The sequence below is a fragment of the Eumetopias jubatus genome, unplaced genomic scaffold, assembly GCF_037043125.1.
Source record: "Eumetopias jubatus isolate StellerSeaLion01/CBP00866 unplaced genomic scaffold, mEumJub1_p1.0 scaffold_2, whole genome shotgun sequence".
Taxonomy (NCBI): Eukaryota; Metazoa; Chordata; class Mammalia; order Carnivora; family Otariidae; genus Eumetopias; species Eumetopias jubatus.
Window position 1 is genome coordinate 51,991,303 of NW_028274808.1, and position 243,793 is coordinate 52,235,095.

General features: G+C 43.0%; 3 protein-coding genes and 1 long non-coding RNA gene across 5 annotated transcripts; 2 read left to right on the forward strand and 2 right to left on the reverse strand.

The window, feature by feature from the left end:
- The first annotated feature begins 35,162 nt into the window (after positions 1–35,162).
- CUNH8orf74 (chromosome unknown C8orf74 homolog) lies at positions 35,163–67,918 on the forward strand. Its single transcript, XM_028114232.2, has 4 exons — positions 35,163–35,210; positions 36,846–37,038; positions 64,952–65,355; positions 67,679–67,918. Exons 1-4 carry the CDS (start codon positions 35,163–35,165, stop codon positions 67,916–67,918), a joined length of 885 nt encoding a protein of 294 aa, XP_027970033.1.
- A 26,347-nt stretch (positions 67,919–94,265) lies between these two features.
- Positions 94,266–99,023, reverse strand: SOX7 (SRY-box transcription factor 7). The gene is made up of 2 exons (XM_028114228.2): positions 98,771–99,023; positions 94,266–95,188 (listed from the first exon to the last, which is right to left on the reverse strand). Exons 1-2 carry the CDS (start codon positions 99,006–99,008, stop codon positions 94,266–94,268), a joined length of 1,161 nt encoding a protein of 386 aa, XP_027970029.1. The 5' UTR covers positions 99,009–99,023.
- Positions 99,024–130,165: 31,142 nt separating this feature from the next.
- Positions 130,166–217,384, reverse strand: PINX1 (PIN2 (TERF1) interacting telomerase inhibitor 1). Its single transcript, XM_028114205.2, has 7 exons — positions 217,245–217,384; positions 210,769–210,878; positions 208,982–209,074; positions 207,413–207,491; positions 193,227–193,319; positions 187,023–187,099; positions 130,166–130,882 (listed from the first exon to the last, which is right to left on the reverse strand). The coding sequence occupies exons 1-7, from the start codon at positions 217,261–217,263 to the stop codon at positions 130,403–130,405; spliced, it is 951 nt and encodes a 316-aa protein (XP_027970006.2). The 5' UTR covers positions 217,264–217,384; the 3' UTR covers positions 130,166–130,402.
- Positions 217,385–217,484: 100 nt separating this feature from the next.
- On the forward strand, positions 217,485–238,934 carry LOC114217540 (uncharacterized). Of its 2 annotated transcripts, XR_003610990.2 has the most exons (5): positions 217,485–217,554; positions 219,246–219,352; positions 227,422–227,555; positions 233,829–233,949; positions 237,941–238,934. It is a non-coding gene; the product is annotated as an uncharacterized LOC114217540 (long non-coding RNA). The 2 variants fall into 2 exon arrangements; XR_003610989.1 differs by lacking the exons at positions 233,829–233,949; positions 237,941–238,934 and having other exon boundaries at positions 227,422–227,910.
- Positions 238,935–243,793: the final 4,859 nt, after the last annotated feature.

Here is a 243,793-nt window from a genome sequence, read left to right on the forward strand (position 1 = left end):
AACGTTGTAAGTGGGGCCTTGCTTGAAGGAGTGAACTCCCGAATCTCAGGAGCGGTAACATTGCCTGGTTTGGGGGAGGAGGGGTTGTATATAAGCAGCTGCACACTCAGGAGCCATGGGGAACTTCTGAGCAGGGGCGTGATGATCACCCAAGATCAACCAGCAGGGTGCATTGGAAGGACTGTGGGGAGGATATTGTCATGGCAACAGTACACACACATGCACGCACGCACGCAAAATGGGCAGGGGGCACTGCTTAAAAATACATGATGAATATACAACCACAGCTCAGCAAGAGTTCACGAAACCTCAAGAACCCTTAACTGTACATAAGAAATCATGCAGTAGGGGCGCCTGGGTGGCTCAGTGGTTAAGCGTCTGCCTTCAGCTCGGGTCATGATCCCAGGATCCTGGGATCGAGCCCTGAATCAGGCTCCTGCTTGGCGGGAAGACTGCTTCTTCCTCTCCCACTCCCCCTGCTTGTATTCCCTCTCTCGCTGTGTCTCTCTCTGTCAAATAAAGAAATAAAATTAAAAAAAAAAAGAAACCATGCAGTAATCTTTTATCTGGTTCAGAATAGGGTTAATGAATCTACTATGCTGTTAGGGGACAGTGGTTCTATTCACGGGGGAGGGGAGGGAGGACTTGAAGATCAGAGCACACTTGGGGACAGCTCTGGAACGCTGTTAATTCCTGATTCTTGAGCTGGTAGTAGTTACGTTGGTTTGCTCAGTGAGAACTCACTGAGTATAGCTGGCTCTACATTCCTGATTTACATACTCTTTTGTATGTATGTTATACTTCAATAAAAGTAAAATTTAATGTAAAAAAAAAGCTTTGTGATATCCCGTTGATTAGACTTACCAAATCTATCTAGCCAGTACCCTATGGGTAGGCATTTCTTACTGTGATTATTATAGACAATCCTGACATAAAACACCCTGTAAACATAAAATCAAAAGAAGAAAAGAATCTTTTAAGGCAACATATGTAAAGCTCTTTTCAGTTTACAAAGTGATTTTATATACATATATATATGTATTATATATATACACACACATAAATATATTTACATGTTATATAAGTATAATACATATACATGTGTATATATAATATGTATATATATAATAAGTATATATGTATATATATAATACATATATATATACACACACATACATATTACTTCATTTCTCCTACCATAACCTACAAGGGAGAGCGTGGGAAACCCCACTGAACAAAGGAGAAATCCAAGACCTGGCACAGCTCCAAAGTCTGTTTGTCCCTTGGCCTCTGGGTCACAAATGACAGAGCCAAGGCTCCGCCAGCCTTCAAACTGCCAACATCTCAGCTCTCCCTCAGGGTGCCTTAATCCGTTGTTGATGAGGGCTGGTTGAAGGCAGAAGAGAAGCAGCCCATTCTTGATGAAATGAGAACCAAAGACTACAAGCACCGCGGGGAAGACACTGTGACCGCAAGTGTCTGGATTCAAAAACAGGAAGGGGGAAACCAGCACAGGGCAGATTTGGAATCGGTCCATGGAAGTAGAATGAATAACTCCAAATCCTGCTTTCTCTTACACTTACGGTGGCCTCCATGAGCAGGACCGCTCGTTTCCTTGAGAATGTTTTTGTCATTTTGTCATCACATTTCACATAGTGGGAGATGGTGAGGGAGGAGCCTTCAAGGGGCCACCAGAGGACAGGTCCTCCTGAGGAAGGAAAAGGAGCAAAGGCAGGGGACAGACCTAGCCTGAGGAGGGGGCATAGGGGTACAGGCTAGGCGGTTTCTCTTTCCATAATCTTACCACCGTGTGGTAGTCAGGGTTCTCCTGAGAAACAGAACCAACAGAATGTATATAAAGAGATACACAGAGATTTATCATGAGGAACTGGTGCAGGAAATTCTGGAGGCTCTGGAGGCTGAGGGGTCCCACTGTCCATTGTTACCAGCTGGAGGCCCTGGAGAGCCAGGTTCCCCTGATGATGGTGTCAGTCCTAGCAGAGTCTGAAGGCCCAAGAACCAGGAGTGCTGGTGTGGAGGGCAGGAAAAGATGGAGGTCTCAGCTCAAGCAAAGAGCAAGTTGTCCCTTCCTTTGCCTTTTGGTTCTATGTGGGCCCTCAGTGGATTGGATGATGCCCACCCACATTAGCGAAGGTCATCTTCTTTACTCAGTTTACTGACTCAAATGCTAATTTCTTCTGAAAACACCTCACACACACACACACACACACACACACACACACACACACGAAGAAATTGTTTTACTAACTTTCCCCCATAGCCCAGTCAAAGTGACACATAAAGTTCATCACACACTGGTTCGAAAAAATGATATAAAATAACCTGGGACAACCCTGGGATGCAAGAACAGTAGGCAATCCCTGTTTTTCCTCCTTAGGTTTAGCGACAACTGGCTAGCACTGCGCTCTATGACCCTTCACTGGATGCAGGCAGAACCTTCTTTTCTCCTCCGGGAAATGGATAGAAGCACTTTTTCTGGGATGCATGGACGTGGAAGAGACTGCACAGATGCAAACCTTGAATCTAGAACTTGTTGGGCAACCGTTCAACCCTCAAAGCTATTTCCTTCCCTGCACAGTGAGGATAATAGTGTTTCCCAGGAGTGTTGAGATGATGGCTGTGAAGTCCCTGGCACGCAGTAGGACATTAATAAAGATTAGTAGGTCTCCCTTTTGGCTTAGCTTGTTGGTAAACAATCATCTCTTGGCTATACAATCCAATATATTGATTTATGGGGTTATCTCAACCCAAAATCCAGGGGAGGTGATGCCTTATCTCCTCCGCGTTCCTCTTTCATCCGTGAGTGCCTAAAGTGCTGTATTTCTCTGCCCCAATTTCTCATGCTGACTGTATCACTGATGTGTGTGCACATGGCTTATTTCTCCCACGACAGTAGGAGATGGTTGGGGGTGAGAACTAGGCCATTTATTTTGGGGTCCCCAGTGCATAGCTATGCACAGAGCACACACATTGAAGGTGCTCAGGAAATGTTTGTTGAGTGCCTAAATGAGGGCAATTGTCCCCCACCATCAGCAACCAACCAGAAGTAGATGAACCTCCTTCTGACCTATTATCAGAAAGTGAGTAGTAGTCTAACACCACATCACAATGCTGCATTATTCATCTTACTTCATCTCTTCATGCGGCCATTTTAGCATCTCACATCATCACAAGAAAACGGGGAAGGGAGCCTCAATACTCTTTGAGACTGCTCAGCCCATACTCAGAGTTAAAATAAATAAAAGTTTATACTCACTCCTCCTTGGGCTAAGACTGATGTATAATGAGCGGCATGCCAGCCACTTCCCTTGCTTGTCTGTTATGTTGTGCTGGGTCCCCCAGGAGGTTGGAACCAGAGCCACTGAACTCCAGGAGTCACTCTGAGAGTGAGGGTCAACATCTGATGGTATTCACCTTGGTCAGTCCCAATAGTATCCACCCTGGAAAACACAGGGCACAGTCAAAGGGTTGATTGTGAGAGTTTAGGAAGGAAACATGGGTAGAGTCTCGAACACTGTGTGTCCAACAAGGGACAGTGATGTGCCCCTAAGATGACAATAGTGGGAACTTGTTACTGCTCCTGTGACTGAAGGGATGTGGGGAGGAAAGAGCATCGCTGGACCAGTGAGAGGTAAAGCTACAGAACAAGCACCCAACAGCCTTGAGTAGAAAAATACAAACATTGCCAAAGCTGTAGCCTGGCAGTGGATGGGAAAACAAATAGCCCAACCTCTGTCTTCTCACCCTGCCATTGACCAAACCCAACCAGAAGCTAGAGGGCAAGGGAGTCTTTGAGGTAATCTATAGAAGTCAAAGGACTAAGACTAGATCTGGAGAGGCAGACAGAGATTTAACAACCCAAATATCCCAAATGACATCAGCTTCCAGCCAAAGGAAACCCTGGGCAGGGGCACCAGTAACATGCCTGAGACCTTAGTGCATTTCAGCTCCAAAGACCCTCTCTACAACCCTCCTATGTGCCAGGCACCGGAGAGTCACTGGGGAGTCATAAGACTGCTCAGAGGAGTCCATGGTCCTGGAAGAGAAGCAAAATGTCATCTTTTTTGATCCTTCTTGAATCTGGTATCAACCTAGAGTAGCTGGGGGGGCTTCAAAGCTCCAGACTATAACCCAAAAAGTTCTCCAGACCCCTATCAAGTTCATATGAACTTCAGTAACCACTAATTCATGGTGGGTCAATGTTTGCAAGGCATTTTTATAGTATTGTAGATAATTTTCACATCGTGCCATGAAGAATGCAAAAACTAATATTCCTTTCTACCCTCGCTGCTTTTTATCAGATAAGAAAACTGACAGATGTAAAGGGAACCTGATCTTCATGACTCTAGGAACCGTGTCCTCTTACTGTAAAGAAGGGTGGCTGAAGGCCTAACCAGGCTCCCAAAATCACCCTGCCTCCCAACTGCAGGCCAGAGGTAGCTTCAGACCCCTGAAGTGGAAGAGATAGGGCTCAGAGGGTCAGGCTGGACCACACCACAGTTGTCTGAGCAGAAAGAGAGATGATGGGGGTATGAAATGGGGTGGAGTACTCATGCCACAGAGCACCTATAGAGGGAAGAAAGTACCTTTGGCACCTCTCTGAACCCCCCATTCACTCTTATACAAATAGTTCAGAATATATGTTCTCCCAGTATCCAAGAAGGAGCAGCAACTATGGCTGTGGGCGAGAGCAGCAAGATGCTCAGCACATGGATCACAGGACAAGATGCACCCTACTGTACAACCTCATCTTCACTGGCATCTTCAAGGTTTCTACAAGCATGTGAACTGATCCTTTGTGATTACCATGATTGAGGAAGATCAAATCAAAGAAAGCAAAAGAGTCTGAGCATAGAAGTGGGGTGTTGGGTCCGGTGTTGCCACATGAGGAGAACTTGGTTCCATGACTATCCAGGTCTATCCTCAGAATTATTCACATTGCTCGGGTACTTCTTGCTGGAACTGAAGGAGGTTCTGGGTTTAGCAGAGAAGCTGGCAGAAGAGTACCAAGTCCCTGGGCTCTTGCTGGATTAGGAGGCCATCCAAGGGATTCAGGGACATCCCAGCAGGAATTGAGTCTATAGGTATGGTGGTAGCTGCTACATTTTCTACTACTGTCAACATTACTCAAGCCCCACACAGAACCCACCAGGCCAAGGGGCTCCATCCCATCTACCTCCAAGCATTATGGCTCTTTCACCTTGTATGAGCTCGTCAACCCCCAAGTGGGATGCTCCTCCTCAAGGGGTACCAATAGACATGGTCTTTCCAGTCTCCTTGGGACCCTCTTCACCAAGAATTAGGGACCCACCTCCCTCAGGAATGCATCCACCCAGGCCGTAGGTACTGTTGAGCCTTCTTGGTCACTTTTTCTGCCATGCATAACTGAAAATGTGTAGAGTGTTTGTGAGCTTTTGTCTCCTCTTTCCTACATTAACATCAGCCAATAATAAATGCACAGAGCAGTTGAACTGTGGAGTGAGGGGAGACAAGCAAAGGCTCAGGAGTCAGAAGACTAGGTCTTCATCCTAATTCCACCATAGACCAACATTCATCCTTGAGGAAGTCAGTTTACCTCACTGGGTACAAGTGGGATAGGATATAGAAGCCCAGGTGTTTTCCAAGTGACCCTTAAGCCTCAGTAGCCCATGAATCTATTACTTCCTTGTTACCCTTGTTACCCCCAACCCACACCTAGATACCCAGTGCCTCATATACTTCCTGTTTTCTCTTGGATGTCCTAAGGGAACATAATTAATAAAACTCATGTTATTCTATGAAACCAATTCATTCCTTTGTTCTGCAAATACCTATTGAATATACCAAATCCTGGACATTATCAAGAAAGAACACTAGGTAACTTCTTGGGACAGAGTTCTTTAATGTTCTACTCTCTGGACAACCATGAAACTGAGAAAAGGAAAACCTTTTGACTTAAACAACACTAGGAACTTCCCATTTCCTCCACATTTCTCTTCCCTTCCCTGCCTGGCACAGAGCTGATGGTTGAAGGAGCCATTGGTAAGGGTGTTGGGGTACCTACAGAAATGGTGGAGAATATGGGAGTTTTTTGTATCATTCCTGCAAACTTTCAGTAGGTTTGGAACTACTTCAAAATAAATATTAGTTACTTAAAAAGCATGAATAGTGGAGACTCAGTGTCAGCAGAAGGCCAGTGGGTGGAATGTTTGGAGGCAGCAGAAGTTCCCCCAGTTCAGGCCACTGCATTGACCTGTGGACAAAAGTCCATTTGAAGAGGCTGGAACAAAATGAGAACTAGATGAGGATGGGGCTTAGGCTCATGTCCAGCTCCATCACTAATTCCATCATTTAGTCAACAACTCCCTGTGGACAACCTGCCTCAGTTTTCTCATCTGTAAAATGGGTTATTTGGACTCAGTGATGCTTATGGGTCCTTTCAGTGCTCACCCTTCCTGAGTCTGTAATGAGGACTCTAGGATGCTTCACACCTGGGCCTTGAAGAGGGGCACTGGGGGCATTTGGTGTAGGTTAAGCCTTGCTTTGTCCAGCGTGATGATGGCAACATGAGGCAAAGGAAAGAGAGGCAGATTTGCAGTCTGCCATATCCCCCTCAAAGTCCCAGCACTACCCTTTAGCAGCTATAAAGCCTTGACTTGGACTAATAAATCAACCTATCTGAGCCTGGTCACTGCTCCTGTGTAAAATGGAGACATCAACACCTGCCCTGCACAGTCAATGCCTCTCTTCTTCCCCTTCCCCCTTGAATTGCATCTCAGGGCCCCGCCAGCCCCAAGGAGCCTGCTTCATAATGACCTCCTTGGATGACAGGCGCTGGGGCAACAGGAAGGACTGTTGTTTTAACTGCTCTGCGTTTCCTCCCTTTGTCTCTGACATTATAAACAAGCCTATTCCCCAAAGCCACATCTGATAATCCAGCTGCAGGAGGTCAGCGGTCAAGCAATCAGAAATGCTTTTAGTTGGGATTAGGTAATTCAGAGCTGGGCCTGATGCCCGCAGCAGGTCGGAACCAACCTATCCTCATTGTCACTGCCTGGGCACAATGCCCCTTGGGAAGCTGTCTGCCACCCAGATGGAGCGGGAGTGACCAGGGCAAGGGTCAGCCTGTCCACACAGCTCCCTGAGACAGCTTCCAGGCCACCAGCCTTAAGACAGCAGGTCATGACAAAAGGCCCCTGTTAGGGGAGACTCTTTGCGGCACACAAAGAACTTTCACCTGGTCTCAGCTATCCTTGGAGAGCATTTAGAGCAAGAGAATGGGGCCCAGAGAGGAGAAGGGTCTGCTCAGGGCCCAAGGAGCAGGTAAGGAGAAAGGAGTTTGACTCTGAACCCAAACTCAAGGCTCACACAGAGATATCAGCTTCACATTCCCCAACCATCCTAGCTTATCACAGAATCTGAGTGGCTGTGCCTTCCTTCTTCCACAGCCTGAGGGGAGTATAGTGTCTCCTTCAGTACTCATCCACTGTACTGAAATCAATCCAGGTAGGTGACAAATTTACTTAGGTGATAAATTTACTGTGTGTGATGTTATGCAGGAACCAGAGGACTCCTCTAAGTCTTTTTGGTATTAAATGGAGGAAGGAATGTAGCAGTAAAAAGTATAGTCCAAAGAGCTCCCCCTTAGTCAGTTGACCCACTTGATAATATACCAGATGCTCTAGTTAATGTGCTCAGCTGAGCTTTCCTGTAAAGAAAGAGTTAATGTAGAGGTTATTTGTGGTAACTTACCTCCCATATAGGCACTTATTTCCCTAAGTTGGTTGAGACAGGAGGGGAAAGAGACGGGGGGAAATAAGAAGAGAGAGAGGAAAAATGGGTTCGTTTAAAGATCAAAAGATGCTCAGAGATCCAAAAGGAAATACGAACTCTGGGGGTGGGGGGGTTTTCAGGACTCTGTATCCTCCTGATAAGGAACTAAATCTTGGGATGGCTCCATCCTCCTGTCTACAGCCCCAGGACTAAGTCCACTCTCCAATGAGAGCAGGCAATGGCACCCATTCCTGGAGCTGGTGACCAGAGAGGCCAGAGCAGACACAGACCTGGGGAATATCCCCTAAGTCCACGACAGGAAAGAAGGATTGGACAGTATTCTGTTAGTTTCAGGTATGGCTTATGGCAGTTACACATGTGACCACAAAAATATGGACTAAGCTTGCCTATGCAAATTAAACACCATTCAAACACATTTCCACTTATTTATAGGCATTAGTGATCCTCACAGACTGAGGTCTAACCAAATAGTAAAAGAGTTTGGTTAGTCTTAATGATAAAAGTAGAGATAGGAGCACTGAAATAGGAACATTCTACGGATGCCGGAACTTAAGCAGAGATTTAAGAGAGTGTCACATGGAAATAAAAAAAAAAATTGAAGGAAAAATTGAAACAATTCATTCCCTTGATTTTTTTTCTCAAAATATTAGATAAAAGTTTCTATTCAAATTGTTTGAGAGTTGGAATTATTGAAACTAAAGCTGAGACAAATAAAGGGGATCACCAGACAGAAGGACCTGTATTAAACCCATTGGCTGCTCAACAGATTAATGGGAAGAACTACAGGGGGACAGCCGGAGACAGGTGTTCTCGCCTCTGCTTTCTGACAGAGCAAGCACGTATAACTTTTGCTGAGGCCCTTTGCTCACCCTCAGTCCTGGTCCTTGTAACCTTATCATCAGCAGGAAAGACAGTGCAGCAGAGACAGAGAAAGAGAAATAGGACATACGGACATTGTGTTATCAAGGATTCAGGTAATACAATTCTAAGTGTGTTAATCTGACCTATCTCTTTCTCTTTGCTTCTTGGTGATGTTTCAATTTACTTAAGAAACCGTGCTATTTGAGCATTTAATTGTGAGCCTTTCTGTTTCATGACCACGGGAAAACTTGGCCGAACTCTACTCAGACCTACCAATGCATCAAGGTATCCACCACACAACAAATCTAAAAGATGAATGACATTTTCCTTGGTGAAGATGGATGAAAAGCATTTCAAGTAGAAGGAACAGCCTGGGCAAAAGAATTCCTGGGGCATTTCCTTCTTTTTAGAGGACGATGTTGGCAGAATGTTGCATGGGATGTGTTTATTACAGGGTTCTGAATGGTCAGGGTTTGTTGCTGTTGTTGTTCATTTGTCTTTTGGTTCTACTTTAATCTACTAAAAAACAAAATAAAAAATAAAGCTCCTTCGGAATGATACGACTCGTAGGAAAGAAACTACAGAAACTGGAAGATTTTGGAGTGAGGTTGACAGGAGCTTTCAACTGGCCCAGGAAAGCTGCCTGATTTGAACGGTTTAACCCTGTTCCTTTCATTTCAACAATGATACTGTTTTGACTGTGAGGTCTCATATACCTCACATAGTTGGAAAATGAGCCATTTTGCATAAGTCAACTTTCCACATAACAAAAATTTTGCTTTATATAACATCAAGATTTTTTTCTATGCTGTAAATCACTCAAATTTTTTTTGCCTTTTTTTTTTTTTTAAGGGCACAGAGCCCAACACAGGGCTCGAACTCATGACCCTGAGATCAGTACCTGAGCTGAGATCAAGAGTCAGTCGCTTAACCAACTGAGCCACCCAGGCACCCCTAAATCATTCAAAATCTTAAAAATTATAAGAAATAGGAGAAAGATTGTTATAATATTAACCTATACAATAAAATGCATATTTTTCATATAATATGGAGCAGATACAATGCCATGGCTCACCAAATCCTCTGTCATATTCCTCTTTCCTGATTATATGACCACCCTTTCTGTCCTTTGCAATTAGGTGGATCTTGTGACCAGCTCTTGCCAATGATATGTGAATAGACATGACACATGTCATTACTATGTTGACACAGTGAATATGGAGGCCTCAAGTTTGGACAGCAGAGCCAATTAAAGCAGCTTGGACCCCATAGTCACCACTTAAATGGCAATAGCCCCAGAAGGTTACCTGGATTGACGATAATTTTGTGTAAATGAGAAATAAACCTCCACTGGACTAAGCTGCTGAGATTTGGGACTCATCAGTGCAGCATAACCCAGCCTATCCACACTAACACATGATATAAGAATGAGAACAATAAAAATAAAAATATTTTTAAATGCATAGAGAGAAATTACTCCAAAAGGTTTATAATTCTGTTTTTAGATGATGGTACCTACAGGAAATTTAAAAAAAACCTAATTTTGCATATTTTCAACATTCTATCATGTAATACATTACTTTTGGTGGGAAAAAAATTCTTTTAAAAGCCCCAAAAGTTATTGGTAAAGGAATAGACACATAGATGAATGGAACAGAATAAAGAATAACCCCCTAAAATAAACCCATACAGAAATGTCCAACTGATTTTTGACAAAAATGCAAAATGAGAAAGGATAGTTTTTTTCAGTAAATTGTGCTGGAGCAATTGGACATCCATAGTAAAAAAGAAAGAAAGAAAGAAAATTAATATCAATCTAAACCTCATACCTCATCTGAAAAAGAAACTAAAAACTACCCCAAGTTCTACATGAGAGCATGTGTGTGAAAATGTCTGGCACCCTGTGGGTGCTGGGTGGTAGCTCTTCCACTCTTTTGATGGTTCCTTATCCAGCTTCTGCTCTAGGATGATGGCCAGTCTGCTGTGAGCTCCCCAAAAGACTCAGGGATGACAGATACTTTCTTGGCTTCTCAGAAAGGAAGGGAAAGCATTGAGATTAATGTTCTGGGGAGAAAAAAACAGTGTCTTTCCATCTGTCTCTTTTACCAGGTAACAAGGTAACAGAGTCTGGGAAAAGCTGGAATGTGGTCTTTCCTGCCTAGGAGAGAAAAGCCAATCCCTGCACTAGGATAGAAAGGATCCTGGTTCAGCCAAGAACCTAATGTGGGTGCTGGAAAAACACTCCTTTCTCACCTGGGGGCTTGCCGGCTACCTCTCACCTGGGCAGGTGGTGATGTGTGGCAAAGTACCCAGCTCCAAGAACATGTTGATGGATCCATGGAAATTCAGAGAATGGGAGCAACTGGTATGATACAAGAAACTGATTTGCAAAACCAGATCAATAAAACTGGGTATAGTCTGTGTCATTCTGGCAAATGTGGCCAAGGGTGGGCGGGAGTAGATTGGGAGGTGGTCAAGAAGGGTAGCAGAATCTTCCAGCATTTCTCAACAAGGGGGAATATTGCCAGGGACAAGTTTGAGACATGAGAAAACCATGTGTGGTCCTGAGAGCATTCAGCCCAATTCTGCCCTCTGTGAAAGCTTGTGTTCTGCTCCCTGGTGGCCTTCTCCTGGAGGACCCAAGCTCCATTCAAAGTCTGGGCAACTAGAATTATAGGGAGTGCTCAGGACTGGGGCCAGGTGACTGAGATGCTATCTCACTGGGGCAATGGAGACCCAAGGATTTCATACCATATCTCTGGGCTTCTGATTTCTTCTCCAAAAAAAATGAGGAGGCTGGACAAGGTGGCCCCTAAAGAAGCTGTCCATCCTAAAAGTCTATGATTCTACAGGAAGCCAAAGTCTCTCCAAAACTGTACCTTTCAGAGAAAGGCAGCCCACAGCAGACCATCCTTGTGCCACCCCTGCTCTTTGAAGATGCACATAAGGCCATGCAGGTTGGATTCACACTTGTTCTCAACTATACAGAGAAGTGGGGCACCTGGGTGGCTCAGTTGGTTAAGCGACTGCCTTCGGCTCAGGTCATGATCCTGGAGTCCCGGGATCGAGCCCCACATCGGGCTCCCTGCTCAGCAGGAAGTCTGCTTCTCCCTCTGACCCTTTCCCCTCTCATGCTCTCTCTCTTCCTCATTCTCTCTCTCAAATAAATAAATAAAATCTTTAAAAAAAAAACTATACAGAGAAGTATGACTACTAAGAGCTGACTGGGTCAAGGTGAGGTTACAGCATCTATAAACAAGGACACAGAACCAGCTCTTTCCCTCTCTAGCTTCTGACTGGTTCATTTACCTCTCTGGGCCTCAGCTTTTTCATCTTTTTTCATCAATAAAATAAAAACAAAATCCCTATTTCACAGGCTTGTTCTGAGGATGCCATGAAGCTGGTGACTAGGGAGAGCTCCGGCAATGCCATAACAGGATTTCTTAAACCTGGTTGCATGTTAGACTCTACCTAGAGCCCCACCTCAGAAATCTCTACTGAACCAGCACTTTTCTAATGTTCCCTGTGGGATTCTAGTGTATAGCCGGGAATGAGAACCACTTCTCTCCGACTCTGCATAAATACACGTTATTGCTAATAAAGGTGAATAATTCAGCCAAGCAGTTATTTAGCTTATACAACACTAACAACCCATTTGACTGATTTTTGGACTAATGACCATTTATTTTAACATCAGATCTCTTAAGATTTCTATAATGTTTATGTTAGTCTGGGAATGAAGAAACAAATAAATAGAAGAAATAAAATCTTAAATTAATCTCTGTAAAGATATTCTCCAAACCAGTGGTTCCCAAACATCAGTCTTCAACACCAAATTATCCAAACCACCAGAGGTTTTGGTCGAAGTCCCAGATTTTCCAAACACCACTTCCTAGAGCTGAATCCAAACTTTTGAGGGTGGGGAACTGGTATGAGCCATCATTCCAGGTGATTCTGAAGCACAGCCAGGTTAGAGAATCATTGCTAACACATTCTGGGATGGGCACATCCTGCCAGGAAAGAAGACCTCCAGGAAGGGAAGAGTCATGTGCCCTTTAGCCTTCAGCCTCTGCTTGCTTATTGGGCTTCCATGGTCCCAACTGCGAAATGGGACACCAATAAATGATGGGCTCTGGAGATGCTCAGAGACATAACCCAAAGCTGTTTCCCATTGTGCAAGGGAATACAGCTCCTGTGTCACAACCAGGCTAGGCAGAGGAAACATTCATATATTGGTTACTAGTGAACACAGATTCCACACTGTGGAGTCTGGAGGCACTTGCTGATGTGGGCTTTTTCGTCCTTCCTGCTTGCACTTTGTCTCACTCAGAAAGCCTTGATTCCTTCAACACCCTGCAGGCCATCCTGCCCCATCTTCATTCTGTCACTCTGCAGATACAGACTCTACCCCAGGCTGGGCACTGGGGCCACCACGGAGAGCGCAACAGAAGCCATCCCTGCACCTTGGAGCTTAGAGTCTAGTCTAGAGACAGGTGAGGAGGACCAGGCTGGGTCAGGAGAAGCAAAGGGTGAGTCAGATTCAGCAATGTCACTGGGATGTGATGAGGACCTCATAACACCAGCACCCATTTATGGGTCACTTGCCCTGCCAACCTGATCCCCAGACACCATGTAGGACTCACCACTATCATCTCCATTTTGTGGTAGAGAAATGAAGAAATTAGAGATTTAAATACCTAGAGATAGGCAGCAGCTGCAAAGGGAAGCTAGGGTTTGAACTCAAAAGCATGGACACCAGCACTGGTTTTCTGAATGGCTAAGTGTCTTGTGTGCTATGTGAAGAACTTGTCTTTCATTTACAAGTCATTGAAGGATTTTTGCATACCTTACTAGGAGCCTTGGGAGCATGGACCCAGAGAAGAGGTGATGCAGGCCCTAGAAACTTCCAGGGAATCCTGAGTCCCTAGTGTATGTTCAAGAACGGAGGGAAGAATATGCTCTCCAGGTGGGACACATCCCCTAGTCCCTCTGGACTCCTCATCCCGTAGGAAGGGGTGTCAATGGAGGTGGGCCAGGGCCAGCCCCTCTAATGTCCAGGGTCCAAGACAGAGCCTCTGTTGCCTGCATCTACAGGTGACAGGTGTGGACAGAACCCTGGACTTAGACAAGAGGTTGAAGTTCTAAACCAGCTCAGCTACTTACTAGCCATGTGGCTGGGCAAGTGACTTAACTGTTCAATGCCTTACATAAAAAACAAGGAGATAAGGCTTTCCTCAGAAAGTGCTACGAAGATTGCTGAGAAGATTCAGCGATGGGTGTTGAAGTCTATTATTTACTCACACTAATAAGCACTTTGCATCTGTTCGTCTCCAATGACAGACTTCAGGGGTCAGCCCCTTTTGGCATTGCTTCAGCAGAAGATAGCCTCGCCCAGGGCCACACATCCAATGACAGATCCATGCCCAGCTCTAAAGGCTTGGTCATCTTGCCTCAAGTTGGGACAGCAATAAAGAGCTGTCTACTTTCAGAATGCCTTGCAAAATTGTCTGAGTTTCCACTGAGACTCCATGGCAGCCCACTTCTCCCTCTGCCAATCATGTTTCTTCCTGCTCCTCTGTAGGGATTGGTCCAAGGGCACCCCCTAATAAACCTCAGTACCCTAACCTGACTCTCAGATTTTGCTTCCCAAGGAACCTAATCTGTGACAGCTGAGAGCATATTTTCATTGTTGTTGCTGCTACTGTTTTTTCTTTTTTTAGTTGTGATACAGTACACATAACATAAAGTGTACCATCTTAACCATTTATAAGTGTGTAGTGCCATGACATTAAGTACATTCACACTGTTGTGCAATCATCACCAGCATCTACCCACAGAACTCTTCATCTTGCAAAACTGAAATTCTGTTCCCATTGAACACTAACTCTCCATTCTCCCTTTACCCAGCCCTCAGCAGTCACTGTTCTAGCATTTCTGATAGAACCACCATTTCTGCCTCTATGAATTTGATTCCTCTAGGAATCTAATATAAGTGAAATTATTCAGTATTTGCCCTTGTGTGGCTGGTTTATTTCACTTAGCACAACATCTTCAAGGTTCATCTATGTTGTAGCTTGTGTCAGAATCTCCTTGTATGTATATGTATACCACATTTTCTTTATGCTCTCACCCATTGATAGATAGTTAAGTTGCTTCCATCCTTTGGGGATAGTGGATGATGCTGCTATAAACACAGGTGTACAAAAAGCTATTCAAGACCCTGCTTTCAATTATTTTGGGTATATACCCAGATGTGGAATTGCTGGATCATATGGTAATCTTATGTTTAATTTTTTGAAGAACTGCCATGTTGTTCTCCATAGTGGCTACACCATTTTGCATTACCACGAACAGTGCGCAAGGATTCCAGTTTCTCCACATCCTCACCAATCCTTGCTATTTCCTCTTTCTTTTTTTGATAGTAGCCAACCTAATGGTTGCTAACTATTTTTCGATGTAAGTTTCCAGGCCTCCTCCTAGAGGGGCTGTATTTTTTTAAATGCTTCATGGTAGTTTCACCACAAATAGATTTGAGAACCACAGTTCTGAAATCTAGTAGTCACAGCATCCTGCTCCTACACAGATCTGAAACACATCTCCAAGCTTTTAAGATATATCACAAGGAGGGTGCCTGGGTGGCTCAGATGGTTAAGCGTCTGCCTTCGGCTCAGGTCATGATCCCAGGGTCCTGGGATCGAGTCCCGCATCGGGCTCCCTGCTCAGCGGGGAGCCTGCTTCTCCCTCTGCTTCTCTCTCTCTCTCTCTCTGTCTCTCATGAATAAATAAATAAAATCTTTAAAAAAAAAAAGACATATCACAAGGAATGGTGGGATAGGCATGGACCCTGACGTCCAAAACCCTGGGTTCTTTGTCTTATTTGAAGTGACTTCCTTGTCTTTGCCAGTAAAATGAGATCTTCAAAACAGAAGAGTATTAAGGTCCATTTGGCTTTGCCATTATCCAACTCTTGTGCTAGAGTTCCAGGTAGGAACTCATTTACACAAACCACTTTTGCTGAGCATGGACAGATACCATACACATAGGGGAATTGGACACAATCTCCTATCTTCTCAGTGTTTACCCTCAGCAACACTGCATGTATCTCCCCTAGAGACACCCCTGGGGATTTCAACCTCATAGCTTTCCCACAACACTTAGGAGTTAAATGGGGAGCTTCAGGAACAAGAGCATCCACCCGGTGGGGCACGAGGAGCCAGGGCAGTGAGGGCTGTGGCCATCCCCTCCCCTCCTGGCTTTGCTTCCTTTCAGAGCTGTGTGGCCATCCGTGGGCCGAGCAGGAGCCTGTTCCTTAGAATAGAAACCTGGTTGGGGTCTGCCCTTCCATCAAAAAACCCCTGGATCCACCATTCCAATGGATTCGCAAAGCTCTCATAGAGGAAGAAGAATAAGATTTTTTAAATCCACAGACATGACTTTCTCAGAATGCCAGCAAAACCTATTTCACTATAAAAGACTTCATTTTCCCCAAACCCAATTGCTGATCAAACGACTTTAATTGTGGCCATTAGAGTGTCTTTCTTAAGTACTTAGATGTTTGCCAGGCATATGTTCTAGGTACTAGCACTATGCTAGATTCAGGAAGAAATGCCACACATAGTAGTAATGTCATGATGCTGATTTGTGAATTCTCAGGGTCAAGCACTTTGCCTGGGAAAGACTCTGTGCCCGCTGAGTCCACAAGGTTGTGGTCTTGCCTTGACCCTCTAGACCAGTAACCTCCCTGCCAGGACAGGAGGCTGGATTGCTCCCCCTCGCTCCCAGAAAGCTCAGTTTCTCTCGTGAAGGATGGCAAATACCTGTTTAAACAGCTTTTTGGTATTGTGCTGGGGGCCCTTTCTAGCTGTGACCCCAGCTACAGGAAAACCTCACAACATTGTGGGGAGATGTGCAAGTAAAGTCCTATGGACCTGATTCTAATTGGAAAGAGACGTTGCCTGTCACCTCCCCCTTTGCACTTGCTGACTTTCTCCCTTGCTGACAGAGACCTGATTGGGTGACCACGTTTCATGAGGTTGAATACTGACTAGTCATATTCAATCATGCAATCCATTCCCCCCGCCAAAGGGCATGTGATACAAGCCCTGGCCAATAAGAGGCATCTAAGAATTTTTTTTATACATTAAAAGGATTCATCCCTTCCTGCTTCTGATTGTTGTCATATGTGGATGTGATTGTTGGCACGGCTACAGCCACCATGTGACCATGAAGAGAAAGCCAAGAGAATTCCAGAATCTTAACTTGGTCAAGCCACTGAACCAGTCAACCCTGAAATCACCCTGCCTCTGGACTTCTTGTTAGATGAGACAACAAACCCTTTACCTTAAAACCATTTTTAGCTGGGAATTTGGTTTCTTGTAGCCAGAAGCATCCTAACGTAACAGTGGCCCAACATGTAGCTTTGACCAAAGGGGCCAACGGGACACAGGGCAGCATCAGCAGGGTATTAACTAGAAATTTGCATTATCCACATGTAAAATAATGAGCTACTACATGACCAAGGTTGGCACATAAGATGAACCCATTGGCCATCCTGTTATATTATGGATGAGGAATTTGAAGCTTAGGGAACTTATAAGAACAAGACTCCATAGTTCTTTATAATTTCACAAATTACTTTTATATCGGTCATCTCACTTCATCTTCATAAAAATTACTATTATTATCCTCATTTTACGGGTGAGTAAGCTAAAGCTGATGGGGAATATTAAGCCATTAATAGTTATATGGTGTTTCATAGTTTATGAAGTGTTTTGCTCATCATAATTTTTCTAATTATTATCTTTAAATCTGATCTGTAAGGAAGAAGTTTATAAATAAAGAAGCAGGCTCAGAAAGATCAACTCACTTGGCCAAACTCCACTAAGTTCCATAGCTGTTCTTCCTATATCAGTGATTCTCACAGTGCAGGCCCTGGACCCACAGCCTCAGTATCACCAAGGAATGTCTTAGAAATGCAAATTATCAGGTTCCACCCAGACTCACTGAAGCAGAAACTCTGGGATGGAGCCCAGCAATCTGTATTTACTAAGACCTCCAGGTGATTCTGATGCACACACATATTTGAGAAGCATTTGCTTTGTACCACAGCTGTCTCTTCATGACTTGCCCAAAGTTACCTGCCAGGTTAGCCAGAGGTCTCAGTCAAGGGCCAAGTTGACATTAACTCAAAAAAGAATATGGACCCCCAACCATAATGATAAAAGCTAAGATCACAGCTGTTGATCTCAGACTATAAAATCATGAGACATATGCTATACTATAAATAAAAGATTGCCCTTCAACCTTGAAGAAAATTACTTTAGGATCAATAAGCAGAGATGATACTATTGTATACATCACATAATCAACTCACAGAACTTAGACCCCCAACTAGTGGTATGACCAATAATATATATCCATCCAGATGAACTGAAAACTTTTCATAAAATGATCCTTAATGAGCTGATGAGGGGAAGGGAGATTATAATACCAATCACCTACTATGCACCAGACACTTTACAAATGTGATTTCATCTAAGTTCAAATAATCCTTCTTGGTAGGTATTATCCTGCCACACAAAAAACCTAAAACTCAGAAACCTTAATTAACTTGCCTGAGGTTCACCCAGTTAATGAGGGTGAAATCATTATTCAAATAAGGGTCTGGTTTACTCCAAATTCTGAATTCTTTTGGCTAATTCACTTTATTATCGATCATGCTGCATCTGGGAGAAAAGCTTTCAAAGCAGCCCACATCGAACACCAATGTCCCATCTGCAGCCTTGAGGTTGGCAAGGTCCTCACTTAGGACATACTTATCCCTCTTTGCTTCCATACCCACCCTTTACTCTCTACCTCGTACACCTGCCTCTCCTCCCAGTGGTCAGAGACAGCATTGTGCTCATTTTCCTAACTCTCAAAGTGCCTATCACAGGGCTCTGAATAGAGCAGGTGCCCTTAAATGTTTACTTGAAATATTTTCAGATATTGATGTTGAGGCATGACCCTGATCTTCAAGAGATGATGGTATTAGAAGGAACAACATCCTCCCAGCATGTCCACGGTGTCCCAGGCCACTGCTGGACAAATGAACCCTTGGTCTGAGCCACAGTGAAAACTCTTTTTGTTCCTGTGTGGTTGGATTGTATCAGCCCAGCACCTCCTGCAAGCCATGGGGTGGTTGCTCAAGAGATATTGTTGACAGATTGATTTACTGACTAATTTATATGACATACTTATCCAATGACATAGGTATCTTGGAGAGAGTTCAGAGGAAAATAACCAAGATGATTAAAGGATTGGAAAATGTGCTTTACAGGGAAAGGTTATAGGGACTGGGGTTATTTAACTTGAAGCTGAGAAAGCTGCTGAACACTGTATGCATATGCTATTGCCCTGTAAAGAAGAGATGGCTTCTTTAGTCCATCCTGCTTACTTTCTACCTGGAAAACAAAGACACAGAGAACAGGGGTACCAGGCAGCCAGCCAGAGCAGGTTTAGGCGTTGTGACTGCTAGTCCAGTGGTCTCTCAGCACCCCCAGCAAACCTGCAGCAGCATGCGTGCACACGCGCATGCGAACGCGCACACACACACACACACACACACACACATGCATACACATGCACAAAGAAATACCCATTCGCATATATACACCTTACAGGCATGCACATTTACACATACACACATGTACACACACAGACACATACATATAGGCATGCACACCCACACGCACATACACAAACATACATTTAAGCACGAAGGTACTGAAAATGGCAACCAGCTCTCCTCTTTCCCCCAAGCTTAGATAAGGAAAGTGGGTCTGTCTGACGTCACCATAATAAGAGGATTTCTGGATGACATTTATATATCTAAGAGGGTAAATAGAGACTGTTGGGGTTATACTTCTCTAGAAATTGCCCCTAGCAGAAGATATTCTCACTGTTTGAGGTGCACTTCTGGACTGTGGGAAGAGACCTCAACTGGTTACACACCTGGGAGGCAGTGGCTTATGCCCCCTTCCCCACAGTAGACTTCCTCCTCCAAGTAGGGGATGAGTTGGCAGTAGGGCGGAGCCCTGTGGGAAGGTGCAGAACTGAGGCACAGAGACAATCAGTGGCAGTCACCATGAACTTGGCCAAGAGTCTGCCCTCACTGACTGTGTGCCCTCTGCAAATCACCCAACTACCCCAAGTCTTAGTCTCTCTGTCTGTAAACCTGGGACAGGAGGATGGCATTTGTCTTTACCCAGGAATGATCATAAAAAGAGCAACAAGGAGGAAAGAGTTTTGAGGCAGAAATTGGGTTTGACTTTGTGGCCCTTCTATAATTTAATATCTCCATGCCCCACTTTCTTCTGTAGGAATGGGCGCTAACCTGAAACCAACAGAGAAAATTCAGTGAGCTAATTCCTAGGGACTCCCAACCCTTTTCCCTGCCAATCTTTATATACACTCTGGCTCTTTATAGCCTTCTCTTGAAGTCTTGATCCTCTGAGAACCAAGTGTGACCCCTGAACCACCCCACCATGGGCCATCCTCACCCTACAGGACTCTTAAGAGCCTCAGGAGTGTCCTCAGGAGGGATTTCTCCCTCCCTGGCTCCAGCGACTGCATTGTTCACTCTCCCGGGATGGGTGGGAGAACCAGACAGGTTATAATATTAATATCCTGTAAATCAACGAGCAAGAACCTGAATCTCAGCAGCACCGTGTTTAAACATGACCTACCTCCAAACAGCCCAGCAGACTGGAGGAAGAGACCCAGTCTTGCATCACCACAAGCATCCCGCTCAAGACGTCCCTCCCAGAGTCTCAGGCTGAAAAGTCCTCCCTGTTAACTGTGACTTCCCAGAGCCAAGATATTCTGCCCCTGGGGTGGCTGGCCCCAAGGGACACAGACCTACAGACTCACCGTCCTCTGCAGAGCCAAAGGTCATGGCCAGCTCCTCTGAGCCCTCTGAGCCCCAGGGAAATGGCCAGTGGAGGAAGGTCAGGCCAGTGTGGATGCTTGCCCCACTCTCTGAAGCTGGTTCAGCCTCCTAGGGCCACAGGGCCAGTAGCCTTCTTCTGAATAGTCCTTGCAGCTGCTCTCCCTGGCTCAAGAGCCCAGAACCCCAGTCCCACAGAGCAGGTGCCCTATCTCCTCTGCTGTAACAGACAGCCTTTTTGCACAAAAGCCAAACACCCAGCAGCTCTCCTCAGAAAAGAACTGGATTATGACAAACCGAGAGAGGATTAGTGGGGGACACCATCTGCAGAGAGAATAATTAGCTTAGCGGGTTACACAGATTGTTCCTGGCCCTCTGCCCAAGGGTACACTCTTCAAGACTGTTAAACACAGCCCCCATGGGCTTTCAGGGGAGCCGTCCCAGCACCAGGGGCTCCCACCTAATTCCAGCCACCTGGGTGGGCCACAAGGAGCCTGTGCTGGCAGGGGGTGCTCCATGGAAGTACAAGTCCTGAGTCAGGGACACTAGGGGAGAGGTGGCTGGCTGGTTCCCATCTCCCTGAATAAATCAGAAAAGGAAATAGGGTGTCATTGTATGAAATAGGAATTAGGTGTATGAAGGCCTAAAAGAACCAGCTGACGGGTAATCCCAACCATCAGCTGTTTTCTCTACCAACCCTTGGAGGACCCCACTTACTCATTTTAGGCTGAATTGATCATTTTGGCTTTATGTTGGCAACACTTCTGGGGAACTATTGAAGCCTGGAATTATCAAATCCACTCTCTCTGAGGGCAAAAAAACTATTCTTTCTTAGAATATTTGCATTTAGGTGCAGGCTTGCCTAGAGGCAGGAATGAACTACGTGACCTAATGCTTGGTGGCTTCCTCACTGGAATTTAATGAGGTAAAAGAGCCACCTGCAGAAATGATTGGGACCGAGAATGCATTGCCATCACGAGGCCACGACTTAGGCAATATACGTTCAATATCAACATGACTGATCAGTTCTGCAAAGGAAATCACTCAAGGCTTGCCTCTGGTTGACAGATGCAGGATTCAATCCAATCAGATGTGCACCCATGTGGGCTGCAGAGTGGAGATCACTCTGCATTTGAAAGCTAACTGTATTAGTCAAGGTTTTCAAGTGAAACAGAACCAATAGAATAGAGAGAAATCTAGATATGTAGAAAGAGATTATAAGGGATTGGCCCATGCAGTTATGGAGGCTGAGAAGTCCCACATCTGCAAATTGGAGAGCCAGGACAGCTGGTGGTGTAGTTCCAGTCCCAGTCGGAAGGCCTGAGAACCAGAGGAGCTGATGCTACAAGTCCCAGTCTGAGTCCAAAGGCCCAAGAATGAGGAGCACTGATGTGGCAGAAGAAGATGGAGGTCTCAGCTCAAACAGAGAGAACAAATTCACCTTTCCTCTGCCTTCTTGATCTTTGGGGCCCTCAACAGATTGGATGGTGCCCACCCACACTGGGGAGGGCCATCTGCTTTACTGAGTCTACCGATTTGAATGTGAATCTCTTTCAGAAACACCTTCACAGACACATTCAGAAATAATGTTTTACCAGCTATCTGTGTATCCCTCAGCCCAGTCAAGTTGATATATAAAATTAATCATCACCCTGGGCTTGCCCAGGTAATCTTAATAAGTCAGAACAGACATTGTCCAATGCAATAGTCATTAGCTGAAATCCAGATTCTTCATGCTAACTGTAAGAACATAAGCAACACAAAGAAATTTCAGATGGTGTGTATTGGTTCATTGAGTACCTGCAAAGTGTACGATGTTCATTCGTATTCAAGAATGCTGATTCATCTACCCTATGAGGTAGAAGTTATTATTGTACCACTTTTTGAATGGCGAAATTGAGTCCTGGAAAGGTTAACTTTCCAAAAGTCATTTGGCTGGTATGCAATGGAGCCAGAATTTAGATCCAGGCTGCTTGGTATCAGCCTCCCTGTGTCTAACCACTATAGTATGCCTTTTATGGGGAGCATAGCATAAGCCCAGAGAAGGAATGATTTTATTAAAGGAATAAGAAAGAGCATGAAGTGTCAAAATGGAAATGAGGAGAGAAGAGTCAAAAAAACAGAAGGGGTGTAACACTGTTTTCATTTCCCCATGTCCATTCCCCAGGACTTGTCAGCCAGACAGACATGCTTGGTTCTGGAAACCTCAACTCTATGAGATCGGTCTTAGGCCATGGCCTTCTCTCTCTCTGGCTCTTTCTCTCTTCCCCCCATTACATCTGTTCTTCATGCTCAGCAGACCTTAGTCACCCTCCTCAGATTCCTTTGCCCCCTTCCTGGCCCCAGATTACTTTGCATTCAGCTTAATGCCTATGGGACATTACTTCAGCCACTGTCTTGCTGATCAATCCAGCCACATCCTTCTTCTTTTCCACCCTCAGGGGTTGGAAGCTCCTGGAGGAATTCACTCATTCCTGTGGATTGAAGTGTCTGCCAACTCATGGTCTCAACATTATCTGAGCATCCAATGCTACTCCTCAATGCTTCTGCCATTCTCTGGTCAGGTCCAGTCCTCAATATAGCTACTCCAAACCATCACCAATTTCTCCAGGTCACTGTCTCAACAGACCTCTGACCAGGATAATAGGAGCTGGGTTTTTTGTCCATAGGATTAAAATTATTCCTCTGCTACTTGCCCCTCCCTAGGTTTTGACCTCTCTACCACCCCTCCTCTCCAAGAAAGACTCTCAGGGAAACTTTAGACCTGGACCAATATGTATTCACCAGGTGTGGTAAAGCCTTTGACTGAATTATTAAATATTTAAAATATTAAAAATTTTTACTATAAAGTAAAAATCAGAATGGGGTCACTCTCATCTCAAAAAATTCCTTAAACAGGCTCCAGCCCCATCCCACATAGATGGGAAACTCATCACCCTTCTCCATGTCTCTGGAGGGATTTGGTGGGGCTAGAACTTTCATCTCATTGCACTTGAGTCTCATTTACTGCTGCCAAATTCCCACTCTCTCACCAGGTAGCTTTCGAGTCATTATCTTTCTCTGCCCACATTGATCTTAATTTCTTCATAACCGACCATTGTGCATAATAGACATCTGTGATTTGGGGGGTAAAGAAGGGCAGTTGGGATTATGTCACATCCCAGTGAGGGAGAATACTTTAAAATGACTCTGACACATCCTTGTGTGCCAAAGGTCTTGGTCCTCACACCCTCCCCACCAGTGAGGACTTCTCATGGTAGCCCCTCCCCTTGGGCCCCAGCTTCCTTCATTGTACCGTCTTCTTCAAAGTCCTCTTTGGAGTCTCCTGATTCCTCATCTCTCCTACACCCAAGGCCCTGCCACTTCTTTTTCCGCAGAAAATGTTTTATCATCCTCAGGCAGAAAGGCTTTGTTGTTGGGTCAGGTAAGGTTGATTGCCTACTTAACTGCCATGCCTACTTTCTTCATTGCCAGTAAAACCTCACTTTTTGAGGTCAAATACTGAATGTTCTAACCACTTCTTATGCAGAGCCATTTATGTAGCCTTCTGCCCTCTGCTCCAGTATTCCCCGAGAGCCATCTTGGCACAACCAAAGAAGGCCATTAAGTTATTCTAAAAAAATCTCTCCCCAGAATGATCTCTCCCCTGGCCCTAAAGCTAACTTCCACATGTCTCTTTCCTACATTGAAGTTAGGGTCATGTTTTATGATGGCCTTTCTTAACTCTCCATCATGAACCCACACCCCCACCTTACCGCTCTTTTTTATTTTTAATTTAAATTCAGTTTAGTTAACATACTGTATTATCAGTTCCAGAGGTAGGGTTTAGTGATTCATCAGTTGCATATAACACCCAGTGCTCAATCCATCATATGCCCACCTTAATGCCCATCACCCAGTTACCCCATCTCCTCACCCACCTCCCCTCAAGCAACCCTCAGTTTGTTTTCTGGAGTTAAGAGTCTCTTATGGTTTGCCTCTCTCTCTGTTTTTATCTTATTTTATTTTTCCTTCCCTTCCCATATGTTCATCTGTTTTGTTTCTTAAATTCCACACATGAGTGAAATCATATGGTATTTGTCTTTCTTTTATCATCCACCCACTTCTCCTGACTTAGGGAAAGAAGGGCTCCCCAATCTGCCTCACATGGCTAATCGACCAGACTCTATCCTCTTTCTCTGCCCTGACCCTCAGTCCCCTGTTAGTCTTGCTCTATCTCTGCAGAGACATTTTCTCCAGGCATGCATCCTTGTTTGGTCAGGTGCCCTTCCTCTCTTTCCTCACAGCCTCCTGAGTACTCTGTTCTTACATTTAGACAGCACTATTGGTGACATGATCTACTCCTCTTCTAGACTGGAGGCATCTTGGGGACAAGGCCTGTATTCATTCATTCAATTAATATGAAGTGTCTGCTCTGTGTTGGACGTTGTTGTAGGCACACAGTCCCTGTAGTGAGCAAAGCAAACACTATGCTCTCATGGACGTTACATTCTAGTGAGGGGAAGACAAACATATAGCAAATAAATACCACCTCCAAATGGCAGGTGGTAATAAGAGCCGTGAAGGAAAATAAAGCAGGATGAGGTACAGAGAGTGAGAGGAAAGCATCTCTGAGGATGTGACATGTAGTCGAGTCCTGAGTGGAAAGAGCTGGACCAAACAGGTACCTGAGAGAAGAGCCTTCTGGACAGAGGCAAGAAAAGGTTCAAAATCTCCAAGAAGGGGCATGCTCCAAGGCAGTGCTAGGAGGAAGGGCCACATCATGGAAGACTTTACAAGTTATCTCTGTATCTCACACTTGTAGCAGAATGGCTTCTCTTACACACTTCATAAACATTTTTGAGTGAATGAATCAATGATTACTTAGAAACATGCTGAGGTTTACTGTGTCCTAAAAGTGGCCTTTCTTTGCTGTGTACTTCCCTCATCCCACTTCCAGGGGTCCTTGCCCAGGGAAACCAAGGTCTAACCAGTTGCATGCTCACAAAGCCTAAATTTACCTTCTGAGTAGTATCCACAACATGATAGACCTTTGGCTTCTCATAATAATTTGTTCTTAATGGGGCTCCTTTTATGTTAATGAGCAGACTTCCTGTTCCCCAACCCCCAAGCTGTGGAAAAGTCTCCCAAGATGACTGATGACTGTCTCTTTCTCAGGACCCTGTCAGGAAGTAGGACGTGCAATGCACATTGGTTACCAGGGGAGATATCCTGCAACCTAAACGCCCCCACTTCCTGGTTCTGGTAAATCGCTTTATTTCTGTGAACAAGAAACCCCCATTGCATGATCCATCTCATGACCTGGTTTGACCCAACTTGGGCCTCAAAATTTAGTTTCTGTAACACTGAGAAACTGAGTGTAGATACACATAACTCTAAACCCAATTAACAGTGGCTTATGAAGTGAGTGTTTTTTTTCTCTCATACCTCAAAAGTTCAGATTTTAGTAGTCAGTGGCTGGTGCAGTAGGCTTAGCTATCATCGGGGACCCCGGGATGGGATTCTCACTCATGTGCTTGCAACATGACTGCTATTGTTCCAGTGATCATCTCTACATTCACAACTGGAAGAAAGAAAGAGATAAAGGGCAAATGGGATTTCCAAAGCCCAGAAAACCTATCCAGGGTATATCACATAATCACTCCAATCTGCAAGGGAGGCAGGTAAATGTTTTTCAGTTGCGTATATTGTTCCCCTAGGAGAATTGGAGTCCTATTGGTATGACTAGGGGAGAATAAATACTGGACAGATCATCATCCATAAATACCCTTCTTCATATTCATATTCATATTCATATTCATATTCATGCCCACTAAGGGTGATGCTCTCTTTTCTATCGTGTCTAAATGTGGTCCCTGAGGCCCAAGTTCTAAAAACCAAAAGTCAAAGAGTCTGCTCCAGCACCCCCCATATGCAATAACAGAAAAGGAAGATAACTGTCTTTAAAACTCCCATAAAGGAGAGAGAATAATGGGAAACCCACAGCATTCATTGATTTATGGCAATCCTGGAATACTCTGAAAAAGAACCAGTGTGGGCTCTTGGTCTTGACCATGGATCATATTCCTGGCCAGTTGCTTCAACCTCTGAGAGAATTTCCCGTAAGAATTTTCCTCATTGTTCTCCCCTCTGGGAAGCTTTTCCTCAACCATTATTTCCCAAGCTCCATCTCAGAATGGTGTTTGGAAGGATGACTTTTCTTAGAAATTCACAGCCCTTAAAACTCACCTCTTATTTGTTTAGGTTTGAAGGTATAAGAATAGTTTTGTTCTAAGAGTCATGGGATATTGCAGGTCAGGTTGGGCTTTCTATGGTAGTATTGTTCTCTCAAAGCTTAGCTGACTTTGGTTCTCATTGGTTCTTGTCGATTCCATGTGCAACCAACCACACAGAACCAAAGATCCTATCTAGACCTAATTTTTAAGGCTGCTGGTCTTTTTCTATTGGCCACTCTGTAATACTTTAGCTCATAAAATAGGACGACTGACCTGAGGTAATTTCTAACAATGTTCCATTTGGAAGGTTTAATCCTATCTTTACTAGAAGATCATTGTCTTTGCCTAGTGGGATAGCAGTCTTTTCTTACTATGGCTGTCATTTTTAAGCCACTATTTATAAATTATTCAGTTTGAATTATAGAAGCAGTTGGGTTTTTTGATCCTATAAGATTCCAAATTACAGTGATCACTTTGGACACCCATGGTCATAGCAGCAGTATTCTCAAAAGCCAACAAGTGGAAACAACCCAAGTGTCCACCAGTGGATGAATGGATAAACAAAATGTGGTCTATCCATACAATGGAATATTATTTTGCCTTAAAAAGGAAATTCTGATATAGGTTACAACATGGATGAACTTTAAGGAGCCCATCACTAAAGGACAAATACTCTATGATTCCAATAATATGAAGCACCTAGAGTAGTTGAATTCATACAGACAGAAAGAATGGTGGCTGCCAGGGACTTTGGGGAGAAGAGAATGGGGAGTTATTTTTTGCTGGGTATGGAGTTCCAGTTTGGGAAGATGAAAAAGTTCTGGAGATGGATGGTGCTGATGGTTGCATGACAATGTGAATGTACCTAATGTCACTGAACTGTATGCTTGAAAATTATTAAAATGGTAAATTGTATGTTAGGTGTATTTTGCCATAATTTTTAAAACATCATCTTTAATAAATATACAAGCAAAAAATTGCAATGCTCTCAGCAAGCACAGATTGTAGACTGTAGGTGAAGGGTATATCTCAAAGAAAGTCAGTATTTTCATCTATCTCTGCTTGCAGATTGTCCTACCCCAGTCTGAATTTATCTCTCTCTCTCTGAATTTTGCTGCCAGAAGTCTGGATTTTTCTTACCATATTCCCTGGTGCTACAGCCTTTGTTGACATGTGGTATACATTCCAAGGTACAGCAGGTGACAGTCAAATGTATTATGTAGCTTTTATTTTGTAATATCTGATACACCAATATCTCTCAACCTACTTTCTTCATTCAGTCACTTTCAAATATTAGGTTGTTAATGATAGCATCCTACTTCTGGTAGATCTGCCTCAGTGGAAATTGGTAGAACTATGAGTACCAGCCACCCACTTATGGTGGTTTAAACACAGGTTTGTTTTTGTGTTCCCATGAACAATCTAGAAGTAGGTAACTGATGGTGTTGGTTTGGTGTGTCAAGGTTAAGACCTCTTTGATTTGATTAGTCTTTTTCTTATGGTCCAAGATGCTTCTTTTTTTTTTTAAGATTTTCTTTATTTATTTGACAGAGAGATATATAGCAAGAGAGGGAACACAAGCAGAGGGAGGGGCAGAGGGAGAAGCAAGCTTTCTGCAGAGCAGAGAGCCCGATGTGGGGCTCAATCCCAGAACCCTGAGATCATGACCTGAGCCGAAGGCAGACGCTTAACGACTGAGCCACCCAGGCACCCCCATGGTCCAAGATGCTTCTGAGGCCTCAGCCATGGCATCCATGTTCTAGGCAGGAAGAATAAAGGAGAAAAAGAGAAAACTGTGTGTTCCAGGTGGATATGTTCCTTTTAAAACCCTTCCCTTATATGCCAGCTAGGAACTTCTGCTTATATCTTATTGGGGAAAAATTCTATCATATGGCCAGCCTTAGCTGAAAGAATCTAAGAAATGTAGCTTTTAGTTGAACATAGTGTGGCTCCTTTCCCCAAACATGAGAATTCTGTTAGTAATGCAAAGGGACAGAATAAGTATTGGAGAACAATTGGATTCTCTATATCTCTACTGAAGAAATCAAAGTTCTACAGTTATCTGCCAGTCTGTCAACTGTCCTATTAGACTGCTTTCACCTTACTTTGGGCATTCTTAGTAGGTAACCATATTTTTTTAGAAAATTTTGTTATTTTATGTATTTTCTTTAAATGTACCTATCCTGTGTATATATGTAAATGAAATTATGTGTGCCATGTAAGTTCCTTAAGGGCACGTTATCAGTCAAGGTTCTCCAGAGAAACAGAACCAAAAGAAGAGATATATGATGATTATAGATAGTTGATAAATGATGATGATAGTAGATTGATAGCTTGATAAATTGATAGGTGATTGACAGATGATGGTGATGATGATAGATGGTAGATAGATAGATATTAAGAAATTTAAGGAATTTGCTTATGTGATTACAGTGCTTTAGTCCAAAATCTATAGGACAGGCTGGCAGCCCAGAAACTCAGGTAGGAGCTGATACTGCAGTCTTGAAGCAAAATTTCTTCTTTTTCGGGAAACTTCTGTTTTCTCTTGAGGACTTCAGTTGATTAGAAGAGCTCCCCCAACAATACCAAGAGTAATCTTTACTTAATTTCACCTGATTGTAGCTGTCAATAACACCTACAAAATACCTTCATAGCAACACCTAGCTTAGTGTTTGATTAAATAACTGGGTACAACAACCCAGGCAAATTGACACATAAAACTGACCATCATGGGCAGGTAACATGATGTAGAGAATATGGGGTCAGAGGCTTGAGTTCCAGTCTGGATTCTGATATCTAACCAGTGATGTTCCCTTTGCTCTGGGCCTCATTCCATTACCTGGAAATTTAAGGGCATGGACAAGAATATCTCTGTATTCCCTTCCAGATACAATATTTTTAAATATTAAATATTTAAAATATTAAAATTTTTAATTTAAATATTTAACATTAAATATTTTTAAATATATGTACCTTTTTGTATTTCTAGCATCCACAGTCTTGTCCTAGTATGATGATGAAGGTGATAAAAACAATGTTGATCAACATTATGGAATATGGAGGTTTCCCCCAAAATTAAAAATAGAACTACCATATGATCCAGCAATTTCACTTCTGGGTATGTATCAAAGGAAATGAAACAGGATATCAAAGAGATATATGCATCTCCATATTTATTGCAGCATAATTCACAATAGCCAAGGTATAGAAACAACCTAAGTGCCTACTGATGGGTGAATGGATATAGAAAACATGGTACATGTATGTGGTGTGTGTGTGTGTGTGTGTGTGTGTGTGTGTGTGTGTGTGTATAATGGAATATTATTCAACCATAAGAAAGAAGGAAATCCTGCTGTTTGTGACAACATGGATGAAATTGGAGGGCATTATGCTAAGTGAAAAAAGCCAAACAGAAAGACAGATACTATATGATCTCACTTATATGTAGAATCTAAAAAAAAAAAAAAAAGTCAAACTCATAGAAACAGAGTTTAAAAGTGGTTGGTTGTCAGGGGCTGGGGTTGGGGAAAGAGAAATAAGGAGAGGTTGGTAAAAGGGTACAAACTTCCAGTTATAAGATGAATAAGGTCTGAGGTTCTAACAGGTAACACAGTGACTGCTACAAAAAAAGATGTTGATGATGATAAAGGATAAAAAGAAAAATAATGGTCAGATTTTCCCTGAATCATTCAAAGGTAGTTGACATCCCTACTACTAGTAGAGTAGTACTGTAGTAGATTATAGTGTATATTATAGCCTGAAGTGAGAAGTTACATAAACTACTTGAGCACTAACTGGAGTCCGTGAACACAAATGTCCAGATCTTATCTAGAAAACTCTTGAATCCTGCAATAGCCATTAGTATGGCCAAATGTTAAGGTCAGGGTACCAATACTAGTTTTGTGAAATCTTGTACAAGATATTTAATCTCTCTAAACTTCAGCTTCCTCATATGCCAAATGAGAATAATAATTATTTTATCTATCCTGTGGAATTATTGTAAGGATTAAAAGAGATAGATAAAGCTCCTGAAATGTAGCTCTCACTATGTACTAACTGAAAACACTCTTTAGCATTGCTTGGTAAGAATATGAAATTGTTATGACCAAACAGACCTTTAACATAGATGAGTTGACATACACATATTCATTCCACAAGCAGTAAATAGGAAAAGGTACCTCAAACACCATTAAGTTTAAGAGTGCTGGACTCTGTGGCTTTTGTATGGATTGCAGGGGAGATCTAAGAAAAGCCATGTTTTAATAAAGAACATTGGGTGTGGCCAAAATGAATCAAGTGCAAATGTAGGTCCGTAACTTGTTTTCCTCCTGTCAATATCACCTCATGATGCGCCCAGTTATTCATCTAGCAAACACTGAGTGCTAGCAATCATCCAGACCCTACACAAGGCCGTGGGGCCTCAGAGAGGAAGACATTGTCCATGTCTTCATGGGAAAAGCAGGCTAGAGGGAGAAGCCCTCAATAAACAGGTGAAATATCCTGTCATTATGATAAAGATAGTCACATCCAGGCAACAAGCAGCTGAGCCTACTATGGCTTGTAGAGCAGGGAATAAAATCATCATCAATAAAATGAAATGCTGGTGCACCTGGGTGGTTTAGTAGGTTAAGCGTCTGCTTTCGGCTCAGGTCATCGTCCCCGGGTCTTGTGATTAAGCCCTGCATCGGACTCCCCACTCAGCGGGGATCCTGCTTCTCCCTCTCCCTCTGTTGCTCCCTGTTTGTGTTTCTCACTTGTTCTCTCTGTCAAATAAATAAAATCTTAAAAAAAAAATGAAATGCCATCATGCCTTACAATCTAGAGGGAAACAGGCATTAAAACAAATCATCAAAATGGTTAATCAAAGTGAACAACTACAATGAGCAAAGTGCTGTTCATGATGCATTTAGTACTACAAGACCACATCACAGGAGCTCAGGAAATGTTCCCTGGGCAAGAGATGATTAAGCTGGGACATGAAGTATCAGAATGATGGATGCAGAGTGAGGGAGGAGAGTGTTCTAGGCGAGAAGATACCGTGTGCAAAGCTCTGGAGGGAGGACAGAGGAGGATTGGAAAAGTGGCCATGGGCAGAACGGCCAGGATGGGCTGGACAAGAAGAGGGATCCAGATCATTATAGGGCCTTTTGAGCCCCACGAAGGCTTCAGGGCTTACTCTGAAGAGAAAGGGGAAGATGTAATTTACATAAAATAGAATTCAGAGATCTTAAGTGAAGATATATGCCAGAGTAACCAACCCCTAAAACAAGATACAGGACATTATGATCACCCTAGCAAGTTCCCCCTTGCCAGTTTCCATCCCATAATCAGATTTGTTTGTTTACTCTGGTGACAGTATGGAGAATAGGTGAAGGAAGCGGAGGCAAGAATTGATGGGGGCTGTACTTGGGTAAGTAGCAATGTGGATGAAGAGAAGAGAAGGAACTCAATAAATATTTAGGAGGGAAATTTGGTAAACCTTGGAGTGTCTGGGAAGGAACAGGGGGAGGAGCAGTCAGGAATGTCCCACAAGTTGCTGACTTGAACAGTTGGAGGGACACTTAATGAGTCTGGGGAAGAAGGATCTGGAAGACTTTCCACAAGAGCTAATGTGCAAGCTGGGTTTTGCAAAATCCATGAGAGTTAGCCAGGTGAGGGGAGTGAAAAGTACATTTTAGGAAGGAGGTGATAAAGGAAAATCTTAGGGAAGATCCTGAGAATGAACAGAGATTGGTGCACCTGGATCTAGCCTCCCCTTATACATACCCCAAGACATTTGTCTTGTTGCACATTTTATGTGCAACAATAAAATCTCATTTGGTCTAAGCCTGTTTGAGTTTCTGATGTAACAAAGAAAGTTGTGACCATAAGGAGAAAATTGAGAGGGATGGGAAAGGAGATGAGAAGTGGCTCTGGGTCTGGGGTATCGAGCCCCAGCCAAATGCCACTTGGGAGAGAAGTCAAGGAAGGGCATCCGAGTGTCCAGGCACAGCAATTGGCCTACAGCACTTACCCCAGGACTACAGATGGGGACAGCTCTCACCGAGTAGGCCTAGACTTGGGGACTCACCCCTTCAAACCACTGCATCAGGATTCCCCCCAGCAACATGCCCCACAGAAGCCCTGAGACCCCTTGACCCCCACAAACCTAACAAGTAGCAGAGCTCCCCAGTCATCCTTTCTCTGGGAAGAGATGGCACATCAGCACACCCCAAGCTGGGGACAGAGGATAGTGGACACATTCAATGCATAAATTTGGAGGTCATTTGCTATGGATAGACATTAAAGTCATGTAACAGGAAAAAAAAAAATCCCTCAAGAATACATGACCTGTGAACATTGAGAACTTTATGCTGAGTGAAAGAAGCCAGTCACAAAAGAGCAAATACCATATGGTTCTGCTTATATGAGATATCTAAAGTAGTCACTCTCATACAGTCACCACCTAGAGGCATGTAGAATGGTGGTTGCTGGGGCTAAAAGGAGAGGAGCACGGAGGGTTGCTCATCAATGGGCATAATGTTTCAGTTACACAAAGTGGATAAGTTCTAGAGACCTACCATACAACATACTGCCTGTAGTTAACAAGACTGTGTTGTGCACTTAAAAATGTATTGAGGGTAGATCTTGTGTTAAGTGCTATAATACTAGAGTTTTTTTTCTTTAAGATTTTTTTATTTTTTTATTTTTTATTTTTTTTAAAGATTTTATTTATTTATTTGAGAGAGAGAGAATGAGAGATAGAGAGCACGAGAGGGAAGAGGGTCAGAGGGAGAAGAAGACTCCCTGCTGAGCAGGGACCCCGATGTGGGACTCAGTCCCGGGACTCCAGGATCATGACCTGAGCCGAAGGCAGTCGCTTAACCAACTGAGCCACCCAGGCACCCTACAATCTAGAGTTTTTAAAAAGAATATATGGCTTAGAAGGATAAGAGGGTAAAGATAGAGCAATGGACAACACCAACATGTAAAGAACAAATAGAGGCAAAGAAGTCTTCAGAGAAGGCAGAGAGGGGAAGGGTGGAGAGAGAGATCATTCAGGAGAAAGCAGCTTATGGAGGGTGGAGGGATGGGGTAATTGGGTGATGGGCATTAAGGAGGGCACTTGATGTAATTGAGCACTGGGTATTATATGCAATTGATGAATTCCTAAATTCTATCCTGAAATTAATAATACACTATATGTTAACTAACTTGAATTTAAATAAAACCAAAAAAAGAAATAAAATGAAATGAGATGAAATAAAAAGAAGCCAAGAAGCTTCAGCCAAGGGTGACGAGGATGGAAAGAGATCCATGACGAAGCAACCACACGTTGCAAAAGGACACCCTCCAGGAGATAAACAAGAGTGTGAGGGTTGCTGAAAAGAGAATGGGTAAGTTGGCATGAGCTGCCCGAGGAGCCCGAGGGCCTCATGGGAAGGAAGGGCACCCCTCCCCATCCCTTTGTCTCTAGTAATCTGCAGGAGCGGAACTAAGTGGCCCTAACCAAGTTCTTCCTCATGGCAGGAAAGGTAGCAAGGGCCCTGAAGTAATATGTCCATGAGGGTAGCAAAGGTGGGTCACAGAAGCAGCTTGATGGAGCCATCGGTCTGACAAGAATAATGCCTTTGGGTGGTTAAAATGGCAGATGCTGGAAGCTTGGGAGCTCTTACTTCTTCCCCCACACGAGGAAGAGCTATAACCTGGGAGCTCTCACTTCCGGCCAGAAAGGCCCAAACCGAAAAATACAAGGAGGCCTGGGAAGGTACCAGTGGAGGCAGCCCTATGATCAGACAGCTCAGCTACCAACCCCAAGAGAAGAGACTCGATCCCTACTCATCTCAGTATGTGGGTGCTTGAGCACTGAGCTAGAGGACACCCCCACAGAACTGTTTTCTGCACCCTGAAGTGAAGTCAGGATGCAGGAAACTGGGAGTCACAGATGCTACTGGCCAGGGAAGAAGAATGAATCTGAAACCAGATCTTGGTTAGAGGAAAGTCCATGAGGACATGAAGACAGCAACTGGAGGCCAGTCTTTTCATGGTGACAAATCCTTGACCGTGAAAGGAAGGAGAGAAGTGAGGCTTGGGTTAAAGGAGATGTAGGATGGGGGACATTCATTGAGTGTTCACAGTAAAGCGTGAGAAAACTCACACCTTATGAAGGAGAGGTTGGATGTTGTAGGAAAAGGATCAAGGACCCTGAAGCAGGTGTGGGGATATGAGACCCGGAGCCCAGTGGAGAGGAGGGGCCAGGAGGAAAGAAGCCTGGAAAAAGCCACCTTGAAGCAGGTCTTCATGACCTCACAAAGCTGGCACACTCACCCCCAGGGTTCCAGAAACTGAGTCCGGGCTAGGTCTCCTAGCAACTGGATATGGGGGCCATGGCACTCTTAACACCCCAGGGAGTAAAAAAAGTCTTTCAATTTCAGGTGAAGAGAAAAGACAGCTTTTAAAAGGAGTTTGCTTAGATTGGTGTAACGGTGAGGTGTGTGTGAGAAGTGGCCCCTCGATGGTGCTTCCTCAGATAGACACCTTGGACATGACTCCTTTCCCAACACACCACCTGTGAGGCCCCCAGTCGATGTGTGCCAGCTGGAATGCCAGGTCAAAGGCTTACCAGCCTTTGGAGCTTGGAGATTGTTTCCTCCTACAGGGACAGAGCCTGACTGGAGCGAAGGAGATGAGCACAAAGACACTGTGCCTTCCTCTACTCTGAGGAGGACCAGGGAGGTCCCTGGGGCTGGTCACCATGGGATGCCACCTCTCACCAGAGAACCTCAGGGCCCTGTGAGCCCTTTGGGCTTGTATGCCAATGTGTGTGGTTGTGTGTGTGTGTGGCTGTGGGGTGGGGTGGGGGGAAGAGGGTTGTTGCTTTAATGCAGGGTGGGGGCAGATTTTGTTGACTTCTCAGAGCCAATTCTGAGGCTGAAAGGCATGAGCAAGGGTGGTGGTGGGGGTGGCTATGTAATAATGAGGACCCAACAGCAGGGCCTGGAGCTCTCTGCAAGCTGCTTCCAGAGCCGGGCTGTCCACAGAGGGGTGGCAAGGCACTGCTGTAGAGCTCAAGCAAGAGGACCCCATGTGACTATATGCACAGATCAGCTTCTTACCTGCAGCCATGAGCTGATGGGTAGGCACCAGGCAAAGGCTTTCTTGGTGGGGCCTCCCTCCCCACCCTAGGGCATGTGCTTTCACCAGCTGCTCTAGATCTCCTAGCCAGCTGTCCCCTCAGACACCAACCTGGGAATCTGTGAGCACTGCAGGGAAGGGCTGCCTGGGTCAGGTGGTGAGAGAGGAGTCTCTGGGGGATGAGGACAGGGCTCTGGACGCCCCTGGCAGCAATTCTGTCATGAGTTCCCCTACAAGAGTTCCCCCAGCCAGAGCCTCCCCTCACCCCAGAGAAACAACACTCCCATTTTTGGTGGGTCTCCACTTCATGCCACACCTTGTCTTACCCCCTCCCTAAAAGTCACTTGCTTCTCCTACATCTGTTAACATTCTATAAAAACTTTTCTGGAAGGGCCAAACACTCAGGTGAGTTGGGGTTTTATAGTTAAGACTCTGATCAAACTTCCCATGCTGGTCTGCTAAAGTGCCTGAATTTTCACCAAGTAAGACATAGTCCTTCTCAAAAGCATAGCCTTACCAAGCTTCTTTGCAGTCATTTACACTTTAGCATGAATTTCATATCAGATCAATACCTCTGGGGCAGCTAGTTGAGAATAGACTCAGATGGAAGTCAAATTTTGTTCTAGGGAAGAGGAAGGAGGGACCGTAAGTCAGGACTTGAAGCCTATTGGAGGCATAGAAACCTGGAAGCTGCAGTGACTAGCATGAGAACTCTCAGAGGAAGGAGCGGTGCTAGAAAGAAGAGCACATTCCCAGAGAGGGGAGGGAAAGCTGTCCAGAAATGAAAGCATAATTCTGCTCAGGCATACCCACATTCCTGGTCACTCTTCAGGACGATGGGGAGTCCTGTGAAGACCCCAGTAGTGGTTTGCCCAGTGAGGATGGCATCTTGATTCTTCAGTCTCACTCTCCATCCATCATATCATGCCCTGCAGAAACCAAAAGGTAGGGAGCATCTACGGAGACTGCTGAACTGGGAGGAGTTTGATGAAGTGAGAGACTCCCGCCGAAGCATTCTGCTGGATACTCTCTACGAAAGCATCATCTTTGCAGTGGGCAAAGGCTTCCCATGGGTGGAAGTGGCCAAGGTGGTCAAGTTCACAGAAGAGCTGCTCAAGGAAACCAAAGGTATGGGGCATCTGGAGCAGAAGTCAGTGACCCTTGCTGGGGAATGGGGGGTTGGGCACAGGATGCCCCTGTGGTCCATAGCCTCAGGAACCCTCTGAGGAGCTGGGAGCCCCTTCCTTTCTTTCTCTGACATTTAGCATCCTCACATGCTTGGAAACAAGGTTCCTGTCTAGGTTTCTGGAAAGTGAAGCAAACAGAATGTCCTTCCTGGATCTTTTTACTCATCTCCCTGGCTGAAAATTTTGCACTACTCCAAGCTGTTCACACAGCAGCCAGGGTGTTTGTCTCTTGGTTAGTCATTTGCACTTTAGTATGACTCTCATTATCAGATCAATACCTCTGGGGCACCTGGCTGAGAGTAGGCTCAGAGTGGAGTCAGATTTTATTTCAGGGAAGGAAGTAGGTGCCAAGATTATAATTTTTGTTTTGTTTCACTTTGTTTTTACTTAAACACATGACTCCTCTGTTTAAAACTCTTCTCTGACTCCCCATTGCATTCCTGAAAGACTGCAAATTGTTCCACATATCAGGTTTTGGTCTGCTGAATGTCTTGGAGGAATCCTTGCAGGCTTCAGCTTGCTGGCAGGGATGGGGTAAAAGCAGTCAAGTGAGTTTATAGAGGGATCATCTCTCCCACCCCTGCCCTGGCTTCATGCGAAGATAAAGACCACCTCTCCCTATGACCCCATAGCACAAGGGAATGTGATCACACCCATCCACCTCTTGGGCTGTGAGCTGCAGATTCATTCATTAAGCAAATATCTGGAACAGCCCCTCTTTGGCCACCATCATAGTAGCACTTAGCCAAGAATCATCAATAAGTGCTAAAACCAGTAGGTGAATGCTTGATGAGAAATAGGATATTTACATACTTCCTCCCCACAACATTCTTACTGATCACAAAGGGGAAAAGAATACTTCTATTCAAGGGAGTCTGGCTTCATCAAATGATCCAAGTCAACGTCATCAGTAAAAGTACACATTAAGAATCATGTTCCCCCTGGTAGAATGCAAATGGAGAACCCAGCATCCTTCAGTGATGGTTCTAGCAAAGACTCAGAACCTTATCTAATCACAAGAAAGCATTAAATTAGTGGCACTGAACAAAGTCCCTCTCCTGTGAGCTTCAAAAACATTAAGGTCCTGAGAGCCAAAGTAAGACAGAGGAGCTGTTTTAAACTGAAAGACACTGAGATGTGGCCACTAAACGTGACATGTGGCCTCAGTTTGAGTCCTTTCTGCTATGAAGGATGTATATAAGGGACAACTGGGAAGACGCAAATGAGGTCTGGAGATTAAGCAACAGTGGTGTGTCAAGGGTGATCCCCCGATTCTGATGATGGTAGTTACGAATGCCATGTTTGGGTAACGTACATGAAAGCAATCTGATGATGGGGCATTTTGTGGGCTGCTTATTCTTTAAGTAGTTTGGGAGAAATTTCTTTGTACTAGGTTTTTTCTAGTTTTACTGAGATATAATTGACATATAATATTGCATAAGTTTAAGGTGTGCAACGTAATGATGTGATATATGTACATATTGCAAAGTGATTACCAAAGTAAGTTGAGTTACTATCCATCACCTCACGTAGTTACAATTCTTTCTTGTGGTGAAAACTCCTAAGAGCTACTCTCTTACCAGCTTTCAGATAATACAACAGAGTTGTGTTAACTACAGTCACCATGCTGTACATTAACTCCTAGGACTTATTTATCTCATAACTGCAAGTTTGTACTATTTGAACACCTTCATCCATTTTGCCCACCTACCTCTGGAAACCAACAGTCTTTCATTTCCATGAGTTCAGTTTTGTTTTGTTTTGTTTTGTTTTAATTCCACATGTGAGATCCTACAGTATTTGTCTTGATACCCTTATGGTTTATCCATGCTGTTGCAAAAGGTAGAGTTTCCTTCTTTTTCATGGCTGAGTGATATTTTTACAGTTGAAAAATATCATATTTTCTTTATCATTCATCCACTGATAGGCCATGGGTTGTTTACATGGCTTGGCTGCTGTGAATAATGCCGGAGCCAACATGCAGGTACAGATATCTCTTCAAGATAGCGATTTCACTTTCTTTGCATATATGCCCAGAAGTGGAATCGCTGGCTCATAGGGTAGCTCTATTTTTAATTTTTTGAGGAACCTCCCCACTGTTTTACACAGTGGCTGTAACAGTTTGCATTCCCACCAACAGTGCATGAGGGTTCCCTTTTCTCCCCATCCTCGCCAACTTTATATCTTGTCTTTTTGATACTAGCCATTCTAACATGTGTGATGAGATATCTCACTGTGGTTTTGATTTGCATTTCCCTGGTGTTAAGGGAGATTGAGCCTGTTTTCATGACCTATTGGGCATTTGAATATCTTCTCTGGGAAAAAGCCTATTTAGATCCATTGCCCATTTTGATTAGATTATGTGGGGTTTAGCTATTGAGTTGTATGAGTTCCTTATATTAACACCTTATCAGATATGTCTTTGCAAATATTTTCTCGTATTTCATAAGATGCTTTTTCATTTTCTTGATAATTACTTTCTCTGTGCATAAGATTTTTACTCTGATGCAGTCCCACTTGTTTACTTTTGTTTTTGTTGCTTATACTTTAGGTGTTATATCCAAAAAGTCATGGTCATGACCCATGTCAAGGAGGTTTCCTCCTGTTTTCTTGTAGGAGTTTTATGGCTTTAGTTATGCTATTTTTTATTCTTTTTTTATTCAAATTTTTATTTTTTTATTGTTATGTTAATCACCATATATTACATCATTAGTTTTTGATGAAGTGTTCCATGATTCATTGTTTGTGCATAACACCCAGTGCTCCATGCAGAATGTGCCCCCTTGAATACCCATCACCAGGCTAACCCATCCCCCCATCCTCCTCCCCTCTAGAACCCTCAGTTTGTTTTTCAGAGTCCATCGTCTCTCATGGTTCGTCTCCCCCTCTGACTTACTCCCCCTCATTCTTCCCCTCCTGCTATTTTCTTCTTTTTCTTTTTTCTTAACATTGTTGCATTATTTGTCGCAGAAGTACAGATCTGCGACTCAACCGTCTTGCACAATTCACAGCGCTCACCATAGCACATACCCTACCCAATGTCTATCACCCAGCCACCCCATCCCTCCCAACCCCCACCACTCCAGGAACACTCAGTTTGTTTCCTGAGATTAAGAATTCCTCATATCAGTGAGGTCATATGATACATGTCTTTCTCTGATTGACTTATTTCACTCAGCATAGCACCCTCCAGTTCCATCCACGTCGTTGCAAATGGCAAGATCTCATTCCTTTTGATGACTACATAATATTCCATTGTGTATATATACCACTTCTTCTTTATCCATTCATCTGTTGATGGACATCTTGGCTCTTTCCACAGTTTGGCTATTGTGGACATTGCTGCTATAAACATTGGGGTGCATGTACCCCTTCGGATCCCTACATTTGTATCTTTGGGGTAAATACCCAGTAGTGCAATTGCTGGATCATATGGTAGCTCTATTTTCAACTGTTTGAGGAACCTCCATACTGTTTTCCAGAGGGGTTGCACCAGCTTGCATTCCCACCAACAGTGTAGGAGGGTTCCCCTTTCTCCACATCCCCGCCAACATCTGTCGTTTCCTGACTTGTTCATTTTAGCCATTCTGACTGGTGTGAGGTGGTATCTCATTGAGGTTTTGATTTGGATTTCCCTGATGCCGAGCGATGTTGAGCACTTTTTCATGTGTCTGTTGGCCATTTGGATGTCTTCTTTGGAAAAATGTCTGTTCATGTCGTCTGCCCATTTCTTGATTGGATTATTTGTTCTTTGGGTGTTGAGTTTGATAAGTTCTTTATAGATTTTGGATACTAGCCCTTTATCTGATACGTCATTTGCAAATATTTTCTCCCATTCTGTCGGTTGTCTTTTGGTTTTGTGGACTGTTTCTTTTGCTGTGCAAAAGCTTTTTATCTTGATGAAATCCCAATAGTTCATTTTTGCCCTTGCTTCCCTTGCCTTTGGTGATGTTTCTATGAAGAAGTTGCTGCGGCTGAGGTCGAAGAGGTTGCTGCCTGTGTTCTCCTTTAGGATTTTGATGGACTCCTATCTCACGTTTAGGTCTTTCAACCATTTGGAGTCTATTTGTGTGTGTGGTGTAAGGAAATGGTCCAGTTTCATTCTTCTGCATGTGGCTGTCCAATTTTCCCAACACCATTTGTTGAAGAGACTGTCTTTTTGCCATTGGACATTCTTTCCTGCTTTGTCAAAGATAAGTTGACCATAGAGTTGAGGGTCCATTTCTGGGCTCTCGATTTTATTCCATTGATCTATGTGTCTGTTTTTGTGCCAGTACCATACTGTCTTGATGATGACAGCTTTGTAATAGAGCTGGAAGTCCGGAATTGTGATGCCGCCAGCTTTGCTTTTCTTTTTCAAGATTCCTCTGGCTATTCGGGGTCTCTTCTGGTTCCATACAAATTTTAGGATTATTGGTTCCATTTCTTTGAAAAAAGTGGATGGTATTTTGATGGGGATTGCATTGAATGTGTAGATTGCTCTAGGTAGCATTGACATCTTCACAATGTTGGTTCTCCCAATCCATGAGCATGGAACATTTTTCCATTTCTTTGTGTCTTCTTCAATTTCTTTCATGAGTATTTTATAGTTTTCTGAGTACAGATCCTTGGCCTCTTTGGTTAAATTTATTCCTAGGTATCTTATGGTTTTGGGTGCAATTGTGAATGGGATCGACTCCTTGATTTGTCTCTCTTCTGTCTTGTTGTTGGTGTATAGGAATGCCACTGATTTCTGTGCATTGATTTTATATCCTGCTACCTTACTGAATTCCTGTATGAGTTCTAGCAGTTTTGGGGTGGAGTCTTTTGGGTTTTCCACATACAGTATCATATCATCTGCAAACAGTGAGAGTTTGACTTCTTCCTTGCCGATTTGGATGCCTTTGATTTCTTTTTGTTGTCTGATTGCTGTGGCTAGGACTTCTAATACTATGTTGTATAGCAGTGGTGATAGTGGATATCCCTGGCGCGTTCCTGACCCTAGCTTTTCCCCATTAAGAATGATATTCGCTGTGGGTTTTTCATAGATGGCTTTTATGATATTGAGGTATGTACCCTCTTTCCCTATACTTTGAAGAGTTTTGATCAAGAAAGGATGCCGTACTTTGTCAAATGCTTTTTCTGCATCTATGGAGAGGATCATACGATTCTTGTTCTTTCTTTTGTAAATGTATTGTATCACATTGATTGATTTGCGGATGTTGAACCAGCCTTGCAGCCCAGGGATAAATCCCACTTGGTCATGGTGAATAATCCTTTTAATGTACTGTTGGATCCTATTGGCTAGTATTTTGGTGAGAATTTTTGCATCCATGTTCATCAAGGCTATTGGTCTGTAATTCTCCTTTTGATGAGGTCTTTGTCTGGTTTGGGGATCAAGGTAATGGTGGCCTCATAAAATGAGTTTGGAAGTTTTCCTTCCATTTCTATTTTTTGGAACAGTTTCAGGAGAATAGGTATTAATTCTTCTTTAAATGTCTGATAGAACTCCCCTGGGAAGCCATCTGGCCCCGGGCTTTTGTTTCTTGGGAGATTTTTGATGACTGCTTCAATTTCCTTAGTGGCTATAGGTCTGTCCAGGTTTTCTATTTCTTCCTGGTTCAATTTTGGTAGTTGATACATCTCTAGGAATGCACCCATTTCTTCCAGGTTATCTAATTTGCTGGCATAGAGTTGCTCATAATATGTTCTTATAATTGTTTGTATTTCTTTGGTGTTGGTTGTGATCTCTCCTCTTTCATTCATGATTTTGTTGATTTGGGTCATTTCTCTTTTCTTTTTGATAAGCCTGGCCAGGGGTTTATCAATCTTGTTAATTCTTTCAAAGAACAAGCTCCTAGTTTTGTTGATCTGTTCCACTGTTCTTTTGGTTTCTAGTTCATTGATTTCTGCTCTGATCTTTATTATTTCTCTTCTCCTGCTGGGTTTAGGCTTTATTTGCTGTTCTTTCTCCAGCTCCTTTAGGTGTAGGGTTAGGTTGTGTATGTGAGACCTTTCTTGTTTCTTGAGAAAGGCTTGTATTGCTATATACTTTCCTCTCAGGACTGCCTTTGCTGTATCCCAAAGATTTTGAACAGTTGTGTTTTCATTTTCATTGGTTTCCATGAATTTTTTAAATTCTCCTTTAATTTCCTGGTTGACCCATTCATTCTTTAGTAGGATGCTCCTTAGCCTCCATGTATTTGAGTTCTTTCCGACTTTCCTCTTGTGATCGAGTTCTAGTTTCAAAGCATTGTGGTCTGAAAACATGCAGGGAATGATCCCAATCTTTTGGTACTGGTTGAGACCTGATTTGTGACCTAGGATGTGATCAATTCTGGAAAATGTTCCATGGGCACTAGAGACGAATGTGTATTCTGTTGCTTTGGGACGGAATGTTCTGAATATGTCTGTGAAGTCCATTTGGTCCAGTGTGTCATTTAAAGTCTTTATTTTCTTGTTGATCTTTTGCTTAGATGATCTGTCCATTTCAGTCAGGGGGGTGTTAAAGTCCCCCACTATTATTGTATTGTTGTCAATGTGTTTCTTCGCTTTTGTTATTAATTGCCTTATATAATTGGCTGCTCCCACTTTTGGGGCATAGATATTTACAATTGTTAGATCTTCTTGTTGGATCCTATAAGTAGGATATAGTGTCCTTCCTCATCTCTTATTACAGTCTTTGTTTTAAAATCTAATTTGTCTGATATAAGGATTGCCACCCCAGCTTTCTTTTGGTGTCCATTAGCATGGTAAATCGTTTTCCACCCCTTCACTTTCAATCTGGGGGTGTCTTTGGGTCTAAAATGAGTCTCTTGCAGACAGCATATCGATCGGTCTTGTTCTTTAATCCAATCTGATAGCCTGTGTCTTTTGATTGGGGCATTTAGCCCATTTACATTCAGGGTAACTATTGAAAGGTATGAATTTAGTGCCATTGTACTGCCTGTAAGGTGACTGTTACTGTATATTGTCTCTGTTCCTTTCTGATCTATGTTGCTTTTAGGCTCTCTCTTTGCTTAGAGGACCCCTTTCAATATTTCTTGGAGGGCTGGTTTCGTGTTTGCAAATTCCTTTAGTTTTTGTTTGTCCTGGAAGGTTTTGATCTCTCCTTCTATTTTCAATGACAGCATAGCTGGATATAGTATTCTTGGCTGCATATTTTTCTCATTTAGTGCTCTGAAGATATCTTGCCAGTCCTTTCTGGCCTGCCAGGTCTCTGTGGATAGGTCTGTTGCCAATCTAATATTTCTACCATTGTAGGTTACAGATTTCTTCTCCCGAGCTGCTTTCAGGATTTTCTCTTTGTCTCCGAGACTCGTAAGTTTTACTATTAGATGTCGGGGTGTTGACCTATTATTATTGATTTTGAGAGGGGTTCTCTGTGCCTCCTGGATTTTGATGCCTGTTTCCTCCCTCACATTAGGGAAGTTCTCTGCTATAGTTTGCTCCAATATACCCTCTGCCCCTCTCTCTCTTTCTTCTTCTTCTGGGATCCCAATTATTCTAATGTTGTTTCGTCTTATCGTATCACTTATCTCTCGAATTCTGCCCTCGTCATCCTGTAGTTGTTTCTCTCTCTTTTTCTCAGCCTCTTTATTTTCCATCATTTGGTCTTCTATATTGCTGATTCTCTCTTCTGCCTCATTTATCCTAGCAGTTAGTGCCCCCATTTTTTATTGCACCTCATCAATAGCCTTTTTGATTTCGACTTGGTTAGATTTTAGTTCTTTTATTTCTCCAGAAAGGGTTTCTCTAATAACTTCCACGCTTTCTTCAAGCCCAGCTAGTATCTTTAAAGTCATGATTCTGAACTCTAGGTCCGACATCATACTAATGTCCGTATTGAGTAGGTCCCTGGCAGATGGTACTACCTCTTGTTCTTTTTGCTGAGGTGATTTCTTTCGTCTTGTCATTTTATCCAGAGGAGAACAGATGAATGAGAGAACAAAATGTTAACAGGTTAACAACGTCCCCAGCAAATATACTGTATACAAATCAGAAAAGACCTGAAACCAGGGGAAAAGAAAGGGAAAGAAAGAAAAAAGAAAGAGAAAAAGAAAAAAGAAAAAAAAGATAAAAACAAAAACAGAAGAATACAAAAAAAGCAGAATATGATCAAATATGATCAGGCTAGTGCATAGATAAGTGCCACACACTAGATTTGGGGCATATTTTGGTCTGTTAGAAAAAAGTGCCTCCTAAAATTTTAAAGGAAGAAAGACATATATGTACAAAATAAGGGTCGATACAATGAAGGGATGGAAGATGACTGTAAAGATGAAAATTATAAACGATTTTATAAAAGGAATTGATAAGATAAGTTGTTTGAAAAAAGAAAGAAGATTTAAAAAAAGAGAGAGAAAAAAGGGAGAGAATGCGGTCAGGCAGGAGACTAGAACAAAGCCATACACTAGTGATTTAGGGTATATTTTGATCTGTTAGAAGAAACTGTATCTCAAAATTTTAAAGAGAGAACAACTTATAAATATATGCCAAAAATAAGGGTATCTACTATGATGGGATAAAATATGACTCTAAAAATGAAAAATAAAAAACTGGTTTTTTTTAAAAAAAGGGATTGATAAGATGTTGGTTGAAAAAGGGAAAAAGAAAAATTAAAAAAAAACAGTTAAAAAAATTAACTTTGATGAACTAATGCATCATGGTAAAAAAAAGCCATGAATTCTATGTGCAGTATTCCCCTAGCACTGGAGTTCTCCCTTCTCCTTGATGGGTAAACTTGGTCTTGGCTTGCTGGCTGTTTGTGCTGATCTTCTGGGGGAGGGGCCTGTTGCCGTGGTTCCCAAATGTCTTTGCCGGAGGCAGAATTACCCCGCCCTTGCTGGTCCAGGCTAAGCAAGCTGCTCGGGTTTGCTCTCAGGAGCTTTTGTTCCCTGCAAGCTCTCAGTACAGCTTTGGAGGACCAGGGCGAAAATGGTGGCCTCCCAATCTCCGCCCGGAGGAGGTTAGAACTCGGGGCCCTGCTTCTCAGTGCGCCCCCAGAGAAAAGCAGTCACTCCCGTGTCCCCGGTCTCGGGCCGCACTCCGTGCTCACCCGGCCTGTGACTGAGCGTTTCTATGTCTGGCACCCGACCCCGTGTGGAGTCTCCAAACCCAGCAGATCCCTGCGGTGCGCTCCCGCGCTGCTCCTCCCGGGGGAGGAAGGGGAGTCTCCCTGGCTCTGCGTTTGTTGGGTCCCTGCTGCAGGAGCAGTGGCCCGACTGTGCCGCAGATCACAGTTTATGGCCACCCCGAGCTGAGAGCCCGCGCCTCGGCTCTGTCTCTGCAGCCGGCTTCCCCGCTCCGATCCCTGGGAGCTCTGCCGCACTCAGGCTCCCCCGGTCTTTCTGTGACCCCGAGGGTCCTGAGACCACACTGTCCCGCGAGGATTCCACCCCACGCTTAGCCACTGCAGCGACGTCCCTCAGCGGAGCCGACTTCTAAAAGTTCCGATTTTGTGCTCCGCGGCTCTAGCACTTGCCAGAAGCGGCCGACAGAGGCCCCCTCCCCCGCCGTCTATCCTCCCGAATATCGCCTCGGATTCACTTCTCCGCACGTCCTACCTTCCAGTAAGTGGTCGCTTCTCTGTTCAGAGAGTTGTTGCTACTCTCATCTTAGATCTCCTGTTGAGTTCGTAGGTGTTCAGAATGGTTTGATCCCTATTCAGCTGAATTCCTGAGACCAGACGAAATCCAGGTCTCCTACTCCTCCGCCATCTTGCTCCCCAGTTATGCTATTTTTTAGTAGACGATTTCTTAGCATAGCTTTGGGCTCACAGGAAAATAGAGCAGAGGGTTTAAATTCCACATGTGAGATTTCCCACAGAAATCCTGTCCCACACATGCACAGCCTCCCCCACTATCAACATTCCCCCACCAGAGTGGGACATTTGTTACAATTGGTGAATCTACATTTACACATCATTATCACCCAAAGTTCATAGTTTATTTTAGGGTTCATTCTTGGTTTTGTGTATTCTATGGATTTCAATAAATGTATAATGGCATGTATCCACCATTAAAGTATCACATAGAATAGTTTCACTGCCGTAGAAATCCTCTGTCCTCCATCTATTCATTCCTCCTTCTCCGCCAATCCCTAGCAACCACTGCTTTTTACCTCTCCACACTTCTGGCTTTTTCAGAATATCATATAGTTAAAATCATACAGTCTTTTCATATTGGCTTCTTTCAGTTAGTAACATACATTGAAGTTTCCTTCATGTCTTTACATGGTTTGATAGTTCATTTCTTTTTTTTTTTAATTTTATTATATTCTGTTAATCACCATACATTTCATCATTCGTTTTTGATGTAGTGTCCCATGATTCATTGTTTGTGTATAACACCCAGTATAGTTCATTTCTTTTTAGGATTGAATAATATTCCATTGTCTGGATGCACCACAGTTTATGTATCTATTCATCTACTGAAGGACATCTTGGTTGCTTACACATTTTGGCAATTTAAAGCTGCAATAAATATCTGTGTGCAAGTTTTTATGTAGACATAAGTTTTCAACTCCTTTGTGTAAATAACAAGGAATGAGATTGCTTGACCATAAGATAAGAATATGTTTAGTGTTGTTGGAGACGGTCAAACTGTCTTCCAAAGTAGCTATGCCATTTTGCATTCCCACCAGCAATGAATGAAAGCTCCTATTGCTCCATATCCTCACCAGCATTTGGTGTTGTCAGTGTTGTGGATTTTGGCCATTCTAATAGCTGTGTAGTGGTGTCTTGCTTTTTCCTGAAAACATATGATGTGGATCACATTTTCATATGCTTATTTGCCATATATATATATGGCAAATTCTTTCTTTTTGTTGATTTTTAAAGTTCTTGGTCTGTGTTGGATAATAGTCCCTTATCAAGTGTGTCTTTTGCAAATATTTTCTCCCGGTCTGTGGCTTGTCTTCTCATTTTCTTGACAATGTCTTTTGCAGAAATTTTAATTTTTTTTATTTTATTTTATTATGTTATGTTCATCACCATACATTACATCATTAGGGTTTTTTTTTCCTTTTTTTATTATGTTAATCACCATACGTTTCATCATTGGTTTTTGATGTAGTGTTCCATGATTCATTGTTTGTGTCTAACACCCAGTGCTCCATGCAGTACATGTCCTCCTTAATACCCATCACAGGGCTAACCCATCCCCCCACCCCCTCCCCTCTAGAACCCTCAGTCTGTTTCCCGGAGTCCATAGTCTCTCATGGTTCATCTCTCCTTCCGATTCCCGCCCCCTTCATTTTTCCCTTCCTTCTCCTAATGTCCTCCACACTATTCCTTATGTTCCACAAATAAATGAAACCATATGATAATTGACTTTCTCTGCTTGACTTATTTCACTGAGCATCATCTCCTCCAGTCCCATTAAGGAAGTCCAAATTATCAGTTCTTCTTTCATGGACCATGTCTTTGTGTTGTATCTAAAAGAGTCATCACCAAACCCAAGGTCATCTAGGTTTTTTATATGTTATCTTCTAGAAGTTTAATAGTATTGTATTTTAGATTTAGACCTGTGATCCATTTTGAGTTAATTATTGTGAAGGGAGTGAGGTCTGTATCTAGCTTCTTTTTTTTGACATGGGGATGTCCAGTTGTTCCAGCACCATTTGTTGAAAAGATTATCTTGGCTCCATTGCTCCTCGGTTAAATATCAGTCGCCTATATTCGTGTGGGTCTATTTCTGGGCTCTCTCTTGTGTCTGCCCAATTCATCTATTTGTCTATTCTTTGTCAATACCACACTGCCTTGATTACGTACTCTTTTTGGAACTTTTCTGTATTTCTTTATTTTGAAATATTTTTAAGTATAATATTGTTTTAAGATGTGGCATAGTTGGGGTCCTCCTCTGGACTTCTGCCCAAGGTCTCTAACAGCTGCCATACAAATAGGACACATGATGCCCTGTTCCTTATACGTGATATCCCCATCCCTTATGTGCCCAGAACTCACCCACCAGTCCGAGCAGCCGTACCTTGATGTCCCTCCCTAATCTCACCACTTTTCACTAGCTCCTTGTCCACCACTGTTTCTAACCCACCTCCATCTTTTGACCGGCCCACTGCTTTCAAATCTTGTACTGCATGCTTTCACTGACCAGCACAGTGATTTTTTTTAAAGATTTTATTTAGTTATTAGAGAGCGAGCGAGAGAGAAACAGCATGAGAGGGGAGAGAGTCAGAGGGAGAAGCAGGCTCCCCACTGAGCTGGGAGCCTGATGTGGGACTCGATCCCAGGACTCCGGGATCATGACCTGAGCCGAAGGCAGTCGCTTAACCAACTGAGCCACCCAGGTGCCCAGCACAGTGATTTTGTTCAGGCACAAATAAAATCCCATCACTCCTCTGTTTCAAGCCATTTAGTGGCTGGCACTGAATCACACATCTTGTGTGCACGTGGATCAGCCTTTTTTATTTCTTGCACTGCTCATGTGCCCTTCCTTCCACTTCTCTCCTCCAAACCAGTGATCCCAGTCTGAAGGCTTGAGCTCCTGGGCTGGCTTCAGAGATCCTTGGGAAACTTCATCCCACCCCAGCCCCCCACCCAACCCCCACCCCTGGGTCCTTCCTGGCATCCCTCTAGGTCCTGTTCCCTGCTGCTCACAGCAATGCACAGGTACCAGAGTTCAACCCTGTTGGCTGAGCTCTGCAGTGGCTCATGGCCAGAACAAACACTGATGAGAAGGAAGAAGAATGTCAACCCCAAGCAGGTGGGAACTCGGGCTCTTTCAAGTTTCCATCAGAGCCTTCCACAGGCTGAGTCCATGAAAAACAGTCAATGATGATGCAAACCCAACTTCAAACTCAGGAGATTAGATCATACAGCCTTTCTGGTTATCGCATAACTTGCCAGCACAGCCTAGCTATGCCTTGTGGACTTCTAAAACCTTGCAGTTGGAAGGGCATTTGGTGATCTGGAAGCTTAAGTCCCTCTACAGCAGGGAGCCCCGGCCACCAGCCAACAAGGTTCTTCCAGTCTCTGCTGACACCCTCCAAGCAACAGGGTGCTCCCTCCTTCTGAGGCAATTCATTCCTTTGTCTAACCACTCCTGTCATTTGGAAGTTCCTGTATATATCTAGCTACATCTGCCTTCTGCACCTTTTACTCGAATGCTCAAAGTCTGTCCTCTAGAACCAGAATGCAGGCCCTGCAGATATCTCATGAGGCTTATATAATGTGACTATCATGTCTTTACATTTAGACTAGACAGCCCCAGTTGTTTTTGTCATTCTTAATATGGCATCATTTCCATAGACCATTTCCCCCTACCTCCCAACCACTGCCCTCTTTCTGCCTTTCTCTGAGCATACTTATATTTGTCAATATTGTTCTGAAAATACGTCATCCAAATCCAAACACCAAACAGTCTGCAATTTGATCAGTGAAGTTATTAGGGATTTTATCACCTCCTCTGTCCTGGTGATGATGTTCCTGTTTATATAGCCTACGGGTATGTTTATTTTATCAACATCAAAGTCACATTGATTTATATTGGGAAGGCAGTTCCACGTGGGAACCATTTTTCCCATCCTGCCCTTGTGCAACTTTGATTGTACATGCAAGACTTTACAGTTATCCCCACTGACTCCATCTTGTCAGTGTTGTCCATCTTTCCTTCCTCCTGCTATCTCTTAAAAAATCTTGGTCCTGGGCTCTCCGGCTTACAAGTTCTTCCTCTTACCTTTAAATCATCTCAAAATTTGAGAAGCATGGTTGGTACAAACACTGAATAGGAACAAACTCTTGGGTGGGCCCCTCATGCTGAAATCTAACTCACTGAAGATGGAATCCATCAGGAGGCTTAGCATTCAAAGGGAATATTCCAATCCTAGTTCAGTCCCTTACTGGATGTATGGTCCTGGGCAAGTCACATCACCTCTGAGCCTCTGGTTACACATTGGAAAAAAATGGAAAAAGCAAGAACACCCACTTCCTGGGATTGTTTTAAGGATTAAATGAGGTTACAAACATAAAGCCCGTAACGTGGCATTTGGTGCCTAGTAAGGACTCAGTGAGAGTTAGCTGTTATTCTTAGGAGGAGACTGCAGGGACAAAGACCCAAGACTTGAGAGAGTGATGTGGTTCAGAGCTGGTATGATAAGATGTGGCTGCATGCACGTTGATGCAGCACCCGGCAGGGATCAGCCTCCACATGTACAGAAGTAGCATCAGCTCCCTCCCAAGGTTAGCAGAGACCATCCGAGGCCCTTTCTCCTCAGATGCCAACACTAACCCAGCTGACACTGCATCACAGGGAGCGGGGCAGGACAATGGGCTGAGAGCCCCACTTCAGCCAGAGGCAAGCCCAGGAGGTAAAGGAAACTGGCAGACTTGTTTGGAAAGTAGGGAGGCAAGAAAGAGGCAGACAAGACTATTTCCAACCCTGCTCCCAGGTAATTGACTCGTTGTAAGTGCCGACTCTTGAGAGCGATACCAGGCTGGCTGTGCTTTGCAGGGAGTTGGCGATGGGGTATGGTGGGAGCACCAGTGGATACAGAGCCACAGTAGACGAGGCTTCCTGAGCTAGGTCCAGCTCACCTTGGGCCCCCTGTGGTGCCATTCAGGATGATGCCTGTTGCTCCTGAAGACGGCCAGCCTGGCCCAGATGGCATCTCCATGGCAGCCATGCCCACAGTGCTTCTCAGAAATCCAGTACAGGGACATGTGCAAGAGCATGAACAAGTTCATCAGTACTCTGGAGACAGGGGATAGAATTTCAGCTGAAGCTTCCTTCTTCCCTGGGATTTTCCTCCTCACTTTACAGTCAACCCCAGTCTCAGGCTGGACTGGTCCTCACCATTCTTGGAGTCCTGGGTCAAATCCTCGTTCTACCATTTTCTTGCTGGGCGACCTTCTGAGAGTCCCTTAACCTCCCTGTGCTTCAGATGACTGTGAGGACAAGATGAGGACAGGAATGGCACCAACTTCATGGGATCATTGCAAGGATTAGATGAGTTCATTTATGTAAAGCACTTGGAACAGTGACTGGCACATAGGAAGCCCTGTGAATGTGCAAGTGGTTGGCTATTATTATAATACCCATTCCTCAGGTGTTTCAGCCACTCCCATGGGCTCCACTGTCCGTCCAGAAATGTAGGCCTTACCCTTGTAGCAGGAGGCAGCCCTTCATCATTGTTCATTGAGGGTGCCTGGTTTGCTCCCCTTGGCTTTGTTTCCCAAACCCTTGCCTTTACTGACTTAGTTCTGATCCCATTCTACCCAATTCCCAACCCAAACTTGATCTTCCCTTTCTCTCCCGCCTCGTGTTGTTTGAGCCACACTACCTAGGTCTAGACCACATTCTCTCAGGAGTTGGCCCATATATCCTTTGCTCCTTCCTGTGCCTACCAGCTCTGGGTAAATTCCCCTCCTAACCTGAGACCTAACCCCAGTGGGGGCCAACCGAGCCAGTGTCCCGCTGGCCAAAGGGGCATCTGACATCAGTTCCATCTTCCAGAGGGTGTTTCCAAATGTTCTCTCTGTTCAGCCTGCCCCTGCCAAGGCCCTGTGCACTCATGCTGTCCACCACCTCTGAGATGCCCCCTGTGCTGATCTCAGAGCCCAGGGCCTTCTCACACTCCCACACCCTCCAGGGCCCCAGACTTTGCTACCCAGAGCCAGTCTCAGACTCTCCTACATCAGCCCTAAGTTCACGCACGTGAAGATGCGCCACTGCCCAACAGCATGACGGGGAAGGCCTCTGTTCACTACCCTTGTTAGGGGATCCAGGCAGCAAGGGGCAGGAAAAGCTGGTAAGACAACAGGTCAGGTCCCAAAAGAGCTGTAGCCCTTCCCATCTCATATCCCACCCTGCCCCTGCTCAGGGATACACATCCCACCTATCACAAGTGGTGGGGTGCAGGATGCAGACAGTGGAGTCCCCCTGGCTGGCCAGCTCACATGCAAGCTCTCTTCCAACTAATGTCCACAGTAGACTGTCACTCTTCTTGGAAGGGAGCTTCTCAGGGGATTTCTTTTTGTCGTTGTCGTTGTTGTTGTTGTTGTTGTTGTTGTTAATCTGAGGCTAAGGATGGTTGATTTCTGTTCACATACTAGATAACAAAGCTGGCAGATAGCGTTTAAGGAGGCTTATGTTTGTACAACAGTGATTCAGAGCTTTGACAGGACTGCTGCCAGCCTGGCTTATCTCCTGGCCCAAGCAGGCCTTGGTACCAGGAGGGAAAGGGCTGCCCTTTATTCAAAAGCACAAAGCTGATTCTGTCCTGGCCAATGGTTCACCAGGATGTTCTGGTCTCAACCACAGGCCAAAAGAGAGAGTCCTGTCGACCTCACCTACTCTGCCAGCCTGCAGGAAGCCCTCGGCAGATCCCACCCTGCTGTGTCCATGGGGCCTGGAGTGAAGTCACCAGGCACAGCAAAGAGAAACAATTAGCTGCCAGCTCCATCCTAATGGGAAGAAATCGCAGGAAGTGGGCAGATTTTGCACACCCTGTTGAGTCTCCGGTAAAGGAGAGGAAAGAGGTGTTGGGGCATATGGGAACGCTGCGGTCTCCAACTTTGCATCTGGGAGTGGCAGAGATTTGGGGTACCCAGAGGACCCTGTGTATCCTATCTCTGACTGGCATGTTGCAGCACGTGAGAGGTGGGAGGGGGACAGACTCTCTTGCCTCAGGCTTCACTTTCTGGTGTTTTCCCTACACATCTGGGCTAAAGAACCTCTTTCCTTCTGGCTTGGCTCCATATCCTGGGGCCCGGTGAGGACCCCCTGTGAGGAAGTGGGCCTTGCTGACCAGTTGGTGGAGGCATGAAGTAGTCAGAGGGGTGCCCAGTGGGTCATAGCACCCTATCTGTAGTTCCATCCGTGGCCACTCCTGATTCTCCAGGAAATATCATCTTGGCAGCCACAGGATAAAAGGCAGCCACAGGATAGAAGGCAGCCACACCATCTGCTCCCAGCGGCCTGGAGCTGGCAGGAGGCATTACTGCCCCCAAGCTACCCTGCACAGTCTCTTCCTACCAGAACACTCGTGGCCATGCCCAGGGTCTACTCCACCAGCCCCTGAGTACCCACCCCACGTCGGAGAGCATCCAAGCATTCAGGACCAGCCCAAGCCAAGAGAAAATGCACCTTCACTAGTCCTGGAAAGTAGCTTCTCCAGCAGCCTTCTCCAGGGCAGCCTGAAACCCATGCCTCTCCCGCTAGACCCTGAGGAGGGGCCTTTGGCGGCAACTTCTTTGTTGCTGGAGAGTGGAAGCTTCCACAAAAGCCATGGATCGAAATCTTGAGAGAGCATTTCTTGGGACAAATGGGCAACTGCCCTTTCAGAGAGAGCTCCATGAGAGAATCAGTCTGCTGGGGCCGTTAACAAAGTACCTCAGATTGGGCAGTTTCAACAATAGACATTTATGTTCTCCCAGTTTGGAGAAGTCGAGATTGAGGTATCAGCAGGGTTGGTTGTAGACGGCCACCTTCTCCCTGGTCACCTCACATGGCCTTTCCTGTGTGTGTGTCCTAATCTCCTCTTTTCACAAGGAAACCAGTCATTTTGGATTAGGGCCACCCACATGACTTCATTTAACCTGAATTATCTCTTTTAAGACTCTATTTCCAAGTGCAGTCCCATCCAGAAGCACAGGGGGTTAGGACTTCAACATTTGAATTATGGGGGACATTGTTAATTCGGCCCGTACACTCAGGTCACAGCGCTCCAGGTGAGACTGTTAGTGGGCCTGAAATCAAGGATGTGCCATAGAAACCTCCCTCAGCCTTCCCTGAGGGACCCACATCCTGTAGAGGGAGGAACAGTGGGGACTCTATGATCCCGGCATTTTCACGTGTAGCATCTATAATCCTCACTGTGATCTTGCATCATAGACATTATTTTAATGATGAGGAATTGAGGCCCAGAGAGCTGAAGTAACTTGGCCCAGGTCACACCTCCAGCAGATGGAGTTGGGATTTGAACCCAGGTCTGTCTGACAGCAGAGCACATGTCCTGTCATGTGACATTCCATCTTGACCAAAGGGATCTTTGGTCAACGGGCACATGTGGGTCTGAGGAGCATGAAGCCCAGGAGGGCACCCCGTGGTGAGCGGAATGAGACTGCTGGCGTGCAGCAAGAGCTGAGCACCTGGGAGAAGCAGGTATGGAACACCTGGGGGCGGAGCTCCTCACTGGGTCACCTGGAGTTACAGCACGCGCCTGGGATCCTGCCCCCCAGCAGGATGGTTCCAAGGTCATGGGTGGTGCAGGCCCAGCTGAGAAGAGGAGCTGTGTCCTTTGGCTAATGTGTTCTGGCCCAGATGTGCCACCTGTGTGTGGGCAGGTGGTACTGGTGCCCTCAAAACTGACCTCTGGCCCTTTGGAGTGACCTCACACTCTACCTCTAACTTCCCATGTCCTTTACCAGTCAGCTGGATAGGCTGGTCAGTCTCAGAGCACCCCAACACCAGAGGGGACAAGGCACGGGTGTGAAATAGCCTATTTTTAGTCTAGGTACAGCCCCATGTCCCTGAGACCATGGGATTACTTAGTCATTTTCAACTCAGGGATGATGACAAGGATGATGATGAAGATCCAAAGTCAGGTCTCCCTTCAGTAAACTTGAGACAGCTGCAGAGCTTGGCCATGAGGCACCCACAGCACCCTTCGATGTGGCTATGGAAGACTGTCAGCTCTATGGAAATCGCCACAACTTCTTAGAATCAAAAAGGGACCCAAGAGATCACCTGACTCAAGCCCCACCAACACCACCACACACACTTTATTCAAGAATCCTCTCCCCAGCCAAAAGCCTCCTCACTCCTCAAGACTAGACTGCTCCACCAATAAAACTCTGTCTTCTAGAAAGTTCTTCTGGCTGCTGAATTGGAATAGGTCTCTTTGAGCCTTCTGCCTGAAGACTTCTGCCCTCCAAGCTTCCTCCCCGAATCAGTCTAATCCACCTGACTCACTCAGCCATTCTCCAGCGAACATTGCCAGGGCACTGTGCTAGGGGGTGGGGAAGATGGGGTATCCAGTCAGCCGTCCCCATGTGCTGAGCTCCCCTCATAGATCGTCTCTTTAATGTTCACAGAAATTGTAGGTGGGTGGGTACTCTGTACCCATTTCACAATGAGGCAGCTGAGGTTCAGAGAGTTTAGGTAACTTGCAAATTATCACACGGTAAAGGGCAGAGCCATCAATAACCTTGAGATCTTCTGGCCCCAGAGTCCGTTCTTCTTGCCAAAGCTATTTGGCATTAAGCATGCAAACTTCTTAAACAGACTCTTAAGTATAGAAAACAAACTGATGGTTACCAGTGGGGAGGTAGGTGGGGATTGGGTGAAATAGGTGATGGGGATTAAGGACGGCACTTGCAATGAGTACCAAGCACCAGGTGATGTATAGAAGTGTTGAGTCACTATATTGTACACCTGAAACTAATATAACACTGTGTGTCAACTGACTGGAATTTAAATAAAAACTTAAAAAAATAAAAACGCTTCCTTTTTAATGAAAAAAAAAAGCACATCAACTTCTTGAGGAACGGGGGTGAGGAACAGTGAGGGGGTGCGTGTGCTAAGCAGATGAGGTTGGGGGACCACTGGGGGCAAAGAGAAGAGTTTCAACAAAAGCCTATGACAGTCTAAAATACATGGCCCTATATTTACCCTTTGAGTCCCAGGATAGTGAACAGTGAGGAAATCTTTACAAGGTCAACAAAATCTTTCTAATCCTGCTGTTGGGGTAGGTTTTTTCTTTAATGTGACTATTGATTTATCTTATAAACAAAAACAAACATCTCCTAGGCAGGAGAATAGTAGGGAAGTGCCTCAAAAAATTAAACATAGGATTGCCATGTGACCTAACAATGATGCTTCTGGGTATAAACTCCCCAAGAACTGAAAACAGGGACTTGAACAGTTATGTGTCCACCCATGTTCATGGCAGAATTGTTCAGATCAGCCAAAAGGCAGAAGCAACCCATCCGTATGGGTTCACATGTCTGTCAGCAAGTGAGTGGACATACAAAATGTGATGTATGCATAAAATGAAATATTAGCCTGACAAAGGGAGGAAATTCTGGATGACTTTTGAGGACATTATGCTAAGTGACATAAGCCAGAGACAAAAGGCCACGTACAGTAGGACTGCATTTGCGTGAGGTATCTAGAGCAGTCAGATTCATGGAGGCAGGAAGGGGCCTGAAGGCTTCCCATCTCTAGCAGGAGAGGACTAGACTAGTTTAATAGTTGCCAAAATATGCTCCTTGGTCTGAGAGACTATTTGCCTCAAATAAATTTGAGAAATATTGCATATGCTCAACCCTTTTTGGCCATTTGCCGAGCCCTCTAGCACCTTAAGGGCTCTGTTTAATTTCTTTTGGTCCAACATATCTTCAAGGTCTCTGGCTGCAGAGCATCCATTTCTATGTAATACTGATTGCAGAACATTTCCTTTGGAAAACCATGACGGAGAGGATTGGGGACCCCTTCCAGTGTCTACCTCCAAGGGTCTACAGAGAAAGCCCCTGGCTGCTTGGAAGTAGATGGCTGGGTCAGGCTGGGGTTTGAATTCTGGCTTCCCCACCCCATCCGCTATGTGTCCTTAAGCAAATCCTTTGACTCCTTGAGCCTCAGTTTCTCTCACGGGTAAAGTGCCTACACTTGCCTCACAGAGCTAGGAGGGGTTGAGTGGAGCCTGAGGTGACCCAGGACACACGGGGCCCAGTGGGAACTCCCCGAACAAGAGTCCTCTGCTGCCTCAAGGAAAGCATACCCTGTCTTCTGAGCTGTCACTGTTGTTGGCACCTTGGTGTGAATGAGTTTGGCAGAACCTTACCATGAGCAGAGAGCTGTCCCCTGAGTACAGGGGACAGCACACAAGGAAGCAGGTTGGGGGTGGAGATCGAGTCCTGTGCTTTTGTCTGCTTCCCACCATCCCAGGCCAGCCCTGGTAGGTGTTCAGAAAGGTAAGCCAGCCAGGCCGCAGCCTGACTTGGTTCCTCCCCTTCGAGCCAGGGCAGGGGCCACCAAACTGGTTTGTCAGGGGGCACCGGTGGAACCTGGATCCTCCCCCTCACTCCCACCCAAAAGGATCAGCACCTCTTCACTGTTCCCAACCCTTCTGGGACGTGGCACATCTCCCTTCCTCTCACCCCAGCCCCAGACCCCCACGTATGAGGGGCAGTGGGAGGAGGGCACCCACAGTGGCTGGTCCAAGCCCAGTGCCTTTTTGCCCTGATTCTGGAGCATCTGGTGTTGTCACCCCACCCCCGCTCTTTCCCTGCCCATTGCTCTCCTCTACTCCCGTGCCTGCGTCGCTGTGCAGGTGCTGGCCTCCAGGGGTTTGGGGACTGTCTTCAGGAAGTTCCCAGCAGCCAATGCAAATGAAGGCCACTCCCTGTTATTGAAGAGCAACTTGCACGTACAGATCTGTCCCCCGGCAGCCAGAGGCTTCTCTCTGAGACTTAATCCTTGAGTTTCTGAGTCATCGGAACCTCCTCAACCTGCAGCAAAAGGAGAATGGTCTGAGGGCCAAAAAAGTGTGTCTTATGAGCCAGCTTGGGATGATCTTTGCTGAAGACCGGAGCTGGTCGAAAGAGTGTTGGGACCAGAAGTCAGAATCCAACCCAGGGACTCCTTCTCCAGTGACCCTGGACGAAGTCCATATTTGGGCTTTATGACTTTAAGGCTAAGGCCATAATTCATGCCCATAACAGGGAACCTGCCAGGATGACAGGTAGCTGAGAGCACTTGCCAACATTTGCTGAGGTCACTCAACATGACCGGACCCTCAGACCTCCTTTTTTTTGTTTTTTTTTAGGAATTTATTTATTTATTTGAGAAAGAGACGGGGGGAGAGAGCATGAGCGAGCACAAGCAGGGGGAGCAGCAGAGGGAGAGGGCTCTCTCTGAGCCAGAGAAGCAGGCTCCCCACTGGGCAGGGAGCCCAACTTGGGGCTCAGTTCAAGGACCCCAGGATCATGACCTGAGCTGAAGGCAGATGCTTATCTGACTGAGCCACCCAGGTGCCCTAGCCCTCAGACTTCTTGATTCAAACCTGGGCTTTGTGCCGGGAGCCAAATAGAGAAGATCAGGGGCTGGCCTTGACAAACCAGGCAGTTGTGGCCATCCACATCTGGAAGATGCAGGTGATCCCAGCCGCATGGACTGCCAGGCCAGGCAGGAGGAGGGACAGGGCACTTGCCAGCATGTTTGTTTGGCTCCATGGAGCCCAGAGAAGATGCAATGATTGATCTCACAAATTTCACACACAGTCGCCTCCACACCAACCTGGAGTCTGGCTTTGATTATCAGAAACCAATGACCTCACCCTGGTCCCCCAGCCTCTGAGATTCCTTTACTGATCATACCTGCCATCCCCTGCACACCACTACCATGCTTCTGAAATGCCCAGCTGACCTCCCCCTTCTTGGCTTAAGACCTCTGAGTGGCTCTTCAGCACTCGGCCACAGTTCTTCATTTCCTTTCAGAAATGTGATGATTCTTTCTACGTACACACTCCCCAGGAAAAAAAAAAAAAAAGTGCATGTGAAATTCTGGATGCAATTTCAGAAGGTGCCAGTCGGACCCGAGGCCCATCCTTGGATGTCCTCGGGGTCCATGAGCTCTGGTTGAGGAGCCCAGTTTCTGTTTTGAAGTCCAGCTCTTTCATGTGACATACACAAGCTTGCCCTTTGCAAACTGAAGACACCAAACCCTTCTGTCCCCCCAGGCGAGTCCCCCAGACTCTAGTTTTTCTCCCAGAAACTCTGAGCCATGTGGACCATGCACATGTCCACACTGTACCCCACTTGCTTCCAGCCTTTATCCCTGCGGTCCTTTCTCTGGGAGTGCCCTTCCCTACCATCTCCTGCCAACCTCCCCCTTCTTCCACTCTGGGCTCCAGTGTCCTCTCTGTAGGAAGCCCTCCATGACTCCTGGCCCCCCAACGTCCTGGGTCAGGATGCTTTCCCCATGCGAGCAGCTACCCCATCTCCTCGTATTTCCCCTTCCTCCTCTCCACACTTCGGTGCCCAGTTTTGGGGCACTTGCTTGCATGTTGCTTTTAGAGGAGTCTTCAACTCTCATTATGTCATTACGTAATGTACATGAGCACTATTAAAAAAAGCAATGCAGACTTATATAGTCTGTGCCATATTCCGTGTCCTCTCCAAAAACAAAAAAAGAATAGAACAAAAGGCCCACCAAATCCAAGCAGCACAAAGGTTATACCCGTGCAGGAGGGGACCCAGTGGCCATGCGACCTCTGAGGGGACTAAGGTCCTGAAGACAGGTGCCATGCGTAAAGGTCACTCAACAGAATGGAGCATCTGGGGGCTTTGGCTTCGTCCTTCTACCAGTTGGGCATTTCATGACTCCCTGCATGTCAATGTCTGAGTTTTCTGGGCTCAATCTGGCTCATAACTGAGGAGCAGCTATTCCCAAGCCAGCCCCATCCTGGAGTCAACATTTCCTTTTTTGAGATGTGTCTGTGTGTGTGTGTGTGTGTGTGTGTGTGTGTGTAGTGGGGAGGGGTCTGTATTTTTGGAAAGCTCCAAGTGATTATGGAACACAGGGCTCCCACTGGCCCTGGGCCCCTCCCGACTGCTGACCTGGGACACAAGTTCTGGAATGAAGGGGTCCCCAGGATCAGCTGCCTGGCCAGATAGTTCCCAGCACGAGAGATGGGCCAAGGAACACATGGGCCACTGTTCCTGTGCCCGCTGGGTCTCTGTGACACAGGTGAGAAGCTCTGAGAATCAAAGCAGAACATGGGGGAAAAGGGCATTGCACACTGCAGCACTCTAAAGCCACATCTCTTTTCTTTCCATTATCCATTCCCCTAGAAGCCACTTTATTTATTTTCTGAATACTTTCTGTGGGAAATACCCCCAGCCTTACTGAGGTATAATTGACAAATAAAAATATTGAAAAATATTTAAAGTGTACCATGTAATGTTTTGATATACAGATACACTGTGAAATGATTACCAAAATCAGGCTAATTAGTTATTTCACACAGTTGACCACTTTTACTTGTAGTGAGAACATTTAAGGTCTACTCTCCTCGCTAATTTCAAATACGCAAAACAGCACTACTAGCTCTTGGCATTATCCTGTACAGACAGTCTCCAGAACTTATTCATCCTGCATAACTGGAACTTTATACTCCTTGACCAACATCTCCCCACTTCTCCTCCCCCCAGCCCTTGGCAACCATCATTCTACTCTCTGCTTCTGTGAGTTCCACTTTTTTAGATTTCACATGTAAGTGGGATGATGCAGCATTTGTCTTTCTGTGTCTTGCTTATTTCAATTAGCATACTGTCCTCCAGGTCCATCCAAGTTGTTGGGAATGACAGGATTTCCTTCTTTTTTAAGACTGAGTAATATTCTATGTATACAGGTAGATATTCCCCATACATATTCTATATAGAGAGATATTATATATATTATAGACATGGAATAGAATTCTATATATATTCTATATCTATAACTATATATCTCACAGTATCTTTAACCATTCATCCATCGACAGACCCTTCGGTGTCTTGGCTAGTGTGAATAATGCTGCCATGAACATGGGAGTGCAGATAGCTCTTCAAGATCCTGATTTCATTTCCTTTGGGTATATACTCTGAAGTGGAATTGCTGGATCATACTGAGGAGGCATTTTAGACATTTTCCCCTAATGATCCACCCCTTTCAAATTTTAACATCATAAATATTCTGATTACATATTGTATGTACATCTGCTTTATACATACATAAAGCTTATTCTTTGTATTTAGTTCAGAGTCAAACTAATGAATCATTGAACATTATATAAAAAAACTAATGATGTACTTATACCTTGGCTAATTGAACTTAAATTTAGAAAAAATTTTTAGAAGGATGACTAAAATTTTTAAATTCAAAATTTAAAAAGGTATTAATGGGGGCACCTGGGTGGCTCAGTTGGTTAAGTATCTGACTCTTGATTTTGTTTTGGATTTAGCCCAATTTTGGGCTCCACACTCAGCAGAGTTTGCTTGGGGATTTTCTCTCTCCCTCACCCTCTCCCCGTCCCTACCCCCCCACTCATGCTCTCTTTCTCTCTCTCTCAAATAATAAATAATCTTTTAAAAAATTTTTAGAAATAAAAAGCTATCAACATCTAACTTAACATTACAACTGTACCTTCTAAGTAATTTTAATGTAATTTATTTACTTATGTAAATTGTAATTATCAAATTACATGTTCAGAGAAGCAATTTATATAGATACATAATGATAATAGCAATGCAATCAAATCTTAAAATGTCATGCAAAGCTGCCATTTCTTTGACAAAAAAATTTACAAAGTTAATATTTTAAAATTATTTTCAGTAAACTTCACTTTCAACTTTTGCTTCATAAATAACTAGTTTATAGGGAAGATTGGGGTGAGAGGTGAAGTTGGATTCTAGATGAGGGTGGGAGGTGGGTAGCAGCCTGGCCATGCTGGGCCTCCTAAGCCCCTATGGGAGGAATCTGGTTTCAGCCTAAGGGTGGTGGTGGTAAAACAATGCCCCTTCCACAACATGAGTCAGATCATGGTCCTCCTTTTTTCCCCTTTCCCGCTGCTCCTGCCTGATGTGCTGGCCTTCCCCTATTTCTCCACCATACCCTGTATACCCTTGTGCCAGGCCTTGGTCTAGGATGCCCTTCCCGGCTGTGGACGTACTCCTCACTCCCAGGGTGCCAGCTTCTCACTGACACCTCCTGGACCACCCTACCCCCAACAACCCCCCCTATAAACTAGAGGGGCTCAACTAGAGGGGCTCCAACACTGAGCAGACCCTGCACTGCCTACAGTGCCAATCCCCGGATTCTGAAGGCAGCCTCCAAGGCCCTCCCGTTTTCCAGCTACTTCTCCATTCAACGCTTACCATATTCTGCCTCCATCTTTAAGTGCCAACAACAACAAACCCAGTCTTGTTCTCCACCCATGCCATGCAGCTTCTTGCCCCAATGCTCTCACTCAAGCTGTACCCAAGAAGTGCCTCCCTCGCTATCTTTACTGGCTCAGTCCCACTAGGCCTCTGAGATGTAGCTCATGGATTATCTCCTCAGCGGGGAATCCCTGTCCTCAACTGAACATTCCTCCTCACCTGATTCTGTTTCTCTTTACACATGTAACATTTACTTGTGTGCCTCTCTTGTGAGCACTTTGAAGGTAAGGGATGTGTCTGATTTATTATGATAAATTGCCAGACCCTAGCAGAGTGCCTAGTAATTAAGGCACTACTGAGTGTCTAGGCACTCAGTAAAAATTGAAAAATTAATCTTGGATGGATGGGTAGGTGGGTGGGTGGATGAATAGATGGAGAGATGGAAGGAAGGAAATATAGATGTGGCTAGAAGAAACTTTTCTCACAGGGCAGAAACAAATTCTTCTTTTCCTACAGCATGTATTAATTACTACCTTGTAGCAGGCTCTGTGCAGGGCACTTGGACATATCATCCCATTTTATCCTCATAACAATCCTATCAACTAAATATAATTATCCCCCATTTTACATCTGTGGGAATGAAGGCCCAAGTGTCACAGCTAGAAAGGGACAGAGTTGTCTTAGGCCTCCAAACCCTCCCTCTACACCACTCTGAAATGGAAGCACTCTCTTGGGCCTTTGAGCCTGCTGATTTGCCTTGAAAGAAGGGGGAAACACAGCCTGCCAACCTTCAGTTCTGCACAGTGGAGAGGCCTCTCTTCATCCCTTCCACAGGAGACTGAAGTCTACATCCAAGTGACACTTCCCAGCACATTCTAATGAGGCTTAAAGTGGAGTAGTGCTCCATCTACCACTATTTTTCTAAGACAATGATACCCTACCATCTCAGCACTCTGGGGAGATTTAAGGTAAATATTACCACACAGAGCTAAGAATGAGGAGCCAAAATGAACATACAATGGGGGTGGGGTGTGGAGGAAAAGGAGGAAAGCCACGCTCCCTGCATCCAACGCTTGGTCTCTATCTTCATTAGATGCACTGTGGAATTCCCAAAAGCATGTGACTTGGTGGTCTGCTGGCCCAAGCTTCCATTCTGCAGATGTAGACACTGAGTCAGGGAGCAAGAGACACTTGACTGAGTTTACAGTACACTTCAGGGATGGTGTCTGTGTGAGGACCCAGGTATCCTTACATCTGGGCATGTTCTTTCTCTGTCCCTCATCTTGCTTCTCTCTCTGCATGATGTCTGTTCACCAGAGCATACACATCGTTTAGCCATGACCCTCTACTGAGCCACCCACTCTGTTAAGACCCAATCATATGCTGGGAAGAGTCCTGCCTCCTTAACCACAACATTACCCCGAGCTTTTGATGGAGTTGTGAGCAAAAGGAGTGAATGGGAGGGGATGGGAGAGGATGGTCTGCTCAGGACAGCATTGCCCACGGTGTAACTCCAGAGTGGATCTTTGCATGGTAGAAACAATATTTGCCTAACTCTGTGACACATATCTCCAGAATAACGGTTGCCTAGACATCTGTCTCTCTTGTCATCTCATGATCCACTCTTACCAGAATCCCTTTTTTACACCCTCATCTTTCCAAAGGGTTTGAAGTAGAAACAATATAAAGCACAGCTGAAGTAAACCTTTAAAATGAGAGTTGAAAGTCAAAGTATAGGTAAAGAGGGGGATAATCCTATAAAAATGAGATAAATGTAAGTTACTGCATAAAATTGGTGTTGAGCTTCCTAGAAGCCAAGGCAAAAGGGGAAATGTGACACACTGCATAGCTTTTAAGAGCTAATAAATGGTAATATAGAATAGCTGGTAGGATGTGGGCTCTGGGTTCACAGGACCTGGGTTCAGAACCTATATTGATCAGCTATCAGTGCAGCTCTACCTCTGTTCACACTCAATGCCCGGCCCCTCTGTGCCCTCAGGCTGCTCCATCACTGAGGCTGTGACAATCTTGGGGAAAAAACTCAGAGATTACCAGGGACAGCTCAACACCACTCATCTGCTGGCCCTCTGCGACTACTTCCACAACACTTTTATCCGCCACTACAAACTCTACCAGTATGTTCTGGGCCAGGACCAAGATGTCAACCTGACCGTCACACACCTGGAAGTGTGTGCACCGCCCCAGCCCCTCCCTCTGGCCGAGGGCATGGACAGGGACATCTGGCACCTTGAGCAACAGGTGGCAGAGCTCAACATGGCTGAGATGCAGAAACGCACAAGTATGCTGCTCCTGAAGGAAGCGTTGCACCTGGAGCAGGAGCAGAAGCTACAGAGGACATTCTCGGAGGTGCCCAAGCAGCCCAGCCGGGTTCTGAAGAGAGAGGTAAGGCTGTGTCTGCGAGCTGGGAGGATGCTAACCTGCCACATACAAATGCCCATTCCTACCAAGAAAACATGGCAGCTAGGATAAGATTCACAGACAGGACCCCATTGTCTGCACACATGGGATAGGGCAGAAGGGGACAGACAGTCACTGAGCATGGGCCACAGGCTTGGTGTGCATGTTTCACAAAATATTTCTGTGAGGTATAATTCATGTCCTCATTTTTGTAATGAGATGAGTGAGGGTCAGAGAATTTAATTAACTCATCCAAGGTCACCAAGCTAGCAAGTGGTAGAGTTTACATTTGGACTGAGGCCTGGCCGACCCCAAAGTCCAAGTTCTCTCCACTGCAACATTCATTAGTGACAGATTCCACTAAAGAAGACCCCAGGCTCTCTCAGTGCCCTTCATCCATCGAGGCCTGGGAGTGGGGGAAGGTGATGAAGGAAGGGCCACTGGGGATAGCCCAAGGTGGGTGATATGCTGAGGTAGGCAAAGGGGTGGGGCTAGGGGGTCAGAGAGAATCTAGAAAAGTCTGGCACGGATCTAAGAAATCAGGCTGCCCCACTGACCGGTCTTAAGACCACTGAGGCTCCAGGAGCCAGAGTCTCTTTACTAAATCGTAACTAGCATGGCCCCAGGGCAACCAACTTCTTAAGGGCCTGGCAGAGTCCAAATTTATTTTTTAAACTAGACATAGGCACTTACATCATCACTGTTGCATTATCTGTGAACACAGGTACAACTGTGTGCATATGTGTATACACAATTACGTGCATGTGTTGGGGGGATTGGGGCTGGGGTGGGGGTGGAGAGTCCCAGAACCTAAATGTTCCAAAAGATTTCTAAATTGTCAGCCAAAGAGTGAATGGCTCTATGAAGTATTCCTTTAAATATATATAAAATATGGGGGAAATCTCGAAAGAGAAATTAACACAACAATAAATGATACTCTTCTAAGGTTAAGTCAAGTCTGCCAGAGAAATAGCACATCAGGCTGCCATGTAATCTTAGTGCATTAAGATGTCCAGCAAAGAAGGACCCAACAGAACCTAAGCAAGAGCTCGTCTCCACCCGCTCTGGGGGACCTTACTCTAGAATATGTAGACGAGGCCACAGATGCGAGGGGCTGCCTTCCCTCCCACTCCTGATTCTCCACACAGCTGTCCTTCCCTGCCCCTCTCAGCTCCCCTGCCAGCCCTCATTACTTTGCTGTTGGTCCCTGCCTGGTGGAGCTTGTGGACTAGAGTCCCCTCCACTGTGTGCCTCTGGTCTTGTGCCTGAGCTGGGGATGCTGAACACCATAGGACAAACATAATGCATCCTCTTGGAGCACAATCCTCCCCAAGGACTTAGGGGAAGAACATTATTTTTATATAAAAACAACCAAGGAGTTATTCTGGGGCAAATGTAAGATTTTGCATGAGTTTTTAAGTTAAAATATGAGACCTCAAAGAGATATCTTCTAGGCAATCAGATACTCCAAGTATGTCTCCCAACACCCTCAAGACAAGCACAAATTCTCCTCTGCTGTTTGGCTGCTCGAGCAGGGAATTTGGAGAAGTACAGGATTCCATGATGTCATAGTCTTGATTGAGATGACAGATAGGGTCTCCTGTTTAACATGGCAGATGGTGGCTGAGTTTCCATTCTTCCCATGGCTGGCTGGTTGGGGGACATGCCCACTCTCTGAGCAACTTGCCCTGTCCCTTCTGATGAAGCCTGTTACTAGAACTTTGGGATGTGAGAATGAGATGAGGGCAGGAGGGTAAGGAAGAGGGATGATATCCAAAGGGAACATGCATTGATCAGAAGGTAGGGGACTATGGGACTGACCTATAGGCCCAGAACAATATTAGTAATAAATGGCCCCCTCAAACAGGGTTATTGCCACAGTAGGCCTGAAGGGAGAAGGAAAGAAAGTCATTGGAACCCAAAAAGAGAGCTGTGGGAGAGGACCATGGGATAAGAGGTATAGCTGTAGGTAGAGAATTAGAGCCCTGGCCAACAGATCGGGAGGGAGGCAAGAGACTTCATTCTCTTTTCAGCCTCAGATCTCCTGCCAGTGCCTTCCATTGGCTAAACTCAACCTAAAGCCAGAGGTAAGGTAGCCAATTGAGGCAGCCCTTATAAGTCAGTCTCTCAGAGCATAGAGTAGAGTGAGATGGGTGGCCAAAAAAGCTCATGGGGTAAATGGAAAGTTCTAGAATACAGAAAAAGGAGCTGATGTGTTCAGAATTGGATCCTGTGAAGGGGCTATATCTGCAGACGGTCTCAGCCTTCCCCAGAGCCCTGATCACCAACCATGTTCCGTTTCTTCCAGGAGTTAGAAAATCTCATCAGTGAGGCCATTCGCATCCAGATTGAATGCCTGAAGGAGCTGCTGCAGTATGAGATACAAATAACTTTTGATATTTTGGATCTGAAACTTCAGAAGAAGACTTTGAACCTCAATGCTCCTATCCCTTCCCCACTCGCAATCACTGGCCAGCCAGGCCAAGATGAATCTTTTAAGTTCAACAAAGCAAACAAAGGAAAGAAAGCAAAAGCAAAGAAGAAGTAGAGAGCCCCTGGTGTCCATTGACTGAAGACCCTGACTGATGAAAAGCCACTGACAATTTTGAAAGTATTATGAGATGTGCTCAGCACTCAGTAGATCCAAGATTTCTAGCAATTAAAAGAAACAAAACAAGAGTCATCAGATTTCCTCTCTCTTCTTTGTTTCTCCATCTTCTACTCCAAGAAAATCCAACCCAAATGGATTTTCCCTACGTGGTGGAAGAAAGCTGTCTTTCTCTGCTGAGCACAAAATTTGTGCTCTATGGGCAGGCAAACATCACTTGTTGACTAAGGCTGAGTTTAGATGCTAAAGACAGAACCACCACCAGTGGGTCTAAGTGGATAAGAGTGAGGGTGACACCAGACACTAGGAAGGACTTCCAGCCAACATTCTAACCTGGGAGGGTCCCATCTCCCCTAAGAAAGAGATGATGCAAGGTTGGCTATTCCCATTTTTCAAGGGGTTCAAGGTTCAAGGAGGTCGAGTGCCTACCTCAAAGTCAAACAAGAGGCAGTGAAAGAATCGGGCGGGACTAAAACTCAGGTGTCTGGACTCTTATTTCTGTGCTCTTTCCCCTACAGCATCATGCGTCATGGCAACAGGGGCACAAATGCTGCAGTAGTTGGTTTATCGCAGCCATGTAACTGACAAGGGACCGTGGCCCCCAGGATCAGGGCAGAAAGGACGTTACCACTCACTGCCTCTTTACAGGCCAGCGACCTGCTCTGCCCACCTCTGCCATCTGCCCCATGTCCTTGTTGACGACAGGATGGGCCACCGTGCACCGTACCCATCTCATACCCATCATCTCTCCATAGCTGCTGCCGCCTTTGGAGTCTTGTAACCAAAGTGTGCCTGGCTCCATGTGTTCCCAGGCAAAGTTAGCCTGCTTATGGAGGCCAAGCTGGATTCAAGTAGAGAGAGGGAGCCCCGAGGGGGCATGTCACCAACCCGGAGCCCTCTGACAGAAGTCCAGGAGACAGGAGGCCCCCAGCTGGGAAGAGGCCTCACCAGGAGCACTCCCCTGCTCTCCCATCCTACCTTAATGCCACAGGGAGTGTGCTTTATATCTGAGAAGTTCTGCAAGCTTTCCCATACCTCTTTGAACAGAGGAAGGAAGTTCCAGGTTTTTTCTAAATTATTCATCCCTTCATTCACTCATCCATTAACGTATTCATATTTCACATTTTTTTACGTCCACATCTTCTGTGTGGCTGAAACCATGGTGACCCAGAGAGAAGTATGAGAGCTGCCATCCTATCCTGCCCAGGCCTGACCAGGATTACAAAACACTCTTGCAGCTTGTGCGGATGAGATGTGTATGTATGTGTGCACACATGTGCATGCAAGGGTGTACTTATGCTTGTAAGTATGTGTGCGTGCATGTGCGTATGTGTGGGTGTTTGGGGGGAGGTGGAAGGGGCAAATGGGCACTGCTCCTGCCCAGGGCCATACGCTGGAGATGTCCAAGGCTGGAGCCGCAGAGAATCAGGTGCCCTGGCCAGCCTGGCAAGAAGCTGGGCTGCAAGCTCTGTTCTCACATCCAGGAGACACTGGAAGTAGTGGTTGACAAGTATAATCAATCAAGTATAAAGGATTAATAGCTCCTTCTTGTCTTGCCTTTCTCCCACGTGGATGGGGTCTCAACCATCCCATCAATACCCAGGGTCCCAGCCTTGTCCTTTTGCTGTCCAGATAGACCCACAGGACCCCTGAGGCTTTGAACCATTTCAGTCTCAGGCCACTCAGACCCTGAGCTATGGACAGTGGTCTATTGGTGGTGTCCTCCCCATTCCGGGGCAGCTCTTCTCCCTAACCTGGAAGGATTGGAGTCAGAGCCAGTGTTTCAGCCACACACTAGGTATAGATGTTAAAAAATGTTTGGGGAGTGAAGGAAGAATGGATGAATGAACAAATGCATGCATGTATGAATGAATGAATGAATGAATGAATGAATGAAAATGTTAAGAAAATCCTGGAACTTCCTTTCTCTGTCCAAAGAGGTATTGAGAATCTTACCAGACTTCTCAGATACAAAACACTCCTCCCTCCTGCCAAGGTCAAAAGCAGAGTTGTAGGCTCTACCATGTGATGTAAGTAGGAATCTCTCCTGCCCTGCCTTCCCAATGGAATCTTCCACTGGGCTCAGCGCTGTGCTAGAAGTTTCTACCCACAAGAAGTTCTCCTGGGGGCATCTGGGTGGCTCAGTCAGTTAAGCATTCAACTCTTGATTTAGGCTCAGGTCATGATCTCAGGATTATGAGATCAAGCCCTGCATTGGGCTCCATGCTGGGCAAGCAGCCTGCTTAATATTCTCTCTCTCCCTCTTCCTCTGACCCTCCCTCCTGCTCGTGTGTGCTCTCTCTCTCTTAAAAAGAAAAAAAAAATCTCCCCAATTAGCAAGGGAGACTAAAACCCCTATACCCATCTGACTTCCACAATCATTTGGTGTCATCTACTCAAGGACAAGCAGAGGAGGCCTGGGGGCTTGGTGTCTGGGAGGGAGGGGAACACCCTTAGCACTCTGCCTCCTCCAGGTCCTACTCAAACATACAGAAGTTCTAGTTTGGGTACTTGTTAAATATCCATTTCATGGGTAGCTGAGTTGCACTTGGGAAGGAGGCTGGGACAGGGAAGTCACAAGGGACCAGAAACAAGTAGAGAAGCCACAGCAACAAGTGGCCTCCATGGGGACAGGAGTGGAGGCCTCAGGCCTCACATACACTGGGAGCTAAAATTGGGCTTTCTACATCAAGGTAAGACCAGAGAATGGGTGATCCCCTTGGGAAACCCCTCCCTTCCACCCACCTGAGGAAGGAGCACTGAGCAGCTTTCTGCTGCAACTCTTGGAGGACCCCAAATCTACTGTGGGAGGGCAGAGTCTCCACCTATGCCCCCATGCTCCTGCAAGCCCTGGAAGCTGACACCACACAGACATGGAATCCCCAAATGGAGAAACTACTCTAAAACTGGGCTGAGATCAAAGCATCCCTTAGAGCCCAAGGATAAACCTCCTGTAAGTAAAGTGACCAAATGCTCTGTTCGTCATGGATGGTGCCAGCTGCCCCCTGTCGTCCTGGTGTCCTGCCTAGTTTGTCACTGCTTAATGGAGTCCTACTAAGAACTGCTTTAAAAGAAGCCAAGATCGGATCGGTACCCTTTGGCTTGTACTTCCAGCTTCTGCCACAGTTGCATCTCTTAGTGCGTGAGTGACGTGTGCAGTGAGCGAGTTTTCAGTTAAACACCAGGCTAAATCTAGAAGATGACGAGGGCTGACCTGCCTCTCCTTCCCAATCCTTTCCCAACCCAGTGCAGCCCTCTCAGGGACACCGCATGCAGCTACCCCTAGACGTTGAAATGTACACAGACATAAGCAATGGAGGAGAGTCATTCCCCCTCTGGGATGGTGGGAAGATACAGACCCAGTGTTTCTGCTGTTGCCAGTTGTGCCATGGCCTGCAAGGTGCAGGAAACCGCAGGCCACCAGGCTCCAGGTCAGTGGGGAAAGTAGGAGTGACAGACACAATGTGCAGGATCTAGAAGGCAGCAGTCTTGCTCCAGGGTTCATAGACAGTAATGGGATCAGCCTTGCTGCAGCAACTTTTCCACTTACCATGTAGTATCAATCTACAACTATTTAACTGCTACTGCATCTTTATTTTTTATTTTTCAATAAACCCTCAGTAGCAATGAGTTCCACAAAAAAAGAAAGTGCGTAAGTCATGAAAATGTAAATATCTTTCTCTTTTTCAATAAAGTTAATGGCAAAACTGTAACATGCACAAAATGGTTATCAGCATTTACCATCTGCCCTAAGAACCATGGTGATGTCACTGACTACATAAAAAGCAGACACAAATCTGCTTGGGGAGCATCAGCATCCAATCAAAGATCGTCAGTGACTTTAAGAACACTGTCTAAAATCCTGGTCAGGGACACCTGGGTGGCTCAGTTGGTTAAGCGTCTGCCTTCAGCTCAGGTCATGATCCTGGGCTCCCTGCTCAGCGGGGAATCTTCTCTCTCTCTGCCCCTCCCCCTGCTCATTCTCTCTCTCTCTTTCTCTCTCTCCATCTCTCTCTCAATCTAATAAATAAATAAAATCTTAAAAAAAATAAAATACAATCCTGGCCAAACATTATTCTGGGTGTATCTGTCAGGGTGTTTTTGAATGAGACTAATATTTGGATTGGCTGACTCAATAAAGCAGATTGTTCTCCCTAATGTGGGTGAGCCTCGTCCAATCAGTTGAAGGCCTGAATAAAACAAAACACTGACCTCCACACTCCACCCCTGCCCCGAGTAAGAGAGAATGCCCCCTGCCTGAAAGCATTTGAAATGGAACATGAGCTCTTCCTGTTTCTATGGCAGCCTGAGACATCAGCCATGAGGATTTGGGACTAGCCAGCCTCCATAATCATGTGAGCCAACTCCTTATAATACATCTCTTCCATGAATATATATAATCTTCTATTGACTAGCTGTGTTTTTCTGGAAAACCCTGCCTAGTACATTTGTCAATTCCAAGTTTTCTTGCACACATGCTAAGAGTGAAGTGGCAAATATTTATTTGATAGCACCACCCAGAGAATGTCACACATGGTGAAATAATGCCAGTGTTATATTCGTGGAATCGGGTGCATGAATAGAAAAAAAAATCTGATAATTCCAATAACCATTCACTTTTTGTCATCTAATTCAGGCGATCAAAGTAAAGCTTTTAGAAATTCATTCTGTTCAAGGTGAACCATCTCTCGGTATTGTGAATACTACTAGAAATTCGCTTTTTAAAAGTTCAACATGACAGACACAAGTGATTGTTTTTGAGGTGATAATATCACTTCAAATATATAAATGTTGGTAAAAGCAATGTTCTCAACAACAACAACAACAGCTATGGAGCAGAAATGTACCTAGAATTGGTTGTTGGGCATACAGAAGTCAGTCCTGCATGAAGAGGGTCAGAAATTAAAAATGAGTATGGAGAAGGGATGGGAGAAAGTGATGAGCAACCCCACATGAGAGAGTCAAACTCCTCCTACAAACAAGCTGCAATTCAGAGCCAGTTGGAATTCATTTGTTCATTCCCCAAATATTACTTGACCAGTTGTTCATACCAGATGCTATTACGCACTAGGGACTCAAGAATAAACAAGATAGATAGGGTTCCCATCCTTGAGCTCACGCTCAAATGCAGAACATGAAGAAGCAATTAAATAAGCAAGATACTCACCGGCTGGGATGCGAGATATGAAGACCATAAGCAGGTGCAGAATTCAAGTAACTTTGGGGTGACAGGAACTTTGTTACTGAGGCTGTTCAACAGGCACATATTAATTAATCGCTTCTCGGCCTTTTGGCTAAGATCAAGTGCAACAGGCACATATTAAGTGCCCCTTATATGACCAACACTAGGATAGGTGGCAAATATAAAGATATGAAAAAGTTAGTGCCCTAAATGAGTTTGCAGTCTAAACAGGAGGCAGATGCATACACAGCTAATGCTAACACAAGGAAGAAGGAGACAAATGCTAAAATAGACTCACAAAGGGGAGAAATTGAGTATTATAGGAGGGATCAAGGAGAGGTTCTCCTTGAAGGACAATGTGAAATGGACTTTGAAAGACAATTAGGATTCTAAATGAGAGGGAGACAGGAGAAAACACGTTATACAGAAAAAAAATAAAACACAGGCTGTGGTTGAAGGAGAAAAAGCAAGAGGCAGGACAGCAAGTGAACTGTGCCAGGTGGTTGCAGGGATAGCACAAGGGCAAGTGACAAAGCCATCCACATCAGGGAGGGTGGGGGCAGGGTGAGGGGGGTTGAGCAGTTGTACAAAAGAGGGAGAGAGTGTGGACTCTTGATTTGTGGAGAAAGGAGCCTTTAAAAGGTTTAGGCATTAAGGAGGGCACATGATGTGATGAGCACTGGGTATTATAGGCAACGAATGAATCTTTGAATACTACACCAAAAACTCATGACTATATGCCGGCTAATTGAATTTAAATAAAAAAATAAAAAATAAAAGGTTTAGGCAGGAGAGGGGCGCCTGGGTGGTTCAGTTGGCAAGCATCTGATTCTCGATTTTGGCTCAGATCATGATCTCAGGGCTGTGAGATCGAGCCCCACGTCAAGTTCTGCACTCAGCGCGTAAGTCGGCCTGAGACTCTCTCCCTCTGATCCTCCTCCCGCTCCCATGCCTGCTCACACTCTCTCTCTCAAATAAATAAACAAAATAAATCTTCAAAAACAAGGAATATATATCATATTTTTTAAAAAAGGGTGAGCCAGGGGAGTAAAATTATTGCAGGGATATAGAGGCTGGAAGTCTACCAGGAAGGAGGTTATTAAAATAATTCAAGCCAAGTATAATATTAACTATCATGTATGCAATACACAAATATTTAGTAAGTGCCTAGAGTGGGCTAGCAACTCTTCTGGGCCCTGAGAATACTGCACCAAACAGTAAAAAAGTCTCTGCTCAGGAAAGTTCTAATCTAGTGGGGAGACAGAGAAAGAGAGAGAGAAAATGAATGTAAATACAAAAAACAAGTAAATACTGGGTGTAACACATGGTGACAAGTTACATGCGTTGAACACACACCGTGTGCCAGGCACTCTGGCAACCACATTTATGTAGTCACATACTTTATTTTCATGACAATCCTATGATGTACATACTAGTATTATCATCCCCATTACATAAATGAAAAAACTGATGAGCAGGGGTTAAATAACACCAAGCAGTATAGACAGAGCTCATACTCTTCACCTCCATGTTTTACTGTCTTTCAAGGGTTGGCAGTCTGGCAATGGCAGGGGGTGGGGAGGAGAAGTCCACAAAAGTGGGGACCTTCCTCTCCCCGGATCAAGCATTCCAAGCTCCTCTATGCCAGCAGCTCTCGAGCACTCATCATTTGCACTGTCATTGCTTGCTTGCCGGCTGCTTGCAGTAGCAGACTAGCTACTCCTGTGAGTGCCAGGAGCCAGTGTACGTCTGTTGCATCTTCTTCACCTCACCCATCTGGGCATGTTGCAGGCCCAGAGACTAGAGCGTTGCTGCCAAAGGCCACCTATTCAGGGTGGCTGCGTAGGTGGAGTAGGAAAGGAGAACCATGATGGAGAGAAGCACTCATCCTATGTTCTCTGTGTCAAAGGGGAGAACTTTTATCTAAAAGACATCAGCATTTTTGGTGACAGGTAAGAAATTAAGTCCCCATCCTTCTTGGCCAGGGTATGCAAAGTGGAGCAGGGTCCCAGTCCCTCTTTCTTCCTATAGAAACTCAGGTGCAGGACTAACAACAGAGACACTGATGGCACCCTACAGTTACCTGGCTTACAGGTGAGCTTGCAAAGTAGCCCTGTACCTCAGTGGGCATTTACAGTTTTGACTGTCTAGATCTAGAGCTCCTTTAAAGAACTATTTTCCTTCTTCTGCCCCAATCAAGTGTTTCTGGGGCAGGGGGTTTCCTAGCCACAGTACCTCCCTTCCAGGCTGAAGGATGGGCGCATGGTACTCCATTGTGCTTGGCCACAGTGGTTGGGCCATGCATGGGCACATGACCCAAGCTGGACCAATCAAAATACTCTATTCTCACCCCACCCACCATGCCCCCCAGCCCCGTTGATTGATTCATGGATTTTTCTAGAGAACAGGCAGGGTTCTGATCAGAGCAGCCAGTAGCTGTGATTCCAGCTTAAGAGAAGGAAGACTACATGCAAAGGGAAGCAGAAGAGAAGGGAGAGAGATTGACTGAGAGGTTGCTCCTTTATCTTGTCACCCTAGAGGCATCTCTCCCCTCTCAGCGGTTTGAGCCAATGTGTACACACCCATTATCTGACTGAGGTCAGTAAGACAGGCAGGCAGGGAATGCTTCCCCCATGACAGATGAGGACACAGAGACAGAGGGGTAAAATGATTGCTCAAGGTCACATGACTAATAGGTGGTGAAGCATTAGCAGAAGCAACCAGAACTTCTGTCCTCTAGATGAGAGTTCTTGGCTCATCCACCGCCTCAAAGACAGTCCCTGTTCACAAGTTTACCACCCTGTACACCTGTGCAGTGGCATCTGAGTATAAGCCACTCTTTTTGTTCTAGACTCAAACATGGAATGAGGCCACAGCATCTACTCTATAATGCTGGAAAACCATTCAGGGCCCAAAGGACCGAACCTCTGCCCTGGGAACTTGCACACACAAAGTCAAAGTCGAATGGAGGATTTGAGCAACACCACACAGAATTTACCAGTCATCATTGTTCCCTCTTCAGAAAACGTCTTCCCCCACAGCACTGTCATCACCCCCTACTCATTCAATAGGGTGTCTACCATAACATGCATTGTCCAAACTTCTATCAATTATTAATGCCTTATTATAACTCCTCACAGTGGTACTTGTAAAACATCCTCTAAAGAACTGAAAGGGCTTTCTAACATTTTCTGTAGTTATTTTTACCTACTCAAAGGGTTGAGAAAACAGAGGCCATTCCCAGTCCCCACATGTGTCAAATGAGGATCAAGGTGACACTCATATCCCTTCTGAGGTGCCTTCCTCTTCCAACATTCTCAGAACATGGCAGCATGGCTCCCAGCCAAGATTCCTAGGCACCTGGCCCAGAGTGAGGACAGGGAAATCGTTTTCTGAACCTGATACAGTAAGAATATGTTACCCAGGCCCCATCATCCTAGAAGAGTTTCTCAGGATGTTGTCCTTCTGTGGGTTTTGGACTTCCAGCAGAATCTGGAAATGCCACCTCCATGACCCCCACAGCAGAGGAAGCTCAAAATTGCCCAGATCCTCTCAGGTAAACCAGCCTTGGCATCTGGGTTCTGGATCCCAAATGTCCCTAATGCATTTGTGAACCATTTAAGACAGACAGGTGGACAAAGGCTTTGGAATTTCTCTAGCAAAATGCTAGAGCTATTGGTGAAAGTGGGGCAGTTAGGGCAAGAAGCACTAACTTGTACAACACCCAGTTCTCCAAGCAGCACGTGCCCTCCTTAATACCCATCACTGGGCTAGCCCATCCCCCCACCCCCCTCCCCTCTAAAACCCTCAGTTTGTTTCTCAGAGTCCATAGTCTCTCATGGTTCATCTCTCCTTCTGATTTCCCTCCCTTCCTTTTTCCCTTCCTTCTCCTAATGTCCTCCATGCTTTTCCTTATGTTCTACAAATGAGTGAAACCATATGATAATTGACTTTCTCTGCCCGACTTATTTCACTCAGCATCATCTCCTCCAGTCCCATCCATGTTGATGTAAAAGTTGGGTATTCATCTTTTCTGATGGCTGAGTAATATTCCATTGTATATATGGACCACATCTTCTTTATCCATTCATCTGTTGAAGGGCATCTTGGCTCTTTCCACTGTTTGGCCACTGTGGACATTGCTGCTATGAACATTGGGGTGCATATGGTCCTTCTTTTCACTACATCTGTGTCTTTGGGGTAAATACCCAGTAGTGCAATTGCTGGGTCATAGGGTAGCTCTATTTTTAATTTATTGAGGTACCTCCACACTGTTTTCCAAAGTGGCTGTACCAATGAATCGTGGATCACTGCATCGAAAACTGGTGATGTATTGTATGGTAACTAACATAACATAATAAAATTAAATTAAAAAAAAAGAGAGATAGCTGGTGGTTGGGACTCAAAAGGCCAGGATAAACTCCAGCCTTTGGGGGCAGCTGAGATAGGCTGACAACTTCACGGAACAGCCACTACCACATGCACTAGAAGGCCAGCTCCTCAAAGGTCCATGTCATCCTGGATATCTCTTGTGAGACACCTCCTCTTCTCATGGCCCCATCTCTGATTTTTTTTTTTTAAAGATTTTATTTATTTATTTGACAGAGAGAGAGAGTTAGCGAGAGCAGGAACACAAGCAGGGGAGTGGGAGAGGGAGAAGCAGACTTCTCGCCAAGCAGGGAGCCCAATGCGGGGCTTGATCCCAGGACCCTGGGATCATGACCTGAGCCGAAGGCAGACACTTAATGACTGAGCTACCCAGGCGCCCCGGGCCCATCTCTGATTTTGAGCCAAGGCTACAAAAAGCTCTTCCATGCAGATTTTATCCACTTTATGCTGACAACACCTCATCTCCAGCATATGCCAAATGCCTCCTGCTTCCTGCCTGGCCACCTCTCTGAAGTCACAGCCTGGGGCACCATCAGAAACCCACATGACACTCGTGCATACACATCCTGGAAGCACAGGGGGCTTAACATCTCATGGAACAACCCAGCCAGTTCGAAGTGGGAGCTCATGGCTAAATGCTTCTCTCTCCCATCCCTCAGGCAGGCAATATTGAGACACAATGTGTAGGGATCCTCAGAAGGTCCCAGTGGGATCAAACGCTAGTCATCCACAGTGGTGGACAACTCAGAGGCACACCCTATATTGGTTTCCCTCCTTCTCTGTCTTCCTCTGTTTTGTCTTCATTCCTGCTCTCTGATATCACTTCCCAAAAACACTATCTGCTGCAAGCAAACCTTTGTCTTAGGTTCTGTTTTGGGGAGGAGCATAGGCTAAGACACCTCTTTCTTCATCTCTGGATCCCCATATACCAGCACTAGCTCTGTCTGTGTCCATTATCTATTGCTGCTAACAACTATCCCCAAACTCAGTGGCTCAAAACAGCAATCATGATTTTACAACTTGGGGAGGATTCATGTGGACAGCTTAGCTCTGCTCCGCAAGGCATCAGCTAGGACAACTCAACCAAGGCTGAAGGATCCACTTCCAAGATGCTTGAGCTCCATGGCTGGCAAGTTGATGCTGGCTGTTGACTGCTCAGCTGGGACTGTTGACTCGGGGCCCCGATTCTCCTCCACGTGGGTCTCTCCATGCGGCTGCTTGGGTTTTCTTGCAACATGGCAGCTGGGCTCCAAGTAGGAGGAAGCGGGAGGAGCACACAGAGCCTCACTTCCACTTTTTGTATTTGAATTCTATTGTATTCTATTGGCCAAAGCAGTGTTAGGCCCAGCCAGAATCAAGGAAATAGGAAAGCAGACATACCTCTCAGTGCAGGGAGTGACATGTTTTTAGTCATATTTGATCTGCCACATTGGCACAGAACACTGGGTAAATGAAGGGTTAAATAAATGGTTGATATTACATAAGCAAATTAATTAATTAATGTGGCCAGCCATTACTCAACATTAATCTCCCCTGCACCTGGACAGCCACTGTCATTCTACCGGAAATTTTAGAGTAAACTCTTACCTTGATACTAATGTATTTGAGACTGGAAGTTTGTTTGACCTCAGAGTCATGGAATATTAGAGCTGTAGGGATCCACTTCAGCCACCTCACAGTACAGGGGAGGAAAGTGAGTCCCAGGGAAAGGAAGAGATTCGCCCAAGGTCACTGTCATGGCCACTGTCAAGGAAAACATCCACCCAGGGCTCAAATTTCCAAAATTTCCAGCCCTGCTCTTCCCACCCCACCGTGATGCTGATGCTGGCAGAGGTGTGCGTGTGTGTGTGTGTGTGTGTGTGTGTGTGTGTGCGCGTGCACACATGCAGGAAGGGCTGCCTTCCCCATAGGAAGCTCTGCCTCTGAGTCCCTTCCTAGTGTCTACCCCTGGACATGCCATGCTCTGATCTGTGTGAGCAGCTACGGAAAACTCTCTAAAACTGAGCATGGAAGGGAACCCGTGAGAGGCCCAAGGGTGTCAACACTGGAGAGGAGCTCAGACTGGGCCCGATGAGGTCTCTCTGGGCAGTTTGTGTCCCCGTCACGGCCCCACAGCCCCGTCACTCACACCAGCTACCACCCCATCCACAGCGTGCTGCTTCCTCCTTTGGGGAGCATTTGAGGACCCCGTCGGGTGTGCGAGGCATAACACAGGAGAATGCGGACATAACACAATAAAAGCCATCTTCAACTTAATACTGAGGGCCTACGGAGCGCCAGGCACTCCACCTCATTATCCTCATTTCACAGGTAGGGAAATAGGCTCTGGGGGGTCGGGGAACTTACCTGTGCTTCCCGCCTGAGCTGGTAAGTAACCTTCTGAGATTCAAACCCTGACCTAACTCTAACTCTCCACCCTTTCCTCTAAATCAGCCATCACACTGATTTGATCTCTCTCTTCTAGAAGGTTCCATCTGGAGGAAAAGCCAAAACACCACAGGGCAGAAGGTGATGGAGGGTGGCAGGCCCGGAGGCAGGCAGGGGCGGACCAGTCACAGGAGAGGCAGGATTCAGGCCCAGGAGGGCGCAGGAGGGCAGGTCTCAGGGAAAGGAGGCTTCAGAGAGACAGAGGGCAAGCCGGGCCATCTGAGTGCACGGAGCACCAACCTGAGCAAAGGCTCGTTGCTGGGGAGAAGGGTGGATGGTTAGAGTTGACAGCAGTGTCGGAGGGTAAGTCTGGCTGCCAGAATCCTAGGGGCTCAGGATATCTGTGCAGGAGTGGGGGGGGGCTCCTGTCCTCCAAGTTCAAGAAGGGGCCGGGGTGGGGGGGGGGGCTGGCCTGAAGCTGCATTTGCATAGCAAGCTCTGTTGTTCTGTAAATTGTGTGTTCACTGAGGCGCTATGCCCCATCCACAAAGCCTGTCTTGGTGCAGACAAGGGTTGCGGACAGGAGTATGGAAAAGGGCCCTAGATGTGAGGCCGTGTGCCCAGAGTAGGGAGCCACCGTGATTCCCAGATGGGCCGTGGCAAGATGAAGCATAAAGGAACATTGCTCATTTATTAAGCACCTGCTTTGAGTCACTAGATGACAGCATGAGATTTCAATCCACTTATCCACCGGGTGTGGGGGGGGTGTCTCTGTGTCCCCATTCTTCCAGCTGAGGAAACTGAGGCTGAGGCTTGAGGAAATGAGGTGACTCACTCTGGCTCTCACAGCTAGCAAGTGGAGGAGCTGAGAGCCGGGTCCAAGTCTCTGCCCTCTGTGCACATTTTCTCTCCCCTGCAGCAATGTGCTGGACGGATCTCAACCTGGAAAGGTACAGGAGACAGGAAGACCATGTCCTGCCCAGTCACAGTCTGGCTGGACAGAGAAGACGCACACAGGAAAATACCACCCAGAAGCACCCTATGCAGTTTTTGGCGGAGGGAGGCATCTCCAGCCTCAGGCGCGTACCCCAGGGCCTTTGTCCCGCCTTCCCAGGAAGAGAGGTTTCCGCCCTGAGCAAGACGGTGCACGTCAGAGGCTGAGGCCTGGCAGGCCAGGCCTGGGGCCGATTCCCAGCACTCTCGGGGCAGCTGGGCCAAGCTGCTGACTCACTAAACAAACCTCAGACAAGTCATTTCCCCCCCAGGCACCCAGCGTGGCAATGAAAGTGGGCATCCCTGTGTCCCTGGCCGCCCAGATCTGAGCCCGCACTCCCTGTGCCAGAGCAGCCTTTCCCACCAGAGCTGACTGGCAGCTGGTTGCGTGGGGAGGGGGCTGCATGATACGAGAGAGGAGGGGGTGTGTTGTTTGAAAGCTGACATTCAGTGGGAAAACAAAACCCATACTTAGAAAGTGAAAACTGTGCCTATTTATTTTCATAATATACACCACTGGAAAGAAAGCTCCACACACTTCTTGGAGAACATGCACGGGAGGGAGTCCTAGGGGTGGCTGCACTTCTGGAAAGGGGGTCCAGCGAAGGCTGAGAAACCAAAGGTGGGGATTGTATACTTTGCTCATTCTGGTAGAAGAGGTAGATCCTCATCATCTGGGATCTTCTTCAGCAAACTACAGGGTGTTCACTGGGTCTGGTAACATAGGGAATGGGAAAAGCAACTTCTAGAAGAGCCCACAACAGAATGTTCATCACCCAGTAAGAGGCATGCATTGATGCGGAAACATATTCAGGCTACATTTTCACTTTTTTTAAAAAGGGAGCTACCAAACAATGTAATCCCAATACGCTAAAATAAAGTTTAAAAAAATACTCATGTAAGCACAACATATATACCTAGAAAAAAGAAGTCTGAAAGGAATACAACACAATGTTAACAGGTGTCCTTTGCATGGAGATTATAGGGGGGAATCCCTCTCTCTCTCTCTTTCTCTCTCTCATTGTATCTATTTCTAAGTTTTCTGTATGTAACTACATAGCATGTTTAATAGAGGAAATAATAAAAGGTTTTTTAATTAGGCCTAGAAAAGGTAAATTACCAAAGGGCTAAATTTACCTCCAAAGTGAACTTAGCATCCTTTTAACTGTAGAATTAACAGCCAGCTCCTTACCGTGATAAATGCTGTGCATACACACACACACACACGTGTGTGCATATATATATATGTATATATATATGTGTGTGTATATATATAATATATATAATCTTCTCAAATGCAGCCCCAATTTTCTTCCTAATCTGCTCTGGTAGGGGCAATATTACAAATAGTTTGCATTCCTGACTGATGGCCAAGGGTGGGGTATGAATGCGGGCTAGGAGGTGGCAGAGAGCCAGTGTAGAATTAAATTTTTCCAGGGATCATCAAGAGGGGATTGTCTTAGAAATTTCTATCTCCCCATTGATCATCTCCTGAGCTATTCCCATTGCTTCTATTTATTACCCTAATCTGAAAACTTGACGTAAACCAGTACCAACTGACAGAAAAACTGAGTCACAGAGAAACGAAGTGACTTGTCTAAGATCAAACACTGGGCAGAGGACAGACCTGTAAGTGTTTGAACCCTGAAGAGCTGTCCTATCATCCAACAGAGGTTGATGGGACCCCTACTATGTGCCTCACACAAAGTAGGTCCCATGGAGTCAAAGGTAAATAAGATGCCTTCCCAGATAAACACGTTCCCAGACTAGTGGGAAGCTAGAGGCTCAAAAACAAAGAGATTGCCTCATCGCAATGTAGATGCTGTGTGTGAGAGCTGTGGAATATGCAGATGGGGCTGTGAACTTGCTTGGGATGAGGACGGGGACCGGGTAGGTCCGATGGGTGGAGGGCAGGCGGAAAAGTCTCTCTGAGTGGGGAACATTTGAACTGGGTCCCGAGACATGAAAGACGAATCTACAGAGTGAAGAAGGGGAGAAAGACTTTCCAGGCTGAGGGAACAGCATACGCAAAGGCACTGGGGTATGAGGAAACAGGTCCTATTTGGAAATTGACTGTGCCCAGAACACAGGCTGTGCTATGGGGAGTGAGTCAGGGGAGAAGCGGCTGGCCAGGAGAGTGGGAGCACTGAATATCTTCTGAAAAGTTTGAGCTTCACTGTGGGCAAAAGTTTAAGCCAAAGGGTGACATTTCCAGACCTTCCAGAACCTCCAGTGGGATTGGAAGGGGAGAGGCTCAGGGTGATAGCCAGAGAGTGATGGTGGCGAGGGCCTAGGAGTGGGGTTGACAGGACAGGGCCCAGAAGTCTCCATGGACCATGGAGGAATGGAGGAATCCCAGCATCCCGCTGGGGCCCAGCAGCAGCGTTTGTACCAGATCATAACTGACGGGGAGGGCTGCTCCTCTGTGTCAGGGTTACGTGAGGACCTGCCAGGCCGGGCTCGGATGACAGAGGCCTCTTACCTCATCCTGTCCAGCCCAACAGGCTGTGTGGAGACGCAGAAAGATCAGGTGATGTAGGTAAGGGGGGACAGAGTCCCAAGGAGGTGCGGCCAGGTGACACAGGGGAATAGGGCCAGACTGGGTGTCTGGGGGCCTCATGATGTAGCCCGGTGACAGAGGCTGGGTGCCCCCCCCCCCCAGGGCAGCTGAGACAGGACAGGATGATGTGATAGGAGGTGCTCAGGACCTGGATGTCAGAACCACAGCTCCGGCTCTGCTCAGAGTGACGCCTGCCCAGGGACACCCCACCACGACCACCTCCCTAAGGCCACTCCCCGTGCTGAGGCCAGGAACAGAAAGGAGGGGAGCTCCCCTCTTTTCTTTGCTTCTCCTTCGCAGTCTCAGAGATGCAGAGCGTTCTGCCCCTTGGACACTGTTGAGTATAAGCTCCTAATTTCTGGAAGCCTAGAGAGGGAAAGTGATTTTCCCAAGGTCACACGGCAACACGGCAGGTATGTGGCTGGGCCAGCCCTGCAGAGCATAAAATGGAAAGGTGTAAACCCCAATCTTCTCCCCTTCACCCACCTATCTTATCTCCAGGTAACCTGTGACCAGGAGACCACCTATCAGGGAGGACTGCAAAGGCCTGGCTGCTCAGGTGACCCTGGGCACTCAGCCAGGATGCAGGTTGTCTTGCTGCCCAGGGAATTCTGGACCTTCCTGTGTTGTACCTGGGCTCTTCAGGTTCAGCTGTGGTTGTGTGGATGCTCACCTCAGGGAGCAGGCCCCGGGGAGCATCCTCTGTCAGGGTCCCTGTCCACTTACTGGCCATGTGACCTTACTTAGCCCCTTCGCCCCACCAGAGCATCAGCTCTGGGACCTGTGAAGGGGCATAACCGTACCTATGTAGAAATTGCTGTGATAATCACATGAAACACCAAATGTGAAAGTGCTTTATAAATGGCAGTGCACCCCCAAATGTGAAGGTAGAGGGGCTGCCTGGTCACCCATGTGAGTGTGCATACTCAGATATCTGTCCCCACCTATGTAGATGTTTTCTCCTAGGCAAGTATGTGTTCATCTGTACTGGGATTAAATACTCCCTTTGGGCACTTTGGTTACCAAGAATCAGCTTCCCTGGGAGGGTGGGGGTAAGGAAGGGGGGGTGCCTTTACCAGTGGTTTGGGAAGAAGGTCTGGGCTGTGGGGAAGGCGGTGGGGCTTGTGTCTGTGAATGTGCCTCTGAGCAGTTTCTCTGGGACTCTGTCCTTATTTCGAAACAGTGTTCTCTGAAAAGCATCTCTCCCTTGGCTTGGGAACCTACGCACAACCCTTGCCTCCAACCTGGAGCCAAGGCACCCTGGGTTCCAAGAGGAGACTGGCCTCGGGGGACCGGGTGGTGGGTGGGAAACCAGAAGAGAATGTTCTCTATGGGCAGAAGAGAGGGGAGCATGAAGCCAGGTCAGCCCAAGATGACACTGAAGAGTAGGTGCTCTCCCTCCCTCAATGGGGATGGACTGCCCTCAGGGTGCCAACCCTCTTCAGCGATGGCCACTGTCCCTGCTGCTCCAGGAGTGCCCTGAGTCCAGTCCTCGATAATGAATGCTGGGAGGGAGGCAGGGCCTTAGCTCCCACGTGGCTCTCCCCTCCTAGTTCTGGGGCGGGGGGAGGTGGGTAGCAATGCTTAGAAAGGATCAGAGACTCACCCCAGCCACACAGCCTGTCAGGGCAGAGCAGGGCAGGGGCTGGGTCTCCAGAGCCGCTTGGCGTCTTGCCTCCCAAGCCCCCCACACTCTGTGCCCTTGGACAGTGGGCCAGGTGGGAGGGGGCTGCTGTGTGGACTGACCGTGAGTCAAGGGACCAGTTTTCTAGGCCCCAACTCCAGGCATGAGATCTGACAAACACATGAAAGCTCTGCAGTCACTGCCCCCCCTGGAAATGGTTGACTTTGGAGCATGAAGGTTTCCGCTCTTGAGGCACTTGGACGGTGGGGCCCGAGACAGACCAGAGTCCCTGGGCCTGGAGCCTGAGTGCTCTGAAGGTGGGGACCTCTGGGCTGCTGGGCCCCAGCCTCATTTCCTGTGGCTGCCGTGGGGACGGGGGCGGGGAAGGAAGGCTCGGCCTGGGCGAGCTAATCTGGAGAAGTGATTTTCCTCCTCAGCCAGTCCCTCCCTGGGCAGGGCTCCGGGCAAGAAGGTAGGCCCAGCCAGGGCTCCCAGGGAGGGGCTGGCTTATCAGGCAGGAAACACTGGGCTCCGGCCACATCCTCCTCCTCCTCCTGGTCACAGCAGCTCCCATGGGCAGGAAAATACTCAGCAGCTCGGCTGCTCCTCCGCCCTCTCAAGGCCCCTCCTCCATGCCTTTACTCTCCTCTTCACCTTCCAGCCCACCGGACAGGCGGCGTGGAGAGTGGCGGCCCACTGCGCTTGGAGCCCTGCCCTGGCACCCTGGCCTCCCAGCCCCACAGCCGCCCCTGAGCCCCTGCCACCGTTTGGGGCCCCTACAGCCTGGACACGGTGGGGCTGGTAGGCAGGGATGGCAGAGGCGCAACCCAGGGTTCCGCTGGCTCCCGGAGAGGTCCGGGTGGGCTCATCGGGCCCCTCTGGGCCAGCCTCTGGCCCTCAGAAGCCACCACTGAAGTGGTGTCTGGGAACCCTAGGGTCATGTGCCCGCCTCCCAGAAAAATGCACTGGGATTCTGTCCTCTGGGAGGCTTGTTTCCAGCCTCCTTCTCCCGGGCCAGCACCCACCTAGCCCAGCTGCGTTTCAAGAAGTACAAGAAGAAACGTCAGAGGTCATCTGAAGGCCTGCTAACCCACAGTGCTCCCACCTCCCCCCCCATCTCATTCCCAGGGCTCCTTCTTCCCGTTACTCCACACCCCCGCACCTATGCCACTAGCCCCTGCCCACTGTGAGACCCCTATTCCAGCAGAGAGAGAGCCGTGGGGGCACCCTCACCCACAGCCCTGTCTTAGCCACCCTGCTTGGCTAAGGAAGACTGACCACCTTGGTCCTGAAGGGTCTCACCCCTCACCTCCCCGTCGCAGCTCTCCCCCCACAGCCCTGCACCCGCTTCTACTCTTGGTGGCCTGCTCTCAGGCCAGTACCCTGACCTCTCTGGGCCTCCATTTCCTTTCTCATCAAACCTGGGGGTTGACAGCATGATAACAATGATTCCTTCCAGCTCTGACCTCCAGTGATTTTTTTTCAAGGTCACAGAATTGGGATGAGAATCTCCTAATTTCAAGCACCATGTTCTTGCCAGTGAAAATGTAACTATTCTGTTTACATGAGGACACCCCTGGTGGAGTGACGGTCATCATCAGAACAAATCACTTTATTGTTGATTTTAAGGTTACACACTTTCCCTGACCTTCACAGTGCCCTGAGCTGTGGAGCTGGTGCTTCTGCTTTTCAGGGAAGGGAATGAAGAAAAAGCAGGTTCCAGGACTTGTTGGGTTGGAATGGAAGAGCTCAGCACCTCTCTGGCTTCTCTGACATGATAAGAACTAGACGGCATGGAGAGACACAGGCTGGAGCAGGTGGAGGCCTGTGGCCACCTGCCCCCTTCACGTGACCTGCTCCCCACGGAAGTCACAGCCCCACCTTTAGGTTTTGTCATCAGAACCTCCAAGATGCAACAGCCAGCTCCCTGAGGCCCCTGGGGCTGCAAACTCTTCATTCATCAGAATCCAGTGATTTTTCCAGAATCCACTGGAACATTTTTTGTTGTTTTAAGTTTCCCGCCCCCCACTTGTCCCAGACCTGTGCTACCCCACAACCCCTCAGAGTGATGGAAGATGAGTGACCTGTGGAAACATGGTGAGCAGGGCCAGGGGACCCACCATGTGACCCAGCTGTGTGACCCTTTGAGATATGACTACACCCTATACCTACATGCAGAACATTCCAAAAGTGCCCACAGAGTCCACGCTCCCACTCCCTGGTGAAATCCCCAGCCTCCCTCTCTCACGCAGCATACAACAAAACCTTCCTCCTCCTGCCCCTCCCACATCCCTACAAAGTTCAGCGTCTGATTAAGGGGAACACAGATCTCAGGGAGGACTTGGAGGAAACCACACCCTACCCGGGCCTCAGACATGGCCCCACAGCGAAGAGCAGAGGAGCATGACCACCAGCCTGCAGGGATGAGGGCAACCTGGGCAAGATGGGGACAAACGTGTCTCTCTCCACAGATGACGACAAGCCCACAAGGACTTAGACTGAAACAGGAAGGATTTAGGTGAGGTACAAGAAAGAACTTTCTGATGATGGAAGTTGTTAGACTAGCTTACAAAGAGAATGACCCCTTTTTCTGAAGGACTCAGATCAGATGGAAAGCCGTCTGCTAAGACTGGCTAAGAGGCAGCCCTCAGTAGAGGCTGGAGAATGGTCTAAATGACCCCTTGGTCTCTTCCAATCCCACTCAATATCCAGACAAAGAAATTGAGTGAGTCATCTGCAATCCCCTTAGCCATATTGTATTTTCTCTCTTATTTCTCTCACACAAGCAACCCCCGTAGGACAATCACATGGCTCCAGATTTCTCAAACCAGTACCAGCCTCCAAGCCTAAAACAAACAAACAAACAAACAAACAAAACACTAAATTATTTAAAGAAATCTAAAATAGACAATAGGTATCCTGTACATGCATATAAAGCTTACAATTTCTCAAGTGTCTACAAATTCACCATCTCCTTAGAGGAGAGAACAGGTCCAGGGATTTATCCAAGTCCTCATTAAAATCCAGTGATGGGGTAAGATCAGACAATTGCCTCCAGGTCCAGGCATTTTCCAGATACCCTCTTAGAGAGTTTAGAGCTCTGAGCGCCCTGTGAATGCAGCCAGCAGGGCTGATAGAGTTCTGAGGGACTCTGGAACCAACCCAGCGGCCTTGCTGATAGAATAATCCTTTCCCCTACATAGTAACTTGATGCTCAGGGAAGGGCATGCCACCCATTGTGGTGTCTGGGGAAAGGAACACTCACAATTTGCCGATGGAAACAAGCAGCAAGCACATAATAGGTCCTCAGGAAGACAAAGCCACCAGGACAAGTGAAGTCAATTGAGCATGGTCAGATTTATATCAGTCATAAGTAGTCTTCAGGGGTTTTAATTCTTCCTGTTGAGAAAGAGTTAGTTCATCCTGGGAATTGAATGGAGGCATTTTGTGCTTAGGTTATCAATTGAGACTCTTTGGGAAACCCAACAAACAAGCAGTTTGAAGCAAAAGCTGTAAACTTGTTCATATGTCTAGATCTGGTGATTCCCTGCTGGAAGTCAAGCCAAAGACATAAACAAGGAAATGTTCAGTGCAGTGTTACTTATAATGGAAAAAAATAAAAGTGGGAGATCTAATAGCAAGGGGGCAGTCAAGTGAATTAAACCACATTAATGCTCTGGAGTAATAATAAGTATAAGAAATAATAGTATGAAGATAAATATCAATATGGCCAAACTTCTATGTTTTCTGATTTTTGAGAGAATAAAGCCAAATACCAGTGGACTCTATATCTACCCTGTGATCACACCAGGTACAATTTTGTTTTTTTGTTTTGTTTTGTTTTTAAAGATTTTTTATTTATTTATTTGACAGAGAGAGACATAGCGAGAGCAGGAACACAAGCAGGGGGAGTGGGAGAGGGAGAAGCAGGCTTCCCGCTGAGCAAGGAGCCCGATGTGGGACTCGATCCCAGGACCCTGGAATCATGACCTGAGCCGAAGGCAGACGCTTAACGACTAAGCCACCCAGGCGCCCACACCAGGTACAATTTTGAATATACAAATACAAGCCTGGCAAGTTCAGGACACCAAAATGAGCATATTGAAAATAGTAATGTCAAAGTCATGGAGTGGCTAATTTTTCTTTTTTCCAAATTGCTGTTTCAACTGGCAGGAAAACACCTTTTGCAGAAAAATTAAGTTTGATAGCACAAGAAAATGTTTACTTAGTATTAATGAATAAAAATGCCTATTATAAGAGACATATGTAGACATAGAGCTAGATGAAAAAAAAATTTTAAAGACTGGATGGACCTATGTAGAAAAAGTACCAGCAATGTCTCGAAGTTGTGGATAATAGATGATCTTTTACTCTCTAAACTTTCTACAAAGACTGTCTCTTTTGAGAATTTAAATACCAGTAGAAGATAGATGATAGATAAGACAGATATGGATAGATGGATGGGTCAGGTGGGTGGATGGACGGATGGACGGATGGATGGATGGATGGATGGACGGATGGATGGGTGGGTCAGGTGGGTGGATAAATGGATGGACGGATGGATGAATGGATGGATGGATGGATGGATGGATGGATGGACGGATGGATGGGTGGGTCAGGTGGGTGGATAAATGGATGGACGGATGGATGGATGGATGGATGGATGGATGGATGGATGGATAGAAGGATAGATTAAAATATGATAGGTGATAGATAAATAGATAGATAATAGATAAATATATCTCTTTTCTCTCTTCCTCCCGCTCTTCTCCCTCCCCCCTCTCTTCCTTCCAAATCCCTTTCACTGGGAGGAAATCAAGAGCATAATTTTCAAAAGGAAAACAGGCAGTTACAAATGTTAAAACCCTCAACTCTATTTAGCTGCTCTAGGATGGGATGGGAGAGGAGATTGTCTTGCTGCACCCTTGTGCCTATTCCTGACCTGTTTACTACAGGCTACAGTCTAGCAGGTGAGAGTGAATAGCCACAGATGCATCACATCCAGCCAGAACCCTGAGAACCAGACACACAAAAAAGGCTCTAGGGTGTTGGTGTCCAGAGATGTGGGCAGGGGAAATAGGGACCCAGGAGGTTTTAGGTCTATATCACCAAGATGAACTGGAATACCTCAGATGTTTATTTATTTATTCATTCATGTTACTGTTGAGCAGCTACTATGTGTCTGTCCTGCTGGGGAAGATGCATATGGGTAGATGATTCCACTGCCAAGCAGTAAGTGCTGTTACCAAGGTCTGCTCAAGACCCCTGGGAGCTCAGGGACAACAGTAACTGGCCCCTCTGCCAGGCAGAGTAGGGGACATGTAAGCTGGATTTGGATGGTGTGTGGGATGTCACCAGACAGGTGACGGGAGTGAGGGTCTCCCCCGGGATAAACATGGAAGTATGGGAAAGGAAAACGTTTCAGAGAACAATAGGTCTTTTGTGCAGTAGGCACCCAATGGTGGGTAGGGGGATGCTGCTCAAGGCTTCTGGAAAGAGGAAGAAGGTTAGCCATAGGGGCACTCACATGGGGCCAAGCCAGGTGTTGTGGGTCCTGAAGCTCAAACAGTTGGGAAGGCGGGGCCGGGGGCCTGGCATATGAATACATTACGGGGCTAGTAAGTGAGAAGCCCAGAAGCAGGAACCTCATTGCATTCACATGACCGCACTTCTGTGCTCACCCTGGGTGCCCTGGGCGATGCGCAGATACTGAAGGATCTTAAGGAAGAATGAAATAGTCACATCTACATTTGAGGAAAAAAAAAAAAGGGCAACCCCATCAATTCTCATCAGCCAAAGCAAAAGGTGCTCTTGTCACTGAGGACAGGTGGGTTATCAGAACGGGCAGCTAAAACTCCAAAATACTCCCGGCTTCTGGACATAACTGTTTCACTCACGGCTGAGCAGAAGTGAAAGAGTAGCCCTGTCGCCGGCCTGTTTCCTGCTCTCCCAGAGGCAGGGACAACGCCCCTGCCCCCACAGTACGTACTGGAAAGAAAAATGCCCGTTTGGCAGTGCCGAGAGCCCATGTCCTGTGCAGACACTGCCTGACGCGTCCTCTGGACAGCTGATGACCCTGGAGACTGCCACTGCTAGCCAGCCACGGTTGGTGGGCCTGGATGGCAGTGAATTCGGGGTTCATCTGACTCTGACCCTGTAATTTCCTCTTTGCTCATTCTTTCTTTCCCCGGGGCTGTGATAGGCATGAGTTGGACCGCACGTTGTTCCATGCCATGGTGAAGCGCTAAAAGAGGCATGAAACCTCTAGGCTGTTCAACTGACGCTGCCAATAAATGTATCTGGGATGAAGTGTGGGAACTCCAGCCTCCCCTAACCGGGTGGGGTGAGCTACACTGCCCCACCTCCCACCGTGGGCCTTTGTGTCTTTGGCTGCACAGTGGGGTGGATGGATGACAGGGCCCCACCTGGGATCATGAGTGAGGATTAGCCCATAAAACTTGCCGTAAATTTCCCTACATCTATAAAGTGCTATTAAAGTAATGACTATAGATTATGATCAGAATTGAAGGCTGAACATATGCCCATTTGGGCCCTCCCGGAACCCACTCCTTGGCCCTGGGAGGAGACAAGGCTACCCTTGACTTGAACAAGTAACAACTGCTCCCCCACGGAGAGGAGCCAGGCACGGTGACCTGCAAGGGGACTGAGGAATCATCAGCTTTTTCCAGGCACTTTTTGGCTGGGATTTTAATCCTAAACCTCACAAGATGTTACATCCTTTAATTACCAATCCAGGCGCTTCCCTCCCTTCTCCACAACATTCCACCGGGTTTTGAAAGCCTGCGATGTCTTGTTATACCACATCAATAAATGCATAGTAAAGAGAGAAAGCTAGGTATTTTTCTAGGTTATTTTAAAGAAGGAAAAAAACATGGCAGCCTTAAGGAAGAAATTGGGCAGAACTTACGTCCTATCTTGAAAGTGCCTGATAATCACCTCATTCCACTCTACAAGTGTGAAGTCATCCTGAGGAGAAAATTGTTCTGCAGGTAGGTTATGAACTGGTCTTTTCTTTCAATATTCATGATAACAACACTGTTTCTAATGTGTCAAATTAGGCTTTATCTCTTTACCATAATTCATAAAATAAACCAACCCTACAAGATAACTTTCTAAAATAAAAAAACTGATGTAGAAAATATTTTGACCAGTACTATAAAGGAGAACTGGGCATAATATCTATGCCTCCCTGGAAAACCTTTTCTGTTTGCAAAACTATAATTCAAATGATAGAATGGTCATGGTACAAAAACATTTATTTAAATTAAATATTTTAGACAGATCAATATCTACAACCGTTCCAAAGCATGTGTATCTCTTACAAAAAAAAAAAAAATGGAACAGTTTAGCTTAATGTCTGTGATAATGTTTTACAAGATTATTAATATACATTCTGGGCTGCACCAGTCAATCATACTGTCAATGATTTACCATTTATTACCAAATGTCGCATACAGCAATAGCATAAAGATTAATTATATCTTATAAGTAATTTTATAGTAGGACGCCTTGGAAGGAAAAAAAAGGATCTCTCAACAATATAAAATATAAGCTAAAAATAGGAGAATATATAAAACACTTACATATTTCATACAGGCAATAATATGCTGCAATTAAAAGACAAACAACTGTCTTTTCCCTCATTGCTAGGTATGTTCCCTCAAAGGAGGTTTGTGAGAAGGATGGAAATGTTTTTGGGGTGGGGTCAGGGCTCAGAAACATTTTCTGAATCACAGTGCGTTTCTGTTCTTTGGGAAGTCAGTATAGGGAGGGGAAGTTATTTTGAAGTGTTAGCTGAAGATGTTCCCGAGAACCAACTGTCTGGTGAGGACAGTGAATTCCTATCTCAGCCATAGGAATCATGTGTAGGATTTTTAAACCAGGGGATCTTCGAATTCGTGGGCAACTCAGGGGTGGAGGAAGAACAGAGAAGAAGAGAAAAAGAAATCCCGGGAAAGGAAGAAGGGGAGTCAGAGACAGGGAGAAGGAAGCTCCTTTTGCACCCGCAGAGGGGAGAGTATGCTGAAATTTTGCTCAAGAAATGAACATATTCAGATGGGAGGTAAATGATGTTGCGGTGTAGAAATTCTTTTTAGGTTCCCTGCTCTTGGGGTCATTCGGAACAGGGAGTTGACAAGAAACTGCCAACATCTACAAGAGTATCTGATTTAGGCTATACAGACATGCATTGAAGGATGAGTGGGAAGGTGTTTGTGTTGTGCATGTCTCACACACGCTGACTGTATAGATTCAGGCTCTGTATATTCTCTTGAAACGTGTGTGATAAAAACAATAATTTATCTTAAAAAATGGGTTTAAAAACCAGTGGCTTGAATTCAGTCACATTCAGTGATGCAGTCAACCCTAGTGGTTAATTTCCCAAATCAAGAGGAATGCTGTTTCTCAAATTGGAAGAGTACTTTTGAAAGACCACGATCATTTGGGAAGGCAATGCCAGCGCAGAAAGCCATGTGTTCTTGGGCTGCGCACCCGGAATTATCACCACGTTGGACGTTAATGAATTTTACTAAGACAAATTTTTGTTTTCTTTTTAATTAGCCTTGAAAGAATCCTAGGTCAGAAAACTCTGGAGCAGAAGGGGCCTTAGATGTCAAGTCTGTCCCCCACTTTACAGATTGGGGGAGGGGCTGGAAGGGGAAGAGAGCCGAGCGCGGGCCCCTCCAGCCCTCCGAGGCAGAACTGGGATGGGACCCGGGGTCCTCTGGGTCGCAGCCCAGGGCTCTTCTCACCTGGGGGACCCAAAGATCAGAACGGCTGTACCCCATGCGTCTGGGACAGAAGCTGGAGAGGTGTGAATGCCGCTGAGATTTTCACACATTGGTTTCCGTGATGGGGACCGGGAGAAGTAAATGAAAATCTGCCGGTAAACCATCTTTTGGCAACTACCTTGCCTTATTCCCAGGGTGTAGCCAATGAGAACCCATTTGAAGGAATATGCTCAAAATGTAGGCGGCAGGGAGCAAAGGGGCACTCAGACCAGCAGAGCCCCGTTCTGCCCCGCGGACAGTTCGGACCTGCACACCCCCGGCGGTCGGAGGAAAGCCGGTAGCACTGCGCGGTCGCCTCTCTGCTCAGCCCGCGGGAAGGAGAGGGCTGCGGCGACGCAGGGCTGGGCTGGCTGCCTCGGACTCTATGATACGCTGTAGCTGTTGTAGTACGTGGCCGTGGCATCAGCCAGCACGGAGATAAGGCTGGTCTCTGTGGGGCCTGTTGATGTCACCTGGGAGACCGGGGCATGCCCACTGAGGGCCACAGCCCCTGCAGCAGAGTCTGGGTGGCCAGGAGTGTTCAAATACTGGTCGAACTCATTGCGATCCATGTCCCCCAGGAGTTCCACCTGGCTCAGCTGATCCAGGGCATCAAAGCCGGGGTGTTCGGGAGGGGGGGAGAGTTGGCCCAGGTGGGCGTGGAGGTTGGAGTGGAGAGGGTGGTAGGTGGCAGGGGAGTAATAGGCAGGAGACGGGGGACAGGCAGGTACAGTGGACATCATAGAGACGCCCGGGGACTGGCCGAGGGCCAGGGAGCCCAGGGGGTGGCCGCAGTGGAGGGGGCTGGGGGCGTACTCCGGGGAGTAAGTGGGCCCCGGCAGGTGGGAGATGCGGCGGGAGTGCGCATGCTCCTCCTGGCGAGGGGAGGAGAAGAAGGTCTGCTCCGGCTCCAGCACGTCCAGGGGCGACATTTCCGGGGGCGTGGGCAGCCCGTATGGGTAAGTGTCCACGCTGCCTGGGGTGCCGCCGCCGCCAGTTGGCCTCTCGTGGTAGCAGCCCGGCAGGCTGGGCAGGGCGGAGCCCGGGGAGTACTCACCCCTGTCCTCCTTCTCCCCCAGCGCCCCGCGGCCGCCGCCCCGCTTCTCGGGTAGAGCGTTCTGGTCCCGGGAGAGCGAGCTCAGGAGGAAGCCCGGGTCCACGCGCTTGCAGAGGCGCTTGGCCTGCTTCTTCCTGCGAGGCCGGTACTTGTAGTTGGGGTAGTCCTGCATGTGCTGCAGGCGCAGCCGCTCCGCCTCGTCCACGTAGGGCCTCTTCTGGGACAGCGTCAGCGCCTTCCACGACTTTCCTGCTCACACAAGTCAGAGAAGGCCACTTTCAGCATCTGCGCGGCTTGGGGAGGCCGGTGCACCTGTCTCAGACGCTCGTGCCTCCCAGCGTCCATACTCGCACACGCCGTCCGCCTCCATCCCCCATCCCACCTCCCACCCGCGGTTACCCGCCCTCTCCACAAAGGACACCACACTTTTCGCACCCGCTCCCAGCCCAGATCTCGGCACTGTGAGGCCAAACCAATCTCTCCCGCTTGCATCCCGCAAAACCACTAACGCCAACTACGCGCACGATCACTTTCACCTCTCCTATAAAAGCCGTTAGATAACGCAAACGTGTAAACAATGAGGGATTCACAGTGAAAGGCCCACCGGACCCAATGTCAGATACACGATAAAAATATATAACGACCACACTGATCTGGGCTCTTTTTTACCCTAAGTGGACCAAGTCTAATCATTTGTGCATTTTAATGAAAACTCTCTGCCTTTGCTGATCACCAATGCCTCTCAGCAAGTGATGCTGTATTTATGGCATAAATCCCACAGGCCTTCTTGTGAGGGAACTCAGGCTCAGTCCGTCATTTCACAGATTTAAGTAAATTACAGGATCTCACTTAGGGGAACAGACAGTTATCCCTCACATCTGAAGGTCAGTTAGGACCCTGCCATGTGAAGCCCATTGCCAGAATGCTCGCATCTGCCTGCAACATGCACAGGCGCACGCGCACACATGCGTGCACACGCACACACATGCGTGCACACGCACACAGGTGCGCAAGCACACACACACTCACGATAAGACTTCCTGCTCTCTACTTAATCAGTACCCTGTGACTGTGGCAGGGGGCAGTTGCTCGGTCACTGACTCTTCTTACAGAAGCAAATTCTTTGACTTCCCTGGGTCTCTTCTTTTCCTCACTATAAAACTTGTAGCCCACTGGTGCTAAAGTGCTGGTTTCACTTGGATTTTCTATTCATCCTTATTCCCTTCTGTGTTGTTTTGTAAATTGCTTTAGCATCTCTCTCTCATTTGTCAGTACATTCATTGCACATCCCACTGGCTGCTGGTTTTCTGAAGGTCATTTCTGGACCCTTACCTCCCTGGGTGAACTTGGGATTCTGCAACTTTGGAAGTGCCCCCCGGCCCCACACACACACCCGACTCTAATGTATCCTGAAGTTACCAATCCTACTAGCTTGGAGGTATGTACCCCCATCCCCACGTGCCCTATAAGGAAAGGGGCCACATGTCCCACCCAGAACCCTTGGCACAGGGCCCAGTACAGAGCTACGTATCCTGCCACCTCGGTACCTGCACTGGCCGAATCTGCATGCCTGGCCCTCAGAGGTCACTGGAGGAGGGCGATTATTAAAGGGCGCACTACCATTGGGATGAAAGTTTACAACTATTGTGACAGAGTCATCAATTAATATAATTTAGCTGTCACTTAAAAGGGCAACTTGAAATGTGTCAGGAACTCTGGGTTTGGAGTTCGTCAGCAGTCCCTGTGGCTGAGACTGCAAAATTGTTGCAAGAGTCCCAAGATCCTGGTACACCCCACACCCTGTCTGTGGACTAATGTGACTCTAGTTTCTAAGTGTACATGGATGTCATAGTATTAATAAAATAGTCATTTTAAATGCCATTAAATGTATTAACTGTCTTTATGTGCCTTCTTATTCATAGTATCCTAAAAATAGTAGTGCTACTAGATGAAGTTTTTGATGTTAAAGATTGGAAAGCTTAGAGGCAAAAAAGTTGCCTAGGTTAGAAAGGAAAGGGCTGGGCAAGATCATGGGGTGGACGTGGATCATCCTGCTGCACCCCTATTAACAGGTGTAGAAAGTCCATATTTTTAAAAACCCCGACCCTAGGGCCAGGGGCTATGTGGTTAAGCAGGAAGAAATCAGTGTCTTCCCTGCAAAATGAATTATAACCTCTGGAAGCCTAAGTGCAAATCACCAACAGGGATCAGCTCACAAGAGGCATCTGTCAGGTAGGTCCTTTTGACTGCCCGCCCCCTGGGAAGCAGGCAGCCTCAGTCCCAAAAGGCTTCTTGGCCTGAGCTCCTCTCCCATCTCTGGCCTGGGCCTACAATGGAAACCTCACTCTCTCCTGGTCACAGGAGCTGCCCTTGAGCAAAAGGCACAGTGCCTGGGCCCACCAAAAAAAAATGTTGAGGGGCCCACACACACACAAAAAAAAGGTATTTTCGTTTCTTCAAAAACCTGAAGAAAAAAATGAACTTTCAGGTAAATGCTTTACTGTTGTATATATTAATATATTTGTCTTTATGCCCACACAGTATGAAATATAATATTTAATATTTTTTATGAAGAAAGGGGCTCACTAAGACATTGACTTACCAGTGTGTCCTGGGCATATCTAGCCAGGGGACTGGGCCATGGGTAGGAGACTTTTTGAAACCAGCAGCTTTGAAAGGGCATCTACACTGCAGGAAGAACCCTCTCTGCGGGCCTGTAGGTTTAGCCAGCAGAAAGGTGGGTGACAGCCCTCACTCCATGGTTTGGAGCTCAGGAGGGAAAAGGAAAAAGGCTCAGTTCTGGGGGGGGGGTGCAGCTGGGGAGGGTCAGGTCAACCTCAGGTGACCACATAATTTCCCTTGTCCCACTGTGCCGACAAAATGCTTCAAAAGGTCCCACAACTTAAAATGAATAAAACCTCCGTGGAAGGGCAAAAAGGTTAGGAGTAGAGCGGAGTTGAAAGTACTCAGCTCCTGACGCGGGAAAGAAGAAACTTCAACGAAAACCGACTCCAACTCTAAATTTTCGGACGTGCCCTAAATCCTTTCTCTGGGCCCCTCCGGTCTGGCTCATCCCTGTCCCCAGGCCCGCTGTCCCTGCTGGGACTGCGTAGCAGCATTTGGAAAGTGACAGGCTCCAGGACAGACCTCACTGGCCACCCTGAGCATCCCAATCACAGTATCTACACTCCCGAGATTGAGAAATACATTATCGAATCGAGCCTATTTGCGTACTTTTTGCTGTAGGTTTAATAAAGTTAAAGAAGGGATGCGTTCCCGCAAAGTCTCTCTTGACGAATATTCCTTAATAATATTTACAACCTCCTTCTGTGAGCGTGCCAGTGGCAAAGTTCAGGGAATGGTGTGTTTCCCGCTTCGGTATTCCTAGCAAACACCGGTTCCACCCAGCCTCTGCGTTTCCGTCCTGACCTGTGTGCGCGCAGGTCCCGGTCGCCGGGCAACCGGGATCTAGCCGCTGTCGGCCCCGCCTGTCCCCTGGGACCCCAAACTCCGCTCCTGTTCCCGCGAGTGGGCTTCCTGGCCGGCCGCAGCGGGCCGCGCGGTTTCACTTTGGGCCTCGTCGAGGTGTCCCTGCTCTGAATCCCTGTCACTGCGCGCATACCCACGCTCGCACAGATGCCCAGCCTCGCTGGCACAGCGAACGCTAGCCCTCCCCGAGCATACCCACACGCCAGGTCCTACCTAGGCTCCCGCGCCCTCGCAGGACCCCCACCCCCGGTCCCTAGCCGCGAGCCCCGGGGGCCCGCCTCCGCCCGCGCCCCCGTCCCGCCGACCTCCCGGGGCGCCCCGCCCGCTCGCTCGCTTACTCACCCAGCATCTTGCTGAGCTCGGCGTTGTGCAGGTCCGGGTTCTGCACCGCCAGACGTTTCCTCTCGTCCTTGGCCCATACCATGAAGGCGTTCATGGGCCGCCGGATACGGCTCTCCGAGCCCTTGTCCCCCGGCCCGCGAGGGGCGGCCGGCGGCGACAGCCCATCCGACAGCTCGGCTTCCAGGGCCGGGCACTCGAGCCCCTCGGGCCACGGATAAGCTCCCAACAGCGTGGCCATGGCCGCACGGGGGTCCCCTCGCTTCGCCTCGCAGGGCAGGCGCTAACCCGGCCCTCGCACGGGTCGGGCGTCCAACTTGGCTGGCAGCCGCGGCCCGTCCCTTTATTTATCAGCTTCGGGCGGCCGCGTCCTCCAATGACTCTCGAAGGCGGCGCGGCCCCTCCCTCCGTTTCGGCGCGGGCCCACTCCCTGCGTCCTGGGCCACCGCGTCCCGGCTCCGACCTGCCAGGAGGGGGAGAGTGGAGGGAGGGCCACTTCCCCGTGCCCGCCCTGGCCCGCTCTCTGCCTCCCAGTCCCTCCGGGGAATCCGCGCCTGGCCGCCTCCGGTCCCGCCCGCTCTGGGTGCAGGTGTCGCAGAGCCCGGAGGCGGGCGCCGCCCGCAGTCCCCTCGCCCCGGAGCGGGAGCCAGACTCCAGTGCCCTGTCCCGACTGGCCGTGGCCTCTCCTAGCCCCACTCCACCAACTCCTCCCGCGCCTGGAATCCCCTGGAGAACCGAAGCCAAACAGGTTTCGCTAGGCCTGGCCGGGCGCGATAGACACTGGTCTGACCATGAATCCCCCCAGAGCAGCGTGTGAACCGTTCTGAAGAGAACATTCCTACTCTTTTTCTCAAGTGACCTGGGCTCCAACAATCTCGCTCCCAGCCAACTTTGGCGGCCAGAGACTGGCAAGGACTAGGAATGCACTCCGGATGGGGTTCTATGCAGTGCTCACCAAGCCCCTACTCCCCACCCCCGACGCCCCCGCAACTCCCAGGCTGTCCTGAGGGCTTGACTGCATTCTCAGTTCTCCTTTATTCACTCTGCCATCTGATTTCTCTCCTCTAACACCCTTATCTCCACACCGCGCTTGTCTCCGAAGTCCGCGGGGTCTCCAGCTCCCTGTCTCTAGCTCTTCTCTCAGGGAATTTCCTTCTGGTTGTATTTTCTCTTGTGTCCGTCCTGCTGTCCTGCTCCTCGGAGTAGAGTTGCTCCGGGCCCTCCCCTCCCGCGTTCCCGTAAGCCTTTCCGACTCCCCAGGTTAGAGCATGGCAGGTTCTGGGCCCGCGCTCAACTCGGAGGGCTGAGAGCTGGGAGCTGAGGGCAGTCTCTCCAAGATGCCAGCCCTCTGCCTCCAGGAGAGCTCACATGATCCCCTGCTTCCTGTGAGTAGGGCTGTCCTCCTGGCTCTTATGGCAGCATCAGCACACAGTAGGCCCTCAAGAACTGCCGAATAAGTGAATGAATAAGTGAGTGAGTAAATAAGGCTTAGACACACCCTACTGTATAAAACACGGCAATCATAAGGCTTGGTTAGATCCTGGAATTCAATCTACAAATATTTACTGAGCGCCATCCCTATTCAGGGCTTAGTAGAAGTGACCCTGAAAGGAGGTAGCATTGTGGGAGGACCCTCCTGGGGTCTGGAGTCAGGACCTGTCTTCAGTGTTTGATTACTTAATGTGTGACTCTGGGCAAGTCAGGTATCTCTCTAGGCCTTTTTACCTAAACCTAAAAGGAGGACAATGATAAGACTTGATCTCACAGGGCTGTTGTGAAGATCTGGTGAGATATGTTAAAGCTTAAACTCTGTATGATGCTTGATGTTAATACAACTCTAGATGTAAAGCCCTGTAAATTCTAAGACCAAATTTCAATGTCCTAGTGTGCACCGAGTTCATAAGTGCCTTGTGTGCAACATGAGCTCCCAGAAAGGCCCCACAGACCCCAAGGCAAGTGAATGGAGAAATGCAACTTCTCTGTTTTTAAGTCCCAATTTTAACCTATAGAATCCCGGATAATTTTCATCCCGGAATGGGCTTTACTCATAAAACAGATTGCTCAGTTCTCCTCTCCTTTCCCGGCAGGATCCAGCAGCAGCACCCTACACCCATGCGCTCCACACGCTACCCTCACAGGCCAGAGCTGATCAGCAAAAGGAGCAGGTGCTGGCTGGAAAGTGTGTGTACCGCAGCCAGGAGAGCATCCTGGAACCCGAGGTGGAGCAGAGGGGCTGGCTGGCACCAGGGACAAGCGGGGAGCGGGTTGAACGGGGGGAGGGGAAGACGGAGGAGGGGAAGCAGAGAGAATGTTTCCACAGTCTAGGTGGACCCCGGGAAGCCTAGGCCATTTCCTATGTTGGACCCCTCTGCCAGAAATTTCCTCAAGAAAAATCCCTAGGCCGGGGTACTCTAGGAACCGCGGGGCGCTAGGGCCGCGCCAGGGCGCGGGAGGGCACCTCACTGGGGTAAGGAAGGAAGGATAAGGGACCTCAACCGGGGGTTCGGGAGGAGGACCTGCGCTGCAGCCGTGGATCCCTGGACCCCTTCTAAGCCCACCGCCGCTGCAGGGCACAGACAGTGCTCGGACAGCCCAGAGGCCTATAGGGGACAGCGCCCCCTTGCCGGCCGCGGACGTTCCCACTACAGCCCCCAGCTTCTGGCGCCTGGCCGGCGCAGTTCCGCAGTAGAGAGCGCACGCAGTGGGGCCGCGCCCAGGCACCAGGTTAAGAAGAGGCAAGGGACCCGGGGAGCGCAGAGCCGTCAAGTTGGATTCCAGAGCTCTTTAGCAAAGTTGGAGAAAACAGCGGGGGCGGGCGCAGAGAGGAGACAAGTTGTGATTGTTGTTTCCAATTGTTTAATTTCTTGCATTTCGTCTGGAGAGAGTGCACGAGACTGAGTCGTCCAGGACCTGGGCGTTAACGGCCTCATGGCTCGATGGGCGCTGCCCTCAGCGTCTGAGCGATCTGCTCACGGGAACCTGGGCTCTTTTGCTCGCTCCATTCCTTCACTTCTTAACTTGCACCCGCGCATTGATTTACCTGGGCAACTTTATGCGAACGTGCCCTGCTGCAGGCGGTGCTAAGAGATGCGGGTCCCTGTGACTCCTCTGCCTCTCTGGTCACTGCGACCTTCAGTGTTCCGGAACTCCGAGTAGATCTCAAGTGTCCCCAAAGCCCGGGGCTCGGAGGGCTGAGCGGGAGGGCCAAGGCTGGCGATTCCCCTCCCCCCCCACATCCCCCTCACCGCGCAACACTTGCTTGGAACCGCGCTGGGCACAGGACTGCAGCCAGTCGTCCGTAGAGGTTCCCCGCGGTGAATCCACAAGCAATTGAACCAAGAAGTCTCTCGAGTAGGGGCAATGGAGTGGGGTCCGCAGCGGGATGGGATGGGAGTTCCAGCAGATCCCGAAGTGCAGAGTCCGAGCAGCGGTCTGTGTGTGATGCCTCAGGGACACAGTGGACACCGCTCGAGTACCACGCAGCAGACCTGTCTGAACACAGACGCAAGTGAGCCTTACTTTCCCGTGTATATTGCGAGAACTGCGCTCTCTGCTCCCTCAAGTTACTTTTGCTTTTTTTCCTTCCTTTTCTTTTCCCTCCATCCCTATTTCCATGCTTCCCTCCCTCCCTCCTTCCCCTTCTTTCTCCTCTCCTCCCCACTTTCCCCTCTTTCTCTGCTCCTTCCCAGGTCTTTCTTTAGCTCTGTAGTTGAACATGCGTTTCCAGGAACACAGGACTTGAAGTCTGAAAGCCCGAGTGTAAATTGCTGCAACTTACTAGCGGTGTCATTTACTTGATCTCAGCCTCGGTTTCTTCATCTGTAAAATGGGGACAAAACCAGGATGAACAGATACAGTAGTTGTGAAATCACCTCCTCTAAAGAACTGTGAAATGTTACAGTGAATGGATGACATTCTAAATAAAATTAATAGGGTCGGGCCTTCAAAACGTTCCCCCTCAAGGAGCAGGAGTTTTCCTTATTCTATTCCAAACCTAAGAATTCTGGTGACTCTAGGAGAAGGGGAAGGAGGGGGATCAGGCGCCCGATCCCTGCTCTGATGGGGAGCTCCCGCACCAGAGCTCAGCATCTGGACCAAGCAGAGCCCTGAGCTGGTGGAACCCCAGCCACCAGCTTTCATCTCTGCAATGGTTTTACGTATGTGTTTGCTAGTACATTTCATCCCTCACACCAGGTGGGAGGTTGAAATCATCATCACCATCATCTTTGCTCACACTAATTTATGTACTTGATTGACAGACAGTCTTTGTAAAGGTCATTGGCTGACTCATCTGGGCCTCTACACAAACCCTCTTGGAAGTGGGCAGCCTGAGTGGTGTCATTAAGCCCTTTCCCCGATGACACAGGAGAGACTGCAGCTTGCAAGGGGCAGAGCAGAGACATGAACACACATCCCTTGCCTTCCTGCCTTTGTTCCCTGGTTGCAGGGCTCCCCGGGGTCAGCTCCCCGCTTCCCACCCTCAGCAGAGCCCCAGGCCTGAGAGAAGGGCTTCTAACCTGTTGCCGTGTCTCCCGCTGTCCTTGTGCCCTCTCTAGTTTGGTCCCTTCAAGTTCCACCGGAGCTTTCCTCATCCAAAGGGTGTTTGAAGTTCAAGGAAATGTGAAAAGCAAATGAGCAAACCCTGTTGGCCATGGGTGAGGTGCATGCTGGAGAGCCAAGAAACCTGCCCAGGCCTGCCGGCTCCCTCTCCCCCCACTCCTCACGCCTGGTCCAGCAACAAGAAACCCTGACTTCCCTCTAAGCAGCTGTACTCAGAGTTGCTCTTTTCTAACCCAGAGGAATCTCTTCATAGTCATTTAGGAGAAATTCATCAAGGTCCCTAATTTAGAATCATTTGGGTAGGTGGGATTAAACCACACAGCATGGATTTAAGATGTACCTGTAGGCTTAATGAGTGGCCTGGAAGTAGGCAGAGCACAATGAAACCCAGACAGAGCTTCACTGCATCTGAGGTTTAACTGCTTTTCCACGGGGCACTAGGGAAAGTAGACTAGGGTTTCCAAACTGCATTGTTCCTGAATGTGGGCAGTGTAGACCTCTTGCCAATATCAAAACCCCTTTGTAAGAAGGACTTAATACTAACAAAACACTGGGGTACAGAAGCCCAAGTTTTCTTGGGATGGCCCAGGTCAGACTTCCCATGCACAAGAGAATCCCCCCTTCTACATAAAAGTGCTCGTGTCTGGTTAATCGTGTCTGCCAACAAATGGTGGGAAGAACCCTGACTTGGAGCCAGAAGACGTAAGTCCAGTCCCATCGGCTACTACTGGCTGAACACATTCGATCCAGTCACCTAACCAATGCACAGGGTGGAGAGTCACGGGAGGCCCAGTGAAATGAAGGGCTTGCCCATGTTGTGTGCACTCTCCAGGGCAAGGCAGAGAGAAGCCAGTGCACATTCTGGGATTTGTGTTTGCTTCTCCCTAGCACTGACGGCTGGGAGAGTTCCAAGCCAAGGACACACCTTTTCTACATTAATTTTCTCCTACTCCACTCTGAACAATGACCAGTTTTTCTTCTGTAAGGGAGTATGTATGTAGGATTGCTGCACTGAAATGATCTCTATTTAATTAGTCAGAAGCTAGACTTTCAGACTTTAGATGGAAAAACCAACAAATTATAAGAAAAACTAACAGTTGGTTCAAGGGGGTATGTTTCTATCTCTTTATCCTATTGCCTATTCTTTCCAAATGCCTAAGAAGAAGGGAAACTGACTAGAAGTCATTTTTAAATAATACACAATGGAAATAGGAAGAAATGGGAATGAGTCTTTTCTTGGGCTATCTGTACACGAGTCTGATTTCTGGGTAAATAGTGGCAGGATCATGACTGACGTTGTGAGGTGATACTGATAGAGATCTTGTCGTGGAGAACTCAGTCATCAGCCAACAATTCTGTGAGAAACTAAGGATACGTCTTGTTTGTTTAGCTTATGAGATTATCTTCATGGATGGGTTTCAACTTACCATTATTTATGTTTTGGTTTTTAATAAAGTATAATATGCCTATGGAGAAGTGTGCAGATGATGACTTTGCTGGGATTTCACAAGGTGAACACACCTGCGTAAGTAGTGCTCAGATCATGAAACACAATTTTACTAGCCCTATTATTTTAAGGCATCCTACCACCACTAAATTGTAAGTTCCCTCAGGCAGGATTGAATATCATTCTGTTTTAAAATACAGTATATTAATAGAAAATTTGAGGTATAGCAAAGCCAACAGATCAGAAGACAACTGCCATTGGAAAGCTAGTTACTCACAGTTCCCAAGAGGGCACTCTATACTCTTGGGGACATATGGGGAAGCATTGGAAGTGGGCAAAAGCCTTCACTGTGGTTTCCTCAGGAAGGCCAAGTGAGGAAGGGGTGAGCAGGCTTAGGACTGGCTAGTCTGAAGAATTTGGGTGGGTTCTGGAGTATAAGAGTTGTCCCTGGTTTTCTGGTACCTGGCCTTGAGGTGATTTGGGCAGGTGGATAGTGGCCCAGAGTGCGAGAGCTCCATAAAGGAGATGGTTGTGGGTGTGGGTTTGTATTTGAAAAGTGCACTAGCAGTTGAGTTGTTTACTATCTCTAGGGACTGGCTAGCCTTGGGAGGGGGAATCTCTCCAGAGTCAGCAAGGCCCCTGATGTCAAAGCATCAAGATATAGACAATAAAGGACTCTGTTAATACACAGTTATCTTTGACACTCCAGAACCTAAAATAATGTGTTGCACATAGAGGGCACTCAGTGAAAGGGGAAAGACAGAAGAAAAGAGGAAGGGAAGGAGGGAGGGAGGGAGAAAGGGAGGGAAGGAGGGCAGTGGGAACAATGGGCAGTGGGTGGGTGGCTAGTTGGGCAAACAAGAGGGCTCACTTCCCACAAGCACTGAAGTGAGTTGCCCCTAACAACTCATGTGAACAGACTGCATTCAACAGCTCCTGGATTTATATTCAGATGGGATGTCTGAGCAGTCTTAGATGTCCCTTTATGAAGACTTCACTGGGAAACACACCCCTCACTCAACATATCCACTCAGACTACCTCTCTAAATGGGTCCTTGAATGATTTGCCCTGCATTTCCACTAGCATGTGACAGTGATCTAGGAAAGGATGCGATCCAGTTTTCTACTGCTCTGTGATTAACCCCCATCATGCTAGGTGACTCTGTGGTCAGGAATTTGGATAGCATACAATGAGGGTGTCTGCTTCATAATGTTTGAGGTCTCAGCTGGAAAGACACGAATAACTGAAAGTAACTTGAATGGTCAGGAGCTGGAACTATCTGGAAGTTTCTTCAGCCATGTGTCTGGCACCAGGGCTGGGGTCACTCAAAGGCTGGGTTAAGCTGAGACTGTTAACCAGAGTGTCTGTTCATGAATTTCCCACATTGTATTGGCTTCCTTTTAGCATGGTGGCCTCTGAGTAGACTTCTTAAATATTAACTCCGCTCCAAGAATGAGAGTTCCCACAAACAAGGTGCATGGTATTTTTTGACTTTGGCCCAGAAGTCACATGGCATTACCTTTAACCAGCACTCTATTGGTCAAAGTGGTCACAAGCCTGGCCAGATTTAAGGGGAGGGAACACAGATCCCCAAGTCTCAATATGGGAAATGTCAAAGAATTGTGGCATGCTTTGAAACCACTACGGGATGTGTGTATGTGTGAGATGATGGTGGTAACAACACCATAAATTTAAAACTCAAATAACCAACTCATAACAACACTCCTTCCCACCCCAAGGTCAAAGTCAAGGCAAAGAAGTATGTCACCCTTTTCTTCATGTCTTCTGCCCACATACATTATACAATGCCATTCCTTTAAAAGGTTTTTCAAAGTTTCCCCAAAGAAAATAATAGAAATATGGTAACAATAATTTCATTTTTAAGATGGAGAATGCTGAGGCATAAGGTGTATTAGAGCCATAAAACAATTTAAAGGATGCTACTGGGTCTGGATATTGAAATTGCATTTGAAAAAAAGCTTAATGAGTTTTAGATCCACATTTGGACTGAAATTTGTACAGTTTTATTGGAAGCGGTGGTTGGGCTATTTGGCAAGAATTGAAGTACAGGTAGGGAAAATGGTTTCCAAGGTCTTCTTCAACTGGGTTTTTAAATGTCATCATCCTCTCACTTCAACACTATATCTAGTCAACATAATGTTTGGAGTACAACTAATAACAGTCTTGTTTACTTATAGAAACAGATATTTTACCTATTTATTTTTAGCTGTTTATTTAAAAAAATAATTTAAAGTGCTATTACAGATCACATCCCATTTCATTTCCAAACATCCTACAAGGAAAGCAAGGAACACAAATTATTTTTTTAAGATTTTATTTATTTATTTGATAGAGAGAGAGGGAACACAACCATGGGGGAGCTGGAGAGGGAGAAGCAGGCCTCCTGCCGAGCAGGGAGCCCAATGAGGGGCTCAATCCCAGGACCCTGGGATCATGACCTGAGCTGAAGGCAGACGCCTAACGACTGAGCCACCCAGGTGCCCCAGGAACACATGTTATTAATACCCTAGTTTTGTAGATGAGCAGGTAAGGTTCAGACATTAAATGACAACTAGTGAGTGGCAGAATGGGTAAAATGACTCAGCCCAAGGCTCTCTCAAGAAGACCCATTCATTGCCAGTTCTCCACAAGATGTAGGGCTCAAATGAAATGAAGCTGTCTGTATCTAAACCAAACAATATAATGTGTAAGATAGTAAACTTTAAATTACAGAAACTTCCACTTCTGCCCATGATGGAAAAACAGGGATTAGATTTATCTTCCCACCTTAAACCACTACAAAACTAGATGAAACCTATAAAACAAAAGTTTTCAGACATTGTACACAGACAGTGTGGAACAATAATCCCAGAAAAGATAAATAAACAAGGTGAACTCAGTAAGTTCCCCTGCTCACTGTCTGGAGAAAGCTTCCAGACCATAGCGCAGGGAAGAGAAACTGAAACAAAGACCAGGGGTTTTGCTGTGTCAAGGAGACAATGTTCTGAGCTCAGGGAGGACAAAGCAAAGAAGAGACCGCACAGAGGAAGAGCCTCAAAGATTTGCAGAAAGGTCTCCTTGCTCTTTGCCTGAGTACTCATCTGCACATGTATGTGAAAAAATACTAAGGCTGTGTGGGAAAAAATCTGGAAAAAAGTAGGAGGAATAATCTGAGTTCACATGGGGCCAGAAAGCGTTCCTGTTCCCACTGGCCAAGGTGTTAAGATCTCTTAATACATGGGGCATCAGGTATTGTCCTCAGAAGAGTATTTTCTCATAAAAAAACTACAACTCATAACCAGGATAAAAACGACCAACAAAAGAAATAGAAACAGAAATGATAATGGAGCTAGCAGATAAGGATATTAAAAGAGCTATTTTAAATATATTCCATATGTTCAAGAAGATAAGGGAAAACAAAAATATGGTGGGGAGAGAAATAAAAGATCTAAAAAGACTCAAATCAAAATTTTAAAGGTGAAGTATACAAAATTTGGAATACAAAATATACTAGCTAAGATTAACATCAGATTAGATATTACAGAAGAAAATATTAGTGAACAAGAGACAAACTATCCACAACGAAAAGCAGAGGGAAGAATTACTGAAAATAGAGAAGCAACAACCTGTGAGACAATATTGAGTGGCCTACCATAAAAGGAACTGAAGTCCCAGAAGTAAAGGAGATATTAAAATCCATATATGAGAAAATAATGGCTAAAAAGTTTGCAAAGTTAATGGAAACTATAAATCCACTGTTTCAAAAAGATCAACATTCTTCAACCAGAAGAAACATAAAGAAATCACAAATAGACACACCATAGTTAAACTTCTGAAAATCTTAAAAGCAACCAGAGTTAAAAGGACACATAACTATAGAAGAACAAAGATAAGAATTATAGAAGACTCCATGCTTGAAACTATGCAATCCAGAAGACAATGGAAAAACATTTTTTTTAAAGTGCTAAAAGAAAGTTTTTAAAATCTTCAACCTATAATTCTATATCCAGCCAAAATGCCCTTTAAAATGAAAGCAAAATAAAGACTTTTCACACAGGCAGAAGCTTACTGAATTCATTATCAGTAGGCTGGCACTATAAAAAATTCTGAAGGAAGTCCTTCAGGCAAAGGGAAGTGATACCAGATGGAAATTTGGATACACATGAAGGAATGATAATATATAGGTAAATATAAAATATATTTTTTCTATTTTAAAAACCTCCTTAAAAGATAATTGATTCTTTAAAGCAAAAAAAAATAGCAATATATTATGGCACTTTAACATTTGTAGAAATAAAATGTTATGACAGTAGCCCCAAGGCCATGAGGAGGGAGATGAAAATATACTGTTGTGATGTTCTTATTCTATATGTGAGGTGATAACATTATTTAATGGTAGACTGATCAATTAAAGATACATATTGTAAACTCTACAGCAATCACTTTTAAAAAAAAAGGGGCAAATAGACTTATTGTTGATAAAATTGTATCATAAGAACTTCAATTAATCTAATTTATCCAAGACATGAAAGGAGGAAAAAAGAGAAAGAACAGATGGGACAAAGAGAAAACATATAGTAAGTTATTAGATTAAAACCCAACCATATTGATGACTGCATCAAGCAATTATGGCCTAAATACTCCATTTAAATGGAAAATATTGTCAGATTGGAAAAAGAAGCCAGGCTAACCATATGGTGCCTGTAAGAAATTCACTTTAGACACAAATACACAGATAGCATGGCAATTCTAGTTTCCCGTCTGGCATGTAGGGAGCCTGGAAATCATCAATCCCATTCTAACAAGAAGAGAAAAGATAAACTGAAATTCAACAACTCTTAGATCCATCAGAGAATTGAGGCAATGAAAGGTCATGAATATGAGATAATAAAAAAATATATTGGTCTCTGTCCCTGGTTCCTAGGACTGAGCTCCTGAAACCCTTGAAATTCCCTAATAAGAGCACTAGGAGGATCTTTTGTCCTTTTGAAGTGACTCTGGGTGGGTATTTGGATGGCTCCTGGATGGGAGCTGTTCACCAGAAGGATCAGGTTTGGAATTGGAATTTTCAGCCCCACTCCCTACTTCCCCAAAGAGGGTAGAGGGGCTGGAAATGGAGTTAATAATTGATCCTACCTACATGAGAAAGCCTTCATAAAATCCCGAAAGTATGACATCCAGAGAGTTTCCAGGTGGGTGAACACAGACACATCAGGAGGCTGGCATACCCCAACTCCCCAGGGATAGAAGCTCCTGTGCTCAGGATCCTCCCACACCTTGCCCTATCTACCTCTTTATGGGGCTGTTCATCTGTATCCTTTATCAAATCCTTTAATAAACTGGTAAATGTAAGGGTTTTCCTGAGATCTATGAGTCACTCTAGCAAATTGGTGGAACCCAAGGAGGGGGTCATTGGAACCTCTGATCTATAATCAGTTGTTCAGAAGCATAGGTGATAAGCTGGGGTTGCAACTGGCACTTGAAGTGTGTTGCACATGGGGGGGGGAGCGTCTTGTGGGACTGGGCCCTTAACCTGTGGGATCTGATGCTATCTCTGGGTAGATAATGTCAGAATTGAGGTAAATTATAGGACAGTCAACAGGTATTTCAGAGAATTGCTTGGCGTCATAGAGAATTTCCACACATTTGGTGACCAGAAGTGAAGTTCTTTGTGTGAGTAGTAAGGGAGACTCATAGGGAACATACAGTAGGGAAGAACTATTTTTATCCCCCTATACAGAAGGAAGAAAATAGGTTTCTCCAAACACAAGGCTAACTGCTGTCCCCAAGATTGGAGAGCCAGATAGGTGGACACAAAGAATCACAACTTTCCAAAGCAGAAACCCATGAGGAGAAACCTTCACAGGGACCAGTACCAGGTTCCTTTTACTCAGTACATCATACCTGGTTTTCAAGAAAAAAAAAAATCATACTAAAAAGCAAAGAACATTGAAGAGACAGAGTGAGCATCGGAACCAAACTCAGATATGACAGGGATGTTGGAATTATCAGACTGGGAATTTAAAATAACTATGATTAATATGCTAGGTGCTCTAGTGAAAAAAGTGGACAACATGCAAGAACAGATAAGTAATGTAAACAGAGAGATGGGAATCATAAGAAAATATTAAAAAAGTGTTCAAAATCCAAGCACTATAACAGAATTGAAGAATGCTTTTGATGGGTTCATTAGTAGACTGGATACAACTAAGCAAAGAATCAGTGAGCTTGAGGATGTGTCAATAGAAACTCCCCAAACTGAAAAGCAAAGAGAAAAAAAATGGAACAGAATATTCAAGAACTTGTGGGACAACTACAAAAGGTATAGCATATGTGTAAGGGAATTACACATTTTCTCACATAGCAGAATAAGAAGACAGAGAAAAAGGAAGAGAAGAAATATTTGAAGCAATAATGACCAAGAATTTCCTAAGCCACATATTCAGCAAACTCAGAGAACACCAGGAAGGATTAATGCCAAAAAAATCTATACCTAGGCATATCATATTCAAACTGCAGAAAAAAATCCTGACAGAAGCCAGAGGAAAATGCCTTACCTATAGAGGGGCAAGGATAAAAATTACATTAGACTTCTCTTTAGAAATCATTCAAGCAGGAAGAGTGGAGGAAATGGTCCGAGTTTTCCATATCCTCATTACACTTGTTACTTTGTTTTTTGTTTTTGTTTTCCTTTTCATGACACCATCTTAGTGGGTGTGAAATAGTTTCTTGTAGTTCTAACTCACATTTCCCTTAACCCACATTTTCTTACTTATTGGCTATTTGCTTATCTTCTTTGTGAAGAAATATATATTCAAGTCCTTTGGTCATTTTTTTAAAAGATTTTATTCATTCATTCATTTATTTTAGAGAGAGAGAGAGAGAGGGTGAGGAAGAGCAGAGGGGGAGGGAGAGAGACAAGCAGATTCCACGGTGAGCATGGAGCTGACACAGGGCTCGATCTCATGACCCTGAGATCATGACCTGAGCTGAAATCAAGAGTCAGAGACTTAACCAACTGGGCCACCCAGGAGCCCCTCCTTTGAGCATTTTTAAATAGAGTTGTGTTTTGTTGTTGAGTTGTAGGATCTCTGGATATATTCTGGGTATCAATTCCTTATCAGATATATTATTTGCAAATATTTTCTCCCATTTCATGAGTTTCATTTTCATAATGTTCTTTCAGACAAATTTTTAAAAATTTTTGATGAAGCCCAACTTATCTATTTTCTCTTTTGTTGCCTATACTTGGGATGTCATGTCCAAGATATCACTGTCAAATCCAATGTCATGAATTTTCCCCCTATGTTTTCTTTCTAAGAGTTTTAGCCCTACATTTAGGTCTTTGATCCACTTTGTTAATTTTTATGTATGGTGTAAGGCAAGGGTCCAACTTTACTTTTGTGCATGTGAATATCCAGTTTTTTTCAACACCATTTGTTGAAAAGACTGCCCTTTCCCCCATTGGTCTTGGCACCCTTGTCAAAAATCGTTTGGCCAGAGGCGCCTAGGTGGTCAAACGGTTAAGCATCTGACTTCAGCTCAGGTCATGATCTTGGGGTCCTGGGATGGTGCCCCGCCTTGGGCTCCCAGCTCAGCGGGTAGTCTGATTCTCTCTCTGCCCCTCCCCCTGCTCGTGCTCTCTTTCAAATAAATAAAATCTTAAAAAAAATCGTTTGGCCATACACGTAAGCATTTATTTCTAGGCTCTCTATTCCATTGGTTTATTTATCTGTCTTTATGCCAGTACCACAGTATTTTAGTTACCACAGCTTGGTAGCAAGTTTTGAAAGCAGGAAATGTGAGACTTCCAACTTTTTGTTGTTGTTGTTAAGATTTGTTTGACTATTTGAGTCCCTTGGGGTTTCATATGAATTTTAGGATGGATTTTTCTATTTCTGCATAAATCTGTCATTAGAATTTAATCAGGATTTCATTGAATCTGTAGATTGTTTGGATAGTATTAACATCTTAAAAATATTAAGATTCCATAAACATGGAATGTCTTTCCATTTATTTGTCTTCCTTAATTTCTTTCAGTAATATTTTGTAGTTTTCAGTATACTTAACCCAGCCTCCTAGGTTAAGTTTACTCCTATTTTATTTATTTATTTTATTTATTTTATTTTATTTATTTTATTTTATTTTATTTTATTTTATTTTATTTTATTTTATTTTATTTTATTTTATTTTATTTTATTTTATTATTTTATTTTATTTTATTTTATTTTATTATTTTATTTTATTTATTTTATTTTATTTTATTTTATTTTATTTTATTTTATTTTATTATTTTATTTTATTTTATTTTATTTTATTTTATGCTATCTTAAATGAAAATTTTCCCTTAACTTCCTCTTTGGATTGTTCATTGTTACTGTATAGAAACCAACTGATTTTTGTGTGTTGATTTTGCATCCTGCAACTTTGTTGAGTTTGTTTAAGTTTTTAAAAATAGTGTAATATTTAAGGTTTTTCTACATGTAAGATCCTGTCACTGTGAACAGAGATAGTTTTACTTCTTCCTTTGAATTTTGGATAACTTTTTATTTTTGTTTTTTTGCCTAATTGCTGTATTATGTCCAGTCCTATGCTGAATAGAAATGACAAGAGTGATAGTTAAGAGACCAAACTGAGGGTTGATGGAGGGGAGGTGGGCGGGGTGATAGGTTAAGTGGGTGATGGGTTTTAAGGAGGGCACTTGTTGGGATGAGCACTGGGCTTATATGTAAGTGATTAATCATTAACTTCTACTCCTGAAACCAATACTACACTATATGTTAACTAACTTGAATTTAAATAAAATTTTCAGAAAAAGAATAAAAGAGAAGAAAAAAGAAATGGTGAGAGTGGACATCATTGAATTGTTCCTGATATTAGAGGAAAAGCATTTAGGTCTTTCTCCATTGACCATGATGCTGGTTGTGGCTTTTTCACATATGGCCTTAAGTATGTTGAGGTAGTTCCTTTCTATTCTTCATTGGTTGAGTGTTTTTACCATGAAAGAGTGTTGAATTGTATCAGATTTTTTTTTTAATCAGTTGAGATGATGGCATGGGTTTTCTTCCCCTTCATTCTGTTAATTATGTGTATTACATTGATTTTGTAAGTTGAATAATTGCATTTCAGGAATAAGTCCCACTTGGATTATTGTGTAATCCTTTTAATATGCTGCTGAATTCAGTTTGCTGGTATTTTGTTGAGTACTTTGCACCTATATTCAGAAGGGGTATTAGTCTGTAGTTACCTTGTGTCTGTTTTGTGTCTGTCTGGCCTCACAGAATAAGTTTGGAAGTGTTTCCCCATCTTCAATCTTTAGAAGAGTTTGAAAAAAATTGGTATTAATTTTTTAAATGTTTGATAGAATTCACCTGTGAAGCCATCTGTCCCAGGCTTTTCTTGGGAGATCTTTGGTTACTGATTCAATCTCCCTTATAGCTCTATTTGCATTTTTCTATTTCTTCATCTTTCAGTCTTGGTAATTTCCTAGGAATTTGTTCATTTCATCTAGGTTATCCAATTTGTTGGCATACAATTTTTCATGGTACTTTCTTATAAGAGAATATTTATATATAATCCCTTTTATTTCTGTAAAGTTGGTCACAGTGTCCTCTCTTTTACTTCTGATTTTAGTTATTTGAATCCTCTCATGCATATGTGCTCTCTTTCTATTAGTCAATCTAGTTAAAGACATGCCAATTTTGTTCATCTTTAATGAAAACTGGTCTTGTTGGTGCTCTCTACTGTTTTTCTATTACCTACTTTACTTATCTCTGCTCCAATCTTTACTATTTTCTTCCTTCTAGCTTTGGGTTTAGTTTGTTCTTCTTTTTCCTACACTTAGTTCCTTAAGGTGTAGAATTAGATTGTTGATTTGAGACTTTTTTCTTTTATAATGTAAGCATTTACAGCCATAATTTTCCTGCTTAGTATGGCTTTCTTTGACTGTATCTGATAAGTTTTGGTATGTTGTGTCTTAACTTCTGTTTGTCTCAAGATATATTCTAATTTGCCTTATGAGTTCTTCCTGGACTCACTGATTGTTTAAGAATGTATTGTTTAGTTTCCACATATTTGTGAATTTACTAGTTTTTCTTCTGTTGATTTCTAGTTTCATTCTATTGTGATTGACGAAGATATGTTGTATGATTTCAGTTTTAACTTTATTAAGATTTGTTTTGTGGCTTAGTATATGGTCTTTCCCAGAGAATGTTCCTTAAGTACTTGAGAAAAATGCATATTCTGTTGTTGTTGTGGGGGGGTGATCTGTATATGTCTGTTAGGTCCAATTGGTCTATAGTTTTATTCCAGTCCTCTGTTTCTTTATTGGTCTTCAGTCTGGCTACTCTGGCCATTATTGAAATTGGAGTATTGAAGTCTCCTACTAGTATTGTACAGCTATCTACTTCTCCTTTCAATCCTGTCAATATTTGTTTCAAATATTTTGGAGCTCTGATGTTTGGTTTGGATATATTATTATAATTGTTGTATCTTCTTGGTGAATTGACCACTTAGTATATAATATCCTTGTCTCTTGTAAATTTTTGACTTAAAGTCTATTTTGTCTGATATTAGTATAGCTCCCCTGCTCTCTTTTAGTTACTATTTTCACGACATATCTTTTACCATCCTTTCCCTGTCAACCTATGATCCTTAGATGTAAAGTGCATCTTTTATAGACAGTGTATAGTTTTGGTGTGTGTATCCACTCTGCCATTCTGTCTTTTGATTGAGGAGTTCAACCCATTTATAGTTAAATTACCAATATGGAAGCACTTACTTTTGATATTTAAAAAATGTTCTGTATGCTTATAGCTTTTTTTGTCCTTCATTTCCTCCATTACCACTTTCCTTTGTGTTCAGTTGACTTTTTGTAGTGACACATTTTGATTCTCTTCTCATTTCCTTTTTGTATATTCTTTAGATAGTTTCTCTGTGGTTACCATGAGGATGATATTCATCCTAAAGTCATTACAATCTACCTTGAATTGATAGCAACTTAATTTCAATCACATACAAAAACTCTATTTCTTTACAGCTCTGCTCTCCCCAACTCTGTTATTGATGTCACAACTTATATCCTTATATGTTGTATAATCACTAACATAAGTTTATATTTCTTTGTCTTTTAAATACTGCAGAAAATGAAGATTAGAGTTACAAATCAAAATTACAACAATACTACTTTTTACATTTGTCCGTATATTTATCTTTACTAGAGAACCTTATATTTTCATTTGGCTTTGAGTTATTTTCTAATGTCCTTACATTTCAACTTTAAAGACTCCCTTTAGAATTTCTTATAGAACAAATCTAATGGCAGTGAACTCCATCAGCTTCTTTTTGTCTGGGAATATCTTAATTTCTTCCTCATTTTTGAGGGACAGTTTTGCTGGATATAGAATTCTTGATTGACAGGGCCTCTCCTCTCATTTCATCATTTTAATATATCATCCCATTGCTTTCTGCTGAGAAATCCACTGACAGTCTTATTGGATTTCTTGTATGTGATGAGTCACTTTTCTCTTGCTGCTTTCAAGATTCTCTCTTTATCTTTGGCTTTCAATAGTTTGATTATAATATGTCTTGATGTGAGTCTCTTTGGATTTATCCTACTTGGAGTTTGTTAAGCTTCTTGCATTTATATCCATATATTTCCTCAAATTTGGTAAGCTTTCAGTCATTATTTCTTCAAATAGTCTCTCTGCCCCTTTCTCTCTTCTCCTTCTGGTACTCCTACAATGCTTATTTGGTATGCTTGTTCATGCCTCTTAAGTCTCTTAGGCTCTGTTCACTTTTCTTCTTTATTCCTTTTGCTCCTCACACTTGATAATCTCAAATGTCCAGTCTTCAAGTTTACTGATCCTTTCTTCTATGTATTTGAACCTGCTGTTGAAACCCTCTAGCGAAAACTTAGGTATTGTATCTTTCAGCACAGGATTTTGTTTGGTTCATTTTTATAATTTCTATCTCTTTGTTTATATCGCCATTTTGTTCACATATAGGTTTCCTGAGTTCCTTTAGTTCTTAGTGTTTTCCTTTAACTCTTTAAGCATATTTAAGAGTTGTTTTAAAGTCTTTGTCTAGTAAGTTCACTGTGTGTTTCTTCAGAGACTATTTCTGGAAATTTATTTTGTTCCTTCAAATGGGGCATGTTTTCTGTTTCTTCACATACCTTGTGATCTTTTGTTGAAAACTGGGCATTTGAGAAAATGGCTGCCCTACTAGTCTTTGCAGATTGGCATGGGAAACCTTTACTAATTAGCATGTCCCTGAGTCTGAAGATCAGCACAGGGTGAAGACTTAAGAATTTCTTAGGTCTTTTCTGGGCATGTGTCCTATCTGGGCTTATGTGTCCATAGTCTCCCCCTGTATCACTCCCTCCCCATTTTCCTTTCCTGCTTTTAACTGTCTTAACTTCCCTATGGGTCCCAGCCCAGCTTCTTCTCAGCACCTTAGATGTTCTGTCATATTACTCTGCCCACAGTCTTTTGTGCCCAGGCATCTGTACATCTGCAGTCCCCCTGTAGTTTTACATGCCATGGCACCTACCACTTCCTTCCATGGCTTCCAACCAAAGATCCAAACCTTGCTGCTATTTCCTGTCTGAGTTCTGAGTCAGGGAAGACAGATACGAGTCCCTTGGGTGGCCCATAGATACGCTAGAATGTTATAATTTCCCCTCTACTCTTTCTGGCCCAAGGGACAGAACAAATGATTGGGTCATTTCCTCTGACTTCACTGTAGGGGAGTGGGGTGAAGGCAAGTAAAAACATCATGAAATTTCCTAGCATTTTGAGTGCAGTTTTATCTGGACTGGGTGTTTTTTTGGCTGATTTCCAGAGATTCTATGAAGTTATCTTAGTAAGCTTATATTGTTTATTTGATGTTTTTGCTGAAGAACTGAGGTCTGGAGCTTCCTAGTCGGTCACCTAGTTGATGTCCAGTATTTAATTTTTCTGAGTGATTATACACAGTATTTTTTTTTAATTTCTATTTCTAATAGTTCATTAAAAGATAAAAAATATAATTGTGTGTTGCCCTTGTAACCTGTGAGTTTGTTAAACTCTTTATCAGTTCAAGAAGGATTTTAGGACAGATTCCTTGGGGTATTCTATGTACACAATCATCTCACAACTCAATATAAAGAGGAAAATGCAATGAAAGGGTGGGGAAAAGATTTGGACACTTTACAAAGGAAGATATAAGAATGGCCAATAAGCACATGAAAAGATGCTCAACATTATTAGTTATTAGGGGGAAATACAAATTAAAGCCACAATGAGATAATATTGCATATCTGGTTAATAGAACTAAAAATATTAAGAATATCAAGTGTTGGTGAGGATGTGGAACATCCTCAGAACTCTCATAAACTGCTTATGAGGATGTAAAGTGGTAGCTTTTGGAAAACTGACAGTTTCTAAGTTAAGCAAACATTTATCATATGACCTGGCCTTTCCACTCCTAGATGTTTCTCCATGAGAAATGAAAGTGTATGTCCAAATAAGGACTTGTATTTGAATGCTCATAGAAGCTTTGTGCATAAGAGTATACAACTGCAAAAAAAACTCATATGGTCATTTGATGAATGGATTAACTGGTCTATCCCTAAATGTAATCCACTTAGCAATAAAAATGAACAAACTACTGACAAATACAATAACACTGTTGAATTCCAAAAACATTATGCTAAGTTGAAATGATTCCACTCATATGAAATTCTAGAAACAATAAAGCTATAATGATGGAAAGTAGATCAGTAGTTGCCTGGGGGCCCAGGCATGGAGGGAGGTGGCTGACTGCAAAGCAGCATAGGGAAACTCATTGGCTGATAGAAATATTCTATAACACAAAAATTGTAGTGATTACACACTATCCTCTCCTCAAAACTCATCAAATTGCACACTAAAAATGGTCATTTTATTGTTTGTAAAGTACACTTTAATCAGTCTGACTTTAAAAATACAACATTGAGCACTAGGCATGGATTTCTTTGGGCTACCAGTGCCTACTGCCCCACAATACAGCGAAATATAGGAATAAGAGGAAATCACTTAATTTACTCACATATTGTCTATGATTTACTTATTCAAAAATATTTCTTAAACACGTATTGGGGATAGGCACAGTGTTAGGTGTTAGGGAATGAGAAAAAGCTTCTCCCATGGTAAGTATGGAGAAAAGCACATACTCAGTGCCAAAAGGAACAGGAGAGGGACATATAACCAAGACCAGGAGTGGTCAGGGAAGTGGGGGACTGTGAACTAAATACTGAGTGATGAATATATTGTATTTCTTTCTAAATATGTTCACATAATGATCCTCAAGGATAGGCAGGAGGCTGTGTAGCCTAAAGGAAACACTGGGGGCTTGGGAGTCAGGCAGATGTAAAGCTCTGCCTACTTACTATACTAGTTGGGTGACCTTGAGAAAAATGTCAATCAAGCAGAATCTCATTTTTTCCGCACCCCAAATCTGGGTATTCATAATTACCTACGGGTTGTTTTGAGAATGAGAAAATAATTACAAATCTGCCAGCTTAATAAAGGATGCAATTAATAACTGATAATGAGATACACATATCAACCATTCTCCCTGGTTACCATAAACTTCTTTCTACCATCCTGGTCAAATACTAGGAATGGGTAAAGAAGGGACTGGGGCCCCTGAAACTCAAGACTCTCATAGTGTCACACATGACCAGCAGAGTGCCAAACATGACCAGCTGGTGTAGTGGTCTTTGCAGCCTGAGCACCTCTCAGGAGCCAGTCAGGAGAAGGACCTTGCCCAGGAACTGGGAGAGGACACATGAAGTCATCCAATCCTTTTCCTTCTACCCAGGGTGGTTCTGCACCAAACTGCTGCTCTGACTTGCATTTTTCTGCTGAAATTTCTTTTTTTTTTTAAGTTTTTAATTTCAATTCCAGTATAGATAACATACAGTGTTATATTAGTTTTAGGTGTACAATATAGTGATTCAACAATTCTATACATTACTCAGTGCTCATCATGATAAGTGCACTTCTTAATCCCCATCCCCTATTTCACCCATCCTCCCTACCCACCTCCCCTCTGGCAACCATCAGTTTCTTCTTTATAGCTAAGAGTCTGTTTCTTGGTTTCTCTTTTTCCTTTGCTCATTTGTTTCTTAAATTCCACATGAGTGAAATCATATGGCATTTGTCTTTCTCTGACTTATTTTATTTTACTTAGCATTATCTATGTTGTCGCAAATGGCAGGATTTCTTTTTTTATGGCTGAATAATGTTCCATTGTGTGTATGTGTGTGTGTGTGTGTGTGTGTGTGTGTGTATACACACACCACATCTTCTTTATCTATTCATCTATTAATGGATACTTGGGCTGTTTCCATAGTTTGGATATTGTAAATAATGCTGCTATAAACATAGGGGTGGATGTATTCCTCTGAATTAGTGTTCTTGCATACTTTGGGTAAATACCCAGTAGTGCAATCACTGGTTCATAGGGTAGTTGTATTTTTAACTTTTTAAGGAAACTCTATACTGTTTTCCACAGTGGCTGCACCAGCTTGCATTCCTATTTCTGGTGAAATTTCAAAGGTTCCCTCCAGTTTTTGTTTTTTTGGTTTTTTTTTTTAAGATTGATTTATTTATTTGAGAGAAAGAGACAGAAAGGGAGAGAGCACAGCAGGGGTAGTGGCAGAGGGAGAGGGGGAAGCAGACTCCCCACTGAGCAGGGAGCCTGATGTGGGACTCAATCTCAGGACCCTGGGATCATGACTTGAGCAGAAGGCAGACACTTAACTGACTGAGCCACCCAGGTGCCCCTCCCTCCAGTTTTAAAACACCAAGATCCATGAAGCAAAACTCAAAACACAAAAGTCTAGCTCTAGCAAAAAATTTCAAGGTTACCACTCCTGACCATCCTCTGAAGAGCATAATCTCTGGCACCAGCTCTGACTGCATTCCTCTATACAAAGGTGTCTCGCTACCCATGGACAGCAAATGAACATTCCTTGGCTTGCAAAATCTTTTAAGTTAGCAACTTCCTCCTGAATTTAGATACATAAAATTTATAAATATCCAAATGAAGCATATGGCGTTAGTTCTTCCAACTTCCGTGACACAATTCACTAAATGATGAACTTTTTTGTTTTTGTTTTTTTTAGATTTATTTACTTGACAGAGTGAGAGTGAGAGCGCACAAGCAGGGGGAGCAGGAGAGGGAGAGGAAGAAGCAGGCTCCCTCCCTGCTCAGCAGGGATGCGGGGCTCAATTCCAGGACCCTGGGATCATAACCTGAGTGAAAGAAGACAAATAAATGACTGAGCCACCCAGGCACCCCCTAAATGGTAAGCTTCTTGAAGGCTTTGTCATATCTGTATTCCTAGCCCCTAGCACTGAGCCTTAACCATTTAAGGTTTGTGGAATGACTATATGTGCACATCTGATGATGCTCTCCCACATTATTTCGTATACCTCTCCTCTTGTTAATTACTTTGTAGTTGCTATAAAGGCACCTTACATACACAAATGGACTAAATCACACATCGAATTAATTCAATTATTAAAAACAAAAATCATGGTATCCAAAACCTTTCCAGGAGCAAAAAGGAGTTGGAGCCTGGGAAGACAACCATTTCATCTGCCACTTCATGAACTGGTGACCTTGGTCAAGGCACTTGGCAACCCTGAGCCCATTTCATCATCTATAAAGTGAGGAATGTAATAATACAGCTCCTACAGGGCTGAGGTGAGCAGGATTGCTTGTCTTAGGGACAAACATTTGGAAAGATCCTCTGATTTGAGGACCCACTAGGTTATATGGCCAGAGTACACTCATTCTCCCTGTTAATAGTTGTTCACTGCAGACTGAGAGTGCCTTGCCCCATCACAGAAGGATTTTGTAAACCCTCCAAGCTAAATTGCAACAACTTGCTCCACTCGGAGCTGCCTAGGAGATCCAGGTAAGGGCAGGATCCTGAAACCTGTCACCTGAGAAGTCTGAGTCAATGTGACCACACCCTGCTGTGCCCCAGGGCCTGCTCACAGGTTACCTCCTCCAGTGAGGAGCCCTAAGCATTCCTGGGACTCTGATGTCTTCAGGATGACCTGACCACACCTTGGAGCTTGTCAGTCAGGAGAATCATTGCAGCACCTAAAAAGTGGTTCAGGGGCCCTGGTGATAGCTCTGCAGAGCACCAGAAGGACTACCACTGCCAGAACTTCCTCATCTGAGAGGACACCAGTGGCCTTCCTATGAATGGGGCTCCCAGCTTTTTCTAAGAATTGCTTTTTTACCCCTTTTGCTTGGAGGAAGAGAGAAAATGCACTGAGGGCTGTCCAGTATTTGGTTAGGTCCTTTTTTCCATTTAATCCTACAACTACCACTCAAGGAAGGGAGGCTTGAAAATTGGGCCCCAGGAGGAGGTCATTTCAGATCCCCATGGCAAGGTGACAGTTGCAAGGAAGGCCTAAGGGAGGAGTGAGGAGGAATTCATAATTAAGGTGTCAAGTTGGGTGAGGAGGTCTTACATATATCCTATGTTACAGTGTTGAGGATTTGAAGGAAAGTAGAGGCTGTGGCCACAGCAGTACATCCCTGATTATCATCCTCAACCTGGGATACACTTCAGATCTTCAGAGCATGGGCTCTGGCCTAGCTGTGGTTTGTTCATTTGCTTCTTAAGAGTCCTCTGTACCTGCTATGTGCAAGGCATTGTCCTGGGTGCTGTAGAGATACAAAGCTTAACTTCACTTTCAGAGGACCCAGACTTGAAGGGGAAAAATTCATACAACTAAAAGTCCTAATATGGGGTAGACTTTGAGGAGTCAGAAAGCAGTATGAAAATTCAGAAAAAGGAGAGATTGCTTCTGGGAGCTTTCTGAGTAAAGGCTGGAGAAATTGTTGATGACATCTGAGGCAGGAGTTGAAGGCCAGTAGGTAGAGAAACTTCAATTTAGCTGAGAGAAGAGCTCAGTGAGAATGTCTGTTTTAGCCCACACACTGTAACCATCCACATTTTGGCAACCCAAATGCAACTCTGTTTCTACGTACCCTTTTTCACATGCTGTCTCTCTCTCTCTCTGGCTTCCCCCAACCTACCCACTCCCCTTACTGGTCCCATATAGGCTTTGTGTAGGTCATTTTAATGTATTCAATATTTCTTAACTAGATAGTATACTTTCATGCAAGAAGCCTAGTCATCCACTTTATTAGGACATGATACTAATTTGCTCACTAATAACCGAGCAATATAAAACTACACATCAGAGTACCTGATCGGACCTTCTCATCCCCACAGGTCAACACAACAGGTTTCAAACTGCAGTGGCTGTAGAACCCACAAGATAAACAGGGTGACAGTGGGGAACTTCCTACTTAAATCTAAATACAGCTGCTGCTTGCTGGCCCAGGGACTGAGATTGCTTGGGCAAATTGTGCTGAAACATTTCTCTGACTCTGTTTCTAAGAAAAAACAAAACAAAACAACAAAACAGGTCCCAGCTTGCTCCTACTGGTGTCTGCCAACAGGTGAAGGAAGAGAGAAGCAGAGGTATGCACTGTGGTCTAAAACAAATGCTTATTTTGGTTTCATTTTTAGAAGCATCAATATTTTCTGTAAATTAGAAGAAATTGTTTTTAAATTGGCAAACAGGTTTTAAGAAGCTGAGTGACTTACCCAATTTCCCACCAACCTCTTGACCAAGTTGGAAAGGAAAATCCACTGAGAATTTCTAATGTGCAGTGTACCCTAAAGTATTTTCTACAGCTCATATTAGTACTACGTCAAGCTAATTGCAAAACTTTCTAGAGTGTGCCACAGCTGCTTTCAAATATATTCTCATTGTAGATATCAGTTTTTATGTGTAAGCCTCACGGTAACCACAAAGCAAAAACATAAAGTAAATAACACAAACGATTAAGAGAAAATAATATTAAGAGAAAGCTTACCACTGAAGAGAGTCATCAAACCACAAAGCAAGAGAGCAAGAGAAGAATGGAACAGAGAACTACTAAAACAGCCAGAAAATACTCAACACAATGGCAATAAACATACACCTATCAATAATTACTTCAAATGTAAATGGATTAAATTCTCAAAAGGACACAGAATGTCTGGGTAAAAAAAACAAGACCTGTCTATATGCTACCTACAAGAGATATTTTCTTTTTTCAAACTTTTATTTAAATTCTAGTTAGTTAACATATAGTGTAATATTGGTTTCTGAAGTAGAATTTAGTGAGTCATTGCTTACATATAACACCCAGTGCTCATCATAACAAGAGATACATTTTAGATGTATGGACACACACAGATTGAAAGTGAAGGGCTGGGAAAAGATGTTCCACGCAAATGGAAACAAAAAGAAAGCTGGAGTAGCTGTACTTCTATCAGACAAAATAGACCTTAAAACAAAGATCTTGTAAGAGACAAAGAAGTGTACTGCATAATGAAAAAGGGGTCAATCTAACAAGAGGATATAACTTTGGAAATATCTGTGCACCCAAGATAGAAGCATCTAAATATATAAAGCAAATATTAACAGACCTAAAGGAAGAAACAGACAGCAATGTAATAATAGGGGACATTAATACCTCACTTACCTCAGTGGATAGATCATCCACACAGAAAAGCAATAAGGAAATATTGGCCTTAAATGATATGTTAGACTAGATGGACTTAACAGATTATACAGAATATTCCATCCAAAAGCAACAGAACACACATTCTTCTCAAGTGCACATGGAATATTTTTCAAGATAGATTATATGTGAGGCCACAAAACAAATCTTCATTCCTTTAAGAGGAATGAAACCATATCAAGCATCTTTTCTGACCACAATGGTATGAAACTATAAATTAATTACATGAAGAAAACTGAGAAATTCAGTTACATGGAGATTATACAACATATGGCTGAACAAATGGGTCAAAGAAGTCAAAAGAAAAATAAAAATTACCTTGAGACAAATGAAAATGGCAATGTAACATACCAAAATTTATAGGATGCAGCCAAAAGCAATTAGGAGAGAGAAGTTCATGATAAATGCCTACCTCCATAAGTAAGTCTCAAATGAACAACCTAACTTCACATCTCAAGGATCTAGAAAAAGAATAAATGAAGGCTAAATTTAGCAGAAGGAAGGAAATAACAAATAGAGCAGAAATAAATGAAATAGAGACTATATTAACAATATAGATCAATGAAACTAAGAGGTTGTTTGAAAAGATAAAATTGACAAAACTGAGCTAGGCTCACCAAGAAAACAAGGGAGAAAACTCAAATAAATAAAATCATAAAATTAAAAGGAGATATTACAACTGATAACAAAGAAATACAAAGGATCATAAGGGACTACTAGGAACAATTATATGCCAATAAATGGGACAAACTAGAAAAAATGGATAAATTCCTAGAAACATACAATGTACCGAGGTTGAATCAACATGAAATAGGAAATCTGAACACAATGATTACTAGGAGAAAATCTGAACACAATGAATTACTAGCAGATTGAATCAGTAATCAAAAAACCTGCCAACAAATAAAAGTTCAGGACCAGATAGCTTCACCGGTGAATTCTACCAAACATTCAAAGAAGAATTAGTACCAATTTTTCTCAAACTCTTCCATAAAGTAGAAGAGAGCAAAACTTGTCAACACATTTTACAAGGCCAGCATTACCCTGACACCAAGAGCAGATGAGGATGCCACAAACACAAAAATAATTACAGGCCAATATCCTTGAACAGAGATGTAAAAATCCTCAGCAAAATGTGAACAAACCAAATTCAACAATACATTAACAGATCAGATGTAACCATACATCATGATCAAGAGGGATTTATTGCAGGAATGTGAGGATGGTTCAACACATGCAGATAAGTCAGTGTGATACACACTTCATTAACAAAATGAAGGATAACAATCATAGGACCATCTCAATAGATGCAGGAAAAGCATTTGACAAAACTTAATATGATAAAAAAAACTCTCAAAAAAGTGGGTATAGAGGGAACATACCTCAGCATAATAAAAGACACATATGACAAGGCCACAGCTAACATCAGATTCAACAGTGAAAAGCTGAAAGCTTTTTCTCTAAGATCAGGGACAAGATAAGGGTGCCCACTCTCACTTTTATCCTAGCCAGAGCAATAAGGCAGGAAAAAAATATAAAGCACTCAAAATTGGAAAGAAGTAAAACTGTCACGATTTGCAGATGTCATAATCTTATATACAAAAAACCCTAAAGACTCCACCAAAAAGCTCTTAGTACTAACAAAGTTGGTAAAGTTGCAGGATACAAAATCAATACATAAAAATCTGTTGCATTTCTTTCCACTAATAACAAATTATCAGAAAGAGAAATTAACAAAACAATGCCATTTACAACTGCATCCAAACAAATAAAATACCTGGAAATAAATTTAACCAAGATGAAAGGCCTATATATTGAAAACTACAAGACATTAATGAAAGAAATAGAAGAAGACCAAATAAATGGAAAGATTTGGAAGATTGGAAGGATTAATATTGTTATAATGTCCATACTACACTACCCCAAAAAAGTACAGATTCAGTGCAATCCCTATCAAAAGTCCTATGGCATGCTTCATAGAAATAGAACAAACAATTCTAAAATTTGCATGGAACCAACAACTCTGAATAGTCAAGCAATTCTGAGAAAGAAGAACAAAGCTGGAGGCAAATACTCCCTGATTTTAAAGCCTGTTAACAAAGCTATAGTAGTTAAAACTGTATGATACAGACATAAAAACAGACACCCAGATCAATGGAACAGAGAGCCCAAAAATAAGCCCACACATACAGGTTTAATCAATTTGCGACAGAGGAACCAAGAATATACAATGGAGAAAGGACAGTATCCTCAATAAATGGTACTGAAGAAATTGGATAGCCACATAGAAAAGAATGAAACTGGACTATCTTACACCATACACAAAAATTAACTCAAAATGATTAAAGACTTGAACATAAGACCTGAAATCATAAAACTCCAGAAGAAAACATAGGCAGTAAGCTCCATGACAGATCTTGGCAATGGTTTTTTAAAATCTGATACCAAAACCAAAACAACGAAAACAAAAGTAAACAAGCGGGGCTACATCAAACTAAAAAGCTTCTGCACAGCAAAGGAAACCATCAACAAAATGAAAAGGCAACCTACTGAATGGGAGAAAATAACTGAAAATCATATATCTGATAAGGGGCTAATATCCCAAATATATAAAGAACTCAATGGCAACTCATACAACTCAATAGCAAAAAAAGAAAAAGAAAAAGACAAAAATCTGATTAAACGACAGGCAGAAGATCTGAACAGACATTTTTCCAAAGAAGACATACAAATGGCCAACAGGTACGGAAAAAAAAAATGCTTGACATCATCAATCAGGGAAATGGAAATCAAAATCACAGTATCACCTCACACCTGTTAGAATGGCTATTATCAAAAAGACAAGAAACAGCACATGTTGGTGAGGAAGTGGAAAAAAAAGGAACCCTTGTGCACTGCTGGTGGAAAGAAATGTAAACTGGTGAACTACTATGGAAAACAGTATAGAAGTTCCTCACAAAATTAAAAATATAACCATATGATCCTGCATCTCCATTTCTGGGCATTTATCTAAAGAAAACAAAAACACTAATTTGAAAAGATATATGCACCTCCACGTTCACTGCAGCATTATTTACAATGGCTAAGACAGGGAAAAAACCGAAGTGTCCATCAATGGATGAAAAGATAAAGAAATTTATAAATACACAAAGAGTATTATTCAGCCATAAAAAAGAATGAAATCTTGCCATTTGTTGTTACATGGATGGACCTCGAGGTCATTATGCTAAGTGAAACAAGTCAGAGAAAGACAAATACCATATGATCTCTCTTATATGTGTAGTCTAAAAACCATAAGTAAACAAAAAAAGAAAACAAAACCAAGCTCATAGATATAGGAATAATAGTAATAATGGTTATCTTACTGGGTGGTGTGAGGACCACATGAGTTGATTTATTTAAACTGCTTGGAATAGGGCCAGGCACATAGGATTTCATTCTGTAATAATTATTATCTATTAAAATTAACCAAAAGAGGAAAGAAGGGCACTACGAGACAACATTTAGGAACCTCCTTGTTGGATAAATCTCCTGAGAACCTACTTTTCCTCTTAAAACTGAAAGAAAGCAGCAAAGAATACAAAATTAATATATTTTTACTGAGATAATTTAAGGCAAAAAATAGGATTCGTATGTGAACAATTTTTAAAATATGCCTATGAAATGCAGTCCTCAAGAGGACTTATTCCATTGTTCTGACTTCCACTTAGACCCAGAAAACTAAGTCTCCTGAAAAAGAGACACTTGGGAAAAATTAAAGCTAAGGATGTCTAGAGAAAATATTCTGTGTCCTTCAAAGCAAATGGTCACACTGCTCTTTGCTGAAGGTGTGCCTTTTACTCAGTCTACCCACTTGGCCATTAAAATCATTTAGAAGTTCTTTCTGCAGCCCATTAAAATAATCATCATCATAGTCTACAGGCTCGCTCAATGGAAGCTGCACTTCCCCTCGAAGTGCGATTGCCTTGGAATTCCAAAGAACGTCCCTTCAGCACCTCTGGCTTCTGGTCTTCCCAGCTGGCCCCTTCACCCCATTTGACCTAGAAGCATCGCATCTGCTTCCTAAATACCCATTTGCTTCCTCCTCCTGCACACAATTCAGTGTATTCTCCTGGCACTGATTTTTATCAGTAGGAGAAGTTAAAGTTTAATAAAAAGCAAAAAAGAAAAAGACTATATATAATAAACATATATACACACATATATAAAACTATATATGTATATTTATTTATATTTATATATATATTTAAAAGATAGTTCCCTTTAGGTTTTATACATCCCAACTCCCTTCTGGAACTCTAGTTTCATTGACAAGATAGGACAAGCAGACATAACTTGAGCATGTGCCCTCTGTAAAGAAAACTGACTTTAAAAATCTTGGGTGTTTTATTAGCCTGGACCATAGCCTGGGATTCTAAATTCTGGGAGCCAAGATAAAACTGAGAAACTAGACCTCAGGCTCTGAATTCATGACTTTTCTCTGTGGGACGTGCGTGTATGTGTGTGTTTAAACAATAAGCACTCTTCAGAATCTTTAAGGGACTTAAAACCAAACATTCTTCATGTATTTTCTCAATTCTAAGCATCTCAGGGCCATGGTTCATACGTAATGTATGACCACGAGAGTTTGAATCAAGGGCCAAAGGTCATCAGACCGTGCTAATCTCGAGATCAGGGGGTAGAGCCCACCACCCCCGCCCCCATCTACGGTCACAGGTCCGGCAGAGTGGGCCAAGCAGCGCAAACTGCAAGAGGGCACGGGGAGCAGGCAGCTAAAAGGGGGTATGAGAAAGCTGGGGGCTGAAAATAAGAGGAGAGCAGGGGAGAGGGAGTAAAGGGGCAAAGAGATGAAGAAGAAGGACTAGATGGGGAGCAGAAAGAAGGCAGAAGAGGGCAAACAAGCAGGGAAAACTGTAGGGCCGGACCTCCAAACTTGAAGCATTTTCTTTTTCACTGTGTCCCAAAGAAGGCGTGAGGGTCTCTGAAGTCAAACCGCACAAGGAGAGATTAACCAGCACACAGGGAGACTCGCCAGGGCATGGCAGAAGCCAGGATAAACACAACAGGGTGATGCCATGTGGTTTGAGCAGCACAGAAAGATACCTTTTATTATGTATGCAATATTTATCCTTTTAAGTACTTTCATAAGGCAGTCCCAATCTAGAAACTGCCTTATTTCCAGAGGAAATTAATTTCATGACCTTAGATTCTCAGTATTTTTGAGCCTCCTGAGGACCTCCTCATCATCACAAATAAGGCCAAGCCCACGACAAGGGACTGCCCCAAGCACCACCACATGGAAACAGCTCTGACTGCCCACACTCTGTGAGGAACAGCTAGCTGGCTAAAAGGCCTCCTGGGAGACCTGGAAGGTTAAACTGTCCCCGGAGTCAGCTTGCTTCGTAAACTCTATCTTCTTGGGGAGAAGACCTCCGAACACACAGCCATCATCGCTCAGTGGAAGAGAGGATATTAAAAAATCTCCCCATCAAAACTAAACTAAGCCAAACAACACTCCAATTTGGGAACGTAATCATATAATACCTGCTTGGCAAAAATGTATGGTTGGCTGTAGAACAGAAAGAACTATGTAAATTCAAACTATTGCCTCTTAATCCTTTAATTAGACTGAGTCCTTGAGAAGGAAGCACAGTTCATTGTTACCGAAGGAAATCAAGAGCAAATACAGACTGTGACATACCTACACACATGTAACAATGTATTCAAATAAATATGAATAAACACTCAGGCTGAAGGGTTCACAGTCTAAAAAGAAATTTATTTGTTTATGAGAGCCATGATTTGGGACATTAGAAAGTTCTCCAGGGATGTGTTGGGAAAAATGTGGTGAGAGGGCGAGACTCAGCAACCCACGGGCATGTCAAAAGATGTGCACAAACTCTCTTGGGTGAACTCTGCTCTGACTTCAGGCCAAAGGTGTTTGCTTGCAGGGCCCTGACAGCTGAATGGCTGGAAGGCCCTGGCTCGAGAGAATTTATTCGGAACCTTTCTTCTTCTTCTTCTTTGTCTTCTTTACTGGTATGTCATGTAACATAGCATCCACTGCTACCTCAACTTGCTTTTGTAGCTTTTTCTTTTCTCTCCTTTTTTTGGGCTTTGGGGTAATGTCCTGGTCATCAGGGGGCCACACACAATCCTCTCCATCCTCAGCAGAAACACTAGAATTCTCATCCCAACAAGGGTCTCCAAGCTGCTGTTCAACTTGGTCTCTCTTCTTCTTGGCCTGGGGTTCAGTGTAAGTCTCCACATTTTTATCTTTTGCCCCTTTCTTTCTCTTCTTTCCCCTTTTTCTTTCTATTCGGTTCTCTGCAAGGTCAGGCCCTGCCGCTATGACCTGTGGCTTATTCTTTAGCTCCGCCATCCGCTTGGCAAAGTACTCCTGGATGGTGAAGGCACTGGTCGTTGTAGTGGAGGATACATTCCCATCTGGAGTGGCAGGGCTGGAATCATCATCCTAAGGTGGGGAAAGAAGTTAAAACCAATTAAGACTCAACTGTTGACTCCTCACAGCATCCTGGAGGACTGAACATGGAGCTATTCGCACTGGGCAGGAGGAGACCAGGCTGAGCGCCCAGCTTCCACCATGTCTCTTTGTCTCCCCTTTGGTAGAGCTCAACTGCAAAGCACAGAACAAGGTGGCCAGACACTTTGATTGAATACCGTATGTATTCAAACAGACATAAGCTAACTTCCTAAGTGAACTGGCAAGTCATCTACATGGAATTCTGAGTAAACAGCTGCTTAGCAACAATGTTATACCTAATGACTAAGTACCTAGAATCTCCCTTAAAAACATAGGGACACTAAGAAGATAGGAGGGGAAGAATGAAGGGGGGGGAATTGGAGGCGGAGACGAACCATGAGAGACTATGGACTCTGAAAAACAAACTGAGGGTTCTAGAAGGGAGGGGGCGAGGGGGATGGGTTAGCCTGGTGATGGGTATTAAAGAGGGCACGTTCTGCATGGAGCACTGGGTGTTATACGCAAACAATGAATCACGGAACACTACATCAAAAACTAAGGATGTAATGTATGGTGATTAACATAATAATAAAAAAACACACACGGACACTGAAGTCCTCCAGCTTTGTGATTTTGTTGGATACCTATTTCAGCTCTGTTATGGATTACATAGGTCTCTGTGCATTGACCTGGAAGCACAGATGACACATGGAATGCTAGCCGTTCCTGTAACAGGAGCCCAGTGCCAACCCAGAACTGGGTGTGTCAGGAACACCTGTGTCCGCCACAGGCAGAAGGTGGCCCTCCAAAAGAATGCACCAAGGTTGGAAGTGCAAGTGTTCCCTCCTCCACCCATCAAGAACAGGTTAGCACGGGGAACCCTTCTTCCCTCGGCTGGGGGCGGGGAGAAGGGAGATGGCCCCATCCTTACTCCAACCTGGATGAGATACTCATGGCTGTGTTAAGTCTTGTTTCCAAATGTGAAGAATTACTCACTCATAACAGCTGGGATTAAGTGAGGTTTATATTTTAATATTAAATAAATACATTCAGCTGTAAGGCTTCAGAAGCGAGAAAATTCCTAACTTAATGGCCTGGGATAGAAAATGAAATGCTACTATCATCATATGGTTTGTGGCTGGCTGGCAGCAAGAGAATGAAAATGTGTGAGGGAAAACTAATTACCTACAAGATGAAGAATATAAGGACTATGCTTTACGTAAAGTCAATGTTTAGAGTAACTATGCCCACAGAAACTTTTTTGAAATAATCAAGCCATTAGACAATAATGCTAAACCTGGGTTTTCATAATAACCTGGCTTCTTTTCACATTTACTTATTTGCACAGAAGAGACTGGTTGTTCGACCCTTTCATGTTGGAAGGGTGGGAAAATGCTTTTCTGAATAAATCCGTTTCCAAATTAGGATTCTACAAATTATTCTGAACTCAGGCAAAGTTCTGCCTATGCAGCTAACTTTATTACAAACCAACACATATAAACGGACCATGCATGTTCTTGATACAGAACTCAAAAACCAGCTCAGTGGAATCAACGTAGCATCCTTTTTGAAATTCCAGCAGAATCAATATTCCATCAATGAACAACCGGGCTTTGAGTGGCCACTGCCCCAGAGAGCTCTCATGAAAGGGCTCCTTACCAACAACATCACAACTTATCCAATTAACACAAACCTTATTTTACTCGGCTAATAACACAAAATTGTATGGTCAATTTTTAAAATTTTAAAATGTAAAATGCAGAACATATGGAATAAACCAACTAAGCCTTGGGAAGAAGTGCAAATGTTACCTATCAGCACTCAATTCCGGCTGCAATCCCATCAGGTAATTTTGCAAAAAATTTAGAAACAGCTGCCCCAGGAGAACGAAACAAGGTCACTTGTGTTTTTAATTCCTTACTGTTGAAAAAGCTGAATTCTGCATAGCAGAATGAGAAATCTTCTCAAGGTCTCCTGGTGCCAGTTTGATGGGCAAGAATACTCTTGCCTTCCATTTAAGGGCACAGAGCCACAGCCAGACAGTAGACAGTCTGTGAAGGTGGCCCATTTATGTAAAGCAGGTCTCATTTAGTTTCATGGCATTAAAAGGAGTTTATCTTATGCGGGCCAACTCTTCTGGTGTCTGAGGAACTGAAATTTAAATTATATCCTATGGCTCCTTACCTTGCTCACCTATGCATTACCTCCTGAATTCCTGCTTTTAACAGTTAAATCACAGGAACTAATTGCTGGTATTAATCACACTTTTAATTATTAGGAAATATAAGACTATCTTTGAGTCACTTGTTGAATTCAGCAGGCCTTTCTAATTCCAGAAAATAACTATGGCTCATAATCAACTCCTTATGGTGATAAGGATTTTAATAACCACGGGCCACTGCACACCAAGCTTAGCAGGGCATGGAGACAAGCGAGAGGAGCCAGCACCCAAATCCTATTTATCTCAAAGAAAGTGTAGGCAAAACAATGGCTTGCTGGGGAGAGCCATTTAATGCCAGGTGCAGCCACCCTCCCACACTACAGGAATGTATCTGTTTTAAAAGCCACGGAAACAGCAGGGATCAGTCGCAGATCTGATTCTTGTAGGAGCAGTGCCCAGGACTCCTACATCGTAAGCTCATATTTTGATTTTATAAATCATAAGCCTAGTTTTACTACAGCAATTGTAATCCCTGTATTCTATATTCTTGGCCATAAATATGAAAGATATATCTTTTTAAGAAAACGAAAACTTTTCATGTTTGGTCTTTATTTCAAAGTACTGAAAAAAAGCAAGTTACTTCTAGTCGTTTGAAACAATTTCTATCCACATTTCCATTAATCATATAATACAACTTCAAAAAAAAAATCTGTAATGCCACACGTGACTTCCACTTTGTAAACTTTGAGAATGCACCAATTTGCTCACAGTGTCCTAAAGACTAGCCAAATAAATGACAAATAGCTTGAAAACTTCCAGTGCCATACAAAATACTACCAAGGGAGGTATAGTTCTTACTAAACATTTGATTTAAGCTTAGGGATTCAGGAAACTTTTTTTTTTTGGAATTCTAATTCTTGCTGTTAACTAATGAAGGTCCTTAGGTGAATGAATCCCATAGCTTCTCTAGGCCTGTTACCTATTATCAGGTCAAAGAAGTAGGTTAAAGGAGGTTACTTCTAAGGTCCCTTGAAGGTCTAAAACTTACTGATCTCTGAAGAGACATTTGTACTGGCCATTCCTCAGTGATGGAAGAGAGCAGAGAAGGTACAGTGAGGCAGGCAGAAGAGATGGGCCCTGTTCATAGCCAACCACCACTGCAACTGTCAGGCCAAGATGCCACAGTGAGACCAATACACCCACAGCCTACCTGTGGGAAAACATTTCTACACCACCTATGAGAAAGCATGCCAGTCGAAAAGCACATCCAGTAATACCATTCAGAAGAGCTGAGAGAGCCAAGTACTATTTTGTACTGAAGAGAGTTGTTAAGAACGTGTTTAAAAGAAAGGACACTATACAGAGGCTAAAATCAATAAAAGCAACAAACTGGAGCGACTATTAACTGAAGGACAGATCTATTTTACACCTATATCCTGGAAATCATCCCAAATACTTCTAAGAAAGGTAGTAAAAATCTAAAACTTTTAAAAGTAACAAATTCTCTTTTTGTACTTAACAATTTTGAAGGTTTTTTTCCATCCCTTGGGTTGAAAATCTCCACTGATCCTTCACATACCCTAAATTTGTGTTTTCCAAAGGCAAAGCGTGGGGGAAATGCTAATGATTTTACCCGACTGGAATCAAAACTGGTGGGCTTCTGGAATGAATAATGGGCAACTGCTCCCTTGGGTTTTATGCCTCCAAAGCCTAAGATTCTTTAAATCCCGGCTTGAGTGGGCCAAGAGTTTTAATAGCTGCCTAGTAATGGCATGTGCAAGGAGAAATGCAGGCTTTCACTTGGGTCCAGTGAAGGATACAGGCGGGAGAGTAGTCTGTGTGGGAGCTGGGCTCTGCCCCATGGAACCCCCCAGCCTCTGTGCTGACCACAGCTTCTTGTCAGTTCCCACGGGGCAGGGACATATCTGAATTAACTGTGCATGTCCAGAACCAAGCAGGATACCTAAGACAAGCTTTGCAAAGAAAGAGGTCCGTGAATGAGGAGGAGAAATGGTAAGGGATTAACAAAGCAGTTTTAAAACAAACCTCTCCCTAAATTTGTAATATATCCACTGTATTGCCTTCCTTTTCATCAATTACTCAGAAAGACCCAAGGGTACATTTAGAGTCTTGAAATCTTTTCCATGTATTTTAGAACCTACTCTTTTTAAAAATATAAAGTGCAATAGCTTCTTGTGGTGTTCTGTTTCATAAGTTAATATTGTCTCTTCCCAAAAACCTGAGTCTTCTCATTTCTCTCAGAGTTTATAAAAGTACGTGTTAAAAAAAAATCTGATAATCGGTTTTCCCAAATGATAGGTGGGGCCTTAATTTCTATCCAAGCAATAAATATTCTGTGGGTTGGAACTCAGGAGGACCTGTTCCTCACTTCACAGAACCTCAGTGTAAACCGGAAGGGCCCTATGGGAATGTTCCACTCAATCACAGAAGGAAACCTGACCCATACTTGGGTGCACTATAGAAAGCAGCCATCATTTCTTAGATGCCTTCAACATGGAAGTCATTTATTATCATAAGTCAGCCCATGTGACCCTCACAGCAACCGGATGAGAGGCATTTTCTCCATTTTACAGATCAAAGCACTTAACTGCAGAAGGTCTTGGGCCACAAGGCTGCCAGACACAAAGCCCCTTCTCTTTCCACGATGGCATCCTAACTTTTGGCCTGCGTCACACAGACTCACTTGTCACTGTTGCTCTCTTCAGAAATCATCCTAATACCGAAATGTGTATCAGCTGGGATACACATGGACTTAATCCATGGACTAAGGTCCATGCTCAACTTTGACAAGGGCAGAAGAAGGTAAACTGATGCAAAAGCTTCATGTAGAAAAAATGTCACCAGAAATAGATACTACTTTCTAAACAGGAAAAAAAAAAAAAAAAAAAATACTCTTATGTAGTTTGCAGTTTATATAAATAAAAAATAGCCCAAAGCCAGGCTGAAGAGTTTTATAATTAGTCAAATTAGCATGTAAATTCACTTAGCAAAGTGTGAGGGTTTTGAAGCAGGAAGTAAAAGCTGAGTCCAACCTTCCACCTAAGGCAAGACTCCCTCGCGGACAGATGTCTTGTGACTTCCAGCCAGACACCTCTAATACAGACACCGATTACTTGGGGAGGCGGGCAGTCCCTCCCACCATTAACTTGCTTTGTCTCCATTTTCTCGACAGCAACAGTTAGATTCCAGTGGTTCAAGCCTATATACTTGTGCCATCCTGAAAGCTGGAGAATCTTAGGACCTAAACCTATCTCTGGCAGTTCTGAATTACCACTGGGATTGCGAGCAGCAGGACAGAATGGATGCAAAGGAAACAAGACCTTGCAAAGAGAGACCCGTGGGACATCAATTACAATATGCCACAATCATCTCAGGTGCCTGAAAGATGCCCAGAACTATGCACGTCAACTTTTCTCCAATGTCCACAGAATTGTGAGTTTGTTCTTTGTTTCTCTCAGGTATTCTCTCTAGAGGCTCTGCAGCTCAGTGAGCTATCTGCTCAAGCACCTCTGGGTTCACAGTCCTCTGTGCCTTTCAAACATGTATACTAAGATGGATTAGCAGCAAAATGCCCAAATAAAAAGGATTCTCTTTATTGTTCTCAGGAGGATGTTGTTAGTATCTTTCAGGGCAGGAAAACAGAGCACTTTGGGTTGAGAATTCAGTGAGGTGTTGGGGGCAATTGCACTATAAATATAAAATCTTAACTTATGATAGATTAGGCCAGCGATGGGGTTTCAAAGGCAAAAGTCTTTCAGCTCAATGGCCTCTCTCATGTCACTGCTCATCTTAAGTGACAAGATGACTGAAGCCTTTTGATTTCCATGTTAAAACACAAGAGCTCAGGCTGCAACAGTAATCCTTCAATGAACTTTCCTCATCGAAAGAAAAAGTAGACACCCAGAGCTCAAAAGTAATGGATTTAACAACTGGAGTTACTAGCTCTGACAGATGGTGCCTATGATGAGCAAATGCTCACTTCCACTCTCTTTGTCATCAGCTGGGGCTGGAGCAGTCTGTGCAAAGTTAAGGAAGCTTGGCCAGTGAGTGCTTTTAAAGAACATTTTGTATCTTTTCCAAATTTTTCAGCAGGACAGTTCTGACAAGCACAAATTATGTCTCCTGGGATGTAGAAATTGCACCCATTCATTTTGGACAGAGATAAAGTCAAGAAATGATTTCATCACTTACAGGATGAAGGCACTGCTGGAATATGTATGCGCTAGAGCCTCTGCCAACAGATGGGGCAGAATGGGCTGACACAGTCACTCATGTGGGCCAAGGATGCTCTTGCAGATCCTTTATACATAGTCAGGTGCATCACCTTCTTGAAGATGGAGTACAAAACTGCCTCCTTCAACAAGGCTGATCCCTTGTGAAACATTCTCTCTTGTTTACTGTCTGTGACTAGCAATTAATGAGTTACTTCTATTTTCTGATTTTTTATAATTCGCCGTGTAAGCATCTTCCCAGGGAAATGTTAAGTTCCTTGAGGACAGAGACCATTTCTACTTCATTTATATTCTGCACACATTCTCCAAGGAGGAACAACCACATGGTAAGCGCTCAAGGAGAGCACAGAAGACACAAAGCCCAAGCAGATTAGGGCTGGGAGATACCCTCACTACCACCCACTGAGCCGTAAGCTTTGTATTTATTGGTAGAGATTTGTCTGCATGCTGGGCAGGCCTAATGCCCAGAAGGCACTTGGAAGGGCAGGAAGGAGAGAGTCAGCATTTTGCAGTATATATTCTTCCCATCCAGATGAAACCATTCCCTTCTCATCAGATGCCGCCACACCTCATGGTGCACCCTGCTTCTCTAACAACTTAGAGTGATCAGCCAGTTACCTCCTGTGGCCCTTAGGGATTCAGAGGAGCTCAGTCAATAGATGCACACACTTCTCTGGTCTGTTACTCCCCATGTGACTGTAGTCACCTCCCAGGAGATAAGTAAATTGGAAAAAAAAAATATGTGCCATGTTGTATGAGAACTGTCACATGCACTCTGTGGGACTGGCAGACACAGTAACAAAACAGCCTGGATGGGCCGAACTGTTCTTGTCATCAAAATAAAAGGTTGGACAGCAAGAGAGTGCTAGGGCACATCAGGGGCAAAGGTAGGAGCTTATTCTGAGAAGACAAGCAGCTGGACAAAAGTTCCACTATAAGCCCCCGGCTGCAAGTTTTTAAGGTACAGCCTATGTTGTATCCTGAGCTGAAAATACAATCTAGGAAAGCCCGATTCTAGAGAGTCATCAGAACTGGTCTGTCTCCAAAGGTTAAGCTAAGCAGTGATCAATGCTGTTAGTCAGAAAGCAGGAATTGTGCCGCTGTGCCAACATTTCTCTCCTTGCTTTCCATGTACCTTTTTGGTTTCCATATAATTGAAGACATTTAGTGTTTTCCTGACAAAGAGCTGTTTCTGCACTCACAAAAAAGTTTATTCAAATGTGAAATCTTGTGTGTGTGTATGTGTGTGTGTTTCAAGATCTCCATCACTCACATCTGGAGTTAGGCTAAACACACAGTTTCAGTTGTAACCAGTCTTAGGGAATCTGACTGGGAAACACAACTGCTTTTAGTATTAGAAAGCATCGCAAGAGTCAAGAACAAATACAAAACTCCACCTGACTGAAGAGAAATTTTGATTAAAAGTTGGGTTAAAAATAAAAAGTATAATATCGGCAGTAGAATTACACAGCAACTCAACTGCAAAACACCTAGACTCACTGTGTATGGCGGGGGGGGGGCAGATGGGCAGGTGTGCACATACAAACAGGTTCTAGGAACCCAAGGCATGTATTAGAAGCCAACTCTGCAGGGGCTCCAGGAGAGCGCTCTCTGGAACAGGGTTGGCAAACTATGGCTCATGGGCCAAATCCATCCCCGCTGCTGATCTCTGAACACCTCGCAAGTTAAAAAGAGGGTTTTACATTTTAGGGGTGCCTGAATGGCTCAGTCGGTTAAGTGTCCAACTCTTGATTTCAGCTCAGGTCATGATCTCAGGGCTGTGAGATCAAGCCCTGCGTTGGGCACTGCATTCAGCACAGAGTCTGCTTGAGATTCTCTCTCTCCCTCTGCCCCTCCCCCCAACAAATAAATAAATAAATAAATAAATAAATAAATAAATTCTTTTAAAAAAGGTTTTTACAATTTTAAATGGTTGGGGGAAAAATCAAAAGACTATCTTATGACTTGTGAAAATTATGTACATTTCAAATATCAGTGTCCATAAAGTTTTGAATTTCATCAGTGGATAATTTGTGGAAGTTTGTTTTCTCTCTAGTATATAAACATAATAGATGCTAAGTATTCGCTGAACAAATAAATGAATAAATTTATGATCAAATATCTGCTTTTGGAAGTGTTAGATGCTTTTGAAGTATACACACATACACACACAGACACATATACATGCACATATATATGGAATTGGGGGGCTTTGGGTTTGATGGGAGTTCTCAATGTCCATCACTTGCTACCTTCCTGAATTAATGCTGGTGAATGGTAGAGAGGCTGCTAACTGCTGTCTGATTTCAAGCAGCAAAGGATGGTAGACAAGGAGAAAGTCTGGTGATGAAGCGATCGGACATCAAAGAGAACTCTCAACACCCTGTAAACCTAAGGAGATAACTTTCTAATAATTAGACATTAGAACTTTGCTTGGAATTTACAAATTCAGACAAATAAATGGACATCTCAGAAAATAATGGAGAACTGGAAGGGACAAAATATCTTGTTCTGCACTGGACAACAGGAGAGCAATACAAATGATGCCGAATTCCTCATACGAAGGCCAATGCTAACAAAGCTGTTCATTTCTTTTTTTTTTCCTTTTGCCTCATCAGCTGCTCCAATTACCATTCATTAAGAAAAGCCAACATAAACATGTTTTAAAAGGATGATTCTCTATGGCAACAACTTCTCAAGTAACTGACATCAAAACTACTGAAAAGAGTCATAACAGCCTCTGGGGAAAAAGAGGGGGAAGAAAAGAGCAGGTTTCCTGCCCCCCTGAAAGGTCCTAAGGCTTGGAAAGTTGCAGTGACTCATGAGACAACATTTCACAACATACTAGCCCTTATAAGATAAATGAGGCTCCTCCAAAGCTGAAATGATCAAGGTGACATAGACACCAACTTCTTTCTGAATGAAGTCTAAAAATAATCCAAACTGACTACACTTTATAATTCTAGGTCAACTGGTTCTCTTCGCTGCTCTCTGGAGGCAGGACAAGTAGCTTTTATCCGTAGTTGAACGCTAGTATCTGAATCTTGAAGGACAGAAGCAGAGGCTACCTGAGGATCTGTCTCTTCCAACTTTACTCCACAGAAGACTTGAAAATTGCGGGCACCTGGGTGGCTCAGATGGTTAAGCGTCTGCCTTCGGCTCAGGTCATGATCCCAGGGTCCTGGGATCGAGTCCCACATTGGGCTCCCTGCTCCTTGGGAGCCTGCTTCTCCCTCTGCTTCTCTCTCTCTCTGTCTGTCATGAATAAATAAATAAAATTAAAAAAAAAAAGACTTGAAAATTGCTTAGGAATCATGAAAACTCATGCTAAGGCTCCTTATTATAGAAAGCATAGCATTTTTTGAAGAGTTCAGAGAACCTAGTACTTTAAAACTAGGATTAGAGGAGGAATAGTTATCTGGAATAGTCAAGATTACTTTCAAGAGAAAGGTAAATTAATTTAGGTAAATGAAGTCACTAACAAAACAGAGTCCCTTCCCTCAGTTCTTGAGCATTATATAAGGTTAACCCTTCTATACTTTTTAATTGACCAGAAATCAAAATAACAATTAAAAGCATTTAAAAATGCTCTTTAGGAGTAAATCTGGTAAGGCAAAATAATTCGATGTTTAAAGGATATTTAAGTTATTAGTAAGAGTAAGTTAAATAAAATTCTGAACTCATTGAATCACGTAATAAAAGTAAATGACGCAAAAATATGATCTTGAAAAGGCTCAAGTCCAAAGATTTGGCCATCCCGTTCCTCATGAACAGCCACTGAACAGCTACTATTTACCTGACCAGGGCTGGGACCTAGATAAGGAGCTCCCCATCCCAAGGGAGACAGACTGTAAAAAAAAAAACAGTATTAATAAAAAATGAGACCTAGGTAGATCTCATGTAAGCGGTCTTCCCACCACCACATCAAAAATTAAAATTAAAAAATAAAATACACTGGGAGAACTTATTTTTAGAATAAAGAGAAACTAAATGATAAGAAAACCAACTACAAAACAACTCAGTTCAACAAACCTCTAACTGATTAAATGGAGACCATAATTCTAAAGAGTTTATAGAAAATAAATTACCCATCAGGGAAATTCAAATCAAAACCACATTGAGATACCACCTTACACCAGTTAGAATGGCAAAAATTAACAAGGCAGGAAACAACAAATGTTGGTGAGGATGTGGAGAAAGGGGAACCCTCTGACACTGTTGGTGGGAATGCAAGCTGGTACAGCCACTCTGGAAAACAGTATGGAGGTTCCTCAAAAAGTTAAAAATAGAGCTGCCCTACTACCCAGCAGTTGCACTACCAGGTATTTACCCCAGAGATACAGATGTAGTGAAAAGAAAGGGTACATGCACCCCAATGTTCATAGCAGCAATATCCACAATAGCCTGTGGAAGGAGCCGAGATGCCCTTCAACAGATGAATGGATAAAGAAGATGTGGTCCATATATACAATGGAATATTACTCAGCCATCAGAAAGGATGAATACCCACCATTTGCATCGACATGGATGGAACTGGAGGGGATTATGCTAAGTGAAATAAGTCAAGCAGAGAAAGACAATTATCATATGGTTTCACTCATATGTGGAACATAAGCAATAGCATGGAGGACAATGGGGAAGGAAGGGAAAACTGAAGAGGGGGTATCAGAGAGGGAGACGAACCATGAGAGACTATGGACTCTGGGAAACAAACTGAGGGTTTCAGAGGGGAGGGGGGTGGGGGGATGGGATAGCCGGGTGATGGGCAGTAAGGAGGGTACGTATTGGGATGAGCACTGGGTGTTATACGCAACTAATGAATCACTGAACACTACATCAAAAACTAATGATGTACTGTATGGTGGCTAACGTAACATAATAAAAAACTAAATTAATTAAAAAAAGAAAAGAAACATTATTGCTACTATAAACACATACTCCTGTGTTATTATACATATTAAAAATAGAAATCAGTTTTATGCAATAATTTTTTTTATTTTATAAGGAAGAATGATAATATCTTAAAAGTTTAAGCAAAAAAGAACAAGTAATGCCACCTCCCTACCTGGTTCTGTAAAGTAAGCCCTGCTTCTTGTTTTTGTTCCTAACTGGTTCTGAGTCCGTGGAGATGCAATGCCCTATAGCACAGTGCTTCTCAAACTATCAGGGGTGAAGGGCCCACTGTTTTTCTTTTTAAAATCTCCAATCCATTGTGGACCAAGACTTTTGTAAACAGACTACGACTATTTACTAAATAAAGAAAATAAAGTAAACTAGAATACAATAAAATATTTAAAAAATACTTGGAAAGTGAAATTTTAAAAAGACAAAAAATACAAGTTCCAATTTATGAAACTTAATATCAAGCTATAAAAGTTTCTAAATGCTTACTCTAACTTCTGTCCTTGTCATGAGCTGGTCTGTGGACCATACAGTGGCAGTGGTATAAAGTGTTAGCTACCAAAGGAAAGAATGAAAAGGTACTGAGTTCAATGTAGTGCAAGTGGCAATCACCCGAGTGTCAAAAAAATCTGACTCACATCTGACAGAATGTGTGATCTTGGACAAGTCACTGGCCTTTCGAGCCTCAAATGAATCATTTGCAAAACAAGGAAGTAGGGCTACTCAGTTACTTATCTCCAACACAGTTTTGGACTGTGTGCTATTCTTCAAATGAAATTTAAACAGAGGCCAGTATGTAACACATCAGAACTGTGGTTGAGGTGGGGTTAGGGGAACCCAAAGCTCCTGTCCTAAACCTCCTCTCCCTGGTAAGGCCCCTGAGGCATCTCTGAGGAACTCCAAGGGCTCTATGTGGAGTTGGAAAAAAGACAGCTATGTTTTTTAAGGTCTGTTACAATTCCAACATTCTAACATGCTGTAGCCTTGAGAATTTCACAGCACTCACTCAGAGTCAGGAGACTAAGAAGCTTTCAAGAATACAATCAGGTCTTTGCTATTATGTATATACACAATTCTTAAAGTTGTCATTAACATTTAGAATTCCAGCAACTGGCTGTCAGAAGGGTACAGTGAACAATTTCTTCCAAAAATGGTAACAAAACATCGAACCAGGTCTTAATACTGTAAAGTCTTGCAAACTGGGTCCTGAGGTTCCAGATGATTCAGAATGACGTCATTCTTCCTGCTTCACCTGGTGAGGCTCCAAAGAGGACCCAGAGGGGAGATGGTGATGCTCAGACCCCCATCACCAATGTCCCTGCAGACTACTGCATGAGAAGAGAAGTACTGCCTTCTCACCAACCATGGCCACGCTCTAACCCAAAGGAAGGTTCCTTTTCATACTATTTTCATTACATCACAGGATGAAAATCTGGGAGAGAATGTTATTTCTACTTTCCTGGCAGGACAGAGGGATGGAAGGAAAAATGAGCCAGTATTTCACTCTTCTCTTCCAACACTGGGCCATCTGTGTGTCAATTTCTTATTATCACAAAAGCTCTCAAAACCATTTGCTTGATCTGTCAACAAACAAAAAGCCAAATCTAATCCTTTCAGTCCAAACCTACGCCCTGGCAAAAGTCTAACCAAACAAAACAGTCCAGTGACTTACAACTCTTGGGTTGTTTTGGTAGTCCTTCCCTTCACCCCCTACTTCTTTTTCTTTTCTTCCTCTTTAATGAGTGTCTGATTATAAATTGGGTTTAACTGTAAGACAATATAAATTTTTACTGGTACTAAAACAACTTTCAAAAAAGCAGTGACCCACTTTCTCCTTTCTGGCTCTTATAGAAAGTAGAGGCAGGTCCCCTAAACCCTGTTTGAAGTCCTTGCTGCCAGGAGATGGTCGGTTTATGTCTCTTGTCCTAGGACAGGAAAAGGATGCACTCTCGGCACCGTGTGCTAGGGAGAGATAAGGCCAGAGATTTCTGTCCTCAGCACCTTATCAGCTTTTCCTGCTACTTTCCAGAGCAGACAGCACCATGACTGGCAATAAACTAAACTAGTCTAAGGGGGGATGGGGAGGGTCTGGGTTTGTGAGCAGCTTGAGATTGGAGGGAGGGGGGAGGTAGGAAGGGGTATAAAATGAGGAAAAGAGATGAGGTTTTTAATATATCTTAAAATGGTTTGACCCAAATAAAATTGCCCGTTCCCCCCCTTTTTAAACACATTTGTTTTATATCTCTTTTTGCTAAAACCGCTGTAACAGGGATGAAAGGTTTTTTAAGAACTTCCTTTCTGGTTGGAATGCACCACCACTTTCCTTGCTTTGAGCCCTGCCCCTAACTGCCTTGTGCTACTGGCCCCTGGGCACGTAGCACAAGACCCATCTGCTGTCTATGCTCTGACAGGGGCCTATAAACCATAGGCTGCAGAGAGAGTGCTTTCTCGGGGCACACGTGCCTCATTTAGACAACTCGTGTTTTCTGTGGCCAATTCCATTTCCATGGTGCAGAGGAACAAGCAAGGCTATGAGAGACTCCTCCAAACACAGAAGGATGTCACTGGTGGTCTCTTTCTGCAACAAATCACACCTGTGAATCCAAGAAGGCTTCTATGCTTTAGAAATCCTGGTCGTTTTCCAGCTGGGGAACAAAGACAGCTGCTAGAGAAGAATCTAGACTAAGCAGGGAAACTTAAAATTAGTTATGGCCTCAGTTACTTCTAATGAACTCATATGAAAGTAATACAAATTTAGCAGTCTTCTTTTAAAAACTTTTACCATGGAAATTTCCAAACATACAAAGCTGAGAAAGTAGTATAATGAACCCAATAATACCCAATACCCAGCTTTAACCATTATCAACACATAACCATTACCAATTCTACTCCCTTCAATTCAAAGCAAATCAAAGATATCATATACTTTCATCTATAAATGTTTTAGTATGTATGTCTACAACATAACAGCTCTAAGAAAAACCCGTAACTAGAACACTATTATCACATAAAAAGATTAGCAGAAATTCTTTTACATCACTAAATATCTAATCTGTGTTCACACTGCTTTTATTGTCTTTTAAGTTATTTCTTATTACAGTTCATTTGAATCAGTTTCCAAATAAGGTCCATATATATATATTGTGATTAGTTGATATGTCTCTTGTCTTTTAGGCTATTCATTCTCATTCCCTCTTTTGTTTTTTCAGTGTCTTACTGATGAAAACCAAGGCATTTGTACTACAGAGTTCTCCCAGAATCTGAATTTTGCTGAATGGATCCCTGTGGTATGGTATGGGTTAACATGTTCCCGTCTCACGGATGTTCTGTAAAGTTAAATCTAGAGGCAGCTTTATTTTCTAATGCAGCACTTCTCCAATACAACATGTTGCTTTATGAAAAACTGGAATGGATTCATGGTTAAGTAAGCTTGGGAAACAAACCTATGCTATTCCTCCCTTTGATTCATAATGCACACTATCATCTGAGATATCTAGTAGTTGTTAAACTTCAGAACTTCCCAAACTTATTTCACTTTGGAACCCTTTTTGGTATAAAATTCATTGACACCCCATGGAATTAGTGTTCTGCTTAACCTGCTTTAAGAAGCTCTATTCACAGAGATACTGCCATGATCTAAATAAGATGAGTAGTTCTCCTGATTAAATCTTATAGCTAAATCTTTGATTTACCTTGTTCTAAGGGGGCAGGCTTTTACCAATGAACCATACATTTTACGCAAAACTGGCAGACACCTGAAAGGGAAGTGACAAGAGGACCAGACAAGCATTTTGTCATGAACAACCACTTGCTAGATGACTTTGGGAGGAGAGGCTAGCTCTTCCCTAGATATCCCATTATTGACATGAGACTCTCCATTCCCAGGCTTAGTCAGAAATATCACTCTTCCATCTGGTAACGGAAGGTGACAAAGAAATAACACGTCCTAAATCACACAAGTACATATGTATCAAGTTTTAAGACTGTCTATACTCTAATCATTTTCTTTTTAGGATCATGTGCAAGCATTAAGAACTACATATTCTGACCAGTTGGATAATCAGGAAGAAGATCTTAGAACCAGGTTCCACTTAAAAGTTTGTGCAGAGTTCAGAGTACAGAGTTCAACTACAGAATAATGAATAATTTCAAGAGGATAAAAATGGAGAACATAATCAAGAATCAATGAACATATAACAAAATTCAAATTTAAGAAAGCAATTCCTACAAATAAAATGAAATAAATACATGTGATTATTCATCAGTGTTAAATACCTACACAGAATGGAATTCCAAATGACCTTAAAACACTATAATTTGACCATACATACCCTAATGGGATATATCCAAAGGACAAAAAGAAATGGTAAAACAAAACAAAAAACCCTTCAATCTATTTTTTTTTTTTTTTGGATAATCAAGTTATCGATGTTATTCGGTAACTATCCTGTATGTAATAGGAATAAACAAGTAAGTACAATAATAGTATAATGCTTTTATTTCTAGAATCCATAGATTCTAAGAATTCTTACTGTGGATAAATAAAGATAAAAGATTAATAATGTTAAGTCCTATGGTCCTGAATTTGAACCAGTAATATGAATATAAACTCATAATATCTTTTATTATTAAAAAAATTATAGTTCAGGCGCCTGGGTGGCTCAGTCAGTTGTCTGCCTTCAGCTCAGGCCATGATCCCAGGATTCTGGGATCTAGCCCCATGTCGGATTCCCTGCTCAGTCTGCTTCTCTCTCTCCCTCTGCTGCTCCCCCTGCTTGTACATGTGTACTCTCTTTCTCTCTCTCTCTCTCTCCCCCTCTGTCAAATAAACAAATAAAATCTTAAAAAAAAAAAATTACAGTTCTATCCATGTAACAAGGGCTAGGAACAAAGACCAACTAATGGCAATGAGCAACCCTACTGCCCAGACTGTGGTCTCTAAACATCATTTACCACCAAAAGGAACCAGGGATAAATGGATGAACCCGAGTCTGAGGCAGCAAATGTACAAAGTAAGCCTGGAAAAATCTCTTCCCAGGTAGAAAGGAATGATCAAATACCATTATAAGGTCATGTCAAAAGAATTCAGGAGCCAACCTGAAGAGGCTTCCACTGGGTAAAGATGGAAAATCTTATCAATAAAGATAATAAATGCAATGCACTGAAACACAACAGATGTATTTCACTCCATGAATGATACAAAAAAGGAAAACTCATTGGTCACTTTCAGACAACGCTAGAGAACCTCTTCTTTTTGAGAACTGGTAAATAAAGGAAACAAAATATTATTTATTTATTACCTCAGGGTAAACAGATATGTGGAAATTTCTATTCTAAATTTCATTCTAAAATTGAAGAAAAAAAAAGAACAAGGTATGGAGGGAATCCACAGATTGAAAGAAACTTAAAAGCCAAAATTTGGGGCTCCTGGGTGGTTCAGTCAGCTAAGCATCTGCCTTCTGCTCTGGTCATGATCTCAGGGCCCAGGATCAATCCCTGAGTCAGGCTCTTTGCTCAGTGGGGAGTCAGCTTCTCCCTTTCCCTCTGCCCCTCCCTCCCTCCACATTCCTGCTCCCTCTTGCTTTCTCTCTCTCATAAACAAATATCTTTTTTTTTTCTTTAAAGCTTTTATTTATTTGACAGAGACAGAGCACACATGAACAGGGGGAGTGGCAGGCAAAGGGAGAAGCAGGCTGCTTGCTGAGCAAGGAGCCCGATCCAGGATTCGATCCCAGGACTCTGGGATCATGACCTGAGCCGTGAAGGCAGATGCTTAACCGATTAAGCCACCCAGGTGTCCCGAAATAAATAAAATTTTTTAAAGAAAGGAAAGCCAAAATGTATAACATTTTGAAAACTGAAAATTAACACTTACTGATGATAGTGCACAATTATTATCAACTTTTATAGACTATAATAATGGCCTTGGAATTATACATTTTAAGAAAGTCCTTTAACTTTTAGATATATAAGCTCAAGTACTGAAATATTTATGGATGAAATGTTATGAGTTCAGGGATTTATTTCAAAGTAACACAGAGAGAAGTGTCTGGGGTATTTGCCTCTCTCTACCCACCTGCACAGTCTAGCCATATCTATATGCTAGTTGTCCCTTAAAAGGCCCTTTGCTTTTTCAAGGATCTTTGACTTTGTGGAGATGCTCTTCTCTCCTCCTTGTGAGGCCTTTCAACTTGGCCAACTGCTACTCCTTTAAGACGCCACACATCTGTTACCTTCTTTAATTTCTGCAAGCTGAATTCATCACTACATCACATATGTCCCCAGCAATCAATGGCACAGTAATCAATGTCTTTGCTCCAGCTGATTGTGTACATCTTGACTTCCCAACTAGATAGGGACTGTGTCTTATTCACTTAATTCATTTGTCATGCAAAATTGCTATTGGGTGACAAGGACGAATACCTGAGTTAAATAGAAGGAACTGGAAAAGTCTTAAGCTAGGGAAGTACATAGGAAGAAAACAATTAAAATAATATTTCTTGAAGAAAAATGATGAAATAATGAGAGATTATTACACTGAAGGAGTCATAACCAAGACTCTAGGCTGAGCCTGATCCTAAGTTTCAAAGCACAGATAAACAGAAAACAGGCTCTGTTTATGGTTCACTAGTAACTGCAACTCATAGACATCTAATTTTATCTTTTAATTTTAAGAAAGTGCCAACGTATCAGTTCTAGATCTTTATAAGGAAAAAGGAGTCTAAAATAAAGTGTAACCAATGATGATAATGTGCTATGTATCATGATCCAATTCCAAGTAACTGGGATCTGTTAAACAACAAGGTAATATGAATGGCATGCTTTTACCTCCCTAACAATCCCTTTATCCCTTTATCCCCTTAAAAGGGAGGAAGGGATGAGCATAAGGATGATAATAAAAATCAAATGATTTATTCTTTTTGAGAGAGAGAGACAGACAGGCAGCAACTTCTTCAACCTCAGCCACAGCAACTTCTTGCTAGACACGTCTCCAAAGGCAAGGGAAACAAAAGCAAAAGTGAGCTATTGGGACTTCATCAAGATAAAAAGCTTTTCCACAGCAAAGGAAACAGTCAACAAAACCAAAAGACAACCGACAGAATGGGAGAAGTTTTTACAAATGTCTTATCAGATAAAGGGCTAGTATCCAAAATCCATAAAGAAATGATCAAACTCAACACCCAAAGAATAATCCATTCAAAAAATGGGCAGAAGACATGAACAGACATTTCTCCAAAGAAGACTTATAAATGGTCAGCAGACATATGAAAAAATGCTCAACATCACTTGGTATCAGGGAAATACAAATCAAAAACCACAATGAGATACCAACTCACACCAGTCAGAATGGCTAAAATTGACAAGTCAGGAAACGACAGATGTTGGCGGGGATGCGGAGAAAGGGGAACCCTCTTACACTGTTGGTGGGAATGCAAGCTGGTGCAGCCACTCTGGAAAACAGTAGGGAGGTTCCTCAAAAAGTTGAAAATAGAGCTACCCTATGACCCAGCAACTGCACTACTAGGTATTTACCCAAAAGATACAAATGTAGTGATCTGAAGGGGCAGCTGCACCCCAATGTTTATAGCAATGTCCACAATAGCCAAACTATGGAAAGAGCCCAGATGTCCATTGACAGATGAATGGATAAAGAAGATGTGGTGTGTATACACACACACACACACAGGAATATTACTCAGCCATCAATGAAAAATGAAATCTTACCATTTGCAACAACGTGGATGGAACTGGAGGGTATTATGCTAAGTGAAATAAATCAATCAGAGAAAGACAATTATCACATGATCTCACTCATACGTGGAATTTAAGAAACAAAACAGAGGATCTAGGTGAAGGGAGGGAAAAATGAATGATTTCATAATATGAAATCAGAGAGGAAGACAAACCATAAGAGACTCTTAACTACAGGAAACAAACAGTTGCTGGAGGGGAGTAGGGAGGGAGGATGTGGTGACTGGGTGATGGGCATTAAGGAGGGCACGTGATATAATGAGCACTGGGTGTTATACACAACTGATGAATCATTGAACTCTACCTCTGAAACTAATAATACACTACCTGTTAATTAACTGAATTTAAATAAAATAAAATTTAATAGAGCGCATGCATGCACAAACAGAGGCGACGGGCAGGGAGGGGCAGGGGGAGAAGGAGAGAATCTTAAGCAGGCTCTGCCCTCAGTTTGGAACCCAACGCAGGGCTTGATCTCAAGACCTTGAGAGCCAAAATCAAGAGTTGGATGTTTAACCGACCGAGCCACCCAGGCACCCCAAAATTAAATGGCTGATTTAACTAAATGAAGTGTCAATATTTAACTTTAAAAAATATAGCATAGGGGCTCCTGGGTGGCTCAGTCAGTTGAGTGGCTGCCTTCAGCTTGGGTCATGATCCTAGGGTCCTGGGATAGAGCCTCGCATCGGGCTCCTTGCTCGGTGGGGAGCCTGCTTCTCCCTCTGCCTGCCATTCCCCCTGCTTGTGCTTGCTCTCTGTCTCTCGCTCTCTGTGTCAAATAAATAAATAAAATCTTTAAAAAAAATACCATAAATTTTTAAAAAGATTTTCTTAGGATCACACAGTAAATAGGCATACAATTTCCAATCTGGAACTTCAACAACTTTGGAATAAGAATTAGATAAATATGTAAAGCTCACACTCTATTTACAAGCTTTACTGATACATAGAAATAAAACTAACTTTACTGATTTCCAAAGTCTACTCAGCAATTTCCTATAGTTACCTACAGTTTAAGGCTAGGTAGCTTCCTACAGCTACCTTCCTTTTAGAAAGGGTGTTGATATGAATGTTCAGATTTTACTTAAGCAAAGTAGCTTCCTTAGGTTGGCTTTCTTATTTGTAGATATAGAAACCCCACCAAATCTAGGTTACTGAAATCAAGACATAAAATAAATGTAAGCACTTATTAAAAAGTGATTTGGAGTCCAGGCTCACAGAATGCTTCAAGACCAGTCAAGTAGAACTTAGAACCTCTGTATGCTTTTAAGAGTTGGAATGAGAATTACAGAAGTCCTGGATGTCAGGGGACAAAAGTGACTGAAGGCTGGCCGTCATTAGTGCTATTACTGTCATTACTGAAATGACTCCGATGCAGAAAAGATAAACCTGTCAAAGAACAACAGCTGACAAACCAAAACCCAACCATTCCAGCCTTGTGTTGTGTGCAGAGACTTGAGTGCCATCTGAAGAAACAAACCTCTGAGTGAACTTCCTAGAGGCTCGGGGGCTTCAGATAAGAATTAACAGAACCTTGACAATCAGAAAGACCTACCAGCACTTTGATTCCTGATAGACATAGAAAATTTATAATTTCAATCTTAGGGAAGAAAAAAATAATTATTTGGAAAATTCCCATAAAGGTTAAAATTCCCTTTGGGTTAAAGACTGAGTTTTAAACAGAATTTTCTCGTTGTTATAAAGCAGTTCCAATAGAACTACGTAAGATTACAATTTAATGACTACTAAGCATCAAGAGATATGCTAAACTACACCTAGAGCTATTAGTGAGATCCTACTAATTTAGGGCCAAGTTTAAGCCTCTCACATCTCTATGGAAGGACTGGCCTAGCGAATTAACAAATAAGAATCCTCCTTTAGTGTTTAATTTAGAACCAAAGTCTACAAAAGACAAGATTCTTAAGGTTCATCCAACGGTGTTTCAGTGATAAATTATCCAAATGACATAATTACAAAATAGCTTGAATTACAAAGAATTCCTAAGGCTAAGAAAAGAAAGGCATTCAGGTAGCTTCAAGCAATTTAGTAATGCTCATTTATATGCAAACATTTGCTGTACTAATTACAATTAGTTCTTATCAAGTAAGCAGGTTTTTTTTCCCCTGTGGCACAAAGGTTCTTCAACTCCAAACTTCAACAAGAAATGTAAGAAAATCTTGAATGTAAACACTTTTCACAACACTGAACAAAACTAGTGTTGAAAGATCCATTTTCAAGTACCTAATTTAGAATGTATGTTGCTTGTGTATGTGGTCTCTACATCTATACACACATGCACCCTAAGTAAGGCTGGAGTAACGCATTATTATAAACAAACACAAACAATGCACTGTAACTAGTTCCTTCCTTCTTAGCTAGACAAGTATTTAGATTGGTTGCCAGGCACATCAAATTCCAGATGGCAGAATTAGTTACCTAAAAAGATTCTGGGCCATGCATACTACTAGATTAAGGGATTTTACATGGCTAACATGGCAGAACTAGAACACAGTAAGTAGAAAGATAAGGCTGTTCATTTTATCTCTGATTGTGCACAGATTCCACGTGACATGAAATGTTCGGATTGTACTTAGGTTAAAGTAGCTTCCCCGGGACAGCTTTTCTATTTGTAGAAATAGAAACCCCAAGTCTAGGTTATTGAAGTCAAGACCTAAGTTTAAGCATTTGTTAAAATGCTATTAGGAGTTCATGATCCGAGTCATTTCCCCCCCATATTCATTAATCCAAAATGCCTTGTAATGCTATAGAATCCTTTGTCATTTGTTTGTCAATATAGTCATTAAAAGTAATTAGCCAGCTGAATTTGTCGATGGCCAAAGAAATCTAATATTTTCTCAGTTTTTCTGTTGTTTTGTAGTAACTAATTGTGTAAGTTTATGATAGTCTGGTGGGAGGGGATGAATAAATTAGGCACAATTTACCATGTGCCACCATGGGAAGAGCCTTAAACTGTAGGTGAATTTCTTGAGGCAATGAAATCTGGTAAATTAGCAGCCAAGGCCAAGTCTGTGAATGGTGTGGACACTTTCTGAAGTCAATGAAAATGTGAAAAGGCCCTAATGCCACTGCTTACTCTTCTCACCTAGTCTGTTCTGTGACAATATCTGTTTCTTCAACACCAAGTAGCTCATCCATTGCTGGTAAACAGGGAAAATAAAAAGTGGAAGCTGTGTGATTTTTCCTAGGCCAGGGGAGCCAGGACTGTGTGGGCAGAATCACACCCCTGGAAGGAAAGGGAAAAAACCCCAAACCTCTCCATATAGCTGCTGTGCTGACAGGATCCCTTCGGTTCTATTTTTAGGAAGTTAAAATGAGCACAGGTAACATGTGCTGTGCCCCCACATCCACCCTTCAGACTGGGGTCTGTTCCCCAAGGAACTGACAACTCTCAGCTGTCAGTCCTCTCCGGGAAGAGCCACCTGTCCTAAGGTCACACCCCCATTCCTGGGAGACAGGGAGGCTGGACCCAGTGACTGGTCAATGCAGGGCCATAAAACCCGGCTTCTGCCAAAGATCTAGGGTGGCTTTGAAGAGGCCCCTGTGGAGTCAGCTGAGGACATATGACTGTATCACAGCAGGCCAACTTCTCTCCTTGCCCAATCTTGCTTCCTCCCTCTTTGCACCCCCTCCCTCCCCGGCTAGTAGTCTTGAAAACACCTACCAATGCACTTCCTACATGCTAATTAGCATCCATTTTTAGAGTTGGCTTCCCTCAAACTGATCTGCAACAACACTGGCATCCAGGGCTCTATCCACAAAGAGCTCTCAGCTGGTAGCAGACTGTGTTCACCTTAATGGCGGCCCACAGCTCAGAGTTTGTTCTATTGCTTTTGAACATTTTAAAGATTCCCTAAGTAGTCTCCCTGGTCTGAGTGAATTATCTCATAAGCCAATAATTAGTGTGTGTGTGTGTGTGTGTGTGTGTGTGTGTGTGTGTGTGTAAGAGAGAAAAAGAGGTGGTGGGGGGAGGTAAGCAACATGTGTGTTCTTGGTTACAAAACTGCAGAGATTTTAGCAGTCTACCTCTTACCTGATTTTTTCCCATAAGTTCTATTGTTTTTAATATGGAATTTGCAAAATGTGCCATTTTTCACAAACATTTATCTTGTGTTATAGCAGAAATAAATGCCTAAGGGTGCCTGGGTGGCTCAGCTGGGTAAGTGTCTGCCTTGGGCTCAGGTCATGATCCCGGGGTCCTGGGATTGAGCCAAGTTGTGATGCGTCAGGCTCCCAGCTCAGCAGGGAGTCTCCCTCTCCCTCTGCCCCTCCCCTAGCTCGTGTTCTCTCTCTTAAATAAATAAAACCTTAAAAAGAAAGAAATGCCTATACTTGATGTGGTATTTTATTGTATTTATATTGGACATTATTATTTTGGAAGAGCTTATAATACTAACTGCTGCCTATCAGATTACATTGTAAATTATATGAAGGCAGGAACCATATAAAGAGCCATGCAAGGAAAATTAATGATAAAAGGGGGTCCAGCAGGGATAGTAATTTATGTTATAAAATGATCCAGTGTAGCATTTCTTTAAAAAGTGAATGTATTATTTTTAAAAAAGTGAATGTACTAAAGGACACTATAAAGATAAAATCAACAATATCCAGAATATGGAAAATTCTATAAGACAAGGAACCCAAGTTTTCTTCAACAATAAAATGCAAGGAAAAAAGAAGAAGTGGGAACTTATAGGTTAAGAGAGTAAAAGATATTATCAAATCACAATACATAGATCTTGTTAGAATCCTAATTCAAGCACACACATGCAAACTAAAAAATTATAAGACAGCTGGGGAAATGTGAACACTAACTGGATTTGATGACATTCAGGGACTGTGGTTAATTTTTTAAAGGTGTAATAATGGTACTGTGGTTGTGTGTTTAAGAGTTCTTCTCTGTAGGGGCGCCTGGGTGGTTCAGTCGTTGGGTGTCTGCTTTCGGCTCAGGTCATGATCCCAGGGTCCTGGGATCGAGCCCTGCATTGGGCTCCCTGCTCAGCGGGAAGCCTGCTTCTCCCTCTCCCACTTCCCCTGCTTGTGTTCCCTCTCTCGCTGTGTCTCTCTCTGTCAAATAAATAAATAAAATCTTAAAAAAAAAAAAAGAATCCTTCTCTTTAAAAAAGTCCTTCTCTTTTAGAGATGTATAATGAAATGCTAAAATAAGATACTAAGATAAAATGATACGATGTCTAGGAATTGCTTCAGTAACTGGGGAAAGAGTGGAGTACAGCTGACACAAGACTATGAATTGATCACTGTTAAGCTAGGAATGGGTAGGCAGGAACTCATTACTTGACTTTTATTGCACTTTAAGTTTTCCACAATACAATGTTTTTAAAAGTGAATGTACGTCTGCTAGTCTTCAAGGAGAATTTTTCCTGGAGTGCTGTAAGAAACCCAAGGCATCTGTGCATAAGTGAAAGTGATCACTAACTAGCTGGCCTAACTGACTCTGGCAGCTCCATTATCGTAAGAGAAATCATCGTGGACTCCCACAGAAGAAACAAGGCAGAGGGGAACCCAACCATGGCAGCAAGGTAATCCCATCTGTGCGCTGACTCAGACGGGAACAGAGAAGCCAGCAAAGCGATGTGTTTCCCATATGAGATCATGGATTGGCCACCAGCAGCTGCTACTAATGTTAGAACAGGGTTTTTCCCTGAAAGAGTCACAATTCCTCTTGCTAGCAAAACAGGAACTGATCCTAACAGGAATATTATGTAATACCAGGGAACTGAGGAGATTGGGAAAAGCAGGATGAGGGGTAGAGAAGAGCCACAGGATGAAGGTGGAGGTGGGAATGGAAAAGCCTCTCAGGGGCCCTTAAAGGGATCAAGCCCAGAATTCCTGCAGCCTCACTCCTTCCAGCCAGTTCCTTCTTTTCCTCGATTACCAGGCAACTTACAGGGCATCAGAACATGACGAGGGAATCAAAAACCTTGTCTTCTCCACAGAGAATGAGCAGAACTAAGGAGATGCTAGGTAAAGAGAAGAATAACGGGCCAATGAGACGAGGGGCCCGCTGGGCAAGTTCCCTTTCGCTGTAGAGAGAGCAGTCGTCAAGTGAGGAGCATTTTAGGAATGCAGCCAATCAGCACAGAGCCCATAAGCAACACACTTCCCAGACTTAGTGGCAGAACTAAAAATGCAAGCTCCTAAAGAGACAATAGGTGTGAATTTTTAAGAGGTCGTAACACAGTATGTACATTATTCTCCTGCTTCTGAGACAGCCAGGAAGTGGTAGACACTATTACTACCAAACCCACTCACCTCTACATGCCAAGATTTTAATTATGGTTATGCCTGGGTATCTGGATCATGGGTTTTTTTTCTCCTTCTAGTGCATATCTATAGGCAACTATTTTTCTACAGTGACTATATACTGCCTTTACAATAAAAAAATCATTTGAAATTAACATACACACGCAAACAGGAAAAAAACCTACAAGTTTAGGGCAGAGGGCTCGTTCCTCCAGGGTGATCACATTTAGGTCAGACTGCTGTCATGCCCAAGAGGCAGGTGAACTAATAATCATAGGGGGTGGCATTTTCGGAGCCCCCTATGCCACTAGCTCCGTGTTCTTTCCCTCATCTCTTTCACTTCTAGATGGTCCTAATTCCTCTCTCAAGGTCCTCCCCCCGCCACCCCCGGCCACTCCAAGGGCTCAGGGGATCAGTATCTTGGCATGCCTGCAATCTATTCATGGCACACTGGCTACTGAACTTGGCCTCAGAAATAAAGCTGGCTGCTGAAATTGCTTGTCAAACTACAATCAGAATTTAGGCTTCAGTGCAAAGGTGGAAATATACTATACTCTTTTAAAAAGGACGGGGAGAGTATTTCTGTTTGGGGAACCCCAGGTCCTGTCTTTGTGGCTACCTTTGCTGTGCTTAAGAAATCTGCCGGTCCTATATGACCTTCTAGTAAGAGTCTGACTTAGCAGCTAGAAGAAAGGCAAGGCTGGTCACGGCCTCTCTCCAGCACTGACCAGGGCAAAAGGACTTGTACTGGCCTGGGATTCTATTGTAGTCCCTGCTTGGCCCCCTGGTGGAAGTCCTCTTCTTGCCGGACCTGAAAGAAGCTACGTTTTGGAAGACCTGTGGCTCTCAGAACAACCTCTTCCAATCTCAATCTCCACTCAGAGGTGCCCTTTACACCTTGCCTGGTGTGGGGATAAACTCCTATCTCCCTGTTCTGGCCAGGGCTTCCTTTTTCTTCCCTTGTATCACTCAGAATGAACAAGAGATAGTACTGAAGCTTATCTATATTGTATCATACTCTGAGTCTGAGTCTCTGGATAAAGGTCCACTTATTTAGAGAGCTAGACAACCCAGTTTCTTTTTTTTTTTTTTTTTAAAGATTTGATTTATTTGACAGAGAGAGAGAGCACAAGTAGGCAGAGCTGCGGCAGAGGGAGAAGCAGGCTTCCCGCAGAGCAGGGGGCCCAATGCGGGGGATCATACCCTGAGCTGAAGGCAGACTGAGCCACCCAGGTGCCCCTGGACAACCAGTTTCTAATCAGACGAACGCATCTCCCACACAACTCGGCTCGTGCCTCAACTCCTAATGCCCTCTCCCAGCATTCTGCAGCTCTCCCTGCTTTCTTTCAACTTCGTGTTTGTACATGTTGCTACTTCTGCTTGAAAAACCCTCCCTGCCTCTTCTCTTACTAACCCATTTGACCTTGATGGATAAGCTAAGACACCACCACCTCCAGGAAGGTGGGAGCCCACGTGTGCACCTCTAGCACACGTTACCAACCTGCACTGAAGTGATAAACCACATCTCTCTTCCAGGCCACTGTGAGCTCCATGGGAGGCTGGACCATGCCTTATCTTCCCAGCCCACTGCTTTGAAGAGTGCCTGGCATACCACAGATGCTCAAAAACTGCCTATAGGATTCATGAATGAGGTAAAGCAGATTTACAGCAAAAAGAAATAATCTTGGTGATTGAATTCATGAGAATTTGCAAATGGTGTGCCCTATGCAGACCACAGGGACTCAGGTAAGGTTTAAAGATATTTTTAGGATCTTCAGATTAACAGTTGTATTGACAGGTGGATGTAGCAGGAAAAAAAAGGAATTAGTTAAGTGACATGATTGCTTTAATGCTGTGATATAGGGCTCACAGGATATACAACCCTGAATTGAAACAAATGGCACTCAAATAAATCTGTATCTGTAAGTATATCATATATCGTGTATCATATATGATTATAGCTACAAACTGTATTAATTACTTACATTGTAAGGTGTACTATATACAGTTGTAATATATAATATGCAAGATTAAACAAAATAAACCATTTTATTATTTGAGACTCCCATCTTACAGCCCATTTTGGGTATTGCTCAACCTTTCCCCCATCAGGCATCTCTCACTGGCATGTGGAAGCTGATTCTCCATTCACACTCCTAGTTCTGTTTCACACCATCTTCTTCCCACTTCCATGTATTTGCCAAATCACGCTGCCTAGATTGTACCTCAGCGGACTAGTCCAACCCTTGTTAACATCTGTTGAGTGCATACTATGTCTCAGTCCTTGCTAGGGATGGAGATCTTAGCCTTGAGGAGCTTCTAGAAGCATAAGTTTGAAGTAGTTCCTGCCCTCAAATCTTCTGAGTGTCTGCATTCCTTAACCTATTTTAAAGAGCATTTTATCTAGAGAATCCTCTATTTGCTGGTCTATAAAAAAACTTCAAACCAAATTATTATTTATGGCATAAGACTTTTCTGAGCCAAAAGTTGTGTGCCTGAGCTTGGTTTGTTCAAATGTTTTGACCTAGACAATTATATCCCCACCAAAAGCATCAAATGGGCTCATGCTAAAGGAAAAATACATGTGTCCAGTAAAATGGAGGCACTTGTTTTAATTTTTATTATGAAAGGTTATTAATTTCAATAATCAAACAAAAAGGACTCTACTTTCCAAAATAAAAGTAGGGTGTGTTTATAAGTCATTTAGCCTCAGGGATATCTGTCAAACCAACATGAACACAGTTAATATTGTTATAACAAATCATGATCACATGAGTCACTTATGAGCATTTTAGTGTATTCCTTATTACCTGCAGAGATTTAACTTAAGATAAATGTAAAACAAATATTATTGCAAGGAGTATCTATTAACAGATTCAAACAAGAGGCAAAAATAATTCAGCTGGGGTGTGTGGAAATCTATGCTGCCTAGAACAGCTTTCACGTAAGAGGACAACTACATTCAAAAATTTACAAATGGTTTTAAATTTGAACAAGTGTAAACTGTTAAAAAATAGATCTGCTAATTGCTTAGCAGTTGTTTGTCATTAACATAATAACTACTCATTTTTCTCTTCAAAAATGAGAATGTTATGGAAAGGCAATAAAGGGCTATTTCTAGGAATGGGCTTTCGGAAGGACCAAAATATTAATGCCCACTCACTAGTAATTTAACATCAACTAAAATTCCTAATTACAAATATATTTTAATATATACAGATCCTAGGGGCGCCTGGGTGTCTCAGTCGGTTTAGCGGCTGCCTCTGGCTCAGGTCATGAACTCAGGGTCCTGGGATCAAGCCCCATGTCAGGGATTCTGCTTCTCCCTCCCCCTGCTTGTGCTCTAATAAATAAATAAAAAATCTTTAAAAAAATTTAAAAAAATATATATATAGATCTTGTAAACATTCAAACACCTCCATTAACCTACGAAGAAAGCAACTTTTGTTTTCTCACAAAAAGCAGCTTTTTTACGTATTTGCTGAAGGCTGAAATAGTATTACAGCCATGCCTTGTTTCATTGTATTTCACTTTACTGCACTTCACAGATACTGTGTTTTCTACAAATTAAAGGTTTGTGGCAACCCTGTGGAACAAATCTATGGGTGCCATTTTTCCAACAGCATTTGCTCACTTCATGTCTCTGTGTCACATTTTGGTAATTCTTGCAATATTTCAAACGTTTTGGTGATCTGCGATCAGTAATTACAACTCATTGAAAGTTCAGATGATTGTTGGCATTTTTTAGCAATAAAGTATTTTTTTAATTAAGGTATGCATTTTTCTTAGACATATTGCACACTTAACAGACTACGCTATAGTGTAAACATAACTTTTATATGCACTGGGAAACCAAAAAACTCATTTGACTTGCTTTATAGTGATAGTTGATTTACTGTAGTTATCTGCAACCAAAGCCTTAATATCCCTGAGGTTTGCCTATACAAAGTAAAAAGGATCACACTTTTTGCTTGTTACTTTTAAATGAGTGAGAAGATAATGGATGCCTTCAAATCATACTTTTAGGATTTAAAATTAAAATGAGTGCATAAATATTTTTAAGGTATTTTGTTGTTAGTGACATCAGATACATAAAGTGCTCTGAATTCTAGAACAGAAAGACCATTTATCTATTATATTTATTCGGGGCAAGCTTCCTTGTCCATGTCAGAATGGGAAATTTAACATCACTGGAGAAGAGAAACGATGATAAAGGAGGTAGAAGGTATAAATGAACATATTACATGTTCCCGAATAAATACACAGGGTAAATGTTAATGCTCGTCTAGAAAGGTGGTATTCATTTAGAGACAGAAAATACTCAAAAGCATCTTGGTTTTACAAGTGCAAAATTCTAAGATGAATTCACTCAACACAAATCACCTGGGCTGGGTGACAGTGCTAATATCAAAATTCACCAGACCTGTGTGGCTAAGGGCTATCAAACCTCCACCCCAGCCAATTAAATTCACAGAATTACTCTAACCCGGCCACCAACCAAGGACTTGGCTCATTCCCATGCTGTCTTTCTTAGCTGCTATAATCAATGAGGCAGAAAAGGTCCTTTCTAAAAGTGCCAACAAAAATTTTCAACAATCAATGTCACCTCAAGTAAAAAAGTCTTTACCTTGTAACTTCATGACTTATTTTATAGTCACTGCTTTTAACAAAAAACAAAAAACAAAAAACAAAACAAAACAAAAAACCCAAGACTCTTACAGCTACTTTATTATCTAAACAGGTAAAGTTAAGACGAACATGATCTCACTTTTTTTAATCTACTTTGTGGTAGAGAGTTCCAAATATTATGATAGTCACCAAAACCCAACAAAAAGGCCCTTATTTATTCACAAATATCATTTGCATCTTTTTCATGCTGCCTAAGCAGTTGTTCCCTTTCAAATGAACACAGAATTTGTATGAGTGAATAAAACAGAGCAACTGCTTTCACTGCCTGAGGTATTTAAACAACCATTATCCTCAACAGAAGAAAGGTAAAGGTATTTCATAATGGTAATTAGCTGAGGACTTTGGATGCCAAGTGGTGAAAGAGCTCTGAAATTTGGGGAACTAGGGGGTTCAAGTGAGAATGAGACAAGATTTCTAGGGTTACAGATAATGATGGTGAGAAAAAGCACATCCATTAGGTGCTAAACGCGTGGAAGTAGCTTGTCTGCTCACATAAGAAAGGCTTCTAAGGAACTGCAGGGAAAAACCAGGTAGCAGGGCAAGGAGTGCTCCCATCTGAAGTCAAAGACCCCAGGCAGGTGAGAGGCACAGGTTTCCCCTGGGCGTAATGGAGCTTAAAGGACTTTTGATTTGGTTAATTTCAGAATGGAGATGATCTGTAAGAATCTGATCCATTATATCTTTTCTACCTTGTATTCCAGCCTCCATCATAGTGTCTGTCACTTGGCCACCATATCAAGTTTCAGCGAGTAGAATGGGAAAAAGAATGACAGTTAACTCTAATATATATATATATATTTTTAAAGATTTTATTTATTTATTTGAGAGAGAGAGAATGAGAGACAGAGAGCACGAGAGGGAAGAGGGTCAGAGGGAGAAGCAGACTCCCTGCTGAGCAGGGAGCCCGATGTGGGACTCGATCCCGGGACTCCAGGATCATGACCTGAGCTGAAGGCAGTCGCTTAACCAACTGAGCCACCCAGGCGCCCCAACTCTAATATATTGATGATTCAGTTTGCTAGGCGTGCCTCTACATTGCTTTTCTATTTGTTTTCTTTTGTTTTGTTCTGGTACTACATTTTCCTTAAAACCATAAAATGCTTAGGACACAGGGAGTCCAAGAAAACTAACTTGTTGACTTCTGATAGGTTATAAAACTCATTATTCTGCCTACGTTTTTTAATTGGTAATTTCTTCTCTTAGTGACCTAGTGCAGCTTTCCTCAACGTGTTCTAAGAGATATAAACGGGTAGTTTTTCAAAAGAGGGGTCCACAGTCCAATACGTAATGGAAGCTCTGGAGATGTATCATATTCATTACCACATAAAAGGCTCTAAAAGGATGCAGTTTAAACAAATAGTTACATAATTATATGTTCAATTTAGTGTTTCCCAAGTGTATCTGAACACATGACATGACAACCATCAGCCCCCTCCCCTCTTTTCCCCCCAATATCTATTAATACCATCTCTTGTTCCATGGAACACCTTTAGAAAACCTTGCCCCACAACAATGCTGAGAGAATCAATCAGAAGAAACAGTACCACAACTTGAACTGAAGCTGATCCAGTCCCTGTCTCCCTAACCCCACTGAGGCCCACCTAATCAATCTGCAGCATAGTAAAGCAAAACAGCAAGAATGCTGCTGAGCTACAGTCAAAAAGACATGGTTTTTGAACAGAGTCGTGACACAAGTTAGTTAACCTCTCTGAATCTTCCTAGTATTTTTATTAAAACCTGTCTTGTCTACCTCTTAGGGTTGGAGTGTCTAATAGTTAACAATGTTGAGACTGTACTCTCTACACCAAAATGATGATTATTGCTGAACCACTTCCTGTCTAATAAAAAAGCTCCAGTTTAACACTATGGACCTTCATTTAGCTCAAACCTGCCAGGCAGAGCTTGAAGCAGCCTTCTGTGGTGCTCTACTGATCTTCATTAAAGTTCTGAACAGATGGTTATAGAGGTTATAAAGATATAGCTGTTAAACAGCTTTCGGAAGGTAAACATGGTCTAAATCATGTAGGTTACTCCAGTTTGGGGAGTATTAATAAACTATTATTCACAATAAAAAGAGAACATCTGAATCAATAATTAGAAAAAAATCTGCACAGACACCTAGGAAATGGGACACCTGAAATTCACTTTTATTTCTAGTGTTTCATCATCATAACAAAATGCTCCCCAAACCATCTTTTGATATTTTCCAATAATTTGCATTTAAACAAACTAATATCATATATTACAGTCATAGAAAGAATTTCATAGTAATTTCTTTAAACATTTGGTCACTCAGTCATCAGGAAATGGTAAAACAGCAATTAATGTCCTTTCAGTTTCTGATGGAGAGAAGAAATATACATTAATATATCCATGTCAGAGAAATGTCAGTCATCTTAATAATGCAATGAAGTATAAAGTTCTAAATGATGAATTAAGTCAAAACAACAACTGCTAATTTTAGGGAGAAGAAAAATGTATTTACCTTGACTTTTCAGGTATAAAAGCTACACTAGAAGTGAAGAATAGATCAGGTGAGACAGAATCCATTCTGGATTTGTCCTATCAACAGATGTGCTTCTGAGATCACTGCACACAGCCAGGCTTTCTTTGAATAAACCAGTCAGCCAAAATTTTGGAAAACTTAACTGAACTACCCCTAGAGTACATCTGACCTGGGTATTGCTTGTTAAGTGCCCATGAAAATGTGTGTTTGTGTGTGTGTGTATGTACTGTTGAAATATGAAGAGAAGCATAATCCCCAGCCTCAAGAAGTTACCACTTAAAGTTGACTTCCATGCCCTCCCAAATCCATATGCCTTAAACTGGAAACAAGTCAGAATGAATTATTGTGGCTACATACTACTTTTACCAGTTTTTAATTAGCACATGGTTAAAAAGTCAATATGAAGGCATACTTTCACTCGGTATATGTAAAGGAAATATAAAATGGAAATTATTAAAGAAGAGAAAAATATATAATTTCTTGTTATCAATCAAGCTTGCAGCTAGGACTCCTGATTAACAAAAGCCAATCAGGAAATTCAAAAGCTGTATCGGTGGGTATTTAGAAAAAAGTCCTTTGGCAGTGAGCTGGTTAAAACTAAAATCCCTCCACAACCCCATCAATTGCTTTTTATAACTCTTTCAAAAAGGGAAAGCCACCCTTTCTAACTTCTTAGAAGTAAATTCTTTTGAGTCTAAAGGCCTAGTCAATGCTTTTGAAACTGCACATCACAGTCACCTGGCGCTCGTTGAAAATGCCTATTTCTAGAGTCCAGCCAGAGCCTATAATACGCATTTTTGACAAGCTCAACAGGTAATTCTTCTGCCTGACAACTTAAGAACTGGAGGCAGTGTATAAATTACTGTTCAGTAGCTCCTTCTAGTGTCAGCTTTTCAGAAAATACTCGTTTCCCCAAATTGTGTATAAAAAGCAATTACAGTAGTAAACTTCCAAGGACCTCCCCCCCAGTGGATGCCTGAAACTGCAGAGTACTGAACCCTGCATATATGTTTTTTCATATACTCAGGATAAAGTTAATTTAGGAATAAAATATAACAATTATAATAATATACCGCAATAAAAGTTATGTAATGTGTGGTCTCTCTCTCTTTTTCTCTCAAAATATCTTACTGTACTGTACTAACCCTTCTTGTGAGGATGTGAGATGCCAAAATGCCTATGTGATAAGATGAAGGGCAGAGGATGTGTGACAAAAGCATTGTGACATAGCATTCTGAAGATACATCAGGAGGATCATCTCCTCTGGAACCGCAGTTGACTGCAGGTAACTGAAGTCATGGAAAGCAAAGCCACCAATAAAGGGGGACTACTGTATTTCATATCAGAACAGCAATCACCACCCAAATCTTCAGTTACCAGTGGTCAGAGAAAAGGATATCTGCTTACATTAATAGGGAAAATACCTTCCCCTCTTCTCAGCTACATGGTTAGGGATTATTTATGATGTTTTAGTTACATATTTTGCCTGTACATCATTTTCTGCTCTCTGTAAGAAAAATTGTCCCTTCCATCACATGAATTGTAAGAAAGTGAGTCTGTACACACGCTTTTACGAAAAAGAAATTAGAGATGAAGACCCTTCCTATGTACATGTTCAGGGGCACCCAGGTGGCTCAGTAGGTTAAGCGTCTGCCTTCGGCTCAGGTCATGATCTCCGGGTCCTGGGATCAAGTCCCATGTTGGGCTCCCCGTTCAGTGGGGAGTTTGCTTCTCCTTCTCCCTCTGCCCCTCTGCTCGTGCTCTCTAATGGATAAATAAAATCTTTAAAAAAAAAAAGTTATGTTCATTCCTTGAAGTGTTTTGATGTTGCTGCTTTTACATTACAAGATAAACAGTCCCCTTCAGGCCCCAGAGGCCTGACAGGAGATGATGAACACACATGTCTGCTCCTGTTTCATTTTTCTCCAGCCTGGCTCTGGCTCATTCACCTTATTCTGCCTTCAATAGCTGCCAAAAAAGATTCCAGTTCTTTTCCCAACCAGATCTGTCTGGCTCATGAAAGCCCATGTTTGATAAGGTCTGAAATGCACAGGTGACGAGCCTAACCTGGAGCAAGCATGCAGGGAATGACCCAGCCGCTCAGGCCAAAGCCGGGTGGGCAACAACACCTGAGCTAATCCCACTCGCCCCCTCTTGGCTGGGGTGCAGTGGACAAAAAACATGCCATCTGCAGGCGTCTGAGTGAGGGTGCATGGCATCTGAGCAAGCAGCCATGGGCCATGAGATAAGAGTCAGCTGGCAGAAGATCAGAGAACAATATTTAAGGACTATGGATTTGAACATGGATCTTAGGAATTTTACTGGGCAAAGTAGGTTTTTTCCAAGTTAGGGTGACTTCTGATGAAGCTGAATAGGGAACTTATTGTGAATCAGGGTCAAGGTTAGTCCTTGTTGGGCTATTTGTCACTAGCTGCCTCCTGAGGCTCAGAGAGATTAAATTCCTGCCTAAGGCCACATGAGTCACAAGAGCCTAGTCAAGACTGAGACCCAAGTATGCACAGAGCCTGTACTCTTCCCACTATCCCACACTGTTTTTGCATTTGTTACTTCTGTTAAGATTTTCGTCCTTCTTAGTTTGGGTTTAAATTACATTTTTCTATCTACACTGTCATCACTTACACAAAGTGAGACCCTAGATGCAGGAACATTTCCTAGTAAGAGTCTGATATACAGAACATGGTATGGGTCTTAGGGTTTAACGAAAGCTTTAACACTGCATATGTATAAACGCACCTGTCCAATTTAAGAGTGACCCTGTTGCTCAATTGCACTGATGCAATCAGATGTTACTACAGGGCTTTACCCAATGTCAATGATAATTACTTAGTGATTCTTTTATTGAGAGTGCTGTTCTGAGTAAACTGGGTTTCTCTTGGTCATGGTTAACTAAAACAATAAAGTGGAGTTTATTTGCATGACCTGGTTGAGAAAAAAGTACAAATTCTTAGTGTGACACTAGTCTTAAAAGAAAAGGACACTACTCTTTACTCTGTGCTTTCCCACAGCCTCCAACCACAGCTCCTGACCAAAGTGCTGGCGTAGCAGGACCCACATATCTGAGTTAAGTGGACAACAAATCTGGCCCAACTCTCCTTTCTGCACAGGCAATCCCTAAATTTGTATAAGACAGTCACCTCCTTGCTGGATCCTTGGCATAGGTCTCTTCAACTCTACATTTTATTGTATCAAGCTGAGCAACATAGATGTGAATACATGTCATGTATGTACCGCTACTAAAAAAGGGAATCCTAGAACATAACAATGTGTAAGAGAATCCACAGATGAATCATGCCTCATCCTGCAGAGAGTGAAGGAAGGTGGGAGGAAATAAAGGAACAGAATGGGCTTCCATTGGTAGCTTGCAGAACTGCCCCTTAAACTCTATCTCTCATGTAGTAAAGTAGGGGAAAATGAGCCTGACCCCAGGTATTTGCTTGTACTTACTTCCTACCATTTCAAAGATAATTGAACTCTTTACATCCACTTTATGACTTAATGAGTCTCACAGTGCTTTCACCCGTTATTTTACCCATCATTTCCAGATGAAGAAGCAGAAGCCCAGAGCAGGAGAGTGTCCAGATAAGTGGTGTGATGCCTTTATCCAGAAGTTAACACTGGAATTCTCTCAGCCCAGCCCTTTGCTGGTCAAGCTCAAACTCTATGGACCTCAGTTTCCTTTTCTTAAAGTCAAAAGGAGAACCAGATGGTCTCTTTCAGTTCTAAATTTTCCCACTTGCCCAAAGTCACACTGAGGGTGAAGTGACAGAACTGGGCCTTTCACCAAAATACTGTGGTTTTAAAACAACCAATACTCACTTAACTATGCTAAACCACTTCTAATGAAATAGAACTTCTGTTATCATTGTAACCTCCCCTTCGGGATGCTTTGCGCTTATAAGCAGTATCTCAAGAATCCCAATTGCTAGACCATTAAGTTTGCCTAAAAGCTAAAGGTACATCTATCACTGAGCACAGATATCATCATAGTCCCAAGGGAGACTCTGATGGTCATAGACTGAAAGTGGTAAAGAAAACATCATATCATGTACAAGAGCCACTGAAATGTGGCCAATTTATAGTACTGTTCCTCCAATGTGCAAGGGAAGTAAAAGACATTCTACATGCCTTATGAGTCACAACTGTGTCCTACCAATAAACTGAAAAATGTACAGCGAAGATAAAGAAAAGAGCCCAAAGACTTCCAAGAAATGAACAAATAAACAGGCAGCTTGAGAGACAGAGGAGGGGAGGAACAAGATTTAGAGTAATCAAGGAACTCCTTGGAACAAGTCATAAATCCCGTAACATACAGCTCTGAGCACTCGCTTCTCCAGAACATACAGAATAACTTCAGGAATAAGCTTATGGAGTTGACAACAGGCTAATGAGACAAACCTCTGTGACTTACATACAGTGAGTTACTCATTCACTAAAGACAGTTCCCTCAGAACAGAACTCATTACACACACACACACACACACACACACACACAACTCCTCGTTCCACACACAAGGGTAAACTTTACTCTATGAAAACAACTTTCAACCATGGAAAACTGATTAAATTTGGATATTCCAGATCTGGAATAGCTTGGCACTCCATTCCTTCATCCCAAAAAACAACCACTTTTTGAACCTGATCCCATTCTGGGACTGCTGTCTCTTTGCCAGAACCCAGATGATGATGCAAACCTATTAGTGACCCTTTATTCCTAAATCTTCCCTCCAGATCTAGATTCCCCAAGCACTCACGAGTAGCCAGATAATAGTGGACCCAGGAGGAACAGGTACTCTACTGTCTCCACACCTCATTCTCTGTCCCATGCAATTGGGATGATGAGCCATACATAAGTAAGGAATATGGCAGACCTGTAGGTGTGGGAAGATGAGGTGCTCAAAGAACAAGGAACTTACATTCTGTGAAAGACTCAAACTAGCCATTATCTTTCAGCCACCTTTATTCTGTCTCTCTGCTGGCTCCCATCCCTGATTTCTATTAATATTAATATAGATGACAAGAAGACTTATTGAAAGGATTTGAGGAAGGAGTAAACTAGGACATATTAGGATAAAAATAAACTGGGCAGTAACAACTTTGCACTTGAAGGATGACCCTGACATTGTGAACTTACTACACAAAATAATTATACCATTCTTTGAGCAGAGCTAAATGTTAAAGAATATTATAATGAGGAGATTCTTTACCAAATTTTAGATTATGAAAACTTTAAATTATATACACAATCAGTGAGCCCCCAATATTATTATCAACAATTAACAAGGTTTTGCCACATTGTTACATCATTCTTTTGGTCTTTGTGTATGTATTTCTAAGCAAATTCCAGATAATGAGTCATTTCACTCCTACTTCTTTCTGGATCTCTAAAAAGTAAGGAAATTTTCTTACACAATCACAGTACCATTAGCATACCTACCAAAACTGACAATAATCCCTTGGCATCATCTAATACACAATCCATAATCAGATTCCTCAACTGTCTCACGTGTATCTTCTTAAGGTTCAAATCAGGTCCCACACCAGGCCTACCTATTATGTCTAGTGACTTCTGTCTCTTAGAGTCTCTCTATCTACAGTCTCTTTCTGCCTGACAATCCCATTTGTTTTTTCATGCTACTGACTTACTGCAGAAATTGGGCCAGTTGTCTTAAACAATCTTCTACATTATGGATTTTTATTTGTTTCCTTAGGTCATTAAGCTTGTACGACCAAACACTGTATTTTTTGAGAGAGTTACTTCTAGAGACTTGAATATATTTAGGTTCAACTTTATAGTCAAGAATACTTTCTAGATTCATACTGCATATGTCGGGTATACACAAGGTCTGATTGTTCTACTTTTAGCATTACTAAAATTGATCAGTGATAATAAGTTCTTTTTTAGCACTGGAAAATAATTTTTGGTGTTGAAATAGATTTTCATTGATTACCATGGATGTAAATTTTAAGTAACTCTTAATAAAATGGATAATGTGTAAGGTTGTTATTAGTAACCAGAAACTTAACAGTCCTTATATTAAGGAGCAGGAAAATTAACCTGCAATTAAAACAATACATTTGATTCCCATATTATAGAAGATCTATCTATCGATCCACTGAATTATACCAACTAACTCACAGTTACCTAGTTTCCTAGTGAGCAACTATTAAAGACACTGAACTAGGGCCTAAGAAGGGACGAAGAGTCATGGCCTCTGTCCAAGGTAGACTAGTAAGACATAATGCTATTAAAAGGATAATAAAAGAGATAACAAGCTAAGAGCATACAGTGACAGCAAACTCAGACAAATGCAGAGTTCATGAAGGGAAAAACCATCATGGGAAACCCTCTCATGAATATATTACTCCCTTGAGGGCAGCAATTCCTGTCTGTTTTGCTCACTGCTGCATCACCAGTGCCCAGCACAGAAGCATTTAATAACAATCTGAATACATGAATGAGCCAGGACTTAAAATACCAATGCTTGTTCGACTGAACAACTGTGCAGTCCTTCTCTCCCTTCTTCAATGGTGGGAGGCTAGACTTGAGCTGCGCTGGAAGACTCAGGCAGAGTGGACAAGGCAAGGGCAGCAAAAGCAGAAGCAATGGTATGGGGAAACAAAGATATGAGAGGACGAAGGATGTCTAGAGCTGACTGAGACAGTCCTGGTGATCTGCATTTTGGATCAGCGGGCATTAGCTCCTAGAACACAGACCAGGCCAGTTGGTAGGGGGCCTAGTACATGAGGCTAAGGGACAGTACATTTGTTAGATACAGGGACGATTTGAGCAGGACAGTGATGTTACACAAGAGGGAGTTCATGAAAATAGATAAGAAGATGCCCTGAAAATAGGAAAAACTAGGGCCAGGCAGACCAGTGAGGAAAGTAATTCAATGGTAGTAACAACTGCAGTAATAATGACCATGATTTTGGTAAAAATGGAAAAGCAGGATGAATGCCATAGGTATTAAAAATACGAAATCAACAAGAGTTGGTGATGATGTGACTGGACATGAAGGCTAAAGAGAGAAAGAAATCAAAGATCATACTCAAGTTCATTATCCAACTATGCTGGGTAAATACACCATCCAATGATGGAAAAAGTATTGGCGCTTTTACTTTTTTCCCCTACAACTCTGGGTATTTTTAATCTACTCATCATCATTCTCACATGAAGTGATCCCACCAGTGCTTCAATCTAAAACTCAGGACCAGAGAAGGTTAAGGCTTGGCTCAAAGTCACAAGGGCAGTTACCAAAAGATCTAAGACTAAAATGGAGACCTTCTCCTGTCCCTGAGTTCATTACTCCTTCCACTTCAACATCATAACTAGTTTCCATGAATCTTTCTCAATAGTACAATTATACTTTCTAAGAAAGGCAAACCTGTCACAAGATGAGGCCTGTCTCTCCTGGCAGAACACCTTGCATTGTTTCGGTGGGAGAGGAAAATGGGAGCCAGGGGCAAGATGTCTGACCTATGGCTTTCTGCAATGTGTGTTTGGAGAAAACATACAATAGATGCAGCTAACTGGCTACAGGAATCACACCCAAAAGGCTTCCAAGTCAGGGTGTTAACAACATGTATTTCTGGAGGCTCGGGGTACTTTCTGCAACCCACTCGTACATTTCTATACAATAAATTAGGAATTAGATATTTCCATGATATACTTTAGATAACTGAGATACTCAGCAAATTACCTGTGCTTAACCCATAGTAAGAACCAACACTAGAGCTGAGGGAAAGAGGAGTGAAGACAAATATGCCACTTCCTTCACTTCAAAAGGGGGGCTTCTTCGGTCTTCCTCAGGCATATATTCCGAAGGCTGGAGTAGGAGATAGTCATGAGGAGGAGGAGAAAGAGGGAAGTGGAGGAGAAAGTCCACATGAGAGACCAAGGATAATGTAAAATTTAGTTTATTTCCAGGCCAATCCTGGAAGTAAATCTTGAGTAGCAAATAAGGGTTTTTTTTTGTTGTTTTAAAACACAAATAATGCTAGGGCCAGGATTTGAAAACAACCCCCACCCCCACCCCTGGCCCAAGTCTTTTGAGATAAAATAGTTTACATTTGGAATTAATGGATGAAAAAAAGCGTTGTTAAATTTCCAAACAAATTTTTCTTTTGTTGTGAAAGGGTTTCATCTTAATCTTTCTGACCTTTTCTTTAGTAACGATTTGCTGAATGCCCGTGTGGTAGGCCCTATCCACTTACAGAATGGGGAACAAGAGCTATTTTTCCCTCTAAAAGAAAAATGTGTAAGGAAACAAAGGGTTTAATCTCTGGAAAGATTGAGCTTGAGAAATTCTGCCAGGTAGGACTAAGTTGCAGCTGGAGGGCAGAGTGAGACGCTCAACTGGCAAAGCGGCCAGAATATGTATGCAACGGCTCCTCACCCCATCCATCACCAGAACCCAGGCCACGTTCCCCAAGCAACAGTGCCTTTCTAGAGAAACTGAGCCTCACTGAAGGAAAGTGGTGGTACCTGTGCAAACAGAGCTTCCAATTGGCAGTTTGCTGATTGACTCAAGTAAGAGTCAGGCAGCAAAGGGACATCAGACTACGGGGAAAGTCTCCAACATGAAAGAAACCAAAACCAAAACCAAAAGGAAAAAGGAGCTCAGAGGAAGAAGAGAAAAACAACCTGGAGCTCTCATAAAATATTGTGCTCAGAGATAAGGGAGCACTCTGTATCCATGAAACAAGAATAGGCTATTGAAAAATAAATATAAAGGAACCATCAGATGATGAGAAATAGCTCTTGGAAATTAAAAATATGAGAGCAAAACTTAAAATTTTAATAGAAAAAAGAAAAACAAAAATTTTAATAGAAAGATTGAAAGAAAAAATATCAAGAAAATCTCTCCAAAAGTATTAGAAAGATATAGAAAAATAGAAGACAAGAGATGAAAAAAATCGGAGGAATAATTCAAGATGCTCACTGTGTAACTAGTGATGTCTAGAGAAAACAGAGGAAAAAATTACCAAAGAATGAATAAAAGGTTAATTTTCCAGAACTGGTAGAAGGACATGGATCTTCACATTGGAAGATGTATCAAGTACCTAGTGAATAAAAATACCCAACCAATCATACTTCCATGAGAATTTAGACATCCAAGGATAAAAAGATCCTAAAAACTCCTGAAGACAAGACAAAGAAAACAGATGTATGTGAAGGACTGAAATAAGAACAGCAGGAACAGAAATCAGAAGGGACTAGAGTCATACCTTCAAAATCCTGCAAAGAAAATGGTTTTCAGTCCAGAATGCTATAACCCACCCAATCTGCTGTGGTATTAGGATAGAGATTTTGAGAAGTGTACCCCTTCTCAGAAAGCTGGCAAAAGATGAGTGAGGAGACACGGAACAGAAGAGGTAATGGGAGCAGAGTGCAGGGAAAAGTCTGGGATGCCAGTGGTGGAGCAAACCAAACAGCCAGTCAGAGTAAGCAGGAAGAAGGCGGTCCTAGGAAGGCAATCCCTAGGGAAAAAACTGCGCTGATTTGCCCATGTGCTCAACACGGCAGAAAGTTGTATATTAAAAGGCTACTAGAGGGTACAGAAAAAAATACACAGACGCACCCTTTGTTCCCCACCAGAAAACAATGCAAAATTATAAAAGGCAATGTACACTTACAAAAGAAATTATAGTACACTATTTGGCTTAGCAAGGAACAATATTTACAGTCATGAAAATATAGATACCAAATACCAAATTAACGAATAATTACGTCAGTATTTTGAGTGGTAAAAAGGCTTAACCTACCAAAACAGAAGTTCAGATGATGTCAAAAAATTAACACATCAAGAATGTCAATGTAAGATATTTTAAAATATGAAAATAAATACCATATAATTTTAAAAGAACCAGAGCACTTGGGAGGTGAAACAGCGTGGGATGTGACAGAAGAATGCTGCTTTTCATTAGAGCTGATGAGGGCAGCTTAATTTTTAAAATCAGTATGTATCTGGGCACCTGGGTGGCTCAGTACTTAAGCTTCTGCCTTAGGCTGAGATCCAGGAGCCCGCATCAGGCTCCCTGCTCAGCGGGAAGCCTGCTTCTCCCTCTCCCACTCTCCCTGCTTGTGTTCCCGCTCTCACTGTCTCTCTGTCAAATAAATAAATAAATCTTTAAAAAAATAAAAAATAAATAAAATCAATATGCATCTATCACTGATTAAAAAATAACATTCAGAGAGTACTCATTATCACTATGTGCCAGGGACTATTTCAGATGCTTTACAGATGACCTCACTTAATCTCCAATCTCCAATTATTTTAGGTAATACTATTTTTACCCCATTTTAAAGACGAGGAAATTAAAACAGACAGAGGTTGGGTCATTGCCCAGGAGCTCACTGCTAGCAACTGATGGAGCTAGGATTCAAACTCTGGCAGTGTGGACCAGAATCTGGAGATCTTATTAACTTTGAAGAAGCCAAGGAAATATAATTTCATAAACTATTTTGGAAAAAGCAGATTTCCACCTATCGATAAACGTAGACAGTCATAACCAATCAGACTAACAGACATGAATAAGTGGAAGGCATTTATTTTCTCATATCTAAAATCCTATATTTCTCTATCAACAATAAAAAAGGCAGCCCGAGCAGCAGAAAAGAAAAAGTTGGAAAAATTGCAGTCACACAAAGTATAGTTAAAAAATGACTAAGTTTCCTTGATATATGAATTTGTTGGAAATCCATTTATCAACAGCCTGTTTCTCTCAGGCAGAGTCCCTCAAGCCGAGAGCCATGTCATTCCCCTTTGACTGATTAATTAGCCAATCAGGGGACATTTTTCATTGTGAGGCATGATGGTTTATTCCAGCTAATGTTTGGTCTCTAATGGCAACATATTAAAGCCAACTCGGCTATTTTAGCCCTGTGGAGTGACCAAAAGGAAGGGACAGAAGATAAATCAAAAGAGCTCCCTTCAGTTTCCCTTCAGTCCTTAACAAAACCCCCAAGGAGCAAATGGCTGGAGGAAAGATCCTCTACCAATAAAGAGAAAAAAAACAAAAGAAAGGTAGAAATGCCTTCAAGCCAAGGGGATCCTTTCCTGTGTCTGAGGAGCAATAATTTATCCTCTGTTGATTAAGAGACCACTGATAGAACCGGCACCAAAAAGTCAATATCTAGCTCTTCTTCCTTTTATCAAAAGCTGTGCTCAATAGAAAATCTAGCTCTGCAATGTTTCTTACTCACTTGGAATGATTTCACTGGCACGCTGAATTAGAAGAGGCCGAGAGTCTACAGCCATACCACCCTGACCGCGCCTGATCTCTCGTCTGATCTTGAAGCTAAGCAGGGTCGGGCCTGGTTAGTACTTGGATGGGAGAAGAGGCCGAGAGTAACCTGATCTCAGGCACTATTCACACGAGGATCTCACTCCAGTCAGGCAGTTGCCCACTGTGCTTCAAGTTCTCCAAGTTTCTCATCCATCCCTATGCCGGTGACAGGCACCAAAGGATAAAGATCTTAGTAGAAGTTCAAATATCAGAGGAATACAAGTTCCTACAGAAGAGAGATGTGAATATTCACATGCCCAGGAGACAGGAAGCACTTCTCAAATACGTATAGTATACTGCCTAGCCCGTTCAGGAAGGTGGTTCTAAGCAGCTACTCTCTGCTACTCAATCCCACGCTTACGTACATAAAACTACCTGGCTTTCTCACCTCCAACTAGGCAGAAGATTACAAACTAGCAGTCTGTGTCAAACGAGATCACAAACATGTTTTACTTGCTGGAACAAGATCTACCACCACCACCAATTTCAACATCATCATTATTTTATGCATCTTGGGTTCTTTCAGGCAGGATATCAATTTTCCTGATTCCCTGTCATCTTAAAGTCAGACTGCTGACACATTTACAGTCAGATGCCTGGACTTCACTGACTTGAGTTTGAGACCCAGGATAAGCTGGCAGATTGAAAGAAAAGGCATAGAAAAGAAGATGTACATCATCATCTTCTTTTCTACACCTTGTCCATTCAGAGACTCCTGCCCTTTGTGCCGAGATCAATCATCAGTTCTCTGTCGATTTTTCTGGCATCATGGTAAAAATTAATGATTCTCTGGTCTATGTTTCCACAATATTTAAAACATACTTCAATAACGGAGTCCAACAACAACTTTACTGAGAACCTACTCCATGCCAGGCATGGTTCTAGATGCTAGAGAGTACAAAAATTCCTGCCCTCGTGGGGCTTCCAATCCACTCAGGAAAGACAGTAAGCAATTTAGTGTATCAGATGGCAGTAACTGCTATGGAGAAGAACAAAGCAAAGGAAAGGGTATAAGAGTGTCAAGGTTTTTTGTTGTTATTGTTTGTGTTTTCAATTATAAATAGGGTGACATTTGTACAAAAGTGTGAGAGAGGCAGGGGTAAGCCGTTCCACACAGAGGAGCCACCAAGTGCTTAAACTTGGGGTGGGAGCATTCCTGAAATACTACTAGAGGAAGAGCAAGGAAGCCAGTGTGATGAGGACAGAGTGGGTACCAAAAACCCAGAAGATGAGGTAGGGCAGTAGTGAATGTGTGTGTCTATGTGTATATGAGAGAGAGAGAGAGATAGGGCGGGGGTGGGGGGAGTACGACATATAGAAGTCCAGGCCATTGTAAAGATTTGCCTTTTATACTTGGCAGGGTTTTGGACAAAGTAGTGCCATGATCTCAGTTACATTTTCAAAGATCACTCAAGCTGCTATAGGAAAAATACACTGTAGAAAAGACTCTTTTACACTCTCCTGAAGAATTTGTTACCTTATATTCAAGATATTTCTACATCTATCTCCTCTAGCAGAGGACCATGAATTCCATTAAGGGGGTCAAGTCCTACTGTCTTTGCAGCTTCAGCAATCAGAGTATAATCAGGACACACTGGGTAAATTTTTATAACCTTTGAAGTTTCTCCAGCTTTTCCATTATTAAGTAAGTGCCAACAAACTATGTTTACTGTGAAAGAGAAGAAACCAGAACTGTACATAACCTGTAACAGGATATCTTTTGTGTTTGGCTTCAAAAGTATTAATAGAAGTAAAGATTGTACTAGGTACAAAGAATCATCTTGGTTCAAATTCAATATCCTTGGTAAACTGTTTACTATTTTGTCCTTTCATATCTCCAAGGATGTTATGTTGCTCGGATGAACTTCAGTGAAAGTAAAGGGTAGGGTAATGGTCTCCTGGTGCTTCCTAAATGGACTGTCCCTCAATTTTCTTAGATGGCATTTAATTCCTCTCCAAGCATTAAGTTTTCTATGACCTAAGTAATTTGAACTGTACTTTATACAGTTCTTTATATAACTTTGAGGAACATTCTTTATATCTAAATCTCTGAAACTCACATTAGAAATCTGTTTTCCCTTTCTACTGTTAATGGAATCAGACTAATTTCCACTGTGATGACAGAAATAGTCCTGCTTAATACAGGGGCACAAATTAGATGATCCAAAGAGTCTGTTTGTCCTTGAGATCCTATTATCTTTCCATAAACAGATTCTAACAGTACTAAAACACTGAAAATCTTTGGGGAACAGGGATAGCATCAAATACATTTTGAAACTTATTAAATTCAGTACCATCATCTCCATAAATACTCAATACATGTTGATGATGATAAAGAGGTTTTACCTCAGTTTTCATTCATTTATTTTAAAGCAATGAATTCTTTACACACTAAGCAAATGCCAATACATCTACCCCAAACTGTATAGAACATCACGTTAAAAGGAAGATTACTGCTTTAGTTATTACTTATAATAAATACTAATTTTTAAAAATTGATATGCTAAGAAATTCACTATAATTGCTATAATGGCAAAATGGCAACAAAAAGCTTCTTTGCTGAAAGACTGTAAAAGCGAGGACTTAGGGCGCCTGGGTGACTCAGTTAAGCAGCTGACTCGTTTTCAGCTCAGGTCATAATCTCAGGGTTGTGAGACTGAGGCCTGCATTGGGCTCTGCACTGCGTGTGAAGCCTGCTTAGGAGTCTCTCTCTGCCCCACTGCCACCCCGCACACTCTCTCTCTAAAAAAAAAAAAAAAGAAAGAAAGAAAGAAAGAAAGGAAAGAAAGGAAAGAAAGGAAAGAAAGGAAAGAAAGGAAAGAAGGAAAGAAAGAAAGAAAGAAGAAAGAAAGAAAGAAAGAAAGAAAGAGAAAGAAAGAAAGAAAGAAAGAAAGAAAGAAAGAAAAAAGAAAAGAAAGAAGAAAAGAAAAGGAAGGAAGGAAGAAATTTAAAGAAAGAAAGAAAGAAAGAAAGAAAAAGAAAGAAAGAAAAGAAAAGAAAAGAAAAAAGAAAAGAAAGGAAGGAAGGAAGGAAAAGAAAGAAATTATTGGCAATGAGTAAGTTTAGTCAGTACATTTATATTAATAAATATTGCTCAGCATGTGACTATGCACACATGGATTAAAATTTTCTCATTTCTACATTAGGTTTATTATTCACCAGCTTAAATTTGAGTGTGTGAACAATTATAATGATGACAGTGATCTTAGCAGCAGCAACTAAGTTATGTTGGGCACTTACTGCATGCTAGAGACTTGCTAATAACTTTACAAGGCTTATTTAATTCTTGCTAGATAATTTATCATCCCCATTTTATGACTGAAGAAGCTAAGGCTCCAAGAGGTTAAATAACTTGCCCCAAATCAGTCTTCACACTCCTCATGGGCTCAAAAGCTGGCTTATCAAATTCTTAAAGTGCCTGCTCTCAACACCATACTCCACTGAATGAGCCTCCCTTTAGAAGAAGCTAGAGAAATAGAACAATTCATTAGATGACATCATTTCCTCATTCCAACTGGTTAAGACAGATCTACCAGGTTCACCATAAGTGCACAATCACAGAACCACAGAATGACAGCTCCTTAGAGAGCCATTTCAGGTTATCTAGGTAACAAACCACCACAAAACTTAGCAGCCTAAAACAACAAGCCTTTCATTATCACAATTTCTGTGGGTCAGCAATTCAAGGAAGAGTTTGGGTGGCTCTGGCCCCAGGTCTCTCTAATGTGGCTGTGATCAAAAAGTGATTAGAGCTGGCATAGCAATGGGTTGGCCAGGACCGCTTTCTCTTCAGTCTTGAGGCACCTGCATAATTCTCTGTGCCATGCTCTCCAAGTGGGCTAGTTTCGGTTTGGGGCCTTCTTACAGCTTAGGAGCTCAAGGCAACTAGACTGCTTAAGTGAAGGCTGAAGTCTTCAAGAGCAAGTAATTTGGCCAGCAAGGTCTCCGAAGTCACACAGCATCCCCCCCTGCTACACTCTATCACTAGAAGCAAGTCACAAGCCTGCCCAGACGGAAGGAACTGGGCTCCACTTCCTAATGAGAAAGTTGCAAAGGTCAGTTTGGAAGAGTATATGCCATGGGAAATATCACTGAGGAGAATCTCTGGAAAACAGAATCTAGTAAAGGACATATAATTCAACACTCTCAATTTACAGATAAGAAAACAGAGTTAACAGATAAAGAGGGGACATCCAAGACAGCTAATTTTACCTTGACACTCAACATTCCTAATAACTCCTTTTAAGTCTTAAATCGCTAAGACAACTTGCTATTTTACCTCAATATTATTCAATTTATTACTTCAACACACCAAAGACTTTTCACATTCATCCCCTGGAAGTGGAACATAAGTAGATAAAGCCAAAATTGTCCAAGTACAGCAGAATCAAGAAGAGGAACCCAAGTAATGTTCTTTCCTTTGTAGTCCAAGAAAATGTAAAACTTCAAGTACCATTTCAAATGTGAGTATTTCATGTACTCTCTTTACTTCAGAATCAGGGAACCTTAGACTTGGAAGTACTCATATGTGTTTAGTTCAGACTCTTACTCTTACCCATCACAAGAATTCCTCACAGAAACACACCGCAAGGTACGTCCTATAGCTGGCCAGCCAATGCTGCTTCCTTTCTCTGAGTAGAAACCTTTCTATATATTTCATCCATCAGTACTAGTTCTTTCTTATGAAGCATTAACAAACAAATCTGTTCCTTTTTTAGAAGATCAGTAAAACCGTCTGGACATTCAAAGTCAGGATTTCTCTTTAGGCAAGGCAGGGTTTCTTAATTGCTGATTTGCTAGTTCCTATGCATAACCTGCTTTCCAGATACTTTGAGGTCCCAGGCCTCAAAGAATAGTTCAAATACAGTCACCAATGCAGAAAATGAGCAAAAAGCTTGTTGCTTTTAGCATGCAGGCACAACCGTTCTGATATAGCCCAAGCCTATATGTGGGATAGCTGCCATACTTACATACTCTGGCTTATGTAAAACCGAGGTCAGGTTACAAAGTTAATTCTAAGTTAATTCTCATCTGACTGCTACCAAATGAGATCTTTCCAGGATTAAATGAGACTTTACATATCTTCATAAAATTTCACCTATTTAGTTTTGGTTAAATAAAGTGTTTTCCAGTTTAGAGAGATTATTTTGAATCTTGATTCTGTTATCGATGGTCAAAATGATGACGAAAATTACTGAAGTCATCAATGCTGGCAAAAAAATAAACTTTAGACCTTAAATATCTTATTTGACCTGTTTGTGGGCTCAGTTTAAATTTATCTCTAACTAAAAGGTTCTTCATTAGAAGACTGCTTTAGAAAATACTAGGTTGGGAAAGCTGCCCAGCTTTTGAATCCTGATGCCCAGATCTGGGGTGAGGAGATGGGGGCAGAGTGATAGAGGCTGCAGAAAGGGGGAGAGATTTAAATTTAAGAGTTCACATCCAGTAAACCATTTACAAAACTCAACCTAATTCATGAATATAGGTTATTAACAGGAACATTTAGAACTAAGGAAGAATGGTTTTTGATTCAAGGACATTTCAAGCAAAAATTAAAAAAAAAAAAGGACTCTTCTCTTCCCAATGATCTTCCCTTACGAGGTAAGGAGGGCAGTTTATAGAGCTAAAACAATGGTCAAAAATACCCCATGAACTCAAAAGAGAGCCAAAAGAGAAGGAAGGGTCTGCTTGGAAGTGAGTTTTCAGATTTGACAATCAGTCAGAAATGGGAAAGAAAGGGGATTCATATTAACTGACAAAAAGGGACATAAGTCATGCTTTGGTTCAAAAGCAAAAGCCATCAGATTATTCAAGCAAAGTAATCATTAACTGGGGTATCCTGGGAGCATACAAGAAATACAAGGTTTCTAATTCAATCAGGTTATAGAGGTAAAGAAATTTTTTTTTTTTTAAGATTTTATTTATTTATTTGACAGAGAGAGATACAGCGAGAGAGGGAACACAAGCAGGGGGAGTGGGAGAGGGAGAAGCAGGCTTCCCGCGGAGCAGGGAGCCCGATGCAGGGCTCGATCCCAGGACCCCGGGATCACGACCTGAGCCAAAGGCAGACGCTTAACGACTGAGCCACCCAGGCGCCCCAAGAGGTGAAGAAATTGACAATTATTTTGCCAAGAGCCTATGCCAGAAAACTGCTGTTTAGAGAAATGAAGTAGGAATGCTGGTAACAGTCTCAATCCTTGATATGGTTTAGGAGTATTTTCTCTAGTGATAAGGCTGAATCAGGAAACAAGCTGGATAGAGGAAGGAAACTGGGAAGGTGGGGGGAGGGGAAAAAATGAGAGAAGCAAAAAAAAAAAAAAAAAGGGAGTATCAGGAAGTTCAACAAGATAGGAACTAATGGGATTTGTTTTTCAGTGTCTCTAACTCCAACGCATACACCAAGTAAGAAAAGATACACACACACACACACACACACACACACGCACGCACTCGTATCTATAACTCCTGGCAGGCACTGGCCAGCACAAGTACCTGCTGCAGGTCTCAAGGGGCCCTGGTAATTTCAGTTCAATATATTCGATCATTTCTTTGTCTCCACAGAAAGTGCATATATCTCCAATTTAGGTGCACTCCAATCCTGAGTTATTGTCTTTCTAGTACAAAGATTATGGGGAAAGGAAATGAAAGACTTGGAAATTAAAAATGCACAACCAACCATTCCCACACAGAGCTGTTTATTAAAAGTTTTCTGAGTAATTGGTAGTTTGTGATGATCTTTCACTATGTAAGTGAGTAGTTCTGAACAGCCAGATTCAGATAGGGAACCGGTGCTTCTAGATAGTCTCTGTGGCTGGAGAAAATACTGAGCACCAAGAAAGTGAGAGTATAGTTCCTGGAGACAGGAACGCTCTGTTCTTCTACACAATACAAGGCTCACTCCTACTACCCTCACAAAGAAAATTTTCATTTTAAGTGATTTTTTTAATTTTAATTTTTATTATTTTTTTAAAGATTTTATTTATTTATTTCACAGAGAGAGAGACAGCTAGAGAGGGACACAAGCAGGGGGAGTGGGAAGGGGAGAAGCAGCCTCCCCGCTGAGCAGGGAGCCCGATGCGGGGCTCAATCCCAGGACCCTGGGATCATGACCTGAGCCGAAGGCAGACGTTTAACGACTAAGCCACCCAGGCACCCCTTATTTTTATTCATTCATTCACTCATTTATTTATTTATTGCACAGTCCTGGATTTTAATGATTCTTTTCGGATCAAGAACTCCCTGGAAAATCTGATGAAAGTGTTCGACTTGTATGTCTACCTACATGTACATATGCCACTAATTCTGCATGCAATTTAGGAGTTTACCAACTCACTATGAGTGTACCCTGACATACTGCCCAAGGAGCTCTCCTATACTGACACAAAATAATTATATCACTTTTTACAGATATATCACTTTACAGTTTCATATACTTCTGAAATTACTAAAGTAAATGATTTAATTGATACCTTTGGACTTTAAAGACATCAAACAATATGATTTCTACAAGGCATTTTTCTAAAGATCTATAAAAGACATAAAATCTAGCAGGCATTAAGTGCCCAAGGTAGATCATGGAAACTATGATCAGCCCTTAAAACCTCAGTATTGATTACTGATGTGAGCTGACTCAGTGTGTAACTGTGAGAGATCAAGGGGTTCATACATATAATATTCAATTTTGAATTAGACAATTCTGTTGACAGCAGCGGCTGCTGAGGTTAGGGATGGTGCGGTGGGGGGTGACTATAACTGGGGATAGTATGAGGGAGATCCGTGTGGTGAGGGAACAGTTCTGTAATTAACTGAGACAGTGGTTACAGGATCCACAAATGTCATAAAGTGGCACAGAACTACACACCTGGATTGTACCAATGTCAATTTCCTGGTTTTCATACTGTGCGACAGTTATGTAAGACGTAACCACTGGGATAACTGGGTGAAGGGTCCAAGGAACCCCTCTGAACTATCTTTGCAACTTCCTTTTCATCTGTAATTACTTCAAAATAAAAAGTTTTAGGGGCACCTGGGTGGCTCAGTCAGTTAAGCGTCCGACTTTTGCTCAGGTTGTGGTCCCAGGGTCCTGGGATGGAGCCCTGCATCGGGCTCCTTGCTCTATGGGGAGCCCGCTTCTCCCTCTGTTTGTGCTCTCTCTGTCAAATAAATAAAATCTTAAAACGTTTTAAAGCAAAAAAAGGCCAAAAAAATCTGTTATTAATCAAGGGCTGCCGCTATTTCTTGGATATAAACGTATTCAGAGTCTTCAATTCATATGAGAGACCAGGAAATGCACACATAACACAGCATCTATGCTCCAGAAACTCAAGCTAGGTCTTTCTTAATTCAGTTCCAACAGCAAAATAAAATTGTTCCCATAGCTGGCCCAGGCATTTGTAATATGCTTCTGAACCCATCAGAGTTCAGTCCTGCCTGAAGGCAAGGTAGTGACGTTTTGAAAGTTGAACCACTATTTTCAGCAAAATGAGAATAAAAGTCAACCAGTTTCCCACAAAGTTATGATAAAGTATTAACTACTTATGCCTTTGACAAAATCTCAAAGAAAACTTCTAAGGCATAACTAAAATCATTTAAATGTAGATATTTATTTATTTGCAAAAAAGTTAATTAACATTATGGTACAGGGGAAAGGACAACGACTCTGGAGTCAGAGGGACCTGGGTTTAAATCCCATTTGTGCCACCTTGGACCTTTGTTAACAAATCCTTCCGAGTGTTGGTTCCCTCACTGCTAAAAAGGTGATGATAATGCCTACTTCACAGGACTGTTTTGGGGATAAGTGAAATACTATCCTAAGTGGCCAGCACTGTGTCTGGCACACAGATACTTCATAAGGTTGTGGTTTCATTTCTATCTTTACAACAGTCAGGGGTTGTAGAAATTAGTAAGTTCGGCTTTAACTCGAGAAGTAGGATGTTGCCCAAGCTAGATGTGGTCAATGCCCAAGGTTCTTTAAATCTAGATGCAAAGACAAGATCAATATCAGCACCTTATCCAGAGCACCCACAGAGGATTACTACGTTAACATTCAATACTGCCATGATGTCTAGGATTCTTCAGGTATTTGACCTCCAGCAGCACCTTTACCTTGGCAATGCCAAATATAAATTCAGGCCAATGTTGCTACGGGGGTCAGGGGAATAAAAACAAAGTGATATTCCTTCCAACTGCAAAGAGGAGCCAAAAGAGGTTATATTTTCAAACAAATCTGATCAAAGGCCTCCTGCCCTTGGCTTTAAGGACCGTTTTAACTAATACAGTAAGGTTTCATAGCAACAATTTATTCAGGGAAGGTACAGGTGTGCCTCAATGAGAGCTAACTCTATAGGTGAAAATCCACATATATCTAAAACTTAAATTTAAAAGTGACTCTGCTTTACAGAGAGAAGCAAACCAAGAAACAGACTCTCAACTACAGAGAACAAACTGATGGGCACCAGGGCAGGGGGCTGGGGGTGGATGGGTGAAATAGGTGATGGGGATCAAGGAGTGCCTTTGTGATAAGCACTAGGTGTTGTACGGAAGTGTTAAATCACTATATTTTACACTCGAAACCACTATTCCACTGTATGCTGGCATTTAAATAAATAAATACTAAAAAAACAAAGCGACTCTGCTTTACAGAAATACTTTTTACTTGGTATCTTACAATGTGATTAGGTTCCACTGCCCTCCGTCTTCTACGCACATGTAGCCGTGTACTAGACTATTAGACAGAGGCCCCGTTGACTCATGTGGCTCACGCAGCAGCGGGGCCAGCAGCATCAGCATCACCTGGGAGCTCCTCAGAAATGCAGACTCTTGTGCCCCACCCCACCCTCAAGAACTGGGATCTGCAGCTTAACACAATTCCCAGACGATCTGTGTACGTGTTAAGAGTTCCGAAGTCCTGTCCTAGGCACTATTCGTCACCCTAAAGCCAGCAGCTCTCCCAAGTGTTACATTATCAGGGCGTCTACTAGTGGCTCTCAATCCTTACTCCTAATAATCACCCAAGGTGGCTGGGTAGGCTTTATTTTAAATTAAAACTATTTTTCTTCTTCTCTTTTAATACCTATTCCTGGACTCTGACCCCCAATTTGGATTTAACTGGGCTGGGTTGGCACCCTGGCATTAGCACTTTTCTTAAAGCTCCTTAAGTGACTGCATGCAAGTGCTGTTGAGAACGACTGCTACAGACCAAGTACTGCACCCTGGTATAATATTGCCTCACCAATCAATCAGGATTTTAAATGCATCAACAAGAGGAAAACCTTAAGCTTGAATGAGAGATTAAGAAGTGCTTGGATATAAATCTTAAACAAAACACAGTATTATATCAAGGCTGGTCTTCTCCACACCAGCTGCACTGAAATAGACTTTCCCTGGGCTAGTACCTCAAATACAGGCTCACATCAACATGGTCATGAATGACTACACCACCAAAAAGCCAAGTCGTGATGGATAGTGTTGAAAAACTTCATGGCACCTAACATCATGACTTACTGACAGACATCTGTCAGAAGATTAGAAACCTCTAATCTCCTGTAACAAAAGGCTTTCCTGTGCTTACCACGTAAGTTCTTTTAAAGTTCTAGCAAAAGCCCATAAATAATACTTCCTTCCCTCATCTGTTCAACTATAACATTTCAAGAGAGTACTAGAAAAGACCAGGGTCGCAGGCAGTAGGGGCTGGCAGCAGGGAGAAAAAAAGAGGGTCAAGTAACCCAAGAAAACAAGGATTTGGAAATGCCAGCACAGTGGGAATGCAAGATTGAGAGAGCTGGAACAGAAAGGTTACCATCAGAGATCCGGGGTGGACCATGGGGCTGCTGCAAAGGCTCAAGGTATGGGCACGGGAGGGGGTAGCTAGGGCAGAGAGGAGGTGATAGAACATCCTTGAGGATACTGAAATTACTGAGGATGATCAAAGGAGAGTGATCCAAGAGAAAGATTCAGGTAAGACAGATGCAAAGTCTTGAGTGAACAAGGCAGATGGCCTGATCCAATCCAGGTCACACAGTAACCACTGAGGGGGAGAGGTGTGACCAGAAGTAGGGTTGTCTGATGATCCTCAGCTCTTTCCAACAGCCTCCCTGTGAATGAAGCATCCAGTGTGGCCTGATGACAGAACACCTCCTCCCTAATTACCCACCTGCTTTTGACATGACTCAGCAGAGACCTACAGACACCACCCCTCAGCAAGCCAATGGGGCCCAGGCCTGCTTCCTCAGTCCTCACCGCTAAAGGTATAGGGGCAGAAAAGTGCTGAAAGATGGAATTTATTCCCAACCCGCAGAGGAAATCACCCAGCACAATTTCTAATAACTAGAGTCTTTGAAAATAATATTAAGTAACAAATAGCTACTGCCCTAGAAAAATTCCTGTCGGTCTGGAGAAATATCAGAAATAAATGACACGAGTCTTTTTTGTTCTGTCGTCACCAAGAGCCTTGGTTAGAAGCCAATAAAGAAACTATAAGGAGGACATACCAGATTAGTTGAGTAATAGCTATAGTAACCATATTGCAGATTTTTGGAGACAAGACCAATTTCAAATTTTTATCCCTTCATCTCCTGAAACCTGTATTTCAAAACTTCGATTTTGGCATCCAAATCCAGGACTGTCTCTTACCTTGGAAATGGCACAAAAAACTTGTGCTGTATTACACAGCCCAATGAACTAATGAAGACTCTGAATTATGGACTCATCCCATTTAGGGTACAGTTTAGTCACCCTATTCCTATCTAGTTTTGAAACAAATATTGTAACAATGGAGGAAATACTACATTCAAATCCCTTACAGATTCTCGGTAATGATCCAACACTTTAAAAATGCTTTTAAAAGGCAATAGACCAGAACAGGACTACATACATGATACTGTTCCTCCCCAAGCCATATCCCAAACAATTATGCAGTCCAAGCAGAGCAAACAGAACCACTGCAAGCAACCACCCTCTCTCCTGTCATGGGAGAGACATTTTCCCCTTTGAATATACCAGCAAAGACATTCCTCCCCGAGTTTATTCTAGTTCTCACACAAGGGAAAAAGCAGGTAACACATATCCTTTTTCAGAATCCTTGTGAAGCATATTATCTTCCAACTATTATTATTATTAAGAGGATCACATTTAGCCTTTGTATGAAGCCTCTCAAAGTTTTTTTGGAGAGGTTTATCTAAAGAGTACTACCAGTAATAGATATAAATAGTTCTACGCACAGCAGAAAATCAAGCAGTGTTGAAACAGAACATTTATCAACTGTATGTGGCTTAATACCTCAGGAGTCTTCTTACTCTGTCTTTTCCCAAAAATGCAGTCAAGATCTGTTTTGCTCCGAGATGACAGATCCTTCCCTAGGAAAACAACATGGTGCCTTTTAGTAATACCATTTTTTCTAAAATAAGAACACGGATATAAACTATGACAATCCTGAAAGCAAAATGGGTTTTGGAAAAGAAACAATTTTGTAAACTACTGACATTCTGTCTCTCCTTCACAGACTACAACTCCTTAATTAACAAAATTAATTAATTCAAAATCACTTAAAAATCAAGTAAGTGTTTTAGAACCAGAACCCTTGACATTCTCTTAATCATAGAAACAATCAAGAGCATGTAGCATGAGAGGAAAACTGAATTTGAAAGCTAGCTCTCCCACTGGTATGCCTTCAAGGCATGATTTCTGGGTCTCTGGGTTCCCCATTTATAAAAGAGATATTATTTATTTCAAGGAGATGCAAGTTATTAGGATTATGAAATGCAGACAAAAATGGTGCTAGCTACATAGCTTTTAAACACACATGAATGAGGGCACACTGTATTTGACACATAGGAGCTTAATAATTAACTGAATGAAAGTTTTAAAAGAATATATGCAAATAAAAATGACTATATTAGGATGAAAGGATTTCAGATTTTTCGCTTTAAAATGTTCTTGACTGTTACAGCTCTACCATCTTTAAGTAAAAGGATACATAATAAGAGCAGGAAATTAAATGGCTTCTGGCAAAGCACTGTCCAAAGGATCTACGGTTCTTATTAAAAACACTAAACTCTTTCACTTAATTTCAAACCCACAAACCAACTAATTTAAAATTCACTTCTTTGGAATTTCCACTTCTACCAATAATACTCTCTGAGCAGTCAACCAAATCTATTCCCATTTGTCAACTACATGGTAAATGCATTTTAAAAGTAACTGCTACATGTAAAGTCTTGAGGCTCTGGGGGAGTGAGGCTCTGGGTCAGACACAGGAATTTGTGCTTTGAGTAGGAAGCCTGAGTTCCAATGTCACAGACTCACTTGTCTTCTTAGTTTCCTGTAGCAAACTGACTTGGCAAAGTAATGGCATGACCCAGAAGGTTCTAGTTCACTGACTATCACTGGGGCATTCAAATATGATATTGCTCAGTGACTCCATGAAATTAAAAAACAAAACACCCTTCGATTTAATGCGAAGCCAGGCGCCATAACCAGTTTCATAGGCAGCAGTACTAGATTCAATGGTCCAGTCAGTACGACCTGTTCCTATCAGGAAGGACATGCTCCTCTGTGGCTCTGTGCTACTCTCTCCTTTCTCCCTGAGCTAGAAACAAAGCTTTCCTGGTTCTGATTATTAAGCAGACCCAGACAAAAGACCCCCAATGAAACCTCCTTAGGAACAAAATGAAACATATCCCAGACAGGAACTCAGAAAATGAACCTGAAAAGTAGGGAATAAAATTGGTCACAGTGGGGAGAAGTAGACAAACCCTCAGGAGGTCTAGAGATCCATTCTTAGCTTTGTCATCGGCATAACCCATTTTGCATTGCTGAGCACATTCAGGATGGCAGTTTCCATTTCAGAAAAAGGAGTTCTACTTAGTTCAAAATATGTATAGGCCATCTTTCCCTTCTTCTGGAATGGAACAGATACCCTCAAAGAAATGCAAATTAAGATCTCTTTTACAGCAACTCAATTAGAAGGAATGCTTCAGGGATTAAGGAACAGAGGGTACATGCAAGGTCGCAATTCTAGAACAGATGTCAAACTATGAACGCGCAGAGACTGAAAACAAATCTAAACATCACAGGAAGAACTGCCAAGCTGGGAGAGACAGTAAGCTATACCAATGAAGGTGCAAGTGTTTCTAAGGTTTTGGTGATAGGTTCTTGTATCAGAAATTTTTATCCTTTAGCAAAGTTCACTTAAGTAAGTGTAGAAACCAGGATTGTTACAGGCCTTGCTCTGGATTTGATCTGGAAAACAAAACACAGAGAAGAATTAAGAGTCAGAGACCAATGGAAAGGAACTTATAGATAGATCAAAATGTGAAGATGGAAGTGATACTGAAACAGTTGTTAGTTAATGGTCCTGGCTGAATAGCTTATAAATGTTATAAAATCATGGCCACTCTTGAATAAAATATATATTTATTAAAACTGAGCTTGAAAGCTTACTGGTCTCAGTTCTGAATTAAGGTCAACTGACAGCAAATACTGTTGATAAACTTAGATGTTAGGGAAAATGACAATCAAAAACTCAACAGAATAAGAATTATATATTATCTGTCTGGGTCTGGTTCATCTGTTAGTCTTAATTTGGCCATAACATTTTGAGAACCAGGGAAAATGGTTTCCAGCAGCCAAGCTGATGTAACTGTGTCCATAAAAGGATGAGCAGGTACTTTATAGAGAAGAGTTCTTTATGATCTTTTTAGCTGTTTTTCTAATAGTCATGATTATCCAGTCCATCAGAGTGGCAAAGGAAGGAAGGGAGGTTACCACTATGGCCAGGTACACCCACGATACCAAGAAGTCCACATGGGAAGCAAATGAAACTACGAAAAATAAGTATAAGAATTTTAGAAGCACAGAGATTTGGAGCCTCTTACTTTAAGGGCAAAAGCCTTACAGAACCCAACAAGTTCCAGGGAAAACACGGTATTATAGCACCGTATTAGAACAAAGCCTGAAAAAAAACCTGGGCTTTCTACTCAGAGTAAAAGGGCGAGGGCCAGGAAAAGCACGGTAGGAGAAATAACGTTTGTTAAAATTAAAAAAAAAAAACCCAACACCAATTCAGGTGTATGTAGTTAGCTTCACTTGCTTGGAAAATTCATTTGCATCCCCCAGTCAAGAAGGATACAACACATACTGTATTTTGATTTTTGTTTTTAATGAAAATACATGGGACCAATAGTAAGCCGGGACCAGGAGATTATGGCCGTGGCACTGAAAGGGTGACGTCGGAGCACCAGGCAAGCCGCAGGACGTAGAGTGGGGGATGAAATAAGTGAGACCCGCACAACCAGTAAGAGAGCCAGAATTTTTTCCCAGCCTGCAGCGCTATTTTAGATTTAAGTGGCAAAAGAATCTGAAGAGGAAACCTGCTGCCCAACATTAGCAGAGTCGGCTCTCCCGCCGTGGGGAGGAGGGGAGCGAGCTAGGAGGACTACAGTCTGTGCGTCCAGCCTAAGGAGCCAGCCACCAGGTGTGTCTTCCAGGCAGTTTCCTCGTTTAAGAAGCAAATACTACAAACGGTCACGGGAGTAAGAAGTCTGAGTAAGATTACCAGGCTGAAGCTGCACAACCACAGTTCATGCCCCTTTCTTCCACCCACCGCACAACTGAGGGGAGGAAGAAAGCAATGCTTTCTTGATAACTTCACACTGTGTATGTGAAAAGCTTTAAAAATGGTTTTGTGGCGTTTGCTCTTTTCCCTGTCTTTTCCTCTCCACAGATAGGACTCGACGAACATTTTTCAAATTAAAAGAAACTGCATGGGGGGCACCTGGGTGGCTCAGTCGTTAAGCATCTGCCTTGGGCTCAGGTCATGATCCTAGGGTCCTGGGATTGAGCCCCGCATCGGGCTCCCCGCTCAGCGGGAAGCCTGCTTCTCCCTCTGCCCCGCCCCCTGCTTGTGTTCCCTCTCTCGCTGTCTCTCTGTCAAATAAATAAATTCTTAAAAAAAAAAAAAGGAACTGCATGGAAGTTAGGCTTTTAAACAAACACTGATGATATGAACTTTTGAATTAGGTAATAAATTGTTTAAAATTAAAATCATAAATTTGGGACTCAAGAAAGGAATAAGTATATATGTATCTCAACGAAAATGATATGGCCTATATTTAGGCGGTAGCAAATTTTACAATTCTATATGCTGCTGGAATCTCACTAAAGTTAAATTTTTGTCTTCACTCTTCCCACCAAGCTATGTAAAATGCCCTCTTCCCATGTTTTAGTCTCTGGACCACAAATGGGAGTAACAGCATGAATCATCCGCATTGAATAAACGAATTAGTTATGTTCACTAGGAGCCTACCCGCGGGCTAAAATACTTATCATCCATTATGCTGAACAATCAAAAGTTCCATAAAATGGGTCATTTCTGAAAAGTCATAAAATGCGACCTACTTTAGAACTCAATAATGACTTAAAAATCTTTCCTCATGTTCTAACAGTGGAAGCGGAGTCTGGAAGAAAGTAAGTGCTAAAGTGATCTGTGTGAGAAGGTAATGCAGCACCCAGGATCCCTGTGATCTAAGATCATCCACCTTAGAGATGACTTAGGGTTTATCATTCATATTCAGGGACAACAGCTGCTCTGCAAGGAAAGACTTCTTTTACTAAACGAAAGAACTCTAAGATATGCTTTCACCGTAGCTTGTTAAGGTGGATAGTAAATAACTATTTTCTTCACCACCTGGATTTCTGCCTCCTTTTCCCACCTTTTCCACTCACTCCCCAAACTGCCTTTCCTCTATTTTTTCCCAATCTCCTCTGCTTCCTTCCTGACAATATATCTTGAACCCTCTTCCTAATATTATAATTATAATTATAATACTAATATTAACACTAATATTAGTATTAGGCTAATACTAATAAACGAGCAAACCTCATTCTGAGAAAGTGAAGGCACAACACACGAAGCAGGTTGACAGGGTCACCTGGCAAGGGAGTGGCTTAACTAGAAATAGAAAGCAGATACTCCCAGCACCCATCAGATTAAAGTAGATTACAGAGGTTTATCCCGGCTGCAGCAAATGCTTCAGGTGAAATCATGCATACAGTTAGGTACTAAAGGAAAACTAGATTTGCTAACGTGAAAGCTTCAAAGGCTGCCCTACCATCTAAAAGTTACAGGCCGCTTTTAATGTCATTCATTTGCTCAGAATCTTTCTGCTACATCTCTCTTTTTTCCTTTAGGTTCTAATGAAAAAAGACTGGTTATAAAGTGGCAAATTTAGCCTCCCCTTACAAAGACTGAGGAACCAACAGGGACTGTCTTTTGTTCTGCAGCAGGTCAGGAGTGGAGAGAAGCCCTGATCAGAAACCATATAGGAAAACAACAAAGAAGGTTCTAGCTTGAGAGAAAGAAGAGGGGATAGCAAGAAGAGCCACACAAAAAGCACACAGGCAGGGAGAGGGAAGCAGGAAGTGCCCGTCTCTCCTTGTACACATTCCCGAAGCTATTCGGCTCCCACTAACTCTGCCACGGGCTCCCATTTAAACCAACTCCAGACCTACCTTTCAGGGTGCTGGCCCCAAATGAGAACCACCATTAATAGAGTAGTGGGAATTCTAGCTCCCACTGCTATTTAGGCAAGTTCTAGCAGTCAGGGAATTCCCAATCATGCCAACTAGACTAAAGCAAAGGGATGTGTGTTTCCTGGTATAGCAAGGTAGAAAGGTACATCCAATCTCCCATAGGAAGAACGATCATATGGTGACTAGACTATCACAACAGGATTACATTCACATTTATACCTTAAGTACAGTATGTAATAAATAGGCTTTTGTACCTGGAAAGTGTACTTAATGCACAATACTGTTCTATGGGAAAATATTTGGGGGAGTTGAGGAGTTTAAGTTAAATTGTTTCTTACCAATACAAGACTGCCACCTCATGGTTACACAGGACAACTGCACTTGCAATTGGCGGCAGTACTGGGGAGGGAAGGGGGAGGTGATGATGGAGGACTTTAGGACTCACTCACTACCCAGTTCTCAAATACATTTTCTAAAGCTACTTTGCAATGACCATGGAATGCCTAAGTTAACACTCCATTCAATGTCGAATGGTGTGGAATAATGTGATTCAGCGTGGGAGTGGGATTTCTCAAAAACAAGAAGTGTAACTAAAAATGTTGAGCAATAAATTAAAATTATTTTCTGACCTAGCCACATAAAGTCTCTTTTCTCTTTTACACAGCACGCTGACTTCCGCTTCCAGCTTTGCCAAAGGACTTGCATGTAGTCTAAAGCCGAACATGGGGCCCCACCTCAGAGTTAATGAATCTGTACTTTAACCAGATCTCTAGGTGATTCACAATAAATGTTGAAACCCTAACACTGCTTTAGGTCAAACCAGTCAGGCCACCCACACTTGTCCATTTTGCATATAAAACAAGAAATAATGTTGGTGAAAGCTAAAAATGCTTTAAGAAACCTAGTGTGAACAGAGATTTCAGCAACAAATAAAGAAATGCTTAATTTTACCTTTTGTGAATTTCATATAGTGAACACGGTTTTTGGAGATTTTAGACTTTTCTTCAAGGCTGAAAGTCTTCTTTTCTTTGTTGTCTGAGGAGTCTTAAAAAAAGAATGAAAAGCATTACATTAAACTCTCTGTAATCCATTCTCATTTATTCTTACATTGACATGGTCTGATTTAAATGAAATCTTTAGGAGCCCCATCCTTTATTACTGAACTCCAATCAAATGATTAGAAATATTCTTCTTAAACTGTGTACTAAGAATCAGGCAAGACCATTCACACGGAATTTATAAAATCCTCGAGGAAGAGAACCGAAAACTTGTGTTCACACAAAAACCTACATACAAATGTAATAGTAGCCTTATTTATCATAGTAAAATACTGGAAATAACCCGGAATTCCTTCAATGGGTGAATGGCTAAGCAAAGTCTGGTATATCCCTCTACTGCAACACTACTCCACAATAAAAAGGAACAACCTCGATGGACCTCAAGGGCATTGTGCTTAGTGAAAAAGGTCAATCTACACACGATATGTTCCACTTATATAACATTCTCAAAGTGACAACACTCTACAGCTAGAAAAGGTTTCCAAGGGACAGGGATTAAAGGGGGGTGCTGGAAGGTGAGTGTGAGTCTGAAGAAGCAGCATGAGGCAGCTCTTCTGTGGTAATGAAACAATCCTGTACCTTAAGTGTGGTGATGATTACCTGATTTTATACATGGGATAAAATTCCACAGAACTAAACACACACATACACACACACACGCGCGCGCGCGCATGCACGAAGGCTAAAAAAAATGGTGAAACCTTAATAAGGTCTGTGGTCTAATAGTCTACAAAAGTGTCAATTTCCTGGTTTTGAGGTTATGTTATAGCTGCAATAGATGTCACCACTGGGAAAAAGTAGGTAAATGGTACTCAGGACTCTTTGTAGTTACTATTTTTGCAATTTCCTATACATCTATAATTGTTTCAAAATAAGAAGTTCTTTTTAAAAAGCCAATAAAGGTAGGTTACATGATAATTAAAAAACAGAGCAGAGACGATGATCAGGGTGTGAAGGAGAGCCAGCACTGAGCCATCGCCTCAAACACCAGATTTCAGTGGAGACTCACCTTAAGGACAAAAATAACAAAAACAAATCATCGAGGGATAAACTCATGTGTTTATTCCTTTGATAAAAGAGGAAAATGTGAGCCAGAAATATCAGAACCTAAAATATCAGAGCAAGTAGATCCGGGGTTAGAGTCAATTATAGGATAGTCACTAGCTGCCCATATTCTCTCACCCTTATCTACGTGTCCAGGTAAGGCAGCAGAATACCACAGAAACAGAACATCATAGGGAGAAAGAGACTGAGTTTTCCTATAGTTATGTCATAAACCACTACAGACAGGAAGTTCAGAGAAAAGAGGGGAAAAGGAAATTTTCACCATAATACTGGAGCAAAACCAGCACATGTCCACTGAACATGTTAGCTAGTGGTAATCCTTTCCAGAAATTAGCAATTTTAAAAACAAAGTATGGATTATAAAGTAAGGCTCCGAAAGATATAAAGACAAATGTTTCAAGGTTTCAGACAATCTCTAGCATGGGTTAATTATATCATCAACCTGAAACCTTCTCTTCTGCAGTCACTTTTCAAGAAGAGCGCTTGGGGTTTTTTTCAGACATCCCCCAAGTACATTTTTCTCGTCTTTTGGAGGTCAAACACTATTCTTAAGGCACATAATATTCTCAATGTTGATGTTCCAAACACAAATCACTTAGTAAGTTCAGAGCTTAGATAATAGCTATTATCAAGTGAAGTCTTATCAAGCAGGAAGCACTGGACTAAGAGCTTTCTATGCATTCTTGTATTTCATTTTACAACCATCCTACAAAGTAGCTGCTATGAGGATTAAACTTACTTCACAGAAGGACACGGAAGCACAGAGGGATTAAATAAGGCACAGCTAGGAGGTGGCTATGAAGGGATCCAAACCCAGGTGGATATGAGGATAGTCCACATTCCCACCCACTACCCTGTGTCCCCAAAAGAGCTGCTCTTGCACTTCAGAGGATTTTAAGCATCTCTGGGGGGAGCTGTTCCATCTGCCGAGAATACAGACTTCCCACAGTATATGGAGCATAGACAGATCTTAGGGGAAATCGGTCTCTATCTACTAGTCCCTGTGCATTCTTTCCCCAAACTGCCCTGATCCTGAGTGGATGCAGCCATCTGGCTCTCCTTCACTTCACCCATGTGTCCTTCCCTCATTTAACCAGTGAGGCATGACTCTTCTCTTACCGGGGATAAATAAGGCACAAGCCGAAGTACTAGGGAGCGCCCTCTAATCAAAACAGCAAAACCAGCCCCCACCCCACACCAATCTGTCTCATCCAGAGATGCACTTCCAGAAAGATTTCACTGTAATAATAATTATCAAAATTTATAACATGTTTCCCAGTATTATTAATTGCAATCTACTGATACAACGATAACTTAATCCACAGGAAAAATATTTACACCTAAAACCTTAGGGCTTTTAGAAATAAACCAAAAATTTATATGTATTTGTTTTGGGGCCGAGAAATAGGATAGGATAACAAATCTGAAAAGTTGAAGCAAAAAAGGACATATTAACATAAAATGCTACGTGGTATGTGCAATGGAAATACTATTTCAGAGGAAAGGGAACTATGAAATATAATAGTTCTGACGACTAAAGGACTTGTTGGTGTATTTCTAGATACGTGACAATGGATATCAAATTGCTCTGGTATTTATCGTCCACTGGATACATCTGAGACTGACGTATGGATTTTATCTTGAAATGCCAATATTTCCCAATAGGCCAGAAATTACATTCTGCACAACTATTCAAAGCTATGGTTAAAAATCTTACAGATGTTGCTCTAAAAAATGTGAGACAGAGTATACTGGTTTTCAACATGTGTACAAAAAACCCTTGAAGATCCCTGTCCTAACAGGCATCCCAGTTTTTATTTTCAGAAATCTTAAAATCAGAAAGGGCAAAATATCTGATGGAAGTAACAAACATTTCCTAAAACCTTGAGGTCAGTCCACCAAAAAGCGAAGTTGAGTCTGGTAGAGAGAACTAATCAGTAAAATAATTCCTAAAAATGAAATTTTGAAGAATATACTGAATTTTATATCCCATAAGAAAATAAGGGTTATTTCTAGAATCTTTGTAAGAGTCTAAGAAAAGGACAGTATGGAATCTCTGCTTAGTTAAAAGGCCTACTGTGTGGATTTGTAAACAGTCTTAAGAAACTAAAAATATTATTATGGCAGAAAAATTATGTTACAAGGTTACTGTGCCATCTGCTTTTCAGCTTTAATACAAGTAATATGACCAAAAATTCCCTTGGATGAAGACATACTGTATTTACCAAGGATGACATGGCAGAAAAATAATGTTAGTTTTCTAGGTGACAGGGTTATCAAGAAATTATCAGCTTCAAGATTCATTCCTTGGCCAGGTCTTCCCTTAAAGGAATATTCTACAGGCTTTCCAGTACTGGGAGTGGCAGTTAGCAAGGCCCCGTTTCTTCTGAACTGCTCAGTCCCTGTTGCAAGGCTACCAGGACCCTCTAGTGGTCTTGAGGTGGAACTTAATCTGTAGATCAGCGAGTGACTCTCCAGCTGTCTTCTACTTGCCCTATATACACAAGAGTCAGTCTGCACCGATGAACCTGTGGACAAGGCTGCATGAGGACAAGGGACTACCACTTGGAAGCTGTTATACACCCACTAACTTCCTGACAAATAATACAGGGTGCCCTGGGGCACTTTAAACGTTTCACTGACTGTACTTCTGGGAAAATACATCATGAAGGCCCGACTAAACTAACTGCTCAGCCTCGGCAATCAGCACAAGGAACAAAGTGGAAAACTGTCCCAAAGCAGAGTTTTCACAACTACGATGGCATTTCTCAGAAAAGAGTACATGATACCATCACAGAGAAAAGGTAACTTTCTAGCTATCGCTGTCAAATCTCAAAAGCAAACTGCTCAAAAATCTGCTTTCTTTTCTTAGTACCTACAAAAATGAATCTCATGGCTCCTTTATGGAATCTTGAAGCTGATAATTTCTTGATAACCCTATCACCTAAGAGGTTACAGAGTTTTCTCTAATTCAGTACATCAAGGAGAAAGTTATGATACCAAACAGGGTGTGAAGTCAACTCATTTTCCCTCTTCAAGAATGAGTGTGTGGCTGCCTCTAAGAAATCGAGCCCCAGACTCAAAAGCTTCTGCCTCCATGACTATGGTCATGCAAAGCCAGCTCAAGACTGACACCCTAATCGTGTCACTGAATCCGTGTAGGAAAAGTGACGGCCATTTATACCTCACCAGATACTCATTAAGATAGAAGTTGATCCCTGATATCCAAATTGCTTCAGGTTACTCTTTAGTTAACCTTCACTACAGGTTTAATATGCCATAAATTATTGTAATTAAGTCTACCAGAAAGGGACCCATTTTTAGATTTCTTTTATTGGGACAAATATCATCATATATAGGAGTGGCTGAAGTCTGTACAGTTAGTTATAAAGCAACCTCTCCCCCCCACCCCCACCACTTCCTGGATGAGAAAAAAACAGAACACTGCCTGTATCAAGAAGCATCCAGCATCCCTGTGCCCCTTCCTCCTAGAATGGGGTTTCTCAACCCATAAACTATTGGCATTTTGGGAGGAATAATTACTTGTTTGGGGACGGAGGAGCATAGCTACGCTGTGTACTGTAGGATGTTTAGCTGCATTTCTGGCCTCTGCCCACCAGATAGAAGTAACATCTCCCCAGCTGTGACAACCAAAAATGTCTCCAAACATTGCCAAATGTCCCATGAACGATAAAATTGCCCCCAGGTGAGAACCCCTGTCCTAACAGCAACCATTATCCTGATTTTTGTGATAATCACCTTTCCTCTTGCTTTTTGTTTTGGTTTTAACCATTTACTTTGCGGGGGGGAGAGTAAGAGCCACAGAAAGTGCATAAAACATAGTGTTCACAAATAACCTATATAACTGCCAACTAGGAAAAAAAAAACAGAACCCTAATATCACCCCAGAAGTTCCCCATGGGCCCCTATGCAATCTCAACCCTTTTCCTCTCTCCAAAGGTAATCACTACTGTGACTTTCACAGTAATCACTTCTTTGTGTTTTAAAATAATTTGACCACCCCAGTATGGTACCTCAGTATCAGATTTTTGCCTATCATCTGAACTTTTTACAAGTGGAATCATACTGGATGTTAACTTTGTGTCTCACTTCTTTCAGTCAACGTTAAATTAATGAGATCCTTCTACACCAGGGAACAAACAACAGCCCATAGGCCAAACCCTACCTGCCACCTATTTTTGTAAATAACATTTCATGGGAACATAGCCACCTCCATTTGTTTATATATTGTATACTGTTAATTTCACACTCCAATAGGCAAGTTGAGTAGTTGTGACAGAGACCCTATGGTCGGCAAAATACTTCTATCTGGCCCTTTACAGAAAAAGTTTGCCAACCCCTGCTTTGGACCCTTGCATGTAACTGTACTTCATTTCTTTGCAGTTACAAACACAGCAGTTTACTTATCCATTCTACTACTGACGGACATTTGGGTGATACTGCAGATAATAAGTACTCTTTCCTTCTGACTGAAGTGCATCCTTTAAAATTTCCTTTATTGAAGGTCTACTGGTGGTAAAGCTTTGTTTGAAAACTTATTCCATCCACTTTCTTAAAAAATGTATTTGCTGAGTGTAAAATTCTAGGTTGCCAGTTGTATTTCCCTCAATGTATTACTCCAATGTCTTTTGGTTTCCCCTGTTAAGAACTCTGCTTTCATTTATAACTGTTGCTTCTTTGAAGAGAATCAGTATATTTTCTCTGGCTGCATTAACAATCATCTCTCTTTTGTGTGCATGCCTGTGTGTGCATGTATGTTTGTATTTGTGATGTTCTGCTACAATGTTACACTGTTACATCTGCTATTATGTTTGCAAGTGAAGATTTGTTTAAATGTAATCTGCTTGGATTCATTAAGTTTTTTGAATCTGTGGATTTGTTTTATCACTAATTCTAGACAGTCTTCAGCCCTTATCCCCTTAAATACTGCCTGTTTCCCATTCTCCTTTGTGCTGCTGAGCTTCTATTAGATACTAGATCTTTATCTTTCATCTAAACTTGTTTCTTATTTCTCATCTTTTCCTCTTTCACAGCTGCATTCTGGATAACTGTCTTCTAGTCTATTTTCTAGACTTTCTTCAGCTGTGTCTACTTTGTTATTAAACCCAATAGCACACTCAGTATCCAAGCCTATGGGTGCTAGAAACCGGCCACAGTCATCAATAATGCAACCTTAGCAATACCTGATAGGAAAGAAAAATCTTAGGAAACAAAGAGATTTGGATAAATTTTCAAAGAAAACCCTCATTCACCATCTAAAGCCTTTGCTACTCTCTCTCAATTATCTGGGAACTGAAAAAGTTGGGGGATCAACTTATTTTGGTATTTGTTTCATTTCTTTTGCACTAGATTTTAAGTCTCTTCAGAGAAGGCAATGAGTCTTTTTACCTATTTGCACTTCCTCAGTCTTTAAACAATACCATTAAGAAAGTGAAAAGAAAACCCACACAACTGGAGAAAATATTTTCAAATCATATAACTGATAAAGGGACTGGTACTTGAATATACTAAAAAGTTTTACTAAACAACAATAAAGACACATAACCCAACTGAACACTGGACAAAGGATCTGAATAGCTATTTCTCCAAAGATGACACACAAATGGCCAATAATCAAATGACAAAACAGTCAACATCTTCAGCGGACATGGAAATACAAATCAAAAGCACACATAGATATTACTTTGTAGCCACTAACATGGCTATAATCAAAAAGACAGATAATAACAAGTGTTGGCAAAGATGAAGAGAAATTAAAATCCTCATACACTGCTGGTGGGAATGCAAAAGGGTGTAGCTGCTTTGGAAAGCAGTCTGGCAGTTACTCAAAAGTAAACATGGAGGGGCTCCTGGGTGGATCAGTCGGTTAAGTGCCTGCCTTCGGCTCAGATCATGGTCTCAGGGTCCTGAGCTCAAGCCCTACATCAGGCTCCCTGCTAAGCAGGGAGCCTGCTTCTCTCTCTCCCCAAGCTTGTGCTCGCTCGCTCTCTCTCAAATAAATAAAAAATCTTAAAAAGTTAAACATGGAGTAATCACATCACCCAACAATTCCACTCTACGTATATACCCGAGAGAAGTGAAAATAAAGCCACAGGCCACACCAACACTGACAGTGTTCACAGCTGCATTATTTATAACGGATGAAAAAGTGGAAATAACCCAAATGCCCACCAGCTAATGAATGGGTAAATCATGGTATATTCATACAATGGAGTATTAAAAAAGGAATGAAGTTCTGACACATGCTACAACAAGGATGAACCTGGAAAACATTATGCTAAATGAAGGAAATCAGTCACAAAGGACCGCATGTTGTGGAATTCCATTTAAATGAGATGTCCAGAATAGGCAAATCTTTAGAGACAGAAAGTAAATCAGCAGTTGCCAAGGGTGGTTGGGGGGTTCATGGGGGATGACTGCCACTGGGTACAGAGTTTCTTTTAGAGGTGATGAAATGTTTTAAAATTGGTTCTGGTGAAAATTCTGTGAATATACTAAAAGGCATTGAATTGGACATTATAAATGGGTAAATTATATGGCATGTGAATTATATCTCAACAAAGCTGTTAAAACAAACACATGCACACGTAAGTATGCACAACAAGTCCTTGCCCCAGTTCTCTCCAGACTCTTAGCTGGTTCTTCTGGGTTTTAGTTCCTTCATATTTCTAAATAATATCCTTATACTGCAATATCTTACACCAATTTTCTATTGACTTCCAAAAATGGCACTGAGGAACAAGATACAATTTTCAACTGGCAGGAAGTGTGGACCTTACTGAAAAAATGCATAGACGCTAACTGGGGGAAGAGTGTTCTAGAGACGGAGAAACTAATGCAAAATCCTAAGGCAGGAGGATGCTTGATGTATTCATAAACCAGAACAGGGACCAGTGGCTAAGACGGAATGAGTAAGAAGGAGAATAGCAAGAGATGAGGTCAGAAAGGGAAAAAGGTCCATATTATATAAGGCTGCAAGGGAAAGGACTTTGACTTTATTCTGAATGAAAAGGAGGCAACAAGGGCGAGGGGGTGCTGGTGGTACTGGTGGTCTGAGAATAAGCAGCACAGACTTACACTTTGAAAGAATCACTCTGACTGTTACGCTGAAGGTCATGGCTGGATGAAGAAAGAGCAATTGAGGGCAACAGCTCCCAACCAGGGGCATTTTGCTCAGGGGACATCTGGCAATGTCTGCAGGTATTTGGGTTGCCACAAATGGGGAGGAGGTGGCGGGGGTGGGGGGTGGAAGGGGAAGAAGGTGCTAGTGGCATCTAGCAGGTAAAGGTCAGGAATGCTGCTAATCATCCTAAAATGCACAGCACATGCCTCACAACAAAGAATTATCTAGCCCAAAACATCAGTAGTGCTATGGCTGAGAAAACCAGCTTTAGAAGCTGTTATAATAATCTAGACAAGAAATAACAGTTGCTCAGACCATACTAGCTACAGTGCAGGTGACATGAAGCAGGAAGGGTCTGGATATATTCTGAAGGTAGAACCAACATTTTCTAGTGGACACAGGTCCTTGGCTTCAACAATTAGGAGGAGGGAATTGACATCAACTGAAATGGGGAAGACTGTGGATAAAACCATTTGCGGGGTGGAGGTGGGGAAGCAGCCAGAACTGGAGTTTGAGTATGTTAAGTTTGAGAAGTTGATAGCTGATGACACCCTGAATGAAGATACTGAGTTGGGGGTTCAATACAAGTCTGGAGTTTAGGAGAGATGGTAATGCAGTCATGAGAAATCTGGCAATTGTGACCAAACATCTCAGCCATGGTTTGTTATATCCAGCCATGATTTAATAAATAATTGGTGTAGCTAAAAGATGAGAGAGGTCCAGGACTGAACTGCAGGGCCCCAGACATGATAAGGCTGGGAAAAGAGAATCGCAACAGAGATTAAGGAGTGGCAGTGAAGGGGGAAGAAAGGCAGGAGATGATGCGGTCTGGGAAGGCACGGGAAACAAGTGATTCAAGGAGGGGTGAACATCTGTGCCACAGGCAAAGTAAGACAAGGACTGAAAAATGCCCAGTGGACTTAGTAACGTGGAAGTCACTGGTGACTTTGGCAAGGGCAGTTTCTGTGGAGCAGTAAGGCAAAGTCTGAAGTGGGTTTAGAAGAGACAGGAGGAAGATTCCCTGTCTTCTGCCCACAAAAGGATAAGTGCTATGGATCATGCCCCTCTACTGTAAACACTGGGAAAACAAAAGATATGAAACTACTCATCACACACTGGACAACAGGCAGCACAGGACTGTCATCCTTGACAGATGGGTAACAAAGGATGTGAGCTCTAGGGCTGCCCCAGCTTTCTGTCAAGAGGCAATTTCTGGACATGGCATAAGGAGGGGAAGCCCGCATGCGCACAAGGGTCTTACTGAAATGAAAATGTATGTCCACACAGTATACATAAATGTTCATAGCAGCCTTGGGTACGGTAGGCAAAAACCGGAAACAACCGAAATGTCCATCACCAGGTGAATGCATAAACAAATTACGGCATACTCATACAACAGCATACTATCCAGAAATGAAATGAACTACTGATAAATGCAACATGGATAAATCTCAGAATCGTGCTGAGAAAAATAAGCCAGGCAGAAAAGAAAATACCTAATCTATACGGAGAGATCAGCGGTTGCCTGGGCCAGAGAATGAAGTGGGGGGGTGGGATGTGGGGAGGAGCAGAGGACCGACTGGGAAGTGACCCAAGATAATTCTTTGTAATGATGAAAATTTCTTTATCAAGGTTCTTACGATTACAGGTATATACATTGGTCAAAACTCATGGAACTATACCCTCAAAAATGGGTATATTGTATTATATATAAAGTATACCTCAATGAAGTTTATTTAAAAAAAATATTCTAGGCAGAGTGCTGCTTCTAGTAATGGTGAACTGACTCATTTCAATAATCTCTCTTGTCAAGAAAACTACAACAAAATATGGGGGGGGGGCCAGGGGGGGATGGCTCAAAGACATTACAGTGGAGCAAAGCAGAGAATTACAGTCCCACTTAAGGATAAGGAAATCCAGAGAAGTGAGTCTGATGTTTGGGGCTCCCCCTCCCCTCGCCACTGCTGAGCATCAACACTAGAAGAGGCAAAAGAGAGGTAGAGCAACTAAGCAGACTATCTGAGACTCGCTCAAGGCATGTTACAAGTTTTTAAAAAGAGAGGATAGGAGAACTGAAATCAATTTGTACAGAAAATTAGAGTTTTGTGGCAAAGAAGAGCAGAAGCTTCAGGAAGTGGAGGTAAGTGGGCTCAAGAAACAGTTTTAAAATTAGTGTTAAAACAATTTTTTGAGTAGGACATAACACACATGGTATAGTCATGAAGGTACAAAAGGACTACAGTAAAAATCCTCTTCCCTGAGGCATCTGGATGGCTCAGTCAGTTAAGCGTCTGCCTTCCGCTCAGGTCATGATCCCAGGGTCCTGGAATGGAGCCCTGCATCAGGCTCCCTGCTCTGTGGGAAGCCTGCTTCTCCCTCTGCCTCTCCCCCTGCTTGTGTTCCCTCTCTCACTGTGTCTCTGTCAAATAAATTAAAAAAAAAAAAATCTTAAAAACAAAAAACAAAAAACACCCACAAAAAACCCTCTTCCTCTGTCACTCAGCTCCCTCCCTAGACGCAACTAGTCTTACCAGTTTTTCGGGCATTTTTCTGCAGATATTTTAGGTATATATATGTATGTGTATATTTTATGTATATAAAATATATTTTATTGTATGTATTTTATATACATAAAATATACACACAACAGATATTTTGGAGCTACCCTATGTATATCAACTTCAGCACCACTGATATTTGGGCCAGATAATTTTGTGTCATCGGGGACCATCCCTGTGCACCTTAGATATTAAACAGCTTCGCTCGTCTCCATCTACTAGATGTCAAAAGTACCCCCATCCCCAGTTGTGACAACCAAAAATGTCTCCAGACATTGCCAAAATCACCCCCAGTTGAAAACCACTGATGTATACCCAACCACACACACACACGCATTTCCTCTCTATATTTTTCTACAGATGCATGCTGTACATATGGTTTTTCATCTTCTTTTTTTTTTAACCCTATAACTGGAGATCATCCATCAGTCGTATAAAGATCTCAAATTTTATGTATATCTTGCTGCCAACAAGTACAGCTCTTTATAATGTTCATTATCTTAAGAGCATTCTATTTTTTTAATCTGGGGAGAAAGTACATTATTGCCTTTGATTTCATTAATGACAACTAGGACTAGCCTAAGTATCAAGCCCAAATCCCTTCACCTACAAGTATCACTCTTTCTTGGTGGCACTATATCCTAATTACTAAAAATATTCAGAGGAAATATTCTACTTTGGACTTCTATCTCTACAAATAACAACAATAATAAAGATTACAGCAGCTAATACTTATTAAGTACTTACCATAGGTTAGGCAGTGTTCAAAGTACTTTAGCTATAGCAATATATTTAATTTTTACAATCACCTTCTGAGGATGTACTATTATCTCCCTTTCACCAAGAAGGAAGGGACAGAGATGTTCAGTAATTTACTCAAGGTCACACAAGCAGAGACGTCAGAATCAGGATTCAAATCCAGGCAATCGGGCTCTAGTGTTCATCTCCAAGCCATGGCACTCTATTACTCTTCAGTCAAAACCTACAAGTCTTATACGATCACGTTTATATTCATATTTGTGTTTCTACTGAGTTTAACTGAAATCCTGAATATAAAGATGTTTCTTTTTATAATTAGTAAGGGCTAAGGTCCTTGAGTTTTACTATTGCATATATCCTGCACTTCCTAACACCAGTCCAGGTAGTGTTTTCATAAAACATTTTCCTTACGTTTTTCTCTGGCTAACACATTAGCATCTTTTATATTAAGAACCATATATCTTTTTATACAGAACTGTTAGGATAGTTCTAATAGCTATCCCACGGATAAGGAAAACTGTCCAAGTTATAGATTCCAACAAGAGGGAATTAGGGAAAATACAAACACAGCACCTTTCTCTTCATGCTTTTGGGCTCAGTCCCATACACAGCACTGCAATAAATCTTCCCAGAGCTGGATTCACACTATAATTTTACCAATTACAGGCATATCCTGCTAGCTACCTCCTAAGTAGGGATCGTCCCATACATCTACATATCCTCACGTCGAACTCGGGATCCAGCACACAGCTCAACAAATGTTTGCTGAACTTGGCACTTTTTAATTTCATTCCACGAAGTTCTTCCTCCTTCAATTTAACAAACATCTTTTGACAGTATACTACAAGCCAAATATTGTGCATGGGGAACAGAAAGAAATTCCTTATAAAAATGTCTGCAAAACACAACTCAACAACAAAAAAAACCCAATTCTAAAAGGGGCAAAGGAATTGAAGACAATTTTCCAAAAACAGAAATAGCCAGCAAGTATATGAAAAGATGTTGAACGTAACTAGTCACCAGGGAAATGCAAATCAAAAGCATGAGATATTGCCTCACACCCATCAGGATGTCTGCTATCAAAAACAAAACAAAACAAAACAAAAGCAAACCACATAAAATCAAAAACCCAGAAAATAACAAGTGTTGGCAAGAATATGGAGAAACCGGAAGCCTTGTGTACCGTTGGTGGGAATGTAAAATGGTGTAGCCATTATAGAAAATACTATGGCAGTTCCTCAAAAACTTAAAAATAGAATCTCATTACCATGAGATTCAGCAATCCCACTTCTAGATATGTACCCAAAAGAACTGAAAGCAGGACTTGAAGAGACATTTATACATTCATGTTCACAGCAGCATTATTCACAATAGCCAAGAAGTACAACCCAAGTGTCCGCTGAAGGGTGAATGAGAAACAAAATGTGGTCTATACATACAATGAAATACTACTGAGCCTTAAAAGGAAGGAAATGGTACAACATGGATGAACCCTGACAACATTATGTTAAGTACAATAATCCAGACATAAAAGGACATACTGTATGATTCCACTTATATGAGGTATTAAGAGTAGTCAAATTCAGAGACCGAAAGTAGAATGGCTGCCAAGGCTTGAGAGAGAGAATAGGGAGTTAGTATTTAATGGGGAAAGAGTTTGTTTTACAAGATGAAAGGTTTTATGGATGGATGGTGTCGGTGGTTGCACAACAGTGTGAATGTACTTAATGTTGCTTATCTGTACACTTAAAAATGGTTAAGACAGTTAACTTTATGTTATATATATTTTACCACTATTTTTTAGAAATTTGTTTGCAGAAGAGCTAACAGTCCAGATTTCATCAATGACTATCCAGCACAATTAACTGAAGTTATGTCCTTGCCTTCCAAAGAGCCATGTGACAAAAACGTACCTTAACCTCTAAAATTAGACCAAAGACCCGTAAGTTTGAGCCTACACCATCCATGCCCTTCCCCTCGGCAGTATTTTCTGTTAATTTAATATGGAATGCCCAATATTCAATTGTTTCATTTTCAGTTCCCAGGCCTTAGATATACAATTTCTAGTACTGAGCCCTTGTAACAAATTTTACTATATACCTGAGCATTTTGAATTTCTGACATATATTCAAAATACAATAAATTTCACTAGGCAGAATCAGTACCAAAAAGGCTCTTCTATTAAGCCTTTGCTGGCTGCTAGTTTGTGGCCCCACTTGATATTTCTTGCTTTGTATTTTTTTTTCTTGTTTTATATTTTAAAAACAAGTTTTTAGTCACACTCAAGGATCCCTGGAAAGATCACTTTACTATTTGAGGTTGTAAACTGAACGGATTTATCTTGCCATTCTCAAACACTGGGAAAAAAGTGTGTGCTTTTAATGATGAGAGCACCATTAAAATGTATACAGAAAGGACTATTTATAAGAGCTTCAATCAATTAACTTTCAGATATATTATGCTTACAGTAAAAAGAGTTAATAAAAATGTTTTAAATTAAGACATTATCTCTTCTATAAATCAAATGAATAACAAAGCAAAGGTTTTTCCTACCTGTTGTTTCCTGCCCATGGCAAGTGTTCAGCTCAGCCAGAAGCTGGTTAAAATCATCCTGATGAGCAATCCAGTTATCCTGAAAACACCCAAAAAATCAATTAAAGGCAAGCCTGTTGTTTACATACACTGGTTGAGATAAGATATATTTTAGAATCAAGGAAATCTGGTTGTTAATGTGAAATTTTAAATGTTTCATCAAAATATTATGTTACAAATTTGAATGAAGAAATAATGTAAATTTGAAATGTAATTTATCTATATTAATATGAAAAATAGGCTTTGGGGTGCCTGGGTGGCTCAGTTGGTTAAGCATCCAACTCTTGATTTCTGCTTGGGTCATGATATCAGCGTTGTGAGATTGAGCACCGTGAAGGGCTCCACACACAGCAGGGAGTCTGCTTGAGACTCTCTCTCTCCCTCTGCATTCACCCACCCTGCCGTGTACACACACACTCTCTCATATCAATCTTTTAAAAAATTCAAAATTCAAAAATTCAAAATTTAAAAAAATTTTTAAAAATGGACTTCTTGGAAGATTAAGTCCCGATTTCAAATGTGGATAACTTATCAACAGTCCACTTATAATCAAATTATCAACAGGCAACCTCTGTGCTAAATATTAAAATAAAGGAAAAAAAATTATTATTTTTCTCTCACTATGGGAATATTATGTAGGTTAAAGGGAAAAAAGTAGTGACAGACTTCAGGGATCTCTTCTTTGCTCCTCTGCACTGAAAATATTTTGCCCAATTCTATTTGCTCGCGTCAACCCCAATTTTACAAAACAACACTGAGGAAGGGAGTAGGAAAGACTCCCAAGTTCCCTGGATCAGTTAGCACCCTCGTAAGGTGGTGCTAATACATTCATTATAAGAAAAACAATCAGACTTTAAAAGAGAATGGGTATCTCCAAAACAATCTGAACCAATGGGAAGCAAGGTATCAATGTAGGAAATTGCCCCATACACACTTTTTAAGAATGCTGAAGGTTAAGGCATATTAAATAGGTTTACTGGGCAATGCTTCTCCTAAAAAATTAAGTGTATCCATACATCTATCTCTCAAAGCATCAGTATTTAAGGGGAAATGTGAATAAATTCAACCACTGAATATCAACAGTCAGAAATAGGTAACTGGACAGATAAAGGTCACCACTTTCTTGCAGAAAAAACTTAGTTTCTTTCTGAAACTAAACACCACCAACTTTTAATAACATAAGCAAATATCAGAACACAGGTAAAGATGAAAATGCCTTTCTGTACTGAAATGAGTACAAAATTATAAATATTCTATAAAAGAAGTATTTTTTTCAAAGTTTAGCAATAAAACTAATTTGGATCTCTTAGACATAAGCAAGTCAAGAATCCCATAAGGACAACAAGGCAAGGTGAAGGCATGTGATGTGATGAAGAGCCTGCTTAGTTATGGGCTCTTTAGTTAACCACACCATGGAGGATACACACTTGAATAGTTGAAAACTGATCAATTTGATTGGATTAAAATGTTTATATTTATAAAAAAGCAAATCGTGCAAGGAAAACCCCCAGTAGACACACTGTTGCTCACTTCATTATTGATTGTAGCTCCAAGTCCCAGGTGGTTATTTTTAACTTGAACTTTAATATGATCTGTGGCTCCTTGCTCCTGAGCCCCTAAACCCTGTGGAGATCACCAAAAGAGAGTTAGCATTTTTATCAAGTATCAAGACAGATCGCATCTTTCCTCCTTTATCAACCATTCAATTAATTATTAAATATCCAGGAGTGAGGCACTATCCTTACCCTCAAAGAGGACACAGTCTAATGGATTCTTATAATGTCTGTAATACCAATACACTCATAATAATGAATGCTACTTCTTCAATCTGACACCCACTTCATGGCCCATGTAAACACTACCAAGAACAGGCCTTTCTGTGATGCTTAAAATCAGAGCACTACCACCAAACTAATGGATGCTCATTAGAGATATTACAACTCTATGGCTCTCTCCGTTAAATAATTTTATAAAACAACACTGAGAAAGTGGGGAGAGGAGACCAAGTCCCCTGCATCAATTAACACTCATGTGTAAGGTGTCCCAGAGAAGTTGCTGTACTGAAGAAACTAAAAGGTAACCAGGTTCGCTAAGAGAAAATAAGATGATATAAAAGAGACAGACCTCATAGGACCTTGGAAATTATGGTAGGAATTTGGACTTAATTTTTTAAAACAATGGGAAACCACTGAACTTCTATGCAAGGGAATGCCACAATCTAATTTCTGTACTTTAAAAGGTACTGTGGCTGTTGTTTGGCAAACGGCCCAGAGGTAGAAAAGGAGGGAGGGAAGCAGCTGTGAGGGTGCAGCAGTGATCAGGGCAAGAGATGAGGATGGTGTGTGGCCCAGGATGGGGCCCTGGGGGGAGAGGAGTAATGACCAGGGAGGCGAGAAGTGAGAGAGGTACAGGAACCAGGCAGGCCCATTTGCAAAAATGGGGAAGACTTGAGAAGGAAAAGACTGGCAGGGCTGGGGGAAGGTGGGGGGTGGATCAACAGTTTTATAACAAAAATGATAAACCTGAGATGCTTACTCAAGTGGAAATGCCAAGCAGGCTGGTGAATTTACAACTGTGGAGCTCAGAGGACATTTCTGGACCAGATGTAGAAAAGTCCTCAGAATTCAGACAATTCCAAGCATGGTCTGGAATGAAAGAGCTCACCTGAGCAGAGTACAGAAAAAGCCTGGGGCTGAACCCTGGGGAGCTCCAAAGCACAAAAGCCTGGAGAAGGAAGAGCCAGCAACACATTTAGGAGTGGCCAGTGAGGGAGAAGGAAAAAACAGAGAGGAGGGCAGTATGGTAGAAGCAGAGACAGAAGTACTTCAAGAACAGTCAATTATGTCCAATGCTGCTAAGGAACTGAGTAACATGAGAACAGAAAAGGATCCAGTGGATTTGTCAACAAGGTCATTAAAGACCCTCACAAGAACCCTTTAAATACAAAGATATCAGGAGAAATCCTATGTCAGTTGGGAATAAATGGAGTGTGAGGAAAATGAAAAAATGTGTATTCTTAGCTATAAAGGGGAATAAAGTTTTACTATTAGCAATATAAAACAATGATGGTTAAGTATGATTCTAAGTGCAGCTAATTAAAAGGTACAATTTATGAAAAACGCCAATCACAGCAATTTAAATGATAAAGAGAATTGACATCTATGTTCAATTCTAACTTTATCATTACAATTTAGTTATTTCTCCAAAATCACTTACTGATCTAAAACATAAATTTCTCCCAGTCTCCGAAGAAAGATGCATCCTCCTGATTTGCCTTTTTGCATGGCTCCAATTTCTTTTGCTCTTCTCCAACGTACCTTTCCTTTAGACCACCCCATCTTCTCTAGCATCCTCTGGCCAAACTTGGAATCGTCATTACTCCACGCAGTATTTCTTGGATCCACAGCCCATTTCTGCTTCTGCCTTCCTAGAAGTGACAAAGTATCTCATCAGCAATTTATCTTTCAAACCTGGAAAATACGACACAAATACACACAAAACCTAATACATACACACATACTTGCAAAAAATGTGACAAACAGTATGTTTTATTAGCTACAGATATTGGATTCAGCATTCAACGAAATATCATCAGATTGGATCACTTACCCTGGTTTTCCCAATAACTGTATATTCTCAATATACAAATTGGCCTAAGAATAGAATAACAATGTTCCCTCCATATGTGACAAACAGAAATACATGATAAGCCATCAGCTGGCCTTCCGCACTCAGCGAAAGGCAGCATCTGAAAGCACCTGTCAACAGGGGTGTCACCACCACCACGAGCAGCAATCACTGCAGCTTTCCTTGCCAGACAGCACGTACCAAATGCTATCCATGCACTGTAGTCATTTTGCACAGAGACCCAGTGAGGATGGATATTCTGATCTCCATTTCTCAGATGAGAAAATCTGAGGCTTAGACAAAGAAATGTGCCTAATGCCCCCAAGCAAAAATCAGAGCCTCCATACAAAGCAAGGTTCAGGTGACTTCAAAGCTTACATTCTTAATCCACAGTCATTATGATCTTGGGGAGAGTCAACTGTACCCTACACACACGTGATCTACAGATATTCGTGATACCATCCCTTGTCATTCAAATGCCCTAAAGCCACATGACCCCTTCTCTGAACTTCCAGTATAAATTATCTGCTTCTTTTCTGGCATTTAACTCACATTCTTCTGTATGGTGGCTATTTATATCCATCTCTGATGATTTCTATTAGACCATCATCAACTTATGGCTCATATTTGTGTGTTATTCTTTTTTATGCTTCATTGCAACAAGTAGAAAACACTGTACTCATTGCAGGCGCTATGTGTATGGGTGTATGAGTGGATTGGAGAGAAGAAAGCAAAAAAAGAGACAAGAGGAGGGGCACCTGGGTGGCTCAGGCGTTAAGTGTCTGCCTTTGGCTCAGGTCATGATCCCAGCGTCCTGGTACTGAGCTCCACATCGGGCTCCCCGCTCTGCGGGAAGCCTGCTTCACCCTCTCCCACTCCCCCTGCTTGTGTTCCCTCTCTCGCTGTGTCTTTCTCTGTCAAATAAATAAAATCTTTTAAAAAAAAAAAAAAAAGAGAGACAAGAGGAAAGGAAGATAGGAAGGAACATATTTAAGGGAACTGCATTGAATCTCTTCTATTAAGTATTTTTTTAAATGCATATCAATAACTGACCATTAGGAACTCAAATTTGTCCTTGTAGTTTTTTTTTAAGATTTTATTTATCGAGAGAGAGAGGCACTCCAGGATCATGACCTGAGCCGAAGGCAGACGCTTAACCGACTGAGCCACCAGGTGCCCCTAGCGCTGTATATTAAGGAAAACTACTGCAGAGATACAGAACCTCAAAAGTTCACAGAACAAGAACATGAAGCCCCAAAGTAAATTGTGGAATTTGCAGGTCAAGTGACATTATTATTCACCTACTGCAGCAACCAAAGCACAGTATGTCACTATCAACAACAGCCTGGTAACTTTGTCCATTCTTTCTCCCTCCCTTCCTCTTTCCCTTCCTCCTTCCCTACCTCCCTCTCTCCCTTCTTTCTTTAAGAAAGGCAGACAGCCATGTGCAGCAACCTCATTTAGATGTGTCTGGAGTCTTAGAAGCTTGACTACCCCACGTCCTCCTACAAATGGACCTTGAGAGCTTGTTTGGAGGTTCTAGCAGGGGAGCGCAGCTACTCGTATACCTTTGACTGAAGAAAGGCCCTCTTTATCCCTCCTTTATAGGGGAAGGTCGTCCTCTCCAACCTAGCATACAGCTTCGACCTAGCACACGGCTTAGGGAGGGACACATGTCGAGCAGGGAGGAAGGTGACACCAACCTAGCCAGCCAGATCAGCCCAATCAACCCTGGCGATCAATACGGTAACAGATGTCACAGCCAGATCATCTTCACAACATAATTTAAAAGTAACAACTTCTAGTCAGAGGGCTCACTGTATTACCTGTAAAATCAATAGAGACCCAAACTATACACAGCCTAGCAAAAATAAGTGAACCTTTTATAAGCATGTAGAAAAAGGCTACTTATGAAGCAAAACAAATCTATAGTTTTACAGGAAAAGGATAACCCCAAAATGCTAACCATGACTAAGTTACTACTTTACCTATCTTAGCAAATATATAGCATAATGTTGCCTCTGCTAATGAACAACATACCAGATATGAGCCTCGTTAACCAGTGTTCTCTCTGTGAGGCTGCTTACTGGTGTGTGTCAGAATTCATGTCTCTGTTCAGTAGTGCTTGCCAGGGTGTTCTGAATGGGGCTTATACGAACGGGACATTTTTCAGAATAAATGAGGCCACACTTTGCAATAAGAACTCCAACAGTTTATGTTACATATGTTTATATAGCAGACTAGAGTGCTTATACCAAAGATCCCAAAGGTCAGTTCCTCTTCCCTGCAGAAATGTCAGGTAACCTCAACCAATGGGGTAGGACAGGGTTTCCCCAATGAGGATGTTAAATGGGGGGGGGGCACACTTCCCACTAAAATAAAAAAGGGCAATAATGGGTGAAACAAAAGTCAACAGTGTTCCATATTAGAGACTTCCCCAGAATGTTTAATATGCAGATGTGTAGATCCTCCGAGGGCAAAGCAGGAATGCCATGTTTCCCAAATTTATTTGCTCAGAACCTACTTCCTTGAAACACTCTCTGGCTCTAGTGCTATAGAAGTTTCCAGGTTTAGGAAATCGGGGAAGGAAAAGACTGTCACTGGTCTGTTCATACTGGATCAACATTTACATGTGCTTTGTTATTCTTTTTTTATTATTTTTTTATTACTATGTTCAAGTGCTTTGATATTCTTATTCCACAGTTACTCTGTGCTTAGATGTCAGCTTTGCTAACCCTATGTGCAGAACAGAACATAGCAGGCCTCACTGCTATCCTTCAAAAGGCTTGCTTACAAGGTTGGCACCTTGGCTGGGAACTTGGGTTTCAGGAGGGTTCCCAGCATTCTCAGAATTCATGAAGGGCTCATCATGCCTGTTTATACAAACAGTATGGTTTATACTGAATACCTGGCTTTCCTTCTGGGAGTCTGGAATTTGGGTACATGCCAAGCAGAGACTGCCTACATGACCAGCCCCCAGTAAACATGACACCAGTTCCTAACAAACTTCCCTGGTTTGCAACACTTCACAAGCGTTGTCACAACTCATACTGGGGTAATTAAGTGTGTCCTGTGTGACTCCACTGAGGGAGGACTCTGGAAGCTTGTGTCTGGTTTCCCTAGGACTTAGCTCCATGTATCTTTTCCATTTGCTGATTGTTTAGCCGTAATAAATCTCAGCCGTGAGTACAACTTTCTGCTGAGTCCTATGTCCTGAATCCAAGCAAATCACTGAATCTGGGATGGTCTTGGGGATGCCTGACGCTATGTGGAACAGCAGTGTGAGAGTAGAGTACCCTGAATCTGCAGAATCACTACTTAGTCCCTCTAGCAGGGACTCCTATTTGAAGACCTAACTGTAGTCGATTCCATCAGGACACTTTCAGGATAACCCCAATAAACAACCCTCCATATAACAGCTTTAAGAGATTTCACTTTTCAGTCACTCCATGCCTATTACCACCTGGCTTATGCCAGGATTCAGCTTACTCTGAAAGGTGTGTTGAGTTCCAAGAGTCAGGGACAGAAGTTTTGTCTTTTTTTTTTCTTTTTCAAAGGACACTTTGAAATATTCAAGAGCTCAAAATATACCATCCACGTACCATGTATTCCTTTTAAAAATTCAAGACATATTCAAAATTAAGGAAACTGCAGTATAGAATCTTAATGCAATGAGCATTAAAATACATTAACTATAGTGTGATTTGACTACACATATGATGATTGGAAGTATCAAAAACTGATCTCAAAAAGGAAACAATCTGTAAAGAAAGTAGTAACTTGAGGGGCGTCTGGGTGGCTCACGGGTTGAGCATCTGCCTTAGGCTCAGGTCATGGTCCCAGGGTCCTGGGATCGAGCCCTGCATCGGGCTCCCTGCTCAGAGGGAAGCCTGCTTCTCCCTCTCCCACTCCCCCTGCTTGTGTTGCCTCTCTCGCTGTGTCTCTCTCTGTCAAATAAATCTTTAAAAAAAAAAAGTAATAACTTGACAAAAATCTGGGTCTAAAACTCCAAATGATGTAATGACCGGTAAGTGAGATCAATAAATTAAATTCTTGTCTTACATAGGGGAGGTTTATGTAAGCTAGATTTCTTGTCTTGCACAAGGAAGTCCCAAGAAAATAACACTTGATATCACAGAAATACTAAATAAAAATATTTTTGAGAAACAAAAAGAAAACTACTAGATTTTAAAAATAGGATAAGTACCTATGGCGAAAATAAAATAAGATATAGTCCACATGGCAAGGGAAAACAGAGGAAACAGCATGCTTAATGAATTGAAAATGTTCACTAATGTTAAGTGGGGGAGAAAACAAAACTATACCTACAGAATTACCCCAATTTTATAAACCAGCAGAAAAAATAATTGCTAGGCACTGAAATTATGAGACTAGGACGTTCCTTTGCTCCTATTTTCTTACTTCTAAAATAAGAACACCAGTCCTGGGGCGCCTGGGTGGCTCAGTCGGTTGAGCATCTGACTCTTGGTTTTGGCTCAGGTCATGATTTCAGGGTCCAGAGATACTGCTCCATACTTGGCAGGGAGTCTGCTTGAGATTCTCTCCCTCTCCCTCCGCCTAACCACCCCCACCCCCCCCATGCTCTATCTCTCTCTCAACTAAATAAATCTTTAAAAACATAAAATAAGAACAGCAGTCCTAAATATCTAATCACAAGGGATGCCGAAGACATAAACTTAGCAAGTTATTTTAAAAGACAACACAAAGTATCAATATTATCATGGCAAAGATTTGAAAATTTGGAGTCACGGTGGGGAGAGAAGAACTGAAAATATTCTCTGAAATCATGCAATTTGAATTACTGATATCTACAAACAGCATTTCACACCTGTATAAAAGGCATTTCATACTCTGAAATGTTTTCATGTTCACCATCTCATTGATTTTTAAGCCAACCTAGTAATGAAGATAATAAAAGAAGGTTTTTAATAGCTCCGCAGAAATTGATCATGGAAAGAGACATAAATGAATAGCAGAGCCAGGGCCAAAGTGCATGCTGAATTAAGCATACATCAGAGAAATTAAAACCAGAAGAGATTCTAGCAGCCCTAGTTTCACAAATGAAGAAACAGAGCCCATTTAGTCACAGTCTAAAACATATGCTTTTCTATAAGTCCCTATTAAAAAACAGTAAGAAACTGCTGGCCCAGTGACAAAAAGGTAAAGACACAGTGATAACTAGATCAATTTTGTCACTTTCTAGCTCAAAGACTCGGGGCAAATTATTTTCCTCTGAACCTGGATTTCAGCCCCCGTAAAATTGGAACGGTGCCTTACCCCTTGCGTTTGTGCTCCCATTCTCCCACCTACTTAGATAAGAGAATGCTGACAGCATTTATTTCATAGAATCCCTGTGTGGCTGCTATTGGCCTGTTAAACAAGCCTTTTCTGTTCCTTGCTCACTATACACTTCAAAAAGTCACGGGCCGGCTTTTCATGACAAAGCACGACTGCCACCTAGTGGCAGGCATAGCGACAGATACCGCTCAGAAGTCAAATCGCCTCTCCAGAGAGAGGGAATTAATGAACTTACTCGTAAAGTGAAGATAAATGTCAAAGGCAAAAAGCAGGGCACGGCGTTGCAGCCAACACTTCTGTCATGCAAGAATGTTAACAATTCCAACTAAGTCCAAACCGTCAGTCTTATTTAGAATCACTCATTAGTCCTGCATTCCCTAAAAAAGGCTAACTTCTTGTGTTAGATGCTTCTAAACCCCTTGCTTTTCTTTCTCTGGATTCAATAAATCTTCGAGAACGGGATTTCACTGCCTGAAGAGATTCTGCTGGCCCAACCGCCTCTTTTTAACCAGAAGAAGCTGAGGTCCGGCGAAGTGAAACAACAGCTCAGGGTTTGCCCGGTCCGCGTCCTGGCTCCCATTTGAACCCACCGCGTGCGTGCTCAGACCTGAGCGTAAGGACAAGAGTCCCACGTTGACACGCGCAGTCTCTTTCACTAGTAGACCGGTACCTAACTTCCGGCGAAAGGTGGGCTGGGAAATCTCCGCGGCAGGCAGGGCGAGCCGAACCGGGCTTCCACGTCCCCCGGTATCCCCCGCCCCGTTGCGCGCCGACGACCCGCACCCCGCGCCACTCGGTCCGGCCGGGCGCGTCACCTGGAACCTTCACCCTCGCGCCCTCAACTCACGCTCAGCCAGCATCGACATGTCGAGAGCCTGGGGCGCCGCGAGTCTCCGGACCTGAGCGGTGGCGGCTACCGAGCAGCCGGCTCGCGAAGAAACTAGAATCACGGGACTCGCAAACCAGGGGCACAGCAGCAGCCAGGGCGCGTGCTGGTGACGTTAGTGAGGTGCGACCGGCCCCGGACCACGTGGCGGCGAGGGGGCGGGACGCGGACGTTCTGGGGGCGGGGCGAAGGAGTTCCGGTAGGTGAGGGAGCGCGGACGCCCCGGGGAAGAGGTCGGAGGTCTCCGGAACTAAAGCCGGTGGAGAAAAGGGTATGGGTTCATTCGCTTGAGCAAGTGCCTGTACTAAATGGTTATAGTAAACCCTTTCTAAGAGTGGCTGCCACAGGGCAAGCGCTCGGTAGGGTTACCTGTATCATTCTCAGTATTGATTACTAAATGCCAAGCATGGTGCTTTCTGGAAATAAAACATGAACTCTGCCCTCGGTTAGCTCACAGTCTCATGAGGAAAGAGACATGTAAACAACAGCCCTTAGGGCCGTCAGCTTTTTAAAACTGCGTGTATGAGGAGTTTGAGAAACTCACCTGGAGGGGAAGACTTTGCACTGTGGTGCTCTGCCCTCTGAGATAGAGCAGTAGGTAAAGTAGATACATATCTATCTATGGGACCCCAAATTAAGACGATAACTAAATGTGGCAAAAAATTGGTCTCTAACATGATGTCTTCAACAAGACTAAGTTGTTTTGTTTCTTCTTTTATAAAATGCACTCTAGAACTCTGCCTTTATCGTAATCATCTCCTTATCCATACCAACACCTAGCAAAATAATTTGAGTATGGTATGGGCTCTATAGCCATCTGTGAATTTTAACTGAAGTGTCTCGGTCTCCAGGGGAGTTCTAATGAACTTCTGGCAATGAGAATCTTAGACAGATAGGAAGGACATCTTGCACAGGTGACTGACTCTCCAGTGAACTTAAGGTGATGGTATTGATAGAAGTCTTAGCCCCCACAAGCAGAACATAAAGGAAGCAGCCAGGTGCCACGAAACGCCGTGTAAAGGACTAGATTCCTGTTCTAGATGAATTTGCCCTTTAACGAGGAGTCTAGACAAACAAGGTTAGCTTCTCTAGTTTCATAAAAATCAGAAAAAAAGAGACAAAAGAATAGTTACCGCTATTAGTGAATACCCAGGAGCTGGGCGGAATAAGGAGATGCAAAATTAATGGAAATTTTATAGCTAAGTCAGGGATCCCATAAATTGTGCCATGGAAAACAGGGAGTTGGACTTGCCAAAATTAGAAAGGCAGGATCACCCAAGTCTTTGGATAATTAGCTGATCTGTCCAATGAGACCAGAGAAAATAGAAGGTAGTTACATAAGTGTGGACAATAGTGAATTGAAAAAAAAGTCAAAATTTGCAAGCACCGCATTTGTTGGTATATGATTGTAGGAACAGGGTTTTATTTCTTGGATGGTCAGAAGGATTGAGACAAGTTTGCAACACTGTTGCCATCTCTAGGTGATAGATGGTCAGAACTAAACTGAGATTGTTAAGTGTGGCAGTGAATGGCAAGGAATGGTTGTGCCTTGTAATTTGGTGAGCTGCCTTTCCTGGAAATGTTCAATCAGAGGCTGCACAAGAATCCTATAGAAGGTATTTTGCATTTGGGTGAATGCAGGATAGACTAATAGTGTCCTAGGTTTGTTCCAACTCCAGCATTTCTTGTGCCTATGAAAAATCTATGAAGATTATCTATTGAAAAAAACTACTGTCAAGTGTGGGATTTTAGAAAAATGTGTAGAATTCTATTTATATGTTTTAAGTTGTCAGCTGGGAATGAATATTGTGCTTTTAAAAATAAGGTGATTCAGTTTAAGACATTCAGTCTTATTCTTCAGTCTCTTTCTTGGCAGACCCTCTCAGAGTAGTGCTTCTCAACCTTTAATGTGCATGTGAATCATCTGAGGATCTTATTAAGATGCCGTTTCTGGTTCAGCAGGTCTGGGATAGGGCCAGAAATTCTACATTTCTAACAAGCTTCCAAGGATGTGGGTGCTGATGATCTACAGACCTTACTTTGCTCAGCAGACCATCAAACAACCAAAGGTATAAATGAACTTGGGATTAAAGTATACTTTTTTCTTCTTTTCAAGAAAAGTTCTGTATGAAGAACACCTTTAGTTAAGGTTGATTGATGCTTTCAATATACTTCAAAGACCTGAACCTAGAAGGTTCAGAGATCTGACTTGGGTCTGACCTAGTCCCCTACCTTCAAGCAAGCAAAGACCAAGATCAGAGACAGATGATTGCTACTTCTTTTCTTTAGCTCTGGCAAATCACAATCAATCCCCTGCCCCCCTGCCACTCCACACATAGACAATTATAAAAGCTAGTTACACATTCTGTACAGTTGCAAAAAGGAATTCTCATATGTTGTACTACATCTTTATACTATATGTCAGATACAGCACTAAAATTTGTATCTATAAAAGAAATAGAACTGAATCTTGCCAGTTAAACTTAGCTCATTCCTAAGAGGCACCAGGCCAGTACAATGCAGGAACAAAAAAAGGCAGAAAACATAATAGAGTCTAAATTCTGCTACCTGCTTGCAGTGTGATCTTGGACAAGTCATTCACCCTTTTTGATATCACTGATCCAATCTATGAAAAAAGGATGATCACTGAAATTATTTCCAGGTCTGAAGGACTCTCATAAAATTAATCAGAAAAGCATAAGTCAGTGATATGAGCATTAAAGGGAATATAATATAACATTTAAGAGCTTGGATTCTGAAGCCAGACTTCCTGGGTTCAAATCTTAGCTCTGTCACTTACTAGCTTTGGTAACCTGCTGTGTATTTTGGGAAGATTACTTTACCTCCCCCTTCCTCTATTAAGAGGAATAATGAAATGATACATGTCAAGTGCTTAAAATGGCATCTGGCACATAGAAAGCACTCAATACAGTACTCAATAAAGCACTGTTATAATTTTAAAGGAAATAGAGGTTAGAATGATTATTTCAACAGATATTTATTGTTTCAGACATTGTGCTCACTGCTGGAGTTACAAAGGTGAACAAAACATCATGACCCCTATCCTCATTGAGTTTGCAGAGAAGACAGACGTTAATCACATACATAAATATAAAATTAGACCTGAGATAAATGCTGGAGAGAGAAAGACATGAGGCTAGGACAGAATATAAGAGGGGATTTAACTTAGGAGAATTCAAGAAATCTTCCACAAGGAAGTGAGAACTGTACAGCATGTAGGAGGCCAAAGGCGCATTGTCCTCTCCAAACTGAACCCAGAGAGTCTGGAACTTGAACAAACTGGGGAGACTAACATCCGTAAGCAGTCAGTGGCCAATGTCTTCATCATCTGTGACCACTTGTACCCCGTCAGCAGCTACTCATCACCTGACACCACTCTCAGCTTTGCTTATGCCACAGGCCCGGGACACAGCAAGGCCCTGACTGTCCCCTCAAGAACGTACAGCAGCATGGTTGACTATGACCTGCTGGTGAAGAAGCTCTGTGCCTGGGACAACTTCAACATGGTCACCTATGACATCAGGCTGTTCAAACATGAAAACCCTCTCATATCAGGAAAGGCACCAGGAGATGATGCTTAGGGCTCCTGAGGGGAGAGCCAGCCAGCCAAAGCCCCTGCAGCTTTTCTCTGCTTTTTAAGCTTTCATTATTAATCCAGAACTATGTGCATCATCACCATATCTGACTGTGTGGAGCCAGCAATTGGGGGATTTAGACAGTTTCACAATAGATATTCTTTTCTTCTGTCAGCTTTTAAAGGGCTATTTAACCAAAATAGTTCAAGTTTTGTGGTGATGCTGGGCAAAAGCTGTAATGCATAGTAGTCTCTTCATGAAACCCCCAAGGCTTTTTATAACAGGCCCTCACTGGCTAAAGAAGGTATATTTGGGGGATAAGAGTTTGGGCAAAACAGCTTGCCCCATGTGGCATCCAGTGTCATTCCCTGGATTCCATGGGTCATTCTCTGGATTCCAGGGTCATTCCCAACATTCCATGTTGCATGGTTACCATAAGCCACAATAAAAAGCAGCACTTCTATAAGAGGAACAGCTCTCTGGCCAGTACTGAACATACGTATAGTTGGCTTCTAATGCTTTACATAGTGTCCAGAGGGTATTACATAACCTTTGCCCTGTGAAATAAAGTGATCTTATATACCATCCTTGGGGAAAAAAAAAAAAGGAAGTGAGAAGTAAATTAAAACATAGCCTATTCCAGGACTTGATATGGCTGAATGCAGAGTAAGGTAAAGTGAGGCTACAGAACTAAGTAAGAGGCCAGTTCTTATAAGGCCTTGTGGGTCATAACAAGGATTTGGGTCTTTGTCTCAAGAGCTATGGGAAGCCATTGAAGAATTTTTAAGTAGGGGAGGAACACACATTATAGTTTTTAAAAGGTCCCTATGGCTGTTGTATGGAAAGAATAGATTGAAGGGGGAAAGGTGTTTGTAGGGAGTCCAATTAGCAGGCAATTGTAGTTAAGGTGAGAAATGAAGGTGGTTGTCAAAGTGATGATTAGTTTTTGGATTCAAGAGACTTTTAGAAGGTAAGGTCAATAGGAATTGATGATAACCTGGATATTTGGGAGTTGAGAGAAAGTTGTCAAGGAAATCTCAAAATTTCTGTAACTGTAACAGTGGCATTTGGAGGTAAGAATAAAGCTCAGTTTTAGACATGATATGATTGAGGTGTCTTTGAGTATGAGCATCATCAGTTAAACATAGGAGTCCAGAGCTCAGGGGACAGGTTTGGGCTAGAGATGAAAACTGGGAATCATGGGGCACCTGGGTGGCTCAGTCAAGCTAAGTGTCTGCCTTCAGCTCAGGTCATGGTCTCAGGATCCTGGGATAGAGCCCTGCATTGGGCTCCCCACTTAGTGGGGAGTCTGCTTCTCCCTCTCTGCCCCTCCCCCTTGCTCATGCTTTCTCTCTCTCTTTCAGTAAATAAAATCTTAAAAAAAAATTGGGAATCATGCAAATATAGATGTTAAATAAAGCTATGGACAATGATGTGTGCACCCAGAAGGAGTGTGGAATGAGAACAGCGGAAGGCCAGGCTTTGAGGAAGTCTAACATTTAATAGCCAGAAGAGAAGAATGAGAATCTTAGGAGAGATGGAAGGAACTGCTTCAGAGATAGGAGAAGAAACAGGAGGGAAATATTTCAGAGAATGATGAAGTGGTCAACAGTGTTGAAAGCAGCCAGAGATCAAGTATCAATACTGACGATTCTGTGTAGCAATGAACCAGTGTCATTGCTTCTGAAAGTCTCCTTTGTAGACTAGGTGATAAAAAAAAAAAAAAAAGAAAGAAAAGAGTAGGAAGAGGGAATTTAGAGTGCTGCAAAACAAAAGAGATTTTGAAAAAATCAAGGAACACGTATTTCCTTCCCCAGTTTCCTCCTCCACACACACCAAAAGGAGAACTATCATTTTAAAGGGCACTTTGCCACACTGAGAGCAAGTGGTATTCCTGAAGTAGGAGTCTTAAAAACTACCCCTTAGCCAAGAGCCTGTCCATGAAATTAATAAACAAAAATAGTCTTCATCTATACGAGGCTTCTATAAGAAGAAAACAGCGAGAATGGAAACATTTCAGATGATGAAAATCCACCCCTGCAAAAACAACCAAAAACAGAAGAAAACTATAGGTAATACTCCACATCAAATTAATTATTTGGTGATGTGGAGGGGACAAAATAACTTGAATCAGAAATTCTGACTAACAGAAACACACACAAAAAAAAAGTTGATTGAACACAAGAAAGAAATGGAAAACAGCAAAACCATATCAGAAATGAGGACAAAATTACAAGGTGGCCAAAGGAGTATATTCAAATTAAAAGTTAAAAGGAGATTTTGAAAAAAGCTAACCAAATAACTAAGAGCATGAAAATGAGATAAAGAAAGAACTTTAATAACAGGGTCAGCTGTTGAAATGGAAGAGAGAAGGGGCGCCTGGGTGGTTCAGTCAGCTGAGCTTCTGATGCTTGGTTTCAGCTCCGGTTGTGATCTCAGGGGTCATGGAATCGAGCCCCACATCAGGCTCCCAGTCAGTGGGGAGTCTGCTTGAGATTCTCTTCCTCTCCTCCTGCCCCTCCCCTTCTTGCACACACTCTCACATGAGTGTGTACACGTGCGCTTTCTTAAATAAATAAATCTTAAAAAAAATGGAGAGGCAAAGAAGATCCTACAGAGATATATAAAACTGGAGTTCCTGAAGAAGAAAAACGTAATAATAGAACAGAACTAACATTTACAACTATTACCCAAGAAAATTTCCCAGAAATAAGAGTATCTGATTCTACATATTTTAAAAGTCTATCAAGTACCTGGGAAAACTGAGCCACAACAATCAACTCCAAGACATATTCTAGCAAAATTATTAGACTTTCTCAAAGAGAAAAATCCCCAAGCAAAATAATAATAAATGTAAACAAGTTAATAACTAATTTTTTACAATAGTAAGGGCAAAAGAATTAGGTCAATATCAATGTAGAAAGCAAGGCAACCATAGAGCAACAATTTTTAAGAAACTCAAGGAAAGAGAATATGAATCAAGAATTTTATATCCAGTCGAGTTATCCTTCAAGTGTCAAGTCTATAGAAAATGAGTTTTAAACAATTCACAACCATGAGCCTTTCCTGAGAAATCTAGCAGAGGACAAGCTTCATCCTATCAGGAAATGACTGGGAAAACTTTGTGAAAAGGGATAGTAAGTGGGGCGCCTGGGTGGCTCAGTTGGTTGAGTGGCTGACTCCTGGTTTCAGCTCAGGTCATGATCTCAGTTCATGATCTCAGGGTCGTGAGATCAAGCCCCACAATGGGCTCCACACTCTAGTGGTGAGTCTGCTGGAGATTCTCTCTCTTCCTCTGTTCCTCCCCCCTAAAATAAATAAATAAATATTTTTAAAAATGGATAGCAAACATTTCATATATGTAATTGCAAACAGATACTTTCCTTGGTGCATTGCATATCAAATAAAAATCTTGAAAATGGGTTGTGGGTCCTCTTTTAGATGACAGCTTTAGATGAAGAGGGAGGTTGTAGGATATGTGTGAAATAAACCAGGGGGAAAGATTCTCACTTAAGATGTTCTGAGGCAGTTAGGGCCAGTTCATTTGAAACATTTTACCCTTTTACTTTTGGGGGTAGAAATATCACAAATCTGAGTCAAAAGAACTTTTTCGGTTCCTGTGATACAAACTCATGGGGACTCTCCTAACTTTGGTCTGAATGTGCTGTTTATCCACCCTCTAGTTTCTGCATTTTGGTCCAAATGTTCTAAGTATGTTTGATTTTTGTCTGTGTGAACTGTGACAGGGATAAAGTTGGGCAAGTTACTTTCTAAGTGTTTTCCTCCCTTCTGTTTATCATATGACCTAGGGTGTTATATTAAAAATTCCATAATTTAGGGGCACCTGGGTGGCTCAGTCGGTTAAGCATCTGCCTTCGGCTCAGGTCATGATCCTGGAGTCCCAGGATCAAGCCCTGCATTGGGCTCCCTGCTCAGCGGGAAGTCTGCTTCTCCATCTGTCCCTCACCCCGCCTGTGCTCACTCTCTCTCTCTCTCAAATAAATAAAATCTTTAAAAAAATAATTCCATAATTTAGAGAACGCTTTACTACTTTCCAGGTCTTTCACAAACATCTCATTTTGATTTTGATTTCAAGGATGCTAATGGTAAAATTTATTTTTAAGATCTCGGTTTATGCGTTTTTGGCACTGTTTAAGCCAACCCATCCTAACTTCCCTCACAACCTCCTTCCACTATCACCCACCTCAAGGAAAATTTGGATCAAGGGTACTTAATGACAAGAGGGGGTGTAAAATCCAGACATGAAAAATTACAGCTATTGCTTATCAGAAATCAAAACAAGCAACCAAAGCTTAAGTGGCAACTAGTTTTAAGTGTCTGCAAATAAAATTGGGGGAAGTTGGGACAGCATTAATACCACAAGGAGACAATAACAAGGAAATTAGGTGGCAGATTAAGGACATAACAAGCTGCTTTTTTTTTTTAACACACTATTCTTGCTGAGCACTTTAGGGCATACAAAGATAAACAATACAGAACCTATGGAGCTCCTGTTCTAGGGAGGAAATGAATACGTGCAAACTTAACTCTAAGGCAAGGCAGATTGTGTTAAATATTTTCAAGTGGCACAAAGTGCTGTAAAAGCATCAGAAGAAAAAAAAAATTCCTCTTCCCAGGTCAGCATCACCCAGGAACTTGTTAGAAATGCAAATTCTCATGCCCCCGCACTAGCCCTCCCGAGACAGAAACTAGGAGCCCTGCAAATAATGTTGATGCCAAAGTGGGAGAATCACTGATGTCAGATATTTATACCCAGTAATATGGCTTCTAGGGAGTCTGGAAGGAAATGTTACCAATTTCATGCAAATATTTGTGTCCCAACGTGTCTTTTGCAGCCTAAGATGTGAGATGAAAAATTGAAAACAATGTAAGTCCCCAACAATAGGGGAATTATTAATCGCTGTAGTTATGTGTCAGTTAAGACGCCAGCCACATTTACCATCCTCACTAAAGGACACTGCTCAGCTAAGAGTGGGAGAAGCCCCATCTCTACCCTCTGAACCACTTCGCCAGGCCAGAGCTGATTGGATGAGGTATGCAGCCACGCCATGCCACTAGTCTATGCCAGTGAAAAGCTGGCCATGCATGGGAGGACAGTGATCAGCTGAACTAGTCGGTCTTCCTCTTGGCAGTCTGGGCTAGGAAGTAGAAAGAAGCTAGGTCGTAGAGATAGGCATGCAAAGTATGTTTTTAAAGTTTTGTTTGTGATGATCCCACTTTGAAAGGAAGGAAAGGTCAGGAGAGGGAGAGAAGTTTCAGTGAGAGAAGAAATTTTTACAGAATGTGGTTATAATTATCTCTCCCTGGTGAAAGAGAAGTAAAAGTCACACTGACGCCTGGTAGCTGTTTTTTGTTGTTTATTTTCTATGCATTTAGAATGAAAGTAAAAATAAATCTACCCTATGCCCCAGCAATTCTACTTCTAGGTATTTACTCAGGAGAAGTGAAAACATTTTTACAAAAACACTTGTACAAGATTGTTCATTGAGGCTTTATTCATAATAGCTAAAAACTAGAAGCAGCCCCTGTGATCAGCACCTGGCAAATGGATAAATAAATTGGCACATTCCTACAGTGGAATACTACTCAGCAGTAAAGACAAACTACTGATACACACAATGACATTTAATGGGCTTGGCAAACCATGGCCTATGGGCCTGGCTACCTGTGTTTGTAAACAAGTTTTATTGGAACAGCCAGCCCCACTCGTTTATCTTTTGTTGGGCTGTTTTCTGGCTACATCAGCAGAGTTGAGTAGTTTCAAGAGATTGTCTGGTTCCAAAGGCTAAAAAAGTTACTACCTAAAAATATTAAGAGAAAATTTCCTGTCCCCTGAATTAATCTCAAAAACATGGTCCTCAGTGAAAGAAGTATATACTCTATGATTCCATTTTATATGAAATTCTAGAAGGGCAAAACAAATCTAGGTGTGAAAAAATCAGAATAGCTGTTGTCTCTGGGAGAGCGGAGCACACATTGGCTGGGAAGGGTCACAAGGAAATTTTCAGGGGTGATGATGATGTCATAGATTTTGATAACCATTTGGGCTACACAGTTCAATGCCTTTTTTGGGGGGAACTCAGAGGTGTACTCTTAATGATTTGCATATTTTTTGTGTAGACGTGGAAAAAACTTAACAAACATTGAAACTTAAGTAACAACATTTATGCTGAACTATTTAGGGGAACATATTCTGATGTCTGCAATTTACTTTGAAATGCCCCCCAAATAGGTGGGATTAATGGGTAGAGAGAGGATAGATGTGTGAATGTGTGACATAGCAAGTGTAGTAAAATCTCGGTGGATGTTCACTATAATATTCTTCCAGCTTCACTTCATGCTGGAAATTTTTCATAATGGAATGTTGGGGACAAAAAAACAACACTGTCAATGTTTAAGATCAGATATTGAGGGTTTTTTCATTTACATAAATACAAGGACTCAAAGATAATATTGTACCAACCTCTAAATAAGGTAGAGTAACAAATCCAATAGTAAATAGACCCTCACTCCTCTTACAGGGTTTTATGGAGAAATGACCCATGAAAAACAATTCCCTGCTTCTACCAGAACAAACTTGCTGGACGTGGATGGCCCCATCTAGATGGCCGAGAGCTGGAAGTTGCACCCTGTGATCATGAAGGAAGTTGCTGTGGTCCGTGTATCCTTTCTGTTCAGATGATGCTCACATATATACCCCAACATTTGACTTTTTCTTGGATGGTTATCCAGTACAGGCAAGTTTTGACTGAAGAAGGCTCACCCACATTGCCTCTGCTTTCAGCCATAGCCTCCTGAATGGAGGGAGTGAGATGAATGTCCTAACGATGTTAAGGTCCTGTCATGGGATCATAACCAAGAGAATGAGTGTCATTGTCATCTCCGTTCTCAAACCCTTAATGTAAAGTGTTCTCAATTTGGTTGAAAGTCAGGTAATTTGAATGATCCAGACCAGAAACCATTCTGTACGACAGAAGCAGCAAGATGACATACAAAGAGGAGGAATACTGAGATGGTGAGGGGTGAGGCTTGTTAAGGTGGGGCATCATTGGGAATATTCATAGCTCCTGTTGATGTGCTGGAGCTGCTCTGGTTCTGAGCAATTCTCATTCCTTCACTTCCTGCGAGGTCCAATTATTTGTCTTTTTTTTCTCCCTTGGTCAATTTAGCTGAGAACCCTCTTTCCTTATTACCTGGTGGTCTCCTCATAATACACTTCCTATTATTTGAGGTAACCCAAAGGAGTGTTGGTTCTCATCACCAAAAAAAAAAAAAGGAAAGAAAAAAATAACACACATGGGGAAATGCTTACCAAGTTATACCCACATCTGGTCATCCATAGTTGATGTAATTTCAGTAGGTTTTTTTAAGATTTTATTTATTTATTTGACAGACAGAGAGAGCACAAGCAGGGGGAGCAGCAGAGAGCAGAAGAAGGAGAAGCAGGCTCCCCACTGAGCAGAGAGCCTGACAGGGGGCTCCTGGGATCATGACCTGAGCCGAAGGCAGACACTTAACTGATTGAGCCACCCAGGCACCCCATAATTTCAGTAATTTAAAAAATATGTACCAAGGGGCATCTGGGTGGCTCAGTCGCTCTGTGCTCAGCGTGGAGTCTGCTTCAGATTCTCTCTCCCTCTCTGTCCCTCTCTCTCTCAAATAAATTAATAAATTAATCAATTAATAAAAGCTTAATGTACTGAATAAAAGCCTAAAAGGCAATAATACCTTCATCATTAAGGTCATTTCTTGTTAGATTTATTGTTATTTTTTGATCTTCCAAATGCTTTTTAAGGTTTTCTCCTGATTATGATTCATATGTTCCTGCTTCTTCACACACCTGATGACTTTTTTATGCCATGACAAGAATTCTGTGTTATATTATTGGGTGTTGGAGGATTTGTATTCCTTTAAATATTTCGTTCTGAGGTAGGTAAGGTTTTTTGGGAAAAATTTGATCTTTTCAAGACTTTCTTTTAATTTTTCTTAGGTGGGCACCCACCAGTCTTTTAGTTTAGGTGTAGTCTGTCTGGTCCCGTGACTGAGGTAAAACTCTTCTGAGGATTCTATTTAATGCTCCATGTGTTCGGAGTTCTTCCTGCTCAGGAAACAGAGGTTATTCTTGGCCCTGCATAAGCTCTGGGGATTTTTCTGCCTGTTTTTCTTGAGTAGTTCCTTCCAAGTCATTTCTGTACATGGGTCCCTTGCTCAATGCTCACTGGAAGACTGGAGGCATCCCCGCTGATGGTATGTGGAGCCCTTGGTATAGTTATCTTTTCTCCAAACACAGCCCTGTGGATTCTCGCTACCTTGATCTGTGTCTCCTCAGCTCTGTGAGACCTCTGGGTTCTGTTGCCCACCTGCCCCCCCCCCCCCGCCAGGTGCAGCCTGGAAACTCTCCAGGCAGGAAACAAGGTCAATCAGAGGGCTCACATCCTTTATGTCCCATCTCTGGGGGGGGGGGGGGAAGGGGCGCAGGGCAAGGGCACAGTTCTTCACTGCCTACCGCTCAATGTCTGAAAACCAGTGTTTTGTATCTTTTGTCCAGTTTTGTGTTGTTCTACATGAATGGATAGATCCAGTCCCTGTTACTCCATTATGGCTGGAAGCAGACATTCCTAATACTTTCTAAATGTTTCAAGTTTTCTACAATTTGTGTACCAGCTATGTATACCCACAAAAGTCAAGTCTTTAAAAACCAAAATTGTCCTATACAGTAGCAAGCAAGTTAGAACCATGGAAGTTTTAAGCCAACATACCAGATTTTACCTTCAAATCAATTATTCACTAGTGAAGACAGATATGCCTAAAATGGCATAAAGCAGAAATGAGATATGTGCTCTGGATGACTTTTATTACAAAAACAAAACAAAAACAAAAATAAAAAAAACAAAAACTACCCACCACCACCACTGCCACCAAAACCAAACTGTAAACATTTCAAAGAGCATTCTGAATTTCCATAGAACTGTATGTTGTGTTGGTTGAGGTACGGGAGTCTGGAAGCAGGCTGACAGAAATAGCTTGGTTTTCTCATTTATTTAAAGCTAATTCTGCCGTGGAACTTCACCGTGGGCCCTGCTCCACCCTTCCTCCACCAGCCTTTGGGGATATTTCTCCTGAGGAGGACCGACACAGCCCAGGGAGTCTGTTTTTGTCAGTTATCAGGGAAGCTGCGTCTAATATAAACTCCCTGAATGTGCCAATCCAGTGGCTGTTACCCAAAGAATGGAAGACTCATCCCCTCCCTGGAGGGGTGTCTCCTGCAGTCCCACCGAAGCCTGCCTCCGGCCACATGAGGAACACAGGTTGAGAAGCAACTTCCCATTCTCAGATCCAAGACACCAGAAATGGGTGCTTGGTATGATGTCTTGCTGAGATTTATCTACCCATTCCCTGGCTGGGGGTAGGGGAATCTATTTTGCTATGTCGTCGGGAGAATGTATCAGTGAGCCAAGAGCTGTGCGAAAGGAAAGCTCTATTGATCCCGGTCCAGAAATGCCTTCTGCCTCCCTGGCAGCAGGGCTAGCCTGAGACTCTTCCTCTGTTTATACTTCCTCTCAGAATGTTAGGGCTTCAAGCTTTAGCCTTCACAAAATCTGTAAAGCTCAACAGTAGAAAATCACATCCAGAGATCAAATTCACACAATGATGTCAAAAGACACATTCAGCATTCTCCTGAGGCAGAAACATGGGCATGGGAACCCCTGGGAATGACATCCAGCTGACTGCAGTTGGGGGCCCACATGGACACCATTGCTCCTAACACACACTGCCTCTTCCTGGCAGCTCTGCCCTGCCACCAGTCACTTCCCATTCCCAAAGCTTTGATTCCCGTGATGTCCCAGCCCCTGCTTCCAAATTTGTCTCCTTTAAGCCTCTGGCTCCCACTTCTTGATCCTGGTTTGACTCTTTTTGTTGTTGTTGTTGTTTTCTGGCCCCAGTCTCTTGATTGCCTCACCTGTCCCAGACGTTCAGACACCGTGACCACCTTTCTAGGTCCATTTTTGGCTGCCCTGCCTGGCATTGGCCTATGACACAACTCTATGGAAATTCCTAGATATCTGAGGGGGAGCTCTGAAGAAGTTAACATGGCTTTGAAACTCCCTTCTGATAAAAATGACAACTGAGGTCAAGCCAGCCATCTATGGCCTTGGTTTTTAGATTCATCCAAGATGTTGCATGTATCGACAGTCTGTACCTTTTAAATTGCTGAGCAGGATTCCAAAATACAGGTGTATTACTGTTTTAACCATTCATCTGTTGAAGGATGTCTGGGCTATTTTCATTTTTGGACCATCACTATAAACATCCCTGTACAGGTTTTCATGTGAACATAAATATCCATTATCCTTGAGATAAATGCCCAAGAGCACAACTGCTGAGTCATCACGTAATTGCACGTTTGGATTTGTAAGAAACTGACAAAATGTTTCCCAGAGTAGCTGCACCATTTCACTTTCCCATCCGCAATGTATGAGTGGTCTCACTTCCCGTCATCCTCCCCAGCATTTGGCGTTGTCACTATGTTTTGGTATAGTGCTATCATGTGGTTTTAGTTTGCATTTCCCTGATGGCTAATGATGTTGAACATCTTTTCATGTGTTTATTGACCACCTGTCTATCCTCTTTGCAGAAATGTCTGTTTGGGTCTTTTGCCCATATTTAACCACTTCTGAAAAGTTAACTCTCTAGAAAGTCCAGAGATACGAATCACAAAGCCCTAGGAAGCACCGTTTTACATTTGTTAGCAGCTTGTTGGGGGTTAAGGAGGCGGTCAGGAAGATATATATTGTGCCCTGCCCTCCAACTTCTTCCTCCATAAGACAATTAAAGATACACTAAACTGATGGGGTCCAGGTTTTAAGATACCAGTTGGACCACATTTTCTAGTGTTCAGGGTCAGCATGCATGGTGAAAGTCCCGTGTCCTACATGGATGTGGCTTTCTTTCTGGTGGCAGAAGGAACAGCCTGAGCCAGGGTTGTCTCTCTGGGGTGGGCTTGCCCATCTTGCTTTCTCTGTCTTCCTCTCTACATGTGTGCATGTGGCAGCCTTGTAGATCTTCAGTCAGCTGGGGAAGGGGTTACACTTAAGGCAGAGAAGAAGCCTCACCTAGAGGCAGGGGCACCAATCTTCTTGACCAGACATGGGGCCCTGGGGTAAACACCACACTCCCAGGTAATAATGAAGTGCAGTTAGAAGAACCTCATTTGGTACTATCAGGATCTTGCCTGGGCCACTTCCTTTTCCATGGAGCTGTTGATTCTTCGAAGTCAAACTCAGCATGGGGAAGCCAAAGCCAGTGAGTGATAAAAGAAGTATCTACTGAAGAGATTTGGCTTCTAATGGGGGATGAGGTTGACAAACCCTATTCCTCTGTGTTCCCAGGCTGGGTGAGTCCTAACTCTTCTACTGTCTTCCCAGAGTGAGGACGTTATGATACCTTGCTAAGGTCACCAGTAACCTCCTTCCAAACCCTAAGGCCTTCCCCAGCTCTCACTGCACTCCCTCTCTGTCACTACCTGACATTCACTAAGCACTTTCTCTATCATATTCTGCTTTCCCCACATTTTATTTTCTCCCCCTGCCCTACCATTTCTCCCTCCTCCGAATGTCTAACATTAGCTATCACCTCAGGTCCTTGTTTGGTCTCCTCTTCTCCCCACAGCCTCATTCCCTTCTAGGGCTCATTCTTTCTCAGGATTTTAGCCGCCTCTCCTTTTAGATGCTACCCAAGGGGACTTCCCTCCTGGACTTCCGGCTTCTTTCATGTCTGCTGCAGCTCTTTGCCTTGCCATCAGTATGCCTCCATTGCTCTTTCTTCCTGGTTTCCTGTTCCTAATACTGGCAAATCCAAGCTAACTACGGATTTATAAGTGATAAAGAAGTAGTAGTAACTGATGTAATAGTTGTGATCATGATTCTGTGTTTAACCCAGTCATCGAATGCCTTAGCTAAGACCCAAGTATTTTTCATCCTAAACTTTTCTTCTCCTTAGGCCAGGGAACCTATATGATTTTACCCTTTGTCTATATAACAAAACCCAGATGAATGTTGAGTTCAAAACAAGAGGGCATGTGGGAGTTTTCCATTTGGACAAGAATTGCCTTTGGTGTAGTTCCAAGCGTTGTCTCCAGCTTTTTCTAAGAATAAGGGCTAAGGGGGGGAGGGGTGTCTAGTGGGTGGGAAGGGAGGGATGCTAGGGTATCAGCTGAACTAGTGCTGAACTTGGCATATTTTTACACTCAGATAATGCAGGAAGGAGGACTGGATGGTAGGGAAGGGGATTGAAGAAGAAATTTCCATTGTACAAGAGAGCTATGCTAGCTAGCTACATAGGGGCTCCATTGAGCAAGGAGTATTAACTCTCTTTAACAGAGTAATCTAGGGGTTGATTTCTATGACATCTCTTAAGTCTCTCTGGTTGTGCAGCTAAATAGGTTTTCTTTTTCTTGCCTTGTTTCCCGAAATCCATCAGCTTTTGCTTACCTTTACCTCAGTGAGCCCCAGGGATCTGGTAAAGGCAGAATGTCTGTTCCAGGGGAGAAGGAAGGCAACAAGGGACCATATCTAATCACATCCTTATGTAGGAAAAGTAAAGCACAGGGTAGGCGGTGACTCTCCTGCACGACTTAGTGACTTCACAGACAGAGCCAAATCTAAACACACACAAATTGCTCCTGAAATTGTAGCCTTTGAAACAATGATTTCTGGCCGTTAGACTTTATGACTTTTTATCCTTATTAGTTGGTTCTAACTCTGAGATGGGGAGGTGACAAACATTAAGTTTTCTTTCTAGGCCTCAACCTCCATAATATATTTGTAGAAAACATAAGCAAATGTTCAAACCCACAAAAACCCAGCTTTGAGCAATTGATCTTCCAGCTTACTATATTTACTTTTTGTTATTTTAATTTTATTTTTAGAATGTATTGCTTCCTTCATCAGGAAAACTTGAGGCGGCATGCAAAAATACATGGGCCACAGATATTTTAAAAATATGAAGAAATCCGGTCAAAGGGAGAAAATATAGGTAGGAAAAATAAGGTAAGTCAAGGGTAAAGTTAGTTTATAGAAATATGTACCATAAGCATGAGCTAAAGTTCCAAAGTGGCCTTGAGCTTGTAGCAACCAGCACAAAAAGGAAAATATTATATAATGCTAAATGATAATAATAGCGGCTAGCATTTATTGAGTGTTACTATGTGGTGTCAAAGATAAACAAAGATGGACAATATTTAAAGTGGTTGGGACAGACTTTAATCAGTAATATGTGCGCTAGGGCAATAGGTAAAAGGGTCTATCCAACATGAACTGAACTCAGCTTTGACTTGTACAGAGGGGACTAGACATTTTAAAGGGAGAATGAGAGCATAGGGAGGAGGGTTAGAGAGGTCTCAACAGAGTCAGGCAAGTGAAAAATCACGAAAAGCAGGAAGGGGTTTGGCCCATGTGAAACCCATCTGGGTTCGCTAACTGGGGTGTACCCAAGTTAGGCTCCTCCCCTCCCACAGAGGCTGGAAGACAGGGCCCTATCTTCAGGTGTTGCCTGAAACAAACAGTAAATTCTTTTGGCAGCTTTGAGTTTTCTTTAAGAGGGGGGCTAGGATCATCCAGGAGATGCAGACTTGAGTTGTTAGAAACTGTTAATATTTTGTTCACGTCTTTGTAGGCCAAGGTTGAAGCCCAGTGGATGAGAGGGCTCAGGGGAACCTGGCTACAGGTTGGTCAAGGAGAGAATCTTTGTCAGAAGCAGGCATTGTTCTACATTTTTTTACATATATTATTCCATTTACTGTTCACAAAATCCCTGCGAGGTGGATGATGTTGTTGTCCCCACTTTACAGATGAGAAAACTGAGGTGCAGAGATATTAACAAGTTTATATGGACAGTAAGGGCCAAGAATTAAATCCAGGCATCCTGACAGCACAGCTGAAACTAATATTTTAATAATTAATTATTGGCATTATAAGGATAGGGCTGCCTCTGTGGATTTGGGGTCTCACCTAAAAGGTGAGATTATTTACTGCATCAGTCACCAGAGAATAGAATCCTGTCTCTCAGAGGAAACAGAAGAGGGGCAGAGAAACTTCAGGAACATTGTCCAGGGGATTCAGCTCTCTTGGCCTATTCAAAAAGTTGGCAAACTCTTGATTAGGGAGCTTGTGTGGGGGTGGGGTGGCCCATAAGAAGAAGAGGTCCTCTGCATGGAGCCAGGCCAGGAACCAAGAAAGGAGGGCTTCAGGTATGGTGTCTGGAGGCCATGCCAATCTACTAGGACTAGAGCTGAAATAGCTCAGATCATGTGCAGAAGGCAGTGGCGAGGGACAGAACATGGGGGCTCAGGTCTTTGTATTTTATTGTCTGATGGTTATTTGTTTCCCTTTCACTCTTACCTGACATTTAGTAAGGACATTTGGAAAGCAAATCTGGGGACGGTCCCTCACCAAGTAGGAGAATCAGGTGGGAGTGGAAAAAGCCCACTTGGGAGTCTAGGCTCTAAGCAGAGCTGATTTTCCAGAGGCATATATGTTTTCTTGAAGTCATCCAACATCATTTTGTGATTCTAGCCTCTTGGTTCACAGTCTATAAGGGAACAGCTACTCCCAGAAAACAAACAGAAAATGAAAAACTTCCCCAGTGTTTTCCTTCCTTCTCTCTGTTGATGTTTATGTATTTCCAGGCAGAGGGCAAGACACAGCAGATTTTCTGTATTCCTAGTACAGCTTCTAAAATTCCTCCCTCCTCCCCACCCCCAAAAAGGGTGCCTGGGTGGCTCAATTGATTAAGTGTCTGACTCCTGATTTTGGCTCAGGTCATGATCGTGAGACTGAGCCCTGCATTGGGCTCCCTGCTGGTTGTAGAGCCTGCTTAAGATTCTCCCACCTGCCCCCCGCTTTCTCTCTCTCTAAAAATAATAAAATAAAATAAAATAAAATAAATAAATAAAATAAAATAAAATAAATAAAATAAAATTCCTCCCCTAATGCCCAAGGCCCTTCCTCTTCAGAAGAATATAGATGAGGAGAGTTTACATAATAAGATGAGAATATAATTCAAAGAGAGTTGAGGGGTTTTCAGTGTACATATAAATATTGTTAACTATTATTACTTCGTAGTGTACAATTTTCCTAAGCATTGTGTCATGTGTCCTTTAGAAGGAGCCTCCTAAACCTCTGCCCCTCTTTGTGCAGGAGACCAGACCAGCTCCCATTGACCGGAAGCCTCGCAGGCTGCAGTCTGGGCTGACAATGCGACACTTGAGTTAGATTAATGCTCCCTTTCCAACATCTGAGGAAGGGGTACAGAAGGGATCTGAGAAGCAGCTCTGTCCCAGGTAGCCCCATGATGTTTACCAAAGATTCTGGGGCTCCCCTTCCCCTGTATATGTCTCCCCTGTGCCCATTTGCAAGCCTCACATTTCTGCCATCCCTGTGTATGTGGATGGGAGGTAGGAAGGGAGGTTCTTTTCCTAAAGGTGCTGCATCAATGTATGTGCTTCCTTGGCTTGATATATATCAAGTGAGGGGTTGGCATGTGGGTCTGCCCCATTCGAGAAGTTATTAGAAGAGGACTCTGAGTTTATTTGAATGAATATGCCCCCAAACCCACTCTGCACCAGACAAAAGAATCTCTCCAAAGGATGGAGAATGACTCAAGGCAAGGAAATAGCTGGAGATCTACTCTCAGAGCTCTGTTAGTCAAAAAATTTTAGGGGGACCCAGGCCACCTGGACTTCTTTTCTACTCTGCCCACGTCTGGCGTAGGGAGGATGAAGAATTCCACTCTCAGTCCCATGGTGATCTCTCCCTTCTTGTGGCACTGAAGGGAGGAAATCAGGTCAGGTGTGAGAGGAGAGTAAGCAAAAGAAGGGGCCAGAAAGAAGAAAGCTAGGTTGAAAGATGAACAGGGCACAGAGGAAGGATGGCTCCTCTGTTGGCTTTAGAAGAGTGTGTCTAAACAGGCCTCTGTAGCCCTTGACTGGATGCCTGGGTCCAGGGACTCATAGGTGGCGCACTGGGGCCTCCTGGTAGTAGGGTATCATGCGCACGTGTGTCTGTGTGTCTGTGTGTCTGTGTGTGGCCAGCAAGTGTGAACTTGATAGCAGTTCACCCAGTTAACTATGGGGATTATTTGCAATAGCCTCTCATTCAGCTTCAACTGCCAGGGACCAAGGCAGTCCAAACTTCTCTTTACAAGTTAAGGAGAAAAGAGGACCCAGAATCACAAATCCCCAACTGCAGATACACATTGGCACAGGGGAAGAATCTCAAATTCTGGACTCATATTCCCCAAGGGCAGATTTTCCACATATCTGAAAAGGGTTTTCTATGTTGCCTTTGATGAACTAGGTTAGCAAAGCAGATCAACTCACTTTAGAAAGGATTTCAGTTTAAAATAATAAGCACCTCCCACATCCTTTCCTTAGAACTCAAGCTCTCTTCAAACAGCTAAATCCTCTGCAAGCTAAAGATTACCAGTCAGTTTAATGGGAGTTTTGGAAAAGAGCTTTGGAAAGGAATGGGTGGGAGGGGCTTTCTATGTCTTTCCTGGTAGATGAGTCTTCGTAAGGCTGAAGAGCTTCCTATTTTATATAATTGGCAACTGATCATTTCTAAAGTATTGGCTTAGGACTCAAAATAATCCATTAATGAATCTCCTGTATGGAATGCACAAATGTTCCCAGAAGAAGAGGCTGAGATGATGTGGGGGTGATTAAGGAATCAAAGGGAGGTCCCTTGACTCACCGGCTAGAGTTGCCTTCCTCTGATGTGTTCTTGCTGGCCGAAATAAGCTTGCACTCAAGGAGCCTAGGCCAGAGGGGAGGTGCCCAAAAAGGGCAAGTGTAGAAACTTGTGGGCTTAAAAGTGTGGAGGGGGTGGGGGAGGAGGAAAAGGGAGGGAATGGAGAGAATGGGGTTGCAGAAGGAGATCAATCAAATGGCTGATTGTTGAGAACATCCATCTCTCCTCCCAGAGTCCTAGACATACCTCCCAGAGTCCTAGACATATAATCTCTCTCTCTCTCTCTTCTCAGAGGAGTCCCACATGGAAAGGGCTGATGGATTCCTTTCAAGTAGTGTTTCTGTCCTCCCAGATGACACCTTGGAAAATTAGAACATGTTCAAACATACAGAGAAGACTAGAGATTAATATCATGAGGCTCACGGAATTACCACCCCCTTTGCCAAATATGCTTGGGGAAAGTTTTCCCTAATGCCCTTTGGATGCAGTTGCATTTGACAGCTCCTCCCTCTTTCTCCAGGTCCTCCCCACCCCCCCCCCGCCGCTTCCTGTGCCCACCTTCTCTCCCACCCTCCAGTAAAGAGCCTGAAATGAGTATGGTTGTATTCAGTTTTATATTTAGAAGCCCTAAGGAATTATACTAAGGAAGCAAGAAGAAGCCATTTGGTTGGTTGTCAGTGGGTCTTGTTTGAAGGCAACTTGCCCCAGGGATTCATTTGCAGAATTTCTAGCACCCAGGTATTGGGGGAAAGAAAGTGTTGCATCCAGAAAATCTAACCCAGAAGTTTTCTGTTTCTTCCCACCCCTCACCCCCCAACACTTTTAGCACTGAATTTTCTCCCTAGATTCTCAGCTTATCTGCTTTGGGTTTTCCCCTTTCTGGCCCCTATCCCAACCTTTGATTTCTAGGCTTTATTCAGGCTCCACAAGTAAGTAGTGACATCTCTATGATGCTCCCTACATGGGGAAGTGTGTGTCAGGATATCAAGAGGCAGGTAGTTGATGCCTGGAGGGCCCACTCACTTACCTCCTCATTTCCCCTGTAAAGTCTCTTCCACTCCTGGGGGTGGGGGGGGGGTCTCCGGCTGCTGCCGAGAAGCCTTTTGTTGGGTCAGAGGAAACACTCTGCTCACACTGATGCCAATAAGCCCCCAGAATTTTCCACTCCACGATTATTTGTCCCTCCCTGACCGTGAATAAAGGAAAAGCCACACGCAGACACATGTTATTAAAATGAACTGTTTATATTATCTCAGTTGAGTCAATACATTATAATGTATTAAAATGGAAAGGTACAAAATTGAAATAAATACTTTCTGATTCATGTATAAATCTTTTTTTTTTTGTCAAGATGACTTTTATCGTCAGTACATGTCACAAGAAAACATTTAAAATGACACTAAAACAATCATTTAAATCATGGTGCATGGAGGAAAAAGGTAAAGAAAACAACTTTTGGCTTGTTTTGGCATGAGACCTTGATACAATTTGGGTTCCCCAAAACCATGTGAAGGGTGGTAAAATAGAAATGCTCAAAACTGACTTAAAAAAATAAACAGGCTTTACAAAACCCCTCTTTTTGATAAACCCAGCCACTTCTCTACATGGTCTGCACTTACAGTAGATACATTCATTATTGTCCACGGGAAGACAGCAACTGCCTTTCGTTTTAAAGAGCTTGGTGGAGAGGCTGACGAAATACGGTGCAGCTGAAGGTGAGTAGAATGTTCAGGAGAACACAAAGTCTAGATGGTCTTCAGGAATGGCACTGAGGATGATGGGGTGTGGAGGGTCTCTGGAACAAGAGGTGGAGGGGAGGGTGCGTGAGGAGTCCAGATCTGAAGCAAAGCCAAGTCTGAAGGACAGCCACGGTTGTCAGCAGTGTAAGTGTAGTGTGGGGAATCTCTCCCCGTCTGAGCAGTTCTGGGTTTGTTCTTAGCCTGGGTACGTTTCTGTTTCAGCAGAGGCTAACCCAGTGCTTTGGAGACGGGGCTGGGACTCTTTTCAGGCACAGCAGCACTGGGGAGACAGGGACAGGTGTAGGGGTTAACAATGAATGCCAACAAAGGGGCTTTCTCTTCTGGTTCTGACTGCTTCTGAGGTGGTTGTTAAGGCAATAAGGACTTTAGCAAACTAGAAGTTAAGGGCAGCTAAATTCAGCCAGATTGAAGGTAAACAAAAGGTGAGAAGGACTCCTTTTCTCCTCAGCTACCTTTCACCCCAAGCACAGGAGGCCTCAGCTCCCGAAGCTCTGAATTTACAGTACGCAGTAGCGGAGGGCGTGCCCTTTGGAAGGCTCCATGGAAAAGAAGACTTATCCCTGACTTGGGGCATTTTATTCTCCAGACTCTCTTTCTTGAAGTTCTTTCAGGAGGGCAGGCTATGCTCACCCAGCTATTGAGTGAAAAGTGGAAGCACCAAGGTTTGTGCAGTTAGGTTAAGTCCTTGGCTATAGACTGTCTATGGCCCATCTCAATGGCCTTGAACACCATATGTCCTAGAAAGGCAGGCCTGACATTCACATGCTTCAAGGAGACCTATGTTCACCTGGAGAACAGGACTAGCCTTTCAAGGTTCAGGAATATTTCCCCTGTGTCTGATCAAATGACAGTTACAAAGTCCATAGAAGTATGAGATCCTTGGAAGGTTTGTGAGCCCATGGGTGGCGGGTTCTTAGGGGAGTAATAGAAGCTCCTTTGAAGTCACTCACAGAGAGATGTACAGAATACTGAACAAAACAGATGTGAGAATCTTTTCCTTTCTTCTTATTCTGGAGTAAAGGAGATGGACCGTGAAATGCTGTGGGAAGGATAAACCTTGAGAGCTGCCTGCCGTTCTGAGCATCTTCTGGCAAGATGCTGGGTGTTCGGACTACTAAGACCCTGAAATTCAAGAACTGGCTCTCAAGCAGTTGCTAAAAGGTACAACCACTTACTCCAGCAAATGAACCACATGTGGTCTCAGTGAACAACACAGATATCCCCTCATCCTGTAGAATGAGATTACAGTCTGATGCAAGGGCCTGAGGATGTGATGTCCTGGACCCAATGGTTGTGCTCTAATTACTGAAGGCCACCTCCACCGGGGGCATTAGTGGGACAAGATGTTCAGAAAGAGAAATGCTGGTTGTAATGGCCAGCCATCGGGGGACTAGTGCTCTGCCTGACCTTTCTCTGGTAGAAGCTGTCTTGTTTTGGTCCTAAGAAAAGTGGGCAACATTTCATCCAGGAATCCAAGGACCATGACAAATCTATAATGAAGCAAACGTGATCATCAAGCTGTGGGAGTCCAGATGAAACAAGATTGGCCATGAGTTGATCATTACTGAAGTCGATTGGTAGGTCTGTAGGGCTTCACTGAATAATTTGACTCTAATATGTGCTTAAATATATGGTTTGAAATTACCCACAATACAAAACAATTCCTCTTGGAGATTATCTAGCTTAATCCTTCATTTTAAAGGCAGAACCCCGTGGCTAAGTGCCCAAAGTCACATGGGGAGTTAATGCAGAGCCAATATTAGAACCCAGCGCTCTTTCTGCAGGGATTAGGATATTTTAGTTGGCTTTAATGCTTGAACAAGTGTCATATTCTTCAGCTCTGCTCTTACTACCTTGAAAAGCAGGTGGCTGTTTTCAAAACTCCTGCCAATTAGCCTTAACATATTAACGACAGAAGTACTTTTCTCTTACAAAGCCCCAGAGGGGCGTTTTCTTTGAAGACTCTCTTCAGCCCCAACATTTCAAAGGGAGACCTCCGCCTTAAGGTTGGATAGCTCAAAGCAGTCACTGTAGCCACTTCTTCTCAGGGGAACCACCACCAAGAAGGACAATGAATGTCCTTCCTGGGCCCCTGGCAGCATTCAGTTTCCTCTAGAACCTGATTGAAGGCTGGTGGGGGGAGGGGAGCATCACATTTATTACAGGGGTAGGGTTGGAAAAGGCAGGAATGGTAGCCATTTAAAGGAATACATTTCTATAAAAATCTTCAACTCAGGGTACTTGATCTCTTTAGAGAAACAGCGCTATAATCTAATTGGAGCCAAAGATATCTCTCCTTCGAATAAGAATAAGACCTTTAAATACTGGAGGCTGGGAGAAAGGAAGGCAGGACTCACTGGACCCTTCTCAGTGATGACACTGATAGGGAACCAAGGGGCTTCAGTAGCAAACCGCAGACTTTATTTTGCAAATTAAAATATAAACATTCTAGATACATCCTTATAAGCTTATGGGGACAAACCTCAAAGAGTCCTCCCAAAGGAAAAGAGACCAGATAAACCAGGTGCTTCTAAGCTCCTATAAAGGGGAAGGCGAGGTCAGAAAACCTCTAGAAGAATGACACCCAAGGAAGTCCCTGGGCCCACCATTTTGCACAAGGAAAACACACTTGTTTCTGGTAGCTTGGTTGAGAGAAAAGTTAGCAGAGAGGGGCACCTGGCTGGCTCGGTTGGTGGAGCATGCAACTCTTGATCTCAGAGTTGTGAGTTCAAGCCCCATGCTGGACAAAGAGCTTACTTAAAAAAATAAAGAAAATAAGTTAGCCGAGAGAAGTGCATATTAAAAAAAAAAAAAAAAAAAACAGATTATGAAGACTTGCTGAGGTTAAGAAGTTGTGGACTTCCTGAAACACATAGCCAAAAGCAACCGTAAAAAGTTTTTCTGGAGAGATCAAATGCCCTGGGAATGGAAAAGATCCAAGAAAGTCAGAAAGGCTGGACAAGAGATGGGGTGGCTGGGTGGATGGACAGATTACTCTGATTTTTTAGAAAAATCTGTTCTAGCAAGAGACTTAGTAAGGCAGTTTATAGATTAAGATTCTGCTGTTTCTGACTCTCATTGTTCTTCCTTGCTCCTCAAAAATAGAGGTAAATAAGATATCAGCTCATTTCTCATTCAAAATCCTAACTCTCTTGACTTACAGAGGGATAGACTTGGAGAGGGAGTGTGTATTAAGTGTGAGTTCACATTGCCTGTCATCATGAAAAAATAAACTCTTCTCTCCCAGAGACTTATATAAAGCATGATATTCTGGGAAATACCTGAATTCACAAATTAAAAGAGAGACTCTCAGCTACTGGTTGTAAGTCAGAAGAGGGACGAAAGAGCATTTCAATGTGGGATCTGATTCTGGCTCTGCGAATTTCTAGCTGCATTTCTTTGGGAAAATTACTTCACCTTTCTATGGGTTTCAATCTCCTCATCTGTACAGGGAGGAGATTGGGCCTCGCTGGCATTCATAATCTGTGGATCTAGAGTACTGATTATTCATCTGGAATAGATATGAGGAAGGGGCTGAATTCTAGGATCAAGACGTTCTCTACTAGCTTTGCCTCAAATGGAACAAATTTATTCTTAGGGATGGTGAATAAATTTTCTAACAGGTTCCTGGGACTCCTGGCTAATGTCATGTTGGGAGGGGGTTTGGGGGAGAGAAGTTCAACCCCTGCACAAGGTCAGCATGTTCATGCTGCTCCATCTGGCAAATTCTGGCCTTGAAACAGCCAGGCAGGAAAAGAGTAGTACCGGCCACATCTCTGTGGAATCCTGCCCCTTCGCATTCAACCTTACTCTGAGGAAAAGTAGCAAGTGCTATTCAAACCTAATAAAAATTTCAATATATTTTGAAAGATGTCCACTACCAATTGTCAGTAATGAGATCAATCCTCACAGTCACATACATTGCAGCAGGTTGAAATGCCCATGACAAGATGCTTATGAAGTATTTGAGCTCTGAGGTCTTCCCTCTGAAGAGTGAGAAAAGCAATATTCATTTTCTACATGGTCGGCTGTCAGGTTTGACATTTCACTGCTGAGCCAAGAAGCCCCGAAGACCTTAGAGGACTGGCTTCGTCTCCAGATCTGAGGAGGAAGGGAAGGCCCATTTGGAGACAGGTTGCATCTGTCTGCCAAGAAACCAGTGTCTGCAAAACCACAAATACTGGAAATACAGGTGCTTCTAATACAACTATGTATGCTGGTTCCTAGCAGTGGGAGTGGGGTATCTGTCAGAGTTTTGGGTAGAAAAAATAGAAGATGGCAAACTCCTTGTATGCCCTGGAGAAAACAAGCCCATGGATTCTTATTGGATTCAAGAAAAGGTAAGACTTGAGGGGACAGAAGCTCGATGGCATTCGCCAGAAATA

Bases quoted from the DNA above. Each gene is read 5' to 3' on its own strand.
- SOX7 (XM_028114228.2), bottom strand. From the start codon at position 99,008: ATGGCCACGCTGTTGGGAGCTTATCCGTGGCCCGAGGGGCTCGAGTGC. The intron at 95,189-98,770 runs GTGAGTAAGCGA...TTGTGTGAGCAG, and splicing joins CGAGCTCAGCAAGATGCTGG to GAAAGTCGTGGAAGGCGCTG.
- PINX1 (XM_028114205.2), bottom strand. The intron at 209,075-210,768 runs GTACGTTGGAGA...TGATCTCCACAG, and splicing joins TGGGGTGGTCTAAAGGAAAG to GGTTTAGGGGCTCAGGAGCA. The intron at 130,883-187,022 runs GTATTAAGCCAC...TCCCCACCTTAG, and splicing joins AGAGTAAGAAGACTCCTGAG to GATGATGATTCCAGCCCTGC.
- CUNH8orf74 (XM_028114232.2), top strand. From the start codon at position 35,163: ATGGCACTCTTAACACCCCAGGGAGTAAAAAAAGTCTTTCAATTTCAG. The intron at 35,211-36,845 runs GTGAAGAGAAAA...CATGCCCTGCAG, and splicing joins AAAAAGTCTTTCAATTTCAG to AAACCAAAAGGTAGGGAGCA. The intron at 65,356-67,678 runs GTAAGGCTGTGT...CGTTTCTTCCAG, and splicing joins GCCGGGTTCTGAAGAGAGAG to GAGTTAGAAAATCTCATCAG.